Genomic DNA, 288358 nt, shown 5'->3' with positions numbered 1-288358 from the left:
AATTTTTTTTTTAGGGGGAAAACAGATTTACAAATATTTCTTTGTTGTTGTTGTTGTTTTTTCTTAAATAAATTCTTTTATGTGTTTTTTTTTTCTCTAGCTTATCCTTGTCAATCAGTTCAGCTGAGATTGTGGCCAAATGACATGGCAAATGGCGTGACAAATGTCAAAGTTATTACTTGCAATGGACTGGCAGAGGCGCTGACCGCAGTGGGACACGTGTGAGTAATGTTAATAAGCTCTACACAAGGAAGGAACACAAAAAAGGGAGAGGGGCAGTCTATTTATGTACGCTTTCTAATTATCTATTGATGTAATTGGTGTCATTGAAAGCTGAGCGAGAGGAAAAAACGGAAACTGAGAATGAGGTTGTTTCTTGTAAATCTAGGTCGTGCCAAAAACAAATTGTTTTACTTGGACGAAAACATTGTATTGAAATATGTTTTTATTCCAATTCTGTTGCCACAATTTGTTATAGGGAGACTGCTGGACGAAATAAGACATAGAAAAAGACAGAGAGAGAGAGAGAGAGAGAGAGAGAGATGAGGGTGAAGGTGTGAGAAAAAAAAAGAGTAGATTAAGGAGAAGGATTGAATGAGTGAGAAAAAGGAGAGCCAGTGAGTCAGTGAGACAGTGAGTCAGTGAGGCAATGTGAGAAAAGGAGAGTCCATAATTGATAAAAAAAAATGTCAGAGTGAACAAATTTGTGAGTGAAAGAAAAAGAGGCTGAAAGTGTATTAATATTTGTATACTGAAGAAAGAGAGAGAGAGAGAGAGAGAGAGAGAGAAAGAGAAAGAGAGAGAATGAGATAGAAAGCATACGCTACGGAGAATCTGATTGAAAATGTGCCCTTGCTGTAGAAGACTGGATCCCATAACGTAAAGGTCAATGCCCTGTCCAATTCGGCTTGTTAGCATGGGGTTAAAGTTCTGGTCAAATTTATCCACCTGGAAATTAGTGAAACTTAGAACCTGTTGTTGTACTGGCCAGTGTATCCCTTCGTATCCACACTCTTTGATGATGGCTTCAGCTACTGATAGCTCACACCAGACTACACATTTTATGTTCACAGAATAGATCAGATATTTTGGTTTTCAGTTTTCGCTTTATATTTATCATTGATCCAGTCTAAAATATAAAAAATAAATTCTAAAAAAATATTCTTATAATTAGCCAGCACGTTTAGTATAAAAATTACTTTAAAAAAAAAAAAGAATTCTATTTAGTTTGAAAAGGGAGGCAGTTTCAGATAATTACTTCATTTGAGATAATGTAAAATAAACTACATGAATGTGATCAAATGGCTTGGTTCTAACACACAGTAGTGAATGCACATAGAAAAGAAATCTAAAGTAATTAATTAAATCATAGGAAACAAAAAAACAACAACAACGAAACCAAAAAACTTTCAATGATTGATGAAAGAAAAGAGTTCCACATAAGACATTAATGTAGTGTACATACAAAGTAGAACGAATTTATTGTAAATGAAAGGATATCTACATGAATGCCTCTCACCAGTGCCTGATTTAGGTGAGAGGACGCAGGGCTTTCCAGATAAACAAACACAAAAAAAGTTTGCATACATAGGCCGCTGAGGAAGTGGGTTAAGGGATATTGTAACGCTTCATGCAGTATCCCTAATGTTATGTAGGCCAGTGCCTGGACGGAAGGTCTACATACAGCTTACATGCTTTTCATTTTGTTTTTTAAATGTCTCATTATAAAATAGCCGTATCAAATGTTCAGTGTTATAGCAGGCACTGTCCCGGATGAGAGACGGAGAAGAGGCCTTACTAAACTTATCTGTACCACTGGTCACACAAACACTTAGTCAATTCGTGTCATTGCGTGGTCACATTCTGGATGCAGTGGAGTAGCAAAATATCAGAGTGCCCGGGGCTCAAAAATATGATGATGTGGACACTCCCTCAAGAAACTCGACGGTTGAGTGTAAAAAAAAAAAATCGAGTCATTTATCAGCAGATTTAAGCAAAGACATTTCAATGTGTAAGTAAGTAATAGTGCCCTTACACTCAATTTAGAAAGTACCTTTAACAGTAATACTGACATAAAACGACAATCTTTGGATGGTCAATGTAGGCCACTAATAGTTATCGGCCAAGACCAATGATCTCCCTCGCTCCATTGATGCTACGCCCTTGCCTGGATGTCAATTAAATGCCCCCAGCTCGTTCTCCCCCCACCCCCAACTATAAAAAAAAAGAGTTTTCAGATTTTGATATAATTAAGGAAAAAAAATCCAATTAATAATTAAAGAGGAAAAAGACACTGGCAGTAAATGTCGCCATATTGCACCTCCACATAAAGGCATCTCGGAATACGCCCAAGGATAATGATATTAGTTAGGATAGAAAAGGATGAAATAAAAAATATTCCATAAAAAACCCGATGTTTTCTTTCTACTGCTTTGCTTCTGTTTCCCCCCCCCCCTCTGATGACACACAACAACTGCTCGGGCAATAATCCATCAGGAAACTTCACGAGTCATTGCTATTACAACGTCACCGCACGGAGCAGACGTAACGCCGTGAAGAACGAGCGCAATAAACACATTGATTAAAATAATGAAATCGATGAAGCGGACCGTTTCAAAACAACAGTTTCACGCGACAAAACAATTTAATTAACGCTCGTGGAGGACCCCCTCCCTTCCTTTTCCCAACACTCCCCCCCCCCCCACCTTACACACTCCGCCTCACCACACTGTCTGCCTTCCATCTAAACCGCTGTCCCAGATTGCGTTTGGGGATGATTACAAGTTGACCACTACCCTTAGTATTATCATTTTCGTTTTAGAGCGCCAAAATGAACCGTCACTTGTTTCCTTAACCCCCCCCCCCCTCCCTCTCCCCTAAAAAAAGACCCTCGGCCAACAGTCGTCTGGAGATTGGAAGCCATGTTTAATGGTCGCAGACGACGGACGAAACCGCGCCAATTAAAAACGTGCATGTGTTCACCTCTGCGCGTGCCAGCTCGATGCGCCAGGGGTGTGGGGTGAAGGGGGAGGGGAGTAAAATTGATGGACCGTGTCAGCAGACTACCCACTGCTTAATCATGCGCTTTAAAAACAACAACTTTCAGTCGAAGCAACGAATGTTCCAAATAGATTAGTTTGAATCAATGCGTATCAAGTCTGCTACAAAGACGCCTATGCAATGCAACGGGCAACACAAAGTAATGGGCTGTATCGATACAGTTTTTGTGTTGCAGTTTGAACCAATGCGTATCCTGGAAAGTCTCCTACCAAAGACGTCTATAAAATATGCCCAAGACAACACGAATAATGTGTAGTATCGATACCGTGTCTGTCTTGCATTTCTCCATCTGTAAATAAAACTTTTATTATCAAAACGATCATTTCAACCTTCCCTTTTTTTTCAGCTTGTTTCTGAGTCACTTCATACAGACTGATGCTTTTTGTGTGTGTGTTCCCTCCGGTCTAGACTCGCAGCTTTCGAAAGTCAGTCTCTTCATTATGACATCGTCTGCTTCAGTGGAGTCCAATCTTATCTTCTTCCTGTAGGCCATATACAATCCCGACATGCATGTCACGGGCCGCATTACCGCCCCCCCCCCCCCCCCAAGAAAAGGTCTCGCGTTCAATGGAACCAAGGATCTGCACTATTTTCAAGTGCGCAACATCTAGTCACGTGGTTTGCTTTATTATTGTGGTCTTATTGGATAGTTTATACCCACTAGGGCCAAGTCTAGTTTATCCCCCACGATGGCAAAGTCTAGTTTTTCCCAACGATGGCCAAGTCTAGTTTATTCCAACGATGGCCAAGTCTAGTTTATACCCACGATGGCCAAGTCTAGTTTATCCCAACGATGGCCAAGTCTAGTTTATCCCAACGATGGCAAAGTCTAGTTTATCCCAACGATGGCAAAGTCTAGTTTATCCCCACGATGGCAAAGTCTAGTTTATCCCTACGATGGCCAAGTCTAGTTTATCCCAACGATGGCCAAGTCTAGTTTATCCCCACGATGGCCAAGTCTAGTTTATCCCAACGATGGCAAAGTCTAGTTTATCCCAACGATGGCCAAGTCTAGTTTATCCCCACGATGGAAAAGTCTAGTTTATCCCTACGATGGCAAAGTCTAGTTTATTCCCACGATGGCAAAGTCTAGTTTATCCCAACGATGGCCAAGTCTAGTTTATCCCCACGATGGAAAAGTCTAGTTTATCCCCACGATGGCAAAGTCTAGTTTATCCCCACGATGGCAAAGTCTAGTTTATCCCAACGATGGCCAAGTCTAGTTTATCCCCACGATGGCCAAGTCTAGTTTATCCCCACGATGGCAAAGTCTAGTTTATCCCAACGATGGCCAAGGCTAGTTTATCCCAACGATGGCAAAGTCTAGTTTATCCCCACGATGGAAAAGTCTAGTTTATCCCCACGATGGCAAAGTCTAGTTTATCCCAACGATGGCCAAGTCTAGTTTATCCCCACGATGGCCAAGTCTAGTTTATCCCAACGATGGCAAAGTCAAGTTTATCCCAACGATGGCCAAGTCTAGTTTATCCCCACGATGGCCAAGTCTAGTTTATCCCAACGATGGCCAAGTCTAGTTTATCCCCACGATGGCAAAGTCTAGTTTATCCCAACGATGGCCAAGGCTAGTTTATCCCAACGATGGCAAAGTCTAGTTTATCCCCACGATGGCCAAGTCTAGTTTATCCCCACGATGGCAATGTGCTAATATATTTATATTGCCTCATTGTTTGTTGTAAATGTTTTGTGAGAAAGTAAGTAATTAAGTAATGTCAATGGTAAACAATACAATCAGTGAAGCCCGGAGCACGGTCCGTGGGCCATATCCAGTCCATGTTAAGATGCTATGCGGCCTATCGAAACCTTGCCTACAGTACAGAATAAAGTCGCAGAGTCGAAATGTCGTTGGACGCGACGTTTTACAAAGCTTATATTAACTCTCCCTGTCTGTCTGTTAAAAAGTTTGTACACGTTATTTCTGCGACACCCAATCTCTGATCAAGCTGACATTTTGCACAATTATTTCTTTTACCTGACAACACAATTAGCAATTAAAAAAAAAATTAGTTAATTAACAATTGGTAATTAATGATTTTTGTTTTTGGTATCTCGAACAAGGGAAAGAAATTGTACTTGACTGGTAGTATATGCTGAATTAGTCCCCTTTATAGGTCGCCGCTTTTAAGCAAATTTGAAACAAACAATAGATAAATATGCAAACTTCTGTTTTCATAAGCACTTTGCTAGCAGAGTGGTTAGAATGTCGGCTTAAGGAGCCTTGAGTCAGTTAAAATTCAGGTTTTTAACCCTTTTTTATATAAATGCTTTTTAAAAAAAGATTACTGTAGAATTCACCCATATCCCTTTTTCCACACCCCCTTTACCCATTTTCCCAACTGGTCCAGATAAATGTTAGAGTCAAAGGTATTGAGAAAGCTAAATGCTAATAGCACTAAACAAAAACAATCAATAAAAATATTTCTGACTGCACATATTTATTGTTACTGGTCTAGATCTAAACTAATTGATATAATCACATTACGTATAAACTTTATTTTTAAATTTTTTTTCTAATGTTTTGCTTTATTGTGACAAGCGTGACGAAGTATATATGCCAGGTCGAACAAATGTAGGGCATCGTTGCATACAGAAATACCTACATAGCGCATCAGGGAAACAGACAATTGCATATAAAAACGCCTTATCCCCCACCGTTATCTCTTGACACACCTTCCCCACCCCCCAAAAAAGACATACACGCTCTAGATGAGTTTTAAAAAAAAGGGGGGGGGCCATTAAAATAATGATCTCTTGAAATCAAAGTCCCCGAGTCAAGTCTCCGTCTCACGCCATTAGTAAGTCGAGGCCTGACCACTGCATGCTCAGTCCATTAGTCTTATCGCTCAACATTGTTGGTGGAGGGGGGAGGAGAGAGAGGGAGGGGGTTAGGGTAATGAAACAACCCTTCGTCACGTGACTCATTGAGACTCCTCTGAACAAAGATACAGTCTTATTCCACTCTGCCCCCCCTCTCCCACACAAATACGCCCACACCCACACCTAACAACCTCGTGTGCAATTGACGTCTACAATGATCGACTCCTATTTTATGCGCCCCCTCCTATGCACACCTCTCTTTTTTTGTATAAATATCTTAAAACAAATTAAAAAAATTCACTTTAATAAAAGTTGCGAGGGTGAGAATAGCGTCTATCGAGCCGTGAAGCGAATTCGCGTGAGTTCAAACACCGTATCGTACCCGGTGTTGACTCACTGGTAGGATTTACACTTTTTTTTTAATACGAAAATTTTATTTATTTTATTAATTCCCCCTGAAAAGTTTCTTCCGAATCTCGCATTAAAGGGAGGTCATAAAAACAGGGGAAAACGAAAGAATGAGGACAACAAGCAAAATAATAATTAAAAAAAAACTTTTATACAAAAAAAAAAAAGGATTAAATTGCGGAAAGAACTGTACGTTTACTGTCATATCTGTCAATATTTTAAGATTTATTTTTCTTTTCTATATTAAACACAATCAATTAATTATTTTTTACAATTATTTATTGATTGATTCGTGTTTTGCTTGTGACAGTTAATGAATTGAAAACGTTCAACTTCACCCGAGAATGGGAATGGTGAAAAATAACGTGTTCATAAAATGTGTACCAGACAGACAGACAGACAGACAGAGTGAATTGATATATCAGTTTTGTGAAAACAGCGAGACACACTATGAAAAGAGAGAGAAAAGACCGATGGACAGAGAGACAACTCAAGGAAGGAGACGAACAGGGATAGAGAACGAGAGAGCAAGCGAGAGTCTGAGATAGTGTGTGTGAGAGAGACTGATGGAGAGAGAGAGAGAGAGTCAGAGAAAGTAAGTTTGAGAAAATGTGTGTGTGTGAGAGAGAGAGAGAGAGAGAGAGAGAAGGAGCTAGAAAGCGAGACTCCATACAGGTAGACCTGTGACGAGGCAACAAGCTATTGGTCTAAACTGCCCACAGGTCGTGACGTTGCAGGTCAGTGTTCAGGCCTTCTACAACAAACGGTCTTGGTTTAATCCGTTGTCGTTAGGACTGGGCAAAGTGCTATGTTGAGCTACAGCGTACCCTCCAGGTCGGCCACGGTGTAATAATTAACAGAGAACGTTTAATCGAGGATAAACTTGAAAAGAGAACCAAATTTTTTTTTATTGCTTGTTTATTTGTAAAACGATTTTACTATTTAATTCCCCATTCCTAACAGTACCCCCCCCACCCCCGCCCATTCTTTCCACTTTTTATTGACTAATGAAAGGCAACATGTATGTAAAATTAAGCTGAGGATTTCTATTTATATCTGGTACTAACGTCGACTACGGATAAATGAAAAAAATCCAGACACATGAGCTGCGATAATGCGTGTGCTTTAAATGCAAGTCGCTTTTGAAACTATCGAGTGCAGAAGCTCACTCGGATTGCCCTCCCTTGTTTCTAATTTTAGATTTTTTTTTTCCACATTTTATACGCTAAATCGAACTGTTAAGGAAACAAAATACCTGACAAGGACCGTGACCCCCGTGACCCCGTGACTATGTCGAAGGTGCCGCAAGGACGCCCTTTCTAAAATGCATTAGAACTGAACGCTGGCTAAAGGCGCCATGATATACAAAAGAATAGGCATAAATGCCAGAAAGGGGCGCCTGACTACAACGCCAAAGCAATCAATACCGGACGTAGGGTGTTCAAGACAAGGGCGCTCATTATATATCGTAACATTCAACAACAGAAAAGGGCAAAGTAAAGATCATAACTAGGACGTCTTACTATATCAAAGGATCCAACGCCATTTTAGGGCGCCTGTATCCTAACATTCAACGCCCAGACTAATGTATCATAGCATTCAATCCTAGACAACGGCGCCCTTGCAACTAATTTTACACTAATACGGTAGTGACGCCCTTGCAACCAATCTTACACTACTACGGTAGTCTTATAGATCTTAGTTTCAACATCTACTAATCTACTAAGAGCTAGGCCACGAAGTAATGACTGAGTCTAGACGAGGGTACAGAGACTATTTGGGAGTCAGCGTATTTTTTGAATTTACAGATTGCACTCATAATGCATTTATAAAGCCACATTTTTAAGTCAGACAAACATCAACCCTGCACTATCGCATGCTGCGTGTTAGAACCAGTAGTGTTATCACTCAACGAAATTTAAAAAAAAATTCTGCCCAGATAGTAATGACTTAAAAAAAAAAAAAAGAAATTCTGCAATCCTTTCAATACCCATATAAAGGTTGCTAAGGCAACCCACGTTGCATATTTGATGAGCTAAAATTAGTTTTACCCCTTGAGTTGTGGGACTTTGAACGCTTGGGTGAGCTTGACAAGGGGACGTCACTGCTAACTCAGACAAAAAGAAAATGGCAGATTCCCCCCCCCCCCCCCCCCCGTAGATTTATGCAATGACATGTAGCAGACAGATCTTTATAAATTCACGTCTTCGAGATAAAGAGAGCGAGATAAAGAGACATATTTCAGACATATCTCCGAGGTCCCGGAAGTATTTATCAATTAATATTAATATATTCATTACTTTCTTATTTCCGCTTTTTTTTTAATCCGGAGGATTTTTTTTTTGAACGTAATAATTGCATTGAACGATATTGCTATCGAATCGATTCTTATGTCTCTTCCATGTATTCATTTTTATACAGTCAAATACATCATTTATGAATATCTCAAATTTGTTATCAATCTAATTCTCAAAACGGAAAGGGGGAAAAAATGTTTGAATCAGATTAGATGATAATTAAAAAATATGAATATAAATTAAACCTATAAAAATATACCGCTGCAGGGTAAACTATTATGAAGACGACGACTGTAACCTGTGGACTTCAATTACACATGTTTATTGCTTGTCTTATTCGTTAATGTTTAGCTGACGATGATTTCGTGGCATAGATCAGTAATGTGTCGGACTCGATCACAGACCAAGATCAAGACGCCGTTCGTCTCAACTGTACTTGATAGTACTCCGCACTGAACCGTCGTAATGCTCCGTACAGGACCACACCGTTGAACTGTGCTGTAGTCGACCGTGTTCTGAACTCCTGTCGTAAACCCGCATTCTGAACCTTCTGTCGTGAACCTCGCTGTATTGAGCCCCTTTTCTCAACCGTCTTGACTGCGTCGCCTCCGCTCTTATATAGGGTCCCTACTGGCCTTCTCGAACCGGACAGAACGCCGCTCGACGTTTCTAGGTGGTCAGATGACTACAACTCTCGTGACGCTCCTGAGCTCTGTTCACGACGTCGAACCTTCCCGGACCGCCGTCGATCCTTCCCGAACCGCCGTGTTGACACTTGTCTCGGCTGACCGTCGTAACTCGTCACGGTTGACCGCTCCTCTAGCGCTGGCCTAGGGCGATTTGCGTCGGCTGACTACACACACACCACTACCCCTCTCTGTGCCACCACCAAGTTTATAACAATATATATATATATATATATATATATATATATATATATATATATATATATATATATATATATATATATATATATTCCGAATCTTGGGGTCCTGGGTTCTAATCTCGGTGAAGGCTGGGATTTTGAATTTTGGGATCCTTGGGCGCCTCTGAGTCCACCCAGGTCTAATGGCTACCTGACATTAGTAGGGGAAAAGTAATGGCGGTTGGTCGTTGTGCTGGCCACGTGACATCCTTGTTAACCGTGGGCCACAGAAACGGGTGACCTTTACATCATCTGCCCTATAGATCTCAACGTGTGAAAATATGAAAGTGATTCTGTCACCATGTGATGATACCAACCTATCGATGTGTGTATCTTGATATTCAGGATACAATGGAAGAGGAAAACAACGAAAGAGATGGATTGGTGGAGTGAATGTAATAATGCAAGAAAAATGTCACATCGGGCAACAGATCCTCTATTACAATAACCCGCGACGCCTCCTCGAGAGACTTAAAAGCAAGTGAATGCTCGATAGATAAATAAATCTATTTGACTTACACGCGCAATGTGGCACTGTGAACAATTTACAATAGATTGTATATCAGTATTATCAGAGCTCACATAAATCTGGTATCATATCGCAAATCATTGCCATCCCTCCCCCCCCCCTTTTCCGGTTAAAAAAGATTGTCTAGGGAGATGACTGATGAAATAGTCAACAAGCCAATAGGCCAAAAAGACACAATGTACCCGCCACCAGAGACCGTGGCTATGATTCATACGTCGCCATTGAGAGACAGACAAATAGGTCAGCATTCAGCAGGTCCCAAATATCACAACGGACGATCCAACTAGTGGTCAGTGACCTTAGCTCTTTCCCTGAGCGTGTATAGTTGTATAGAGAAGCGACAGCACCATGTGACAATTGCTATCAAACATAGACTATTTATTTTTGTTTTATTGTTATATTTTTTTTTCTTCAGAGAATGGATTTTCCATTTCAACCAATGAAAATAATAACAAAAAATTAGTGGTGGGAAAAAAACTGCAGAAAACAAACTTTTAATGAATTGTATTGGGCTTGTAAGCTTGGATGTGGCGTCATACATGATAAATATATTCGTTTCAGGATCGTCTACGCTTAACACAAAAGAGAGATATTTACAGGTGATGAAAACATAATATTGGTAGATGTGTAGAACAGATAGGCATGCAAACATGTAGATAGATAGATAGATAGATAGATAGATAGATAGATAGATAGATAGATAGATAGATAGATAGATAGATAGATAGATAGATAGATAGATAGATAAATAGATATATAGATAGATAGATAGATAGATAGATAGATAGATAGATAGATAGATAGATAGATTTTTCCAATTTCTTAATACATAGTAATAAACAGTGGCATAGCAAGGGCTTTGGGAGCCCGGGTGCTTTGACCTCTTTAGGGGTTAGGCATTTTGACATTCGACATCATGACATGAGTTAATGGCGTAGTATTTAATGTAAAAAAACACATTTAGAATGGATTTTTAAATTTGGACCCCCCCCCCTCCCTCCATCCTATCTACGCCACTGTTTATAACTGTCTTTAGTTCCTTCTTTTCTCTCTCTCTCTCCAAACATTAAATTGCCTTTTAATATCTATTTTTATAATAAACCATCTTCTCTTCCCCCCTCTCTCTCACGCCTTCACTTCTGACCGCCTTCACTTCGTTATCCAATGTGTAAACTGTAGCAGATCTGGAACAAGCATTATCCTGATAACATAATATCTGTTTATCTCTTTTACCCTTTTTATTTATTCGTTTTATCATTCTTGGAAGAACACACACACACACACACAAAAGTTATTACATCTTGTACAAGTGCACTTTCCATTTCAATATTTCCCAAAGTCTCGAGACAAAATCTCGCGTCAAATGACGAGATCTAATACAATGGCATGTTTTGTCAAGTTGAGATAACGCGGGAAGATTTACAAGGCCACAAACGGCCAGTGGACCGACTGTTCGAGATAGCGGAGAAGTATGCCAGGACTGATTAAAGAAGAGAAGCCAAAAAAAAAAATAATAATAAAAAGCCAAAACTAAATGACTTTTGCAATGTGGCAAGCAGTATTGGAAGAAACCAAAAAAAAAAAAATAAAATAAGTAAAAAAATTGTGTGGGAGGTAGGGCAAGCGAGGTCGTAAAAGGGGAGAGGGGGGGGGGCACCTCCGTGTTTACCAAACATCTACAGATTCTCATTCGCGTGTCTATCCCCCAGGTGTGTCTCAAATTTGTTCAATTTCACCTCGCGTCATTCTTCCCTCTGTGTTGCCGGGCTGAGTTGGGCGGGTGCAAAACGATACAGCAGATAGCCGGTCAACGGCGGGCAGATAACTCACAATGGAAGGCCGGGACTAAAGCACTGTTTACTTATGTTTTTCTAATCGATGATCTCCCTTTGGAAGTGATGCCTTCCTGAAATCTCCAACCGTTATCTGCCAAAGTCGTAGAGCATCCTGACCTATATGTTACAGAAGAGTTACAAAGAAAGAAAAGAAGGGGGAGGCCAAACGCTTTCGTTCAGAACAGAATCTTTTTTTTTTTGGGGGGGTCTAACTTTCGTTTCTCTTTGACCCCTAGCAAGGAGAAAGTGCGAGAGAGAGAGAGAGGGAGAGAGAGAAGGAGAGCGAGAAAACCAGAGAGGGTAACTTTTTTCACTATTGAATTCCTCGCACGAGCGGAACAAAAAATAAACACATCCATGAATACGCTATCACATTTCTTCTTTCTCTTCTTTTTTTTTTACAAAGACAATATCAACTCACTTTGTCTGTCTGTCCGTCTGTCTGTCTGTCTGGTATAATTTTTGTTCACGTTATTTCTCACATCTTTCTCGGATCGAGTTGTAACTTTGTACAATTATTTATAAGAATAAGAATAAAAAATAAAAAAATAAAATTAATTAGTGGTATTCAATTAATTTAGTTTGATATTAAGTGAAATAAATCTTACGGTATTGAAAGAAAAGCACATAAATAAATACCCAGTTCTTTCCATTAGATATGCTTTGTTTTTTTGTTTTTTTTAATATTTAGCTTATTTTGTTTTTACACACACACTCTCTCTCTCTTTGTTTTTTCTTCTCTCTCCCTCTCTCTCTCTCTTTTTCTTAAATTTCTTATTTGTTCGCTCCAGAGCCAAATCACTTCCTGCAAGTCGGAAGTCAGAAGTTAGATTACGAATGTAGAATCGATTCCTTAAAGTCCAGATGCACACTCTTCGGAACGAATATTTCTGCTTATCGATTCCTAATCCTAAACTGATCACGTGATAAGTTTGACATACAACAGTTTGACTCTAGCAATGGGAAATACTAGCTCCATGGCAGACACTTTCAAGCTAGGTTGTTTTTTGTTTTTTAAACCTACAATTTCAACGTGATAGACCCGAGACAATAGAATAAAAACTCAAAAATGTTTTAAAATCATTTAAATATTTTTAATCATTATTCTAGACGTTATTAATTTAACAGAAATTTTTACACATCCTCTTTCTCACTCCCCCATTCTTACACCTCCTCTTTCTCACTCCCCCATTCTTACACCTCCTCTTTCTTCTCCCCCTCCTCCAAAAAAAAAAAAAAAGGTTTTAATCTAAGAAGTCTACCTGGACAAATTGTTCTTTGCTGGCATCAATATTCAATGAATGATGAAACCGAAAGCAACAGTTTGACAACATAGATAGTCAGGTTTCTAGAGAAAGATCAGAGGTCAGGGAGAGAGAGACAGAGAGAGAGACAGAGTGGAAAGGAGAGAGGGAGAGAATAAGAGAGATGGACAGAAAGAGATGTAGAGAGAAAGAGAGAGACGGGCGGGACATAATGGTGAGATGGGGCAAGAGAGTAAAAGAGGGGGAGTAACAAGAGAGAGGAGGTGGGTGGCTGAGTGATATAGCGCTTGGCTTCCGAACCGGGGATCCCGGGTGTCGCAGTTATCTATGTAACTGTATAGTAGAATTATTTCTCTAATTGATAGTGCGGCGTTGATCACTATATTGATGACGTCATTACACTATTAATATTTTCTGTGTAGACTAGAGGACTGAGCTTTTGCTGCTTGTCACAACTTCTAGTGACGTAAATTTAGTGTGTGTGTGATTTGCGTCATTTATCGTCTAGTACAGTCTCTCCATTGTTTTGTACGTTGGTACAGATAGACGTGTTTTGAGAGCTCTTGAATTTCTCCTTGGTTTTTGTTATTGGATAGCCTTAGCATTTGCCTTGGACATTTTCTTGTTGGATTATCTTGACCCCTGTTTAAGGTGAGTTTTATTTTTCATTGTATAGTTTTTCTATTTGAATTCGTTCGTATTTGTAAGTCTATAATTAGACTAGATATAGATGATTAGAAGAATCCTTTCTTTTATCTTCTGTAGGGTTTTAGCGTCAAGACTAAGTTTTAGTCGTAGTCTCAGTTGAAGACTCTATTTCAAGTATTAGTGTCAAGTCTATATGTTAGACTCTGTGTCAAGTCTCAGTGTCAAGACTTGTCTATTCAGTCTCAGTTCTATATTGAGAGTGCAACTCGAGGTCTACAGTCTACAGGACTGAGGTCTTCCTCCTATTTGGTCGTTTGGTGTGCAGGTTGCTTCTTACATGAGTCTGAGGTTCAAGATTCCAGACTGCGGGTTGCAGTGGTCAGACCTGATGGTGTAGTGTCAACTATGAACTTCTACTTTTTGGAATTGTCGTCAGTGGACAGTACCTGATCTAGAGGCTAAATCTACATATATTACCAGTTGTTGTTTTTGAGATTGAAGGACTATGTGATCCATTGAATTACTTATTATAGTTAAGGTAATATACTATGTGTTTCATAATTATATGAATGTTCTGTATCTAAGGAGACTAACTGGATCATTGTAGATTACATATTATTACATATTGATATTTCATACTATTATTATCAGTCATCATTAATCAGTCATTTGTAAATATATCACAAGAATAAATTTTATTGTTATTTACATCATACACTTAGTTTATTAGTTTATCTACAACTATATGTGTATGATGTGCTTGTCAGGCTGAACTTGAGCCAAAATATTATAAGTTCAGAAAATAATAACAATAATACAAATTGAAATAATATTTAATATTAATAAATATTTGCATTGGAAATATATAATAATAATTTGATAAATACAAGAACCTGACACCGGGTTCGAATCCTGCTGTAGACGGAATCTTTGGGCGAGAGAGAGATGGATAAACAGAGGATGAGGAAAGATGGAAGAGAGCGAGAGAGAGACGGAAAGAGACAAGAGAGAGAGAAAGAAATAGACCTAGCCTCCTATCGAGTTCCAAGTATAAAACAAAGAGAAGACACACAAATCTCACCACTACTGAAAAGCCAATAGAGTTCCTGCCACGCCAGCAGCTGATAGGTCAAGTGGTTTGAATAATGTAATGAAATGAAAGGGAATGTAAGCAAATGACACCTGGTTTGAATCATCAGCAATATATACGAATGTTGAGGTAAGGGCAGAGGTGCAGGTATACGACCGGAAACAGGCTTTATGCTTTCTGTTGTCTCTGCTTTTTTATGAACATGTATTACACTGAAATATTGGAGTCTGGCGTGGACTGGTGTTTACCTGGTCTCTACGTTATTTAGCGATAATTAGCAATAAACTATGGCTTTAATCTCGTACGCCTGAAGATTTGGTTAAAGATATTTAGCTTAATTTTACGCCTTTTCCGTTACAACCACTGCAATGTCCGTAACATATTCGTTTAAAAATAGATTTTACCTACCTGCTGGGCTCGATATTTCGCAACTTCTCTCTATATATATTTTGGGTTCTGTTAGCAAGTACTGCTTAAGAATATATATATGATCTATAAATATAATTCTCTTCATGGCTCAACAGTTTGGACACCAAGAAGTAAAGGAAAGATCACTCTTTTATTTCTGCAAGTCGGACTAGAGTTACCCACGTAATTTTAGCGCGAAAAAAAGGGGTGGGGGAGAACAAGTAATATACTCTGTATTCACCCGTCACTAAATAGCAGGGCCGGACTTAGCCATCGTAGGGTCCTGTACTATATATTACTATACTAAAAAGAAAAGGACGCCATGGTCGTTAAAGAATTCATTTTTCACCCCAAAGAACACGTGTGATCTTCAGCGTTTAAATAAAAAGGCAACACAATTCAGATCCATGTATTCCCGAGATTTCGCTTCCAGGAGCTATACATTCTTAGCAATAATTCTTTTATTTACGATTCCCGAATAAATACTAACGACGTTGTTTAAATTTTAGACACGTATTGTACTTGAAATCTAAGGGAAATTATCTCATTGTATAATACTCCCGCCATTTCGCATGGAGTGACTCATACATTATAAAGATCAATGAATAAATTTTTTATAGGTTGAATATTTTTAACTAACATTTCGACTAAGAGCCATGATTAAGCTATAGTAGTAACTTAATTTAAAAACAAAAAATAGGTTATATCTTGAAAAATTAAACTTCTCGTTCAGAATCGATTGATAAGACATAGATTATAAACCTTGTCCAGTCTATAAATATAAAGCTCTGCGTTCTCAACATTAATTTGCCTCCCCTATGGCTTTGATCTGTTTTTTAATGCTTTCCTAAGTAATGTGCACCACATTTCAAACTAACATGCTTTTGATCTATTAATAGATTTCAGCCGGGTAATAAAGGGAATTAAGCGTTGTTTATTTTGACCGGAACTATGGTTATCATTTTCTTTTAAACTACAAAACTGGATCTACTTCTCCCCCCCCCCCCCAAAACACAACGCTACATTTGCACTATGTTTATTTTAGTGTGTTGTATTTTAGGCATATGTGTAAGAGTGCTGATAGTTTAATATTGCTTATCAGACCCCCCCCCCATGAAGCCACCTATACGCCATATTTGTGTGTGTGTGTGTGTGGGAGGCTGAGCTCTATGTCTGCAGTGCGCATGCTCTTTCTTCTTCTCCTTGTATTGGATAGAGCAATCACCATTGATATGGATCAGTGAGAGACTAAGGGGACGATACTGGAGATGAGTTCGCAATGAAGGTTATCTCCCTTCTTTTTCATAAGTAAAACGAAATTAAAGAATTCTTCTTTGTGTCTGTGAGACAGAGAGAGAGAGAAAGAGAGAGAGGGAGAGAAGAGATGAATACAAAAAGAACATGCTTCTTTTACTCAGGGGCGTTTCTCTCGCCTATCGTTCAGGTACCCAACATCTACGCCACATCAAACTCGCGTATGTTTACTTTACCGTGGTAGGCGTGTGACTTGCGCGCCCCGATAGGCTTAGCACCCGTTACATCCCTGGCCCTCCCCACATCATATCGTTATGGTTGGCGCCCGGGATGCAAAGATCAACAACAAGCACCTACACAAGTGAGGGATGGGGAGGTGGGAGAGGGGGAGTTTATTCGTTTAGAATTGACACCATCGTATATAGGTTGGTGATCACATTTTTTTTTTGGGTTTCAGAAAGAGAGAAAGAGAGAGAGAGAGAGAAAGAGAGTAGTTGAGTTCGTTAAAGTAACTCAGTGTGAAGGAGAGAGATGCATGAGTGAGATATGGAAAAAGAGAAAGTAAGTATGTACCTAAATGAGATCAAGGTGGAAAGAGGAACAGAGAGAGGAAGAGATTGACTGAGAGGCTGATATATATGAACATAATATATAATATATATATATATATATATATATATATATATATATATATATATATATATATATATATATATATATATATATATATATATAAGATAGATAGATAGATAGATAGATAGATAGATAGATAGATAGATAGATAGATAGATAGATAGATAGATAGATAGATAGATAGATAGAACAGACTCAATGGCTATCAAATATGACTGCAGTTACACTTTTTAGTTTCATGAACGCCCTGCACTGGCGCCCCCATAACCCAATTCCTTAAACTAACGCCTGGATGAGTAAGAAGATAATGTGCATTATGCATGTGCTCGGGGACATTTCTGACACGTCCAGACAAATGTCTTCAATTAAAGACATCTTATGACGTCAGCTTAGAGCCAAGCACATCCATCAGGATGGCGGTAGGGGCGCTGAGAACAGCCGTGTCCATTTCTTCCAAACTAATCCGCGAGCACTGCCCCCCCCCCCCAATTTGGATCTAGTATGAATGGTCAATAATATCACACCAACTCAACCAACACACATACCCAATGCAACTAACACACATAACCAACTCAACCAACACATACAACCCACTCTCGAGGCTGCTCATTAGTTCGAACATTCTATAATCTAGCGATCTGAACACGACACAAACCAATGCTCAAGATAAGATCAAGCTTTGAAACAACATAATGATGTTGTCGCCATATAGATCAAAAGCATTCAATGGACCCAGCGGCAATAATATTGGTGAGATAAAAAAGGTGGAGGGAACTATGCATATTTTAACTATAGTTCCTTTTTACCCCTTTAAGATATTGCGATGGTAATCTAACATAACATCAAGGTACAAAGAGAACCGTGCTCTGAGGAAAGTAAAAAAAAAAAGGGGGGAGGGGGCGCGTGAAATGCGCGTGCTTGGGGCGAAATATAAACAGGTCAGAGAACTGTCGCTTTAAATAAGTGATGACTGTTTGTAGTCAGGTAGCGTGCTGGGGTATGCAGTGTATACAACATAGAGGATCACGTGACTGAGAAGTGAGACAAGGATTCACTAACCTATATATGTATACACATAGTTCGTGGCTTCTAATATCAAAGCGGAAGTTACTTCCACATTTTAACAAATCTAAAAACCTAAAATCCCTTCATTCTCACTGTACGTGAGAGTATAGGAAATAGAATGGAATGTTTTATGATTATCTCATTCAGTAACAACAAAAAAAGCACAAAGGGTCAGATAGCACCACGCCATGGGCTGGCCGAAGGTCATCACTGTGATGAATGGACCTGTTCCGAATTTGATATTTATGTATGCTTTTAAAAAAATCACATGTGTACACATTGAAAATCTTGTTCTCATTTTGACAGTTCAAAGCTCCTCCCTCTGAATCAAAGATGAGTCCAATCTGAATCTCAGTGTCCACGAAGGTACTTCAAGGTAACTGTGGGGTCCAATCTGAATCTCAGTGTTCACGAAGGTACTTTAAGGTAACTGTGGGGTCCAATCTGAATCTCAGTGTTCACGAAGGTACTTTAAGGTAACTGTGGTGTCCAATCTGAATCTCAGTGTTCACGAAGGTACTTCAAGGTAACTGTGGAGTCCAATCTGAATCTCAGTGTTCACGAAGGTACTTTAAGGTAACTGTGGGGTCCAATCTGAATCTCAGTGTTCACGAAGGTACTTTAAGGTAACTGTGGGGTCCATTAACCAACCAGTCGATGACCTCTGGAATTTCATTAAAAACCATCTTAAAAGCATAATAGAAAATCATATACCAACTAAATACACATCAAACAAAATAAATAAATGCTGGTTTAATAATAGACTAAAGAAGCTTTGTAAACAGAAGGAAAACCTCTATAGAAAATTTAAAGAAACTAATGCAGAAAGAGTTTACAAAAAGTATATAAAAATTAAACACTTAACCCAAAAAGTAAGCAGACAGCTGCAGAGTGAATACATAAACAATGTAATATCTAAAGATAACAACAAAAACCTATGGTCATACATTAAGTCTAAGAAAATGGAAACAACAGGCGTAGCGCCATTAAAAGATGAACATAACATAATACATAATGATAATGAAACTAAAGCAAACATTCTAAACAAATACTTTGCATCAGCATTCTCAGCCCCAGGAGACAAAGACATATTACTGAATTTGAACCAAGTAGACAACATAGAAGATATAGTAGTACAAGAAAATGGAATTCAAAAACTATTAGCCAACACCAAACCAAATAAAGCTTCTGGACCTGATGGTATTCCAGCTAGATTACTCAAAGAACTAAGTAATGAGCTAGCCCCAGTGTTCAAAATACTCTTTCAGGCTTCACTTAACCAGGGCAGAGTACCAAAGGACTGGAAAGAAGCTAATGTCACCCCCCTATTTAAAAAAGGAGAAAAATCTGACCCAGGGAACTACAGACCAGTATCACTTACCAGCATCACATGTAAAATCCTAGAACACATAATATGTAGCAACATCATAAACCACTTAGACAAACATAATGTCCTCACACCATACCAACATGGCTTTAGGAAATATAGATCATGTGAAACACAACTAATAGGACTAATTGATGATTTTTCAAAAGGTTTAGATAATAGTGAACAAATAGATGCTATCTTACTAGATTTTTCTAAGGCTTTTGACAAAGTTCACCACCATAGTTTGCTTAAAAAATTAAAATATTTCGGCATTAATGGTCCACTGCATCAGTGGATTAAAGACTTTCTGATAGGGAGAGAACAAACTGTAATAATAAATGGCTCTAAATCAACACCGATAACAGTAAACTCAGGTGTACCTCAAGGTACAGTCTTGGGTCCACTACTATTTTTAATTTACATAAATGATTTACCAAATTGCATTAGTTCAGGAACAAAAGTCAGATTATTTGCAGACGATTGCATAATATATAGAACAATAAAAACAACACAAGACACAGATATTTTACAAAGAGAATTAGATGAATTACAGAAATGGGAATCAAATTGGAGCATGTCTTTCCACCCAGAAAAATGTCAGTTGTTAAGAGTAACAAAAAAACTAAAACAAATTAATTCCACTTATCTTATTCATGGCAAACCAGTATCACAGACTAAAAACGCAAAATACCTAGGTGTTATAATAAATGAAAAACTATCATGGAATCCACATATTGATGAAACTACAAAAAAATCAAACAAAGCATTAGGATTTATTAAAAGAAATTTCTATAAATCAAATAAGAACATAAAACTAAAATGTTACTTAACCTTGGTTAGGCCAATAATAGAATATGCATCCTCCGTTTGGGACCCCTCAACTCAAGAAAACATTAAGAAACTGGAACAGACACAAAATAGAGCAGTGAGATTCATAACAAACGAATATTCACATTTGACTAGAGTAACACCTTTAGTAAAATCACTAAATTTAGAAAGCCTTCAGGACAGAAGGCTCAAAAGTAAAGTAGCAATCATACATAAAACACTGAACCATAATCTTCAAATACAAAGACAAAATTTAATAAAATACTCTGAAAGACACAAAGATAAAGGCACATTCCTCGTCCCATATGCTAGGACAAATTTGTACAAATACTCCTTCTTCCCTAGTGCTATTAGAGCATGGAATGGGTTGCCTGAGCTAGCCAGGAAAACCAGTGACTTGGCAGAATTTAAGTCATTGGTTAATATGCATGACTAAATGCATGACGCGTAGGACGTAATCATCTTCTTTTTTGAAGTAACGTCTGTATTATATAAGATAAGATAAGATAAGATCTGAATCTCAGTGTTCACGAAGGTACTTCAAGATAAATGTGGGGTCCAATATTCGCCTTTAAAAGGTGACTACATTTGGTTCACAAAAAGGTCAGGCACGTTTCTGTTTTACATTGCCGTCCCTTCAAGGTGGGATGTAGTAAAATAAATTCTGTGTTAAAGAGGGTGTCATGTGGCCAACAGCCTTGACTTTTTTCCCATCTATAACTAGAGCTGGTTGGATTTACAGGCGCCCTAAAGTTCCAGAAATTAAAGATTCTAGTCTTCACCAGGATTCGATCCTGGACCTCTCGATTCGGAAGCCAAGTGATCAACAGAATTTTTCATTTAAAGAGGCTAGAAGATATCTCAAGATTTTATTTCAGTCTCCAAATAGCCTACTCCGCCTGTGCTAGAATCAGGTATTATTATTATTATTATTATAACTTTTATATAGCGCTACTTTCATGCTTATAGCATGCTCAGAGCGCTTTTGGTCCAATCTCATTTGTGGACCAGTGGGGGTGGGGGTGGGAGGGGGTATCTAGGAATTGGTTTTCCGTGCTGGTTGGATTTACAGGCGCCCTAAAGGGTTAGGGTTAGGGTTAGGCGAGTCGGGTGTTGAACCTCGAGCCCCATTCTAGGTGGCCAAGCCAAGTTGAAGCGCACTTGGCCTCTCGACCAGGCTTCCCACCGTGGGAATAATAACAAACAAACAAAACAAACAAACGTTGTTTATATAAAGATAATTTTAAAAAAAATTAAGAACGAATAAGAGACTTAGGACTAGGAACTATAAGTTATGTTGTTGTTTTTAATATAATTCTTTAAAAAAACGTATTTTCAGCACTGCTAAATGAAATTAAAAACAAATTTACGGTTAAAAAATTGGGCTGGGAAGTGGGAGCATTAGCCTGTCTCCGCCTTCAACTTTGTGTATTTTGTTTTTCATTTCTTTTTTTTTTAAATTCTATTTCATTATCGTTGAAGTGCACTTCTTCATGAACTCGGTAACCTACATTTGTGTCCCTCCCTCCTTAACTGTTATCGCCCTTGCTCCGCCACTGTCAGTTTACACTATTGTAACAAAAACAGAATTCATGGTGATGGTTACGTCTGTCTTGTCTCTAGCACTGCTGCACACTGGGGGGAAGATTCAAATCTGGGAGGTATCAGTAGTAGTACAGGTACCAGATCGGAGATACAGGAGCGTGGGTGGAAGATGGGTACCTGAACAATCAGGTGAGAACAAAAGAGTACAAACAGGGACAAACACAACGCCGCGGTGGTTCGGCTGCCCTCTTCATTTTCCCACGGGAGTTCAGCATTGAGAGGGGCTACATCCGTGTGCATGCACATCTCTCACTGCGGGCTGCTTGTTTCAGACAAGAGTGGAATGGGGCCCCCAGTAGGGATGGAGCTGTATACAAGATATCATGTCAACCTATCACCTGTTAAATTATTTCATTAATAGGTGACATTGATGGTAATACAGTATGCATACATACATATCATGTACTTTTATCATTTACAGTCAAATGTGGTTAATTGAACCACCGGTTAATCGGACCAGTAGTTTAGTCGAACCGAATTACAGAAAGTACAGAAACTAACGCTTTAATATAATCAAATCCGGTTAATCGGACAGGCCGGTTATTAGGACCAAAACGCTCGAGTCAAGATGTGGTCCGATCAACTATATTGTGTATTATTATCATGTAATCTGAATTATTACCACATAACGAGTCATAGATATTGATTATGGTGTGTCTAGAGCGAGAAAAATGCTTGGCGGCGTATCTCTCCAAACTTTCCCGCTGAAAACAGACATAAATTTCGGAAATTTCCGGACGTCTCTGAATTAGAGCTTAAAGGAGGACGGCGTAACAGAGGTGGCCCCTGAAAGCGCTATGAATATCATCTCTGGCGCCATTTTGTCCTGGCATATGGGGGAAAGTAGCGGGCAGCAGATGGCTTCTGAAAAAGACAGTTGGAGAGCTCTCACGAAGGATTCGGGACAAGCATTTGAGGCCCAAAGAAAAGGCGCAAAAGACGTTAAGTAAGCTTACATAGACCTCCACCCCCCGCCCCCGGGAGAACCAGAGGCTTTCTTTGTACAAAATGTGGAAACAAATATACAGGTAGCAACTGGGTTTGCATAGTCACGTGACACATTCTGCACTCATTCGCAATCTTCGGAATCGAAGACATAGCCATTATTGTTATTATTATTATATCAATTATTAATATCCTATGTCATCTATTATTACCGTATATCATGTAGGCCTACTATTATAGCTATAATAAATCCTCCTTTAGGATAGATGCTAATTGGGATGACGTCACAAGGTAAAAACTCGTTAGTCACGTGACTAAAGGAGAAAGTCAGACAACATGAGGAGATAGGGAGAGAGATAATGCTATCCTCCCTTGGCAGCGCCCTTCGCCACACAGGGCGTGGATCGCTGTCTACAAATAATTGTACCCAATTCCAATTAACACAGGGGGGAAGGGGGAAGGAGGAGACAGATAAAAGAATGAGCCAGAAATGTAGAAAGAAAGTCTTGGGTTAGCAGAAGATACTGCAATGTAGGTCAGACATGCGTACCTAACTTCCCGACGTCTGAATTCATTTAATCCAACAAAATAATTGGATGTGATGAGTCTGTGAAATGTGTCTACGTTTGCAAACTAGACTTCTAAAACCTGTTCACGCTTTGTACACAGCTTTCAAACAAGTCTCGGAATTATTCAAAACCAATATTGATATATTACTGTTCATGATAGTCTAGCCCCACCACGTCAGATCTAGTTTCAATATTTCAATTACTTTTTATTGTTCACTTATCTCGTCACTGCCGGCTAGATCTGGTCCGCAGGCCGCAGATAGCCTACGCCTATTTCATTATGCATGCAGTTGTCTCAGGCCACCGATTGTATTTGTGTAGCTGAGCGAACACAGGGGGAGGGGAGATAAGCGTGCTGCCCGTATCAATGCTTTCAAAAAAAAAAAAAAAGCTGATCCGGCAAAAATTTGACGCTTAAGTGATTAATGGCCGAAGTTAGGTCATTCTACTAGGTCATCATTCTGTGGAAGATGGATAAAACAGTATAGATCTGCTTTGGGAGAGAAAGGTGTATGTCTTTATAGATCTAGTTAATGTTTAAGTTTCTTGACCCTTACATATGTAGGCAAGTGAAAAGACTGGTGTTTACAGACCCACAGCAAATAACGGCCTTATCAAAATATCTTGGTCATTTTCTTCCGAATTTAAATCACATTTTGGGGTGGGCAAAATTCATTTATTTTAAACCACTTTTAAAACTTTTTTTTTTAATTTTTTATTTGTACATTGCAAACTTTGTTGGTTTACAATGAAAACAGAAGTTTATTTAGATCCAATCGTAGCTATATTTTCTATCCTTTTCTTATCTCCCATGACATATTTAGTCTTAAAATAACTCGGTAATTTTTTTTTCCCCATGGAAGTACTTCCTGGGTAGCATCTTTCAACTGTGTACTTACATTTCCCGCCCAGTCGAGACAGCAGACGAGAGTACACGATGAAGTGGTACAACAATCAGGGGTAATGAGACTCTCGCCAATTAGCCCGGAGACTGAGATAATGAAACACGCATACTAGTTACTCCCTCCCCTTGAGAATCTCCTCGTTCTGTATTGCCTCCCCTATCAGGCTTATGGATTTATCTTTAGTTGGAACAGGTGGAAGTACCTTAGCATAACTTGGACTGTTTCAGGGGATCTCACATAAAAATGTTTTGTATTTAATGACCGTGCTTTAAAGATCGTTTGAGTGAAAAGCAAGGGGTCATTCTTGACGCAATATGAAACCACTGAAACAACTTTGATAATGAAGCCGTTTTTTTTAAAGGCTTAGTAGTCTATTACTTTTATTTCATCAATCAATCAAAATCAATCAATCTATTTATCTCAATCAATCAATCAATCTATTTATATCTATCTATCTATATGCCTATGCATAATAACAATCAATGTATCCATTCATCCAATGTATCCCATTAGTTCAATTATGTTTACTGTAATTCTTATGGGACTTTTTTTTTTGATATACATAATCAGATAGTATAAGCTCTTTAACGCGATGTAAAATAAATATATCTGCAGCTTTAAGAGACATCCACTTTCACGCTAAGAGTTTGCTAGCAGAACTGATATCCAATATTGCGCCAATAAAAACAACCATAACCAAACCAGAAAACATCATCTTCCTTTTCACAAATACTTGGCACCAATCTTTTGTTCTTCATTGCCAGGTTTTTGTATAAGAGCGTGTCATTTTCACCCAACTACTTTCTAATTGCCAGCTTGTCAGGTGTTGGTGGCAGAAGATATTTCTGGAAAGTGATTTTAACCAACTCACAGTAACTTGACAGGCAGGTCGCTTAACAAAGGTGGGGCTCCCTTTAATCATCTCTCATTTTTACATTATATTTATTTTTATTTCTTCCTAACAAAAATATCTATCCTATTACATACAATTAAGAAGAAAGACAACTGTTTTGATAATTGATGGGTTTTAACGCATTAGTTCCCTTTGTTCTAAATATAAACAACTGTTGACAAAGGAGAATGTATTGTATTCTCCTTGTGTTTTAAACTTTGGAAGAGTTCAAATAAGTAGTCCAGTCTTCAACAAATGCTTAGCTCAGGGAGTTTACAACAAAGCAAAAATTCAAAAAGAGCTTCAGAGTGTGGGACCAGTACTTTGATCTAAATGTATCGCCTATGATCATTGTACAATTTTCATTCGTTCTGCGGTGGTACTGATTTTTTGTTGTTGTACAGTTGGACCAGATAAACTTGGATCAAATCTAAAGTAGACTTGATGTGTCCCAACCTTGGTCACCAGACTACGGTACAGAAAAACCTGGATATTACATCATGTGTCCCAACCTTGGTCACCAGACTACGGTACAGAAAAACCTGGATATTACATCATGTGTCCCAACCTTGGTCACCAGACTACGGTACAGAAAAACCTGGATATTACATCATGTGTCCCAACCTTGGTCACCAGACTACGGTACAGAAAAACCTGGATATTACATCACGTGTCCCAACCTTGGTCACCAGACTACGGTACAGAAAAACCTGGATATTACATCACGTGTCCCAACCTTGGTCACCAGACTACGGTACAGAAAAACCTGGATATTACATCATGATGTTGAGGAGCTATAATCTTCCTCTCTCACAGCCACCTGTACTCACTTAGAGGTGGCCTTAACAGTGCGCGGGCCCCAAGCGAGTGTCATTAGTCATTTCAGGACACGAATATTAATACGATGGGATGACGCGGTCCCACTACTAAGGCGCCGGGCCTGGGGCCCTAAGACCGCTTCTGACTCACTGGATACAGTGCGATGGAACCAATGCGCATTTCAGGGCAACGAATACGTGTACTATGGTCTGACGGTGTCATAAGATTCTATTTATCGCCCACCTTCCATTTCGCCTCTGATTCACAACAGAACCAATGTGCAAGATGTCATTCTAAATTAGCCCCCCCTCAAAAATCAGTTATCCGTGCTCCAATAGACAAGGGAGAAATCCTAATCGAAGAGACATTTATAAAAATCGATCATCTAGATTTCTCTACAACATGCCCCCTCCCCCCCCCCCTCAATCACTCTCTCCCTCAACATTCAGACAAATTATTATCACAGAAACGCAGCCACTGCAATGACGTCATCAAAATATGTGTTTGTATCAGACCCGTTTTAAAAAGGGGGTTGTTGTGGTGATGGGGGGTAAAGTGGCGAGGCCCAAGTAGCAGACGCAATAAAAGTAAAGAGGTACAAAACTTGTCTTTCAAGCCCGACCTGGCCAATCTACAAGAGAACAGTTCAAGTGGCCAATGGTTTTGAACGCATGAAGACAAGTAGTGTGTGTCTCTATTGCGGTTTGGTGAGAGAGATAGAAGAGGGGGGGGGCCAAATGCATTCCGAAAAAACAAAATTAATGACAACCAACGTGCAGTTTATTAGGCGATGTGTAAAGTTTGGTATAGAGAAAATTTGGCAAAGGTTTTTACTCCCCCCCCCCCTCCAGCTTCTCAACTCCATCTCTTGTTCTGGAAGAATCAAGTGTGTCTTTAAGTAGCTACTTCAAGCATATGGTTCACATTTTCTTCACGTTTTTCAACCGTTCGGGCTACCGGCTGGAAAGGGGGGGGGGTACGATTATTTTGAAGAAGTTGCTGCATTCTCGTTTCGATGCTCTATTTGTTATTTCCCTTGTGGCCCTCTAGATACGTTTCTACCTAATATTTCACGTCACACATTCGGCGATTATTTAAAGTTTGTCACTTTCCCTCTTCTTTTTTTTTTATTGTTAATATTGAATCATAACATCATTTAGGAATAAGACCATACATTTTAAATTGAAAATCACTGTTTTTCTGAAGATTTAGGTGCGTATTTAGAAATGTTAAGGTATCTGTGTATATGTGATAGAATTGGGTGTGTTTCTGTGTGTGTGTGTGCGTTTGGCAGTGTTTTGTTATTTGTGAATGTATCTGCATGTTTAGATTTTGTATGTGTATGCTAAGGTGTCTGATTGCCTATGTTTACAGTTTGAATGTGTTTTGTACAACAAAGGTCACATTGTACAGTTAAGGTCATCTAGTACAAATTAAGGTCACCTAATACAACTAAGGTCACCAAGTACAGTTAAGGTCATCTAGTACAGCTAAGGTCACCAAGTACAGCAAAGGTCATCTAGTACAGCTAAGGTCATCTAGTACAGCTAAGGTCACCAAGTACAGCTAAGGTCACCTAGAACAGTTAAGGTCATCTAGTACAGCTAAGGTCATTAAATACAGCTAAGGTCACCAAGTTACAGTTAAGAGCACGCCTCTGGTAACCAGTGACTACTCTTGCTATCACCAAGATACGAACGATCTCAAATAGGAAGACGATCGCGTTTCAACCCATTCGACCACATCGACCCCATAATTAAAATGATTCAAAGCTTCTGAATTCTATATGTGAAGGGAAACTTAATAAAATGTTAGACAGCTTGGCTATAAGCCTGAAGCCTATAGATCAAACCCATGTTGGGCAGGACAGGATTTTGACTGGATAAGCCCTAAACTATTTTAGATGGGCTCTTATAAATGCAACCCACCACTGGCTGCGCCTATGTTTGTACAACCTCATGTCATTTTTACTTTGCTCTTTCTTTGAAAGGATTGAAAATATCACTGGAACTTTTTTTTTTTTTTGGGGGGGGGGGGGACAATAGGTAAACCCAGCACTTATGTTGGGAACAAAGCGCACCAAAGACGACTGCTACAGTAACTTGAGTGTCACAAACGGGACCTCACGGACAAGACCATAGACTTATATATACTACTCTAGACTGGTCATGGAGATTTTTTAACACTACAAAAATGTCGTGAAAATTTTTAAGAAAGTTGGAACAAGGCGTTGTTTTGTAAAGAAGTTAAAATTGGTAACATTTTTTCTCAACCCTAACCTATGTAACATATAATTTAATTTTTAGATCTAAATCTAGTAATTGAACATCAAAAATAAAAGTACTCTCGTCTCATAATTATTATTTTGCAATTTTTAGATACATAACCTAGAAAGATCTAGGTAATCAATCTATTTAAATGTACATAAGATGATTTAAATCAACATGAATTATTTCGATCTAGGATTTTTGAAACATTATCTCAATGGAAACAAACAGGAATTGGCTTTGTTTCATATATTTGTGTGAATATCCGAGAAATGATTTTACATTATTTCTAAACTTTGAAAACTAAAGATCATTACTTTTCTAAGACAGAAAAGATTGATTGGGGCGACTTCCCTTAGAGCTTGAAAAAGAGTTTACGTACATAAAAATCTATCTATCTATCTATCTATCTATCTATCTATCTATCTATCTATATATATATATATATATATATATATATATATATATATATATATATATATATATATATAATATATATATATCTATATATATATGTATATATATATATATATATATAGGCCTGTGAATCGATCAATTGCGGAAAAGAATTTATTTCCGGTTTCCAATCTAGATAAGTCTATGGACAAGACTGAAACAAGAAGAGAGCGGGGATTTCCAAATAAAAACTATAAAAAAAAAAAAAAAGCTAATAAATCCGAAGCTATTTTGGTAACTTCCGAAAGCGTCAATTTTGCTAAATAAGGATCAAATTGTAATCTGCAATTGAAACTCTGGGGCAAATTGCGTCAGCGTTTGTTTTAATAAATACATGTTTATAACACACACACACATACATACATACAGTAACATACATACATACACATATATATATATATATTTAGAGAGAGAGAGAGAGACAACAGAGAGAGAGAGAGAGATAACAATTATGCTTATTTATATTATTCATTATTTACAGTTGAAATTAAAATTTGACTCAACTCGCTTTAAAGAATTAAATTGATTGAAGAACTGAACACAAAGAGAGGAAATGAGAAATGGATGAGTTTAAAAAAACAAATCCTCACCTTATTATCTCAGAATGTTATACAGACAAGATGGCGTGCATTGTCAATACTAAGACATAACAAAAACATGCAGCACTCGTTTAAAAAATAAAAACAAAAAGAATAAACCTTAAATAAACTTAAGTTTAATGAAAGGGAAGAAACTGTGTTGGCACACATTTCATTGTCTGGTGGATCTACAAACTGAATGGCAGGTGGAGTTCCACTTTTTCTCCCCCATATTATTTTCTTTTCTTTTTTCCCGCCATAAATTTAAAACAAAAGTAAACAAGAGAGAGTTATCGGCCTTTCCTTTTGCAAGAGAAAAAGAAATTAACAAGGGCAGATAAGAAGTGTATGAAATGCTTGGGCGAAGCGGTGGAAGATTAAATAACTTTGATCCAGAGTAATTCCCCCCTCCATCTGCTTGCTAGGTCGCGGTAAGGAAAAGGTGTGTGTGTGTGTGTGTTAGTCTTTGCTAATGAAAACGTAATCCTGATGTCCTTGTTCCTTCACCTGACGATGAAGATAAAATTCCGAGCAATAACTCGAGATTAGGCTGAAGGCCCAAGGGGAGGGAGGGCTTGTTTTTTTCCTTAGTTGACAATTTGACTTCCAGAGTTTGGGTGGAAAGTCAAGAGAGATGGGAGAAACGGCGGACTAGGTATTCGTACACAGCACGTGCTGCGTGCCAACTCTGTCAACTAAAGCAATATGTGTGTGAGAGAGACTGTGTGTGTGTGTGTGAGAGAGAGAGAGAGACTGTGTGTGTGTCAATCTATGTGAGTGTGTGTGTGTTGGACTGTTACGATGGTAGAAAACAACTCGTGCCAACTGGAGATTTCGTCGACCGTGTCACGGAGACGTCGTCACTGATTGTCCGGTGACCACCAAAAATGGACATGCGGTTACAAATCTACTGCGCGCTGGGGCTCCGGTCAGACTAGCAGAGCTGGACAGCGCCAGGCAGGCGCGGAAGAAAAAAATGGCGTCATTTTTCGGATAATCTGTTCATTTTGGGGAAACATGAAACTCGACCAACCGAAACACATCGTCTTGCTACACACACAGATCTAGATCTAATTATCTAGGCCAGTGCGTGTCGAAATAGTTGACCACTGACTCACATTTTCTTATACAAGAAAACAAAAAAAATGCAAGGTTTGCTGTCCGCTGTAAGATTTTTTTTTTTTTTTTTTTTTTGAATATGGTCAGTAGTTGATGACCCAGGCTGCTTATCTAATTATCAAACTAATTTCAATTTGAGTTACGTCCTTTCGTAGATCTCAACTGTTCTAACTGCATACCTAAATATCATGGTACTAATTCTAGATGTTACAAATCTATTTCCAGTTTTCAGTAGCAACAATAAACGAAAGTTAATTTTTTTTAGCAATATAAGACAAATAGTTATTTTTTAGCAACATTATGAGACGATTAGTTCATAAACAGATATGATGATATTTCTTAAAATCTTTTTGAAGGAGATGTATATGGGAAGCGTGGTCGAGAGGCTAAGTACGCTTGAACTTGGCTTGGCTTGACAGGTTCCAAGACAATTGGTTCACGGACATTTCGTTCACCGACAAATCGTTCACGACTTTTCGTTTACGCGACAATTCGTTCAGCCGATAACTTGTTCACCGACTATTGGTTCACGACAAATCGTTCACTGACAAATTGTCCACAGACAAATCGTTCACTGGATAGTAACATATTGTTAATATTATATATTTAACAAAAGTAAACAAATAGAAAAAAAAATATATATTTTTAAAATATTCAAAGATAAAAAAAAATTAACCAATGTTTTACAATTACAATAAGACATAAACATTTGAATGGAGGCGAATCCAGTGAATACACCACAGTGGAGAGGTCAACATTATCAATTGTATTTACTCATTTCCAATCATGTACATTGTTCACAGCTGCCGCAATTCATAAATTATTAATTCATCGTTACAAATATAGGAGCATAAGTGAGCTGACAGAAAGAGGTCCGTTTTAAACATTTATTACAAGGAGAGAAGTCAGATTTCTGCTTTTTTTTTATTTGGATGGAGGAACAAAGACTCACAGAGACAGAGAGGAAGAGAGACAAGGGAGAAAGAAGGATAGAGGGAGGCAAGCTTCATAGATAGAGGGAAAACATTGAGAGTGGAAATGTGTATATTAGAGAGAGACAGGGGGGGGGGAGAGATTCTTGAAATCGATACATTGTAACTATTCTGACTGACTGAGTTGTAACATTGTTATAAAACAGCTCACCAGCATAATTGATTCCAAGTCCATTCTAAATAATGGAACTCGCTGACCAGGTCGTACATGAAAGTAATGGGGAGGAGGAGGAGGAGGGGGGGCGCTAACGTTGGTCTGACGAGTAGGCCTACCAGTTGAAATCTGAAGACTTGCTAACTCCTCCCCAGCCCCGTTTCTCCCCGCCAAATTTGTTTTTCGCCACTCATACCCAACTGACGCGAGGCTCAAATTGCTGGTCCATCCAACTTTTTTAATGAGAAATAGAGTCAGTTCTGTTGAGTTAAAGATCTGTTCACGTCTTTAGAAAAATAGAATTATTAGTGGTGTCATTAGACGGACAGACAGACAAACTGACCTGGCAAGCAGATAGACTGACAGACAGACAGACATACAGACAGACAGACAGACAGACAGACAGATAGATAGATAGATAGATAGATAGATAGATAGATAGATAGATAGATAGATAGATAGATAGATAGATAGATTATGGAGACATTGAATGCATTCCGTGCAATGGTTCTTTAGATCTTCATTCATTAAAAAAAAGACTGTCAAATTATTTAAGTGTCTGTGTGGGTGTGTGTGTGTCTGTGTATGTAGGTGTGTGTGTGTGCATGTGGTTTGCTGCTTTCCCTTTGATTGAGTAACAGAACAATTAGTGGTTGACGAAAGACGAAGTCCACACACACACACACACTTACACACCCCTGACGCAAAGCTGAAATATGGCTGCGGGAGGTTAATCAGTTGAACAGGGTAACTTGAAACCCACAGGGGCTAGGGAGCAGGCGTCGAGTTCAAAAAATGTGAAAAATAAAAGAGCAAAAAATATATTTTTTAACAGGAGAGGGGGGTTAGTGATGATGGACAGATCGGTACCGTAGTTTACCCCAAAAGTGAGCCCAGTTGTAGGGTTCTGACATTTGTAAGGGTGTGAATGCTGAAGTAATATTTCTTTGATATTATTTCATCTGCAGTGTATAACAACAATGTTAATATTTGTTTTTACAGTGAAATGAGATTAAATATAGTTTCGATCCTGATATGTCTTGAGAAAAATATCCCAGCGTTATTTGGTCTTTACAAAGATACCCAAGCGTTCTCTGGTCTTTACAAAGATATCCAAGCGTTCTCCGGTCTTTACAAAGATATCCAAGCGTTCTTTGGTCTGTGCAAAGATATCCAAGCGTTCTCCGGTCTTTACAAAGATACCCAAGCGTTCTTTGGTCTGTGCAAAGATACCCAAGCGTTCTTTGGTCTGTGCAAAGATATTGTTACAAATGAACAGTGATAGGTAGAGGTCAACGTATGACCCCGGCGAGATGACACAGCAGCTAGTGTTCCCTGGAATCTACATGTACAAACAAAGACAGGATGTGACGTGTCCACGCGTGTTGTTCCAGGGGACGAACAGATCTAAGTAGGGGGACAGTTACTAATGAACAGTGACAGATAGAGGTCACTACGTGTGACCCCGACTTGATGACACTGCAGCGAGTGTTTTCTGGAATCTACGTGTATAAATAAAGACAGGATGTGACGTTTCCTGACATGTTATTCGAAAGGATACTAGGAGTGTTTGTGTAACTTTGGAGAAGCGATTAGGGACTCTATATAAGCCAGAAAGTTAATGTGAAAGTCAGTCGTATGGAGTCGTGATTAAGCCGTTACAGTCGATACAGACGATGTAAGACGTGTGCGGCTCTGTGGAAGAGAAATGTGTACGACTCGATGCAAGTTAACTAGGGTAGAGTTAACTGGAGTGGACTACTGTCGTTAAAGTCTATACAGCGAACTACAGTGGACTTGAGCCGTTACAGTCGATACAGTCGATGTAAGACGTGTGCGGCTCTGATTTGGTAGACTTGAGTACGACTTGGTTCAGCTTTGGGAGACCTGGAGCGACACTGGGAAGTGTGTCGTTGGTCTGTTCTGTGGAATACGGCTCGAGGAAAGTTAAGAAGAGATGAATTGCAACGAAGTGAAGAGTTGAATTGCAACGAAGTATAGCTAACTGTAAACTGACAGATATTGTACAGTCTTCTACGCTACATGTTACAGTAACGAATTGTTAGAGTTAATAGTCATTAAAGTTATATGAAACTGAAAGTTTAGTCGTCAAGTTCTTTGCAGTGTTTTTTTATTTATGTGCCAACTAATACATCTAGCCAGAAGATTCAGAAATACGTAACAATTGGTGTCAGAAGTGGGATCTTTCTGGCTAGAATGTGTTCCATCAAACTTCTTATTGAACTTGACATGAAAGAACTTAGACAAGAGCTTCGAGAAAGAGGTATACGGCTTAACGGAAATAAGGAAACGCTAACAGCACGTCTCAGACAAGCCCTGTTGGAGGAAGATGAGAACCCGGACACCTGCCAATTTGAAGTCAAACCTAATATGACGGAGCTCCTGAGAACTTTGCAATACAAAATGAACTCGGTGAAAGAGAGCATTAAGGAGATAGAATCAGAAATCAACACTCGATTTTCTTCATTTAACCATTTGATCAAAGCCATGAATGAAAATGAACAAATAGCTACCACGCCCAACAAGACAGAAGAACAAACAGATACGATAAAAGATCAAACTAGAATCATGATTAATGAGCTGCTGAACACCCAACAGTATCAGATTGAGTCGACAGATAAAAGAGCTACACCATTGATGAACAGCGAACAATTGTCCAACCAAGAATGTGGCGTTACAGACAATTACGATAGGGATGCTGGTGATGGTTGTGCTGTCTGTGACTGTGATGGCAAACCAAACGAATGTGGCCCACAAGAAATGAAAAGAGACGGTAGCTGTTACTATTTCAACGAAAAGCAGAATGAGACCCCTGAAGAAACAATAGAAGAGACCTATAGTTTGACCGAAGCTTTAGCTACAGATAAACCTGATATGAGTACCTCAACCAGCCAGACAGATCAAGACAACGTTGGGTCTGCGTCCAAGCCTGTTGCTGTGGGCCTTAAAGACTTCTGTCTTCTATCTGCCAGTGTCTACGAGAGGAACTCGAAGCTTGATTATTGCACCCATGCGTTTGACAAGAACTGTACGTACGTAGCTTTACAAGAAGACTGTGAATGTCAAGAAATACACCAGCAAGGTCTGGACTTAACAGAAGCTTGTCCAGCTGTCAAGATCAGCGCGAGAAGTCCTGGTCAAAGTCAAGGAAACACAATAGAATCTGATGCTGAAGTTGATGGACCTTTGCACGTTGAATGTTATCAACCTGCCCCACAGGCGAGTGCTCCAGACTCGGATGAAGGTGATGACGTGTTTGACACCTTGCCTTCAAGTGGACTTGCAGCTCATTCGCAAAGCACCCATCGAAGAATAATGCTGAAGCAACTTGTTAGATCAACAGTCTTGATGACTACAGCTATGAAATGCAATGCCTTCCTATCTGCTAAGTCGCTGCCATCAGCATGGATCGACAAGAAAGCAAGACAACGACAACAACATCAACGCAACCAAAGAAATATCAAATTGAGGAGGCGGAGAAAGCGACATATGCAGAGTGCAACGTGGATGGCTCCAACAAGATCAAGATACAAACCCACCCCTTCTCCCACTGATAGACCCCCACCTGCATTTATGAAACTCCATAGCCCATGTTGTTAGAAAACAAGCCCACCACTTCTCCCACTGATAGACCCCCACCTGCACTGATGAAACTCCACAGCCCATGTTTTTAGAAAGATTCTGTCCGGAACCATCAGACCAAAGAAGAAAGCCTTACGAATCAGTTAAAAGTGTGAAGCCACTAATGAATAATCTAAGAACATTCCTCATGAGAATAGGTTGATGAAGTATAACAGAGGTTTTAGAAGAACGCTAATTAAGTCAGAAGCAAGAAGGACAGAAAAGAAGTAGTTTAAGATGTCAGAACTGTAGTGAGTAACCATCTGTGACAGAACTGTACAAGAAGATCAACCCAACAGGCATCGTACAAACCCAAAGTCAGTTGCTGTTGTAAGAAGAACATGTGAATATTGCTGTACTGTAATGAACCTGGTCATCTCTGAAGAAGCTCTGGAAAAAGCCTAACCCATCTGTAAAAAGATGCTTGAAAATGTAAAACTCAGCCAGTGAAGCACGAACTCGTTAGAATGCTGATGAATTTTCTCGACAAGAGTGCCCAATGTCGTCATCTGAAGGTCGATGTTTCCATACCAAGATTGATGAAAACATTTGTGAGGAACTGCTGAAAAATGAGGATTTGGCTCCCATTCTTCTATGGAAAGAAGATGGACAACTGCCAGATTGAAAGAACATCTCTGAGAAGGGGGCAACCACCAAAGCTTCCTACTTGATCGTCGATGGATTTCATCAGTATCGTGATGAAGAAGAATCTGTTCGGGACGAACAGATCTAAGAAGGGGGCAGTGTTACAAATGAACAGTGATAGGTAGAGGTCAACGTATGACCCCGGCGAGATGACACAGCAGCTAGTGTTCCCTGGAATCTACATGTACAAACAAAGACAGGATGTGACGTGTCCACGCGTGTTGTTCCAGGGGACGAACAGATCTAAGTAGGGGGACAGTTACTAATGAACAGTGACAGATAGAGGTCACTACGTGTGACCCCGACTTGATGACACTGCAGCGAGTGTTTTCTGGAATCTACGTGTATAAATAAAGACAGGATGTGACGTTTCCTGACATGTTATTCGAAAGGATACTAGGAGTGTTTGTGTAACTTTGGAGAAGCGATTAGGGACTCTATATAAGCCAGAAAGTTAATGTGAAAGTCAGTCGTATGGAGTCGTGATTAAGCCGTTACAGTCGATACAGACGATGTAAGACGTGTGCGGCTCTGTGGAAGAGAAATGTGTACGACTCGATGCAAGTTAACTAGGGTAGAGTTAACTGGAGTGGACTACTGTCGTTAAAGTCTATACAGCGAACTACAGTGGACTTGAGCCGTTACAGTCGATACAGTCGATGTAAGACGTGTGCGGCTCTGATTTGGTAGACTTGAGTACGACTTGGTTCAGCTTTGGGAGACCTGGAGCGACACTGGGAAGTGTGTCGTTGGTCTGTTCTGTGGAATACGGCTCGAGGAAAGTTAAGAAGAGATGAATTGCAACGAAGTGAAGAGTTGAATTGCAACGAAGTATAGCTAACTGTAAACTGACAGATATTGTACAGTCTTCTACGCTACATGTTACAGTAACGAATTGTTAGAGTTAATAGTCATTAAAGTTATATGAAACTGAAAGTTTAGTCGTCAAGTTCTTTGCAGTGTTTTTTTATTTATGTGCCAACTAATACATCTAGCCAGAAGATTCAGAAATACGTAACAATATCCAAGCGTTCTCTGGTCTGTGCAAAGATACCCAAGCGTTCTTTGGTCTGTGCAAAGATACCGAAGCGTTCTTTGGTCTGTGCAAAGATATCCAAGTGTTCTTTGGTCTGTGCAAAGATATCACAGCGAGTCTAGCTTATTGGATTACATTATTACATTGGATGTAATTGACGTTGACGTCTAGCTGTGTCACGAGTTTAGTTTCACGAGACCCGTGCAGCAGATTTGTGTGACAGAGCAGCCTTTCCCTCCAATTTTATGGTATTTCTCTCCAACCTGAGTGCCGTTTAGCTCCCCTTTTATATTGAGACACGGTCATCTTTCCCTTCGGGTGTGTTCAATGTTAATGTGGCAGGTTGATGTCTTTATAGCCGACATCTCACCTGCATCCACCTTCATTTCAAACGAGGGAAGACCCCAAAGGAGACGTACACACACGCCCGGTTTATTTCTTACGTCTAATTAAGAGAAGTCTTGACGTAGATTAGCAAGTCCGGTGAAACAGATAATCTCCGCTAAAGACCAGACCCCGAGAGACCTACCTCACAGCCTCTTCTAGCCGTGGTCAGATCGGCCAAAAAAAAAAGGGAGGGGGGGGAGGAATACCTGATATCAAAATAAACGCACCAGACTCAGTGAAAGTGGGTTCAAAGAGACACAAATAGGAGCGAGAGAGACGGGCCGCCCAACCTCCTGAGGGCTGGTACTCACCAACGGTGTTGAACTCACGACCCCTCGCCATATGGCTCGATAAATAGACGAGGCCTGGATCTCTGTATCCAATGTTTGTAGCGAGACTTGTTTTCACTTAGCGAGGCGAGTTTCAAAAGAAGTGCAGAAATGCAAGAGGTTAAAAAGGGGGGGGGGGGAATAGCGGTAAAGGTTGGTGCCAGAAGCTCGGATGGCAAATGTCTCCAGCTAATGGCTGTCTGGAGAGGCCGAGTTGTTCACTTGTGATGGGAGAGAATCGAAGGGGATAAGTTCAAACATTTGAGCTCTTTAAGGAGTGCGTTATTATTATTATTATTATTTTAATTATCTTAACTCTTTCTCTCCTAACTGACGATTCCAGCGTTGATTCCACCAGAATGTGGTAAATAATTACGGAGAGAAAGAGTTAAAGCCGTGCAGTCACTTTGGCACAGCTAGAGTTGTCTTTCCCTGCAACTCCTTACATCATCAGTTGAGGGATAAAATAAAAGAAAGAGAAAAGAAAGAGTGGAGAGACAAAGGCAGAGAGAAAGGGAGGGAGAGAGAGAGAGAGTTAGATAGCAGAGTGATTGAGAAAAAACAACTTCTGAACAACTCAAGAGGCTTTTAGTGTTGCGTCTTTGCGATCCCCGTGTGTCATGTGTTTGTTTAGCAGTACGTTGTGACCTGAGATTTATGCATACGTAAATATATCACGTGTGTGAAGTGGCATGTGTGTGTTTATGTATGCATTGTAATTGATGCACATTATAGAATGCCATCATTACTGGAGCAGCCTGTAAAAGACATCGACCTCAAGCTGTGAAACAGAACGCTCTGGCCTGGGAAGAGCTAAGCAATATCCCAGGTGAAAAAGGATAAAGGATAAATTCTGAATCAACATAAATATGTGGGCGTAACTTTGGCGAACCCCGGACTTTCAGCTGTCTCACTTTAACTTCATTAGTTACTCAATAAACGCAAAGAGATTATCACCTCGAGTGTATGGAAGTTTGCCAATAGGAGAGAGAATCAAGAGGGACAATGGGGGATTGCCGTTTGCAATGTGTGGTGCTATAGCTCCAGACAGCTAATCCGTTCTCCCCGAAGGCCGTGTGTGTAATGTCATCTGACACACAAATTAAACCTTGAAATGATGCTTTGCAAAAAAAATAAAAGGTCAAAGTCTATTTTCCAATATCTACATGCGTTCATCATCAGTGTATATATATACAATATGCAAATTAAAACACAAAATGTTAATGGATTTTTAATTTGATGTATCTCTAAACTCACCATGACCTTGTCATTTTAAGAAGTCGACACTTGTCTCCTGATTTATCAGACGTCACTTCCTGTTCAAACATCACAAGTACAGTTTCAAAATAAACTAAAAGAAATTCCCCATTCTCTAAAATTAGCAACTTAGTTCCAAGTACAAGTATAACAACAGTCCACACAGACACACGCATACTCAGAGCAGGAGTTTTAGGCATTTAAGATGCAACCACCTCTGTTACAACTCAACATATCATTACAGACGTAGGTTTTGGCTTCATTGTTGTAAACTAACTAAAAAGCTTTGAACGAATTTTTTTTCCGTTAAAAAGTATATTTCGGCCTCATCTTGGCCTCGATCGAGTTGGCATACCTCGACTTCTGTACCCAAAGAGCTAAGGCAATACAAAGTCTACATTGAGTCCTTACAATCACTCGACGGGATAAAGAACTTTATTTCTTGGACTTGATTCAGTCAAGAATGGAACTCTTCTAGCAGAAAAAGAAACAAAAAAAAAAAAAAAAGAAAACGAGGAGTATGGGAAAAAAAATGGTTTGGTGAAGGGGGAGACAGTGATGGGAAATAATAAAAGGGAGAGAACTAATTTTCCCCAATCTCCAAGGGAGATAAATAACAAGCGAAATTATTTTTTTCTTCGAGGGCAATAACTAAGAAAAAGTAAAACGTGGTAACGAAACTATATTTTTTTTTTTGGGGGGGGGGGGGGGGTCGAGGGGCGTTACATAGACAACCATGGGCAGTGGGGTAAGAAAGGATTTTAGAATAGGAGTCAACATAAACAGGTTTTAATCGATTCCCTCAAGCCTCATTGTCGGGCGTCTGTGTCCGTGTGTCCATTCATGTGTCCGTGTCCAGCCTCTGTATTCTATTGTTTGTTCCAGTGTCCAGCCTCTCTATTCTATTGTTTGTTCCAGTGTCCAGCCTCTGTATTCTATTGTTTGTTCCAGTGTCCAGCCTCTGTATTCTATTGTTTGTTCCAGTGTCCAGCCTCTGTATTCTATTGTTTGTTCCAGTGTCCAGCCTCTGTATCCAGTCTTCTGTTTAGCCCTTGTGCCCGCCTCGGCGCCTCTGTGTGTGTGTGTGCGCGTGGTGTGTGTGTGTGGGGGGGGGGAGAGGAGCTAAATCGTTTAGCATATTACATACACACACAATCTCTGTTCCAGTTCATTTTATTAGACCAAGATTAAATGGTCGAACCTTTCATTCGCATCTGAATGTGTCAGTTCAAATCTTTTAGAAAAATTTCGATGCTCTGTTTTTTTTTTTTTGTCTCCCTGGATACGAGTTACTTCCCTTGTTCACTGAGTAGTTAGAAGTATTTAGAATTAGAACAGGGAAAACTAAAGCCGTAGATTTCTCGTGTTGCAAATAGGCCTATTGAACAGAAAAGTGTATCAACAGTAGATTACTTAGTCAATTTGTGTATTACTTAGTCAATTTGTGTATTACTTAGTCAATTTGTCTATTACTTAGTCAATTTGTCTATTACTTAGTCAATTTGTCTATTACTTAGTCAATTTGTCTATTACTTAGTCAATTTGTCTATTACTTAGTCAATTTATCTATTACTTAGTCAATTTGTCTATTACTTAGTCAATTTGTCTATTACTTAGTCAATTTGTCTATTACTTAGTCAATTTGTCTATTATGAACATTTTCCTTTATTTTACCAATTCATGTGAAAAGCGAATGACCACAGCTTTCCTTTTCTGTTAATAAAATTTAAAACCTAGAAAAACCTAAATGAACCTGTAGTTCCTGTAGCTTCGCCTTCTTTACGTATATTAAATTAAAACCTTCAGAGAAGAAAAATGTAACGCTGTGTTAGATATTTGTGGAGTCAACATTTCTTCCGCCAGCTTTCTATACAGTTTTAATTAAACATTCCGTCAACTAGCGGTCAACAAGCGGTCAAGATTCGGTCTTTCTACAAGGGGTATGACGTTTCCTTAATATAAGTTATGACGCATCCAACACACACACACACAGCCTTCTCCATGTCAAACAGCGTACCGTAAGAATCACGCAGCCGAATATTTCAATATAAAGGACCGGTCACCCAAGTCTCCCCTAACCGCAGCGGTCAGTCTACGTCTACACAAGCACTGACCATTAACACTGTCTCAAAGTAGCCCAGCCGTTAAGCAGATTAGATTAGCAAGTCAACGCTGCTCTGTTTTTCCACCATCCCCCCCCCCTTTTTTTTTCATTAAGAATATAAAATATCTCTCACAAAAAGAAGGGGCAGGATGGGAAGCGATGCCCATTGTGTCTGCTGGTCAGTTGCCGTGATTGGCCGCGCACGTGACCAAAGAAATGGATATCAGTCACTGGCGAGTTAAAGCGCTGCGACCAGGGCCTCATAATTAACAATACCCAAATCCCTAACAATCTTGAAGCGAAAGCAGAAGATCCAGGTCTAACACTTTAAACATAGATCAGTACGTTTAAGATGGCTATTGTTAGCTATTAGTTTATTGTCTTTCGCAAATAGGGCTCCACAGCCACATGAGGAAGTGTGCGAGATGAACCAGAGTCGTCCTCCCTGAAGGAGGCCAACAGAGTTTATTCAATATTACATTCAGCTTTCTACAGGTTAAAAGACAGGACTTTTATAGAGTACACACTAAATACTATTCATTTAGACAATAGGCACTCGTTTAATAGACATTGAGTTATTTTGTCTAGTAGGACGACATAGATTAATTTCTCTATTCAGTAAATTACTTCGTATTGCTGTGTGCAACTGACTTGTCACTGGGTGCAACTGACTTGTCACTGGGTGCAACTGACTTGTCACTGGGTGCAACTGACTTGTCACTGGGTGCAACTGACTTGTCACTGGGTGCAACTGACTTGTCACTGGGTGCAACTGACTTGTCACTGGGTGCAACTGACTTGTCACTGGGTGCAACTGACTTGTCACTGGGTGCAACTGACTTGTCACTGGGTGCAACTGACTTGTCACTGGGTGCAACTGACTTGTCACTGGGTGCAACTGACTTGTCACTGAGTGCAACTGAGACTTGTCTAATATATCAATGTGTTGTCTGTTTCATTGCATTGTAAGTTTTGGATGTTCCTTCAGAAATGAAGATTGCTGCCTCCAAGCCCAAACAGAAGGTGGCAAGGTTCAAACTCGGGACTATCGCCATGACAGTCCAGAGCACATAACGCACAACCAGGCAGCCATTTGTTGGATGGAAAGGATTACTTTCCTTAAAGACAGAGAGAAACTCTGTGGCTATCTGAGAGACAATATAAGCTTGCATAGTGTTAGAGTGTAGCCTCAACTTCTCACTAACTATCCAGTTCTTCCTCGGCCTTCCTCTTCTCACATATCCTAGTTGAGAGAATGTTTGTTGCTACAAGAACTCGCAGGATGGAAATATCACAAGCAACAATAGACTTGATACTATGACCCATATGTAGTCGGACCTGGCAGAGCTATCCAACGTGGCAGGTCAAAACTTAAATTCAAAGTTTCTCAAATCCAATAACATATAAAGGGACATTATTTTGGGTAGACATGTCATAACTTATATTTTTTCATTACACCCCCCCAAAAAAAAAGCAACAAATATCTGTTGTACTTCTACCATACAATCAATTTGGACAATTAACATGTGAGGATCAGATGTCCAAAGTTAATGTCCAGTTTATTCAGTTTGTATGGATTTGTTTTATTACAATAAATTAGAAAGAATATGGAAGGGGGTGGCGGGAAGGGGGAGGGAGACACTGTACAGTATAGTCGTTACAGACCATTTCCATTCAACTGACCGGTGGTAATGCTCTTGTGTGTAGTGGTGTCTACGCTGTTGGTCATTCGTGCGACACCATAACAACACAACTCAGTCATGCAGAGCAGTCGTACATGCATGGCTGGCTCCAGAGTCATTCGCTTAAATACCTTGGCGCGTGCTTCATGCCGTTGGTTTCAGTACATGCGACAGTCTGGGAGATGTACTCAGCTGTGAATAAGATCACATCCATAGTTCAGTGCTTGACAAAACAATGGGAATTCCCCACATAGCCTTAAGTGTAATCAGGGATCAACGAACGCATGTTGTCTGTCTGAGATATATGAGGAGTGTTAGCTTTTAGTTTATTCAAGAAAACGCGCAGAGCATAATTTTATTAAAATTTTCGGCTTCTCCTCCCACCTCGTCTACAGCTCCAAAATGACTGCACCGGATATTTTTAGGTACCCGGAAAGTTAGGCATCGGTAAATTGGGCACTTTTTGACTGTTTCCAGTGTTCGACGTGAATGTTCGTTTGGTATGCACTTCGAACTGCAGTCACAATGCTCCTTAGATCGAGCCAGGTCATCTCCAGTCATCCTGCTAGGACGCAATAAACTTCCTGTCTGTAAAAAAACGTCCATAACCAATATGTTTTGAGCCCAATCTGTAGCCTATCAATAATGTTTCTAAACAACAACAGGTTTGGGGCCAATGTGAACATCATCATGTCTTTCAAACACTTTATAGATGTGATTCATTAGAGCAGTGTTAACATAGCTACAATACGATATAGACAAATAACGCCAAGATATGAAGAGTGCATCGGAAAATATTTTCATACACAACAATATTTTTTTCATGGCAAATAGGCAACTGCAACTAAAAGAAAATAATTTTAGAGAGTTTTTGAAAGTTTCCCTGGCAATGTTTTCTGAAGCAACAGGGCCTAGGGACATCCAAAGAGAAAAGCGTTTCCCGTCTGTTCCCGGTTGGTGACCTCATCTCGCAGCTCAAAGAACTTCACATTTATGAATAAAGATAATAAGCCTCACACTTCGGATGGGAAATGAGTGAAAATTTGAGGATTATTTTTACAGTGTAAGTTAAGCAAATAGAAACACTGATAACTATCGTTTTAATTTCTCTGAGTGCGTGTGAGTGTTTTGTATGTGTGGGTGTGTGTTTTGTTTTAGAAAGGAGTGATACAATCGTATAAAGAATTGGTGGATGAAGACTCACTTCTAAATTACCTCTCCATCCCCTCTCACTCTCTCTTTCTCTTCATCGCTCTTTTACATTCTTTCACACACTCTCTCTCTCTCCTTTTCTTTCTCACTCTCTGTATGTGACTTGGTTTGTTCACACTTTCTTGTGTGTGGGAGACATTGGTTGCTTGTGTTTCAGAGAGCAAGACAATCAGCTCCCTATCTTTGCTATCCTTCACCATCTCCTTCACCTCTGACGCCCCCCCCCGAAACTCCTCACCCCCCCCCCCCCCCCGAAACTCCTCACCCCCCCCCCCCCGAAACTCCTCACCCCCCCCTCAAACTCCTCACCCCCCCCTCAAACTCCTCACCCCCCCCCGAAACTCCTCACCCCCCCCCCGAAACTCCTCACCCCCCCCTTTCTTCCTCTGCCCTGTTGATCTTTTCCCAGTGTCCGACGTGAATGACTAATCCTTAATGCAGCAATCTCGTTCGATCAAATCAACAGTCCCTGGGCCGAGTGCTTGTGCCCCTTATTTTATTTTATAATTCCCTCTGCTCATTTTCTCCCCCCCCCCTCTTTTTTTTCTCATTACACGCCCCCTCCCTCCCCCAAACATTTTTGACATGCTCACGCGGCATGTCTTTAATGTATACAGGCGCTCCCTTCTCCGAGCCCTGCCCTACCCCCGCCCTGCTTTGCACTGCAGACTCGCGGACCTCGTCTTCAGCGCTCTGGCGACTGTCAAAATCGTTCAGAAATGTTGATGAGTGTCAGTGAACTCCTAGCTCCCCCTCGCCCCCCCCCCCCACCCCCACATCACTGACCTAACCCAAACCTTCCGATTCAATAGTGAGATTAGTACAAAGTAGCTGAAGTGTCTGGTACTCCTTTAGTAACAACGACCCCTCTCTCTCTCTCTCTCTCTCTCCCTCTCTCTCTCTCTCTCTCTCTCCAATCACACACACACACCTAAACATCAGTGCTCGTCTTACGCGTGTAATTACATGTCCGGTCACGTGACAGGCGCAATTATACCGTAGATCACGTGATTAACGGGAACGCTTATCTACTTACCCCCTCCCTCCCTTTCCTTATTCCTCAAACGCCTCAAAGGGCGGTCCGCCCCCGCCCCCTTTCAACCAGCACCAATTCACGCCCTGCCCTATGACAGTTCATAATTTAAAACGGCCTCTCTCATTAGAATCATCCCTGACGTGACGTCAAAATCTTTTCACCTGTTTGCGATCTGGGTGGGAGAAGTATAGTGTGAGACCTTAAAGGGGGGGGGGGGCGTGGAGGGATCCTGTTTTTTCCCTTACTTCTATTCAGGTCTTATACAAGCTGAGCTAACAAGACATATTGACGAGACAGCTAGTGCAGACAGCTTAGAGTTAAGGGAGATAGTCCGATTTCTGACTGGGCCAGTTAAAAGCATTATTTCAATGTGAACTAGGCATCTTCTTGATTACGTTTAATGAACGAGACACGAAGATTTAAAGCAAAAAAACTGCGCACTGGGTTTCATGTTATTTTTCAAAAAGGGGCAGATGCTTGTGGTCTTATAGAGAAAAAGATCTAATTCTCTCGCATTTGTTGATTAAATTAACACATTTATATAATTTTTAAAAAAATGTGTAATTAACTATTACAGCAAGGATGGACAGGTCGTTTGGGAAAAGGGGGGGGGGGATTTTTGGTGAACGCCCGGTGGATTGGTACCCAACGGGCCGGTGGGGACACCCCAAAATGGTCCGCTTGGAGTGGCATTGAGATTGTGATATGGGGCTCCTTGTAATCAAAATAAAGCAATTTATTTCTTTGCTCTCTCTTTAAATTAAAATATACATATTTGAGGACCCACAAACAAGCGTTTTTGGGCTATACGGTTATATTAATATCTGGGCCAATATGGACACACAGTCCATCCCCTGAGTCCTGACATATTAAGAGTTTGTTTTTTTGTTCTGTTCTTTAAACAGCTTGTTAAGCATGTGCATGTGTATCCCAGTATTCTCAGCCCCTACGCAAGATTTGCCTCTAGTTTGTAGTTTATCAATGCTTAGCGACAAAGCTATACGATGTCTTTCTTCTGTATGTCCATGGGGCTGAGAGCACTGCTGCTATGTTATTTATTTGGCCTTATTCATAGATATACAGAAAAAATAAAAGTGAGTCATGTATTCATAGATACTTCCTATCCATTGTGAGCGTAGTTAAATGGGAGAACGCTAGGCTAGCTAGCTGAAGTGTGCTTTGTGGAGGGGCCGGGGGGGGGGGGGGAGTATGAATTGATTGCCGTTGCAAATTAAAGAGCGCGTGTAATATGTTGACAAATAAGTCAAGCTTAAAACGGAGTGCAGACTCTCCGAGATCTCAATTGAGCGAGACGAGACTTCGAAACTTGCCCACTTCACAGCCAGCGAGCACAGGGGAGACGACTCCAAGCAGTTTTCTTTTTTTTAATATCGTTTTTTTTATTTTCAGGATCTTGCGCATGTTAAAACTTCCGTAAAATGATGATTACGCCAACGGACGCACGAACATAATCAAAACAGGCTAAACAGCAAACAGCAACAAACAGCCTCCCCAATGTTGATTCGTCATCATCACCGCCATCCTCTCCTTCGGTATATATTCGTTGAATTACTATATAGTACAGCCGAGAGACCAGGAGGATGTATAGACACAATGATAACTATGACAAGTAAAACAACTGTAGTGCTACAAACTTATTTGTACAGGGAAGGGAGTGATGACGTCACAAAGCGCCTCGATACCCACCGCCCTACGTTCCAGATCCCCCATCTAAATTATTAATACATCCTCATTGATACTCACGCGGCCGCGTATTCAACACTAGTCTATCACTGACAAAGAAACGAATAGGGATTTCTTTTTTCAGGTCAGCTTTTTACAAATATGTAACAAGTTAACCTGGGTTTTTATTTCTACCTCTATCTAATATGTAACATGTTAACATGGGATTGTGTTTCTATCTCTATCTAATATGTAACATGTTAACATGGGATTGTGTTTCTATCTCTATCTAATATGTAACATGTTAACATGGGATTGTGTTTCTATCTCTATCTAATATGTAACATGTTAACATGGGATTGTGTTTCTATCTATTGTATGTAACAAGGTAACTTGGGTTTATAGTTCGACCTCTATCTCATCCCAATCCTGATCTGATATGCCGATATGATTACTAAGACATTGAACAAGTATTGAGTGATGTAACACCAACACAAATGGGACTAGAAATAATAAGGTTAAAAGTTCTTCTTTCACTATTACACATACTTTATAGTCTTAATGTGATGCTAAAAATAAAATAACAACTATAAATAGCTCACTTTATGGTGTATCCGGCGTGCAGGAAGAGTTGATGATGCTTGTTTTTTTAAAGCTAGGCCTACAGAATCTTTTTTTTTTTTTGCACTCTTTAGCAAAGCAGAATCTAATTGTCTAGACTCTTTCGTTTGAAGCAATTTTTTTTTTGTTTAGTTGGCAACACTCAAGGTCAATTTAGCGACCTTGACATTGTTTTGTTTATATTGAAAATCTTTAATAACGAATCGTATGCATAATATTGCGTAATTGCAATCCTGACATGTTTTTTTTTAATGATACGCCCTGAGCAAAAAGGCGACGGAAGCCCCGTTATAACGAAATGGGCAGGCAACTTAATGGGGCCCTAAGTATCATGCGATTTCCTACATGCTGAGTTGTAGATATACATGTAAAAAATTATCACTAGGTGCCACCAGCACCCTCAAGTCGGGGCTTTGACCTTCTAAAGGAGAGATTGGAGAATTAAATAAACTTAGTAAGTTGGTTCACAAATGTTTTGGGGCCTTGAGAATGCATTTGTCTGAGCTTTACAGCTTAGAGAATTTAGTATAAGTTTACAAGTATACACACACACACACACAAGATGTTCTTTAATTAAAACACACACATTGCAAAGAAGCGAAGCCAGAAGTCGCTCAAATACCAAACTAACATTAGTAACCTAACTGAAAACGTTTGGTAAACTAAAAACTTTTACCCGAAATCTCTACAAAACAAAAGTTAACGAAATCCTTATTAAACCCGCCTAGCCAGCTCGTTTCCAATTGTGCTGCTAATACAATCAAGATGTGAGAATGTCACTTGACCTGTTTATGTCTTTTGATATCAGAAGAGCGGTGGTCAGCGTTAAAGGTTAAAGAAACTGGCGCCAGGAACTGAGCGCTCTATAAAACAGTTGTAGTTCTTCCTTGTTCGAAGGGGAGACTCCCCCCCCCCCCAACCCTTCCCCTACACTCTTCCCGACTTTTAAACTAAAAACGAACGATAACTTTTCCACCCTTATAGATTGTTTTCTTGTGCTGGGGTCCCCCGGACCAGCGCCGCCTTGGCATGTTATAGATTGTCGAATCCCGCGAGTGCCTCCAGGGAGTTGTGGGATCGCTTTTGTCAGAACGAGCCTTGTTGTGGAGGGTGCCGTGTGCATAACAGGGCATCTTGAGTCTATCTTGCTTGCCAGGGGGAACGTAAGTTTAGACTAAGACGCATGTCGGTGCGCAGAGGTGCAGTGCAGACTCTTTCGATCAATGATGCATCCTGGCATTTCGAATTCTGCACACGGCTTTGTTAGTTTTCTCTGAGTCTCCTGAGGTTGGGTTATTTATATTTGTGTGTTCCCTTATGCCCCACACTTCCGCCATAGCAATAGTAGTTTGTATTTCTTCTTTTGTATGGATCTGTTAGGTCTATATAGTTAAAAAGGGGTGTCCGTTGTAAGAATGTTTGGTATACAATATTTGTAGCAATTGTTTCACGAACTCTCGCTGCAATATGCTATAACGGACATGGAGGCCCTTGGGACGAAGTTGATATATACGTTATATAACATACAGATGTTCGTATCAAGTTTTAGTTTTGCTGTTATTGGCTCTAGTACTTTTAGTAGATGACAAAATAGATTTAACAATAACACTATCATGGTGAATGGTGTCTCTCTGTAACGAACCCCGAGAATGACAATTAACACATGGGATTTGCAATAATAGAACAGTCATCATAGTAATAACTATTAGTATTGGTCACTGGCATAGTTAGTGCTCATATTTGTTTTTACATATTTTATATTCTTTTTTACTAAAAAATATTCCATTGGGTTTGGTCATCTTTGTGTAACTGAACCTATTATCTGACCAGAGCGAAAGGACAAGAGAAACTGGACGTGGCTTCCACCAGCAATTTGTTGTGTAAAACATATCCACCTCTCAAATAAACACGCACACACACACACATACACACACATACACTGTACGATATTTAAAATATCCCAAAGAAGAAAAAGAGAAATAGCGAGAGAAAATGGGACAACAAGCAGTAGAAACGGAGAAAGAATATGAGAGACAGAGAGAGAAAGAAAGATTGTGAAGAGAAAGAGAGAAAGAGGGTAAGAAAAAGAGATATAGACATAAACAAAGAGAGGAAAATAAATAAAACGAGAAAGAAATAAAGAGATAATAAAAGAGAGAGAAGAGAAAAGAGAAAATGTAGAGAGAAAAAGAAGAGAAAAGAGAAAGAGAAGAGAAAAGAGAGAGAGAGAGAGAAATAGAAGAGAAAAGAGAGAGAGAGAGCGAAAGAGAAAAGAAAAGAGAGAAAGATAGAGAACGAGAGAAGAGAGAGAAAGAGAAGAGAAAAGAGAGAAAAAAGAGAGAAAAAAAAAGAAAAGAAAGAGATAGAGAAAGAGATGAGAAAAGAGTGATATATAGAAAGAGTAACATCTTTTACTTTTTAACATCTAGTATAAAATCAACGCAGGTCTTTAAACGCCCGCATATCATTCCAGCCTTAATTTAAACGCCAACGCAAACATTAAAGCTTTAACTACCAAGAAATAACATCTTGTCATTCTGATGTGCACACAACTGGAAACAACCTTGACACGCGAGTTGTGGGCGGGTCGCTAGACAGGATTGACACTTTTTTTTTCTTACAATAAAAAATAAAAACAAGATTTAACTCAACAGAAATGTCAGATTTTATGCACATTTTATTTGACTGAAATAAAAACAAATAATACCCAGGCTTTCCCACTTTCTACAACAGTCGCGGCTATCTATAGACTACCAGACAATAACTTATTGGGAATCTCCTGTCCCCTTAAATTTTAGAGTTCTCTCTCTCGCTCTCTCTCTCTCTCTCCCTCTCTCTCTCTCATTGTTGGCAGTGTTCTGACCTCTGTGCCAAGTCCTTCAGGTACGACTTCTTTCTCTTAACGCCATATTCGACTCTAACGGCCTAAACACGGCTGCCATAGTTTTTCATCATAAGTTAACTTTATCAGTAGTACCAATCTAAGTGAACTGAAATACAGACAGCGGTGGGCCCTTTTTAATAAGTGGGGGGGGGGGGTCATATAAATTTCCGGCCCACGCTTATACTAGCCGCATTACAGCAAATAAATCATCGAGTCTGACAAAGCCGTTCCTCCGCGTTTCCACTATGTATTGCGGGCGAAAATTTCAAGGAGCTGGAAAGCACAGAGTCATTGGTTGGATGCGACCCGCTGGTCGTAGTTAGGTCATCACTTGCCTTACAGATTATTCATATATATATGTCATAGACAAATGGCTCCAATCAAGTTTTAACTTGATATCGATCTTATATTATCTTTCTATTTCTACCCAAAAGTCCTTTATTGTCGCAAAGGATGGGGGACAGGGGAATGGAGTCAGTCCAAAAGAGCTCTTCGCGTCAAGATCTAGTCTAAAGTGCGACAACTTCAAACACCTAATAAGCACTTAATGGGAATTCCCGTCACAAAGCCGAGAAGAAAGAATCGGACTGCCAGCTAGAACAAGACGAGTTGATTTGTTTATCGGGTTTTCCCTGTGGCCCAGCAACCTAAGACAGATGGTGCACTTTAAAAGGCTGAATGTATTTCACCTTTACATTGACTTGTTAGACTCACATAATTGTCTGAAGACTAAAAAAACAGCAAAAAAAAGGGAAGGGGAGTAGCAATAGACAGAACAAGACTTGACTTTTTTTTTTTTAATATGCTAAAACTGAGAGAATGACTGCATTACAGTGTGGTAACAGCAGGGAACAAAAGATCGCTTATCTTTTTTTTCTTTTCTTTTTCTTCCCCTGATTCTTTGTGGGGTAAAAATGTGTTGGCCAAGTGTGTGTGTGTGGGGGGGGGGGGGACGGAGGGTCAATCACGCAACAAGAACATGTAAAATCATTTCTTACTTTTAAAGTGGCCCAATTAGCGGCAGTCCCACCTGCCCATTTCCCAACGGGCAATTTCACGAATGCCAATATAGAGTCCCCCAAAAGTTTAAATGAAGATGGGGAGGACGCGAAATGAAAAAAAAAGAGGGGGAGAAGTAGCCCTAAATAGAAATGAATTATTGCCATAATTTAGAGAAAACAAAATTACGAATGGAAATTTCATTCAAATTTTAAACAGTAAAAACTCAAAAGTGTATGGTGTATCCCCCCCCCCCCAAACATATTCCCCACGCCCTTTAAGGCGCCATCAGACCTAAACCTTTCTCAAAACAGCTTGACATTGGGCAGACAACTGCCAGCCTATGTAGGGTCACGTCTCGTGTCAGTCATTGTTATCGTACAGGTCAATCCGACATGTCCCTTTTGTCTCAGCAGTCTACCCAATTACCAACAGATGGCTGAACACTTACCACCGCTTACCTAACGACCGTGACCATCCCCTTTCAACCCGGGAACGAAATGTCAGGCGTATAAGGAAGGGAAAAAAAAAGAAAAACACTATGTCTTGGGTAGAGAGAAAAACAGAAGAACACAGACACTGCATTAAACTTTTTTTAAAAAAAAAAAAGCTCAATATGAAATTTAAACGCATTACGTCCCTTGCATGAGCAGACGATGTTTATTTGTTAAGCCTTGCTGTCACTAGCTGTCGCCCGCAGACGTGGACGTGGCAAAAGTGAGACGCAATTTGTAGACACTGCTTCCGGATCATCTGTTTCTGGAATCTATCTGGAAGGGAAAAAAAAGTGTAATATCTCCCTGCACCCTCCCGCGTTTTTCTTCTTACTTTTTTTTGAAAACGTATGACAGAACAATTAATATGTTCCCGCGCTTTTTGTTTTGGAGTCTTTATAAGAATAGCATATGTTCAGCCATTTAAACCAATGGCTGCAGTTAGGCTGTACTGTCGTGGGAAAAAAATAGAAGTACGCAGTTTCTCAAACCTATTATAAATAGAACATAAAAGACATATTAATTTTTTAAAATATTGTTCATTGTATAGGTTATTAGTAATACGGTGGCTGAGTGGTAAAGTCTTTGGCTTCCTTGGTTCAATGTTGGTATAGTTTTCTTTTTTTTTTTCAACGCTTTAGCTTTCTGTATCCCTAATCCCGGACTCACCATGGCGCTTTTACTTACAATGAAAGGACTGCAGGTTGTGAAGCCTTGTTTTGAACGATTTCTAACAGAAACCAATTTCATCAACTTTTTTGTTTGTTTGAAAGTCGCTGGGTGAACTATGCCAGTTGTGGGACTTACACTAAAGACCTAATCTAGGCTTGCTTGATATTTCTTTAAATATTTCGCGAAAGCAACCTCAGTCCCGAGAGGACAAAGCTGGTCCTATTTATCAAAGCAGCGTATTACTTTAAAGGTAAACAGTTTTTCACTTTTTTTAAATATGAAGTCGACATTTGAAGTCGTCTTATGTCGACATTTGTAGTTTCTCTCACGTTGTTCCAAAACTGGTATTTGGGGCGTATTCGAGTCTTCTGGGAGGGGGGGGTAAGGGTCGTCACTGTTTTGAGAGCCTGTTGGGATTAAGTTACCGGTCTCACCCACGAGACTGGGTGCCCAGTGCAACGCCATCACATATAGCAGACGTGCACTCTTCTAGATCAACACAAAGTATGAGCGTAATGAAATTCCCGAAGCATATCGGGAATTCCCCATGCATCTCGCGCACTGAAGTAACGCTTTTATGTTTACGTAAAATAGGAGAGTTACTGTGACATCAGCCTATAGATCACTTGCCTATGCATTTGTCTGGCTGGTTCAAAGTGAATCGTGGTATTTCCACTGTCACGGCTCTATTTGTAGTTTCATTCCACACAAGTGCATTACACGCATCTTGGGTTTTTCCACCAAGCTTTTTTTTTTTTAGTAACTTGTTGTTCCAGAAACATCAATTGTGTAGCCTAGACTGCTATGACATTGCTATGTCCACTGTCTTGATTACCAAACTCCTTTTTTTTACACCCCCAAGAGCACCCCCCTATAAAATCGTTTGAAAGAAAGTATGTTAGTTATTGCAGACACTCAAGTAGATATTTCTCCATTTCCCCCCTTACACAGAGATCCCCTACTGAGTAAAGCCTAACTACTTTCTTGATAAGAAGAAAAAACATCCGCAAAAAAAAAACACAAAAGTAGTTCTGTTTTTAACAATAACATCGGAAGCCAAAAAAAAAAAGACGCTTCAAGGTTCTTTCCAGTCTGATGGAAAAAGGGGGGGGGGGCTGCGGGCCGCGTGTGTTGTGATGGCGAAATTATAGCCAGAGAGTTGCGGGCACCCCTCTTACTCCTCTAATTCTATCTCCCCACCCTCCCACGCATTTCTTTTTTGTTGTTGCGCACGACGAGTAAGCCATGACCACACGATGGCCAGCAGACGTCAGACACAGACCTATATAATCAGTGACGAATGTCTGGACTCTCCTAAAGACTATCCATGGCACTCGGGTCCAGAATAGTTTGACTTAAGTGGACCGGGGAGTTCTAAACGTTATGGGGGGAGAAGAGCTGGACTTTGTCCCATTGGGTTACATTCACAAATCTAGGGGGCTTTCTAGTTTATAACGGAATACATTTTTTAAATATGTATTCTTGCGCATAAACACACACACACATATACACAAAGAGGATCACACACATAGACAAATAGTCTTGAAAATGTGGACAGAAACTTTTTGGTTTCTTCAGTTGTTTTTTTTACAAGTTTTTAACGTTCTTTAAAACTGAAGGACATTACGTCATAGTCCAAAGGTAGGAGCACGGAAGCGGCAGAGTTTGAACCAGGGACCATTGTGTGGAAAGTTTGAGCGTATACAACACGACCAGGCAGTCATCCATTTTTTTTCGCGCCCCCCCCCCCCTTTTTTTCTCACCAAAAAAATAAATAAAATAAAATGCCCCCCCCCCCCCCCCCCGCTATTGTTTTCGATTAGATAAAGGTAATTTGCTTCAAACTTGAGATCACGGAGTTTTGAATCACTAGTATCACTAATGTATATTTATTGAGATACATCTCAATGCGTGTATACAGAAATATTGGGATAGCTCAAAGACACTGCTGCTCCTTTGCCATACCCTGGGCTTTATAAACTACGTAAGCGTAAGCGAGGAAGGTGAAGGTCATTATGGTGAATTCAAAAATACGTCCGTTACTTCTGAGTGGGGGCACATTACCAGGGCGGGGCGAGGAAATAACGGGATGACAATATACAGGATTGGGCATTGGCCTGGGCGCCGTGCACGCCAAGTAAGATTTAGTCAGACTTTTATTGGCGATTGCCCCACTGAGCAACTCGGCCAAACTGGTCAGTCAGTGGACACAACTAAATCCTAAAACAGAAGGAAATAAAAAAAAAGACATTAGTATTTTTGTGTATCCTTTCTTCTCTCTCTCCTCCCGTAGCACCCCTCCCTCCCCCACCTTCTCAACAACCCTCTCGAGACTTCGTGCAGACTGTTAATCATGGCTCTAAATGTCTTCTGGGTGGATCATGTGGGTCAAGATGGCTGCCGGAAGTGACAGGTTTCAACAGCACCATTTCGGCATTATTTATCCTGTCAAAATGGTCAGCGGAATCCAGCGCTGGACAAAAATCACGTGTGTGGTTAGGAAAAGGGAGGGGGGAGGAATTCAGATACTCAAAAGTCAGGTGAGCTAAAATTCTGAAAATAAATGACCGCTTGACGCAAACTAGCATCGTCCATCATGGTGTCAGAAATGTTTTTTTTAGAGGTTTCCAAAGAGAAAAAAATATTGTTTTTCTTGTAAAGTTTTGGAAAAGTTGCCATGGAAACAGCACACATAATGCGTTGGGGAGGGGAAGGGGGAGCTGGGGATAACGGAATCATTTGAAGAACTGGTCCAGGGACAGCGAGTACAAACTTGTGCAATGTGTGAAAAGCAAACAATTTTCTCTGTCATTGGACTAATTTTTGTTAAAGCCATCAGCGTCTCTCCAGCAACTTTATTGTTCTACTAAGTATCTTTTAGTTGACCAGATCCATTGTAGCCATTGAGAAGGTTAACTAGGTAACTCTTTAGTTGACCAGATCCATTGTAGCCATTGAGAAGGTTAACTAGGTAACTCTTTAGTTGACCAGATCCATGGTAGCCATTGAGAAGGTTAACTAGGTAACTCTTTAGTTGACCAGATCCGTTGTAGCCATTGAGAAGGTTAACTAGGTAACTCTTAGTTGACCAGATTCATTGTAGCCATTGAGAAGGTTAACTAGGTAACTCTTTAGTTGACCAGATCCATTGTAGCCACAGAGAAGGTTAATTAGGTAACTCTTTAGTTGACCAGATCCGTTGTAGCCATTGAGAAGGTTAATTAGGTAACTCTTTAGTTGACCAGATCCTTTGTAGCCATTGAGAAGGTTAACTAGGTAACTCTTTAGTTGACCAGATCCGTTGTAGCCATTGAGAAGGTTAACTAGGTAACTCTTTAGTTGACCAGATCCATTGTAGCCACAGAGAAGGTTAATTAGGTAACTCTTTAGTTGACCAGATCCGTTGTAGCCATTGAGAAGGTTAATTAGGTAACTCTTTAGTTGACCAGATCCGTTGTAGCCATTGAGAAGGTTAACTAGGTAACTCTTTAGTTGACAAGATCCATGGTAGCCACAGAGAAGGTTAATTAGGTAACTCTTTAGTTGACCAGATCCATTGTAACCATTGTGAAGGTTAACTAGGTAACTCTTTAAATGACTAAATCCGTGTTAGCCATTGAGAAGAATATACTTTTTTATTGCCAATTACTTCTCGTTTAGAAAATTCCCATATTAAGTACCCATTAAAAGTGCGTTTTAGTAACCAATCCTCGACTCTTTCGACATTAAACTTTCTAATTAGCTAATCATGTATTCTTAAGTATACCTGTTACCTTGTCCGGGTACGCCCCTGCTCCCTCAACCCCTAAAGATTAAGTAACACAGTATGGATCATGAGTTCAGATGATTGTCTGCTGGTTGGTCCTATTCCTGGGTAATTAGTAATATCAAAGGTATAAAAGCGAATCGCAAGACCTCTTGGATGGAACGCACTGAACTCCCGCTATACGTGCAGAAATGACACGAGAGAAACCTAGAAGGAATCGTGACGGTGAGTAACCAGACCAGGGGCGTTAACGAATGTGGTATTTAATCCTTGTGTCGTCAACTACAGAAGGAAGGCGGACGGCTGGGATTTAAGACACTTAATACTGATGTAATAATTTCACTTAAACTGATATGTTCATGTGGTGCTATACATAAATCTAGAAATTGTGTAGCCTACATAAAAAAATGTTTGAAGTAAATATGGTAAGAATGTCTAGAATAGACATATCATCGTGGGAATCTTCCATAAGCCATACAGTGTCTTATTTTATATTTCTGGCTCCAGCGCACGCGCAACGTGACAAGAAGCAACATCTCATGTCATCCCCCCCCCCCCCCGCGCTGACCCGCCACCCTGTCCTAAAAAGTTAAAAAATTGGGCTGCATTTCTAATCGCCTTCCACAAGTACGCATGCGCAGACATGCGTGCACACAATGGAACTGATTGATATCAACTACATATTTATATAAATAAGCGGGTCGCTGGCAAGTCCTGTGCATTTTCGTGATTGATTTTGTAATCATGAAATAACCGAATGATTATCGTCGAGTTGAACTCTTTACTCGGAGACTGCTTGGCAGACGTGCACTCACCACGCGCTCCGTAGAGATGGCAGGCACCATAGGCTACACTCGAGTGACTAAGTTCCAGAGATATATATTTGTCTGACAGTCCCAGTTTCTGCAAACTGATTCTGTTTTTACTGTAAATGACTTTCTTAAGGGATAACTTGATTTGTTACGCTTTTATTATCGCGGATGCAACCAACATAACGCAACAGATATTAAAATGTAATACTCAAATACCTGATTTGTAGACGTTATACATTTATTGACATAAGATAAAACATACAATCCAGCCTTGAAGGCACAATGGATAATATTTCATTACAAGATGTTAATCCAAATCATGAAAATACTGAAATATAACATATGCTCCAAAATCTACTTATATGAACATTCAATATACATCCATCCTTTCCAAGGACTACAGCTCAACTGACCATGTGGCCAGATCAGAAAAAAACGAGGCTGACCCATAATTCCAAGAAAGCCTTCGCTTTCCACGTGAAACATGATAACCATGAAGATACCTAATGTCATAGAGATTCTCCAACACTACTGTGCCAATAACCGTGCGCTCTTTGACGAGGGGTGGAAATAAAAGGCTAATATGTAACTGTGATGTTTTGATGGGATCATTGTTCGACCTTTTCAAAATGAAATTTAAACAAGTAATATAATGAAAACAAATATCAATTCCCCCCCCCCACACACACACTTATGTTCAAATAACTTTTTAAACTATAGATTTAAGGTAAAGGCTAGTGCAGGGGTCTGCAACCTGCGGCTCGCGAGCCACATGCGGCTCTTTGAATGTTAAGCTGCGGCTCTTTAGTTCCATACGCAAATATTATTTATTTTATTGAAGAAAAAAAAACTTTTACAAATTGTTCTGATTCGATTCTATCTCTCAGCCACTTGTACTCGCTTTTCAACGCACCCCTCTTGAAATGTAACATATTTGAATGTGGAAGATATTCAATTTTCTTCTGCCTTATCACTTGATATAGATGAGTCTAACTACATAAAAGACACGGTAAAAGTTGGATTTTTTGTCAGATATGTCTTCCCAAGGTCCAAAAAAAGAACTTCTAGGATTGCTACCGCTCTCGTGACAAACCAGAGGAAAAGATACAGCTAATGGCGTGCGAAAATACATTGAAGACAATAAAATCGATATAAATAAATCGTTTCAATAGCAACTGATGGAGCCAGAAGTATGACAGGAAAAAATAAAGGGGCAACTAAGAAACTTTGGCGCAAAATTAAACCATGAAATTTTTACGTTTCACTGCATAATATACAAGAAGTCCAAACATTTTCGGCCGAAATAGTTGAGGTCATGAATTTGTTAATCAAGATTTCTAACAGCATCTTGTTAAAAGCGCTCTACCATCGTCAGTTGAAAGAACTCTTAACGAAATGTTCGGAAGAAAAAAAAATTTCTTGTGGCTCTTTAGAAAGGTTGAAATTTTGTAAATTGTAATTTTTGGCTCTTCCAACTCAAAAGGTTGCCGACCCCTGGGCTAGTGTGGGGATCAACACCACATCAATCGCGTTTTGAGGGTTAAGAGCAGAACTTCGTATGGTGTTTAATAGTAGAAGATAGTTGATTTTTGATTTAAAATGTTTACCGGTACAGGAATAATACTTTGAAATTCTGCGTATTCTTATCTATACTAATTTACGTTTTAAAAAGGGTAATGTTTAATTTGTACCCAGTTCTATCAAGATGAAAACAAGGATGAATTTAGTTGTTTTTTTTAAATATTACTTTTTGAAAACTATCGGCTCTTCCATCCCATCTCGTAATAGTGCAACAAGTTCACCTTCACCAAATTCACCTTCACCTATCCCTTTGCTGGACCGTTGGAGGCACCGCACAAGATCTGTTGAACGTCTTTCTCCATTTCTCTCTGTCTTTTACCTTGGACTTAATCTCCCTCAATGACAAGACCTGTCCATTCCTTTATGTTGACTTCTCATCGCTCTCTCTGCCTGCCTCTTCTTTTTTTCCTGATACTGTTCCCTGAAGGCAGTCTTTGTAATATGGCCATAGAACGTTTACTAGAGCAGCAGTGTAGTATCTATTTAGAATACCAAATTTTAACATCAGACTTTAATGAGGTTCCCACTTGTTATGGGGTGTGTGTGTGTTTCTATGGTGACGGTGGGAAGAGGCTAACGATTGGTTGTGAATGATGCAAGATAAACGGCTCTGTCGTCAGCGGTCTTACATAAGAGACGACTCCAGAACGCCAGACTATAAGGACGTGACATTGTAGTGAGTTAGATTTTGCTCAGAATACCATTTTATAGTATTGCTCAAGTCTACTACATTGATTTCATTGTATCTCAAGTTGAATGTGTTTATGTTGTAATGAAAGTTACATTTAGTTTTGCTCATAAAGAAGTTACTCTAATAATTTCAAGTTTTATAAGTTAAGATATAATACACCTTAGGGCGGTTTAGTTGTCTACCAGCAGTTTGGTGCTACAAGTCAACGACCGCCAACAACACAACTCCAGATCCACCAGCTAGGAGGCTGAACCCTTTATCACCCGGCCACAACACAACACATTGTGCTATTATGTACTGTTATTCTAGTAGCGCAAGAATATTACATTTCCTTTTAGTAACAAGAAAAGGAATGAGGGGGCAGCTATACCATTACATTTTTTCAAGTGGTTCTATCACCCACTGTAGGACGCATCGATAGGCAATCTATATCAAGGGGGAAAAACTCGAAGCCTAAAACACTGGACAAAAAAAAAAGATCTTTCTACGTCCATCTTAATCATGGGCGTAGACCTATTTTACATAGAGATGTTGCCATAACTCTATCAAAATATTAAGTAGCCCACCTTGAGGTAACTCTTCTATATCTATTTACGAGTGAACACGAGAAGATAAGGAAGCTTGCTTTGATGAGTCCACCTTATCGTTTAAGGAAGCCCCCCCCCCCTACTAACTCACCGTTCATTCTCCCTCTCCTCAATACAACGCCCTTTCACTCCCTCCATATTCGGCGGCGTCTTTCACGCCACGAAGCCACTAAAAAGCCAAAAAAAAAAAGCATTTACAACGTAAATAACATTACTAAAAGTGAACATTCCTGGAACGTACGTACTCAAAAACACCCCCAGCACCCCCCCCCCCAAAAAAAAAAAAGGGAAACGTCGCACTCACACACACACACACACATCCACTCATACAGAGCCCCCTTTCATTCGACTGTATCACATCTCCATACATCAAGTCCCTTCGCCGTGAACCTCCCATGACTTGGAAAACACCAAATGGTATTTAACTGTAATCTGAAATATTAAATTGCAATCGTGAAGACACAGAAAGAGAAGACGGGGGGAGGGGGGGCGAGAAAAAAAAAAAAGCAAATGTTTATACTGTACAGACTGACTCACTCTATTCGCTGCCTAATCAAGTCCTCCACCCCCTGCCCCTTTTCCTTTGTCCGTTTCCTCATTTCCCAATTTCCTATTTCCAAAAGAGACTTCTCAACTAAGAGATTCATTTCATTGAGTGTCAACAGGCGAAGAGAGAAATAAAAAGGGGGCTAAAAAAAGTTGTCCAGTTTTAAGTTATAAAAACACTGCTCCGAGACTGGGAGGGTGAAAAGCAGAATTAGCTGGCGAATTTGTGGACATTCTGAGAACCTGCTATTTGTAAAAGTAATATCTTTGAAGATCTTAAACATGGCGTACTATTATAAGATAATATTATAATGTGGAATTGCGCTGAACTAAAGATTAATATTACTGATTTGAGTGCAATAATCATGAATAATGTAGTAGTATAATAACCAGAGCCTCAAAGCCATACAGGAAAAGCACAGAAAGCGTGGCTATCTTAACATACGGTTTACAGTGGAAATTTCAAATAAGACTTCAATAGCGCACCAAAAAAAAAGAAACGGACAATTCCTAAAACTAAAAATAGCGATCTAGACCATGTGATTTTTCTAGTAGTGTTTCGAAGCGTGAGGATGTTATGTAGTTACATAAAGCCTCGAGAATATCAGACGACATTCAAAGCCTGAGCATATTTTATTTCATAGACTGACTGCGCTAGACGCTATTGTTCTTATTATGTTACACATTTCGTTGAAATTGATTTTGTTTTTAAAAGTCAAGTTCCCCTTTCAGACCTTTCTTACGACCTATGAGCCAGATGATGTAAGTCATCTATTTTTGTGATCACAGTTAACGAGGATGTCATGTAGCCAGCACAACGAACAACCACCCTTACAATTCCCAAACTAATTTAAAGTAACCAAAAAAAAATTTGGGTGGATTCAGGGGCGCCCTAAAAATTCAGAAATTCAAAATCCCCAGTCTTTACCTGGATTCAACCCCCGAGAACCCTCGGTTCAGAAGCCAAGCACTTTACCACTCAGCCATCGCACCCCTTTAAATTGTTCACTTAGCATTAAAATTTTAGGCTCAAAGTTTGCAGTTGGGGAGACAGTCATCAATAGTTAGACTTTATGCTACTCTTAAATTATTGAAAGGAAATATTTTTTTGTGTGTGCAAGTATTATTACAAGAATTAGTGTTAAATAGATACATATTGTTGGCAAAAAAAAATTAAACCATTGGTGTCACACTATAGTCAAAGTATTTTCATGCTTACTAAGTGGCTATAGAATGGCTGCCACCACCGACATTCGACATTAATTACAGAAGATCGAATAGCAATGCAGAAATGTTAGCGCTCTGTAATGGGCCGCCCATTTTCTCACAATGCGACTATAGTGGTGGGTCAACTGAACGTCACGTGACGTGTTCATTTTCGACATCAGTTGGAGATTTTCACGACAAGGTCAAGGACGCTAAATTCCACTTCAATTCTGCCAACTAAATAAAAGCTACACACGAAGAAGCTTTAGAAAATGTGGATTCCACGGTGATAAAAGGTGCAGAAACAAATAATCCTATAAAACTAGGCCTACACAAATGACTTTAAAAAACACCTAGTTTATCAACACGTTCTTTTCTTCTGTACACCGGATACACCAAAAAGTTTTTTATTGTTATTCCGCCATGTGTGGAAGTTTCCAATAAAGAAACAAACAAATAAAAAAAAATGTATTGTTTAGTGTGAGCGCCTTAGTCATTTTTTCGGGGGGCTAACAAAGTTTGGTGGCAGAAGTGGGTAAAACTTTTAGATTTCGAAACAAAGTTTGGTGACAGAAGTGGGTAAAACTTTTAGATTTCGAAACAAAGTTTGGTGACAGAAGTGGGTAAAACTTTTAGATTTCGAAACAAAGGTTGGTGACAGAAGTGGGTAAAACTTTTAGATTTCGAAACAAAGTTTGGTGACAGAAGTGGGTAAAACTTTTAGATTTCGAAACAAAGTTTGGTGACAGAAGTGGGTAAAACTTTTAGATTTCGAAACAAAGTTTGGTGACAGAAGTGGGTAAAACTTTTAGATTTCGAAACAAAGTTTGGTGACAGAAGTGGGTAAAACTTTTAGATTTCGAAACAAAGTTTGGTGACAGAAGTGGGTAAAACTTTTAGATTTCGAAACAATGTCTCCCCTTCCATTTCCAGTGGAGGCTTTAAACAAAGACAAAATTGATTTTGGGTTTTCAGAATGTTTCTTATGTTCACTCAGATAGAAAGTAACCTTGAAATTTTGTTGGGAGGACATCGGCGGAAGAAGAGTGGAGTGGGTGCAGTCATCAAGCTGGCTATATGTATCCTAGTTAATCACCCCCCCCCCCGCCCAAAATAAATAAAAACACTAGACCCATGTTTATGTCTTGAATTGAATGTAAATGATAATCCACTATCTCGTGATGGCAACATTAGACGTTTATATTTTAGACGAGCGTATTAAGTTAAGGTGGCACAGTGGCTAGGGCAGATGCATGAAGTATTGAATGGCACGAGATCGAGCGGTTTCCGAAGACCGGTAACAAAGTTTAAGCTCGAGAATTAGACTGATGACATCATTTCATGACTTGACTGATTACACTAAACACATACTGAACTGATTCCATCAATGATCGTCTTGACTGATTTCACTAATCATTGAGTTGAGTCTGACTTGACTGATTCCATCAATCTGTGATGAGAAACTCGCATCTGGTAGGAAGTCTGATTGCGGTTAGGCGTTGTCTGTCTGTTTGTCTGTTTTGGCCTCGTGAATGTATTTAACCTTAACCCGAACTGTCATTTAAATGCTAGTTCTCAAAAAGCCGAATTGAGGTTTTTAGATTTGCCTTGTAAATGTGGATAACATATTGTTTTTGTTGTGTGACCTTTCCTCTTCACTGCCTTCAAGTGCGCATGTATTTTCGTGACCTAAACTTGACCTAGTTTTAATGCACAATGCAAACATTCAAACCTTTCTCTCAAAACTATTTGAAATGTAAACGTACCCGTAAAAAATATGTGTTTATATCAACGGCACACACGTGTGTGTGTGTGTGCGCGCGCGTGTGTGTGTGTGTGTGTTACCTTGGTTTCTTGAATAAACAAAGATGTTGTTGTTTGAAATTATCAGACCGGTCGGGGTGTGACCCGGACTCGAACCAGGTTTCAGAGAAGTAATCCAAACATAGGAGTGCACGCCGGCCACACATTATGTGTGTGTGTCTGTGTGTGGAGATTGTGTGGGGCACTGGTGATGGAGCGGAGACGTACGGTATGAACTTGACCAGTTAGGACATTGAGAGGCCGTGCCATTGTTAGGACATTGAGAGGCCGTGCCATTGTTAGGACATTGAGAGGCCGTGCTATTGTTAGGACATTGAGAGGCCGTGTCATTGTTAGGACATTGAGAGGCCGTGCCATTGTTAGGACATTGAGAGGCCGTGCCATTGTTAGGACATTGAGAGGCCGTGCAATTGTTAGGACATTGAGAGGCCGTGCAATTGTTAAGCTTGACTAGAGTGCTAAGACGTGAGTACACGAAGGAAGGAATAGGCCAAACAAATCATTGGGGGAGAGGCTGAGTAGGCGAGGCTAGGATTGAGATAACAGCGTCTTTAGGAATGAATGAATGAAAGGACGGATGAATGATTAACCAAGTAAATGACCAGTTTAACCGAAGCTTGGGGGCGCAGGGGCTGAGTGGTAAAGCTCTTGGCTTCTGAACCTGGGATTTTGGGTTCGAATCCTGGGATTTTTACTTTCGGAATCTTTGAGCGCCTCTGAGTCCACCTAGCTCTAATGGGTACCTGAGAATAGTCGTGGAAACGTAAAGGCGGTTGGTCGTTGTGCTGGCCACATGACACGCTCGTTAACTGTAAGCCATAGACAACAGATCATCTGCCATACAGATCAAAAGGTCTGAAAGGGAAACTTTATTTTTTGTTATTAACCAAAGAATAAATGAAGAAGTGAATGAGTAAGTGGCTGAATACGTAGCTAAAGACATGTATAATTCCTGGTGACTGAAACAAATGAAATGTGCGAAACAATGGGGGAAATGATTCCAACGCCTGGTTGAATGCATGGATATAGACTTTCTGATTGAGTGTTTGAGTGATCGTGTAAGCTATGAAAGATGATGGCGTTGAAAATAAAAAAGGTAAATGACCAGACGTCAGAGGAGAACGTGAATGGACACACCTGAAATACAATGAATCCAAAAGTTGAAACGTTGAATAAATAGTTGAACAGAAAAAAAAAGTAAAGTTCCCCTTTCAGACCTTGCAATCTATGGTGCTGATGACGTAAAGGTCATTTGTTTCTATGGCCCACGGTTAACGAGGGTGTCATGAGGCCAGCACAACCGCCTCCACTAATGAAAGGTACCTATTAGAGCTGGGTGGACTCAGAGGTGCCCTAAGGATCCCGAAAGTAAAAAGCCCATTCTTCAAAAGGGTTCGAACCCGGACTCCCCGGTTCGGAAGCCAAGCGCTTTACCACTGAAGCCACCACGCCTCCAGTTGACCGAGAAGATAATACGTATAGGAGTAATAGCCTGAGTGATAATACTTAATGAATACGTGAGTGAACGAATACAGGAGAGGAAGAGAAAGAATGACAGAACAAGTGAGTGAAACTATGGCAGTGCTCACGTCTCACTGCTACCTACCGTCTAGTCTCCCTGGGGATCCGATTTCTGAACAAGTTAAACCCCCCCCCCCATAGCCCACTTGTTTTCCTCTTCCCTATTTCCCAGTTCTCACGTTTCCTGCCTACTTGACGACTGGCAATAAATTCAAAGTAGCGGCCAAACAAGAAGCTAATGTAATACAAATGTAATACAAATGTAGCGGTGCGCACATGTTGAAGTGGGCTTGTTGGTTTACGAGTCCCTGAAATCTGATGTCCTACTCTATAGGTCCTGACGTTCAGGACAAACATTCAGTTTTTATGTTTTCTCGGCTTGTACCAGACTCTCACTATTTCTGGGTTCATAATTCTTTTCTCTTCTCTTTCTGTCACTATCTTCTCTCATTCTCGTCTCTTTCTTTCACTTCATACTTTGTCCCATGTCTGTGTTTTGTTACTTCTAGTGAGACATTAGTTCTTTGTTACAATCTAATAGATTTGTTGGTTTTGGTTCATTGTAACAGTATGACTCGTTAATTCTTTATTACAATTTTTTCTTAAAATTCGTTAGCTTATTACATTACAATAATGTGTTTGTTAGCTCTTTTGTTATAATACAATAGTTAATTTGTTAGTTCTTTATTACAATACAATAGTTTGTTAGTTCTTTATTACAACACAAGAGTTTGTTAGTTCTTTATCACTATACAAAGGTTAGTCTATTAGTTCTTCATTACAATACAAAAAGTTAGTTTGTTAGTTCTTATTACAATACAATAGTTTGTTAGTTCTTTATTACAATACAAAAAGTTTGTTAGTTCTTTATTACATTACAATAGTTTGTTAGTTCTTTATTACAATACAAAAAGTTAGTTTGTTAGTTCTTTATTACAATGAAAAGTTGTTGTTTTTTTACTGAGATTAAATTCAGGGTTCATTCAATTGATTACAATACTATAAGACTCATTAGTTCTCTAACTATTCCATTCTTTGTTGTTGTGTATTATCATAAGGTATGTTGAAACTAACGTTGTACAGTGTCCGAAGAAGTCATTTACTTCAAAAAAAAAAGTGTTTGTGTATGTGTGTTTGAGAGGAGGCAGGCAAGAAATAGGAATGTATTTCAATGTATCTTTCACAAGTAAAAAGTACAAATACCCAGAGAGTGTGTGGGGGGGGGGGGGAGGAGAGCAGGCTTATTATTGTAAGTCAATTCAACCTGAGAACATTGCAGTTACTAGAAATAAGAACAGAACATTACCAGGGGAGAGGGGACAAGGTAGGAGTCAGTGCGGTGGGAGGGCGCTGCGCTGTGAGGTCAAAGTGGGTACATTGGTTTCAACGGGAGCTAATAAAATTTAAACAAACCTCCCTGGGTGTCGACGAATTGTTCTATGCCTTAACGCTCAGCCCGACCCGGCTCTCTATTATTTTTTTTTCCATCCATCAATTTCGTTCATTTACGCGTTCTTTGTTGTTCTCGAAAACCCACCTGACAACGCCGCCTCTACATCATCCATCTCCATAGGGTACAGGTCTTAAAAATGGAGCGACAAACAACGCCACAAAAACTTATCTATCTCTTTCACTTCTTTAATACTCCTTTTACCATCAACACCCTTCTCTCTCTCTCTCTCTCTCTCCCCTCTCTTTCTCCCTCTCCCTCTCTCTGTCTCACCAGTACCCCACCCACGGCGCCTCTAGGTAAAGCACGCGAATTTCATTTGGGGTAGTAGAATGTTATATGTCAGGGTGCTCACACTGCAAGCCATGCTAAAACTTCCAAGATGGATGAGTCCTACATTGATATAGATATGAGCAGAGAGAGAGAGACAGAGAGACAGGAAGAAAATGAGAGAAAGAGAGAGAAAAAAAGTCTTAAGAAAGAAAGAAATTCAAAATTCAAACGACAGAAGGAAAACAAATGTGATAAAACGATTACAGACCGTTACAGGAATTAGCGAACGAGAGAGACAAGAGAGAAAGAGAGAGAAGAGAGAGAGAGAGAGAACGTAGAGAGAAATAGGAATCACTAGACAGGTGAAAAAGAAAGAAAAAAATAAAGTCCCCCCTATTAAGACCATGCGGCATATAGGGTAGATGATGTTAAGGTCATCTGTTTCTTTTGGCCAACGGTTAACGAGCAGGGTGTCATGTGGCCAGTACAACGACCAACCGCATCGGGTACCCATTAGAGTTGGGTGGGCTTAGGGGCTCCCTAAAAATCCTGAAATTCAAATTCCTAGCCCTCTCCGAGATTCGAACCCAATACCCCCTGGTTCGGAAGCCAAATATAAAAAAATGCATTGCCCCAAAAACGTAATTTATCCTACAAGTGTTCAATAACCAAAACTGAGATTTTATTTTTGCAACTAAATGTACATGTTGCAAGAAGTCTATGTTTGCAGACACATTAATAATCATTGATTCATTATACCTGTTTAAATATAGACATTTAAGTTATTCAGTTATTAAGAAAAACTGAAGATGGAAAAAAAAGAAAAAAGGGGGGGGGGTATGTAATAAGAAATAAAGGAACACTGAAGAGTAACCTAAAAGAAGGCTTTATTAAACTAGAACGACACATGAACTGACGAAAGAGACTTGGACTGTAGCACACTAAATCAATGTTGTGAACACATTCTCACGACGTTACACAAACATAAACAAATAGCAACTATTTCACCACATTCACCCCGCCTAGAATTAAAATAGCAAGTATAGTAATATAGTAGGCCAATAGCATAAATAAAAGAGAATGCCAGTGCCTGTAATACAATAGATCAATAAATAGTGTCGAAATTTCTCTTGTAAACAATAGTGAATGGTGATGCAAAGAAACCTAAAAACCAGTATCTGTTGTATGACTTATAAACAATTACTAGTTTCTGTTTTAAATATTACAAATAGTGTAGTAAGTAGACATGTACGTAAGTAAGTGAAAAGTAAACTCTAATATCAGTAGCAAGAGATAAACAATGCCAGTTTATGTAGAACATATGTAGTGCAATAAAGGAACAACTCTAGACTCTATAGTTCGGTCTGGTTCTTCTCTCTCTCAAGTTGTAACGGGGTTGACTATCCTGTTCTACAGTTTGGGAGTCACTAGTGAGTTCCTGAGCGTCAAGTGGGGTATTTTCAAGAGGAAGCGCTCGGAGGTCCTCAGAGCCTACCAGGGGTTCTTTCCTTTCTTGTATCACCGTAGGGGTGTTGACTGGTACTTCCGTGTTTTGAGTTTCTGGAGGATATTCATTATCCTCACCCTGAGGGAAGAACGAAGGTTCACTTGTTGTTGTGGATGGGGAGGGGGTGGGAGCCAAGCGTCTTAGAGAGACCGTCTCCTCTTTACCGCTGGGCAACCGTACGACAGCATATTGGGGGTTGCACATCAGCAATTCGACTTCCTCCGTGAGAGGATCATACTTTGAAGATCGGTTCTCTCTTCTCAGCAACACTCTACCTGGGCTAGATAGCCAAGTGGGGATAGATATCCCGAAGGAGGATTTTCGGTTGAACCGGAAAACTCTCTCATGTGGAGTTTCGTTTGTTGCCGTAGATAGTAATGATCTAATCGAGTATAGGGCCTGGTTCAAGACAAGCTCCCATCTCGAGATCGGGAGATCGAGGTCTTTCAGTGCTAAAGTAACAGCGTTCCATAGAGTTTTGTTTAGTCGTTCAATTTGTCCGTTGCCTGAGGGATTAAAGGCGGTTGTTCTACTTGTAGCTATTCCCCTCTCGTGCAGAAAGGATTGCACCTCCCTCGACATAAAGGACGTACCTCTGTCAGAATGGACGTACTCTGGCATCCCAACAAAGGAAAACAGCTGATTTAAACACTTTATGACAGTGGATGAGGACATATCGGGACATGGGTAGGCAAATGGGAAGCGTGAGTACTCATCCACCATTGTTAATAAGTATTTATAGTGAGTAGCAGATGGGAGTGGCCCCTTAAAATCAATGCTTACTCTCTGAAATGGTTGGGTAGCTTTGATGAGGGTGCCTGAAAACTGTTTGAAGAATCTAGGCTTCAGTTCAGCGCAAGTTTTACATTGGTTTACCACTTTGCGGACGTCCTCGCAGGAAAAAGGTAAGTTCTTGGTCCGAACGAAATGGAGGAGTCTCGTGACCCCTGGGTGACAGAGGTTGTTGTGTAACAGTTTGAGGTCTTCTCCAGTCATTGCTGACGCAAAGTGGTTCCTTGAAAAGGTATCCGCCGCAGCGTTTTGTTTCCCGGGTCGATATACGACGTCATATTGGAAACAACTAAGCTCCAGTCGCCATCTTTGAATCTTTTCGTTTTTGATCTTGCCCTTGTTCTGCTGGTCAAACATAAAAGACACTGAGCGTTGATCTGTAACCAATGTGAAGGGTCTACTGATAAGGTAATGTTGCCATTTTCTCAGGGCTTCTACGATAGCGTATGCTTCCTTTTCCACTGCTGAGTGTCTGCGTTCACTATTAGTGAGTGTTCTTGAAAAGAAGGCGACAGGACGGCCGTCTTGATTAAGAGTGGCGGCAATCGCAATGTCAGAGGCATCTGTTTCGACTGTTAGTGGTCGATTGTAGTCTATCGTCGACACAGCAGCGTTTTCAAGTTCGTGTTTTAGCTGTTTAAAAGCTTGTTGTACTTGTTCAGGGGGAGGAAAGGCTTTGTTGTTCACCAATAAATGGATCTTGTTGGAGAAATTTGGGATCCATTGAGAATAATAGGACAGTAGTCCAATCACCCGCTTTTGTGATTTCATGTCTTGTGGTGGAGGTAGGTTTCTCAATGCTTGAAATCTTTCGGGGTCTGGTCTTAATTGCCCTTGTGAGATTTCGTAGCCTAGGAGGCATACTTTATTAGTCGCAATAGCACTTTTATCATTGTTGAAGGTGATACCGTACTTTTTAGCGGCATTGAGAAATCTCTGTAGATTCTGGTCGTGGCTAATGGAGTCAAGTCCGCAGATGGTAACGTTATCCACGTAAGCGAACGTGTCCTGTAGCCCTGCCTCCTCAATTATTGTGTTGATCGTCCTTTGAAATGCGGCGACTCCGTTTGTCACTCCAAAAGGAATGCGGCAAAACTGATAAAGCTTTCCGCCAGCCTCGAACGCCGTGTACTGCTTTTCATCATCCCTGATAGGTATCTGGTGGTAAGCGCTTTTGAGGTCAAATGTACTGTACATTGAGTATTTAGATATTTCCTGCACCAGTTCATCCACTTTTGGCACGGGATACGCGTCGAGGTAAGTGAATCGATTGATGGTTTGGCTATAGTCGATAACCATTCTCTTTTTGTGCCTTTCATTCGTTGTTACAATTATCTGGGCTCGCCACGGGGACGTGGAAGGCTCAATAATTTTGTCAGATAGAAGTCTCTTGATTTCAGTTTGAATGAATTTGGAGTCAGGCATAGAATATTTTCTAGATTTAGTGGCTATGGGATGGCAGTTAGGAGCCAGATTAGCGAAGAGGCGAGGGGCTTCAACTCGTGCAGCTTTCAGCGTACAGACCTGGAGAGTGCTTCGTTTTCCTTCAAATGGGATCATCAGTTTTTCGTGCTGGCTGATGAAATCTAGCCCTAAGATTACATCAGATACTAGTCCATCTAGTAGTGAGAGCTTAACACTTTCATATTGTTCATCTTTGTACTTTATTTTAGCGAAAATATGGCCGTGAGTAGTGCGAGAAAGATGTGTAGAGGCCATGTAGATTCTGTTTCTGGACGTTTCTAATTTCCATTTGTACCTTTTAGCAATTGAAGAAGATATATAGCTTTCACTGCTCCCCGTATCTACGAGAGCCTTCAATGGTACTCCATTGACGAGTATTGAAATAGTAGATTTAGTAAGACCGGACGCTGGTGTCGATGCCAAGGAAGATCCAACGGTTGTAGTCCGAGACGTCTCATCATCTGCTTTCACTATGGCTGAGGTTGTAGATTTGAGTGTCTGTCTGGTCGATTTACAGACTTTCTGGAAATGGCCCCTCTTACCGCACAAGTTGCATGTAGCGTCACGGGCCGGACATCTAAAGCGTTGATGTGGGCTGTTTCCACAAAAGAAACATCTTTTACTAGTCGCCGCACTCACCTCGTGTTCTACTTTTGTCGTTGGAGAAAGGCTCTCCTCGTCGGCGCTAGCTCCACAGGGAGTTTCAGAGTGGATGTTATACGCCATGGCATGGTTATGGGCATATTCAAGTTGTCTTGCCTCTTCATAGGCGCACTGTAGAGTTAGAGTAGATTTCTCTAAGAGTCGCAGCCTTATGCTGTTTGAAGCCAGTCCAGTAATGAAGGCGTCTCTTACAAAGATATCTCTGTGTTCTTCAGCGGTGACAGCTTTGAAGTCACAGTCTTTGGCCATACTTTTAAGCTTAAGTAGGAAGGAGTCAACGGTTTGTCCGTTCTCTTGTCGACAAAGAGTTATCATGTGTCGTGCAAAAATTTCGCTTTTAGGCTTCACGTAGACATTTTGTAGAACTTTGATTGATTCTTCGAACGTTGTACACTCACTTATGTACTGAAATACGCTCGAACAACCTTTCTGATATTACTGCTCCATCGAGGCGCTATTATAAAAAAAACAACTCAAAACCTGAACTTTGACCTGCCTCCTTAGAAACGTAGTTTTCTAGTAATTTCTTTTTGTCAATCTCGCAATGAGAGACTGAGGAGATGAAATTCTCAAATGTTCTCAGCCAGTGCAGCCACTTCTCGGCAGCCGATGGCGAGCTAGGCTCTATGTCTAGCTCTTTTGGCCTAAATAGACGTTCCATTTGTATTACTACTTTTACTTACAGACTGAGAATAGTGTTGAACGAAAATCCAAAAAAGATACGTGAGGCACATAGATCCATGGAATTGAAAATTTCTAGTTTAATAAATTGTAATAAGAAATAAAGGAACACTGAAGAGTAACCTAAAAGAAGGCTTTATTAAACTAGAACGACACATGAACTGACGAAAGAGACTTGGACTGTAGCACACTAAATCAATGTTGTGAACACATTCTCACGACGTTACACAAACATAAACAAATAGCAACTATTTCATTAAAATGACACTGACAATACATAAATAAAATAAAATAAAAATATGTTTAGAAGATAAACATCACAGCCGCACACAATGAACTAAATATAAAAGTCTTTTACTGCAACAGAATTAGAATTCAATCTGCCATTATGTTAAGCATTGTAGATAAATAACAGTTCCGCTTGAAATTTCATGGCAATATAAGGCATACATTGGGATATCAACTAAATCCAATTAATACTGTTTCAAATAGGTCATGATCTACGAAATTAAACAGGTAGTTTTGTTTTAATACACATTCTTTTTTTTTTAAGACTTCGGCGAGTAATGAGTTAGGGGTAGAGTCACTCTTGCCCATCTCCCCATCTTTCACCCGCCGTGGGAGGATCGCTAGAACGTAATGACAAGCACACTTTAGAACAACCTTTCTGATATTACTGCTCCATCGAGGCGCTATTATAAAAAAAACAACTCAAAACCTGAACTTTGACCTGCCTCCTTAACTGCCCAACAACATAAACGGACCCCCCAGGGTCACAACCTTATTATGGTATGTGTGTGCGTGAATGTGAATTTATACATGTCATTACAAACAGATATACAAAGAGTTCAAATGTGCTGTAAGATGAAGTAGCCGGATGGAGCTTACTGCTATTGAACTGGTTACAAAGGCGCTGGAATGCACCAACGAAGCAGTCTTTTACGTCAATCCAAGGGCAAACTTTGAGCATGTTTCTATATTTATGTATATATGTGTGACGAACCAAAGTGGAGAGTCTTTTCCAGTCCTCTGCTTGTGTAAGTCAATCGATAACATTTTAGTTGTGGTGATCACATGACCTACTTACTTACGTTCAACTTCACGTGATTATAATCGATGCATCAAATTCCCATCACATGAGTTCCCCGGATGTTATCGAACATGAATTAATTTTTTGTTTAAAGTCTGGTTTCACCCAAAATAATGTATTCAGTTTTCTCGACTAGAATAATATTAATATAACAACAAAAAAAAAAATAACACTTCACAATGAGCCACGTGTTTATTGTTTGTTTCTTTCAAGTCGTTCAGAAGTATCTTAGTGTAAAACAATTCATGACGTCATTCAATCTATTTACACCGGAAATTTAAAACCCCCCTCACTCTCAAAACCAAACCATTAACGAATGCAATAGTCTATGTACCAAAATTGTTGTGGGCATGTATCGATCAAAAGAAACACAGCCGAATGTTTCTTGCTCACTTTCCGACCCACTCTGGAAATGGCTTTTAAAAAAAATCAATCTAAATAGCGGGTAGGAAGACAAAAAGTTGTGAAGTGAAGCCAATGACAGAACAAAAGACACGTTCTATTGATTCAACTTGACAGTCATACTGCTGACAGCCTGCCACTGACATACGTTGACGGAAAGGCGCCAAAATTTAAGAGCGCCTCAAGGAGTGACGGAACACACCAGGATAAGACAGCTTCAGCCTCGGAAGATATAACATCGGAACCAGAAATATACAGTTCCAGTGGCCACGGTGGATGAGTGGTTAAGCGCTTGGCTTCCGAACCTGTGGTCATGGTTTCGAATCTTGGAGAAGACTGGGATTTTGAATTTCTGGATTTTCATGGCGGTCCTGAGTCCACCCAGCTCTAACGGGTACTTGACTTGAGTTGGGGAAAGTAAAGTCCTTTGGTCGTTGAGCTGGCCACATGACACCCTGCTCGTTAACCATTCGCCGAAGAAAGAGATGACCTTAACATCATCTGCCCCAGGGCCGGTCCTAACAATTGCGGGGCCCTATGCGAAACTGAATGCGCGGGGCCTAGTCTGGGTCAGAATAAGGATAATAAGTGAAAATTAAGATTTTGTATTAGAAAAAAAATTCGACTTTGCAATTTATTCATTCTTTACTAAGTACAAAATTGCGAACCTTGCAACCTATAGCATAGTTAGATAACAGTGACTATAAAAGTAAATAAGGTATTGGAACTTTCTCTCCACACACAAATTCTTCCAATCATTACATTTTATTACATGAAAGCTGACAATGCCATTTTTTATCGCACGTAGGATGGTTTTCGTAATAAATGACACCCACAAATGACAATTTTGTCTTTTTTTAAGGAGAGTTTTATGAGTTTTAAGGAGATTTTAATAAATGCAGGACATTTCCAGGAATTTTTCGTATATATTTTGCAATTTAATAATTACAGCTAGAATAAGCATGGGGCCTATGAAAGCGCGGGTCCCACTGCGACCGCATAGGCTGCAGTGGCCTAAGACCGGCCCTGATCTGCCCTATAAATTGCAAGGTCTGAAAGAAAGGGGAACTTTAATTTTTACTTTAAGTGGTCAGTGGAATGCTATATTTATTTAATCAAACCATTCTCCAAGAAGAGCTCAGTAGAAAACTTGTCTAATGTTGCATCTACTGCTATGTTAATTGCAGGTACAGAGTTAGTTCCCTTACAGTGTCACTATAAATTTCAAATATAGAACTAGTTTTATAATTCGAGGAAGAGGCGCGGTGGCTGAGTAGTTAAGCGCTTGGCTTTCGAACTAAGGGTTTTTGGGTTCGAATCTTGTCGAAGAATGGGACTTTGAATGTCGGGATTTTTCGACCACAGAAACAGATGAGCCTTACACCATCCTCTAGATCTAGAAGGACTGAAAAGGGACCTTGACTTGACCTTTACTTGACTGATATCATTATCTAATTTTACATGGAGAAATGAGAAGAACGTCACAACGTTTCGATCTAAACCTCCAAATTTTTCAAAACAGTTTAAATTCAGTGATGATCATACTACGGCCCTCGGGCCTTATCCTGCCATATGTTGTATTTATCCAGCCAAACAAAATGGTTAATAAAGCCGCCGAGGATCAGATCCATAGGGCTGTCTTAGGCGGGAATGCGACCAGTGGCGGAAATTAATGAAGTCCTTGGCCGAAAATTGTGGGGCACCACTGCCACAACAGAAACTGAAAAAAAAAGGTGCTCTAGCAAGAATTTTAAAAGGTGAGCACATCTTGCAGTCTGTCAAGTCACTACTTCTCTCCCTCTTTCTCCAGCTCTCCCCCCCCCCCACCCCAGCCTATCACATTTCTTCGTTCTAGATAAAGTTATCCAGACATCTGCAAGTCCACCTGCTTGTTATGAGAGAGAGAAAAAAAAAAGTTAATATATTCGTGATTGTTGACTTCCTTGTGACCTTCACCCTTCTCCTTTCCTTTACGAAGGTGAAGCCTAAAGGCGGACACGCCGATCTCTATACCGCCGAGAAACATTCTATGAAGCAGCAACAGATGAGGTAAATTCTAGGCAACCCCTCTGGTAGGTTACAACAAAAGAGGGGGTGGGGGGGGGAGGCATGTCATCAAATCTAATGTTTCTAGAATTATATAAGAAAAAGATCCGTCTCAGTTTAAGGTATCAGTTTAACTGGAATCTATATAAGCACTCAATGACACTGAACATGGGAGTTAATTGGGTATATTCTTATCCTGAGTGACGGCACCTGGATCCAATTAGCGACAATTCTAAAATGGAGGGAATGACATGACGTAAAAATAGTTGTATTCACGTTTAAAACGTAAACATTGAAAGACGGGGGGGGGGGGGGGGGGGGGTTAAATCGCCTCCTAAACAACCCCCCGCCCCTTTTAAATATCATACCCTACTCCCCCCCACTCTTTTTGTATTCCCTACCTCAATTTTTCAACAGCACTAGTAGTTAGCTGAACAAAAAACTTCACATGTCGGTCAAAGTGGGTTAACACCGGCTGCTAGTGGAGCAGGTCATTGATAACTGCAATACATCAGAGCAGTTATCAGGATGTCAGCTCGATATAGCGTCATACAACACTGCAATACGAAGACGTCTGGTATCAAGAGTTGTGTGGCGGTTTGTTTTGTTTGTCCGCAAGTGTTTGGATTCTGTCAAACATCGGCTTCTAGGAAGTCGTTAACATATTTTCCACGACTTTGGTGTGAAAGTCCAAGTCTATAATTCACTTCCGTCAAAAAGAAAGTTAGAAAATAGATGTAGTGCATTCTGTGCTGGTGGGAATAGCCAAGGAAGATCTCGGGGGGGGGGGGGGGCACGCCTCGTGAATATAGTTTTCAACGTGAAGGTCCCGGGTTTGTTTCCGTTCTTCTTCTTCTTCACAGTTGTGAGAGAGACAGGGAGAGAGAGAGGGGGGGGGAAGACTAATAGAGAAAGAAAATGTTTAAAAGAGAGAGAGAGAGAGAGAAATCAAAGAGCAACAGAAACAAAGATAGACAAGAAAAGAGAGAGAGAGAAAGGCAGACAGACAGACACAAAGAGAGAAAGAGATAGACAAAGAAAAGGAACAAACAAAAAAGAGACAGAAAGAGAAATAAAAGAGACAAAAATGGAAATAGTGATGGGGGGGGGAGGGAAAAACAAACACAAAAAAAAACGCTGTTTCCATGGAAACGGACCTTCAACTACATTTTTTTCTGTATTAAACGCCCGTCTCCCTGTCTATCTCTCTACTTTCTATCTTTAACTAAAAGTGTGTGTGTATGTGTGTGTGTGTGTGGGGGGGGTTGTCTACCAGTCTGAATGTCAATATCGTCAACAGTTTAGAAAATAAATAAATAAATAAGATGTAGGAAGCCATTTTTTTTTTGTTTTGCTGCGCGTGCATGTGTGCATCGCTTCCAAGTGCGATAACTCAGAATATCTGTCCACGAATCATCAAGGGAAGGAATTTAAAAGGAAAGACAGGAGGAGAAATAAAAATAATAATTTAAAAAAATAAAATAAAACGAATTTCTTGAAATAAACAGAAAGGTTATGCAGACCCCAGGGAAAGATAACCCAGACAAGGGGAGAGAAGTGGCAGCACTGGACGGAACACCGTTAGTTGTGCAAGCCGATAAGACAGTTCAAATTGATAACCTCCCTTTGCAAAACCTGCACACATGGTAACAAAACACAACAAAAAGCAAGTTGGAAGTTTAAACATTGTGCGAGTGTTGATTGAAGGTGTGACAATGGATGTAGTTACGTCATGTAATAGGCGAGCATTGACTAACCTACAGGAATAAAAAAAAACATAATCACAATAGTAGTGATGTTTGGCCCGTGCAGACTTCGTGATGTCATTCAACGATTGATCAGCAATCAGATTTATTTGGATGTCATCGAACCAAACACATACATACCTACAGACCTTCAGCTAAACACACAGTCCCGCACATAGTCACAAGACCACATTCACACACTGTCCCGCAAAAAGTCACAAGACCACATTCACACACAGTCCCGCACATAGTCACAAGACCACATTCACACACAGTCCCGCACATAGTCACATGACCACATTCACACACAGTCCCGCACATAGTCACATGACCACATTCACACACAGTCCCGCACATAGTCACAAGACCACATTCACACACAGTCCCGCACATAGTCACACGACCACATTCACACACAGTCCCGCACATAGTCACAAGACCACATTCACACACAGTCCCGCACATAGTCACACGACCACATTCACACACAGTCCCGCACATAGTCACAAGACCGCATTCACACACAGTCCCGCACATAGTCACACGACCACATTCACACACAGTCCCGCACATAGTCACAAGACCACATTCACACACAGTCCCGCACATAGTCACACGACCACATTCACACACAGTCCCGCACATAGTCACAAGACCACATTCACACACAGTCCCGCACATAGTCACAAGACCACATTCACACACAGTCCCGCACATAGTCACAAGACCACATTCACACACAGTCCCGCACATAGTCACACGACCACATTCACACACAGTCCCGCACATAGTCACAAGACCACATTCACACACAGTCCCGCACATAGTCACAAGACCACATTCACACACAGTCCCGCACATAGTCACACGACCACATTCACACACAGTCCCGCACATAGTCACAAGACCACATTCACACACAGTCCCGCACATAGTCACAAGACCACATTCACACACAGTCCCGCACATAGTCACACGACCACATTCACACACAGTCCCGCACATAGTCACACGACCACATTCACACACAAACACTCACACGATTCAATAGGGTCTACTTTGTCTACTTCCATATATATACCTTGATATAACAAGATGTTGCGAAGCTGTTTGATCTAGGGGGCGCCACACACTGTGAGAGGTCAGGTAAATAATGTTGCTTTGATTCCATTGGTCCACAATCATCCAGAATCCTATGTACCTGAGGCATAACATAGCCGGTTTTGTTTCATATCCGAACTGGCCGTCATGTAATGTCAGTGTCATTAGTCATGTGTTATCTAAGTAGGTTGTAAATCCCCCCCCCCTTTTTTTTTTAGTCCGTAATTAATGTGATTTTAATTAAATCTCTGATGTCATCAATGCACGTAAGATCTCACTTGGATTTACCTGTAGACATTCCTCTCAGACTTGCTAACTTGTGCAGTACTTGTGCTAGTCAGAGAGTGAACCACTCTCCAGTCAGGAACTATCAGAGCAGAGATGAGAACCTAGTGTCCGGTTGGCTCGTATATAGATTCTTTTAAAAGCCAGACCAATACTTAAAGTGTGACTTAGATCCATGAGGATGAAGCTGAAGTACATATAATCTGATGTCAGATCAACATCTTTTTCACTGTTTCAGAGTTTAATTGTAATTTAGTAATGAACGGCGGAATAAATCCCTGACCACTCTGGTCTGATTGATTAACTTCACTTGTGAATCTTCGCTGACTCAGTTACGTCCCTTCAGAAATATTCGATCAAGGGCAGACAAATTCTGAAAACGAGATAATCAACTCAGAAGTCAAGGCTCATAACTCTACCCAATTTAGCGTCCTTTTACTCTTCTTCTCGCCCTTTCTTTTTTATTATTTTTTTTTGTTCTGTCCTTTCCCCCTTATTTTTTATTTGGACCTCAATATTTGCTACATCCCATCAGCGCTTCCTTCTTCCCTTTCCCTTTCTCAGCGAACGAATAACTCAGCAGAAGTCTACATCTAGCAGACGACAGTACGGTATCACAAATACATACATACTTGTTGCGCATGACAACAATGGGGGACAACTATTACAGGCGGGGTGTGGAGGGAAGGCAGATCTCGCGGTCGGTGCGAACGTGACGATACTAAGTTCTTGTCACGTGACGAAGTGACCGATCTAATACCAGGATTGAGAGAGCATGAGATTTAATGTCTAGATGAAGAATAGTGTCTCTTTTTTTTTAATCCACTTATCCTCTACCTTGGGTAAGATTGGCTTTCAAAGTTGAATGAAAGACTTAAAGAAAAGTACAGTAGTCCCCAGCTGTGACCTACAAAATTTGCCAGAATCAACGTAGAAGAAACTATTAATTATTTGAAGAGGGTCGATTTAAGTTCTCTTTTTGTCCGTCTTCCGCGGTAGTTGGTCTCTAACGTGTGTGTGTGTGTGTGTGTGTGTATGTGTGTGTGTTGAATGTGCTCCCGTGTTTTTCCAATGTGTACTGAGACCAAAATCTTTGAATTGTTTGTTTTGCCAATTCCCAGAAAACTCTTCGCTACCTCCAGTAGGAAGGAAAGAAATGAAGCCCGAATAGGATTCAAACACTGAACCATTTGGATTAACGCCTGATGATTTTGTCAGGAGCACCTATAGACACAGAAAACTGAATCGGTTCTCAACTCCCGCACGACAGAGACAGAATGGAAGACAAAGGCTTACAAAGAAGACTTCCCCCCTTCCACCCCCCCTCCCCCCCCCCCCCCCAAAAAAAAAAAAAGGAAAGGAAAGTGTACAAACTAGATATACAATTTGATGAAACAGCACTAAATTATAGCTACAGTGTTATTCTAGTTCCCAGGCAAAGTAACATTTTAGAAGAGAATTCCTCTGAGTAAATTGAGGCCTAACTTTTCCCATTTGTCCACTGCACAGCGACTGTACGTTGATCCTCGAAAAAAATGTTTATATTTTTTCAAACCCAAAATGCACAGATTTTGAGGAGCTCTGAATCACAGTTTCACATGAACTTCCTTTAATCTACAAACACCAAAGTTCATGAAGTGTAAAAATGAATTTTCCTCTTTCAGTCCTCTTCAGAGTACAGAGGAAGCTGTAGTGGTCTAACCAGTTAACATTGTTACCAGCAATGAACCATTATTAGGTATTCATTAAGTACGAAGTACGACTATACATCAGTTATAACTGAGTATGGGAGTATTTGAATCCGCAGTCTGAAAGGATTGAATTCGATTCGCAGAATAATATGATAATCCAGACAACAACAGAGTAAAAAAAATTATCCTTTCAGACCTTGTGACCTATAGGGCAGATGATGTAAAGGTCATCTGTTTCTGTGGCCAACGGAACAACGAGGGTGTCATGTGGCCAGCACAACGACCAACCGCCTTTACTTTTCCTCGACTAATGTCAGGTACCCATTAGAGCTGGGTGAACTCAGAGCCGCCTAAAGATCCCGAAATTAAAAATCCCAGACTTCACCAGGATTCAGTCACATTTTCACTATTCAGACCGATGCCTGCCAAACGGAGGACTCGTCCTCAAAAAGCCGATCTACAAACATCATTCATTCAGTACAGAAAAGTACAATCTTAATATTTTATGAGAAAAACAAAAAAGCGTATTTTAAGAAGGCGAAAAAAAAAATGCATACAGGAAAAATTCGCCAAACGTTTTGAGTTGGTAATAACCCAGGCACTGCGATCGTCTGTTTCCGCCATTCTCACCTTGCCACGATGTCCCTCCATATTACCGTCTGTTCTGTTAATGGATGCACCAGACAATGTTGAATGAACATTTGACGTCTGTTCCTACGCGTGTGTGTGTGTGTGTAACATATGGCAATGATGGTACCAATGTACCCCACCCCGCATTTTTGTTGTTGTTGTTTTCGCAGTGTAACCAGACGCGTTACTGTTGCGAAACGTTTTTTTTTCCCTATTACACGCACATACACACACATACATGCACACACACACGCACATACATGCACATACATGCACAGATTTACTTCAAAATGGAATTCTCAGACCCGAACAAAGTTCGAAAACATTTTTTCCCCTACTAGACATATAGATTGATTTATAAATGACCAAATTACCGTCTTATTTTTATCATTACGCCGCGGTGCTAAAATATCAAAATCATTGATAACGTTTTTTTGAGATAGGGGTGATTGGGCAGAAGTTCAGCTTTAAATATTTGGTTTTTAATCAATAGCTAACGAGGGTGTCATGCTGTCAGTACAACGACCAAGAGCTTTTGATTTTGTCCTAATTAGTTTCGGTTTTTTTCTTTTCATAATGAAAGCAAATCTATAAATAGCAAACGTATATTGGTGTATCTGGTAATAGAATATTGTTAGTGTTGATTAGTTGTGTATTTAAAAACACTGGACATTACTAAGCTGGTCCACTTATATCCCAAAGTAATATCAATATGAAGGAAGTTTGAGACTTTGACAGTATCGCAGCTACTACTTGTTTTAAAACAAATGGGTCACAGCACCACGTGATTTCTTTCCATAGAAGAGTATGAGATCTTATGTTCGCCCGGGGAATTTGAACGTTCAACCCGCCCGTAATTGAACATTGTAGCTATTCCTCACACCATGTCGACAAGATGAAAAGAAGCTTTCTGAACCTGACCTGTACAGAAGGGTATAGAGAGGGGAGATGGGTGCTCATGAGAGAGAGAGAGAGAGAGAGAGAGGAGAGAGGCGGGGGAGATAAATTAGGGCGTGATTAGGACGCTGCAGATGCCAGCAGTTATGAGCAATGATGACTCGTGACATTAACCACAACCCCGCCGATGGGGGCGCTGAGCTCCCCCCCCCCCCCCCCACTCAGACCCTACATATGGCCACAACGACTCCAGTGTCCCAATTACGAGGTATCATGCCGGGATCTCACGCTCTGGCCTCGTTATCAGCATCAAAATGAAAGAAGCACTAAAAAAAAAATAGTAATAATTTTACACGGACATAAAAAAAACGACGACATCCCAGAAGTGTTATAATTACAGGAACTCTGGGTGTGTGATAGCATCCACTTTTGGTCTTCATACTGCCAGCTCGCACATGGTCGACATCAAACCCGACACAAACGCGTGACAGTTATGAGACACTAGCAGCATGGCACCCCATTACTGCTGATCAGATCATTGCATGGCCAAGTAGTAGATTCCAGGATTAGAGGAATGGCTTTCAAGAATAAATACTGACTTGAGAGAAATCAACATGAAAGGTTAAAAACAGGTGTTTTTTTTTTTTTTATTATACTTTGAGACCTTATGTCGGATAAATGAGTACTTAGTACTTAGTATTTAAAAAACTAAAGTGTTTTCTTTATACTTGTCGGGTTTTATTCCGGATAACCATCTATGACCATAATGGAAGTTCAAAACTGGGTCTTAATATTCAAACGTCTGAATTTAAATGCTAAGCACTCCGGATTGAAATTCAAAGACCCTGGGCTTAAATCTGTGGGTTTAAATGCTTAACACTCTTAGTTGAAATCATAAAACTATTGGTTTAATTGCTGTTCAAAAATCTGGGTTTAAACGTTAAACACTTTAGGTTGAATTGCTAAACATCTTTTATTTCTTTGTTTGTGTGTGGGTGAGTACTAGCGAGTATTATGTATTGCATTCAGGTCTCAGCACTCCCCTCCCCAGTTCAAGACCTGGCACTACAGCCTCGATCTCGTTTTCTTTAACAACTTACTCTCCCGCATCCCCCCCCCCCCCACCCATCTATTTTGTTGTTTGGTTGTTATCTGCCAGCAGCCACCTTATCCTCCATTGCGATCTTTGCGCAGCTCTTACAACGTGGGGCAGCTGTCAGCAGCAAGACATAAGGAACATATGGACAGGCGGGGAGAAAGGAATAGAGATCGCCACACATATGCATTCACTCACACAAACACACACGGCCAAACATGTTGATCACGTGGACCACCATGGATCTGGGCGCCCCCCCCCCCCCATCTCTGTTCCCTCCCCGTCATTGATTACTTCCCCTGACTTCCTAATCATCCCCCCCCCCACCAACCAACTGTTTCAAAACAAAATAAAATTGTATAATTGTATTTTATTTTTTAAATGTTGTAGTTTATTTTCAATTTAATGTTTCTCCATCCCGTGTCTATAAACCACACCCGTCCAGCATCTAACAAAATATTGTTCTATCATTACCAGCCAGGCAAACGTTTGAAACAGTCAATGGAAAACAAGGCTTCGTAATCATTTCGACCGTTCGGGTGGTCCGCTGGCTGTCAAAGTCAAGTTGACCCGTGTCCACGTGTGAGTGGCGGTGAAGAGACCCTGGGGGAGGGGGGCACAACTAAAACCATTCAGGGCAATAAATCTAGGCCAGTGCCCCACTTCAACCTTGTTTACTACAAACAATTTCAAAATACTTCATTTAAAAAAAAACAGACGGGGAGGGTGATGGGAGGGGTTGGCACTGGACGATTAAAAAATCCCGATACGCAAATCTCAGTCTTCATATGGATTTCAACTCGAATCTTCTTTGTGCCAGTATGTAGATTCTATATAGTTCAAGAAGGACAGAGAAGTCTGTGTATTGGGGAAAAGAGGGGGGGGGAGCATTAAGTAGAAAGAAAAAAAAACTCTAATTATTATTATAGTATCGATATCAAAGTATCAATATTATAGTTTCGATATTATCGTATTGATATTATAGTTTCGATATTATAGTATCGATAATTTTTTTTTTTGTTTACAACGTACTTCTTATTACCCTGTGTTTGTGTATGCGTACAAACCATGCACCTCTTTATTCCCTGACCCTCGTGAGCACCTCCGAACACGTTTTAAACAACACTTGATATTTTATTTAAGTCCATCAGTCTAAAACTGACAGTTGTTCCCCTTCACGAGGGGGGGGGGGCACGTTCTATGTCCCATTGCAGCAGGTTGTAGAACTCTTTGTTGGTGGTGTTTACAATCACTCCCTTACACTGATTTCTCTTTGTTTCTTGGCAAACCTCACACCTTTGAAAAGGCAGTCACTCACACACACACTCACCCCACACACACACACGCAAGTACAGAAATTGATGACAAGAGTACTACAGCAATCTCACTTATGCTGGCTGTTAACAACTGTCAACACGTTGAGTCACGCGACACAGCCAACCCCAGGCGCAGATCTTGTGACCGAATAAACAGATTCGCATGAAGCGACCGACAGGAAATAACTAACACCAATTAATTTCGTAATCGATTATTGTTCCGAAAAAAAGCACGCGCATCAAGCGAATAAAAGATAATTGAAATGGTTTGACAACGATGACCAAAAGTATCGAACTTTTTTTTTTTTATAAATCTTAGAAATTAGATTTCAAAAACTTAACTTAAAAAAAAAGACGTTTTTTTTCCGAAAGTATTATTATTACGTCGGTTTCAAAACGTCCTTCGGGACAGCAGGACATGAAAGCCGCAGTTTTTGAGCTCGTGGCTATGGAGGCGGCTATATTTAACGAACTCACTTTCCCCACGTCATCGTGTAAACTATGCAGTGATATACCACAAACCAACTCGTTTCTCGCTCTTATGGCAGGACGGCGGCAGATCGAAACCCCGGGACCACCTGTGAGACCGGCCAGAAGCGAACTCTGTCGGCTAACAAACTTGTGCCAATCAGGCAGGTCTAGGTGTATACAGCAGATTGTCAAGATAGAGAAACACCTCCACAGGTGCAACAAGACACACATTCTTGTTCACGTTTTTTTTTTCTCTTTCTCTCCTATTTAAAACCAGACGTTAAAACAGATTACACCTAGCTATATACCTAGAGAGCTATAGCTGGAGCTAATTAAACTCAAGAGGGCGTTGTTGGTTTTTCTCTCTCTCTCTCCCCCCCCCCCCCCAACTGCCAGCAATAACATACGGCCTGACATTTAACACCAATGTCACAACGACATAACGCTAACCTGGCAACAGTTTTATTTTGTGTAGTTCTATATTTCGTCCAGTTATCTTTAAGGCTGAGGTGATACTCACGTAATTAGCAGATAGACACTGGCAAGACTAAACAAGAAATTACTTTATTGGCTTACAACAAAATTTTTACTTCAAGGCCAGCGAACTTTTTAAAAAAATTTGTTTTTGTTTGAAAAGTTTCTGAGCTTCCTTAAAAAAAAAAAGGTTCCCCTTTCAGACCTTTATGATCTATTGGGCAGATGATGTAAAGGTTATCTGTTTGTGTGGCCCACAGCTAATGAGGGTGGCATGTGGCCAGCACAACGACCAACCGTATTTACTGTTTTTCCCCAACTAATGTCAGATATTCATTAGAGCTGATGGACTCAGAGGCGCCCTAAAGATCCCGTAAAAACTCCAGTCTTCACCATGATTCAAACCCAAGACCCCCAGTTCCGAAGCCAAATGCTTTACCACTCAGCCACCGCGCCTCCTACTTTCCTTTAGAAATGAAGATTATTTTGCCGTAGTTCAAATCTCCAGCAGCTAATCAGGCAGTGTTCGAACTTGGGACAACATTGATGACAGTCCGAGTAGCAGACCACTCGACCAGGTAGCCAAACTGTGAACTTCGAAAAGATTCTGAGTTGTAAATATAATAAGTCTTATTTTTGTTGTACACGCCGGCTTTGTTCTGTGATTTGATCCAGATAAGTGATTTTAAAAAGACATAGAAACAACGAACGTATAGCGGAAATAAGAGAGTACTATTTAGGATTAGTGTTGTACGCTCATCTCCCCTTGTAAATGAAAACCGGAACAAGACACGATTTGAAGATTTACCTTGCGTGACCCAATAGCAAGCGCCTTTCTATTATTTAGACTCCCTCCCCCCTCCCCCTTTTCACCGAAACTAAATGAATTTTGAGTAGATGCCCTATGTTAGTTGGGCTACATTTGGTATGGCAATGAAATATGTGGGACATAGAAATAAAGCCAACAAGATCTAGATATATAGACAATAGACCTACTTATGTGTGTGGCTTTGGGATATATAATCGTAATGTAGAACTCGGGTAGATTTAATAAAGATGATACAGTTATTGGGCAGATTCAGTTGTAGAATAGATGGGATCAGATAGGTGTGGTACTCAGTGATGAGTTGCCTAACTTTTAACTTCTAATAAATTAATAATAAACGTCAAAATACAAGTACAATAATAACTTTTCCCCACATTAAAAAAGTGTCTGTACGCCTTGCCGGTGCGTACCGTCACAAAAACAAAAGCACTGGATATGATGTATCCACAGCCGAGATCCTAATGAAATCTATAGATCTACGAGAGAAAAAAAAAGCTCCAAAAGTCTAAGTGCTATTCGGCCCAGGAAGCAGTAACGAAAGAGACTTCTCTAACACATACGGATATTAAAAGGGGGGTGGGCGGAAGAGAAGTCCTTGACTGACATTTTGGTTTAGTCACGCATGAATGAAAACAGTACGCGAACGCGTGGACCCATTCTGAGCCAACCGCCGCGGTTCTATTCGAATACATGTAGCAGACGACAGCGACACTGTTACGAAAATATGTCACCACATTTTAATGCCACAATGTGTAAGGAAAAGAGCGAACGGGCGCCTCCTGCTGATGGAATGGGGGCCAGAGCGTGACCTCCGTGTCGAAGGCGCCGGCCAGAGGGGCTGGCGCAGTGTGGCGGGAAGAGAACAACAATTAACGTGGAGGCCAATGATGGGAAACTAGGCGCCCATCTTGACAGCCGAGAGCCTCTTTCTGACAGTGGCACGTGCTCATGATTTAAAAGCTCTAGCATGGTACACGTCGCGGACACACCTGCATGTTGGGACCTTGGATTAGTAGCAGACGTCAAAAGAAGAACATGGCCAGTTAGTCCAAGGACATTTACTTCCAATACCCGTATGGGCAATCACGCCTTAACCAGGTGCCACAGGGTAGGCTTTGAAAATGTCGCAGATTGTCCGAACACAAGAAAATAATAATAGAACTTGAACAATCGTAATCAAATTGACTGAAATTGAACATTTGTTTCAGCAACATTGTTATTAATTACACATAAGCACTAGAGCTAGATCAGTGGTTCACAAGCTTTTTTTTGCTAGTGGACCCTTAGACGTCTTCTAAGACGTCTTGGGGTCAATACAGAGCATTTTGGGAGTCACTGATCTAAATGAATCTAGCGTGATTAGCCAATGTCTGCATCATTCATAGCTTAGTATCGTCAACAATGTTATCTAATTACATGACATTTTAAAACAAATTGTATACAGATTCAAACCTAAGCCGATTCCTATTGACAGAGACGATTTGCAGCGCAGTCAACGCACCATGCACTAGCGGCGCCAGGTGACACCAACCCTAGCAACGCCTCTGGTTTCTCATCCTCTTTTTTTTCATGAAAACAAACAAACAAAGAGTGGACTAAAAATAGAGATGTATCAAGGTCATACTGAAATGGGTATTAAAATCACCCCCCCCCTTTTTTTTTTTACACTCACACACACACACACAGGCCTCACTAACAGACTCTAAATCTCCATATAGACCCACACACACACACACTGACGCACGCTCGTACACAAGAAAAAAACCCAAAGCACTTTTGAGCAGGAAAAGAGCAAGTAGAAGGCGGGGGGGGGGGGAGAAGGAGGGGGAGTCCGTCACGCATCATTTGCGAAGCAAGGGGGTGGGGTGAGGTTGTATACGTTGCATACTGTCTCATTATGACGTCACACAAAGACATGACTCACGTTCCACAACGCTTGAATTGCTAAATGTTACTTGTAGTCCGAGTCAGGCAGGCGGTAAGGCGGGGGGCGGTGGGGGTTGTAGTTGAATGGATGTGAAGTACATAAAACCAATTCAAAGACAGAGACAGTCGTTTCGTAATAAGAAGATTTTCGTCATATTGTTTTGTACAGTTGTCCCCCCTGAGTCTCAACCGGTCTTAAAAAAGGAAATTTATTATAATTCTGAACAAAGCTTATAAGAGCATGTAACTGGTTGCCTGAATCAGCCAGAAATACCAACGATTAGTCAAAATGTAAGTCACATGGATACGAGTAGGACGTAATTATCTTATATTTTCATGTTACGTCTGCAATTTATAATATATCTATATCTCCTCCTTCGTGATCGAAGATGAACATATTTCTCATATCCTATGAACTCGAAGATGGCTGTAAAGTCCAAACCTCGCTTTAAAAAGCCGTCCGCATACGTGGCATGGGTAGGTCTGGTCAGTTACAGATAGGCCATTGATAAGATAAGACAAGAGGGATAGTTACGCAGAAGGATCAAGCTGATAAAGTACACAGAATGTAGAGGTTCCAGAGTCTTCCAATGACGTGGGAAAGAATCACTGTGTCATTTAGTCATGTGATTAAAGACTCCCCCCCCCCCCATTCCATCCTTCATTTTATTGCGCCTCATACTTAGCTACAGATCGTTTGTTTTATCCCCCCGCGACACTTCTGGTAAAAAACGGAAGTATTCACTAATCAATAAATGACATTCTTAAATAAGGACATCACATGACGCTGTGGCACGAAACGCATGCGCATTACGATCCATACAAAATATTTCGGGCACCAAGGGCCCATAACGTCTCACACGACTGCATCCTTTCTGCAAGCAGGCAGCGCCTGTAAGATAGACTAAGGCGTCGAACACACGCCTATTGCTTTTGTCCTGAAAGTTCTGACATTTAAGGCATCACCACAAGGCCATCTCAAGTTTGCACGAAGTCACCTTCAATGGCTTCAAATAAAAAAATCTGCATAAAGAGACTCTCGCTCAAGGTGTTAGATAACCAACCCTTCCCACGTTACGCTCCTGTCCTTTCTTATTACAACAGTTCCTGTTGGATATTCAGGTGAGTTCTCCACTACTTGACAAAGAGAATAAAATCCACCTGTGATACCAAGGCGAAGGTTGCGTCTCGGAATCGATTATATCCCCCCTAGCCTCCCACATATTAAAAAAAAATTATCCAAGCAGATCGATACAGATTTTTAAAAAAAATTCTAATTAGCGATTTTTTTCTCCCTGAAGTACATCCATCTTGAATGAGTATCGAAAATGCCCTTCTGTCTTCTTCAAATGTTAAACTTCACCTCACACGCGCGCACCGCCACAAAAGCGTCTTGATTCTTTTGAAACTCGTATTGACAAACTTCTCGTCCCGCCATCACTCGGACTCGAATCCTACAAGAATACTCGAACAGTAATGTCGGTAATTAACTCGTAATCGATTCTTTAATTTTTTTTTACGAGTTTGGTTGATTTCTGTGTTGAGACAGACGACACAATCTTAAAAGCTAACACAAATGTCAGCCTCTATGTAGCTAACATAAATGTCAGCTTCTGTAAAGATAATACAAATTTCAAAATGTAGATAGTTAAATTTTATCAGAACCTCTAAAGCTATCGGTACAGCTAATGTAATTATCTATATAGATAGTAATTAATAATAATGAATCCAATGTCGAAATCTGCATGGCTAAAACATGTAAAAATCTATATAGCTAAATCAAATGTCTGCCTCTAGGTATAGCTTAAATATATGTCAAATTCTATATAGCTAAAACAAATGTCGAATTCTATATAGCTAAAACAAATGCTAAATTCTATATAGCTAAAACAAATGTCAAATTCTATATAGCTTAAACAAATGTCTAATTCTATATAGCTAAAACAAATGTCAAGTTCTATATAGCTTAAACAAATGTCTAATTCTATATAGCTAAAACAAATGTCAAGTTCTATATAGCTTAAACAAATGTCAAATTCTATCTAGCTAAAACAAATGCCAATGTGTCTTTAGATAAAACGAATGTCTTCGTCTTGGTTATCGTTGAGTTGACATTGGAAATGTTCAAAGGCTCCCTGTGCTACATAATGGCAATACAATGATCACGATCTGACACAGCGCCTCACACACGACACATCCTCGGGCAGTAGATTGGTAGATTAGTTTAGTACAGCATCAAGGGAAGACACCCGAAATAGAAACTTATATAGTGCAGTTAACCACGTGTCTTCTTTGACAGCCATTTTGAAAAAAAAAAAAGCACATTAGATGTACTTGTGTAAGTTATGATACGACCACTATGTATAGATCTTGATCTGGGCGCCACTCTGGTAGTACAACAATCCCCACCCCCTCGCCACACGCCCATTCTCATGCTCACTCCAGTGTATTGACAGCTCACTGATTTCATCTCAGTCACGTCTGCTAATTCAGTGCGCGCGCTGGTACATTTCCATTTATCTTAGAGAAAGAGAAGAACTTTTTTTTTTAAAATCAAGACAAAACACAAGCTTTAAGAGCTAGAGACAAACTAGAGAGTTAAGGAAGTACATGAAAATAAAATGTTGTCACTTAGCTGAGTTTAATCAGATCACATAGAATATTCGGAGAATACTCTAAAGGTGTGGGATGAAGAGATTAAGTTTTGATTTGTAAGTTTCAGACATTCAGGAAAACAAAATGACTACGTTCTAAAAGTAAGTAAATCAAGTAAATGTGTTTCTTTCAGACCATGCGGTCTATAGAGCAGATGATGTTAAGGTCATCTCTTTCTTTGGACAACGGTTAACGAACAGGGTGTCATGTGACCAGCACAACGACCAACCGCCTTTACTTTCCGCAACTAAAGTCAGGTACTCATTAGAGCTGGGTGGACTCAGGAGCGCTTTAAAAAAAATCCCGATATTAAAAATCCCAGTCTTCACACCGAGATTCGAACTCGGGACCTCAAGTTCGGAGGCCAAGTGCTGTACCACTCAGCCACCGGCACAAATGTCTTACACCAACGTGGGAAGAAGGATTCGAACTTTTCACCGTAGAGACGACCGTCCGAGGCACGTACCACACGACCAGGCAGCCGTTGGGTGAGGAAGTATTTGTTGAGTTTTAAGGATTGTGGAGAAATCGACGCAGTCGGGCGGGGGGGGGGGGGAGGTAGAACTAATGCCGATAAAACTAAATTCAATCTCTCAACTTAAGAGTATAGGAAATTACAATTTCTTTTAATATTATGAAAGAGTCGAATTTCAAGCCCAGTTCAGAAGTACATTGTTAAAACATCTTCGTGCACATTTAGTGTTGTAATTGTTCTCAATCTATTTAAGGATCTCTAAGATTGAATATTCATATTACTGTGTAAGCATGTATTGCCGTCAGTGTTTGTAAACTGTACAACCTGACCGAGTTTATCAACAAACACTGAAAAGTTCTCAAAGACTGAAGAGTTCTTTTAACCCAAACACTTCGATTATTTCATTTTTGAATAAGAAGAAGCTAGATGTCATTCTACAAGAGGGGGCAATTATTTCGCACTGCCTCCTTGCGCCCATCCTCACGTACGAGCCCCCAGCGACCCCAATCCCATAAAACAAAACGGACCTCGGTCATATCTCGTCATATAGAGGTCCATGACTCACTCGGCTCCTCGGACCGCGGGACACTTGGCGGTTGGTGGTGGAAGGGTCAAAAGATAGATCTCCCGATATTTCGCATCACTCTTGGAGGACAAGATTGTCATGTATGCGCGAGCGAGAGCACGCGCGTGTGTGAAGGTGACTGAGGCGGTGTGAGAGGGTGTGTGAGAGAGTGTGTGAGAGAGTGTGTGAGAGAGTGTGTGAGAGAGGGCAAGAGTAGCTCTGGATTACCAACACGTGAAAAGACTTACTTAGGTACCATCGACTGCGTCACGAGCGTCTTGTCCTAGCTCCGATATATATTTGTGTGTGTGTGTTGCCCCTACTCTCTAGTGACTGCCCCTTCCCACGGGACCATAAGGTTACTTTAATTATTCATAGTAACTGGCTACTTGATTTTGAAATCAAGAGCAAAACACGAGATCGAGAGAGCGAGTCGCGGGCAACAGCAAGGGGGTGGCGAAGGAGGAATTGGTAAAAATGAGAGTCTGCGTTCTTTCATCTCCCCCTCCACAGCTACTCCCTGGAGCACTCCCTCCCCCTACCCTTGAGCTGAGAGAGCTCCCACTTATCGAATGCGATCAAAAGAGTTCAGTTCGAACTGAGTGCGACCTGTGACAGGACCAACATCGCCTGGCTCACTTCAGCAGTAACGTTTTGGAAAGGGAGGGGCAGGTTGATTTGGGGGAAGTGTGTGTGCGTGTGGCGGTGGGGGGGGGTGAGAGATATCGGAGGAGAGAAAATGTAGAGTAGATCTGTGAAGAGGGAAGTTTTGGGTAGAGGGGAACGTACCTCGGGTAGAGGAAGGAGAGATGAATAATTCTTGTTCAATAAAAACTTGTCCCAGTGATGATGATAAGAAAATATTTTTTCTATTTGGGCTCTCAACCCACATTCCATTCTTTTCCCAAGTCTGCTGCCTCTCACAGTTAAACGTTACGTATGTATATGTAGGCCCAGCAGAATTGTTTGTCTACCCAAGGGTCCAAATGATAGAGGTAGAAATGGGGCCAATGTCCATGTTTTGCAAAGATCCATCCTTGACCAGGAGAGTCAGAACGAAAAATAGACTAGAAAAATAATGAATGGTTAGAAGAAAACGAAGAAGAAGAAGAAGAAAAAGAAGAAGAAAGGAAGGAGAGGACCTTAGCTATTTAAGATATTGGGCCCTTTATATGTCTAGATATTATATCAGTACTTAATTGCTTAATATTTCTTGGGGTATTAAGCTATAGCTTGCGTTGCCTATCAGTGGCGTAGCTAGGGTGGGGAGATTGGGGGTCCAAATTTTAAAATCCCTCCAGGTCCCCACTTGAGGGGTCCCACCGATTGAGTGTCCGAATTTGTTTTTACATTAAATATTCAGCCAATGCTATGTTATCTTTGCTATCCATGTTGGTATGTATTCAACACATTAGACTAATATAATTATTAAGTACATTGTCTTATGTCATTATGTCGAATGTCAAAATTCAAGGGACCCTAAAGAGGCCAAGCCCCTAGGGGCCCCAAAATCCCTAGCTACGCCCCTGTTGCCTATAGGTGAATCCGGCCCAGTAGATTATGATTTTTAGTATTTTTTTAAATCAAGTGAAATGAGAATAAAGCTCTCGGTATCACTGCATGATGCGCGGCCGGGATGCGCAAAGAGTTTACAGATTAAAATCAAAGTGATGTAAAAATTCTGCCAAACTGGGGCAAGTGGAGCATATGCAGTGAGAAGAACTTGTTAACATTACACTTTTACGATGTACATGTTTAGTGTTGTGATGAGGCTTGACCTATTTGTAGTCTGTACTGAAAAGGTTTTGATCCTAAAATTTTATTTATTTATTTCTAATGAAAGCATCTGCCACACTGCAAACACATTATATCACATATAAAAACAGGTTATAATTTTAAAAAAGGTTATAATAAAAAAAACAAACACAGTTCATAATTTAAAAACATGTTATAATTTAAAAAAAAAAAAAACAGGTTATATATTAGAAAAAAAAAAGTCAGGTGGATAAAGGCGTCCAAAGAATCTCAGGATTCGAACTACAGAATGATCGGACGGAAAGCCAAGCAGTTTACAACTCATGAACTCGGGGACAAACCCAACATAAAATACGATAATGATTTAAAAAAATAGCAAGGCCACGTGTACTTGATGCCAAGGATTATCCCACACAGTTCACTCTCACACACACTCTCACACACATATAACACCCACACAGAGAGGTCATAAATTGGAATCAAAGCATGTCATTTTCTCAGACACCATTCAAGAGACCCTTACAAAAAAGAATAAAAACTATAGATGAGAAATAGAGTTGGCTTAAAAGATGGAAAACAAAACCCAGCCTAAGTAATAATAAAAATAAAAATAATAATAATAATAATAATAATAATAATAACCTTAGCGTTCGGTCCCCGCTGCGGCCCCATATAAACTGTGTGTGCTGTGTGGCTATTCATGCCTATGAGATGGCACATAAAGTTATAATTTCACAACGTAATGGGTCCATAACATTCCTAGATCTACATCTTTTCTTTGCTGCTCTTCTGGAAGGCAATCTTTACGAGCTAGTTAGAGATGTTGCTGCTGAAAAGAACGAGGACGCGTCGAGGACTGAAAAAAAAAAGAAACTGTACAAAGTTTTGTGAGGAGAGGGAGGGGAAAGCCCCCCCCCCCCCTCCATGACTTTTTTTTTTAAAGGAAATCTTGGGAAAGATGAGCAGCAACGCTCTTACAGCGTACACACACACACACACACACAAACACACACACACAGCAAGATAGAGAGAGAGAGAGAGAGAGAAAAGAGAGAACGTGAGAAAAATTAAGAGAAAATGAGAGATTGAGAGAGTGTGTGAGAAAGGAAATGAGAAAAAGAGAGAGAGAGAAAGGGGAATAAAGAGAGTGTGAGAGATGAATTGAAAAGAATGAGAAAAAGTGATAGAAAGAGAGAGAGAGGGAGGGAGTGAGAGGCGTGTGAGAGAAAGCGAATGTGCGTGTGAGAGAGAAAAAGAGAGAGGATGAGATAGAAAGTGATAAAAAGCGAGCAAAAAAGAGATCGAAGGATTGAGAGAGAGAGAGCGTGTGCGTGTGAGACAGAGGAGGTGTTATATTATTACTGTATTACCATCCTGAAAGACATCATTCTAAAACACTCTTCATTTTCATCTCTTCACATTTAATTTAAACCTATCTGCCTTTCCTCTTTGGTCCACACCTCCTTATATATATATTTAGTTTATTATTTTTGATAACAAGGTCCTAGTCCTAGACTGACTACATAAGCTACATAGATATCTAGATTCTAAGAATTCAGCCATAAACCTGCAGTGTCACAGTTCATTGAGTCCTTCGGGCAATACAGAAAGTAGAGAATGCTCCCAGTTTCTAAGACTTCTGAGATGAATTACGTGGGACACAATCATAGTGATGTAAAAGTAAACTGGAGGCCTTTTTTTTGAGTTGTTTTCAGACTGTCAATAACTTTGTTCCTACGTCTGACACCAAATGTTCGTGTTTTAGATCTAATAAAAAAAATTGAGGTTCATTACAAAAGAAAAAAAAAACATTTCTGAGAGATTGGTATCGCAATTTTATTAAACTTTAATGTACCTTTCATTTCCCCCTCTCTCTCTCTCTCTCTCTCTCTCCTCTCTCTCCTCTCTCTCTCCCCCCCCCCCTCTCTCTCTCTCTCTCAATCTATCTGTGTGTACCCCTATCCCGTGTTTTCTTGTTCCTCGATTTGCAGTTATCTTTTCCTCATAATTTTCTTACTTGATATCTGGACCCCCAGGAGCTCGGCTTCTAGAACTTTCTTATAACTCGCGACCTATTTCTTTGATAAAACACATGTTCTTGTTTTTCTATCAAGTAAAAACAACACATACAAAATATCTGTACTGAAATTCTTTAAACGACAAGCACAGAAATACACACACAGAGACAAGTACACACACACACACACACACACACACATTTAGGATCGGCATATAAGCCACATCCACATTTACTTGATCTCTTCCCAGCATGCAGTTTTATGACGCATGCAACTTTCTGTTTTGTTTGTGATATATCTATATATATATAAGTCGTATATCCCATGTAAATATTGAAATCCAGACCTCGCATGCCATTGAGAGCTCAATCCTAGAATTTGACACTGAGCATCCATCTTCCATCCACACAGTCCACACACACACACACACACACACACAGTTCATCTGTGTTATTATATATTCGAGTGTCGGAAACTTCTTCCTCTGAGACGCAGCATCGGCTAATACAAATTTGCAATGGGCTGCAGCGGTGGGTTATGGCAGCCCCAGCGATGCAGGCCATCTTTTATTTTGACTATGTCCACAGTTTTTTTCTCCAGATGGGACTGAAGTATTAACTCGTGGCGTGAAGCCGTGAGTCTCGGGGTCTCTAGATATGTGGCCAGTATGAAAGAATGCAGAGCTGACAAAAGGCTGAGAGAAGAAGCAGGCCTATCTGCAGTTAGTCATGCCATGCGTGTGATCAGCTTTTTGAAGAGAGGATTGGACCTCACAGCCACCATCAAGTACACAGGACATTAGAAATGTGCTCATCTTCAACCACAAAATTCATTCTCCGGACGTTCAGAATTAAAAACTCATGACTCCTCACTCCCAACCCCCCAAAACTTTCCAAATTGTCAAGAATATTCTGCAACAACCAAACGTAGCAGACTGATGTCTTGCATAATGTTTAAAATAAGATGTGGACAACAAGGTCGAAGTCAATCCAATCAGGCCAGTGCTTAAATATTTGTTTAAAAAACAATTCTCGCTACAAGTCAATTAGCATGTCTCAACAATCCTAACAGTATCATGTGCATGCTGGAGTGTTCACTCTCTCATATCATGTGTATGCTGGAGTGTTCACTCTCTCTCTCTGAGTAGAAACACAACGTCAAGATAGTTGAGGAATCGTTTTAAACAAAAAAAAAAGATGGTTACCTCCCCTGTTTCCACCTACCCTTATGTTGGCATTGGACAGACCAACTATTTCATCAAGAATTAAACTGATACACAGGCACACACATCACATACACACACACTCACGCGATAAAATCACTCAAAGTTTCGCTTTTGTTTGTCCTTGACGCGTGAATCCTCCCCCCCCTCCAGTAAAACACACGGTGGTGTAGATGAGTTCTGGACAGTGATTCCTCCCCCCCCCCCCCCTTTATTCTTTTTTTTCCCTTTGCCTCCTATACCCCTCACTCTTTATTTGTCGTGAAGATAGGCGGCACCACTGTAGTCACAGAGAACGTGCGACTTGAATGGAGATGGGGGGGGGGGTAAAAAAAAAAGGTAGAGGAATAGAGAGACTAAAATATTGATGTATCACTATATGGTGAATGTTGGGGCAGGCTGGAGGCTGGGTTCAAGGTTAGAGTGGAGTGGAGCGAGACGGGAGGACATCAAATAAGAACATAAAATTAAAATGTTATTTAACTCTGGTTAGGCCAATAATAGAATATGCATCCTCCGTTTTGGACCCCTCAACTCAAGAAAACATTAAGAAACTGGAACAGACACAAAATAGAGCAGTGAGATTCATAACAAACGAATATTCACATTTAACTAGAGTAACACATTTAGTAAAATCACTAAATTTAGAAAGCCTCCAGTACAGAAGACTCAAAAGTAAAGTAGCAATCATACATAAAACACTGAACCATAATCTTCAAATACAAAAACAAAATTTAATAAAATATTCAGAAAGACACAAAGATAAAGGCACATTCCTCGTCCCATATGCTAGGACAAATGTGTACAAATACTCCTTCTTCCCTAGTGCTATTAGAACATGGAATGGGTTGCCTGAGCCAGCCAGGAAAACCAGTGACTTGGCAGAATTTAACGCATTGGTTAATATGCATGACTGAATGCATGACGCGTAGGACGTAATCATCTTCATTTTTGAAGTAACGTCTTTATTATATAAGATAAGATAAGAAAAAATGGTTTAAATCCACTAGACTGGAGGTGACATATTGTTGTGATGGTTTGCCTTGGAATTATTGGGGATTTTTTTAATGATACATTTCAAATGCTAAACAATGTCAAGGACATTATATTAAAAGATTATTTTCGTTTTAAAGGTTAGGCTTTATTTGTATGGCTCAACTTCTTCATTCTCATAGACATGATATGCCTATGTTCATTCTATTATAGTTTTTGTAAAATGTTTCGTTTAATTTGATCCCAGTTTTCATTAAACAATATTCCATGTTTTTTTTTTATTTTCAGGAAAAGAAACAAAAAATTGAATTATGAACTAGATAATTATTCCTGTTAATGGCTGAAAAAGCTGATACACATATTTCTCTTTTACCATACAAACAGGTACACCTGTAACACACACACACACACACACACACACACACAGAGCGTTACGTAAAGTATACTACACAATGACCAGGTATTGGTGGCAGAAGTTAATGAACAAGTTACACAGAAAGTCAATTAGTGACCACAGAGAGCACCAAGTGGACTGAAAGACCTGGAGACTAAATAATTAGCACAGCAGACGAGAAGTTCTCCCACCTGCCCCCCCCCCTCCCTAAAATATCCACCCACATTCCGATTCACATAGGCAAATATCCAAATATTTCAGTCATTGAAACGACTTCAGCTCCTTATGTACAGACATTTTTGTTTAGCCTAACAAGAATACTCTCTCCTTTCACTACAGGTTATTTCCCATTTATGTTAATTTAATTACCACGAATGTTTTTTTTTTAATTTTAAATATCTTACACACACACACACAAACTTTTTCACTCTCACAATGTTTTTTTTTCCCTCTCTTTTCCTCTTCTTTTTTTCTTTGCTCTTCTTTTTTCCAAAATACATGCTTACTCTTTAATCTTCCTCTTCTCTCTCTCTCCTCCCACCCTCCTCTCTCTCACCTCTCTATCTCCTCTCTCTTCTCTTCCTCCTCTCTATCTCCCTTCCTCTTTCTCTCCCACCTCTCTCTCTTGTCTCTCTATCCCCTCTCTCTCCCCACCCTCTCTCTCCCTCTATCGCCCCCCTTCTCTCTCTTCTCTCCTCTCACTTTTCTCTCTCTTCACTCTCCCTCTTTCTGTCTCCTCCCTCTCCTTCCCCCTCTCTGTCCCTCTCTCTGACACAATGTTGGAAGAGAGGGTCCTGAGATAAAAACTTGAGGATCAGTGATAGAATAAAATAAAAAGATGAAAAACACAAGGCCAGGAGTGTAACAGATTTCAAGTTTTTGTTTGGGTTTATGGATAGACGGACAGACGGACGGACGGACGTACCGCGGGAAATGTTATATAGATAGATGATTAGAGATGAAAAAAAAATGAATACATAATTATTGATGAATACTGGACAAATAAATTAGATGTTAAAAATATTGATAATTTCAAATAGAGACCCACCCAAGAACGAATCAGCCAAAATAAAGAACTGTTAAGCCAAAATTAAGCCAAGAGAATCCAAATCAAACGCTAACCCTTACACTAATCCTAATGCTAACGCTAATTCTAAACATAACTTGCACCTGCAAAGAAAAAAAAACACATTAAAATAAATTTAAAAGCCAAAAAAAAAAATATATTATTTCTCCCGTTCCAATTTGCTTTAGATCTATCTACTTTTTGAAACTACCCTAAAAAAAAATTAAAAAAAAAAAAATTTCATTTTCTAAGTGAAGGTCAGGTCCTGTGGACAAAGATTGTGACGTTGCGCTGACAGAATTGATTAAGTTCAGAGAAAAGACCAGAAAAAAGGGAGGGGGTGGGGATCCTTGGGATTGTGAAAGGGGGGGGGGAGACAAGAAGTTGACGAGTGGAATAAAATAAAAATAAATAAATAAAAGCGTGGCATCAATCCTTGAAGATGAATAGCAGCCATTCATCACTTGCCTGTTCTTACTCTCCAGAGCAGGGGTTCTCAACCTGTGGGTCGCAACCCCCGTAAGGGGTCGATTTACATTTTTCCAAGGGTCGTCTAAGGCATTCGAAAATGATTTTTTTTTTTTTTTGGGATCGTTTCTGACATGTAAAATTGTGAGTTATTCCATTGAAAGTTACATTCTTGTTGTCATTCGAAACTAGACAACTGAATAAGATAGGCAAATGAATGAGAGTGATCTCAAACATTTTCCTTCTCTACAAAGTCAGTTACGCAAATCTTGATCAAGTGTTTGCAGTTAGACCCCGATTTGACAGAGTTGCGCCTTTTCTTCCACACCCACCTGTAAGTTATTACATCTTAAATCCGGAAACACGTAATAGATAGTGAACTAGAAACAAGCCCAAACTGTCGCAAGAAAACTTTTAGATACACCTATGTCCATTGCCCCGCCATGTTTTTTTTTTCAATTCTCTTATAAGTATGCAACATAAAAGAAGATTATAGTAAATAAGAAATTCGCATGCACATAAATTCAATTGGAAGATAACATTTCATTTATTTCTAATTTAATTATAAGGAAAATATAATATAGACATAAGATTTCTTTAATACAAATAAACCACTGGCAATGCCTATTAGATATGTATAATAGGATTACGATTAGTTATGCTTATGAACGAAAATAATTTTACGGTTGGGAGTCGCCGCATGATGGGGAATTCTAAAAAGGGGTCACCGAGTGAAAAAGGTTGAGAACCGCTGCTGTAAAGCATCCACATTCATAGTCTCTACGCTCTTACGTCTGAGGAGATTCTTTTGTCGTAAAACGTGTGACGGGGTGGGTGGGGAGGTTAAAGTGTGTGCGTGTGTGTGGATAGGGGTAAAGGATAAGAAGGCGGACGTTAGTCTCTTGACGTCTTCAAGTGTCAGTAGTTAAGAAATCTTATTATATAATAATACATTTTACCAGAAGCGCTCAGCCAATATGGCCGCAGTTGTCTTATGGGAAAAAAAACATAATTTTAATTCGTTTATTTTTTATTGGTAGTGGCGGTCCTACAAATTTCTCGAGAGAAATCCCAGTGGCAGAACGAGGGCAGATGGAAGGCCGGTGGGGGATCATGGGACACCTAATGGGGGGCCACTGGCTAATGTAATAAATGAACAGGCTACAAAAAATGAAGTCTCCAGGACGTTTCTGTTTGGCCCCTGGAACAAGACTCGGTGAGAACATTTTGTTTCGTTTACGTAATACACTTATCATCACACACACACGTCCCCCTTTTCCTCCCATCAAAATGTTTGACCCTCCCCCCTCCTTTTTTTTTTTTTTGAGAATCCCATGTCAGACTACTGTGTGAGTTGATCAAGACTTAAATCAGATTGTGTGTTGGCAGAAGATCTTAAGTTACAGTCCAAGTGAATAGATCAACGTTACAAGATGTACACTTCATTCCATTGGAGGATTTCAAACATGGAGAAACAACTTTAAATAGCAAGCTTTTTTTGGTGCATCCGGTGTAAAAAAAATAAATTGAACACAGCCTGAGTTTTATTACTGATGTTTGTAGATCCCAGATGACCTCTCCTACGTACATATACGGCATACGCCTATTCCTGATACACCTCTGACTCTCCCAGATACATGTCTCACAGATACACCTCTCTCCCCAAATAAACCTCTCCCAAATACAAGTCTACCAAATACATATCTCCCGCACGTACCTCTCCCAGATACACATTTCCCAGTTACAGCTCTACCCAAGGACAATGGGTTGTACCAGAATAAACAGGACATTCTTCGATAACTGGGAGACACGCTAAAATTTTACAAGAAGCTACAGCTAATTGTTTATCTCTTTAACCAATTTCGACCCTGGCAGTGCAAGAGAAAATCTAGCATCACATGATTTTGACATAATAATAATAATAATAATAATGAAAAAGATAATGAAACTACGATGAATTTTGTTTCCCTTTAACGAAGCTCGACCCTGGCAGTGCCAGAGAAGGAAAGTTAATTCACTTCTACAATAATAATAATAATAATAATAATATCACTAAGAAGATATCTTGACTAGTTTAGTTTAATCTAGACCTAGGTGTGATGCCAACTTCATATCAATGAAACTAATTTAAACACAAAATCCTCCCCTCTCGCGCCAGCACTAAGACACGCCAAATCTCTTCTCACTGTACGCAAACACATTGACAATGCGCGGCAACTAGCAGAATTGAATCTACCCACAGTTGGCAAGTATTTACATAATCGATCCCAGGATCGACTTTTTTTTTTTAAAGAGGAAAAAAACTTGTCTGAAGCACATCCTTTATTTAGCTCTTTAATCCTTAAGACTTTTGCCCGTAAGCCTCGAATACGATTACCAGAAACAGCTGATGGGGTGATCGAGGTAGGATGGCGATGGCTTTTCAAAAAGAAAATCTCGAATACAATTACTAATCGAGTGGAGGAGGGCGTCGATAAGCTGTGAATACGATTACGGGGGTTGCAGCTGACGACGTAGGCTGCAGAGGCTTTTGTTGGGTACGTCGACCCTCCGCTCAGTTTTTTATCTCTTTTTTTTCCTTTCCCTTTGTAGTATGTTCTCACTGAAGTTCAAGTTCAAGAAACTAATTCAAGCTGCCAATTTAGCAAATATTATGCTAAAACAAAAAAAAATCAACTGTCTGCTATATATACACAAAAATTTAGATTTCAGTTCTTATAGTGTCTTATTTGTTAAAGGGTACTTCGTTATTAATGTTATTGAAGAAGCGGGTTTAAAAAAATGGAAGGTGTCTCAAAATGGGAACTTTACGAAAAGAAAATGAACATTTTAAACTGAAAATATATACATATATACATTTTTTTTAAAATGATTTACACAACTGAGCATACACAAATATAGGTTTCTATTGTTTTTAATAGCGAACAACGGACCTCATTCACCAATCGTAAACTAATAACATTTAGCCAAGTGATAATATTGATAAAACAATGGAAAAACTGTCACGTGACAGCCTGCGTGTATTACGTAATTTGTATAGAAGAGTAAGAGAACCACGAGGCTAAATGTTGTTTGTTTACGAATGGTGAATGAAGTCCATTGTTTCATTGGCAGAGCATGTGAAATGACTGTGATAGTAAGTGTATGTGTTTTGTGTGGCCGGTAGTGCAGTGTGTGTACCCGTGTATGAAATGACCAGTTTGTTGGCAGACTGGTAGACCCATAATTGGCTTTGAATGTGTCTCCACAATTCGAAATTCTATTATGGCTTCTTACATTTAACAGTAAATTTAATGTGTGCTTTGCCAACAACCTTCAATCTTTCTCCACTGTAAGTAGTGAGTCTGGATGTTGATTTGAGGAGTTTCTTTCTTTTTAATTGCTTGAAGATTATTTTATTACTTCCTCCTCTAGACTGCATTCCATTTTATCTAATTAGATTATGCATCGATCAATCTATTTTGTGTAACTTCCAATATTTCCAAAGTGCTTCATTTTTTTACCTTTCCGTAAAAGAAGATGAAGGCGTTCTTGAACGTAATCATTTTGGCAACTACACAGAGAAAGTTGCCAACATGACTTCAGTGCCTAGTCTAAAGTTAAACCTGTTGTTTTAGAGCGAGAACAAAGTTGGCACCAATGATTGTAATTACACAGAACGCGTGGGAAGGAGCAGACAATTACGTCATTTAGAATCCAACTTGAAAAAAAAAAACAACAAAAAACTCTCTAACCTTGAAAGCAAAGTGCTAATCTTGTGTATTTTTATGAATGAGCGGCCGAAACAATATTTTTATTTTTACATTACAAAATGAATGGATTAATCCTAGACATAAATAAATATAGACTGGCCGATTAAAGAGTTTTATGAAACGAAAATTTGTGACTTGCAATTTTGTGTACTTTATTATACCGCATTTATGAGCAGTATAAAAGTTAAGTATTCATATCTATTTCAGCCATAACCTATATATATTGTAAATAAAGAGGCAGTGTAGTTTTGTTTAATCTCTAAGACTGAAGATCATGCAATTTTTCATAATTCGGAAATCCGAATACAATAGATATACATGTTTTCAAGTTACATGAAGTTACTTCCTTCGGCCAGTCTATATTTATTTATGTCTATGGGATTAATCTATTGTCTAGCCACAGAGTGAATCTGTCATCAACTGAACAGGAACAATGTACTTGAACGATAATTTTTTTTTCTTTTTGTTGTTTCTGGTGTATCCGGTACCTAAACAGAATATTGGAAATGATGTTACGCTATCTAAAAGTGAACATTTTGGGGTACTTTTAAGCACTGCAGAGAAAATGTTCTAAAATCTTCTATTTCTAGCTCAATTTTTTTATTACAGTAAGTAGGCAATATTGTAGTTCAACTTAGCATCTTTGACATTGTTTGGTTTATTGGGAAAATCTTCGATTGAAAAAAAAACCCCCTACATTTTAACACATCATATAAAAACATAAACATAAACATAATGTATGCAGCCACTCATCTTCTGATATATGGGACGTAAAGCTGACCAGTGGTCTGTAGCTGACCAATGAGCTGTAGCTGACCAATGGGCCCATACATACATTTTTCTTTGGTCCAGTGTGTCCTAAATACGGAGAAAAATGTAACGAAGTAAAATTCTGGCTGCCTGGTCGAGTGGTATGCGCTCATGACTGTCGTCTCTATGGTAGAGGGTTGGGACTCAGCCATCCCCAGCGAAAGTTATGGGCTAGGGTGGAATAGTCTTTAAATTAAAAAAAAGGAACATCCGACACATGTCAAACGAAACAAACAACTAAAACTAAAGAAAAAAACTTAGAACATATTTTACCCTCATGTCGCATAGGAAAAACTACGCTTATGTAATCTGCTCAAACTTTAATTGTTAATTAACAGTTCAACAAAAGAGTAACTACAGGAACTCAAACATGGCGTGATTATTTCTTTATTAGTATGTTTCTTTGTAATCTTTTTCTTTTCCTAATTCAAAGAAAAAAAAAAGTCAAAATAAACAAGTAACAAGTAAAAAAAAACATTCCTCCTTTACGAATCTCATGACACTCTGTAAGAGCGATTCCTTTCCTTTTCCTATGACAACATTAAGAGTAGTATTCTAGTTCAGTGATAGGCCTATAGATCCAGACTTAAAGGAAAGATTCTAGTTCGGTGATAGGTCTATAGATCCAGACTTAGAAGACAGATTCTAGTTCGGTGATAGGTCTATAGGTCCAGACCTAGAAGACAGATTCTAGTTCGGTGATAGGCCTATAGATCCAGACTTAGAAGACAGATTCTAGTTCGGTGATAGGCCTATAGATCCAGACTTAGAAGACAGATTCTAGTTCAGTGATAGGCCTATAGATCCAGACTTAGAAGACAGATTCTACGGTGATAGGACTATAGATCCAGACTTAGAAGACAGATTCTAGTTCAGTGATAGGCCTATAGATCCAGACTTAGAAGACAGATTCTAGTTCAGTGATAGGCCTATAGATCCAGACTTAGAAGACAGATTCTACGGTGATAGGCCTATAGATCCAGATTTAGAAGACAGATTCTAGTTCAGTGATAGGCCTATAGATCCAGACTTAGAAGACAGATTCTAGTTCAGTAACAGGCCTATAGATCCAGACTTAGAAGACGGTGCATAAAATGTTCCGGATCGTCTATTTATTTATTTCTCTCTTTAATAAAGAGATGCGGGAATACCCGCTGATGTATGTGTGCTCAAGAAAAAGATTAAATTTAATTAATAATTACATTATTATACTTCAAAAAAATTATAACGGTCAAACCAGAGTTTTTTCCTGATATTTTCCCAATGATATACATAAACTGTCAAATTTCTAGGAAAATCATTAGAGCCGTTTGCGATACCCGTGTCCCACCCAGGTTTTTTTGTTTGTTTTATCCAATGCAAAATTTCCAAAGTGAGAAGAGGCAATGTAAAAAAATAAAATCAAATCAATCAAATAAAAATGTTTGATGCTGAAATGTATTTGATTTCATGACATCAAGATGTTTAGCAATCTGTACACACATCAGCTATTAAACAAACCATGGCGCACAAAAGTGAGGAACTTTGATTCGAATTTTTTTTTAAGCTTCCGTTTCCGGTTGTTTCCTCATCAAGGCAGAACAAAAGAAGAAAAAAAAAACAGCTGAAAAGCAAGCCGCCATATTGGGAGATAACTTTGTGTCGTCTGCTATGACAAGAACTGAAAAGGAAATATTTGATGGCTAAATAAATATTGACAGTATTTAACCGGCAAGCTGATAAATCGTAGAGCCGAGATTTATAAATTATTCTATCTATCTATCTATCTATCTATCTATCTATCTATCTATCTATCTATCTATCTATCTATCTATCTATCTATCTGTCTATCTATCTATCTGTCTATCTATCTATCTATCTGTCTATCTATCTGTCTATCTATCTATCTATCTATCTATCTATCTATCTATCTATCTATCTATCTATCTATCTATCTATCTATCTATCTGTCTATCTATCTATCTGTCTATCTATCTGTCTATCTATCTATCTATCTATCTATCTATCTATCTATCTATCTATCTATCTATCTATCTATCTGTCTATCTATCTATCTGTCTATCTATCTATCTATCTATCTATCTATCTATCTATCTATCTATCTATCTATCTATCTATCTGTCTGTCTGTCTGTCTGTCTGTCTGTCTATCTATCTATCTATCTATCTATCTATCTATCTATCTATCTATCTATCTATCTATCTATCTATCTATCTATTTATCTATCTATCTATCTATCTATTGCTAACTAGTATGTAATCCTATATCTATCCGTTCAACTTATGTCTCAATGGAACAGTAGAAAAAATATAGCCTATTGTAGTGTTGGTCCCGAGTTTAAATCCTGGTACAACAATCGATCTAACATTACATAGACTTGACCTGGTACAACAAACGATCTAACATTACATAGACTTGACCTGGTACAACAATCGATCTAACAATTACATAGACTTGACCTGGTACAACAATCGATCTAACAATTACATTGACTTAACCTGGTACAACAATCGATCTAACAATTACATTGACTTGACCTGGTACAACAATCGATCTAACAATTACATAGACTTGACCTGGTACAACAATCGATCTAACAATTACATAGACTTGACCTGGTACAACAATCGATCTAACAATTACATTGACTTGACCTGGTACAACAATCGATCTAACAATTACATAGACTTGACCTGGTACAACAATCGATCTAACAATTACATAGACTTGACCTGGTACAACAATCGATCTAACAATTACATAGACTTGACCTGGTACAACAATCGATCTAACAATTACATAGACTTGACCTGGTACAACAATCGATCTAACAATTACATAGACTTGACCTGGTACAACAATCGATCTAACAATTACATTGACTTGACCTGGTACAACAATCGACCTAACAATTACATTGACTTGACCTGGTACAACAATCGATCTAACAATTACATAGACTTGACCTGGTACAACAATCGATCTAACAATTACATTGACTTGATCTGGTACAACAATCGATCTAACAATTACATTGACTTGACCTGGTACAACAATCGATCTAACAATTACATTGACTTGACCTGGTACAACAATCGATCTAACAATTACATTGACTTGACCTGGTACAACAATCGATCTAACAATTACATTGACTTGACCTGGTCCAACAATCGATCTAACAATTACATTGACTTGACCTGGTCCAACAATCGATCTAACAATTACATTGACTTGACCTGGTCCAACAATCGATCTAACAATTACATTGACTTGACCTGGTCCAACAATCGATCTAACAATTACATTGACTTGACCTGGTCCAACAATCGATCTAACAATTACATTGACTTGACGTGGTACAACAATCGATCTAACAATTACATTGACTTGACCTGGTACAACAATCGATCTAACAATTACATTGACTTGACCTGGTGCACCGCTACGCCAAAACAGCTGTTCCTACAAACGACTGGGACTTGTTCCGCAAAGTCCTCGCGTTGTTTATCCTCCCTCTAAAACCCGGACACTCTCCATTGATCAGACGTAAACCAGAGAGATAGAGATCTACATAAATCTCATGGCGGCTTGTTCTAATCTCCTGGGGGAACTGGTTCCCCAAACACATTCTCGTCACACGTCACCACGTGGCCCTGAACTTGTCTGAGCATCCCTCTGCCTCCTTCTCCCCTTTTATCTCCCCCACAGGTAGATCATGGGCCAGGGGATCAGATGGAACATCTTCACAGCCAATAAGAGTTACCAGACAATCGAGCCCGTGTCAACGTGACCCAATAATGTACTCACGCGTTTTTTTTTTCTTTCTCTTCTTGCTTGTTCTCAAAGACAAGCCGTGCTTCATTTTTAAATTTATATACACACTTACAGGCGTACACACTTGCACGCACAGTGAAAATATATCCAAGCAGTTCATCGTCATTTTGTTATTTAGGGGAAGTTACTCTGTACAAGATATCACTTTGAATTCGTAAACCAGTAATTCACGTTTTAAATTAAAAGAGAGTTCCCTTCTCAGACTTTACCATCTATGGGGCAGATGATAGAAAGGTCATCTGTTTCTGTGGCCTACGGTTAACGAAGGTGTCGTGTGGTCAGCACAACGGCCAACCGCCTTTACCTTTCCCCAACTATTGTCAGGTACAAGCAGAGGCGCCTTAAAGATTCCGAAATTAAAAATCCCAGTCTTCACAGGGATTCGAACCTGGAAACACTCGGTTCGGAAGCCAAGCGCTTTACCAGTAAGCCACCGCGCCTCCAAAAGAGAGAGAGAGAGAGAGAGACAGAGAGATAGAGAAAGACAGAGAGAGAGAACACAGAGAGAGAGAGAGAGACAGAGAGAGAGAGAGAGAGAGAGAGAGAGAGAGAGAAGAAATGAAAAAAGAGATTTTTAGATGAGAAATGTGTGAGAAACATAATATGGTAAAAAAAAAAAAAAGATAAACAAGCCAGAGAAAGGTGAAACAAAAAGAGAGAAAAAAAGATGACGTAAAAAAGTGAGGCAAAGAGATAATAGAGAGTTGGTGTGATACAGACAGAGAGAGAAAAGACAAAGAGATATAGGGAGATATAAACAGATATACTAGAGAGATATAGAGAGAGAAAGAGGAAGAAGTATTAGGAGAGAGAGAGAGAGTTAAAGAGACAGAGAGAGAAAGAGATAAAGAGATAGAGGGGGAGAAAGATATTTTGTTTACGTTTGTTCTGATAATTCCGTTTCTTTTCAGAAGAAAACTTGTATTGATGTATTGATGTATTTAAATGTATCCTAAATACATACTATCCAACCTAAACACATCTGTGACTACAAGAGATCGAGCGAATTGTTTGGCTAGCAACGTCCCCAGAAGCTATGCACTAATTCTTAAAAGTACCCATTTCACTTTTGAAGTCTGTGTCCGATTGGCGCCTGGCCACGCTATACCGCTCACCTCAAGGCCCCCCCCCCCATCTCAACACATGTTTAGTCTACCTCACATTCACGCAAGGTCACCATCTTTTTAATTCAATGTGAAGGCCGCGAAGCAGAAAGTGAGTCATCGAGTATTTGATGTAAAGGTTTGTGATTTAGGGGTTTAAAAAAAGGGGATGGGGTGGGGGTGAACGAAGATTTATGTTCAATAAATATATTCGGTTTTATTTTATCAACAAGTTTATTGTCAAAATTAATCCATCTCGACGCGAGATGCTTTCAAACCCACGGCCTGCGGGTCATTTCCAGCTCGCAAGTCGTTGCTTTCTGGCCCCTCGAAACTGAGTTTCACTAGTTGTTTCTTGCAGTTTAAATATATATATATGTCATATGTCTTTACGTTTTTGTCGGAGAACAGAGGAGCGAAAATTGTGTACAGGCGAAAACCAAAAGGCAGGCGACCCAGCTGCAGACCCCGAATGCGATGGATTGATAATGTGGAGGCTGATCTACAACAGCCTTGGGTTCGGGCGTGGAGACGAAAGTACCAGGCGAGATCTGCATGGAGGGATGTGTTGAAGCAGGCCAGAGCCCTCCATGGGCTGTTGCGCCACTGGGATGGATGGATGGTGCCGTAACGTTTCAGGGATTTCATCACTCAGTTAACAAACAAACCAAAAGTGTTAATAATGACGCAGATGGATGTAAGCATTCCACCCCCACCACATCCACCCCTCCGTTAACGTTGATTGAACCGTTTTTCACTCAGACGAGGGAGAGAGCCCCCCCCCCCCCCCCCGAAAACCACAACAACAAAAATGTCAGTTTAACGAAAGGCTCATTCCTTGGCAAATTTTCAGAATCAGTTTCCCACACAAATCTACAATGTTTCTCTCCCCCACCCCCCACCCCACCACCGAACTGACGAGACCAACAGAGGAGACCATCTCATACCTATGTCTACATTTTTTTAAAAATACTCTCAACTCACTTCAACTGGAGATATTTTTGTCAATGAGCTATAAATAGAATCACTGAACGATATACCTTTCGACTTCCTATTTCTTCATATATTTTTTTTTTGTACTTAGAAATATTATTGACATAGAGAGTTGTTTATTTTAAACCCTTTTTTTTTCTGAATCTTTAAACTTAAGACCAGCAAAAAAAAATCAGCACTTGACTACATACATAAGAACTAAAGCATGCTTCAAGTCTATAAATATCTACTGAATTGTTTTTCTTTCGAAATCATGTATATTGGTAAGAAATAGTCTGCTAGCGGCAGTGCTGACGTCTAAGGTATAACTATTTTATTGGGAGAAATGTTTCTCTCTGTCTGTTTGTTCAGCTCACTGCTCAGTCACGCAATCAAACTCCCCTTCCTCACCCATAAACTACCGGTACTGCTCTTCTTGGTTTATAACAGACTTTCCAAAGAGTAGGTCTGAATGCGCAACTTTTAGCCAAATTAACATCAACCTGGAATCTTCTCTGGTTACACTTTCATCCAGACAATTGACGAACACGTTCTTTTTTTTTTCAATGCGATCTCGGGGGGGGGGGGGGGGGAGTTACGATTGAGCATAGAAGAACTTCTTAACAGAGTTTAATCCCCACAACCAAAGACATGCGTACATTATAAACATAGACTCCTAGATCTAGGTTTATGTGTCTACAGACGCTCTAAATAGCTCAAGAGAACTTAACAGAGTTTAATCCCCACAACCAAAGACATGCGTACATTATAAACATATAGTCCTAGATCTAGGTTTATGTGTCTAGAGACGCTCTAAATAGCTCAAGAGAACATTACGCAGTACAGACATGTTGTGGTGTTTTTTTTTAACAAAGTGTATACGTGGGGAATTCCCTGTGTTGAGTACAGACGTGTAGTACAGGTGAGTCTTGAGTCCTCAAGTGACAAACTGTGTTTACTAAACACCTGAGTTCACCAACACCGACAGTCAATCAATTGAGAACCAGACAGCATGTGTGAATCAGAAACTACACCATGTAGAAATAAGACTAGACCATGTAGGAATCGGACATTATAAGCTAAGTATCAGAATAAGCTATGTAGGAATATAACATTACGCTATGTGAAAATTATGCTAGGCCATATAGGAAACGCAAATTACAGCATTTACTGACTAGGCCATGTAGGAAATGGATGTTAAAAACTAAGAATCAGAATAAGCTATGTAGGAGTATAACATTACACTGTGTGAGAATTAGGCTAGGCCATGTGGGAATCGCACATTACAGCCTGTTAGAATCTGACTAGGCCATGTAGGAATTGAATTTAAAAAAAACAACTGTAATAATCAGATTGGCCATGTTGAAATTGAGCATTACACCTTGTAAGAATATGACAAGGTCATATAGGAATCGGACAATACACCAAGTAGGAATCAGACAGCGCGGGCACGCTGCCCTGCCTCATCGTGGCGCCCGCGTGGAAACGGCCATTTGAGGAAGTGGCTAGGCGAAATGGGTAGCAAAACAGGACTCCCGTGGGGATGCCCACGGGTAGACGAGAGTCCACCCCTTGCACGGGCGGGGTTGTAACAAAGTCCCCACAAACACGTCACCAATCCATGCGCTGTTCCTCAAAGGGACCGTTACATAAATGGCGGATCCCGCACAGTTAGCTTGGTACATTGAAGGAAAATGGCAGAAGTCCCCGGTGCAGTCCCGGCCTTCGGCCGTGTCTCTAGTCCACGTGTCGGGGGCTGAACGCATCGGTAAACAGCAATGCCTTACATAGGCATTGTCTAGGGTCTCTCCCAAACAGAACTGTGTGTTCACACAGGTTTTTTTTTTTTTTACTGTTTGGCGTCCAAGCAGGTTTTTTTTCAAACTTAGAGCTCGAAGAGCCTTCGGCTCAGCTCTTAGACATCAACAAGGAATCAGACAGTACACCATATACCAATCATTTCCTACAGTTAATATGATTGGACTCTCTCTTATGGTCGAAATGAAGAAGGCTAAAAAATGAAACCCTTTTATTTCTTTGTAGTGTGCATAAAGCATTATCATCCAAAGTTCAAAAGGCAACTAAAAAAAAAAACACTCAATTTAATTGTGTGACCCTCTATGTGAGATGCAACACCTATTAGGAGGTCAAGGCCAAGATCAAAGTCATTTAAAGGGACTTACTACTTAGGTCATCAAAGTAGAAAGCCGGATCACCAACGCGGGTGGGTCAAAATGAGGATAAATGTTACATGGACCAATTTAACGCCATCTAAGAAACTTCATTCTCTAGTAAAATATACTAATGATATCTACTCTATCTACATTGGTATGTCGTTGTGGAGGTCTACAGTTCAACCCACTTTAGAGTTTTTGTTCTGTTTGAAACATGTCCACTTTTAAACCACTTTAAAGTAGATAGTAATCTTTTTTTTTTCTTCTTTATTTCAAGTAAAAATTCGATGCTTAATTAATGAAAGAGCCACTCTAGAGACGCTTTATCTCTTTGTTATCTTGTGTTGCCATTTTAATAACAGTCAGATGACGTCATCAAACCGTGAGCTCTCTACTTTGTGTTACATCCGAATAGTTGCCGACCAACTTTCACTATTGCTATTTCATGTATTATACATGACCAATCAAGTTCTTTTAAGTGGTGACAGTTTTGTCTGTTTGCACTTATCAAATTCCCCTCTTTCCCCTTTGACCACCACTCTCAGACACACCACACCACCCCACTTAAGCACACACACACACACATAAACTTCAACCTCTTTAATTTTGAATTCCCATGCGCGTGAAGCACTAGCCAAAAGAGAAAAAAAAAAAGTATAAAAACAATTTTTTTCAACGAACGCCCACTTTTGGTCCCTTTGTGACTCACAGATGAGGCCCACAGAGGAAAACGAAACATTTTAGCGGTCCCGTGGTCCACGTGCGAAAATTCCCCCTCTCCCCATCTATTTTTCCATTCCTATGCTCTACCCGTCCCAACCCTTTTTCTCTTTAGCGACAAGTAACACGAGAATCCACGAGACCTCACGAGAGCGGTCAGAAATCCACTTAACTCCCCCCCCCCTTTTTTTTTTACTCATCTTTCCTTTCTGACAAATATAATTGCTGCAGAGCGGGGGGAGTTGAACTTTGTAACGTTTTGTCCGATGCACGTGCCGGCACCCCCCAGCGAATTAGAGCAACAGGTCTCCTCGTTAACCGCGACAGCTAAGAGAAACTAAAATAAGATAAGAGACGTTATACTAAAAAGGACGTGAATGAAAAAAAAATCTTATAATAGTATAACTTTGAAATGAAGTGTTACCATGGCCTTGCTGTTTGGCCATGTCTAGCTTACTTGTAGAATAGAATGGCATACAGAGCGTGTGGTGGAGGAGGGGGGCCATAGCAAAGAAAAAATCATAATAATCACTAAGTTATTTGTTTGAAACAATGTGCGAATAGCAGTTACAGATTCATGAAATAATTTGACAACACTGTTTAAAAAACAAGAGCCACTTTCAAAACATAATAAGAGACACGGACCGTATTGCAGGTCTTCATTAATAGCCATTCTAGTAGCTATGTTATTCAATATTTACAAATGTTTCTTACTTTATGTGTTAATCTAATCTTTCGTGTTTCTGGTAAATCTAAATTGGTGAAAGTCGTTAGTAGCCTACTAATGGCTAATTGAATAATAACAAAATATTTCTTGGCGAATTTATTATTTCTAGGCTGCCTTTGGCTTTCATTAGCTAATTCAAATTTTCCCTGGGTAAGTTTAGTTTTTTTTTTTTTTTCTGGCCAATTAGGATTTTCCTTGGCTTATTTAGGCTTTCCTTAGCAATTTTTGGCTTTCCTAAATTAATTTTGGCATATTCGCAAGCAATAAAAATGTCGTAGTTCTAACACTCCAGGTCTTACAGCTGATAGCTTTAGGTTTCACGTGTTTCCATGCAGTGGAATATTGTATTTTGGCATTAGGTCCAATAGTCGTCTACTTAGATCAACATACAGACAAAAGACTACCAGGGCTATGTGTGGACAGGACACAGTAATACAAATCCATGTCAGAGTACCGAGGCTAAACAACATCGATTTATAGATTTGATTGGTTTTTAATATAACCACAAGTCATCCAATTTATCTTCCGGTGACCTCTTTGGTCTGTCCTCTCCATTCCATATATTAACATGGTCAAGCTTATACTTTGTTTGATTTATATTTTTGGGTGTTGCTTCAGAATTGAATATTTTGAAATTGTAGCCCAAACCTCCCGCAGGTCGGCGGGGGGATGGTGGTAGGCAGGGCTCGAACTAAAGTCCAGAGCGCATACCACACGATCAGGCTGTCATTAGGTTAAGTGTCGCTATTTCCCTTAGAGTGAGAGCCCTCGAAACGTGATGTCATTATGGTCATTCAATGCAAGACGTGACAGCCAAGGGAAGATAAACCGTTTGTATAGTCAGGGCCAGAGCAAACTCGCGAGAAGAGTTATCCCGCTTTTCAACCCACGTGGAAGAGATGATACCCGAGTATTTTGGTCCTGATGGCTGATGGGACGTGTAGGTGGGCTGGGCAGGGGCCGCTGGGGCGTTATTTCAACAGGGGTGACATGGTGCTCACCCTGGAAGAAAAAACAAAACTAATCAAGCAACACGTTTCCATGCTAGCGAGAGTTAGAGTTGTCAGGCTCTGTGTTTGTCAAGACATCCCGAGTTGATTTCATTGGGAGAATAGGGGACTAAGAAGTGGGAGGAGAGGTCTGATAGAGAGTGAGAGAGTGTTTGAGAGAGAGAGATAGTGAGAGAGAGAGATAGTGAGAGAGAGAGAAAGATATAGCAAGAAAAAGTGAGAGAGTATGTGAGAGAGAAAAAGAGAGTGAGAGAGAGAGAAAGATAAAGCAAGACAGAGTGAGAGAAAGAGGAAAAGAGATAGAGAGAGAGAGAGTGAGAAAATAGAGAGAGAGAGAGAGAGAGAGAGAGAGAGAGAGTGGAAGAAAAAAAAACAACAACAAGAAAATGAGAACGACTTGTAAAAGACAGAGACAGCTTGCTAGATCGCTATTAAAGTGAGTTAGTGAAAAATCAAGCAGAATCGTAGCGCGAGCAAATCTACAAAATAAATGTTGCAATGGTAGAGCTTAAAAAGGTGCTAATACTAACAGGGAGGAGTGCCATGTGCTGATATTTTTCAAATCACATTTAAAATGCTTGAACAATAAAAGTTATGCAGTTTTAGAAAAATAAGGAGAGGGAGAGAGAGAAAGAAAATGTGTGTGAGAGAGAGAGAGAGAGAGAGAGAAAGAGAGAGAGAGAGAGAGGAGAGAGAGAGAGAGAGATCATTATGTAATGTCTGTGAGACATTATATCTGAGTTTTTAGTTAACACATTTTTTCACAAACGACTTGAAAATCTTCCACCCACGTCGCCCCTTGCACCAGTAATGTATTCAACAACACGTGATTTCCTTTTCCGGTAACATTTTGCTTTTCTAATCTCTCAAAGAAAATCCCCCACGTCTATGTTTTTCTATGGGTTTTATTTTGGCTGTTTTTGTGTTTATCGTCGCTATCGTCAGGAGCTGTACGAGCGCATCTAACCAATCAATGCACCTCCAGGGAAAGTCGCTTGTTATTATTATTTTTTTCTTTTTAAACTATTGGATTTGTCATCTAGAAGAATGGCAGTGTCGGCGCTTGAAGTTGGGGTGTGTGTGCTTGTGGCAAATGCTAAGTGGTCGAAGGAGAGTAGGAATGAATGACACACGGGGGGGGGGGGGGATGGTAAAGTGAGGGTGGAATGTTTTCAGCTTATCCCCACTCTTTTTTTCTGAATCATTGTGATTGGGCACGCGAGTGGACCTTTACTAGACTGGGCACGCTAGTGGACATTGACTAGACTGAGCACGCTAGTGGACATTGACTAGACTGGACACACGAGTGGACATTAACTAGACTGGGTACGTGAGTGGACATTGACTAGACTGGGCACGCGAGTAGACATTGACTAGATTGGGCGCGCGAGTGGACATTGACTATACCGGGCACGTGAGTGGACATTGACTAGACCGGGCACGTGAGTGGACATTGACTAGACCGGGCACGTGAGTGGACATTGACTAGACCGGGCACGTGAGTGGACATTGACTAGACCGGGCACGTGAGTGGACATTGACTAGACAGATATTGCCAGCCCGTTTTCTCATTTCATCTCATCATTTTCATCTTCACTTCCCCCCCCCCCTCAACAATCCTTTTTTTTTCTTCTTAACAGTCGCTTATCTATTATAACACAAAGTATGATCGAACATGAGAGAAGTACAGGCGTGCTTAGCTTCCAAACCGAGGTCCAGGGTTCGAATCCTGGTGAATGTAATTCTTAATTTCGGGATCTTTGGGCGCCTCTTGAGTCCACCCAGCTTTAATGGGGAAAGTAAAAGAGGTTGGTTGTTGTGCTGGCCGCATGATACCCTCGTTAACCTTTGACCGTTACATCATCTGATTGATATATAATTGAATGGTGAAGTGTGTTTGGCGCTAAAAGTATTAATTCTTCATGACGTTGCTGATTAAAAACAAAACAAAACCCAGGTCTTGTGAGAAAAATACCAAGCCATGAAATCCGTCATCGATTTAGTCAACTCCAAGTAAGTCTCAGACATCATGTAGACTCGAGATCATTTTCCTGGGACTAGTAGACACAAGGCCATGACATACTTTCACCTCTATTCTCCACCCGCCCTGTGGCTAACTTCCAACTATGTAAAACAAAACAAAAATCGAAATAATGCAATTTCCAGCTGTTTTTTTTTTCTTTGTCAAAGTAACAAAAAAATTAAATGCTTTGATTTGTTTAAGAGAGCAACTGAACACGGAAAAGGGCGTATCGGTTGAAAGGTCAGGAGGTTCCGGGATGGTGATTTAAAATGTGAGGGGTCTACCGATAATCCCACCACAGAGGAGATTAAAAATTTTGAAATATTTGATATTAGAGGATAAGTAATTCTTCAGCACACCATGGTCTTATTACAGGAACACTGTCCTTATGTTATACATTAGATTTTCTACTCCATACCGATGTAATGATAATACTTCTCACAACAATAGAATTCTTTCCTAACAGCGAGATACACATATACCCATCTCAGATCCCGGACTTTGGGCCAAATGATGTTTCAAAGTTTCAATGGACGAAGGTTAGCGAGGGTGTCATGTGGCCAGCACAACGACCAACCACCTTAACTTCCACATCGTATGTCAGAGCTGGGTAGATTCAGGAGCCACCCTAAAAATTCCGAATTAAAAAAACTCAGTGCTTCACTAGGAATTCGAACCCAATACCATAAGCGCATAACACTCAGCCACCACTTCCCAACACATATAGGCCTTACACGTACAATCATATCTACAAACACACTGACACACATACACAAATTGTCAAAATGTATTTTAAAAATGTAAAAAAAGGTATGACTTAATTTTAAAATAATAACAATCTTATGATTAGACAATCACTATAACTCCCAGCCTAAGGTCCGTATGTTTTGTAAAGACTTCATCGTGGCCAAAGTTTAAACCCACCCTATCATTAGCCGAAAACAAAAATCAATTAACTTTCTTCCTCTTATTTTTCCAGTCATAAATTTTGTTATATAAAAAAAATCATTCTCGGTTTATTCATTTTTTATCGGTCTAATGTTTTAATCTTGTATTCTTGTTGAAATCTGACTAATTGCTATTAAATGCTATTAGTGTAATGAACTCCGGGAATGGCATTGATCAATGTCTGACACTAGCCAGGAAACGAAAAACAAAAAATGACCAGGCGATCTTCTGGTATTTCTGAACCGCGGTACACGATTTATACCACGGCCCCCATCCACAGCTCTCTGAGAGTGGCGTCGTATTAGCTTGCTAAACAAGAGTGTAACCTTGATGAGTCTTAGTGCTTTGGTACAGCTTGGCTCTACGAGTAGTGGCCCTGCTTGGCTCTACGAGTAGTGGCCCTGCTTGGCTCTACGAGTAGTGGCCCTGCTTGGCTCTACGAGTAGTGGCCCTGCTTGGCTATACGAGTAGTGGCCCTGCTTGGCTATACGAGTAGTGGCCCTGCTTGGCTATACGAGTAGTGGCCCTGTGCGGGTGGCATAAATGGACAAATTGAGCGCAGTAGAAAGAAACAGGAAGTGGACATAGAGGTGGACAATAGAGGTGGGTAATAGAGGTGGGTAATAGAGGTCGATAATAAAGGTGGGTAACAGAGGTGGGTAATAGAGGTCGATTGTAACAACATGCAGATGTGCGATGTGTTGTTATGCCGGGGATTTTACTTGAATTCAATAGTTAACAAAAAATGACGATCTAGAATCACAATTAACGATTCTTTGATAAAACAAAACTCTGGAACTTTATTAAATACAACGTAAGTACAGCTTATGTACAAATTACAAATCAATGAGCATGAAACATATTACAAAGGCTTTTCAAACAGAGCTCTTAGAAACGTGACTGTCTACAAGGACATTATTTTATCGACTGGCGTTACTTTCTTACTCTCGCCAATTCTCTGGCGCTCACTCTTTTTTTAAAAAATGTCTTTGTTTAATTTCAAATCAACCAATAGATTTCAAACTTCATAATTACGTCCCTTGGGTAAATCCTGACGTGCTGTCAAGTGTCTAAATTTGAGGGGTAAATCCCGAGGCTCATGTCGAGGGCTTATATTTCTTTCAAATGTGAAATGTACACACAATTCTATAATGTAATCTGTGACATCGATAATAAAGGTGGGTAACAGAGGTGGGTAATAGAGGTGGGTAATAGAGGTCGATAATAAAGGTGGGTAACAGAGGTGGGTAATAGAGGTCGATAATAAAGGTGGGTAACAGAGGTGGGTAATGAAATAGACTGCATACTGGAAAAAAGGAGATGTGCAAAAGACTCTATAGATGTAGGGAAAAAAATTAAATATAGACTATTTTTCCTCCTACCTGAAGACATGACATAATTAAATCGTTTGTTTATGACTTGAGGACGATTTGAAAGGTAATACGCTTATATGTTTATATATTTATATGTTTATGTTTATATGTTTATATGCTTATATGTTTATATGCTTATATGTTTATATGTTGATATGTTTATATGTTGATATGTTTGTATGTTTATATGTTTGTATGTTTATATACTTATATGTTTGTATGTTTATATGTTTATATGTTTGTATGTTTATATACTTATATACTTATATGTTTGTATGTTTATATGTTTATATGTTTGTATCGAGCTTGAACTAAAATTGGGTTACAAACGTAAGAACATTCTGGGCTGGGCACCAAATGATGGCCTTCTTGTTCTTCTGTCCACCGGAGACACCAAAGAGATAACCATGTACAGGTTGTTGTTTTCTCGCTACAGTCTTTAATACACATTAAGCAAGAAGAAGTCTTAGTTTGTAGTCATCACAACTTGAGCAGGTTTGATCAGAAGACGAAAGGAGAGTCGAAGACAGAGAAAGACAGAGAAAAAGAGAAATAGAGACAGAGAAAAAGATAGAGACAGAGAAAAAAAGAGACGGAGCAGGGGGGGGGCGAGAGAACGAGCAAGAGTGAAAATTGGAATGAAAGTTCCTTACCTTGAGTCCAGTAGTGGATGGTCTTGTTCCCAATTGCTCTGTTGATAATATATCCCCAGGATGGCGGTGTGGACACAAAGTAGAATAAATTATCCTCAGGGATATCCCGGTCCTCCACGCTGAGGACCCTGTTGGTGATGGTAAATCCGAGGAGCCCGCCGGCCAGTTTGGTCAGGTAGGACGCCCCCTTGTTGACGTTGATCTGCGGCACGCCCCCGTCGTCCGGGTTGATGTGGACGAAGATGGTCTGGGGCTGGGATGTGGTCTCCGTGTCCGGGTACACGAAGAAGTCCGAGTGGTCGCCGTCGCTGACGGTGAATGAAAACCTGTCCTCCTTAGCGGCGGATCCGTCGTGCTGGTAGCTGATGAGACCCTCTAGGACCTCCGCAAGGGTGAAGCTGGTCAGCACGCGCGAGACGTTGTGGAGGAGGACACCACGAGATGGGCTCTGGGTCACGGTGATGGTGATGTTGGACGGAGCGGTGTCAAGGTCGACGACCTTCAGCTCCGCCTGGGTTAGTGGCTTGTTGTCGCCTGCCTTCAAATGTAAAGGCTGGTACATAACAATTGGTTTCCGGTTTTTAGTATCGCTAACCTGGATCCGGAAGGTGTATGCGGCAGGGTTTTTCTCACCTTTGCCCTCCACGAACTCAAAGCTATCTATCGTCTGCTCGTCCTCCCCGGCATGCACGTAGCGTATCTTTTTCTCCACCAAGTGCCGAAGAGTAAAGCTGGAGATGGAAACTTTAGGCTGGCTCACAGACTCTAAGAGCCCTCGATTTGGGGCTCGCGTTATTGTGAACGTGACCTCAGACGAGGAAGCTGCCAGTTCCGTCTCGCTCAGCAAATCTGTCGTCAGGATGATCACTCCGTTTTTCGAAAGCTGGATCCCCTTGTTGAAGATTTTAGGTGTGGCTGTCTCCGGGCCCTCCACAGTAATATAGAAATATCGGTCAGTCAGCCAATTCATCTTATCAGATATGTCCAGTTTTATTACGTCACGAAGACCTTCCTTGTTCGTATGGACATATTCGATTTTGCGTTGGTCTATATCCTTCTGTGTGAACGTGCTGTCCTGCGTGAGCTGTATGACCACATTGCCCTGGATGTATCTCAGGGTACCGTACTTCGGATTGGAGCGGACATAGAAGACGACGTCCTCTTTGGTATCCAGGTCCTCCACTCGAAGCATCTTGTTGGTTATTTTCTGAGACTCCCCGGCAGAAATTAACATTCCGTTGTTGACCACAAGACGTGGCACCTCGTCGTCCAGGGGCGTTATGTTGATGGGCACAGTTTTGGAGATCTTATGAATGCCGTCTGTGAGGTTAAAGGTGAAAGAGTCCGTCAGTGTTTCACTGTCGTCGTGTTCGTAGGCGATGGTGGACTCTCCGGAAATGTCTTCCAACGAGAAGCTTTGGATTTTGAAGCTGCCCTCCCGGGTCTGTCTCACGATTTTGCCATGCAGCGGCTGAGTCGTTATGAGGAACGTTATTTTGTCACTCGGAACGTCCTCGTCTTTCACTTTCAAGATCTCGGAATCGATTCTCATGTTTTTACCCTCCATAACATCGAACTCCCGAAGCACGATACTGGGTATCTCGTCATTGTAAGGAGTGATTCGTATATCGAATCGGAAATCCGGCGAATGATTGATACCATCAGTACACCTAAATGTCATCGTGTCGTTCCGGGGTTCGCTCCCTTTGTGAACGCTCTGTACGTAGTTGATGGCGCTCTGGCGAACTTCCCCAATCGTGAAGGAAGATATTGGTATCCCAATGTTGGGCAAAACCGAGCCTGGTAGAGGGTTTATATTCTCGAGGTAGCCGATTCGTGGTTTCAAAATAACCATGCATAAAATCTCTTCAGTGTCCGAGTCAGCATCAGTGGCGTCAATGTGTCTTGGAAGTAGGGGTGCTTTCTTACTTTCGGGAACTTCGAAAGGGGCTCCGATGGCTACTATAGGGGGCTGATTGTCCACTGGTAAAATTTCTACTTCAACTAAAATTTTGGAAAGTTTTACGCCGTCTATGACGAAAGGTTTCTTGGGACTCAAGACCGCTATTTGAAAGTGGTCTCCGCGACCGGCTAATCCAACCTCACTTCCAGAATGTTGGTAGACCATTAGCCCATTCACGACATCGGCTAATGTGAATTCGGTCGTCTGAGCATCGCCTCGGCGAATTAAGCCATCGTAAGGAGCTCGTTCAAGAACGAGTTTTGTGGACCTGCTGTCGCTCTCCGAGCTTCGCAGAGACTCCAAAGGCAGCGGTGACGATTTTCCTTCCTGCACCTGCATCTTCAGCTTGAGGCTGTCATTGGAACCGCTGAGGGTAGCGGGCCTGGCATCATCGGTGTTGCCCTCGTGAACGCGGACTCGAAGAGGGATGTGGTGAATGCCGTCAGTGACGTCCAGGACGACAAGATCGTCCCCAATGTACTCGCTGTCATTTAGATACTCCACGTCTCCATTCTTCAGGTTTCTCCTCGTGAAGCTGTCTCCCCTCCCCATGGCTTTGGACTTTTTTTTCACGAGGCCGTGTCGAGGGGGCCCCAAAAGAACGAACTCTATGGTATCTTTATCTGTGCCTGCAGTGACGGCATCTAACATGTCCTGGGTCAAGGTCACGGAACCGCCTTCTGAAACGCTGATGCCGCTGTTCCTTATAGTAGGCGGTGGAATGGACACGGGCATAAGGTAGATCGACAAGGTTTGATCTTTTAATACATTTCCATTTTTGTCTTCGACGTCGAAGGTCACATGAATAAGTCTTGTCGCCAGTCGTGGGTCTTCATCTGGAGGGTTGTAGCAAATTTCATTGTGGTTTATCTGCCCTTGTGAAAAAGATGTTATCGCCCTTTCTGGTTCATCACAGCTGACGATCAACCCGGCGGTCAAGGCTGTGTTCATATCCGTGTCAGTCGGAAGTGACGTAATATTGAACCTGATGTCGCGATCATCGGTGTCATAGTCCGTGAACCGGAAGAACTTTTTCTTAATTTCTGCCGTCTGATAGTTAGATACCTCCATGACCAAGGTCGTGTTTTGGTGTAGGTAAGGGGGCGAATAGTCTAAGGGGAAGATATTCACCACCAGCTCCTTCACCCCAGACCTGTTCGGAGGATCACCTGTGTCCACGATGTGGAATGGGATTTTGTGGATGATGTGTTCGGACCGGTGAGTCCCTACTTGCTTGTAGAAAATCAAACCGCTCAGAACGTCCCCATGAGTAAACTCCTTGACCACCTGCTCGTAGACCCCACTCTTGAACTCCCATTCTTCAGGGTTTTCTGGCATTAGGACCTGACGCTTCAAAATAACCCCTTCCCCAGAGTAAGGGGATTCCAGTATGTACCTCAGCTGCGTCACGTCACTGTCACGGTCTGTGGCACTGAGGACGTGAGACGTGATCTCAGCCACGTTGTTTTTCCTGATCTCCAGTCCCGTGTTCACGTTGAGAATTGGAGGCTCGTCATCCTCCAAGAAAATCCACACCGGAAACAGGCAATACATCGCCGCGTCTCCGTCCGTTATTTTAAAAACAATATTGTCGGAAAAACTGTCCGAATCGTCGTGTTGGTAAGCGACCGCCCCAGCTCGCAAGTCGGCCACAGTGAAATATTTTCTCTTGTCCGGTATGGTCACGTGTCCGTGCCGGAGCCCGCCGGCGACGTAAATCTGTATTTTGTCAACGCTACTGCCCCCAACCTGAAAGTTGAACTCGGAATGAATGACTTTAGACTGGCCTTCAAATAACTGCAGACCCCTGTTGATGACGACCCTGGGTGCCGACATGTTTAGTGGCCTGACCAAGATCTTAAGCTTAAAGGGCGCCGACGCCGCGCCATCGGCGTCCACAACATGCATATCAATGTAGAATGTTCTGGAAAGACTTGGACTGTGTGATGAATGCGGGACGTAGGCGATTTTCAACTCTCGCACGTCGCGTTGATAAAATGACGTCACTCTCCTGTTTCTGTCGTCCGTGTTAATGAAATATCCCTCCATATTGTTCGTCTGCTTTCCGAAGCTAAACAAGAGAAAGTCAGACGGTGTCTCCGCGTCCCTAGCGGCTAGTATATCAGGCTGTAGCGCAGTCATGAGTAATTGATCCACTTCCAAGCTTAATTTTAACCCCGATTCCAGAACTGGCTTTTCGTTTTCTTTCCCGCCTAAAATTCGCACTGTAATATGGAAATATTCAAACTTACTCATTTTCCCGCTCAAGTCTAAAAGATGGACAACAAAAGGGAGGTAATCTTTACTAGGGAAATTGTTCTGTGCTTTGTGCTTGTATTTGATGCTAGAATTTAAAAAGTCTTCGCAGTCCATGAGTTGAAGTTTAGATATATCACCGCTCACTTCGCCGTACTTAGGCTGACCGCTGACCAGCGGAAGCAGGGAGATTTTACACTGTTCCGTATCGCGGTTGTATGTAAATTTGGTGGTGTTTTTGCTGATGGGATTGCTAAGCCACGTCGACCTGTCCACCCAGAGCGGAGAGTTTTTGGTCACCACCTCGTGGGGCGCCGACAAGATTGTGACGTTAATACTGAAAGGTATGATCATCGTCTCCCGGAAGGAGTCGTACCGCAGCTGCAGCCGGATGGTGTCCGAAAGTGAGATGGGCGCCCCGAAATGGGTGTACGCCACCTCTTGGGGCCTGAAATTGCAAGGGAAGTTAAGAGGGGCCAGCCTACCTGGCCTCTGAGCCAGTGGGTCATTGTCCAGAACGGTTACTAAGCACCTGTCAGCAGGATTCGCGCGGAACTGCAGGTCAGCCGAGGTGAGATACGCGGACCTTCCGATGAGTACCGTCAGGCCATTGTTAGCAACCAAAATCTGCTCATCCGTAGCAAAAGCACCTTTGCCCAGCGCTGGGCGCACGTGAAATACGCTCACACACACGAACGTGCTCAGGGCAATAGCCACGGAACATATGTTGCCCAGCGTATGCATAACTGCAACTGTCGCTTATAGCGTGAGCAATGTTTCTTATTGACAACAGCGCCAATTGAAAAAAAAATAATTAAAGGGAGAGAAATCCAGCTAAAGGAAATACACTTCTGCTACACAGTAATTTAATAATCCAGAAGACAAGAAACGAAACAATGGTAATCCAATTGAACACAGCACTTCCATAATAAAAAGGTATCTGCACATCGACTGAATGTACAAGAATTATTCTTGGAATTCATCCTTCCAAATCTTTTGAAACAGTTGTAACTTTTGATCTCTACACATTGTTCTCCCCCTTGCTCTCTCTCTCTCTCTCCACTTCACTACTATTATTTTCCTCTTCTCGGCAGACGATCTACTCTATTTTTACTTCCGGCGTAGCTAGATTTGCATAGGTTTGTACACAAACATCACGTGGCGGGGGGTAGGTGGGGACGTCTCGCGTGGAGTGTAACCAATCGACGAGGCCGCTGGCGAGGTTAGAGTGCCGCCTCCTGCTTGCGCGCGCGATCGGTGTGAGTGTGCGCCTTCTACGTGTCCGAAGATCCACTTTACAAACGGCGTGGGACACATTGAGTCACAAATAAGCGATAGATTAACTTAGCGGGCACTCACGCGATGTAAGGCTAACTGCAAGTAAGCTGCCACCCACTTCACACCGAATATTTATATTTATATAAAATTTATATTTGAAATGTATTTTAGATCTTATGCTTACAATGTAGTCATTAAAAGCATGACCCTTCATTAAAAACGCAATCTTGCTTGTCAGCCTTGTCTACAGTCTACATAGGATCCCTGTTGTTATATTGAAAACTGTATTCGCCCTGAGGAACATTTTACATCACTGTTGATAATCCGACACTTTTAATCCGACACACTCAGCAATCCGTCGTGGCGCAGAAAATGTATACATCAGCTTCAAAGGCATATATTAATTTTGAAAAACATTTTTTTTAAAGTCACGTGACACTATTAGCGTTAAAAACTAAACGCTAGTACAGAATTATTTAACACACTAGTGTAAATTCATGTAATTATGTAATTAATGTATGCTGTAGAAGTTAATGGCATATGTCTCAGAATGTAGATTGTAATTGAGTACACTATCAGAAAGTTGAAATGATACGTTTATTGTATATTTTAGATTTATACATTTTACTGTTTCGTCTAGTGTTTATTATTTATTATAACAAACAAAACTGGAATTAATTAGAAAATTAACCAATTAGTCAACAAATTATTGGCAATTAATTATTTTGTTTGATATCAAATAAGGGAAATAAATTCAACATTATTGAGAGATATAAATGTAAGTGCTGATTTCTTCCCCTTATAAAAGGTTCTTTTTTTGTTTGTTTGTTTTGTTTCAATCTCAAAATAAAACATTTCTTTGAGGAAAAACCGGAAGCGTTGCGAACAGGTGTTTGTATTTACTGAAAAGTCTTTCTGACAAGTCTTGTTGACAATGTGTTTCAACAGCAAGGCAGACGTGTTGGTTGTATTTGTACATTTAAACAAAGAGAAATGCCGAGCTTCATTGTGTTCATTATGTCCGTACATTTAATTGTCCATGCATTGTATTTGTATCATTCTCTCGTTCTTTGTGTTGCACTAAGCAGGGGTGGACTGGCTATATGGGCAGTCGGGCCGGTACTTAAGTGGGCGGTGTGACCGCCAAATGGACCACTTTGTATGAACGTTAATATGCTTGACATTCGCCTTACCTTTCAGAAAAAAATCTTTAGAGACTTGGTCGTGGACTATTCGGCCACATTTTACGTAATAACAGAGTCGTCTCTAGCCCAGTGCCGTCCTTCTGGTGACTCTAAATACTGGATACACACTAAGAGATTAACACACATCAAAATGGCTCGTTGGGTAGCTTCACAGAAGTCGCCATGGGAACATACTCGGAGAAATCTATAAATAGACCATGATCTTATGAATTCCCCTATCATAAAAGTATCGTCTACAGATCCTCTGTTACCAAACATGGATTTCAAAAGAAGCGTGGTAACATCAACGGGACCTAGAGATGCACATCGCACGGCAAGCAAAATGTGGGCCGGGTCGTGAGGTAATGCCAGGGCCGATTTTGACACCCAGTCCGCCTCTGAAACCAAGCTTGCGAATCATGGACACTAACTGCAGAATAATTGAGTAGGACCCTAGCATGGCTAACCACTAATTATAATCCTACGTGTAGTCATTATATATACACACACACAAATACAATGTTTTTTACTTATTCATGAAGAAAACACTACTCTAATTTAGGCTTGGCTCTAAAACTGTAGTATATCAAAAGTAAAATGCCAAAGTGTTATTTAGTAGAATCTACAAGCTCAAAGAGACAACAAACCCTGCCCGCTCCCATCCCCCGTCGTCCTGCGGGAGGTTTGGACTAGGAAGTAACTATCTTCAACTCTGAAGGAACATCCGAAACATGTAAAGCATTTTACAAAACATTTTACAAACATTTTGGCCACGTGTTATGGAGTGTGTGTGTGGGTGTTTCTATGGTGACAGTGGGACGAAGTTAGCGATTGGTTGTGAATGATGCAAGGTAAGCGGCAATGACGTCAACAGTCTTTGGTAGTGCAGACGACTCCAGAACGCCCGACTGAAATATGTTTATAGTTTGTAGCGATTTCGATTTTATTCCATATTTATTGCAAAAGTCTACAGCAATGAATTCATAAATTGAAGTTAAATTTGTTTATATTGTCATAAAAGTTCTATTTAGTTTTGTTCACAAATAAGTTAATCAAGTGATATCAAGCTGTACAAGTTAAAATATAACACACCTACAGCGGTTGAGTTGTCTACCAGCAGTCTGGTGCTACAAGTCAACGACCGTCTCCAACACGACGTAACATTATTCAAGGGAAATAATCAATTTTAAAATTCTCGTTCCGGATATACTAATTAAGTCCCATGATGATTATTATTTTAAAATATTAATTGTAGAGATAGTTTATTATAGAATAAATAAAGCAACTTTATGTTCTTAAAAAGTTCCAAAATATTTGATAATTCCGATAAAGATCTTTTCTGATTCCAAATCTCTCTCTAATAAAATCCAATATTTTTTTTTATCCATGTAAAGTTCTAGACTATTTACTTGGTGAAAAAAACACAATCAAATAAATACAGACCATCTCTGCTCCGAAATACAATTATAGGATGAAAAAAAAAACAACAACCGTTATTTATTAATTATTAGTTATTGAAACAAGTAAAATAAATAAAAAATACTTAAAAAAAAAAAGAAAAGCAAAGCTAATATATAAAGTAAAATTGCATCCATTATTTTGACTCGATCATGTTATTAAATGTTTATAGATTTATAGTTCTAGACTAACAATTATATATTTATGTGATTTGAAAAATGTTTAGTAATTGTTTTTTGTTTTTTTAGCATGCTTATAGCGGGCTAAATGCGCTATGATCCGATCACTTTTGTGGACACGTTTGTGTGTGTGTGTGTGTGAGGTGGGGGACCTGGGAGAAGGTTTCCGTGCTGCCTTTTCAAAAGCTATTTAAAGAGTTAAACGAGCTTGAATTTGAACTCAAGGCCTCCAGCATATACGATGAAAGGCCAAAGTGTTGGCCACTATTCAAAAACTTATAAAAATAGGTTACATAGTCCAAAAACAAAATGAGTCTATAGTTTAAAATTTTTTAACGAACGACCAGATTCTCTAATCAAGGCTTATTAATTAGAAATGATTGATTTACTAATATCGATGATTCTTGCGAAGTCGTTGACAAAGGAAAATTGTGCAAAGTTTCAACTTGATATGAGAATGGGAAATAGGTGAACTAACCAGACACAGACAGACTGACGAGTGAGTTAATAGAAGATTTGTGAAAAGAAAAAAAAAGTTTCGATATGTTTCGATAAAACATTATACATCTTTGTGATTACGTCTCCTGATTACAATTATTTAGAACATATTATTTATTCAAATAAATGAATCAGTAATTTTCTCTGGCCATGCTTGATGGTGCTATCCTATGAATGAATAGCAGTGGCGTCACTAGGGTGGGTGTCACCCGGTGCGGACAGCTCAGCTTTTAAAAATTCAGTTGTTTATTATAATTTATCTACAGTTCACTGAGTTTGCGTAGTCATGTGAAACACTGTACTCATCCTTAATCTTTGGAATGGAAGATATTGCCATTAATCTGTAGTTCAATTTTAGACTAATGCAACCATTTGTAGATTGCACGGTTGTTTTTTCTGGATTTCAAACTTAAAACTTTTTATTAAGTTGATCAAAGTTAATGCCTTTAACGATTTCATTTTTAATAAAAAAAATTTCCCCCGTTGTGAAAGTGTCGTCTTTTCCTTTGTCTCAAAAAGTTCTTTATTTTAATTATAGAATTACGCCAAACATATGCTTATGGTAAGAAACGATTAAAGGCTTTGTTGTTGATTTAGAGATATTTTTTAGGTCTTAGTGGCATACGAATCATGCACTGTCAATTTTTTATTTTCTTCAAGAATAACTTTTGTTGCCTTTAGATCCCTTCTTAGTCATGGTATTTCTATTTGAGTGTCACCTTTTGGAAAATCATCAGATACACCATTATTTTGAAACTGACATCTACAATACTTCGTCGGTTGTTGAACTAAAGAAATTTTGGTTAGATAGCTCCAAATGAATCGGCTACATCAATGATTGCTCCAAATGTATCAGCTACATCAATGATTGCTTCAAATGTATCAGCTACATCAATGATTGCTCCAAATGTATCAGCTACATCAATGATTGCTCCAAATGTATCAGCTACATCTATGATTGCTTCCAATAGGAGTTGAAGCTCACCGTTACGATCAATTCACATAAGAATGAACCTCTTTTTCTATTCTTAAATAGTGAGTCCGGCATCTTGTGTTTTTATTTTTTTTCTTCTGAATCACAGTGTTGTTTTTTTTTTTTTTTCATCTTCTTATGCAAAGTCTTGATTCCATAAAGACTCATTGTTAATCTAGTCACAAAATGTCCAATATTAACTGCTTTGATAGAACCAGTCCGTGCAACATCTCCTTCCTTTGTTCGTCTTCTTGACATCAATCCTAGCCACGACTTGTTCATTGTTTATCTCGCAGGATGCCCTTGTTTTACAACCCAGAGAAATTCTTTATACGTCTTTTATTCCAATTTTGGACTTTATTTCAACCACTCATGAAATTAAGTTACACATTTCTATTTTGTAAACAATTAGTTTAAAAAGTTGACAACAAAAGAAAACAGTTTTTTTTTTTTGCTATTAAGAGACTAAATTGTCCCTATAAGGAAGCATCAGAACCATTTTTATGACAACTGGCGTACTTTTCCTTTTGCTTTGGATAACATCCTTCGTAAATCTTATGAAATTGGCACACTCGAAGAAGAAAAATCCTCTAAAATATTCAAAGTTTATCATTCGACTGACACATTGTAACAATTCCTTCATCTTGGCTTGAGATTCTTTTACAGAAAAATGAAAATACACTACTATCTTCAGAAATCTCAATGGCCACTTATTTACTTTCCAATTCTACAAAATTTACATTAATTATATATGAGATTTCAATAATATGCCTGAATAATGCCGTTATTTGTTAAACAGTGACTATTGGTTGGCAGTTTGATATTTACGGTGCAAGCTAAACATTCAATAGATTTGATTAACTCTTTCTCTCCGTAATTATTTACCACATTCTGGTGGAATCAACGTTGGTATCGTCAGTTAGGAGAGAAAGAGTTAAAGCATTTTTAAAAAATCACAGCAGTGTTTATATACATATATGCAGCTGGTATAATCTGAAAGTAAGGTTTCACGCTCCCCTTGTGATTTTGATAGAATCTCATTAAACAATTAAAATATGTTTAGTCGAAATAAAAAATAGTAGATAGATCTATTTATTAATTGTTCCAACATTTGACCACTGTCGTTACTCTTTGTTTAAATTGTCAGTTATTCACAAAGTGCATTTTTTACTTGGGTGTCACCCCCCTAACGGATGTCACCCGGTGCGGACCGCACCCCCTCCCGCACCACCACAGCGACGACACTGATGAACAGTGCAATAATCTTCAAGAATCGCTTCAGCAAAAGCTTCCTATTGCGCATTTTGTTCACTGTACTAACCACAACTTAAATTTGGTCCATCAGCTATGTTCAAGAAGTTGCAGGTTTTTTAACTTAGTACAAAACGTTTATGAGTATTTTTGCTCGCAAGAGAAAGCAAAGTTTATAGGACGCTACCAAATTGTGATCTACGAGTGGTCATCAAGGAATGATGCTCTAACAACGATGCTATGAAGATATCTTGATGTACTAAAGATAATAATTCAAATTAGAGTTCCGCAAAGGAAAAAGAACGCCTGGAAGCTGCAGCACTTGGGGAAAATGAGAAACATTGGATATTATTGTTCTGCTGATTGTCAAGTGCTAAATTCTAAAGTTGTGTCAAAACTATTGAAATATGAGCAGCAAGACTTTCATAACGCTGTGAGTGGTGAAGATCTAGAATGAAGTAAATCTTTTGATAAACGACTTTGAGAGTGTAAGAATACACGCTGCTGAATTAGCTCAGTCTTAAAGCTGTTGATTCAGTATTTCGCTCCAGGCGATTGCGGAAAGTTAAAGGACTAATTGATGAGCCTACCCACTGACTACTGGGAAGAGAAAATTTAAGAGGCAGAGAAGACTTTTCAAAGTCAAAATATTTTACCGAAATATCGATGTCACTGTTTCTCAATTCCATGACAGATTTCATATAAAAAAAAAATTATCAACATGTTTCAGTCCTTAAAACCCCAGTCCCTTTGTAACAGTTGTTCAGCAGAGCTAGTATTCTGAAAATTGCGATTGAAAAAAAAATAATTCAGAAGTTCTATGACACAGAGCAGGTAGGCTTACCTTGCTGTTCTTACCATTGAACAAGAAACATCAATGGTTTCTGACTTTGCTATTCAGAAGGCCAGAATGTTTGTTTTTTAAATAAATAAATGTTAGACACGTTTACTGATGGACATCTTATTTGGGAGGGGGGGGGGCACCAACATATTCTTGATTCCGGGCCCACTGCGCCACAGATCCTTTTGTTTAATATGCATGTTTTATATATTTTTTAATTGTGCAGGTTACCTTTAATGGTGAGGACCTAGGCGGCTGCAAGGTCTGGCCCTGCATTTAGATATATAAAGCAGTCCCTTCGAGCTTCCCAGTCTTTGATTATAGTCTTAGAGATGACCCACTCATCTATGCCTGTGGTCCCACCATCCATCAGACGTCTCAGTTGTGGGCGAGTCTGTCCAATTGTCACCACGTCTTTAGAATCTGATTTGCATCCAAATCTCGGCGACATTTATTTCTGGACCACCAGCTCTTTCCTTGTGGGTTCCAGGTAAAGGCTTGTCTAGTCATGTTTGATGCAGGCTAATGGCCTATCCATGATCCCCACAGATTTTCATCGGTGATCTTGTCTGGCCAGGATACCCGAAGAGGGTGTTGAAGAATGATTTGAACACTATCAGATAGAACAGACTTCCATTTCAACTCTACCGTGACACTTCAGTGAAGTATTTCTTGACTTACAAGTCTTCGTGTCTACCACCGTGTATGTCAAGGAGCTAAGCCATGACTTCTCTCATGGTCATTTAGAATATACAAGGAAAACTAAAATTACATGTAAAGTTAAGTTCCCCTTTCAGACCTTGCGATCTATAGGGCAGATGATGTAAATGACGTCTGTTTCTGTGGCCCATGGTTATCAAAGGTGTCATGTGGCCAGCATAATGACCAACCACCTTTACTTTTCCCCAACTAATGTCAGGTACCCATTAGAGCTGGGTGGACTGAGGTACCCTAAAAATCCCTTACCAGAATTTAAAACCGAGACTCTGCTTTGCCACTCAGCCTTCAAAATTATATATACCGGTATATATATATGTAGTCCTATTTTCCACAATCTTCTGGTATATATATATATGTAGTCCTATTTTCCACAATCTTCTGGTATATATATATATGTAGTCCTATTTTCCACAATCTTCTGGTATATATATATGTAGTCCTATTTTCCACAATCTTCTGGTATATATATATGTAGTCCTATTTTTCACAACCTTCTGGTATATATATGTGTAGTCCTATTTTCCACAATCTTCTGGTAGAGTCAAATATTGTCATCAAATTTCAGAGTTTTATCTCTTATTTTTTTGTTTGTAATAGTACCCTCTCCCCTCCATTAGTTTAGACTTGTATACTATAGCTGGATTTCTTTTAAAATATTCCCATTTGGACTGGCTCTCTTAAACTGGCGAGCTCTAACATGAAGCAAGCTTAACTTAAAACAATAACCATTGCTAAACAAGACCTACTTCACAATGTTGAAACTGAATCAATCAAATAAAAAGACATGACACTGTGAAGAAACTTTCTTTACTGTATTTTATTAGAAGATGGACATGGCTGTCAGCAGCTGAATTATCTCTATACATAAATCTAGTCATGGCACGGATCAGCCTCCCCATTTCACCCAACCCTATACATGTTGCTGTTATTTCTACTGGTGTAGTCCTTAAACAACAAACAAATCACATAATGATCTTAACAAATCTTGAAACATTTAAAACAGCTTTGAGATAGCATGAATAAAAAAACAGTTCATGTGAGCCATTAAAAAAAAAAAGAATACAAACAAACCGCAGACCTACTTTATAGTCATTTCCCCTCTAGTAACACCCAGAGTTTTAAGATTTTGTATATATGTCAGTGAAAATAGATTTCTAAAAATAAGAAATATGTCTTAGCAATTATCACAATATCATCTTGCTATAAATGGGAACAAAATGAGCCCCCATGTCTAGAGATGCTGATGTGCTGGCTTCAGGAGAACAATAAATCTATGTGCTGAAAGGGAATCAGAGTGTCAATGGTCAATACAATTGGAGCACAGAGATGCAGATTGTGGAACAAGCCAAATATGTGCAGATTTATTTCATGACAAGTCCTTAGACTTTAGACTAAAACATGTCATTTAAAAAAAATACAAAAAAACATTTATTTTTGTTATTGTTTTTCAACTCAAACAAACAAAAGTCTTAGAATTTGAAACAGAAAAACTTTCTAAAATAAATTTTTAAAAAAAGATGGGATTAAGTCCATGTATAAAAGAATCACACAACTATTGGGATGAAAATATTGATACATCTAGATCAAGGAACTTAAACCAGTGATGCCCAAACTAAAGCCTGAGGGCCATATCTGACCCTTGACACCATGCTACTTAGTCGTTTGAAAATTCTTTTCACACTCCGTCGAGACTCAGTTCCATTGGATTATAATTTTTTTTTATACAATAATGTAGCCTGTGACATACTTTTCAGATATTTCAATGGCCCCTGGGCTGAAAAAGTTAGGGGACTGTTGACTTAAAGATGGACATGTCATCAGGAAACTCATTCAAAACTGATTGACACTTACTGTACCTAATCAAATCACTAAAAACAAATATTAGCAAATAGTGAATGCACCAGAATGACAACTGAAACTCTGGTGATGTACATTGATACATTTAGTTTAGTCTGTATATTAGAAATTTACAAAGAGTATTTAGAGTATCTACCATATTTGATCTACTTTAACACTATCAAGTCATCAACCTATACTTTTAGTAATTAATTAATACAGATATCTAGTGATTTTTGTGTAACATCCCCCCCCCCAACCCTTTTTCTTATTTAGCAATCTACTTCCTGAATTTGGCAGAAGTTGAGGAAAGGGAGATAAGTAAATCACAACCAGTGTAAATTTAAAGCAACAAAAAAATAGGACAAATAAATGATAATGACAGCAGGCTGACAATGGAATCAAATTTAACATGGGAATAAAACCAGTGAATGTACATGATTGCATTGGTAGGAACAACAGGCTAGGATCAAAGAGTTCTTGGAACTTGTCCTTGAGGCCACACAATAAAGTTCAGGAATACAAAAAAATGTTGATTGAAATTTAAAAAAAAACAAGATCTACAGTGTATGTAAAAATAAGAAACAAACTAAAACAATACTAAAAGTTTAGAAAATATTGGATGTACATATTTGGAGCAGACATTATACACATTTACAAAATTACTTAATAGATTAAAAAGAAAATTGATTGAGAGAATAAATATATATAAATATATCAATAAAAGAATTGAACAGATAGGGAAATATGTGATCAGAAAAAAAAAACAAAGCCAAAAAGCAACTACAAGCTAATCAAATAGATGCCACTACAAGATTTGGGATAAACATTTATTTGTCTGCTTGTTTGAAGACAATGTTTAAATAGGATTAGAACACCTTCTCCTAGTATGAACCTATTGTAAGCCATTGGTTCAGACTGAGACAATGTCTACAACATTTATGTTATGGTTTTAGTTTCACTTAATTTGCATTTATTATAAAACAAGAAAATGTTATCTGCTGATGCATCACTGTGTGCAGAACAGGGGCGTAGCTAGGAATTCGCCATTATTTTGCATAATATTTAATGTAAAAAACAACAACACTCATTTGGGACCCTCCTCAAGTGGGGGCCTGGGGGAATTTTAAATACTCCCCCCAGCGACGCCTCTGGTAGAGAATATATCAAGTTCACCAGCATAAGCTGATGTCAGAGTTCAAAACTGAGGTAAGAACTGAGAAGTGTGATTAGGAAATATTTGCCAAAGAGAACTAGGGAGCCTAGCTATTGCCCAATGCTAAACGAAATAATTTAAAGTGACAGGCTTTTTGTTCCACAACGGCACTTAAAAAGCACCAACTTTTATTGAAACAATTTATTTAAAATTTGGGTAAAATATCTGAAACTTTGTATAGAATTTTAACAAATTAAAAAAGGAAAAAAATTTGACAACAAGAAAATGTTGCAAATAGAAGGAAAGGTCCATAAAAATATTTGATTTCTAAAATTGAAAGGAGAAAAGGATACTTACAAAAAAAAGTCATGTTTACTTTTTTTTTGTACAGAAGTATCTCATGTAAACGTAAGTATGACTGTACAGTCTCACAGTTTAATCATTTAAGCACAGTTCTAGGTTCAGTATAAAAATCCTAATTTCACTTAGATTACAACAAAACATTTTCAAAGACATCATGTGTTACGAAGGAATGACACAGGGAGGAATGCAAGGAAACAAAAAAACAGACACATCAGCTCTGAGAAACCAGCTCAGATCATTTCTAGTTCAAACTCTTTGTCATTTTTCAAACTAGTTCACTACAAAAGAAGACTATTAACAAATCTTCTTTGTGACATCAATTTTAGTGCTTTATTTAAAAATCAGAAAGAAAAAGAACAAAGCCAAAATTGTGTTTGACTTTCAAAAAAACCTGCAGAAAATATCACACAGCTAGTCTTTTTCACCAAATGTCATTGATGAAGTCATTACGATCAGACCATGAGTCAGACAAATTAATGCTTCTGTTGTCATTAGTTTTGGCATAAAAAAAAACAATTTTTTTTTTTAAAGATAATGTTATGAAAGCAACAAAAAGTTTTCAGATAATTTCTAAGCTACTCATTTCATTTCTAATGATCAAAATATGAATTCCTTTGGACTAGATTTGGGCCCTAAGGCCACAAGTAAAAAGAGCAAGGAAGTAGCCCAGCAGTAAGAGTCATAACTGAAACAGATGTCTAGGAAAACTGTCAAAAAACTACTATGGGAACAAACTACTTTCCCAGCCTAAAGGAACACAACTCTAACCGCTACACTGAGGTCCAGTTATGGGCACATGATTTTAAAATTTAAAAAAAAAAAGTCAATTAAATCACATGATCTGTGGCTAAAGTATCAATATTTTAAAATCAGATGCAAGATCAAGAAGAGATAAAAAAAATGATGAGATAAAACAAGCTTGAAGGAGAAGCTGACTATAATTACTGCCTTATATTGTTCTATTCTCAGGTGTCCAGACTGCCAAAGCGAAGTAGTTATCATTACAAACTGAGATCAATCAAATTTATAATTGCGAATCATCAAGTTAGAATCATTTCATTAAAATGTTGATATTATTTGCATGATAAGAGAACAGAAATAAACATTTGTTATTTTACTATTCTAACACACAAACAATAAAATATATATATATATATATAAATACAAAAAAAAACAAACAACACAATCAAAGGGACACAATCCTAAAAAAAAAAAAGCTGTGCTTGATATAAAAGTTTTGTCAGTGTTTAGTCTATATACAGACAGTAAAAATGTGAAGGAGAAATATCGCATTCACATTTACTTCTAACTTTATATTATGATACTTTGGAGTGTATATTTACAATTAGAACCAAAAAAAAAAAGAATATTTGAATATGGCTTGACATCACAGTTGGTTGGATTCAATAAAATCTGAGAAAAAGAGGATCTTGGATGTACCCAAACAGAGATTGAGATGAAAACAGATCTCCTACAGAGTGGCCACAAACAAATGTTTGACAAAAGGAAAGGAAGAACATTATATATAAACACTAGGTCAAGGGACATCTATTTAGAGACTGGAGTACTCTAACACAAGTGAACGTTAAATATTCAACAATATAAATCAGCACATTATAAAATATGTAACGTAAAAAATTATGCCGATGCTATAAAACTATAGCAACATTAGTAAAAAAACAAAACAAAACAAAAAAAACAAAGAAAAAATAAAAAAAAACAACAAAACAAAACGAAACACAGCGCATGTCAACAAAAACTAAAGCAAACTAACTGTAAGGCTATTTAGGAAGTTTTCACTTTGTGTTTCTGGAGAAACTTCGGCAAAAACTTTTTCTTTTTGCTCTGTCTCTTCTCACTGACAGGCTCTGGACCATCACTGACTGGGCTGCCTTCTTTGCCAAACAGAGAGTCTGTTTCCACGCTGCTGACATCCTGGTCAGGACTTCTATCGTTGAAAGATTTGGGGATAGACGACAGATTCAGGGTGCGGGGAAGAGAATCAAGACTGGTGGCATCTGAGTCCTCGAGGTGGTTATTCATGGTTAGCACATGCTGGGCGTTGACCACTTTAAGAGCTGGTCCGCCCGGTGTGGAAGTAACCAGCTGGTTATGGTTGAAAGAGTTAAGGTTGTTGTTCAGAATGTCTCGAGAGTCGCTGCGGACAATCTTAGGCTCAGAGGTTTCTTGACCTGGTGTTGTCGCGGGAGATGTCTGTGGCGTCAGGTGATTGCCTGATACGGAGCTGTACATTTTGAAAGAGGACTGGCCATTTCGAGGAATGGTGTTGCTGGCAAGAAGCTGACCAGATGAGTTGACCTTACTCAAGCTTGGAGAGACTGCAGGAGGGGAGGAGGTGCTTTGGCCTACATAGGGAGTATAAGAATGAGACTGAGTGAAACTAGGTCTGTTGGCAATGTGAGCCAAGGAGCCATTCGACTGCGACCTTTCATGTTGATATGGACTGAAAAAGGAAACCAAAAATTAAAATGAAATGAAATTTGATCTTACGAGCCAAAGAGTTCTAGTATCTCACAGAGTTCAATTAATATACTTTACAAAACCTAAAACCAATTTCAAGAATAAATTAAGCACATCCCTGACATTAGAAAAACTGGTGAGAAAGCATAAAAATAACATTGAAAGGTACAGATATCAGTAAATTTTTATTAACTATCTGGTCATTACAATTAAGCCTAAAAAAAAGGTTTAAGCAAAAAAATAATTTAAAAAGTAATTAAAAGGTAATTATCAGCTGTCATTTCATTAACTTTAAATAAATTGGTATGAATAAACAAAATAAAAAATCAATATGAATCTTGTACTAAGCAAACGGATTTCTGAACAAATAGGATAAATCATGTTGAAATAAGCCATCATTAATTTTATGAAAGCAAATATAAAAAAGTTCCCCTTTCAGACCTTGCAATCTATAGTCTGCTTCTTTGGCCAACACTTAAAATTGAGGGTGTCAAGTGGCCAACATAGAGACCAACCATCTTTACTTTCCCCAACCTATTAGAGTTTGGTGGACACAGGGGTTCCATAAAAATCCCAAAATTCAAAATCCCAGTCTTCACTGAGATTTGAACCCAAAAACCCAGGTTCAGAAACCAAGCGCTAAACCACTTAATGACCAAAGCAAATATATGTTTCATTAAATAAATAACAGTAAAAAGAAAATGTTGCGTTCTGTCTAATCTGAACTGCTTGTTCAAGTGGTATGCACTCCAGACAGTTGTCTTGATAGTTCAGGGTTAGGACAGAATAATCTTCAATCCTGAAGTCAGAAAGTAGCAATGCTAAGAACAATGTCAGTTTCATTCAGTCTTCTACTAGAGCAGCTCCTTACCTCTCCCCAAGGTGGAATGACACAGTGCTGGGGGAAGTGTTGAGGGAGACAACTGGAGGTGTTGGCACAAAGTCTTGCAGGTTGTTGTCCCTGCTGCCTCGTCTGGCCAGCATGGGGATACTGTGGCTGACAGAGGGCTGGGCTTTGCCAACGTGGGACAGCGAGCCAGTGCTCCCATCTTGAGTCTGCTGCTTCAGGAATGTGGAGGATTTACCAGACGGTGCCAAAGGGGCCCCTGTGTAACCTGAAGAGAAACAAATAATTACCATACTTTAGAAGAAAAAAAAAACAAAACATTTCCTTAAAATTCAGAACTCTCTTTTTAATAACTTAACAAAAGTGAATTTTTTTTTTTTTAGTTCTCAATTTCATTTCTTAGACATCTTTGCTGTGCTTATTTTCCTTTTCCATTAAAACTAATATCTTTACAAATGTTTTTATATAAATAGAAACAGAAAAAGAAAGAAAATAATCTAATTATTTTGCAACACTAAAATATGTTAGATATTGATGAAGCTATATTAAAATTTGAACCTAAATTTAAAATAATTAATTGGCAGAAAATACAATACATAATCTAATTACAAAGAATCTATTTTCCTGATAATAATTTGCGGTTTCTTATTTCTTTCTTTTGGTTTAAAAAAAAATGCATTTAGAGCAATTAATAATAAGCACTCATTGCAATTTAGGGAATATTTTTGTCAAAAGCTTAGAGCTAGCCCACTTTCTATACCTCTGGCACCTTGTGTATTATTGACATGATATTGGGTTACAAAACCCTAGAAATGCTCTAATAGTCTATTTAATGTATTAGTTGGTTGCAGACAAAAAAGATATAACTAGGTACTTTTACTTTGAGACTACGTAACTATTACATGCCAACTTTCAGAGCAAATGACTTAAGGGCAAAACAATTCTAGAGCCAGTTTTTTTCTAATGCTATCAAGAAAAAAAAACAACAACAGCTTTATAAATCTTTTAATGATGCTACTATTTTTAATCCAACAACATCATTTCTTTTATAAAAATTAATGTTTTTTAAAATTTTTGGTTTCAAAGATTTTTTATGTCACAAAAAAGTGCACGCCTGCTTGGCATGGAAAACACAGCAATGTTATTAGCATGTCAATGTAAGGCTGATGATGTGCATATCATTTTGTTAAATGGGCAGCTGCTTCAATTCATCAAATCAAATTTGAAAACAAAGAACAAGAAAACTTCCAACCCAAAAAACTGGAGTATTAAAACAGTGAAGTTAAGAGATCACACACTAAGTGACAGAAAATGCAAAATAAAAACTTTGTCAAAAGATATGAAATAAACATTTAAAACAACAAAAAAACTAGTGGAGTAAATGGATAGAAAATATAGAACACAAAATAAACATAAAATCTAGGCATAAAACAAAACAAATATTAAGCTATATACCATCTGCCATGTAGATCTCAAGGTCTGAATGGGGAACTTTACTTTTACTTTTTACAGGGCTAACATAATGAAAAGGAAAAAAGGAGAGCCGCTGGTCGTCCACTTCTAAGGTATACTGATGTATGCAAACACGACATGTAGTTCTTCAAAATCGACACTAACAGAAAAAGAGGCACTGGATAGATCCACATGAATAGTGAACGTGAAGGCAGGGTCCTAGACCCAGATGCCATACACAACAGTAGTAGAAAGAAGGGTGAAAGTGCAACAGCACCTGGTGATTACAGATGCCTAAACTGTGACCGCAGCTGTGTATCAAGGATTGGCCTCTTTAGTCACACCAGAAGTAGCAAAGAGAAAAGGATAGTCTCTTAGAACTAAAATGCCATGGAAAAGGAAAATAATTATGCCAGCTTTAAATTTGTATTCATACTTGCAAGTCAACCACTAGTTAACAGAATGCCATCAAACGATTCAGACATCTCACTAAGGTACACTAATGACTTTAGCTCTATACCCAGTTTTATTTTTTTTTTTCCCGTACTCATTTATCTTCAATGGTCCAAAATTTTACTGGTTTTCTAGTTGAACCCAAGGAATAGTTGTCTGTGCCTAATTTACAAACCCAGCACTTTCTTGCTTTTTATTGGATCCTATTGGCAGCTTTGTTAGCCGATTGTAGTGGCCTTAGTTTTATCTGTAGTTCAGACCTTAAAAATCCTTATTTTCATTTCAACCAGCAGGTGAACTGTATGATCTGATCACTTTTGCCAAACAATATAAAATCTATATTTCAGAGTGTACTTCAAAAGTATGGAAAAAAAAAGAAGAAAAGAAAATATCCACTCAAGAATAAATACAAAGTAGGTTCCTAGTTGCACAACTCTGATTTCCTAGCAAATAATTGAACATGAAGGTGACTTGACTATTCAAGAAAATCATAGTTAAAAAGAACGGGGCTTGATGGATGAGTGGTAAATTGAGAGGTCTTAGGTTTGAATCTTGGAGAACACTGGGAATTTCCAGATTTTTAGGATACCCACCAATTCTTATAGATACCTGACATTAGTTGGGGAGAATTAAGTCCTGCCGACATGACACTGTGGGCTATAGAAACAGATGACATTTACATCATCTGCCTTAAGGATGACAAGGTCTGAAAGCTAGAAAAAGGAGCCACCAGGAACAATTCTTGGTACCGAACATAAAAAAAAACAACCCAGAAACATAAGCTGCAGAAAGTATGGGAGCAAATGAGTTTAGTTGATGTCCATTTTACTAGATTTTAAAAGGTCATGAGATAGACTATGCAAAGAGTAAAAAAATATGAGTCTCTTATAATAGTAGTCTCTTATATAAAAAAAAAACAGCAAGAAAAAGTTTTGCTTAGAAGTGATGAAATTAAAAAAAAAATTTGGATTTTAAATGATGAAAAAAAAAAAGTAACTTTGATAAAGAAATTTTTTTTATATAAAAGTTGGCAGGTCTGTGTGAAATAAATCTGATAAAAAAGTCAACAATTTTAAGTGGAAAATACAAACAATGAAAGCAAGTAGAACTTTATAAGCTACTTTAAAACAATCTAGACAACATCAACAATGTGTATGGTGGCCAAGCTGTGTGGTACGTGTTTCAGATGGTTCAAACTTAGAATGTAAAAAAAAAAATTGTGCTAGGATGTAATGATGAATGACCTTCATTTCTGAAGGGATGTTTGAAAATGAAAAGTCAAGTTCACTTCTGCTGGCTTACATTGTAGCTGTGGTTATGATAAAAAAAAAAAGGTATGACCATGAAATGGAAGCCAGCAAGTTGAGAAGTTGGTTAAGTGTCACTAAATGTGCTTGAAGCATGCAAATATCAATACTGAATTCTGGGATATTGAACCAAACTCCATGCTAAATAGTTGACACATAAATTGTATTTTTATTTCTTTATCTTTAGATAGTGAAATATTTTATTCAATACCGTACATACTCATTTTAAAGCTTAAAATTTCAGTTCGAGGCATTAATTCAGTAGATTAGCTTTAATTTAACAGTAATAAAAAGCTTGTTAAAATGAAAAAAGGTTTCCAATTTTTGGATATACCGCGTACTACAATTGCATTGATGCGAGGACCTAAGGAATCTTTTTTAGGTGCGGAAAATGTTAATAAAAAAGACATTTGTAAAAAAAAAAATAATCAAAGTTTCTACTTGAAAGAAGGAACGTTACTTCATATGGCTGCAGGTTGGATTTACTGATTAAGAATACATTTTAATGTAGCGATAGAGAGTGGAGTCAATTCAACCATGTAATAGTAGCATTATAGGTTAAAATCTATTCAGCAGGAGTAAAAACAAGGGTCTGCAGCAACATTTACTCAAAAATAACAAATCTTTGTTTTAATTTGTTTTTTCTTTAAAAAAGAATTCCAAAGTGAGCTTATAATTTCCACACTGCTGTTTAGATTTACCTGCCCAAAATGTGTGTGTGTGTTTGTGGGCTGGGGTGGGAGAAGCTATTAAACAAAAAAGCTTTAAAGCAAGTATATACGGTAATTTTCGAATTAACATTAATTAGTATTTTAAGAACTTTATAGATAAAAGATATTTAAATCAAAATTATGTAAACCTTTAAAAAATGTAATTGAATGCAAATTTACAATCGCCTATGCAGTTAAATTAACATTTATATGAACATTAATTTTACATTTTTTTGTAATTTTCTTATTTCAAACAAAGGAGAATAAACTGACAACCAAACTGAGCAGGCAAGCAAAACAAAAATTTCAGGCAATGCTGCAGGCCACCTGGAAACAAAGAGGTATTTGTTGGATACAATCTTTTACTAATGCATGCCAACTCTTAAGAGAGCAACTAGAGAAACTATAAATGAACAACAACAACAACACAGTGAAAAGTCTAATTAAATCAAACAGTCTAACAGTAACATTTTATCTTCTAGTGGGGGAACACAAACTAAACAAAAAAACAAAAAACAAAAAAAAAAAAAACTCAAAGTCACCCATACGGGAACCATAAAATAAATTTGGAATAAAACAGCAAAATGAAAGAAGGGAAAGATAACCAGTTCTTGCCATTTGTTGCGACTTTATTTCGCATCCAGTTGTTCAGCCGGCTGCGTCTGGCCCAGGCAAATATCTGCTGGCGCTGTCTCTCCGGAATCTGGTTATAAATATTTTCGGTCTCGTTGTTCTCATCTGTCCGATGTGTTAATCAGAGGACAAAGTGCAGCGTGGGACAGAATGGAATGGGACAACGTACAAAAAAAAATGTAAAAAAAAAATAAAAAAATGGGACAGATTAGTAAATTTAAATATCGGTAAAACAATATAAAAATTATATCTACACTAAAGGAATCAGTGTTTCTGTGCATGCTTTGAGTTAGTGAATTGGTTTATTTTAGACATTATACTAAGTGAAAACCCTACTGCCCAAGTTAAAAATCCGTTTAATAAAACATTTCTTGAATGGATAATATTATAAATAGATTAAGTTAAACCCTGAAGCCTTTAAAAGAAACAATTCTTAAACAATATTATTAACAGATTAAGTTTAAACCCATTAGACAAGGATTAGATTATGTCTAAGTTTAAACCAGAGCATATAATCAAGTAAAAACTTCTAGTTATAGTTCCATCATTTACAGCAATGTAAAACTCTAAGAAAAGTTTATAAGCTAGTCATTAATTTATTTTCAATAAGCACAATGTTAAAGTTTTGATGACACTAGTGCTATTTTTGGGCATCTTTGCTAGGTTCACATTGTGGGTATCACAACTTAATAAGACTGATCCACTACAGTAAGATAATACTTGAGCACATTTGAATGTAGAATGTAGAGTGTCTGATACAAACTAGAAAGTGAACTGATGTAGCAGTCTGAGGTCAGAGTGAGAAAATGGGAGAAAAGTCTTTGGAAAATGTCAAGGGGAGATAAGTGTAAAGGGTGATTATAAAATGAAAGAAGATGCTATTAGAGAGAGAGGGAAAAAAAAAAGTGAGTGGATAAATTGTTAACATCTTTAGATCTACAACTTTTAAAAGATTTGAAGAAGAAGATGACACATTTTTGATCATAATTTATTGAACTATCTATCTATACATATTGCATCACAAAATATAGGTATTTAAACTAAAAAATCAATAATTACACAAATCAATAATCAATCTGAAATCCTCACTGCAGGGAATACTATAACACCTTAAATTTTACATTGTCATACGTATGAAGTCAATTAAAGTCAATAGTCACATCTAAAATTTTAGAATGTTAATTATTTTAAAGTCAATTAAAAGGCTCAATACATTTTCATTTCTATTGAAAAGATTTTCTGTAAGTTGTAAGTGAAGTGATTTAAAAAAAAATAAAATTTCTGAACATATTGATCAAAGATCTAAGTACTTTAATGCATTTAGTACAAAGAGAAAGAAAAATATTTGCTTGGTTCAACGCTAGCAAGAGATATAAGTGACGTTTGATTTTTGTTTGATATCTAGTAGATAACAACACAATCACAGCAGTGAAATCAAGTGTTAAGTGTTATATCCAATATTTGTCACACCAGAGCTACTTTAGTATTATACTTGGATCCAATATTTGTAACACCAGAGCTACTTTAGTATTATACTTGGATCCAATATTTGTAACACCAGAGCTGCTTTAGTATTATACTTGGATCCAATATTTGTAACACCAGAGCTACTTTAGTATTATACTTGGATCCAATATTTGTAACACCAGAGCTACTTTAGTATTATACTTGGATCCAATATTTGTAACACCAGAGCTACTTTAGTATTATACTTGGATCCAATATTTGTAACACCAGAGCTACTTTAGTATTATAATTGGATCCAATATTTGTAACACCAGAGCTACTTTAGTATTATACTTGGATCCAATATTTGTAACACCAGAGCTACTTTAGTATTATACTTGGATCCAATATTTGTAACACCAGAGCTACTTTAGTATTATACTTGGATCCAATATTTGTAACACCAGAGCTACTTTAGTATTATACTTGGATCCAATATTTGTAACACCACTAGACTGCAGAAGAACAAAAGCAGACATACAAAATTAAAAGCCTGGCCAATTGTCCAATTTTTTAGTGACTGAAGTATTTGGTGTGCACCACAGACTAGAAAGTAACTAGAAGTGTTAATTATTAAAGTGAATACACAAAAAAAAATGTTAAAAGTTGTGTTCTTTATTTATTGGGATTTTGGTTTGCTTGCCATTCTTGAGCCTGCAAGGAAAAAACGAAACAAAAAAAGATACAAGTTATGAGAGAGAGAGAGAGGGGGGAGAGACATGAGTTTTACAACCTGGCAAAAACATGGTGCTGGAAACATTTGTCCAGTTGTGGAAAAAACAAACTGTAAGCCAAACCTAAAGCATGCATTCATTTGAGAGATTGTGAACTGGCAAGTCAAATGTGATAGTCTTTAAAACAACTAAAAAAAAAAAATCACAGCATTAATGCAGACAAAGAAATGACACAAAATAATTCTCTCTGTAACAACAAATCAAGAATTCGTTCTATGAAATGTGTGTACAATAAAATGCTGTAAACATTGAATACAATATGAAACAGAAAAGACAGTATTAATTTTGGTCCTAGACGCACAGACTATAATAACAGATTAACAAAACTCTTTAAAACATTTGTGGGTATTTACTTTTAAGCTTTGATTCAAAACTGCGAAAGCAAAGTGAAAGTATTTGAAATGCAACAATTAGCCAAACGTCTTAGAAACTTACAATTATTCACATCAATGACAACCGAATAATATCAAAACATATAAAAGGGGAGTTTACATACTCGGCAATCACTAAATGTGTTCATTCTTTTTATTTTATTTCAACCCACATCCTAAGAATATGAAGAGGTAAAATTAAAACAATCCACAGCGTCAAACTACAACCAGGAATCCTGCGGATATTTTTTGGATATTTTGGCACATCAGCACAATTGAGGCCATGTCGTGCCCTAAATGTTTTAATCCCAAGATACTAAACTAAATGAAATGATATTCAATGTACTTTTCACAGATCCTCAAATCTATTGCTTCTTTTTTGTTTCACTCACTCAAGGACTTATTTATTGTAAGCATTTTCACTTGCTGAACTCAACTGTGGTCATTTAGTTAAAAAAAAACAACAGTTTGTACAGATCACTGCTAATAGTTCAACTCTGCACTCATTTTTTTAGTGCTATAATACAGAGGGTAAAGTCAAATTTATGAAACGTTTTCTTGAAGTTTTGTCACAACAGAGGTTAAAGACTAGACAGGGAAAAATTGCCTAGACATTTTTTTTAAACCAGTCTCATACCTATAATGATAAACATTGTAAACGGCTGCTCAAGAACAATATCAACTAAATTAATTCCAATATATTTATGAAAGCTGATTACAATTTCTATTATTATTAATGAGGGCGTTAGCTACAACTAGCCTTATGAAAAATATACATCAGGCTAATTTAATTGTTAGAAGTAATTTAATAATTATTTAATTGTTTTATAAAAAAAGGGCTACACTACCTGGCCACAAGTTTGAGAAAATGTTAATGTATTAAATGGCTATCATTTAAGCCAGCAATCTAAAAGATCGAGGTATATGGAAATCAATTAGTGTTAACATCTGATACAAAAAAAGCAACAATCAATATTCTAGTCAAAGCCAAGCCAAAGCAAGGGACACCACTGCACAGCATGAAGTATAACAAAAAAAGAATCTTTGAACATTTTAGAAAGCACATAGGACAACTAATTCAATATAGGACAACTAATTCAATATTGGACAACTAATGTAATACATGACAACTATTTGACTAGAGTAACACCTTTAGTAAAATCACTAAATTTAGAAAGCCTTCAGGACAGAAGACTCAAAAGTAAAGTAGCAATTATACATTAAACACTGAACCATAATCTTCAAATACAAAAACAAAATTTAATAAAATAATAAGAAAGACACAAAGATAAAGGCACATTCCTCGTCCCATATGCTAGGACAAATTTGTACAAATGCTCCTTCTTCCCTAGTGCTATTAGAGCATGGAATGGGTTGCCTGAGCTAGCCAGGAAAACCAGTGACTTGGCAGAATTGAAGTCATTGGTTAATATGCATGACTGAATGCATGACGCGTAGGACGTAATCATCTTTTTTTTAAAGTAACGTCTGTATTATTATATAAGATAAACTAATTTAATATTGGACAACTAACAACTAATTTAATATTTAGTCAAGAAAGATGAAATAAAAAATAGAATGAAAAAAAAGTAAACAAAAGATTCACAATGGAATTTCATCTCAGGTGAAAATATATTTCAAGACTTCAGAATAGAACAACAAAATAAGAATTTGGACTATTCATTTCTTCTGTTTTGCAGAGATGACAAACAGAACTCTTAGTGTAAATGTTTTTTTTAGTCAACATTACAAACTGAATGGGCTTGTAGACCAAAGATAAAAAGTCAGTAGTAGGACAGAGACTGTTCGACTTTAATGGAAATGGAAGCACCAAGTGGAAGTTTAGAATCTAAAGCCTAGGTAAATTTTTAACTTTTCAATTAGCTAAAAGCAATATAGATTCAATTTCCTATTATAGTGCTTACAGTATTTGGTCCAATGGGGCTATATGATAAATCTAAATAGAGAAATTAAATTCTAAGTTTTTTAGGGGGGTTCATTTGGTGTTGAATATCTTGCATTTGTCTTTTACCTGCATTGTACAAATTATATTAATAAATGTGTAAACTTTCATCCTTCATACAAAAACCTAGTATAATAATTCCTAAAAAACCTCCCCAAATATTACTTACTAAAAAAAACCTCCCCCAAAACCTAGAATATTAATTACTAATTTAATTACCATTGAGACTGTAAGTGAAGAAAATATCCAATATCTAAGCTATTTCAAATTAATATCTTATAATCTCCCTTTCCCCAGCTATTTCTGTGAGGACATGCACAATTTGTTTAGTTTTTTTTTTGGTCAAAATTAAACATCTATGTAAAACAAAATCACTGCATCTCAAAGTAAAGAACCAGCTCATAAAACTTCAAGAATTTATAATGTCGAAATGACAATCTTTTTTATTTACTTAAGAAAAAAAAACATACAATAAACTACACACAAAAAAACAAAAACTTCCTAGAAACAACCCAGAACGCAGACTAGGCTCATGCTGCTATGCAGTGGTGACACTGAGTTACAAAAGTCTAGCTAGTAATCTATGTGACACACAGTGCATGACTAGGTACAAAAACAATACTCATTATGGTGTGGGCGGGTCTGCGGATTACCTGCCGACAGAGCTCGAGGACGGGAACACGCTGTGTTGGCATTTTGTAAAGTCTGTAGCGTGCTTAGAAAGGCTAGAAAGGTACAAGTTAAAATGAAAGACATGAACACTTGGAGTTTTTAACTTATGGAATACTGGGAGCTAAACTTATACCATACTGAGAGCTAGAGGTAGCAAAAAGAACAGAGGTGAATATTATTTTGGCTTACATTATTTTATTTATTAAAAAAAATATAAATCACTTTTCTATTGATGAAAAACATATTTGTGTTATTTCCTTTAACCTTTAAAAAAAACAAAAAAAAAAACCAACTTAATTTAGTTGACAGTTATAATTAATATTTTATCTTGAAGATAAACTTACAAACATGACTAGGTCTGAATTTTTACAAATATATAATTAAAATCAGTATACAGAGGTTTGGCTAGGCCTTTGGTGAAAGACGAGGATCTCTGATTAACCCAATAACTAAAATTCTATGACTTTTTACATTTTTTTAAAGAAGTTACCAAAATCAACAAATTTTTTGGAGACAAAAAAAAAATATATATTTTGGCTTTGTCCTAGCAAAACCACTCTAACACTTGATCTAAACAGATACAAACTGATGAAATAAAAACACTCAGATTAAAACAAAAGGTGACAACCCAGAGATGAATACTAGTGATAAACTCAAAGGAGACAACCTATACGTACATTACGATCATCTTGTTTATCTACCACTCAAGGAAAACGTCCTATATTTACATACATGTGAATGGTTTCTATCTACATACATGGATAAAGAGAAATATATACCTTGGCATGAGGGAAGCATTATGCACACACACTACCTAAATACTGTTCAGCCTGAATTAATAGCAGTGTAGAGATACAAGTCACTGGCGCTCTGACACCATCAAGTTAATGTCATTGCATGCAGAAATTATGACAGTTGACCACAACGCTAAATACATCTAAACACCTCAACCCAAATCAATCGCACAAAAAAATAAATAATTGAAATATATGCTGAGCAAGCACAAAATGAACAAGAGTTTATGTTTGTCACACAAACTCAACATTATTTTTTCAATAGATTATAAATTTACTCTAACAATTATTGTATTCCTCTAAGAAACATTGGAAAAAATTATCAATTAGAAAATATTGTCTAGCTATCATTTACCATCTGTGGTGGTTACTGAGTTCAGAATAAAAAAAGTTCAATTAAAAAAAAAAAAGGATCTGTCAATATTGAAAAGAAATGTTGTCAAAGTACAAAACTGTCCAAACATTTGTTTTGGAAAATTGATATCATTATTGAATACTTTTGGGAATTAACTGTACCATACATGAACTCTGCATACAAATTACTTTTGCATTGACATATTTACCTCAACCACATGCACATTCAGACACGACATTCTTGCTGTAGGTCAACTTAGTACTTGGTGACAAAAGACAGACAGAATAATGACCAAAAGTATGAAATGAATCTGATCAAACAAAAAAAAACTGCTGGGTCGTGACAATGAATGAAGATGTCAAGATATAATGTATGAAGATGTCAAAATATAATGTATGAAGATGTCAAAATATAATGTATGAAGATATAAACAGCGTAGGTAAAAGTTGTAATGTGAGAAAGAAAAGTCTGTACCTGTTGGAGGTAGGTCTTCATCTGCTTCATCAATAGATACAGGAGCCAGCAGTGAGCCAGGTAGTCTTGTACTTAAATCTGGTGGAGAACAGGAAAACATCATGTGTAGATAACTCTTTGACTTTATAAGTTCACATTTAAGCTTCTGAACCTAAAGCTCTCAGGTTCAAACCTCAGTGAAGATTGGGATTTTGAATTTCAGGAGTTTTAGGATGCCCCCAAGTTCACCTACTCTAATGGGTATCTAACTATTGGAGAGAGTTGGTCATTGTGCTGGCCACAAGACACCCATGTTAAATGTTGACCATAGATCAGCTCTAAAGATCACAAGAGGTACTATCCTAGGTTTTCTTTTGCTATTAAATTAAACTATTGTAATTATAATTAAGAGTCTATTAGCTTTATATCATTAGTGAAGACAGGTGCAGAAGATGGAAAGAAAACTTAAATAAACCACCAGCAGACAACGGCTTTGTCTGCGCGAGATGCGGGAAAATATGCAGGTCGCAACTGGGTCTGCATAGTCATGTGAATCACTGCACTCATTCTTAATCTTCAGAATTGAAGACATAGCCATTATTAGCTTTCCAAATTTAGGAAAATTGTGTTTAATTGACTTACTGCCTCCAGGATCACGTCCTAAAGCTTGTCTTAGAGCTAAAAGTCCAGGGTTACTTATCACAGAGAACCCACACAGAAGCTCGATGGTGTGCCACCTATGGAGCCTCTCTTGTAAGTCTTGTTTCACCTCTTCAAGAGCAGCCCTAAACAAGAAACAGAATAGGTGGCGCTACAGTCAACAAAGACACACTAGGATGGCCAGCAAGTATCATGTACCATTGTAAAAATTATCTTATATTACAAACTAGCAATGTAATAGAATTTGTATTTAAGCAATGACAACGACAAACCTTACCTGGCATCAAGTATGCTCTGATCTATGTCATCTAATGAGTTGCTGTGAGCCATACGCAAGGAACCGAAAAATGCCTTGTTCCTTTTCTTGATTTTATCACACTGTTGGAAAACAAAATAAATAGAACATGAACATTTTGTGATTCTTAGTTCAAATCAGGGATAAAGATAATTTATCAACACACACTTTGCTTAGGGATTAAAAAATACATACCACAAAATGAAAAGTGTCTCTAGACTGCCCAATAAACCAAGTTGAATACATATAGTATTGAATATCAAAAGGAAAGTAAAGGCAGAAAGTGAGTTCTAGAAGAGAATTATAGTTACAGTGAACTGAGTCATCTCCAAATGAACTCACACAACACATTTTCAGAAGCACTTGAGCCAAAGCTTTAAAAACTAAGTCCAGCTTTCAATTATTTACATAATACAAGAGAAGAGTGCAAGTCATTGAAGGTCAATCTCAAGCCTTGTCCATCTATTTCTGTCATCTCCTAAAGCTATAACATTACTAATAGAGAGTGGGGAGTCAGATAGCAGAAGGTGGTGCAGTGTACACATGTATACCAACATAAACCTTACATAAAGTACAGTTCCAAAGAATATCAAGACCTGATCACCCTACCCCATCTCTAGCAAGCATTAACTGCCTCTCTGCAGCCTGCCTCTTGGCATTGTAATGGATCTGTTCCAGTTCATGGGTCAGCTGAAGCCAAGCCTGAAGTTCACCAGGTACTGACCACTGACTCTCCAGCTGTTGCTGAATTTCCAGCCTGTTTTCTGCCTCTGTCAAGAAACGAAAAAAAAGTAACATTATAACCAATGAATAAAAGAAAGAAGCACAATAATCTGTCACCCATACATGGCCCAGCATGTATCCATTTAGGTTTATCATAACATTTCAACGTGTAATAAGATGAAAATAGTCCAACCTGTCAGGGCCTCCCTAAGAGAAGCTAACTCTTCCTCTGCTTGTTGGAGCTTTCTCTCCCCTTCTTTCCTTCGCAGAATTGAACCCTCCCTGCTCAGGCTGACTGGAGACTTCTCTCCAGTCGCAACTTGGGGGATTTTTAAACGAATGGAGTTTTGCTGAGGAAAGACAGTGTCATTTTAAAAATCAAAAGTCCATGACACAGTGGCCTGGGAAGAAAATCACAAACATGTCAGTAGAACACTAAACTATAATCTAATTGTACACACCTGAAAATGATACAATTATAAAGTAATACATTTACACTGAGACCAAAGAGCGAATATGTAATTACATTGATATCTTCCCCCCAATAATTTGAAGAAAAAAAAAAGTATCTATTTGTTGAAAAAAAAAATACATAAAATTACAATGTATTACTTTTTTTTTTTAAATAAAAAAAAAATCAAATATGAAACCAAAGAATTATGTAGTGAGGACAGTAGCTTATAAATTGGATTGGGGGGGGGGGGGGGGGTTGATAACCAAAGAAAGACTTAGTGGAATTCAGGGCTTGTCATGCTAAGTGATGAAGCCATTAGATGAAAAGCACTACAAAAACTTAATAAGTCAAGAAAACTTAAGACTTGTATTTGAGGTGTGAAGAGAAAGTGTGATGAAAAAAACAACAAAAAAAACAATCTAAGGTGTAAAGGTTGTGGGCTGGGAGGAAACAACTAACACCAGTGGAATGTGACCTTTTTTTTAATCATGGAGAAATATCTGGAAAACTAATACCAACATTGACTGTAGTGGACATACACTGAACATACACTATACTGAGTAAATGTTATTGATAATGATTTTAGTCTTGATCAGTTCAAGAAAGAAAGGGGGTGGGGGGTGGGGAGGGGGAGGGGATATTCTAAACCCATAATGCTAATGTTTTGTGTTTTTAAATAAATGTGTTCCTAAAAGTAAAGTGACAGTAATGATGCCTCTTGCTCCAATAATGTTTTGTAGGATCTAGGGTTAGATGGACTTATGTAGACTAACAGATGTGTATTCAAAAATAAAATTTAAAAAGAGCTTATGAATGTTGCCAATCGAATCAACTAACTAAATTAACCATATCACTTTGTTTTTAATAACTTGAACTGCTAATTGCTCTCTATACAAACAAAAACAAACAATACTAACAAAAACATAAGCTGGCAGCTACCAGAAAAAATATGAAAAGCAAAAGAGTGTGCAGTATGAAACATAAAGCTGTGATAGATGGAATTTCGCATTTTTTTTTTAAATAACAAAAAAAAAACAACTAAATAAAAAAAAAGATTGAATGTAATTGATCAACACTTTTGAAAGGTCTGAGCTACAAAGTGATTCTTTGGAAGTTCTTTTGATATTCTGTTACAGGTTTCGGATGTTCCTTCAGAATTGAAGATAATACATCCTCACACAGGCAGAAGACTGTGGTTGGAAGGGTTAGAACCCTGGACTATCAAGATAACAGTCCAGAGCACATACCACATGACCAGGCAGCCATCTAGCTTGTTATCTTTGATCATAAAAGAATCACTCTGTATTTGATAATAACTTAATGTATACAGCGACTGTTAACAAATATGATGTAGTCTCAAAGTGCTATGAGAATGTAACAGCAGTCATAAACCAAAAAATTGAACTTAAGTTTGCAGAACAAGAAAACTTTAACTGACACAAACTTGACCTTACGTCAAATAGATTGATATGCCTCCTCAAACAGGAGCGCATGTTGCCCAGACTTTGCTTTAATATGTAGAAGCAAGATGGCAGTAAACACATTCATAAATTTTAATGTAAAGGGAAAATATCTCAGAAAGGGCAAGAGGGGGGACCAGTTGATGTGACTTTCAGGACTACGTGACTGCTCTTAGACTGTAAAGGGAACTTACAAACATTACAATGCACTAATGATTTCTTCATTGCCTATTTTTAAAAAATTTTCTTAATTAACTCTTTGACTCCATAAGGACGCTCCCATCGCTGACTTTACTCAGCCACAAAGCTTGATCAACGCTGGCAAAGTTGGCGTTTTAAAAGTTGTTGTTTTTCTCCCCTATACGTTTGTAACTACTTAAAACATTATCTTGAATTGTTTCCCTTTGCTAAACATCCGGAATTTTCCTTCTTATTTGAAAGAGTGGGGTCTTAAAAAAGCTCTATTTTCTTTAGATTTATGTTCTGGATGATAGTGATAGGGGATAATGAGCTCAGAACATTCATTTTATGTGTTTTTAAATGGTTAAAAAGGGCTTGCATTTCTTTTTAATTCTATATTTAATATATCATTTTCTAATCACAAAAAACTATAAAAGTTTAATCAAAGCATTTTTTTTAAACTCGGAAAGGCAAAAAAACAACATTAATTCGCCGAAGTGTGGAATATCATTCCGGAGTCAAAGAGTTAAATATTTGAGTGAATGGGTACAAAATGTGAAGCTTCAGTGTAACTTTAATAATACTGGAGAGGGGGGGGGGGAAGTACCCTTTCAGACCATGTGATCTCTGGGGTAGATGATGTAAAGATCATCTGTTTCTGTGGCCCATAGTTAATGAGGGTATCATGTGGCCAGCAAAATGACCAACCATATTTACTTTTCCTTAACTAACTTCAGGTACCTAAAAATACTGAAATTCAAAATCTTAGTCTTCACTGAGATTCGAACCTGAAACTCTTGGTTCAGAAGCTAAGTGCTTTTCCATTCGGCCACCCCCCCCCAACACAGGGGAAACAATGACTATATTATTCAGAAATTAAATTTAAAGTTTGCTGTTAAAGCATACACCAATCCTCAAGACTTTGAACTCAAATGAAAAATTAAAAGATCAATTGCAAGTCTGATGGTATATAATTTGAATTATAGTTAAAAAAAAAAAAACTACAAAAAAAAGTGAAAGACACTTTATTGACTAGTGTAGATCTTGAGGGAGAATCAAAGGGAGAAAACCTACAATGTAGCTTTAGCAAAGATGTCATTCTAAAAGAGCACAGAGATCAAAAGATGTAAGCAAGAGAAAGAAGGAAACATGCTCATCCAATTTACCCAGTTTCTTTCTTCAGGCTGCAGGTCAGAGACAAAAATAATGACATTATGTTATCAGTGTGTATAGGACATTTCATAAACATTACTTAGGAATTCTAACCTCACCCTCTCCAACTAATTCTTAGCCATTCTTCACTTACCCGTAAAATTCTCAGCTCTTCTGACTTATCATGTGGCATGGAAATTTGATTTTTCTCTGCATCTGCAAGCCTGGTGGGAAAAAAAAGTAAGCGTAAATGTAATAAGGTCAACAGTTCAATTAAAAAAAAAATTATCTAAAACAAAACATAGACACTAATGTTTAGAATAAAAGAAGGAAATTCAAAATAGTGAAATTATTGACCTGTTAGTGTTTTCTTGAAGCGGGTGGGGGTGTGTGGGGTGTGCATAGTGTTTGTGAGGGGAGGGGGTATAGGTTGTGTTTTGATTGTACTTATAAATCCAAGCTGGTCGATTGTTTAGGGTGCAATAGAGAGCATTAAAATAAACAGAAAACTTTACAGAACTAGAACTCAAAGCTACATTCAACCCAGAAAGAACTAAACAACCAAGTCAGGTGAATATCACTTGTTTTATACAGTTTCCTGTCAAGTGGTCAGCATAGTGACCAACTACTTTTAGTGCTCCCTAGAATTCTCAACATTTTATGCTAAAGGAAGTGGTGAATATGAATGATGACAGACTCACTCTTTACTGAGCTTCTTCAAGGCATCTTCAGCTTTCTGCAAAGACTCCAAATCCTTCATCATCTTCTTGACCTGTGTCTGTGAGTAGCGGTGGTGTAGGCAAGCAAACCAGCAGCCTCCTATGGCAATGATCAAGGAGGAGATAAGGAGAAGGTCTTTGGCATAGCTGTGGACTCCTGAAATAGAGGACACACATTCAATAGGTTCAGTCTATTATTGGAACAGAGTGAACGGCTGGAAGTGGGAAGAGAGGTGGGAATCTGAAACAAGTAGCAAGGTCTCAGGAGGCTAAGAATTGTACTGGCCACACAATAAACTGGTGAGATTTGGATCTCAATGAATTGTGTTGAACAAATCAGAACAAATCTATTGTACAGGAAACATATCTGAAATGTATCTGATGTACAAATATTTGACTTGAGTGATGCTTTTCAAAGATGATAATTATTATTATTTTTGTTGTAGAGGCCAGCTTTAAAGTCTTTTTCTCCAGATGTTTCATTGAAAACTTCAGCAAATATTAGTACAATTAATTGTTGGGAGTAGGATTACTTAACCCTAAAAGCTAATGTTGTAGAGGGCAAGAGAGACAACTAAAGCCAATAAATCAGGAGGATAATTGGCTGCCATGTAGTCCCACCCTGAAATACCACAGAAAATGAATCACCCAAGTGTCATCTTTTGCTCCATATGGTGAAAGGTCATTTACTGGAATGTGACCAACAGTCAGTCACATGATAACATTTACAGGACGTTATTGTTTAGTCCTTGATATAGTCAGTGGACAAACAGTCACAGGTCAAGATCATGGGCACACAAGTGACCATTTCACCTTATCAGATTGTAGTTGAGGTTATTTAATTAAAGTGGCCAAAATCCTAGTCACTGTGAGTTACAGACAAATATTAAAACAATAATTTCCATTTTTATTTGTACTATTTTTAATGAACAAAATATGTATAAACAAGATGAATGTCAAACACTGAATGGTTCTAAATATTGGAATGTTAATGAAACTTTGGCCCAGTGATACACTGATGTGACTAGTCTTTGGGAGACACATCCCAAACACCAGAATGATAGAGGAAATATTGAACTGAACACCAATAACAAATATTAAAACAAAATTCTTTCAATGTACTGACTAGGCTTTCATTGCAACTGCTGCATGCATCTATGTCTATTGAGTTCATTATTTTAATATCAAGCAATTATTAGTAAAGAAAACATTATACTCCTTGTCTTTGAGTACACAGTAAACAACAGCAACAAGAGAAACGCGATTGCTGACAGGTACTGTAGCATGAAAGCATCCAATGGAGGCCCAACTAATTGCTATGCAGTCTAGTTGAAAACAGTTCCCGCTACTTTTGGAGAGTTACTGGTTGGTACGTGCTCTTAACTGGGCAGAAAGAGATAAAAGATCACCCATGACCACCTGGAGGGCAACTTGTAAGAAAGACTTGCAGACGATCAGAGCTGACCGTGAAGATATTGAGAGAGCTGCAGCAGAGACAAAATTTGCAAACTTCCATTAGAATTTGCAAACTTCCATTTGCTCTCTGCAATGCCACTTAGGACGCCTTATGGACCAACTATAAATCTTTCAAAGCAAATCAGTCGTCCGCGCAATGCAGACGTTTGCCTCCCTCTACGTGACGTCACACCGTTTCTTCTATTGTTCTCAAAGCTCCTGTGTTGAATCGAGACCAATCGTCAAAGTAGGCCTCAACACTGACCTGCGACGTCGCAACCTGTGGGCTTGGAAGACCAATAGCTCGTTGCCACGCCGTAAAGAGATGTGACGTGGCAGCGAGCTATTGGTCTAAACTTCTATGACGATTAGTCTCGGATGAATATTGTATCCACTTGGCAGAGGTTTTGAAAACGCGTCATTGCCTCAGTTTGCATTTGAAACACCTAGATCAAGTCAAAACTTGGTCAACTTGAGAAAAATGTCAATAACATTATTTTTTAATGTTTCTCTTGATACTATGGTTCTTGTGGGCTATGAAAAAAATGTAGTGTTTCCAGTCTCAAATGAAATTTTTCCACTGTGCTAACTGAAGGTTCTGGGCCGATTCTACATAATTTACTTTTCTGTCAATTTAAAAAAGGGGGTGAAGTGTCCATTTGATCCTGACCTCCTTCTTTTATCGAAAAAGATAAATTCAACAAATACGCTCATAATTATTCTATATATGAGTCTATTCTGAGCTACAACAGTGTAACATGCTGTGGTATGATATTATGTTATAAGGCTAAAACCAATGTAGTAGTTAGGTAAATTGACAGGTAACTTGTGTTACTTTTGTTAACACCATTCAGTGCATATCCATTGGACATAGCCCCCATATGTACACAATCACATAATTAGGTCAATAAAAAATCATCTTATAATTATTGTTTGTTTTTTAAACTCCCCACCCCCACCCCCCCTTTACAATTTCCCATCGCTGCCTCTACATATTGGCTATTAGACTCCACCGATTGGTGTCGTCATTACACTACAACTTTACAAAGTACAGTTTTAGGACAAGATACACACACAAACCACTCGTCTCTAATAAGATTCACACAAAAACCACTCGTCTCTAATAAGATTCACACAAAAACCCACTCGTCTCTAATAAGATACACACACAAACCACTCGTCTCTAATAAGATACACACAAAAACCACTCGTCTCTGATAAGATTCACACAAAAACCACTCGTCTCTAATAAGATTCACACAAAAATCACTCGTCTCTAATAAGATACACACAAAAACCACTCGTCTCTAATAAGATTCACACAAAAACCACTCGTCTCTAATAAGATACACACAAAAACCACTCGTCTCTAATAAGATTCACACAAAAACCACTTGTCTCTAATAAGATACACAAAAACCACTCGTCTCTAATAAGATTCACACAAAAATCACTCGTCTCTAATAAGATACACACAAAAACCACTCGTCTCTAATAAGATTCACACAAAAACCACTCGTCTCTAATAAGATACACACAAAAACCACTCGTCTCTAATAAGATTCACACAAAAACCACTCGTCTCTAATAAGATACACACAAAAACCACTCGTCTCTAATAAGATTCACACAAAAACCACTCGTCTCTAATAAGATTCACACAAAAACCACTCGTCTCTAATAAGATACACACAAAAACCACTCGTCTCTAATAAGATTCACACAAAAACCACTCGTCTCTAATAAGATTCACACAAAAACCCACTCGTCTCTAATAAGATACACACACAAACCACTCGTCTCTAATAAGATTCACACAAAAACCCACTCGTCTCTAATAAGATACACACACAAACCACTCGTCTCTAATAAGATACACACACAAACCACTCGTCTCTAATAAGATTCACACAAAAACCATTCATCTCTAATAAGATACACACAAAAACCACTCGTCTCTAATAAGATACACACACAAACCACTCGTCTCTAATAAGATTCACACAAAAACCCACTCGTCTCTAATAAGATACACACACAAACCACTCGTCTCTAATAAGATACACACACAAACCACTCGTCTCTAATAAAATACACACACAAACCACTCATCTCTAATAAGATACACCACACAAACCACTCGTCTCTAATAAGATACACCACACAAACCACTCGTCTCTAATAAGATACACCACACAAACCACTCATCTCTAAAAAGATACACACACAAACCACTCGTCTCTAATAAAATACACACACAAACCACTCGTCTCTAATAAGATACACCACACAAACCACTCATCTCTAATAAGATTCACACAAAAACCCAATCGTCTCTAATAAGATACACACAAAAAAACCCAATCGTCTCTAATAAGATACACACAAAAAACCCACTCGTCTCTAATAAGATACACCACACAAACCACTCGTCTCTAATAAGATACACCACACAAACCACTCATCTCTAATAAGATTCACACAAAAACCCAATCGTCTCTAATAAGATACACACAAAAAACCCAATCGTCTCTAATAAGATACACACAAAAAACCCACTCGTCTCTAATACGATACACACACAAACCACTCATCTCTAATAAGATACACACACAAACCACTCATCTCCATCTCTAATAAGATACACCACACAAACCACTCGTCTCTAATAAGATACACCAAACAAACCACTCATCTCTAAAAAGATACACACACAAACCACTCGTCTCTAATAAGATTCACACAAAAACCCAATCGTCTCTAATAAGATACACACACAAACCACTCGTCTTAAATAAGATACACACACAAACCACTCGTCTCTAATAAGATTCACACAAAAACCCACTCGTCTCTAATAAGATACACACACAAACCACTCGTCTCTAATAAGATACACACACAAACCACTCGTCTCTAATAAAATACACACACAAACCACTCATCTCTAATAGGATACACCACACAAACCACTCGTCTCTAATAAGACACCACACAAACCACTCATCTCTAAAAAGATACACACACAAACCACTCGTCTCTAATAAAATACACACACAAACCACTCGTCTCTAATAAGATACACCACACAAACCAATCATCTCTAATAAGATTCACACAAAAACCCAATCGTCTCTAATAAGATACACACAAAAAACCCAATCGTCTCTAATAAGATACACACAAAAAACCCACTCGTCTCTAATAAGATACACCACACAAACCACTCGTCTCTAATAAGATACACCACACAAACCACTCATCTCTAATAAGATTCACACAAAAACCCAATCGTCTCTAATAAGATACACACAAAAAACCCAATCGTCTTTAATAAGATACACACAAAGAACCCACTCGTCTCTAATACGATACACACACAAACCACTCATTTCTAATAAGATACACACACAAACCACTCATCTCCATCTCTAATAAGATACACCACACAAACCACTCGTCTCTAATAAGATACACCACACAAACCACTCATCTCTAAAAAGATACACACACAAACCACTCGTCTCTAATAAAATACACACACAAACCACTCGTCTCTAATAAGATACACCACACAAACCACTCATCTCTAATAAGATTCACACAAAAACCCAATCGTCTCTAATAAGATACACACCAAAAACCTAATCGTCTCTAATAAGATACACACAAAAAACCCACTCGTCTCTAATACGATACACACACAAACCACTCATCTCTAATAAGATACACCACACAAACCACTCGTCTCTAAAAAGATACACACACAAACCACTTGCCACTAACTTCTAATGAGAACGCTGGGTCATGCTAATATTTGATCTGATCAAAAAACTGGGACACTAATAAGGTGAAAGCTGCTCAGGTAAATGTATCAGCCACACAGCAACGATAAAGCACAGAGAGTGTGCTTGTCAGCCCACTTACACTTAATAAGGTCAAAGGGGGGAGCGCTAAAATTGAGTAACTAAGTGAAATGCGTGATGGGATGTGCCTACACTTCTGCCACTTGCAATCTCAAATTATTACCAACCAAGAGAAATAAATCAATGTATGCATACATGTTTGCTTAAACTCATCAAAAAGAAACAAAAACTATCCCTGGGGCTGCAGAAGAAGCATCGTTTTGGTATTGCACACATTATCCTATGATTGTGTTTAATCGTGGCCTTTGTATTTAGTCCTAGAGCATGCAATGAAATGGACTCTATACCGGTTTCTGGTTTTCCTCTTTGCCATTTCTTGTGAGTTGTCTGACATAAAACATTTAGAGACAGCCGGAACTCGAGTTGCAGAAACTGAACATGTTACTATGTAAAGTATCTACTATTTGATGGTATATGATACCAAACAATTACAAAAGACGTAGCCCTCAAATATGTCATGGTAACGTTTTAAAATACTGCGCAGATAACCTCTCACGCACACGTCCTTGACCCCAGTGACACTATCTACTACAAGAAATGACTACTTCCGGGTAGGTTCGGCGCCTGGAGTAAGGCGGGAAACAAAAAGTAATTATTTAAAAAAAAAAGGTTAATTTAGTAGGAAGTAAAGGGATACATTTATACACACACACACACACACACACTCGTTCTGATGGCTTGTTTGTGAACGACCAGATATACAGCCAGAGGGTTAACAACCTAACGACCAGATATACAGCCAGAGGGTTAACAACCTAACGACCAGATATACAGCCAGAGGGATTAACAACCTAATAGAGTTTTAATGAAAAGCTCAATTTTTCCCAAGGTTAGAGGGTTAGAGGGTTAGGGTTAGCAGACTATGGGGAAACTAAGTGGGAATATATGTTTTTAGTATGACCGGAAGTAGGTATGACACGTTTCGCTACATTTTGGTTCTATTTCAAAAGATCCAAACCCGATTCCCGGAAGTTGGTTTCAGGCCCGTATTCAAGAAGGTAGTGACTAGTCGGACCCCACGTGGGCTTTTAGTGTTCTAATGGGGGAACATACTTGACTCGTAGAGGGTAGCCAAGTGGTTTGGACCTTTGCCCGGCTGACACCTTGCACAGAAATACCTCAGCAGCTGGTGTGTCGTACAGGCCACACATCCCCACATCAACATGATCTATCATCAAGGTCAGGGCTTCTCAAAATGGCGCGGGAATGAGGACGCACATTTTGTTTACACACGAGTGTTACATCTCACAGCAGACTACAAAATGAACAAAAAGTCTAGTAGAAATGACATGACTAGAAACATAATCAGACGAGGTTTTTGGGCTCATCTAAAACCTTTGAAAAAGAATCAAACATTTTTTATATAAAACTAACAACTCGTCAAACTTGTAGGATAAGCGGAATAGTTAAGAATCTAACAATAGTCTCAACCAGGCCACAATTTCAAACTGAGTTATTTCATCTTCTGGGATCCACATAGAAAAATGAACTAACAAGTGGCAGTCAACGAATAATTATGAATAACTTCCACCATAATTTCTTTACAAACTGTAGACAACATTAGTATGATCATACTTCATGTCAGATTAAATATCTGGTGTTCAACAAAGAAATATGGAAAAAAAAAGCATTGTTTGCAATTAGTCAACAATTAATGTTTGAATTTCGGAGGAGTTACTGTAGCCCAATAAGCAGATCTCAATCAGTGTTTCTCAAACTTTCACCCAAACCCCAAAAATTGACGTTCGCGCCTCCCCTCTCCCATCCAGCTAGTAGGTCTGTACAAATGGGACCAGGCGTTTTCCTGCATTGTAAGCTTAGGAAATGTTGCTGTATAGCACAGTTCTAGTAAGAAAAGCGCAAGTCAAAGTTCAAACAAAGCAGCATGAGATGGGTAGAGGCTCAAAAGTATAGAGCATGTACCTTGGTAATGGGCTAGATCGAAGGATCCTACTGGCTGTCAGAAAGACGTCTTGTACCGGTGCCTGAGTACAAAGTGTCAACTGTACGTCACCCTGAAGACATTGGACCGTTCTGACGTAACAAAATACTCGCTAGAATGTTATTCATCTTTAAAAGAGCTTTAGGAAGTCATCTTTAAAAGAGCTTTAGGAAGTCATCTTTAAAAGAGCTTTAGGAAGTCATCTTTAAAAGAGCTTTAGGAAGTCATCTTTAAAAGAGCTTTAGGAAGTCATCTTTAAAAGAGCTTTAGGAAGTCATCTTTAAAAGAGCTTTAGAAGGTCATCTTTAAAAGAGCTTTAGGAAGTCATCTTTAAAAGAGCTTTAGGAAGTCATCTTTAAAAGAGCTTTAGGAAGTCATCTTTAAAAGAGCTTTAGGAAGTCATCTTTAAAAGAGCTTTAGAAGGTCATCTTTAAAAGAGCTTTAGGAAGTCATCTTTAAAAGAGCTTTAGGAAGTCATCTAGTTGCAGACGCTTCTCGCGAATACAGTATGAAGGCTCCTACTTAGGAGATGAAATGATTTCACTTAATGTAATCATTCATAAATACAGCATTTTTTTTTGTTCTTGAAAAAGTAAAATTCGCGCCCTCTTTGTCAGCACCCAAGGGGGTGAGAAGCGGTGGGCGCCGCAGCCTACAGTTTAAGAAGCGGTGGGCTTAAAAATTTCACCAAACACACAAAAAAGAAAACTTACTTTATTTCAAACTGTAAAAAAAAAAAATTAAAAAAAAAAATTGACTATATATCACGATCTAGCAAAACAAATAAATAAATTTTCTACCTAATTATTTTATTGAACTCAATTTTAAGTTCATTGAATTATAATCTATAATCAGATTTGTTATTGATGAAAGATGTTTGCATTGAAATCCCAATTATATTTTTGTATGCCTTTTGACAACGTGTGCTATACCAAGCGCATTATATTTTATACGGTGAATACATCCGATTTACCCAAGTGGAAGTCTCTTGTAGAATTAAAATTAACATAACAGTCATTTCTAAGAAATCAAGTCACAAAATTAGTAATTAAGGCTATGCGAAAATGTTTGCTAGTTAAAGCTAATTAAAAAAAAATTATATGTTCAGAAGAACATATTTTGCAAATCTTTTGGCGCCTCTCTGCGTGTGGCGCCTCTCTGCGTTTGGCGCCCCTCTGTGGTGCCTGGGGCATGGGGGCCCCCTCTCACTGCGCCTCTGCTGCCAACCAATCAGTTGACTGCCAGGCTTGTCCATCCGTTCTATTGTTTTTTTTTTTTAAAGAATCTGACGAAATAAGCCTTTGCACTTTGTTAAAGCAATTATCAAATCATATTTTCTGAGGGTATATGGACAGTAATAATAAGTTCATGTGAAGTAATTAGTGTGATCATGTCTTAAACTTTTTTCAACCCAACTAATAGGGAATAATGATTACTTTGCTATTTATCTGTTGAACATTATGATGTAAACTTGGTGTAGATCAACCTGAATAATTTGTACACGCTCTTGTCTGGGGAATTCGCTCGTCTACATGCTAGACAAATATGCATTCATTAGCTTTTTAGCGGCCCCGAAAGGGGAAAAGACGCTATTAGTGTTGTGTGGAATGTCTGTCCGCCTGTCCCGTTTAGATCTGGTAAACTAGAAAAGATAGTGAAAATCTGACACCATAATATTTTAGTCCATTCAAAGTTCTGATGCAACGACTACTTTTTTTCTTTTCTGAAAGCGAAAAATCTAATTTTTAAAATCACTTATGCAAGCAGTTTTTTTCATAAAAATACACCATTTTTACAACTATTCACTATTAATAGTAACACTTAACACATCTATGCAAAACGGTTGTTATATCTGTTGTCAACCAAATTGTCTTTTACTAATGTATTGCTAAGTTATGTAAGTTATGTCATACTAACTATTACATTTACACAAAAAAAGTTTTCTTTTTTTTTTAAAGAGAAAAAAATTATTTAGTATGCATATAAGTAGGACATAATTTAAAACAACAATTAATAAGTAGTTTTTCATATTATCGCGTGAACTGCAGCGCCCTACTGTAGCATTAGTACACTTAACTATTTTTGTAAATATTTTTTTTTACGGGAAATGTTTTATTTTCTTGAGGATTTGAATAAGAGATTGAACCTTTACAAAACAATTAGATCAATTAGATATTCATCATAAGACATCATTTAGGCCAGGTTCACATCTAACTTCACATTCACTTTCACCTATCCTTTGGTCCGCTGGGGCACAACACAATATCTGTCAACCTTCTTTCTCCACTCATCTCTGTCATTTGTCTTTAATACAATTTCCTTCTGATATTCTTTCTAAAAATATTGAAACCTGCCTTTTTACCTGCCTGGGTGGACCACTTCGGGGCCAATTTTGAGTTTGTGTTTCCACACAAACTTTTTTTGTAACCGTTTTTTTTTTTTTAAATCATTGTCAAAATTGCATAGAAATTCACAATTATTTATCACTCGGACAGGTTGCTGACATCCAAACTTTCTGGTGCTTAGGAAACATTGTTCAGAAGAAGTCATGGCGTTTAACACGTATTGACTATATCTGTAGTACAAGGAAGTACAGGTACTTAGGTCCTAAAGTTTTCACATCTGAGAATGGCGTATTGACTATATCTGTAGTACAAGGAAGTACAGGTACTTAGGTCCTAAAGTTTTCACATCTGAGAATGGTGTATTGACTATATCTGTAGTACAAGGAAGTACAGGTACTTAGGTCCTAAAGTTTTCACATCTGAGAATGGTGTATTGACTATATCTGTAGTACAATGAAGTACAGGTACTTAGGTCCTAAAGTTTTTACATCTGAGAATGGGGTATTGACTATATCTGTAGTACAATGAAGTACAGGTACTTAGGTCCTCAAGTTTTTACATCTGAGAATGGGGTATTGACTATATCTGTAGTTCAATGAAGTACAGGTACTTAGGTCCTCAAGTTTTCACATCTGAGAATGGGGTATTGACTATATCTGTAGTACAATGAAGTACAGGTACTTAGGTCCTAAAGTTTTCACATCTGAGAATGGCGTATTGACTATATCTGTAGTACAATGAAGTACAGGTACTTAGGTCCTCAAGTTTTCACATCTGAGAATGGCGTCATAATAACGGTTTATAAGTATCGGGAAAACAGAGGGCTTATAGACCATCTTCTTTTTTGAGGATCTTTGCATAGCTACAATGCCACAGAACTCCACCCACACAAACACACATGAAATTGATATAATAAATGTATACATCTATGATAGCAGTTCCAGGGACTGATCTAAGACAGACATAATGGGTGCAATGGACACGGTGCCAAGAATTCTTTGCTGGGATTCCCCCACAACAGTGATTGCAACTACCTCCAGAGTTGTAATTAAAGACAGGTTGCATCAAGAGGAATAAAAGCGATTGTCTCGTTCTAAAGAAATCGTGTTTTTGTTTGTTTGGTTCTATCACCAGATTTATGTGTGCATTAACAACAAACAAATAACAAACAATTAAATTATACGAGGGGAGGAGCTGGTGAAGTAAATTGGGAAGTAGAAATGACTCGCTAGTATGTGACAGTAGTAGACTGCAGGGACGTAGATTTCTTGACCTCCACCTCACCAGATTGGAATCACTTTATCTGCTCCTAGACAGAACGTTGATCTTATAAATGTAATTTTTTACACAAATCTTACTATTAACATCTCTCTAAATCTAGCTAAAAGAACTGCTGATACAATAATAAACAGAAGACTGGAACCCTATTCTTCGGCAGCCAAGAAAGCCTCAAACTTCTGGGTATGATTTTATTTGTAGGTAAATCTAATAAGGTTTTGTCTTTTTTTTTTAGAAGGAAATGGTCTGAGCTTCTGATTTCAACTGACCATTTTAAGATGAACTAGGGTTCACTTTAATAATCGTTACGTGGCACAGCGCCATTTCACCTATCCAGACAGTAATATAGATGTAAATTTAGCCAAACTCCAAGAGTTTAGATAGCCGATGTGTCGAAACAACATAGCCAATGTGTCGAAACAACATAGCCGATGTACCGAAACAACATAGCCGATGTACCGAAACAACATAGCCGATGTACCGAAACAACATAGCCGATGTACCGAAACAACATAGCCGATGTACCGAAACAACATAGCCGATGTACCGAAACAACATAGCCGATGTACCGAAACAACATAGCCGATGTACCGAAACAACATAGCCGATGTACCGAAACAACATAGCCGATGTACCGAAACAACATAGCCGATGTACCGAAACAACATAGCCGATGTACCGAAACAACATAGCCGATGTACCGAAACAACATAGCCGATGTACCGAAACAACATAGCCGATGTACCGAAACAACATAGCCGATGTGTCGAAACAACATAGCCGATGTACCGAAACAACATAGCCGATGTGTCAAAACAACATAGCCAATGTGTCGAAACAACATAGCCGATGTGTCGAAACAACATAGCCGATGTACCGAAACAACATAGCCGATGTACCGAAACAACATAGCCGATGTACCGAAACAACATAGCCGATGTACCGAAACAACATAGCCGATGTACCGAAACAACATAGCCGATGTACCGAAACAACATAGCCGATGTGTCAAAACAACATAGCCAATGTGTTGAAACAACATAGCCGATGTGTCGAAACAACATAGCCGATGTACCGAAACAACATAGCCGATGTGTCGAAACAACATAGCCGTAGCCGATGTGTCGGTTAAGAGACCTTCGTCACAGACAAATAAAGCAACAAGAAATTATTTCTAAAAGGAAGTGTGTCTAGTATTGAATAATTACTTCACACTGAAAGACAGCTACTGACGTACATTTAGCACAAACACAATAGCACTAATATCATCAGTTCATGCTCTAAAGTATGAGTTCACTTTTGCTGTGAGTACACAATAACTGGTGTTTCAGACCTACAGAAATATTAGGCTCAAGAAATAAAGAATCTTGCACGTTCCTGCAAGTCACAGCACCAGGCCCTAGCGCCTCTACAAATTCCCCATGAGCAGCAAACTCAGTAAGGTGCCTGAAAGACTGAATAAAATGTAACACGTGTCTCCCAAATCTAAGTTTCGTGGAACCTTTGCCCCTTGGTAGCGTCAGTCTAGCACGCTCCTCAACTCCCTTGTTACAGACATCGCCCCGAGAAACTGAAAACATCACAGACAGAGTGACCTGTTTCTACATGCAGAATTGGGCGGAGCACGAGGAGATCTAACTGACAATACACAGGACAACAGTACCTGCAAGCAGTTACATCGTGACTGGTTATCTCCAAATGACACTTCGATGTCACCCACAAGGAAATGTCAAAATGCCACATACAAAAGTTGCATCGACGTTGTCAGTGTTGTACTAATCTGATAAGAAATTATTTATGGGACCAACAACCTAATAAGGTCAAAGTTGAACATTAGTACAATAGTATGGATTTCATTTTTTTTTTGGTACGAAGTCTGTCAAATGGAGTAAGGTTACGAAAGAGTCCACCGACCTAGCAATAGATTTCCTCAGTTACCAGATATAGGAACGAAATAAAGGGAGAGAATTGGGCTGTCAGCACATACTTCCTCCCTCACTCCCTGCGTCCCACATAGTGTCTCATTACAACCCCACATAGCTTCTCATTGCATTTCCCACATTGTGTCTCATTACAACCCCACATAGCTTCTCATTGCATTTCCCACATTGTGTCTCATTACAACCCCACATAGCTTCTCATTGCATTTCCCACATTGTGTCTCATTACGCCCCCACATAGCTTCTCATTGCATTTCCCACATTGTGTCTCATTGCACATCATGTCTCATTACATCCCCACATAGCTTCTCATTGCACATCATGTCTCATTACATCCCCACATAGTAATTCTCCAAGCACAGCTAAAGACAGAGGCAAAAAACCCTCAAAGGACTGGGAAACATTGAGTGTAAACTTACGTTTGGGCGCTCCGAAAAGGACAGTGTCCATGGCTTTGAGTGACAGCTTCTGTTTATGTACAGGGTTTCTAATACCCAGAGAGGACAAAAGTGGGCCTGTTGCATTGACCAGCCTATAGAAACAAAAAAAAAAAAAAAAAAAAACGAATTTAAAAACAATATTTCAAGCAATGGAAGATATCAAAAACAGCCCTAAGATAAAAATAAGAAGCTTCCTAAAAACATTGAATAAACTAGTATGTGAAACAGACTGAATTCAATTAAAAAAAAAACCACTTAAATAAATAAGAACAAATTTTAAAACAAAGGGACGTAACAATGTTAACATGAAGCATTGTATTGAGCAGGAGTTTGTTGAATGAACAGTTTTATATTGAGGTATCTAAAGAAGTACTGCTGACCTAAAGGAACCTACTTACTGGACATAAGGTCAGTTTCATCTAAGTCTTACCTAGGCAACACGGATCCGTCAATGCCATTGTTGTGAAAAGCTTGCTTGTACTGAGGCAAGTCGACGTCCTGAATGAGCCACTCTAGGACGTCATCCACTGTCCAGTTGTAGACTGGGAATACAAGAAGACGTCATTGTTTACACACATATAATCATACTGAAAAATAAAATGGAAGCACTAGACAATCCTTCCTCCCAAGACCACATTTCTCAACATTAGTTTTAAATACGCTGCACAGCTGAGTTATACCACAGGCACCATCAGTACAAACTACAAAGAGCAGTTAAACAAGTGAAAACATTATTTACTCTGTCAAGAAGATGTTTGAATCAAAACAAACATGCAAACATTCACGAGAAATTAATTAATTTTGTTCCTTCCCCTTCCCCTATCCCTTAGTCTCTGGAACCGTTGGGGCACCACGAAGGATTTGTCATTGTCTTTTTCCATTCCTGTCTTTTGCTTTGGATAGAATCTCTTTCTTTCGATACATCTATTTAAGCCTGTAACTTTTATATACGCATATTGCTTGAAATTACGTTTAAAAAATCCTTTACAAAGACAGCAACAAAGATCAACTAGGAGAAAGGACTCCACGCTTACAACTATATCTTCCACTTGATCAGAGAATGAGAGTGTGGCAGAAATTACATGTACAGTTATCGGAGGGAAAAAAACACGAATAATTTAGAGAGAGATATGTGTGAATATTGAAGGATTAATTTCCATTGTCGGAGTCAAACAAAATAATTAATTAATTTCATTTTTTTTTATTGATTCATGTATTGTCCACGCCAATAAATAATTGTGTAAAGTTTCAACTTGATCCGAGAATGGGTGTGGGAGAAAGAACGTGTTCAAACTTTTGACCAGACAAAAACACAGTCAGAGTGAGTTGATTTAGTGATAGATAGTGATGTCATAGTAACAGATTTGTACGCTATTTGTTTTATTATTTACAAAACAACAACTGATTTTTTCTGGAGAATGTATTCTGTTTGCTACGCCATAAAACTATAAAATAATCTGAAGTAAAACTTTCAAAGACGGAATTGTTATCAGACAGTAAAGTGCAAGGAAGGGCGCACGCTTTAAAATCTTTGTAAACAAGAGTTCCCCAAGAGAGAAGTGTAATTAACAGAGCATTTCAATTCCTGGATGTCAACCAGCACTTCACCCTGGTAGAAGTAAACCTAACTAAACACTACATAACTAAACACTGCACAATTTAGTAGTCTAGGCCCGTACATAAGATCATAGGTGTAGTTAGAAAATGTAGATTTAGTTCGCTTCCCCCTATCCACCTTTTTTTTTTCAGACGCAAGTGTTTCACTAGACAAAACATCACAGGAAAATTAAACATTATTTCAATTTGAACCAAAAGACAGAAAACCCTTTCAGGAGAGTGGATTTAACTTTTTGTTTTGTTTTCGTAGTGTAGCCTACATATCAGAGGCGGAACATTTCTCCATCTTCCTCATAATAGCCAAGTGTTGACCAGGTCACAAAAATCTATTGACCTACCAGGAATAAAGCAGCCCATATCTGCTGGAGAGGATTTGTAGCGACCCTCCTCAGTTGGTATAAAACCTGGAAGTGTTTCATGCAACGAACTCAAAGACCAGAACAATGAATCAACTAAGACACAAACTCAAAGTAAGTCAATCATGCAAGCGTTATAGTCGAGAAGAAACAAATCAAACAATGAACAGTGGCCGCCATCAACAACAACAACACCTCTCATTTCTTGAAATAGTCTATTTCACAACAACAACAACACCACCTTTCATTTATTGAAATAGTCTATTTCACAACAACAACAACACCTCTCATTTCTTGAAATAGTCTATTTCACATCAACAACAACACCTCTCATTTCTTGAAATAGTCTATTGCACATCAACAACAACAACACCTCTCATTTCTTGAAATAGTCTATTTCACACGTATGCATTTTGAGATGTAGAAATTCATTTTCTTGGCGTCTACAACGTATTATTTTTTTTCAAGTGAGCGGAGCGCAGGTTAAATAAATTTAAAATAAAAGGGGGGGGGGGCGGTGATAACCAGCCGATACTGAAATGTGTGAAACATTGTAGCAGTTTATTCACGTAACCGACGTCTACAGATAGATCGATAGCTATTTAAGAGAAATGTCACAGTTCAGACTTAAAACAACAATAATAACAACGAAATGGTCTGCATCTCGTGGGAACATGAAAGATGTTACTTAGAAGATGACATGACCTATATAAATTTAATATTTCTTAATCATTAGTACCAATAATGTTTTTACTTGATGTATACTCGAACACGGATTTATTACTAAAATAATCTAATCACAGGATCACCGGTTAATCCGACCAACCGCTTATTTGGAGCCATATAAATCATAATATGCACTTCAATCCGGTTAATCAGACAAGCGGATAAAAGGACCAAAGCGTACGCGTCCCGATGTGGTCCGTTTAACCGGATTCGACTGTACATTTCTTTTTGTCCTTTAAAAAAACGCCTTCGTGCTTTAATAAACAGTACACCCGACAGATTGAGTAAGACTAGTCTAATAGGAACAAAAAACTAACTAGGCAACAGTTTTTATTTAATAAGTGTAGAAATTATGCCCCGTCAGCAGACTGCAGTTACCCACCCATTATTATTATTATTTTTGGTCTGACATTCTTAACTAGCTCCCGACAGCCTGAGCCCACAACGGAAATGTGTTTCCGGAAACTAGCGTCACACACACACACACATAGCGATACAACATGTGCACGTGCACGCGCTAACACACATGCTCATAAAACTACCCAAAAAATAAATCGATCAGCCCATTTCGATAAGTGAGACAGGTGACATAGCAGGCATTTGACATTTTTTTTTAATGCCCCAGACGTAACCAATTGACCCGGGTTTAGTTTTGAACTCAATGAAAGACAAAGGGTCATGACATAACCAGCACATCCATCGATCCACACAACTTTCCCGATCAAACAAACTATCGACAGATTTGACGTGGAAAGACAAACTGTTCATTGTGTAATAACCTTTGATGGAGACGTTGATGAGCCTGCCTGACTAGTATTTCAATGTTTTCCCAAGCTTCAAAGTTTTCTTTAAGACTCCCAATTAAATGACTGCACAATCTTTGCGATCGAGAAATGTGGTGTTTTTTTTTTATTCAAATGGGGCCGTGACTATAAGGCATCATTGGGAACCGTTAGCCCCATCATGCCTGTTGGTAAAACACTCCCCTAGTTCAAAGTGAAAGTCAATTCAGTGTAATTTACAATAATCTATACCCAGGCTTTTCATTCTGTAATTAGAATGGTCTGTCTCTGGGAGATTTCCGTGCCTGCTTTTCAAAAGCTATTTAAAAAAACAAAAAAAAGTTTCCCGAGTCTGAATTCAAACTCGAGGTCTCGAGCCCCCCCATGCCGACGTTTTGGCAACTGAGCTCTCCAAGTAGGCTTACTTATAAAACAGAAGGTTTTATAGTCGAAACTAAACCAAAAAAAGTCTATAGTTTAAAATTTTTAGCGTTAAACCTAAATTCTCTACTAAAAGATTAACTCTCCTTAGCTCTATATAAAAGAGAATTAATTAATTACTACTAATTGAATGAAATGGATTAATTAGTGGATTTTTAAATTGATTCATGTGTTGTCATCGACAACGTATACTTGTGCCAAGTTTTAACTTGATCCGTGGAGAAGATTCGAGCAAGACAGAAAGTGAGTTGATAGAAGCTTTGGAATGATCCCACAAGAGGCAGATCAAGACTAGGCTGACATCTAACCAACTGAGGTCAGACCACAGGTTGACTTTAAGAAACATCCTTTAACAGAAACATCGATTTTTAAAAAAATGGAATGTAAATATGTTATCGGAAATACCAGGGATAGTTTAATGGCCCCCTCGAATTAACTATATCATTCTCATATCCTGGTACATCACTTGGCGCTTTCAAGAAGCATCATGTCCAATGACACATCAGTAACGTGAGAACGAGATAAGCAACCATCGCGACGTTTTGCAACTTTTAAGAAAGAATTTCACGAGTTCTCTTCCACTCCGACAGATATTCATGTCTACCAGACAGTGGTTCTCACTAACCTTCAATAGACCTTTGAAACCTGGATGCTATATAGTAAGTACCCAAAGCTAGGAAAAAAAACAACAACAAATAACAAAAAAAACCTAGTCAAAAGTTGCCCGCGATCCAATACGGGCATCAGCTGGCAAAACAGCAAATCAAATAATATTGCCCATTTGCAATGTTTAGAGATTATGGCCATTGTTCAACAGCTGCCAAGTAACTAAAGGCGTTTCCTAGGAGCTCGTGAGAAACAAGCTAAGTTGCCAGCTTCCTTGCAGGGACAAGAACTGGACGCAACTAAATTCCAAAGAAGAAATCAGTAGAACCCTTACTCAAAAATACAGGCGGAGACGACCAAAAGAGAACTGAAATCGACTTTCAAAACTTAGCAGCAGAAGTGTTTTAGTATGAAGGCAACAGATGGGTCAACGCAATCACGTGAAATACTGAACTCTTCCATAACCACTGGCTGATCCAGAACTTTGGAGTGGGGGGGGGGCGATTTTTTTCCAAACCCTAACCCTAACGCCCAGTAAACCCTAACCCTATGCATAAACGTGCGTACAGCATGTATATATATATATATATATATATATATATATATATATATATATATATATATATATATATATATATATATATATATATATATATATATATATATATATATATATATTGTTACAAATGAACAGTGATAGGTAGAGGTCAACGTATGACCCCGGCGAGATGACACAGCAGCTAGTGTTCCCTGGAATCTACATGTACAAACAAAGACAGGATGTGACGTGTCCACACGTGTTGTTCCAGGGGACGAACAGATCTAAGTAGGGGGACAGTTACTAATGAACAGTGACAGATAGAGGTCACTACGTGTGACCCCGACTTGATGACACTGCATCGAGTGTTTTCTGGAATCTACGTGTATAAATAAAGACAGGATGTGACGTTTCCTCACGTGTTATTTCAGAGGATACTAGCCGTGTTTGTGCAACTTTGGACAAGCGATTAGGGACTCTATATAAGCCAGAGAGTTAATGTGAAAGTCAGTCGTATGGAGTCGTGAGTGAGCCGTTACAGTCGATATAGACTATGTAAGACGTGTGCGGCTCTGTGGAAGAGAAATGTGTACGACTCGATGCAAGTTAACTAGGTTAGAGTTAACTGGAGTGGACTACTGTCGTTAAAGTCTATACAGCGAACTACAGTGGACTTGAGCCGTTACAGTCGATACAGTCGATGTAAGACGTGTGCGGCTCTGATTCGGTAGACTTGAGTACGACTTGGTTCAGTTTTGGAGACCTGGAGCGACACTGGGAAGTGTGTCGTTGGTCTGTTCTGTGGAATACGGCTCGATACAAGTTGAGAAGAGAGGAATTGCAACGAAGTGAAGAGATGCAGTGCAACGAAGTATAGCTAACTGTAAACTGACAGATATTGTACAGTCTTCTACGCTACATGTTACAGTAATGTTAGAGTTAATAGTCATTAAAGTTATATGAAGCTGAAAGTTGAGTCGTCAAGTTCTTTGCAGTGTTTTTATTTGTGTGTCTACTAGTACATTTAGCCAGAAGATTCAGAAATACGTAACAATTGGTGTCAGAAGTGGGATCTTTCTGGCTAGAATGTGTTCCATCAAATTTCTTAATGAACTTGACATGAAAGAACTTAGACAAGAGCTTCGAGAAAGAGGTCTACAGCTTAACGGAAATAAGGAAACGCTAACAGCACGTCTCAGACAGGCCCTGTTGGAGGAAGATGAGAATCCAGACACTTGCCAATTTGAAATCAAACCTAATACGATGGAGCTCCTGAGAACTTTGCAATACAAAATGAACTCGGTGAAAGAGAGCATTAAGGAGATAGAATCAGAAATCAACACTAGATTTTCTTCATGTAACCAGTTGACCAAAGCCATGAATGAGAATGAACAAATAGCTACCACGCCCAACAAGACAGAAGAACAAACAACAGATACGATAAAAGATCAAACTAGAATCATGATTAACGAGCTGCTGAACACCCAACAGTATCAGATTGAGTCGACAGATGAAAGAACTACACCATTGATGAACAGCGAACAATTGTCCAACCAAGAATGTGGCGATACAGACAATTACGATAGGGATGCTGGTGATGGTTGTGCTGTCTGTGACTGTGATGGTAAACCAAACGAATGTGGCCCACGGGAAATGAAAAGAGACGGTAGCTGTTACTATTTCAACGAGAAGCAGAATGAGACCGCTGAGGAAACAATAGAAGAGACCTATAGTTTGACCGAAGCTTTAGCTATAGATATACCTGATATGAGTACCTCAACTAGCCAAACAGATCAAGACAACGTTGGGTCTGCGTCCAAGCCTGTTGCTGTGGGCCTTAAAGACTTCTGTCTATCTGTCATTGTCTACGAGAGGAACTCGAAGCTGGATTATTGCACCCATGCGTTTGACAAGAACTGTACGTACGTAGCTATGCAAGAAGACTGTGAATGCCAAGAAATACAACAACAAGCTCTAGACTTAACAGAAGCTTGTACAGCTATCAAGGTAGGCGTGAGAAGCCCTGGTGATAGTCAAGGAATTACAATAGAAATTGATTTTGAAGTTGATGGACCTTTGCACATTGAATGTTATCAACCTGCCCCACAGTCGAGTCCTCCAGACTCGGATGAAGGTGATGACGTGTTTGACAACTTGCCTTCAAGTGGACTTGCAGCTCATTCGTAAAGCACCCATCGAAGAATAATGCTGAAGCAACTTGTTAGATCAACAGTCTTGATGACTACAGCTATGAAATACAATGCCTTCCTATGTGCTAAGTCACTGCCATCAGCATTGATCGACAGGAAAGCAAGACAACGACAACGACATCAACGCAACCAAAGAAATATCAAATTGAGGAGGCGGAGAAAGCGACATATGCAGAGTGCAACGTGGATGGCTCCAACAAGATCAAGATACAAACCCACCCCTTCTCCCACTGATAGACCCCCACCTGCATTTATGAAACTCCATAGCCCATGTTGTTAGAAAACAAGCCCACCACTTCTCCCACTGATAGACCCCCACCTGCACTGATGAAACTCCACAGCCCATGTTTTTAGAAAGATTCTGTCCGGAACCATCAGACCAAAGAAGAAAGCCTTACGAATCAGTTGAAAGTGTGAAGCCGCTAATGAATAATCTAAGAACATTCCTCATGAGAATAGGTTGATGAAGTATAACAGAGGTTTTAGAAGAACGCTAATTAAGTCAGAAGCAAGAAGGACAGAAAAGAAGTAGTTTAAGATGTCAGAACTGTAGTGAGTAACCATCTGTGACAGAACTGTACAAGAAGATCAACCCAACAGGCATCGTACAAACCCAAAGTCAGTTGCTGTTGTAAGAAGAACATGTGAATATTGCTGTACTGTAATGAACCTGGTCATCTCTGAAGAAGCTCTGGAAAAAGCCCTAACCCATCTGTAAAAAGATGCTTGAAAATGTAAAACTCAGCCAGTGAAGCACGAACTCGTTAGAATGCTGATGAATTTTCTCGACAAGAGTGCCCAATGTCGTCATCTGAAGGTCGATGTTTCCATACCAAGATTGATGAAAACATTTGTGAGGAACTGCTGAAAAATGAAGATTTGGCTCCCATTCTTCTATGGAAAGAAGATGGACAACTGCCAGATTGAAAGAACATCTCTGAGAAGGGGGCAACCACCAAAGCTTCCTAATTGATCGTCGATCAATTTCATCAGTATCGTGATGAAGTAGAATCTGTTCGGGACGAACAGATCTAAGAAGGGGGCAGTGTTACAAATGAACAGTGATAGGTAGAGGTCAACGTATGACCCCGGCGAGATGACACAGCAGCTAGTGTTCCCTGGAATCTACATGTACAAACAAAGACAGGATGTGACGTGTCCACACGTGTTGTTCCAGGGGACGAACAGATCTAAGTAGGGGGACAGTTACTAATGAACAGTGACAGATAGAGGTCACTACGTGTGACCCCGACTTGATGACACTGCATCGAGTGTTTTCTGGAATCTACGTGTATAAATAAAGACAGGATGTGACGTTTCCTCACGTGTTATTTCAGAGGATACTAGCCGTGTTTGTGCAACTTTGGACAAGCGATTAGGGACTCTATATAAGCCAGAGAGTTAATGTGAAAGTCAGTCGTATGGAGTCGTGAGTGAGCCGTTACAGTCGATATAGACTATGTAAGACGTGTGCGGCTCTGTGGAAGAGAAATGTGTACGACTCGATGCAAGTTAACTAGGGTAGAGTTAACTGGAGTGGACTACTGTCGTTAAAGTCTATACAGCGAACTACAGTGGACTTGAGCCGTTACAGTCGATACAGTCGATGTAAGACGTGTGCGGCTCTGATTCGGTAGACTTGAGTACGACTTGGTTCAGTTTTGGAGACCTGGAGCGACACTGGGAAATGTGTCGTTGGTCTGTTCTGTGGAATACGGCTCGATGCAAGTTGAGAAGAGAGGAATTGCAACGAAGTGAAGAGATGCAGTGCAACGAAGTATAGCTAACTGTAAACTGACAGATATTGTACAGTCTTCTACGCTACATGTTACAGTAATGTTAGAGTTAATAGTCATTAAAGTTATATGAAGCTGAAAGTTGAGTCGTCAAGTTCTTTGCAGTGTTTTTATTTGTGTGTCTACTAGTACATTTAGCCAGAAGATTCAGAAATACGTAACAATATATATATATATATATATATATATATATATTCGACATATGAGAATAAAATAAGACTGTTTCTCAATCTTCGGCGAAAAAAACAGAAAAAAAAAACAGTCTTTCTCTTGCAAGCTTGGGGGTCTGGGAGAGCGCTGTAAGCTTCTTAAGTGGGGTTCGGGGCGAAACCCCGACGCCCAAAAGCGTTTTCTTGCATTTTTCACTGCAGAAACGCATTCTTCTGACATCTACAGCTCATTATTTATCAGTGGGGTTCGGGGCGAAGCCCTGACGCCAAAAGCGTTTTCTTGCATTTTTCACGGCTGAAACTCATTCTCCTGACATCTACAGCTCATTACTTATTAGTGGTGTTCGGGGCGAAGCCCCGACGCCAAAAGCGTTTTCTTGCATTTCTCACCGCAGAAACGCATTCTCCTGACATCTACAGCTTATTATTCGTCAGTGAGGTTCGGGGCGAAGCCTCCACGCTAAAAGCGTTTTCTGGCATTCTTCACTGCAGTAACGCATTCTCCTGACCTACAGCTCATTATTCATTCTATTATAAAGTGCCTTTTGAATAATGAGAAAAATATTCTAATATGAATTTATAGTCCCTTAATACATTGCAAATAAAACCGATTTGTTCTTTGAAAAGATAAGATACCCCACATATTTAGATTAAGGTTTTGAATATCGCCGCCGAAAAAAAAAATTCGATTAATAATTTTCAATAAAATTCTAGCATAAATTGTGAGTTATAGTCCTAAATTTATTTAACTAGAAAAATATGAGATATAGTAAAGGTTGGAAAAAGTCGACTAGGAAAAGATTATCTGGCTTTTGAACTCATCTCAACCGTGACTGTTATATTGAAAAATTTCGTTTGAATTATAACTTTTCCAAAGCAAAGTCTTTCTTAAAATAGTTATGATAAATTCATGTCAATTTACACAAACTCTGTCTGGAAAGGGGAAGGGCGGTAAAATGAAAACGATTAATTCTCGCTCCTTTTTATAATTTCTGCTATTGATTGCATTTTGCATTAAAGAATAGGGGTTGGGCGACTCGATAAGAGAATTTACTTTATAGCATATATAAATTATATTAGTGACAGATTTTTGTAATTTTGTAATTTCTTACTATAATACAAAAAGAAAAAGTATTGATTTGTCCGATGGGGGGAAGGGGATTGCATGTATCGCACTTCCACCTGTTTATATTATATAGATATTCGACTAATTTTGTTCACATACTATGATTTCTCCATAAAAGTAGGACCGCCCCCCCCCCCACTCAAAGGGTTTAGATGGGAAGGGCGGTGGAGGTATTCGCTCTTCCCTTTCCAATCGGCCAACATGTGAACGAAATTATATAAAGACCGGTTAAAATACCAATAACAAGTTTTAATCATATAGATATTTAATTGATTCTGTTAGCTAGCTGTGATTTCTACAGATAAATAGGACCGCCCCCCCCACTCGAAAGTTGATGGTTGGGGGGGGGGGGCGGATTGATCCCATCGCCCCCTCCCGACCCTACCAAATCGGCCAAAATACTAGAAGGGGGGGGGCGAAATAATCTAAGAATAGGTTGAAATATAAATAATTAGTATATATTATTAACATAAGTAATAAATTCGCAAACAAATTGTGTGAATTCTATACTATAATTCGTCCGCCCCCCCCGGGGGGGGGTCGACCGAGGGGGGGGGGGCGATCGCCCCTACCGCCCCCCCCCCTGGATCCGCCAGTGTCCATAACTTTGGACTCAAGACATTCGCTTTATTCGTTCTGACCCACGTCTCCATTCTACAGTTCAGTTCTATCCACATCTCTACATGCTTGCACCCACACAAGCACATACACAATGTATATATACATACACACACACGCAGATTAAACAGATGGGAATATAGACAAGGAGAATCGTGCTATCCGATTGATCCATTCGATTTCTTCCAGTTCGCCTCCAGCTCGTATCCCGCCTAAAATATAGCAGTTCGTGCCATTGCTGGCTCGGATCTTCAAAACTGTGTTCACTTCTTGCTCTTTTGTTTTGCAGCCGCTAACAATTCATTGTACTAGATTGGACAAGAATACAAGTGATCCCATACTGTCTTCAAGTAAGAAAACGTGCCCTTGCCCAATGCTCGTACATACAGACGCAAGACATGACCACTGAGCTAGTTATAAACTATATATGTCTCCAAGCTGAACAACGCTGGGGACCACTGAGCTAGTTATAAACTATATATGTCCCCAAGCTGAACAACACTGGGGACCACTGAGCTAGCTTATAAACTATATAAGTCTCCAAGCTGAACAACGCTGGGGACCACTGAGCTAGCTTATAAACTATATATGTCTCCAAGCTGAACTACGTTGGGGACCACTGAGCTAGTTATAAACTATATATGGCTCCAAGCTGAACTACGTTGGGGACCACTGAGCTAGTTATAAACTATGTATGGCTCCAAGCTGAACTACGTTGGGGACCACTGAGCTAGTTATAAACTATATAAGTCTCCAAGCTGAACAACGCTGGGGACCACTGAGCTAGTTATAAACTATATATGTCTCCAAGCTGAACAACGCTGGGGACCACTGAGCTAGTTATAAACTATATAAGTCTCCAAGCTGAACTACGTTGGGGACCACTGAGCTAGTTATAAACTATATATGTCCCCAAGCTGAACAACGCTGGGGACCACTGAGCTAGTTATAAACTATATATGTCCCCAAGCTGAACAACGCTGGGGACCACTGAGCTAGCTTATAAACTATATAAGTCTCCAAGCTGAACAACGCTGGGGACCACTGAGCTAGCTTATAAACTATATATGTCTCCAAGCTGAACTACGTTGGGGACCACTGAGCTAGTTATAAACTATATATGGCTCCAAGCTGAACTACGTTGGGGACCACTGAGCTAGTTAAAAACTATATATGGCTCCAAGCTGAACTACGTTGGGGACCACTGAGCTAGTTATAAACTATATAAGTCTCCAAGCTGAACAACGCTGGGGACCACTGAGCTAGTTATAAACTATATAAGTCTCCAAGCTGAACAACGCTGGGGACCACTGAGCTAGTAATAAACTATATAAGTCTCCAAGCTGAACAACGCTGGGGACCACTGAGCTAGTTATAAACTATATATGTCTTCAAGCTGAACTACGTTGGGGACCACTAAGCTAGTATATAAACTATATATATATGGCTCCAAGCTGAACTACGTTGGGGACCACTAAGCTAGTATATAAACTATATAAGTCTCCAAGCTGAACTACGTTGGGGACCACTGATGCTCCGGGTTAGTTAGATAGTTGATACATCAATAAACAGGCCAATACAGATAAGAGTACACACCCAAGGGTTGACAAATAAAGCTGGAGGACCTCTTCGCCCTCTCTGGCATCGATACGAGCGTTTGTTGTCTCTGAAGGGATACACGATAACAGGTCGAATAGCGCTGTCGCCCGGTGTGGTTTTATAGACTGGTTCTGGCAGACGAGTAGGTGGGGTGGAGAAAAAAGTTCTAGCTCCATCAGGTCTGTGCTCTCAGACCAATCAGTGATTTAGTATGACAAGGGAAAACGATTTATGTGACATCAACGCCTATCAATCAAATGTCTATAAAGGGCGGATACACATTCTTGTTTCATTCTTGACAAATTCAAACGTCAAATGAAAATGTAAAACAGTTGTTTGTTTTTTTTCAGTTCCTTACTGGTAATTTCTACGACTAGCAGCTCAAGATCACCCTCGCCTCTATATTTAATCTGGCAATTATCTCCCTTTCGTCTTCTAAAAAAACACATCGGGCTCAGGTATATGAGAAAAAAAAAAACAATGACATATTCATTTTTTTGCTGTCTATGTTGTTCTACAGTGATTTGCCCCATTCTCTATCAAACGAAAACGTATTTCGATACAAGTCAAATCTGGCCCATGGTGATACAGTCACACAAAACACGAGTCAATGACACTTTTGGTGTGCTCCTGTCCTTGGAAGTGCGTGCACAAGTTCAGCGCCTCCATGCAGACGTGTGATGTACTCACCTACAGAGTGCTTCCATGCCTTCCACAGGTCCTCCACGCTGATGAGCTTGTCATTGTTGTGGAAGAGAGCCTGGCGCTCAAAGCCGTCAGTGTACTGGAGTTCATCGCGAAGGAACTGTGGGCAAACAAACAAAACTGTTACGACAATGACAAGACAATGTGAAGTAACATATCCTAAACTAAGTTCAACATACAGTCCTTGATATAATCTTTACATCAACATACAGTCTTAGAGATAATCTTTACACTAGCATTTAATTATTATTTTACTCTAGCTATCTTTCAATTCATAAGTCTGTCTACCCAAAGGTTATCAAATAGAATTCCGTCAAGCTGATGACAGAACTGTCATCGAATTTCTCTAGTACTTCATTGTTCTCTGCGCAGGTAGCGGCCCTTGTTGCATGGTAGTGTGCAACGAACCGAAACCTTGACCTGATAAGGCGACATGCTTCAATCTCTTTCTATGATTGTCTTTGTGAGAAATGTTACTGCATTTATGGAGACATGATACCATACTCTAAGGCAGCGTTTCTTAAACTGTGGGTTTAAACAAATAAAATATATGAATAGGTAGTTTCATCTCCTAATATGGACCTTGTAAAATGTTTTCGCAAGACGCGTCTGCCATTGTAGCGACTCAAAACGTTTTCAAGAAGACATTACGTCACTGATACTGTGATAAAACCAGGATATTCTATCACAGTTATAGATCTTGAAGCTTCTTTTCTTTCTCATTACATTCTTCACTTAGTCCCTCACCCCCAGATCACAGTCAAGACCTACACCGGTCATCCAAGTCCCCGGCTGGCTAACGTAAGCGTGTACGAAACTTTCCTAATTCAGGGGGTCGCCATGGGTAAAAGTTTGAGGATTTTCTTGCATGAGAAAGAGAGCGTGGACACTAGTTTGTTATCAAAGAGTAGCCACCATGCGGACCCCCTCCCACCCCCACTCCCGAGAAAACAGACGGAGCGTAAAGGCTAGTGTAAATGTTCCTTGGACGTAACCTTGTGTCGTAACATTGTTCATAATGGAGTAGAACATGCGAAGCCACGACTCTAATGTCAGTTCGGGTTAGCCGACAATTCTATCGTCATTACAGATCTAGAACTATTTGAATTAAGCTAAGCTAAGTACAAAAGATAGACCCACGAAATCCATTTTGAAACAACGCGGATGTGTAATGAAATCCCCTTCTCAAGTTATGGCCCAATTCTATTTGCATAATTCTACTTTAATAATGCAATTAAAAATAATGACTGCATTATACACGAATGAACAGGTTCTGGGTGGGACTTGCAACGAGGACAGAAAGCAGACGAATGAAGGCCACGTCGACATTTAGGGTAACCCTCGGTCCAACAGACACACATTGAAAACTAACAAGTCTACGATTTCCCAAGTGAAACAGTTTACTTTGGTACATCTACTTTAGTACATGTCTAGGCTGCAAGGAATAAGGTTGAAACTAGAACCACTGGAAATCATTGCCAACTTGTAGTGAGAACAAATAGTTAAAATATGGAAACCCCACGTCGTTTTATTGACAAAACCTCCAGGCCACCCGTCAAACAGCCAGAGACAAAGTGTCACAGGAAGTGGGCACTGACAACCAAAACAAGAAGGGCTAGCATAGATCGATGGTATGATGGGTGTGCACTGTTATCACTCAAATAGTCGTGTGTCTGGGATCTGTGGCGTCGTAAGATGTCATTTGAATGAGGTTAAATAGGTTTCTTGTCATGACAAACAAGGGATACATTATTAAAGAGCGAGACACGACACAGAAAAGAGAGAGTGGGAGATGGAGAGAGAGAGAGAGAGAGAGAGAGACAAAAAAAAAAAAAGAAGAAAGAATTGAATGACAAAAAGAAACCCAGTAAGTAATACACCGACTAGGGAAGAAAGCAAGAGAGGAAGAAAAAAAAAGGAAGAAAGAGAGGAAATTAAGAGAATGAGCAAAACAGGAAGTAAAATAAATAGGATTTGAAAGAGAGAGAGAGACCCAGGCCCAAGAGATAATAAAAAAAAAAAAGGGGGATGTTAAAGAAATAAACATATACAATAATGAGGAAAATAAACAAAACAGGGAAAAAAAAAGCTTAAATTAAATGTAGTAGTATCTTTTAGTTTGGATCAGTCATGTCATGAAATTTGTAGTAGATCTAGACTAACAATAATATTAATAAAAAAAAATATTTTTACCATTTGTTGTTGTTTAGCATTATGCCATGCTTTACCTTTCTCACTACGCTATGCTCCTTTCACTTGTCTGGACCAGTTGGGAAAGGGGTAGGGGGAGGGAGAAAAAAAAAAAGGGGGGGGGTATCTGGTTGAATATTGCCGTAACCGCTTTTTAAATGCATTTAAGAAAAAAATTAAACGATCTGGATTCAAACTCTAGCCTCCTCAAGCCAACACACTAACCACTGTACCAGAGAAAAACTAATGAAAATGGAAGGTATTATAGTTATGTATTGTTAGTTTCAAACTTTAAAGCAAAGTAAGATGTGGACTAAAAAAAAAAGTGCAGACGAGAAAGATTTATTGTTGTTTAAGAAAACTCGCTTACAGCACCATTTGTAAAGGCTCCAGACAGAAGATAAGATTTAGAGACGGATGACACCTTGACCTTCCAATTCTTCCCCAGGTTACTCCCCCCCCCCCCCGGCCTCCTCCAGCAATGTTACAATGTTAGTCCGGTTAATACCATCACGTCCACAAGACAAACACATGGCCCAATGTTAAATAGATGTACAGGCGCGAGACTAGATCTACATTGGACGAAATGAGGCTGAAGTCTTGTCTATCGGTCGGTTTCAAGTCTAACCTCCCACGCCCCAACAAGTAGCAGCTTGAATACAACATTTTAAACACTTTTTCCTATATTAAATACCCACTGCTTGATTTACCTTTCCAAGAGTATCCTCTGTAGGAAAACACTACACATTTATAAAACATGAACAGTCAGTCACTCCACAGTTAAAGAATAGTAAACGTGTCGCAAGGGGCGATAATGACTTATTAATGACAAACCCAACCTTAACTAGATACTAGCCTCTCCCCCGCCCCAATAATGACCCTCAAACGTAACCCTCAATCCCACACAACTATCCCAAAACCTAACCAATAACCTAATAGTTAAGCTAAATTGTTCTGATTCTAGGTACTAAACTTTCAACCACACATCAGTTAATTCAACGCAAAATAGAATGTAATGATTTTTTTTAGTTATCACTCGCACTTACTATTACCAACCCAGCACAAAACATACACCAATTATACTTTATTATACAATGTTCCAGGGTTCTGAAGTCTTCAGTTCTGTTAGATTGGTTGGGTCACTTACGACTTGCTGCCAAGTAAAATATCACGATTCTGGGAATCTGTTTAACGGACAAATTAAATTGTAGGTCAGTGTGGTACGTTCAAAGCTGAAACTAGTCCGCTCACTGAACAGCGGCGTATCGTGATACGACACGTTAGAACCTCATACGACAAAATAACAAGACCAAGCGTCTCTAGCTTGCTATATGTACATCTTTCGTTTTGTCGGTATTTTGATCAGTCCATGTTCACTACTAGTCTGTAGATATCTTAGTGTGTTTACCATGCCGCAAACTTTTTTTGTATAGTCATTAACCCCTTTTACAGGTATGGAATTGATATGCATTGTTTATTTGTTTTTTAGATCTGTAAAAACTAAACCAAAATTAGAATTTTAATATTGCCCCTTACTTTGAAAATTAATTTTTCGCTTTTATGAATTAATTCGCGTGCATATATAACCCTAAAAAATGAAAATACATTAATAAATATGCATTTTTGTAAACCTTAAAATGTCATGTAATTAATTTTTTTTTAAATTTGTGGACAGTTTTAATTAGATCTGTAGCTATCCTTAGAGCTTGTACACTTTATACTTTAGTTGATGTAATTGCTATTTGACAGAATGCCAAGGCCCAAGAAAGAAATGAAGCTATTTTGGTAAACGGCATGTATTCTTGAAAGTGCCTGAATATGGCCAGTAACATATAGAAACTCTTTCATATGTCTTTAAGTCATGTGCTATGTTACTGTTTCACTTAGTAGCAACATTTTCTTCGAGCGAAATTTCGCGTATGAAATGCAAATACTAAAACTCAAACATTTAATAACAAAAAAAAAAAAAATGTCCTTCCCAAACCTTATAGCAGTAAAAGCTTTAAATCCAGACTCCATAGATCTACATAACCGATGGAAACCACTGACTGATGGAAACCACTGTCAAAGGTAAAGCGGTCACGTGTGGTGACCGCTAAATCTCAAAAGAAAAAGTATATAGTGAAAACCCCGAGAAGGATTTCAGTATTTACGTCTCAGAGTGAAGACAACAAGAAAACACATTTTATTAGTGACCACACCAGTTTGTTCACGTCACGTGTCATGCTGTGCATGATCTAAGAATAAGATCGCGCAATAAATCCACATAGGTGTATCCCTGGAGAGGTATTTATATTCTTAACACATAACGACTGAGCCCGTGCACTTGCGTACGGTATCCAATGGAGAAAGGTGAAAGACGAAATGAGGTGACCTGAATATGTTTTACGTAAATTAAGCTTGGAATACACCTTCGACTCTTAGACTGTACAAGTGTTACAAACTTTTAAAAATAATAACAATAAGAACACTATTTCTTAACAACTCAAATGAGATATAAACAAAAAAAGCTGGCTTCGCAAATTTGTACATATTTATTTATTCATTAAACTAGACAAGTAGTGTTCATAAAAAAAAAAGAGAATTATTGCAGTTATAACAAGGAATGACATTCCTACATTCATCATGTACAAACTACAGCACAAAGCCCGGCAATAAATTTTGTGTTGAAAAAAATGATCAGGTGTTTAAAAACAAACAACCTCCAAAACAGTCAATCAAACAAGATTAGATGTCCGAAGACTGCAATAATTAAATCATAAAATGAGATAAAAATAAAGAAATAAAAAAATACCCTTTCATTTTAAGGGCATTAAAAGTGGAAAGTAGTTGGGAATTATCAGACATGGAGACAAATTATGAAAGAACACGATTTTTGGTGTATCCGGTGTACAGTGTAAAAACGCATTGATAAACCATCGAATAACCTAGGCACTTTTCAGCACTGCAAGCTGCATTGATAAACCATCGAATAACCTAGGCACTTTTCAGCACTGCAAGCTGCATTGATAAACCATCTAATAACCAAGGCACTTTTCAGCACTGCAAGCTATTTCGTTTGTAGCACTATTTTCTATCTAGTTGGCAGAAGATTTCAAAATCTTTCCCAATCTTCATGTTGTCATGTTCTTACATTTTCTTTACAGCTTCCTATCGCCACCTCATTTCCTTATATCGCTTTGTCTTTTTCTTCTCTCTTAAAGCATTTTATTGCTTAAGGAAGGTAAATGATCTCTTAACCTTTATGTAAGTAAGGCCCGCCTCTAAGAGTTACGTAAGAAAAAAAACTATAACAGTCATTGGAATAATACAATGTGTAAAACGAACTATTCATAATGATTGTGACCAAATGTTTGTCAATGTTCTCTCTCTAAGTATACACAAGATTGCCCCCCCCCCAATACACTATCGTATGTGTTATAACAAAAATGTCTTACGTGTTTCCTGACTGACCGGATGTCCACCTGTAGTGCCAGGAAGAAGAGCAGCACGTACAGGATCAGGTACTTCAGCCTGTCCTCTCGGACCTCAGCCTCGGTCTCGCTGTCTGAGCCCTTTTCTTCCACCGCCGTGCTCGCGCTGGGCTCGGGCTCGACCCGCAGGCTGATGCTGTTCAGGCTCGGGGAGAGGTTCCGGTGATGGCTCCTGAGCCCGGCCAGCCGACAGCGGCGGCGCATGGCGGTGACTGAGGAGGCGGTGGTCACGGCTGGTGAGCTGGTTGCAACGGTGGTACTCATCGTGAGACTAATGTACACTCAACTCTTGTTCAGTGGCAAGACAGTGGAATCTTGCAGTCATGCAATCTCCTTGTACTGATAGGTCTTAGACTTTTACTAATTCTACTTGTTCTATCGGAATACACTAAGCCTGTTACTTTTCTTACTGTCCGGTAACTCTCTTGTCAATAGAAACAATAAAAATGATTTTCTATATGAAATAGAAGGGAAACAAGAAAATGGATAAACTGAAATTTGGAAATCACGAATACACAAGCTTAGCAGTTTGAAAAAAAAAAACAACCTACAAAAAAAAAAAAACAAAAAAAAAAACCACAAACCAACGATTCTATGTCATGATGGAAGCCAACAAAATAAAAATCTGAAAACGGTAGCACATCTTTCTGAGCAGCACATAGGATTCCAATATTTAGTTCTCCAATCATTTCTATTAGTTTCCTGTGTCAAAATCAAAAGTACCGAAGACAAACTGCTACGAAAATGAACAATTCTAACACAAAACTTGATACAGATACAATGTAGGACAATGAAGTAAAGGAAGAATCACAATGAAAAAAAAAAAGAAGTGAATCAGCAGAAACACCTACACTTAGAGAGATTGATACCTAGAAATGGTATTGTGTTAAAAAAAAGTCAGGAATTGTTCGTTTTCTACCCAAACCGCTGTGCTTTAACTATAATCAACACAAATTAAAATCAAGTGACAACATTTTGCAACAACTTTACAATACTATGTCTATAGATATAGAAAGACTTGGACCATAGACTTGTATCTAGACTGGAAACCGGAAATAAATTCTTATCCGCGATTGATCGATTCACAGATCTATACATATATAGATTTTTATGTACGTAAACTATTTTTTTAGGCTCTAAGGGGAGTCGCCCCCAATCAATCTTTTCTTGTCTTAGAAAAGTAATGATCTTTAGTTTTCAAAGTTAAGAAATAAAGCAAAATCATTTCTCGGATATTCACGCAAATACAGGAAACAAAGCCATTTCCTGTTTGTTTCCATTGAGATAATGTTTCAAAAATCCTAGATCGAAATAATTCATGTTGATTTAAATCATCTTATGTACATTTAAATAGATTGATTACCTAGATCTTTCTAGATTATGTATCTAAAAATTGCAAAATAATAATTATGAGACGAGAGTACTTTTATTTTTGATGATCTAAAAATTAAATTATATGTTACATAGGTTAGGGTTGAGAAAAAAAAACAACTTTGCTACTTTTAACTACTTTACAAAACAACGCCTTGATCCAATTTTCTAAAACAATTTCACGACATTTTTGTAGTGCTAAAAAATTCTCCATGTCCAGTCTAGAGTAGTATATATAAGTCTATGACTTGGATAGTGTGCCGTCTCCTTGGTTACAAATTCTATAAAAAACACACACTTAGCCCAATCAGAAGCAATGCACACTATTTTGGAACAATGCGAAATTTCGAAACAAGGAATCGACAGCGGACAGAAGTCGAGAAATGCCAACAAAATACAAAGTATTTTTGTGCTCTGCTATTCTCGCATTGACCGCGTCCTTCCCGTCCGACAGCATCCAAACTAGTGGCAAACCACAGCATCGGGCTGCGTCCTTTAAATGCCTGAAAAATAGATAAAGGTCGTTAGGTCTATTGAAGACCTGTCACGGACACATTGTGCTGTTGTTGTGTAGGAAGGCCCGTGCGATACAGACTGCAATGATTAATGACGTCATTATTTCTGGACCCGATGCAACGCAGGGAAATGATCTACCGCGTAGTTTCAAACCCACAAACAAACAAAAGAACACTTTAGGAGGGAGGACAAAAAGTAGGCGTTTTGATAGGAAATATCTGACAAGGCAGGATTGCACTACGACCTTTTTGTGACCTCATTTAGGCAGGTTAAAACAAATAATAATAATAAATAAATTATCATCATACTAAGTAACTAGGGGGGCTCGGTGGCTGAGTGGTTAAGAGCTTGGATTCCGAACCTGAGGCCCTAGGCTTAAATCTCGGTGAAGACTGGGATTTTGAATTTCGGGATTCTTAGGGCGTCCTGAGTCCACCCAACTGTAATGGGTATCTGACTTAAATTGGGGAAAGTACAGGCGACTGGTCGTTGTGCTGGTCAAATGACACCCTATTGTCGTTGGCCATAGAAACAGATGACCCTCATATCATCTGCCCCATAGATCGCAAGTTTGAAAGGGAAACATTACTTTGAAGTACACTATAATACTTTCACTAATACCTTATCCAATGGTTTATTGTATTTAAAAAAAAAAAAGGGGGCGGCTATGTTTAATACATGTCATTAAGGAAATAGGGCTGTGGCAGTAAAGTTACGGACGTCCACTCGCCTCTTAGTGTTACTAATACTAACTTGAAAAAAGAGTTGGGAAGGCATCAAAACCACAGCAGCCATTGGTTTAACAGTAAAACTAAAAATTCATTCGAAAGAAAACTATCGATTTTAATGTAAAACAATACCAAGAACATTTATTTCAGTCTTACAAAAATTCTTTATGATAAAAACTAAAAGGCAATGACAATCACAGTCTCTTATATAAGGCGTATCGTAAAAAATTTAAATTAGAACAGATCATTGGCTGGCAAAGTTGGCTACAGAGATGAAAGTAAGTAAAAAAGAAATAAAGATGTAATAAGATCATGACGTTTCCCTTATAGATAAAAAATAATAATTTAGAAACGACACACAACCAACCCAACAGAAATCAACTGGTCACTAGAGAATGACAGTATCCGCTAATCCATATTGTAAGTGTAACCTAATCCCAAGACAATGTTTTTTCGATTGTGACAACTTGGTCTGGGTTCAGTTGTTTTTGTGTTGGTTCAAACCAGATAAAAAAAGAAACTCGGTGTCTGTGTGTTTATCTTGATGCTTGTAAACTTGCGCAGCACGTGCCTGTTGTTTGAAGTGACCACGTCTTTGCAAATATTTAGTCCGCCGACCATCCCAATCTATTAGGTTGTTATCACTTTAGTCAATAGACTTTGTTACGGCTCCTGGTGAAGCTGACGCAGGGTTCTGATGGAGCAGGGTTGGGGGATGTCACGGAGCCAGCAACAGTACAACGTGACATGTCAATCCCAATGCTGCCCTCTTATCAGCCACTTGACACACACTGAGAGACACGAAGCAGGACAATGCTACGCCCCTGGAAGTCAGGGACTTTTCTCTCAGCTTATGTTAATTAAACAGCAATAGCAGTAGGTGTAACAACTTTGGCTGCACCGACATTCCGTCGACACCTCTGGACCGATGAGAAAACGATTACGTCACTATCTCACAAAACAAGATTACGTCATCTTTTAGTCTGTGTTGATTATCTAGTGTGTGTGTGCGTGTGTATTCCTTAGAATGGACTTTTCCATAATTCTCTTTTCTTTGGTCTCATGATTTCAGCTTTTCATGCATATCAATTTATGTATTTGTTAAAGCGCCCCCCCCCCAAAGAAAAAAACAACTTTTGATGTAAAAATATTCGTAGCTGAAACCTTGTCCTCATCACAAGCCACAGACTCGCAACACACATACGCTAACATTCTTTAAAATTCTCACTAAAAAACGATTTATTATAGAATTGATTTGTCAGGGGGAGGTATGGCGAGAGTGAATATGTTACTTTGATATTTTGGTATGATAGTGATATCCCCTTGTTTATGTACTCCCGGGTTATGAACGTGAATAGTCTTGCACGTGTTAGGAACTTAATGGTTTAGTCTTTGTTGAATGTGCGAGAGAGTGTGTTAGTCAGTGAGGTCTTGTCCCCGGTCCAGGCAGGGTGGACGGTTGCTTCCTGGACTGGTGTTTGTGTATTAATATTTATTGTGTATTATTTGTGCTCTATTGGATATTTAAGTATTATTTGTTATTCAAGGCTCTGAAGTTGAAATATATTTAGCATTAATTGCTCTTGATTGTAATTATTAAGTAAACTCCTAATGAGCCAAGTCAAGCAATAAAAAGGAACCACGGCACGATTCAAAACAATAAAGGAAGCCTACTTGAGAACCGCCTCTGTGTAACTAAGTCTTACTAAGTTAACGCCTCTGGAGGTAGGCTTTAACGCAGAGGATTACACAGGCAGCTTGACATCAACAGCATGTTTTGAGGCCGACCAGATGTTGGCCCAAGGCTAATCTGTAGTGTCACACATTGACTGATTGAGTTTGCTTTATAGAATACATAGAATGTAGTTATTTTATCCACAGAGATATATTTTCCTTGCGTCCTGTGTATTTATATTTTATAAGCTAAGGGATATTTTAGTTCACGTATATTAGTGCTTATTTTTTTTATTACTGAAAAAGGTAAAATGAAAAAAAAAATAATTATGACAACCAACACAGGTTTAGTGGAAAAGCGCCTAAAAGTTGTCTAAAAGCCGCATCCACCGATATAAATGAAGAGATAGTTCACAAATAAAAAAAAAAGAAAGTAATGATAAATAATGAAATAAATAAAAGATGTTGAAATGGCAGTGTATCAATCTTAACCCAGTTTGCTCGTTCATTTCAAACATGATTACAAAAAGACACAAGTCTTACGCTTAAGTCAAAGGTGCTGGTTAAACTAGTCAACCACTTTATATTTTCACTAGTGTCCACGAACTCAAACGTTTGAACCTTTCCTAAAAGTGACTTGTTTCTACACCATTTTGTTCCACCTTAAATGCAGATTTAATTTTGTAACAACGAATGGATAAGACCAACTATAGTCTCTGGCTCATAATATCAATACGTCTTGAAACAAAGCAGGCATCAGTCTACATTCTAGACTATAAACATGAGTACGTTGACATTGTGGAAATTACCACTAGGTGGCGCTGATAAAAAGCATCGTCTTTAAGAAGTGTCTCCCAAACTTTTTCCTTTACGGAACACTTCGCATATTCTGAGCATTTAGCGGAGCATTTCGCTTATTTTTTGTTTTAGAGAGATTACTTCACGTGGTGGCCTGCTAGTTAATCATTCAAGTCGTTCGTGGAACATCTATTCAGGCCTCGCGGAACACAAGGGTTCCGGAACACAGTTTTGGAAACACTGTTCTAAGAGATAAAGGTAAACAATGAGACACGTGACTAGTGTTTGCTTCCAAGAACAGCAGTGACAGCTTAATGACTTAATAAATTGCTTGCTTACAAAAGTCACAGGGACAACAAAAAAAAAAAAAATCAATGGAAAACAAAAAGTCGTCTTTTTTTACTTCTTAAACTGAAGTGTCCTGCAGTACTCCATAACGACCACCCTACATTTTGTTGTGTTGTCTTTTTTACTTCTTAAACTGAAGTGTCCTGCAGTACTCCATAACGACCACCCTACATTTTGTTGTGTCGTCTTTTTTACTTCTTAAACTGAAGTGTCCTGCAGTACTCCATAACGACCACCCTACATTTTGTTGTGTCGTCTTTTTTACTTCTTAAACTGAAGTGTCCTGCAGTACTCCATAACGACCACCCTACATTTTGTTGTGTTTTTTTTTTTTTACTACAGCACTTATCTAACCACACACACACGGCAAGAGCTTATCTTTTCCTTCTACACTTTTCAATTAAACGTCTAGACGCTCAAATCTTTAACAGGAGAAACTCATTCTAGTCTCATCAGGCTCAATAAGCCGTCTTAATGTACAAGACATGCACATGAATAAAAAAAAAAAGAAATGCTGTTAACTTGTATATTTTTGCAGTAAGTTTGAATGAAAACACTGAACACTATAAACTGCAGTGTCAACATAGATTTGTCAAAACGAGAGAATAAGAAAGTTGGCAACAGCAAGTGAAGCTCAAAATTGGAACCGGTGAAATCTGCCCACGTGAAGTGTCACCAGAGAATGCTGACCATGTCCTTCAAAACTGCATTCTTTACCAAGAGGTCCGAATAAGACACTGGCCCCAAAACGCCCCAATAGAAAGAAAACTCTATGGAGAGCTCCCTGATTTGGAAACCACTGCGCAGTTCATCTCATGTATTGGTCTAGTCATCTGAACGTTTAAACTTAACAACTGAGAACGAAAAGGAAAAAGAAGAAATGTGAAATTAGTTGTACTATGAACTTATTAAGACATGCTTAGAAAAAGTATTGTCTCTTAAGTAACAAAGTTTGACATGTACATGAAATGAATTCACAGAAGCTGTTACAAGATACTCATCGTTATAAATGAAACCATTACGAACCAGCTGCCACAGATTAAAACTAACTCTTGAAGTCCCAGGTTTCGCTGAATTCCATTGATCACTATTTCATGTCTCTGATAATTAGTGAGGTACATCAATTAGCCAATTTCAATGTTTTCCATTTCATACAGATGTAACTGGGTCTATCCAAACCCGCATTTCCCACACCAAGACCGACGGCCTAATCGCAATGTGGGCCATTAAAAAAAAACGCCAAAGTCCGACAAGAGCAGTCATTTAAGTAGAGATAAAACATGTGCATTTAGGAACAGGTCTAAAACCTATCTGTCAAACTATACATCGCAAAGTTGGCACAGAACGGGGTCAACACTTTGAACACATATAAACCACTATATTATTATAGCAGAAGTCTGGCTAGGGCTTAATCTTCAGTGGTCAGAGCTGTGTTAATTTAAACGTAGCCCAAGATGACTTAGGGCCACTAATACTGTTCAATGTACAGAAACTTGTCTATGAAAACATGGCTTCGTTGACATTCAAACCAGTGCCTACTGACTAAAACAATATCATACACCGAAAAGTATCAATAACATGTAAATGTGGCAAAAGTCTTTCAAGACAAAGACCAGCTGGAGTAACAAAAGGGCAAGCTAACAAATGACTAGAGCGGAATGTAGACCTCCAGTGTTAAAACCACACCCAGTGGTACAATACAGGCACCACGAGTGTAGCTTTGTCTACATTCCAGGCCTGGAGGATGATAAGAATTCTTAACACCAGACATGTAGCAGTAGATAGAATTTGTGAACGATTTTATTTTAAAATAGCATCTATATCTAAGTGTATCGTCCAGATCTAGATCAAAGTGTATTTTCCAGATTTAGATATATTGTCCAGATGCAGATCTAAGTGTATCATCCAGATCTGGATCTAAGTGTATCGACACTCTAGATGTTATCAGTTTCTCTTCGTATTTTCCAAAGCTCTCTTACTCAATCTAATTCTTCTCGAAAATGTATTTCCGTAGAGATCTCTCTCTGTTATTCTCTCGCTAGATTCTCAACAACATTGAAATTGAACTAGTGTTTGTACTATACATTATGTGGCCTAGATCTGCATCTCTCTCCACACAAATGTGTCAAGACCACGAATCGTGAGACATGTATATACGGTCTGCAATGAGATTTTATTTCCGTGTCACCCAAGGGACGTTTTACTTATGCCCGTAATGGTTACAGTAATGGTTACAGTAATGGTTACAGTAGCTTAAATGAGTTAATCTATAGTGTCATTGAAATATGTGTTTGAAGATTAGATCTTTGAAGAATAAAAAAAAAAAATGGATCACTACATTACTAACGTTAACCTTCCATAACCCCAACAGTTCTTAAACTAAAAAAAACACGAGTTTCCCCGTAAGAAAAACAAACACGTTATGGCGCAGTATGTGAGTCCTTAGGTTAGCCACATTTAAAGCTAACAGTGCTTTCCCCACCCCCTCCGTCCAACAGCAACTTTTGGACAAACACACAGGTTGTAGTTCATTCGGTACATCGGCGTCACGGGTCAGCAATATAGCCAAAATAACAAACACAACAGAAACACCCCCCCCCCCCCATCTCCTTATTTTTCTTTGTCTCACATATTCATAGAATTATTAACCCACGAAGATATTAAAGTCATCAAATAGTTCTCAAGACATAATCAACCCACGAAGATATTAAAGTCATCAAATAGTTCTCAAGACATAATCAACGAGAAATGTGTCTGGACAAAATATGGTGTCAGAAGTAGGATGTTCACTCAGCATACTTACAGAAGGGTTCAGGTTTCATTTCACTTATGGGTTAAATTTACTGCACAGACGTAACCCACCCGACCACTTTACGTTTTATGACATTTAATGGCCCACGTTTTTTTTTAATCTATTGGACAGAGCGCTATGATACTATTGACTATATAGTCCAGCATTCTCCAGCAATAGCTCCAAGTAAACCCTCTCTCCCTCCCCATGTCGTCTCCCTTACTTGATAATTTACATAGGAGAATGAAATATCAGATTTAGGCTGAGTTTATTACCAGTTAAGATTGCTTGTTAACGCTTTAAATACAGCACACAGCAGGTGATTTATGTGTAGTGTCAGGCAGGAGCTAATACATCACAAACGTATACACATGTCTACAGTGGGTTCTCTTCACGTAGAGAAGACAAAAAGGTCTATTTCCCAATACCATTCATTACATACACTGCGTGGGCCAGATAAAACTGTTGTGGTGTCAGGCGCGACCAATCTTCACAGAAGGCCTGAACACTGACCTGCAACGTCGCAACCTGTGGGCAGTTTAGACCAATAGCTCGTTGTTACGGCACATGTCTGTGGGACTTGAAAAGGCGCTTTTGGTATCCACTGCCCACAGGTTGCGACGTTGCAGGTCACCGTAAATAATGATCCTCACGCACTACGCTTAGGTCTGATAGTACAGTGGTTCTCAAACTTTCGTGCCCCGCGAGACGACAGTAGGGGTCCGAAGATAGATAAAAACTGTATTTAATTAAAATAATTTCTTCGCTAAAAGCCAGTTTATCCGATCGGATAATTTGAATAATAATCAGCTCGTCCCTCGCTACTGTTAAATATTTCTATGACGACCTAAACTAAAGATTTGAAGACATTTTTCACTTTCCCGGCTAGGTATTGAGCCCTTTTGCGCGTAGACAAACCCCGATCCAAATTACAGACGAATCGATTCTTATACAAGAGCAGCTTAGTGAATATCCAAAAAAACTAGGAACTTAAAACGAATGAGTGAACAAGGATACCCACAAACTCAGGTTTCGAAAACAGATTCCAATTTTATATCCTGCATTATGGGTCATTGTACAGAAGTTGTTGAGTGCCTTATTTGGTAAAACCTGGATTGAGTGCAGGCATGAACCTCGACAAAGAACAGCAACCGACTAGAAACTTGTGCTCGTGGAGACTAGCGGCTGTTATTTACAAGCATTGAGCCCGACATAATCTGAATACACTCATACAATCTCATCACGTTTCTTTTGTGTTTTAACTGAATGATAACTAGTATTCCTATTATTGACTGAACTATACTACTATTAATATCATTTACTAAACGATAATAGTATTAATATCACGCATTGAGTCAAAAATTAGTATCCAGTATTGAATGTCCCTAGTTATTATCATGTTCTATAGCAGTTCAAACAATACGAACTAGTTGTCACACTCAGGAACAGGAAGAAGAAGATTATATTAAACGTAGAACAAGGTCAATATAAAAATAAAACACTTTATAAAAACCTCAAAATGATACTGAGTGCAATTGAATCAATTATTTTGAATCAATCATGTCATCAATCATCTAACATTGGATTTACACGTGTTGCTTTTTCAACGATGTTTTAAAAAAAGGTATGTTCGAGCCTCTATATTTTTTTTTGGGGGGGGGGGGGAATTGTCAAGTGTTTAGCCACTAAGCTATTAAAGTACTTAAAATTGAAGGTTTTGCTAGTTCATTGTTATTTTGTAACGAACAACCAAAGTCTCTACATTGGCCTACTTACTGTTTTATAATTTAGAACGTTTTCCATACAAAGTAAAATTGATTAATTACGACTAATTATTTTTTTTTTAAATTGATTCATGTATTCTCATCAACAATGAATACTTGAGCTAAGTTTCAACTTGATCCGAGAATGGGAAGTGGGAGAAATAAAGTTTACAAAATGTGTACCAGACAGAGTGAGTTGATATAAACTTGATAAAAAATTGACTTGAACTTGGAAATGCCAACTTCAAGAACTAATGGTGATGGTAGGCAAATGTCAGCGACTTGAGGTCTCTCAGAAAACTTGATTGGAAATGACTTGATTGGAAATGACTTGATTGGAAATGACTTGATTGGAAATGACTTGATTGGAAATAGATGCAATAGGAGTCTATGAACTTCAACTTACAAAATCGATTTCTTTTTACGATATGACGCAGCGAGTGTATCAATCATTGAGAGCCTTAAAAAAAAAGCAGACCAAATAGTGGCTCAGACTAAATCAGAGAGTGGCAGAACAAAAACAACAAAGTGGACGATGTGGTCAAGACAAGAAAACCAATGAGACTGGAAGGGGAGACAATGTGTGAAAACATTCTTCTTATCACCTGATTTTCAATTCTCGGGATTTTCCAAGTAAACGAAGAAACTGGTTCGAATGCCATTTACCACATGTGCATAGAATGGTCTGTTCATGTAGAGGTTCATCAATATCTGAATGTAGTGTTCGTCTAAAAACAATAATTCTCATTTTGATATTCCCCTCATTCAGAACATATCTTCCAATGGCTACAACACAAATATTTGAGATCCAAAAGAAAGCTACGACCGAAGACAGGCGCAGACGGCGAAAACTTAAATCGGCCCAAGACAACAGGCGTTAGATTAGCAAAATATTTAGGCCACGGCTGGGTCTGGGCAGAGACCCTAGAGACATGTCCGAATATTCAGTCTCGAAGACAAGCCTTTATTATTTTTGTGATTGTTATTATTATTAACCTCAATAGTCTAGGAGTGTGGTCTTTGAATACCTGCTGGCTCCGATATCAAATGCCTGACTTTTTAAATTCAGACTGTGATGGGCAGGTCTTCAAAGCATGTCGATACACTCAATCGGCTCTTGAAGGAAGAACCTCTGACCTTCGGCATGATGGCTACTTAACTTTGTTAACTTGACTAGTGGTAACAACAAAGTGATGAATCACTCTTCACCCCTTTCCCTACCTTAATGCAATGTCTAGTACTAACCTATACCTTTCCCTACCCTAATGCAATGTCTAGTACTAACCTATACCTTTCCCTACCCTAATGCAATGTCTAGTACTAACCTATACCTTTCCCTACCCTAATGCAATGTCGAGTACTAACCTATACCTTTCCCTACCCTAATGCAATGTCTAGTACTAACCTATAACTTTCCCTACCCTAATGCAATGTCTAGTACTAACCTATAACTTTCCCTACCCTAATGCAATGTCTAGTACTAACCTATACCTTTCCCTACCCTAATGCAATGTCTAGTACTAACCTATAACTTTCCCTACCCTAATGCAATGTCTAGTACTAACCTATAACTTTCCCTACCCTAATGCAATGTCTAGTACTAACCTATAACTTTCCCTACCCTAATGCAATGTCTAGTACTAACCTATACCTTTCCCTACCCTAATGCAATGTCTAGTACTAACCTATACCTTTCCCTACCCTAATGCAATGTCTAGTACTAACCTATAACTTTCCCTACCCTAATGCAATGTCTAGTACTAACCTATAACTTTCCCTACCCTAATGCAATGTCTAGTACTAACCTATAACTTTCCCTACGCTAATGCAATGTCTAGTACTAACCTATAACTTTCCCTACCCTAATGCAATGTCTAGTACTAACCTATAACTTTCCCTACCCTAATGCAATGTCTAGTACTAACCTATAACTTTCCCTACCCTAATGCAATGTCTAGTACTAACCTATAACTTTCCCTACCCTAATGCAATGTCTAGTACTAACCTATAACTTTCCCCTCCCTTCCCGTTTATGAACTATAACTCTAGCGCACGCATACACATAAAGCATTTATTTCGAGGCAGGCTTCGTTAACAGCCCAGCCACGATGGGCTAATCAATAACATCCATACACAACGCTAACAACACTAAAGCATGAGGCCTACACGTTATCAGTATCGCCGGTAGATCTCCATCTTTATGATAGCGCCACAACGTCATGCAACACTTTCGCCGAAGCATTAGCAGAGCGTTTCAAGGTGAATGGAAAACAAAAAGCCCTACATTCTTGAATAGTTTCCAATAGTTTTCAAAACAATGTGCAGTGAAGTCTGTGGCCTTATCCACACGAAGATGTCAAGAGGTTTCAATGAGATAAAGTAGGAAATCAATTGACTAGTAGCAAAGTTTCAACTTCCTGTCAGTGCAGACGATTACGTGACGTCATGCAGTCATCAAGTATTCTCTCTGCTCAAGGCGAATGTATAATTTTGACAGTAACAACGTCAAACACAATTGTTTTTCGTATTCCATAAGATAATGGCAGCATTACTTTAGAGATCTACAATAGTTGCAACTAGATACCAGATAGAGAATTCTACACTTCACCTTTGCATTGGACAAATGGGAGACTTATGGGTAGACTGAAACTGACCTATGTCACAGTCTTATTTCCACTTTTCTACGTTCATTAAAACTGTGGCTCATAAGCCTGGGATGAGTGTCGACTTTACTAACTAGATGACTTCTCCTTCTTTGTTTTGCTTTGAATGAAAACGTGTTAATTTAAAACTATTATCAGAGTACTATTTATAAAAAAAAATAAAAAAAATTAACGTTTCCATTTCAGACCTTGCGAGCTATAGGGCAGATGATGTAAAGGTCATTTTTTTCTATGGCCAACGGTTAACGAGGGTGTCATGTGGCCAGCACAACGACAAACCGTCTTTACTTTCCCCAACTCAACTAATGTCAGGTACCCATTAGAGCTGGGTGGACTCAGAGGCGCCCAAAGATCTCGAAATTAAAAATCCAAGTCTTCACCAGGATTCGAACCCGGGACCCCTGGTTTGGAAGTCAAGCGCTGTACCGCTCATCCACCACGTGTCCTATTTATAATTAATTAATTATATAATAATTGGACACAATTGATCAAGTAAGATTGAGCAACGTGAGGGAGTGAAAGGGCGAGGTATGTTGAACAAGCACACTATATGCTAGTTATTGAGCCAAAACCATTGTCATTAAAAGCGCGATCCCTTCAGGCCTAGATAGTGTCTAGACTATTGTTTAAATAATGCGCGCCCGAAGACAGAAGTACTTGTACTCAGCCCATAAACGTCAATCCATTTCCAGCAAGTCACATTTCTAGAGTCATGGTGACATCTAATCAAATATTCGCACAATGAGAAGCGAGGAAATGTGGGGAAAATACAATCAATATATTCAATACAAAATGTTCTAGTTAGGAAACGAGACGAGTGTTATGTTGACATTATACCATGGTACCACCAACATGGGGCAACTAGTCAAAACACAAACATTCGATATGTAGCGGCATAGAGAAAAAGGAAAGAAAGATAAGAGAGACAGACAGACAGACAGTCGGGCGGACAGACAGACAGACAGACAGACAGACAGACAGACAGACAGATAGATAGATAGATAGATAGATAGATAGATAGTAGATAGATAGATAGATAATGAGAAAATGTAAAACATTATGTTCAGACTCCTATTTATTGTCAGTCTTGTTCCTATTATAATCATATTATTGTTTCTATTTTTAAAAAAGGAGAAATTCCGCTTCCAGAGACTTCACTGTTGCAGTGTATAATTCCATGCTATAATGCTCCTCTGTGTAGAATACATTCAAATTGAAATCTATGAAACAGCTGGTGAGTAACTATAGGAAACGACATAGTTCTAGCGGGCACAAATCCAATGTCCTTGTTCAAAATACTTTGCATTAAATCCTTGTACGTTGAGCCAAGGTCAAGTAGAACTAGGTCATGAAAACTACACTAAAGCAATGGCAGCAGTTTTTTTTTTTATATTAATTTTTTGTTAAATGTCACTGTGAGTGTAAGCGCTACCATAATTTGATAAGCCTGTTAGAAATGAATTGTTGTTGTTTCCCCGTACATCGTAAGAAACTATGATACAAAATAGAAGCTTTATTTAATTAGGGCCGTGTGCGAAATAGCAATCAGAACCGCCCTCAAGTCACGATTTGTACATCGCAGTGGTAGCGGCCATCAATCAAATGCCCGGTAACTTAACCCCCCACCACGCTCTCACTCTACATAACCTAAAGCCCTGCCCAAATACTAATACTAGTAAGTGTAGGTAATAGATGTGTTACATTGACAGTATAACCATCCTTATAACCAAACCGATACGTGGTCACCGTTCAGGAGATGACATCAACAATTTATGCAACACTCGCGATTGCCGTAGCTGAGCAGACGGAGAAGCTGCTGGCGAGTCCTTGAAACGTTTGGATGTTACGTAACAGCAACAATTTGTAACCGTAACAAGATTCAATACTCCCCTCCCCCCTTCTCCGGTGGAGTAACATAGAAACAAGAGGCTTCGAATTTGCAAAAGACTTATTTATTCATTATCCTTTTCCCAAAACATTTGTTATGGTATCGATAGAAATGATGGGGAAAATAGTGACTTCTTTCAGCGCTTCAATGACGTATTCAGTTGTTTTTTTTTCCCCAATACTGTACATATACATTAGTTGTTCGCCAGAAAACCCTTAGTGATTTAAAAAAAACTGGAGTATGTTTTTTTCCATTAATATTTATAGAAACCCCGTGGTATAGCCCTTCAGCGAAAGTCAAGGGAACTCTGCACCTGTTATTTCATTCGAATATTTTTTTATTTTGTTACGTAACAGATATTCCGACCCCCGCAACAATCTTTATACCCACCTCTCATTAGCCGATACGTAATATATCCGAACGTGCCCTAACCAAGGCGGTACCTAATAGAGTTTAAAGTGTGAGCAAGAGGCAACACCCAGGTCACATCAACTACTTCTCTACCAATATGATGTGACTCTCTTGATTTGATAGGGCTCCATAGTTACTACAACTTTCTTTCAGTCATTCGCTGTCGATTTCATTACATGTTTAATAAACCCGAAAGTCAAGGCGGGGAAAGATAACTCCACCACTCGTCTACTTTTGAAAAGAATTTTAGTTCACACACACATTTTGGAAGCCAGTACCACAAAACAAGCAATTCTTAACAAGATCTATATTTAGCTTCACATAATTAAATTGTGTTTTCTAATTACGCTAATATTACCAAAAACAAAAAAAAAAACTTTTTTTTTAAAAAAGGTATGTTGATGGCATACCTATCATAAGGGAGAATATAAGAAAACTCGCGTTTGATCCATAACAATGGTTATGTCTGTTAAAAATTTAATTCAATTTGGTTTTTTAAAAAATATAACGAGTACATGGCGTCCATTAAAATATTTTTACAAACAGTAGCACTCAGAACAGACAGAAAAAAAAAACTGAAATTACCTCATAGACCGACCTCTATATATTCTTTTAAATCGACAATCTTAGCCTTAGATTAAACGCTAAAATAATAATTATAAAGAAGAAGAAAAATAAGAAGTAGAAGATGAAGAAGAAGAGAAGTTAAAAGTAAGTCTCAAAGGAGTGACCAGGTTGTAAAGTATAGATACAGCTTGTAATACATGAAAACAATGAGAAAAAATTTAATTTTCCCTATAAGGTATCCAGTTACTGCAATAAGATTCAACTATAATGAGATTCCACTGAAATGTAATTAAGACTTGTAGTAACACGAGCTATAGCCAGACTACGATCGATTCTAAATACGAAGAAAATGTCACCTGGTACATGTACACTATTAAAACGAGGTCAGGTAATTGTGACAGAGCATTTCAAAAAGGGGGGAAAGTATACTGCCTTGAGACTAGTATTTCTAGACAACTCAAGTCGTTAAAAGTGACTTCTTTTATCTGCTCTTTTTTGAATATCGAAACAATATAGATTAAAAAAAAAACGCACATATTAAAACGTGTTTTTTTTTTAAATTGTATTTTCCAATCGCCTAATTCTCTACAGTTCTCTCTTACTGGCTCATGAGTTGTCATCAAGCATGGGCTTATATGTAAAATTTGATAACGATTGAATGAGTAGAAGTGGTCGACAAATCGATTGCAAAGATCCAGACAACAAAGATACAGCGCGAGTTAATTTAAGAGTTATCATAAAAAGACAAAGGAGACTAATCAACGGTGTATTGTTAGGTTTACATTTATTTTTTTAATTTTTAGTCTTCTCGAAGACCTCAATTAAAATATTCATTTTTAATTAAAAAATTACGTATTTTTTCCCAATGCTAACATGCACCCCGCACCCCCTTTTCTTAACCCAACCGAACGCACAAGACATGCGGAGACGGTGCGGTTAGCTCAAGGTGCTACCCTTGTCCCATGTCAGATGCATCTGAACAATTCAATGATACACAAGAGTACCTCCACACTAAAAGATTCCCTATTTAACAACAAAATGGCGAGCAGGCTGAATGTGCTTACAATTTTGTCTCTATGTAGAGCGTGATCAGCTCAAAATGTGGATGCACTCTTGAAATCCAAACAGCATGCTATTTAGATAGAAAATAAAATACACACAAAAATAAATGTCAGAAGAGCAATGACAAGGTGACGTGAGGAATCCTTCGGGATATCTAGCCTCTAGTAATTTTTTTAAAAAGTTGTCTACGTTTGCAAAATCCATATTTTTGTAAACGTTGGTGCCATCCTTGGATGTCACATGGTGCGTACTGCATCCTTCGCACGCAAGGGTTAACAAGAACGCATTGAGCTTGAACAAAAGAATCTGATGGGAAGACGCGCTACGCAACTCTCATTTCCAGTTGTAAACACAAAACTAACGGACATGTCACATGACTCACCTCGTCACTCTCTGATTGGTCGACGTTTCCGTTCTGATCGTCATCAATCAGATGATGCAATGTTTTAATGGCTGCTAATCCAAGTTTATCTTTCTCGCAGTCCTTATCATCTACCTTGCATTCTGAAGAAGATAAACATGGGACTTGTAGTCACACAAACAAAAGCAAAAAATACTAAAAATAAAAATAACCATAGCATTTAACAAACATTGAGAAAATACATTCACATTCAAATACAAATACCGGTATGTTAAATAAGTTCAGAATTTTTAGTCCCAGGTGCAACATTTCCTAGAGTAGATATACGAGTGTGGCTGCATTTGTATATAAAATCTTTTTAAGAACAATTATTACATAATGATGCAGCTTGTATACCAAACACAAGTAGACAAATATTGCAAAGGTTTGTTAGGATATATCTTGACAGACTTCGAAGTAAAATCTTGCAATTAATTTCGTCATTTATTGACTCTTGTTTTTCTATCTATGAGACACTTTTTTATAGCTGTGTTTCATCAAATAAAAAGCTGAACAATGTAATGATCTCAAGAAAAAAACTTATTTAAAGACAAAAAAGGACACCATTCAAAGTATATGCAGCTATTAGTGCTAAATCTGCTATTCAGCTTCTGAATCGAGCTGACAGTCTGAGGCAAAGCACAATCGAAGTATTTGCTCTAATTACTAACAACGAACCTTGCGTGACCATTAATGGACAAGTAGTTGTTGATTTTCTGATATCGTGGCTATCTCAATTGATGTGTTACTTCTTTAGGACACTAATAACAGGATGACTTAACTGAGGCGATAGGCAAATGTCATCAAAAAGTATGGCACAATACTCTTTGCTTGATATCATTACCAAATCCCAAGCTATGGAACCTGCATATTGAGAAATATTCTAGATGGTACACGGACCACCTAATCTTGGCAGGAAAAGAAACTTTTTCAAACTCCGATGTCTAAGGCGCATTCTGAAAATGAAGTGGCCATAAAAATCTGTAGCTCTTTCTGTGAAGAGCAGGTGGCGGGACATCCTAGCTGCTATCAGCAGTGTCTTCGCTGACCTCGGCAGACTTTTACATATTTGTTTGGAGTGCAGACGATCTGCATGTATTCCACCAATGTATGCAAGCATGACATTAAACTCTTTATTACTGTTATCAAAAACTGGGAGATGGAAAGGGGGGGGGGAGGGAAGGCAGGTACACTTGTAAAGCAAAGCGAGGTTCATGAACACACCAGGAGCAGAGACTTGGCTGAACACGCAGTAATCGTGCATGAAGAGTTGACTTTTTTTTTGTTTAGCCTCGAGATGTTGGAAGGGGAAAGAGAGTGTCACGTCATTTCCTGGTCAAGAATAAAATGCGTGTGTGTGTGTGTGTGTGGGGGGGGGTAAGCTTCTGTCAGAGAATAATTTAAACAAGGAAGTAACTTAACACTTAGAGTAAAGAGAACATTATATCTAGAAAACAACAACAACAACGACCTTATATAATACAGACCAAATGAAATGAGTGTATTCATTTCCAATTGTTATAGTGTGTTGCTTGTACTTACACAAAGCGTCAAATACAATTGTGTTTTATTGACGATAAAGAAGATAATGGAGTTAAAAAGAAAAATGCAATACACTTTTTCAGAGATGAAAATTAATTTTGTTTAATTTTGAACTTTTTGCTTTCTGTCTAATTTACATTTCTTCTTGTTGTGGTAGCCCTCATGTTTTCCTTTACCCGTTGTGTATTATCTGTGTGTATATTTGTAGATATTCAGAGGACCGAGTGTTTTTTTTTTCCGTTAACATCTCTTAACAGCTCTATAGGGTCACTAGTAAAGCCGGGTAATACTTATAGTATTTTTTAAATTAAATATGTACTTCCTTTTTGTCGGAAAGCTGTTATTTCTGTTACAAAGTGGAAATTAAATATTTGTTTATTTCCTACAGTTAAAAGAAAACGTCAAAAAGTTGTTTTTTTTGTTTTTTTTTTGTGGAGAATGTGATATATTACCTCGCTTTAGTGGGTTCTTTTTTCTCTATAACTAATATTTGTAGCAGGTCGCGAGCATGTTCGCATAACGCTAGATTTTGTAACATGTGCATAGTGCATTGGAAAAGATTTTTGTTTCCATCGGTGTATTCAAGCCATTTTTTTAAAAAGATTTTTTAAAGTTCTTATTAAACGAGAAGAGGTTTACATTTAGTAAACAAGCAAAACAAAAAACTGTTTCAATATTCAAATTATTATCAGTTACTGAATAAACATAGTTTACGTAGTCACTGCAATCTGCCTTCACTTTCGGAATTGAAGACATTGCCATTACATTGCCATTATATACACATACACAGTGCTTTTTTTTTTGTAAGTATATATATATATATAAATATATATATATATATTGCTTGACGAGTAATGAGCTGAATGGGGAGTGAAGCATTTCACGCGGCTACGCAGACCCAGCTGCGACCTACATATTTTGCCACATGCTTTGTAAACATTGATTTGTGTTATAAGGCGGAGAGACCTATTCCGTAATACTCTCAATTGGAGGTGACCAAAGCCGCTGCTGAAGCCGGTGTTGATATTATAAAAGCACTACTTACCATTCGATAGTTGCGCTGGGTTCGGACACTCTACCCGCAGGGGGGACGACCACATGCCAATGGCGATCTTTTTTTTTTTGGCTAGCTTTAAGGAGGACGGTGTCCGTAACAGAGGTGTACCTAGTAAACACTACAAAGATCAACTCAGGCGCCATTTTGCCTTCACTGGCATAGAGAAGAGAGACAGTTGGAGTGCTCTCACGAAGGTACACACATTTGAGGCCCAAAGAAGACGGGAGCAGCAGAAGACGTAAAGAAAACTTGAACATACCCCCGGCTGACAACGGCTTTGTCTGCATCAGAGGTGGAAAAATAATAAGGTCGCAACTGGGCTTGAGTCATGTGAAACACTGAGCTCATTCTTAATCTTCGGAACCGAAGACATTGCTTTTATATGTGTATATGATGACCTTTACATCATCTGCCCTATAGACCACAAGGTTTGAAAGGGTAACTTTAATATATATATAAAATGAGTCAAATTAAACCAACTGCCTGCCTATGTTTCAAATGTTTCGAGTACAGATACTATTTAGCAGAAACACTTCAGTTCACTTGAAAGTAAGTGCTAGTACCCAACAAGCAGAGAAGAAGAAAACCCACCAACAACAGTATGTTTGTAGAGATATGCTTTAACGTACACAGGCTAAAGGATTGATTGGTCACACATACACAAACATTCATTTCAATTTCACACAGATGGTGACAGGAAAACAATTTTAGCCCCCCCCCCCCCCAATTTAAAAAAAAAATAAAACGAAATCTAAAATGTATCGTCAATGATTACGCTCACATCTTTATTTCAAACATCCACATCTTCAACAAACATCTATATGACGTACAATCGCCCACGTGTCAATGAGACATCCCCGTTTTATACAGACATCAACATCTTATATAAACATCCACATAAAAAAAACATCAACATCTCTGTTGTCTTTATTATCGTTCTTGAAATATCAACTTTTTTTTTTTATCAAGACGGCGACACAAACAAAATAATAATAATAAAATGAAACGAAATTTCTAATAGGTTTGAAACTTCTAGCCTATGTAAAACTTTTCCTTTAACCGACCAAGTCGCATATTCTGAGTATTTAGTAGAACTATTATGGGTTTTTTTTTGCTGTTTTTTTAAAGAGATTAATGTACAAGGTGTACTACTAATTAATTATTCCAGTAGATCACGGATGGTTCCACTGAACTGAACTACGCCATTCAAATGGAAGCCTGGGAATGCCACTAATCGATGTGAACCTGATTCTCTGTAGACCCAGAAGAACACGTTTTATTGAACCAGAGCTGGGAAAAAAAACTGCAGAGATCATTGAGTTTGAACTCTTGTGAAATGTAAATCTTTTCAGTAGAAGCACAGCAGTGTTTTAGCAAGTCGTTAACCCTACAATGCTCCCTTCCCTTAAAGCACGCGAAACACAATAAAACAGCTGCTTAGTCCAAGATATATATTACATTCGGCTACAATAAGATAGCACCGACGTTCAAATCGCTTCGGCAATCGTTCAAAAGATCTCGCGGGTTAGTGATCCGCAGATTTCGGAGATAAGTGCTACAGTAAGCTGGGGTTGAAGAACGGATTAACTATAAAAAAAAAAAGAAGACTGAGGGGGGGGGGGGGGCAGCTGTTATGTTATTTCAGAGACCTACAGAAACGAGAACGAATGTTAGATAAGCGGACAAAGGGGGGGGGGGGGGGTAAATCAGGTAGACGAGGGCGTTCAATCAGGCTAGCAGGGTATTGGGTCTAGAAATCTTGGTCGGGGTAAAGACACGTGACCCAAGTGGTAAGTAAGCTAAGTACCTACATGTCATGTACTTAACAGTAAGAGACTTAAGGTCACTTTGACCTGCCACGAGTTACAAAACTAATCTCGTGAAACCTAAGAAATTGATGATCTACTATCTACATGTCGCAATGCAAATGTGTATGTTAAAGTTTTCGTTCCTTGACAAAAATAAATTGATAAAACTCAGGCTCAAATCCTACCATTAGGACTTATCAAAAAGACTCTATCAAAGAGCCGCAACGCCCTAGCCTGATACACTAAGAAAGATGTACACAAATAGTAAATCCTTGACTCACTAAATAAATGATATTCTTTCTTTTAGCTGAAATAATATGCTACTAAAAAGTGTCTGTCTGTGTGTGTGTGTGGGGGGGGGGGGATTGTGTGTTCGAGTGCAAGTGAAGAGGTTGGTAAAACAGAATAAGCAAACACTGACATACTTGCTTGATCAGGTCTCCCCCAGGATATTCGCCACCCTAAGGCCCGCGTAAACTAGATCATGCCACCTTTACCTGTATTGTAATGGGGAATGTCTCTACGGTCACATGAAACGGTTCTCCCCAAGAGATAAACCATGGTCATTCTAGAACGAGGCCAGTGGGAAGAGAGCCGGGATTACAAGTCAAAGTAGTCAGGCACCTTCAAGCAATCTATCAAACTCACTATCGGGATTGAGTAACAATCTCTTACAATGAATGGCTTCTTTCTAACCAGGATGCTCCTCTCATATTCAGCAGTGATCTACTCGGACTGCAGATCGCCAAAGATCATAATGATGGGATGGCTGCGTGGCCGTGCGCGATGGACTGTCGTTCGGTCGTCTGGATGGTCTGGGTTCATACCCTGCCCGTTGCCATCTACGTCGTCCTGCGGGAGGCTTGGAATAAGAAGGAGATTTATCTTCAACTCTGAAGGAACATCCGAAACATGTAAAAAATTTATTTACAAGGCGACATATTATTATACAGCATTTATGAGCAGTATAAAAGTTAAGTATTCATATCTATTTCAGCCATAACCTATATAAGTATTACATTATTTTCACTAGTGTTTTTTTTTAATCTCTAAGACTGAAGATCATGCAATTTTTCATAATTCGGAAATCCGAATACAATAGATATACATGTTTTCAAGTTACATGAAGTTACTTCCTTCGGCCAGTCTATATTTATTTATGTCTATGTTTGTACTATACTGCAGTGGTGTCAACCTTTTCGAAGGGCCGGATACGACCCGCGGGCGGAGATTTGTGCCTCACTGTTTTAAAACTTGAATAAGGTGACACCAAATTAGAACATAAATATTGTTCGCTTTGAAAGTTAAAACTAGAAGCCGGATGAATACTCTAGCTTGTACCATTTAGAAGGCAGTGAGACTGAACACTGAATATTGATAGTACAAGCATCTAGTCATCCAGTCTATATCTTATTTAGAGTGATACAAATTGAATAGAGTCGTGCTGAGTACTTCATAGAGCGACTAAGAACCATCGTAATGTAATCTATAGACACGACATACAATCTGACCTAGATTTATAAGGTAAGTCGAGTGAATATTTGTAGTCTGTATTCCTCCAGCCACCTTTCCCGTAATATGATAAAATGTGTTGAGCGATTCCAGTTGTGTATCTGGTCTTCATGAAGATTATTGTAAAACATTTCAAATCTCTCTCTCTCTCTCTCTCTCGAGACCATGTGAGGTGCCTACTTATGTACACCACTAAATTCGGCTCCATGTTAATTAGGAATATACATTAGGCATATTTATAATATATATATAAGGCTTGTCTTCGAGTCCGAAGATTAGTAAGGTATGCAGTATTTCCCGTGGCTGCGCAGCCCCAGCTGTGACCTACATATTTTGTCACATCCGGGACAAGCATAACTATTGTCTGCAGGTGGTCGATTTAGATTTTCTATTCGCCGTCTGCGTTTATCCTCGGCAGCGGATTTTCTTTTGATATATATATATATATATATATATATATATATATATATATCTAGGGTTACTAGGCCATCTGATAATATGGCCAACGGCATGGGTGTTGTGTGGCCAGCTAAAAATGTATTTTTGTTTATACTACCATTAATCAATAAAGTTGCACGTAGACACAAGACAGAGGGACAAGACAGCGCGCGGAAACAATAAAAATAATAATCTTTATTGTCCGTATGGAAATTTGTCTTACAATTTGTGCATTACACCAAACAAAAAACATTATAACTATAAGAAACGAAAGTGTACATTCACCCAGACTTACTCATAATTTACATGTGACAAAGTTTATACCAGATTGTTCTTATTTAATGATTTGATTGTCAGGGGAACAAAAGAGTGTTTGTGTCTGTTTGTCTTTGCTACTGGTGTCTTGTATCTCTTTTGTGATGGTAAAATCACAAAATCCTGACACAAAGGGTGATTCTTTATTTCGAGAAATAAGATTACAATTTAATTGTCTTACAACTATACAGGTGTCAAAGAAGAAAAAAAACAACATGCGTTGAAACCCGAGCCTCGCCAACTTCATCGTGTGCACCTTGAACAGGTCACGTGACACACGCCTCCTGGATTCCACGTACATTTAATCTGTCTATGTGAAACAATACACTAGTTGACCTGTTAACACTTAGACCGAACACTGACAGGCGTGGACTTGGTGTCTGTAATTAGAGCCCGTTGAATTAGATGTCTATATTTTACAGTGACACCACCAACTGCATTAACTAATTACTTATTATATTTGGAGGCAATCACGATACTAGAAGGACACTGAGTTTGAACACACACCTACAAAACTGCGACAGTTTCTCGGGTTGCTTTCCCTTATCAACAATATATCTACATATACGAAGCTGTAATGGTAATGTGAGATACAGTGTGTCAAGTGAATGGGTGTTTGTGGGAGGTCAATACTCTTGCATACTACATGTCACATAACAAAACTAGATCAAAGTCTACGTATTTATAATATTTAGTGATATCTCTACTTTCTCTTGTGTGAGGTGGCCTCTTACACCTGATGTCAACTGTTCACGCCAGCTAATACAACAAACAAAACACACTAACAATGCACCAGACCAAGTTAAACAAGGGCGTGTGTGTGTGTGTGCGTGATTAGGGTATGTCAGAAAAACAGAAAAATTAAAGAGAGAATACAGACTCAACGTGTTTGTCTGTGTAGAGACTCAATGCCAAGACAACAATACAAGAATCTACACTTTGGATAAGTGGTGAGAGAGAGTGATTGTGTGTGTGTGAGAGAGAGAGAGAGAGAGAGATATTGTTAAAGTTTTACTAAAGTCATGGAAGTGAAACTAAAATACCTCTGTCTCGACCTCTCAGTTGAATTGTTTTCTGGACAAATTCAGTTTGAAATAGTTTAGAAGCTGGTCAGAAAAAGTGTCTTAGAAACTCATGCAGCTAGAGTAGTGGGCACGTTCTTTCTCTCCACCAGACAGACAGACATGCCCCCCACATTGACAGGTTAAAACAACGCTGACATGAACATCGGCACTAGTTTTGAATTCCATTGAACATTAGTTCACCTAACCAACTTTTGGTTCAAGTGTTGAACTGTGTACACGCGCGCTGAACTAAGTGCCTTCTAGACTCCAGCAACAACACAATTTAAGTTACAAATCACGCACTCATTTCACCGACCTATATAAACTGATGTCGGTTTGTTATAGAAACACCACACGTGTAATTTTCTCCACTCTAAGAGAATGTGTGTTTAATATATAAGATTTAAACCTTTTTTTTAAACGTATTATTGTAACTACATTTTGGCCAGTACAATTTACCACAGGCAACGAAATCAGAACAGCGTGCTGGGGTTTGCATAGTTTTCCAGTGCATGGGCCGGTGACAAACCTTTTTTTTTTTTTTTGGACTAGTGCACACGATTCAAATTGATAACATCAGTGGCGCCACTAGGGCCGGTGTCACCTGGTGCTGTTTGCTCATGGTGTGCCCCCTTCCTCCAAGGAACGCTACTAGATAACATAAGCAGGTTTCTTTTTTTTTTTTTTAACATTTTAAGCACTTTGTAATAATTCCAATTTCTTTGGGATGAATTCACTTGACTGAGTCTTTCTCGAGCTTGTGACATTCGAATACGTTGATAGATAAAGGAATAAAACACGGCCGCGGGTTGGTAGTTAGCTAATTCAGTTTTCTGTCGAAATCTTATGATCTAGGACTTGGGATGAGAATGTGGCCGTGTACGTGGCCAAAGTTAATAAAGGTATAAAGTGTCCCAAACATAACGACTCGCTTTCTTTACTTTCCCCAACAAAATGTCAGGCACACTCATCAGGACTGGCTAGGTTCTCCAAATCCAGGATTTTCGGCACCTTACCCAAGCGCTTCGACAGTGTGACTAATCCAGCCCATAATTATGTCAGCAGGGACCAAATGCGTGAATAAAAAAATCCAACGTAAATCTTGAAAAGGTGTTGACTAAGTTCTAATTGATGTCAAGTCGTCACCAAGCAGGCAATACAGATTTGACACGAAGCATACACGACTGCGTATTTGAGTGACACGAACAAGACTTCACATAGAAAAAGGGCGGGGAGGAGGAGGAAAATAGGTCACGTCTGGCCAGGAACCGGCTTGGGGGATGTGTCAAAGGTGTTGGGCTAATTTGTAAGGGGCGCTAAAGATTCTGATAACTGCAGAAAGCTAATTGGCGTACAACAGTGGACTTCTAACCTGGTAGATCCAAAGAGATACACTAGAGTCGCGTGTTACATTAAACAGAATGTAAAACTAGTTTCATGCGGGATAATAACGCTTATTGTTACAAAATAAACAAATGATTAGAGTAAACAAAAAAACTGAATAGACCATTGTTTTCCTTTTTTTTTTTTTCCATGACGGAACACTTTGCACATTCCGAGTATTAAGCGGATTACATTTTTTTTTCCAGAGATCAATTTACGTGGCGGCCTACTAATTAATTATTCCAGTAGTTCGTGGAACACGTAATCAGGCCACGTGGATTACTAGGGTTCCACGGAAAACAGTTTGTGAAACACTAGAATAGACTTTTGAAATTTAAAATACAAATTAGTACATCAGTTTCAAGGCCAATGAGTTTTTATTATTATTATTATTATTCTGAATAGCACTATTGAATATCAGATTTTACCATTGTCAAATATTTGTTCGTTGGTGCAAAGGCTTCGAATTATGATCACATATCCATGAATTGGGCTTTTAAAAGCAAAATTAGCAAATTACATACACATGCATATAAATATTTTTAATACAAGAATTAATGTGCATTTCCTGTTAATTAGCAACTTGTATGTACCAATGTGTTTGAGCGCAATACAATGTAATGTGTGAGTGACTGACCCAGATGGCCCGCCCATGAGCTCGTTATGCAACACAAACCATCCTTGTATTTACTTTTCATAACAACAAAGTTAGTGTGAGACTTCATCAATGATGGAACAGGTCAGGTATACATTGGCAGTAAGTCAACTTCAATCAAAGTTTAAATATTTCAATAACAAAAAAAAAAAAGCTCCACTGAACTAGGGATCGAACTCTGCGAACTCAGCGCGTTGTTTCGTCTAAAAGCGCACATTCGTTCTTGCTTTTAGATGTGAGTTTAATGTTTCACATCGCGCGGTACACGGACACATAATCAACATCAACACATGCGCCAACACACACACACAACTAAGTCAATGTTTTGGAGCCCTTCCCAATAAGTTGATCTGCTGAGATAAGACCTGCCTACAAAACAGCGGCGGCTCAAGGCCTGAAAGTGGAAGGCTTACAAACCATCGCACCATCGCCTCCAACGAGGAATGGCATTGTATGATGAGATTAAGACATATGTATATTATATGTGAATAAAGATAAAACGCAAAGAATAACGTTTCACGCTAACTAGCGTGGCGAAGGTCAAGTCAGATTCACGTTGACTAGTGCTATTTGACTATGCTATTAATGTTACTCACATGACACAAAGTAACAAACCAAAAAGTGTAGATGGTGTCAACGATTATAGGAAATCTTGTGAGGTGTGCGGCTGAATTACATAAAATAATTGGCTAACTATCAAGGAGGCTTGAGTTCAAATCCCGACCTGAGGTGAGTAGTGTTTGCTTCAAAAAAAAAATCTTCATCCAATCAAGAACTACGTCTGCATACCGATACACCTCAGCAATGTGACTGTATTCAGAGCACAAACACACACACATAAAGCACTGTTGACAACAGTACGCAGTATAAACTCAATGTAGCAAACCTACAAATTATAAAGAGGGGCTCCGGCGACTTCAAAGTGCTGTTTTGAGTGTCACGCATAATTGGATTGTACTAGAACTAGCAGGTGAACTTCAGGAAGAGGGGGGGGGGGGCTCTTACTTTTAATTATTATCAAGTCACAAAGCTAACCATTGTTTACCCAAGACCTCGGAACTACGCATAGATCCCCCCCCCCCCCCCGCCGCCTTCACTAATTATTCTTGTTGAGGCTCACAGCATGTAGAGGGGCATAGTATCTTTGTAAAGGTAGAAGTCCATATTGCGTTTCGACATCGACTTAGTTGGCCAGCTATCTGTCAGAGAGTAGGAGTAAAAAATGAGCTGACCATTCCTATGTACTGGGGTTTGTGTCAGAGGAGCATGATAGCCAAGAAAACATCTAAATACAAATATAATTTCATTTCTGTGCGCTTATTGGTTTTAAAGGTTTTCACTTCAGTCTCACGTTTTAGTTGAAAACAACAATGGGCGCATGTATTTTAACTAAATTAAGTTCAACCTGCCTCCAACTTATATAAGCAAGTACAACATAGTCCAGTGTATTTAGTTACTTTCACAAGTTAATAGAACGTCAGAGAACAGATGTTAAGAAGCTGGTCTAAAAACATCAGGATACTAAGCTATGATGTAATATTGTAGTGTCGAACCTTTACCGATTAGTATTTTCTTTTTACTTCCGGTTAGAAGAAGAGACACGGGGAAGTGGTGAGTACTTTGCAGGCGCAAGGTTCAACGCTAACTATCTACAAAACAGGCAAACATCAAAGTCACGAGCATTTTGGAATCAAAGGCTTTGCATGGAGTCAAACTATTTGAATTCGAATCAGTACATCAGGTAGCTTTGTTTTTCATCTATCACAATCATCTCACATGTTTGGCTATGGAAGCAGCTCTACTGTTCTCACCTCAACCCTTTTTCAAACGTACAACAAAGAAAAGAACACGGTGACTATGGCCTCCTTCAATCGCAAAGCGACTATGGATCATCTCATGAGATAAAGAGATAAATGTCTGGGCATTAGCTATGCGATGTCGCCCACACATCAGTTACCCCTCTCTACACGCAGCTGATGTATCTATAGGAACGACTATTGCCGATACAGTATGGGGTCAGTGGCCTCGCAGGTTCTGCCAGGGTGTATCACTGGGTGCTGCAAACTGCCTTAGGGTCGCCACCTCCTGATTTTTCGCCAGGGTTTACTCCCGAAGCTTCCCCCCCCCCCCCATGATTGGATATAGCTTCAAGGCAGCAGAGGTTTGAATTCAGTTGAACAAGGCTTAAAGAGTTTTAATATGTAGATACCCCCCCCCCCAAAAAAAAAAAGTATTTTGTGGGAATTAAAGAGGATCTCTAAGTTACTGAGAGAGAAGACACTTCATAACGGTTTGCTCCCAGTTGTAGGAGCCTCGCGGACAGATAAAAATGTCGAGTATTCTCTCAGTCTAGGCCCTGCCGAGCAAGCCTTTCTGTTTACTCAAAGGACTTAGGGTCGACTTTTCTCATTCACTCATAATAGATGGACATGTACGCCACTAAAACCCAACCAAGCATCAGTTCCGTAACAAAGACAACAAAAAGCAAAAAGTTTCATTTGGGTAACCTTATTTTAATGTTACTCACATAGACACAGCAGACCCACTATTTCAGACCCACTATTTCCCGGTAATTTAATATGTTGAAGTCAACCAGCTCATTATTTGGAAACCATACCACACACTGTCTGCTGCAGTAGCTCTGTTTAAAATGCGAGCCTATCAATAGAAGTGCACACCAAACGACATTTAGAAAGCAAAAGCAGGAGAAAAGGAATACGCATAGAAAAAGGAAAAACAAAGATCTTGCGCAATACCCTGCTCACCCCATTTCCGAACACCTCCATGTATCATCAATTATCACTTGCCTCCGAAGTTACCCGACCAACGGCGAAGTTACACGACATGAAACGTGAAATATTGAGGTCATGAAACTTTACATATAGATCTATAGATAAACAGCAGCTTCGAGCTTAGTTAAAAATATTTTTTGTTTTTGTTTTCCATTCTATTAGCTAACAAAAGAGATATCTTCAAATACAGGTTCTACACATGCATTGCTAACAATGTCTACAAACGTGGCTCTCTTTATCAGGAATTATACAAGAATTTGAAGAAATCAATTCATCACAGGGTCTTGAGTTATAACAGAAGAGAATTTTTGATGGGCTTTTCATTTCAATAAAAAAGCATTATAACCTAATGCTGACAAAGACAACACAGTAAGACAATTATCTTGTTCTGCTCAAAGTGATATAAGAATGTATTCTTGAAGAAAGTTACTCTCCAGTAAGACCAATGACAGTACTATTTAAATTACTAATTAGAGCCAATGGAAAGATTTGAAAGATTGTAACTTTAATTGTTTTAACAGGAAATCAATATTATCCAGACAGGTCAAAGACTGGCACTGAAGTTCAATTATTGATTATATCAAACATTGAAAACTAAATAGATTCTAATCTAGCACTTTCTGTCCAGCAGGCCTCTGACCTCATGACATTTTGTTTAACAAAAGCTTTTCAAAAGACTGACATTTCAAAAAATCAATATTCTGATGGTTGATTTTTTTTTTCCAGATTGATTTTCTTCCAGTTAGGGCTAGCCAACAGTTCAAGAGATCTTGGCAATCAACATTATTATGAAAATGCTACTATTTATTTTTAGTTTAATATAAATATTTATATTTAAAAGTAATATATAACTAGTTAACATTCCCATTCTATTGCTGAATGGTAAACCCTTAGATCAAAAGATTCCTTTAGAAGCTAGGGTTTGATATGTGATGCCTGGTCTTTTTGGCCAGGATTTTTTTTCATCTTAATTTGAAAAATATATTAAAAAAAACAAACAAAAAAAACAACATCAACAGCAGGAGTTTTTGACATCATTAGGAAAATAATAGCAATACTAATAGTATATACCAAACATTAATGGTGGCAACAGACTCCATAATTTAAATAAATATATATATATATATATATATATATAAATAAATGAATTAAATCACTGCTAAAAAACAAAATGTCTGTGTAATATTGATATTAAAGAACCCTATAGCTTTTTTTTCCCTTAATCTAATAGCACCTATTGTATAGCATGCGTTGTCTACAGTTTGAGATGAGATTATTATTATTTTTAAACTTTCCAATAAGAAGAGCTCATCATGTCTCATTCAGAACAATAATGAGAGTGTGGACACTTTTTATTTTTAGTGAAAACCAGATATGTTTAGCTATTGTGAATTAATTTCTTTATTAATTTTTTAAATGAATGCGCCTATAGCCCAAAGTATTATCCCCACCCTGGAAATTGGATGGCTGCCTGGTTGTGCGGATTGCGTGCTGGACTGTTGTTCAGATTTATCTATAGCCCCGGGTTCAAACCCTGCCTGCTCTCATCCCGTCATCCAAGGGAGGTTTGGACTAGGAAGTAAATTATCTTCAACTCTGAAAGAACATCCGAAACATGTAAAACATTTTACAATTAACACATTTTTAATACTGTTTTTATTTTAAAGGTATTAAAAATAGACATATCTCTTTATTTTTCAAATTATTATTGTGATTACTTTTATTTGTGTGATATATATATTTTTTCAATATATATAAATATGCAAAAATTGGGGGGGGGGGAGGGGTAATTGGAATTAGGCTGTACTATGTATTAATTAAAATACACATTTATTTTTTTCTGATAGAACTTGAACTTACCAAAAACTGGAGACTCTCCTCCATTCTTCTTTTTAATTGGTGTCTGAACTGAGACTAAGTGCTCATTAACATCTGTATTTTCAGCAGCAGTGTAAAAGGAATGAAGCACACAGAGAATAAATATCCAAAAGAAAAACTTAGTTTGCGGTGTTTTCTGCACAGAGGATAATCGCTTCATATCATAGCACGAAATTTTCCCTTGTAAGCTTCAACATCCAAACATAATCCACCACAAAGTTAGCTACCAGTATGAGCTAACATTCATCCTGATAGAATGGAAATTGGCCTATTCACCTTCACTTGTAAAATATAAATTAAAGACCTAACAGAACTTAATTAAGATGTAGTTGCTAATTCCGTTTTGAAATAATAAATATAGATCTTAAGACTACATGGCTACCAAGTGTTACAAGATTTTTGCTTAAAAACAGTTAACTGAAACAAATCATTTCCACAGCAGCTAGATTTTAAATCACTAAGCTTTTGACAAGACACAGTTATAAGAATCTAGATTAGATCTATATCATATAGATCTATATTTAATGTCTAGAATCTATATATTTTTTATATTCTTATCTATATTATTCTATATGATAGTATTTAGTATATGTCATATAATGATAATCTCATTATTCAATTTATTTTCATATTCATTGCAATTTAACAGTTAAATCACTAAGCTTTTGACAAAATACAATTATAAGAATCTAGATCTAGATTGGATCTATATCATATAATGTCTAGAATCTATATTATATTTTTAATATTCTCTATGACTATATCAGTATATGATAGTAAATGTCATATAATCTCAGTCATTATATTCAATTTATTTTCATAGCAATTTCATTAATTTGACAAAAGAATCAAGAGTCAGAGTGACAAAAGTAACTTAAAACATAATAATTATAATATTTTCTAGATTATAATCTATTATAAGATATTATCTTATACAGAATCTAATCTAGATCTATAATATATTATCTGACTTGTAACTTCAAGTTTTATTTGACAGTCATACTCATAGTGGGGCCTTGGCTTAGCCTACCCTAGTGTCCCTAGTCTTACTTGAAGTTACTTGTAACTTTACTTATTACTTAGTAAAAAAAGTAAGCTTTTTACTTTTACTTTTAGCCTAGGCTCTGGCTAAACTTTTCCTTTTTTTTTTGTCTTGATTATCTAGATTAAAATTGAATGATATTTTTTAATTGCTTAAGACATTAACCAAGCAACGTTTTATTAACAGACAGCGGTAATTTATGCCTAATTTGAAACACTTAGCAGTGGGAAATAGTAAACTTACACGTAAGAAAACAATACATAACAGGCAAACAAAATTTCGTCCCGGAAAGATTAAACTTCCTACAAGTTCGATTCTGATTGGTTGTTTGTGTCACATGCACAAAATGGCGGCTCCCAACCCTGGTGAGTTGGCGATGTAAATAAACAACGTTTGACGATGAATAGATCTAGAGATATCTAGCTGAAAATCTAGCAAAATAACAACTTAAATTAAAATTCTATATAGATCTTGGTCTATTAACTTCAAATATTTAAATCGTTTAGTTCTAGACTGTGACTTATGACGTGATTCAAGTGACTCCTCAAATACTGCAACTGTAATAAATGTAGAAATCTAATTACTAATAGACTATCTAATCTAGATCTAGATTTAGATCTAGTATAGTAATAGTGAAGTGTCACTGTCACTATAGTGTGACTATAGACTAGTGACTGACTAGTCACTGACACAGTGACAGTACTGACACTATCACTAGTGACTAGTACTATCTAGTACTAATAATGCTTTTTTTACTAGTAACTAGATCTAGAATCTAGATCAGTAGTAGATCTAGATCTAATTATCTAATACTCAATATTTATATTATTATTTATTATTATTAGTATTAGACATATCCACTGACTGTCTATGACTCAACTAGATCTAGATATATTATATAATAGACTATGAAAAAAAAAATGATGAGTTTATCATTATAATTATGAGAATGACTATCTGTTAGTAACTCTAACTGTTACAATTTGAATTTACAATCAATCATAATCAATGATCATACAATCTCAATGAATAATGATAATGATAACAATCATTCAATAATTTATTATTTATCATTCATTACAATTTCAATCTGTATCTTTATTACTTTAAGTTAACTTTAATTTTAATTAATTATTAATAGTCTTATCTTTAATAGTTTAATAATAATAATAAATAATCTTATCTAGATCTAGATATATTATAGGCCTACTACTACTACTTAGTTACTAGTAACTAAACTAGTACTACTACTACTACTCGGAGTACTACTACTAGACTATAGACCTAGACTCTTGTTACTCTTAGTCTTAAGATAAGACTAAGTCTAGACAGTAGACAAGACTAGATGATTTGATTGATGATATTTAGATAGATCTAGAATCTAGATTTATCTTTAAAATATATTAAATACTTTAATCTTATAATCTTATTCTTATCTACTCTAAATTCTAATTAATCTCTGTCATTAGTCTATAAAATAATCTACTCTAGTTTAGTTATTAGATTTTAATTTTAAGTTAAAAAGCCACTTTTACTTTAGATTAGTAATGATTAGATAAGTCATTCATAATCAAGTACTTCACTAAAGTCTATAGTATAAATTTGAATTATTTGAAGTCATTGACATTAGACTTATCATTAGTAGACATTAGAGACACTATATTAGAGTCATTATTCATGATTAGATCGATTAGATCATCTAGATTACTGATTCTAATAATCACTTCAAACACATAATTATGATAATGTGACATATCATCATACTGACATAGTAGGAAATTTTACTTTAAGTTAACTTTAATTTTAATTAATTATTAATAGTCTTATCTTTAATAGTTTAATAATAATAATAAATAATCTTATCTAGATCTAGATATATTATAGGCCTACTACTACTACTTAGTTACTAGTAACTAAACTAGTACTACTACTACTACTCGGAGTACTACTACTAGACTATAGACCTAGACTCTTGTTACTCTTAGTCTTAAGATAAGACTAAGTCTAGACAGTAGACAAGACTAAATGATTTGATTGATGATATTTAGATAGATCTAGAATCTAGATTTATCTTTAAAATATATTAAATACTTTAATCTTATAGTCTTATTCTTATCTACTCTAAATTCTAATTAATCTCTGTCATTAGTCTATAAAATAATCTACTCTAGTTTAGTTATTAGATTTTAATTTTAAGTTAAAGCCACTTTTACTTTAGATTAGTAATGATTAGATAAGTCATTCATAATCAAGTACTTCACTAAAGTCTATAGTATAAATTTGAATTATTTGAAGTCATTGACATTAGACTTATCATTAGTAGACATTAGAGACACTATATTAGAGTCATTATTCATGATTAGATCGATTAGATCATCTAGATTACTGATTCTAATAATCACTTCAAACACATAATTATGATAATGTGACATATCATCATACTGACATAGTAGGAAATTTTCCCTGACCCTTGCAAGCTTCAATATCCAAACATAATCCACCACAAATTTAGCTACCAGTATGAGCTAACATTCATCCTGATAGAATGGAAATTGGCCTATTCACCTTCACTTGTAAAATATAAATTAAAGACCTAACAGAACTTAATTAAGATGTAGTTGCTAATTCCGTTTTGAAATAATAAATATAGATCTTAAGACTACATGGCTACCAAGTGTTACAAGATTTTTGCTTAAAAACAGTTAACTGAAACAAATCATTTCCTCAGCAGCTAGATTTTAAATCACTAAGCTTTTGACAAGACACAATTACAAGAATCTAGATTGGATCTATATCATATAGATCTATATTTAATGTCTAGAATGTATATTATATTTTTTATATTATAGTTGCTTATTCTGTTTTGAATTTTATATAATAAATATAGCTTTATAGATCAGATCTTAAGACTACATGACTACAAGCGTTACAAGATCTTTGCTGAACTCTGTAGTCTACTATAGATAACCAACGACTTAACAGATTTAAAGTCATTGATTAACATGCATGACTAGATTAACACATGAAATGCGTGGGATGTAAATATATTCTTTTTTGAAGTAACGTCTGTAATATATATAAGTTAATACAGAGTAGTATTGCCCATAGAGAATGGAATGGGTTGCCTGGATCACATCAGCCAGGAAAACCAAGTTAAAACAAGGCAGTGACTCTATAATATTAAGTTATAATAACACTTCTTAAAAAGGACTCTGGGCCAGATTTTAGGGAGGGCAGTTGGAGATACAGCCCTGGGTCCTCGAGAAGAATGGGGCCTCCACAAAAGAGATAAAAATATTGTTACGATTTGCTCTACCACAAGAGTTTCAAATAATAATGTGGTACTTTTATCACAAATACATCAACAGCCAATACAACATAAATCGGCTATACTAACTTCAAATGCTTTGTTGTACTTAGCAGAACTTCCATCTAAACACATATGTTTCTCTGTCTACTCCTGGACTCAAATAGCTACATTCTCGAGGACTCATATTGTACTGCACCGTCTTTACTGCCTTGCTGTCTTGGACTCAATGCCCTTTCTTACAAACTGTCTCTCATTTGTGAAGGCTTTCGATCACATGACCATAACATTGGTTATATTAGCGTGTACTAGTAGTACTGTCCCTTGTCCATTGACAGCTGTTGACATGTATGATTTGCCTGATTCACGAGTGCCAGTAGATCGCACACACATAAACCCTATCAGTCCGCCACTTGAGTTGCAACAATATATATATACAAATTTGAATGGGTCAGAAACTTGAAATTTTTAAAACTCTTTCTCTCCATATTATTTAACACATTCTGATGGAATCAACGTTGGTATTGTCAGTTAGGAGAGAAAGAGTTAAAAACATTTTTTTAAAGATTTTTACGGCTGGCAAATATGTTGTGATTAAGAAGTGTACAATTGTAGCATGCTCGGAAGAATTTACAACAGTGTGTCTATTAAGAATTACCCTCTACAAACTCAAAAATGTACACTGTACTTTATAAAACTAAAATATGCATATTAAATACTTATTTAAAAGGAAAGTGAGATTAAATTTACAATAACTTCTTTGTTCTAAAATAAGGCATGCTTTTAGATATATAAGTATTTTCATTCATAAGTTGATCTTTATTAAAGTATCCAGAAGAAATGATAACTGATATATATATACTTTAAAACACCATTTAATAAACAATGTTTTTTATTATACAAGTGGTGTACTACTCCCACTTTATACTGCACACCTTACCAAAGAGATCAGCTTTTTTGTTGAGGCCTTGAATGAGAGATAAGCCCTTTAGAAAAACAATTAGATGATCATTCAATAACATCAGTTAGGCCATGCTAACACTGAACCATATCTTTATAAAGACTGTTCATTTAATGCATATGAATATTGACAATGTAATAATAACAATAACATTATTATATCAAACCCTTTGGCATCATGTCTGTAGTCAGCTTAACAATACAATAATATTGGCAACACTCTCGACATGCACACTTCTCTTCTTTTTTGGATAAAGGGTGATAAGAGTTGTGGTTGTTGATAGTTTGTATTTCATAGCTTCTGGTATTCATGATGAAAATATTGAATTCTGCCTTATTACCTGCACGAGTGGAACACTTCAGGGGCTGCTTCTAAATTTGTGGTTCCACAGAAACTATCTGTGTAACCTTGTCTTCATTAGGTATTAGGTCAAATTAATATGAGGCCTACAAAATCAGCACCATGTTTGTTTTTTGGTTTTTAACATTAATCTTGATTGTTATATCATAATTTTTTTCTGTATATTTTATAAAAATTTGATTGAGGTAATTATATTTAAATCCATTAATATTAGAAACAATTTACTTGGTTTTGGCTCTTATCAAATTTAGCTTATTGTTTGGGATTTTTACTCCCCACCCCCTTTTTAAAAAAACAAAAAAAATAAATAAATATGACATAATTGCTTATGTATTTCGTCTTTTTTTTTTTTATAGGTAGTGGACCACTGGATGGGTGGAATGATCCTCCAATGCTACATTTCAATGCAACTTCTACACCGCCGTCTTCTAAAACTACCCGCCTACAGCTTAACAAACGTGTTAGTTTCCCTTTAAACACGTCTAAAGCTCATGAACCATCCATTGGTCTGCAAGATCCATCTGCAGCAGGTAATGTTAATTGTATGTTAATGAGCCTAATACATTCTAGTCGGCATCGATAGATTCTGGAAGAGCAAGCTATGGAGCCTACATTGACTTTCTTGGCTCTGACTCAGTCAAACTCTTTGGACCATGTGGTAGTGTTTGCAGTTTTGATGCGGAGGCCATGGCACTCTGTGAAGCCTTAAAAGTCATTGACTCTCAACTCTGCGTGGGACATTTGAAAGCAACACAGATTGTTGCTGTCACTGACTCAAAACCTGTACTACAGGCTTTGCAAAGCCCTTGACCATGGCCTCCCAATATCGACACTGTCATCATGGCTTCACACAGCATAAAGCAACGCTATCGCACCCCTGTAATAATGCAGTGGGTACCGAGCCACATAGGTGTGACCTATATGGTGACATGTATGCACTACGCAATACAGCAGGGTTTCTGTCCAGGGCTTTTTGCAAGAGAGGACTTGAGCCTCTCAAGCCCTCACTCAAATGGAGTTTGATGATGATGATGATGATGATACATTCTAGTCTATCCTTTCTCTGACCTTTTTTAGTATTATTATGGGTTGGCTTTTGTGTATAAAATTCCCCATTCATTTGTCTTTCTCATCTAAAGAAATTCAATATGTTTTAACTGTTCATAAATACACAAACTTATAGTGATGCTAATTATTTAACATCAAAATATATGAAGTAAATGTAACATGCTTTGATCAAAATCATTTTAAAGGTAGTACTTTTTTATTTCAATGGTCATGTTTTTTGTTATATTTAGGACTAATTAGACTCTCATTTGTTATTATTTGTTACTAGAAATTTTACTCAAGTATATCTACCAATTATTTTAATAGTACACATATCATCATCATCATCACTCCTTTGAGTTCCTCATGGAACATAGGGCCTCGACAAAAACACGCCACTCTCCACGGTCTCTTGCTAGCTTTTTGATGGTGTCCCAGCTCTTCCAGGTCTTCTCTGCTTCTTCAAGTACACTGCATCGCCATGTTCTTTTTGGTCTTCCTCTGCGTCTTGTTCCCTGGGGGTTCCATTCTAAGGCCTGCCTAGCTCTGTTGCTGGTATCTTTTCTAAGGGTGTGACCAATCCATCTCCACTTCCTCTCTAAGATCTGCACTTCTATATTTTTCTGTCCACTCATCTCCCACAGTTTGGTGTTTTCTACTTTGTCATACCAGTGTATTTTTAGGATATTTCTCAGGCATCTGTTGATGAAGGTCTGTATTTTTTTTGTTGTGGCTTCAGTTGTTCTCCATGTTTCAGAACCATACAGTAGGACAGCCTAGACATTAGAGTTAAAGATTCTTAGTTTAGTCTTGTTTGAGATGTAAGGAGATTTCCAGGTTGGTTTTAGCTGTGTAAATGTCTGACGTGCTAGATTTATACGGCGTTTAATGTCTTCATCTGTTCAACCTGATATACTGTAGTCAGTATATCAGTATAATAGTACACATATACCAGGTTAAAAAAAAAGAACTTTTATAAACTCAAGATAACTCTATTAGCAGGCTTGTTGTAATTATATGAGGGATGCTTAAGAAAGGAGCTCTATAGAAGTAATTGAAATTTCTATAAATGTTTTTTTTTTTGTTTTAGGAATGCTTCTGAGCCCAAAAAGTGGACCGCTGCAGTTGCCCCCTGTACATATCCTGCCCCCTAGTGCATCCACTACTGTCAATCCCCCTGTGCCTCTTTTACTCCCTTTAAGCCCTCCTATAGACCACAGTCTGTTGCCCCCTTCCTTTGTAGCTGCTGTACGTGAACCGCAGAGGTCAGAAACATTACCAGAGCTCTTGGAGAGGCTGGAGCTGGACTCTGCTGATGCGTTGAGAAAATATACCAAGAGAGTTTTGCATGAAATGGTAGATATTTGCAAAGAAAGCATACAGGTAGGTTTAAGACTTTTGTAGATAGAATCTAGTTCTAGGCTCTAATAAAGGTGGCTGAAAGTTGTTCTTTTTGTAAAAACATGGCATATATTAACATAAATTGGCTACATGAACTAGAAACCTTCGAAGTAATTTCATTTTATGTCACAAGTTTACTTTTTTTTTTTGTTTTATATATTGTGATGTTTCTTCAGAAGTGAAGTCACGGTTAGGATTACAGTTAGGTTTGGGATTTCTGTTCTAGCCCAAACCTCCTACAGGAGGGGTAAAGGACAGTAGGCCAGGTTCGAACTAAGAACTGTCGTGATGACTGTCCAAAGTTTAAACCACACAATCAGGCAGCCACCTGCAAAAGGGAACTAGATCGAACAAACATAAAAGAGAAATCAAATATTAATATTAGAAACATCCAACATAGTAGCATATTAAAGAAACAGATAATGCCTAAGACATCAAATGCCTCTTCATATATTTGTATGTTATAAACATATTCTGATGTAATAAACATGTTACATGCTTGTCCTAATTCACATCAAGGCCACCTTCTTATTAAGTGGCACATCTGAGAATAGAAATTATGTTTATTCTTTCAATGCCAAATCAATAATTAAGTGTAATGACACTTAAAAACGATCACAGTTTTTGGAATCAAACACAAATGTTTTGTCTTTGGATAACAAAATAATGAAATAGCAAGTTGTTTTTTTATTTATGTCTGTCACAAATTTATTTATTTGAGTTCTTGGTTCATAACTAGGTAGGATTTCTCAAGAAATAGAACCCTTTTAACTCAAATTATGCATCATTCAGGAGATTTATTCCACACGTTTAAAGAATCTTACCACTTTGATATTGGGTGAACTATAGTCAGATTTTCTTTAGGGTTTGGAGTCTCAAAGGAAATTTTCCTTCTTTATCAAATATACATTTAAACTAGAACGCATACAAATAAATTATCATTTAGTGTTGTTGTTGTTTTGTCTCATGATTTAGGGTCGCTCAAGAGGTGATGTCCAGGCCAGGTTGAGTATGTTAGATGATCAATGGAGAGATGGCAAACTTTCAGAAGGTGCTAGGATCAAGCTGGGATGTTTAGCAAGTGGTAAAATCATACACATTTTTGTTCACTTCTCTCTGATATAAAATTGTTTGCTTTAGATCTTTTTCTTACTTGAATCTTGTTGGAGATTGAGATCTTTAATCCTGATTGTAGGATGTGGTGGGTCCAGACATTCATAGTAGTCAATAAATCATAGAAACCAATTTGAAAATAATCATCATGTTTAAAATATCTTCACAAGTACAATGATTTGTTGTGTGTTTGCTGTTTTAAGGATAGTTTGTTTGTTATTGAATAGCTTTTTGGAATTGAGATATTTCACAACTCCAAGAATTACAAAAGCACTTGAACATGATTCCTTTTTTTTTTTATACAAAGTCTATCACAGATAATAAAAGTTTTTATTGGTTACTTCTGTGTTACTGTTGAGAATCAGATTTTATTAAGGCTAAAATAATAAATTTCTTTTTGCATTGTTTATGAACCTAGTTTTCAAAATGTCATTATTGAACTATATTTCCACCCACACCATTGACCTGTTTATCTTGAAAGAAAACACATAATCTTTTTTTTACCACTAGATTTTATGTTTCTTGTTTCAGGCTTTATGTCTTTTTTTCTTAGATGAATCTTGGCTTTTTTCTTTTGCATTGTTTATAATGAGGGTGTGGTGGCTGAGTGTTAAAGCACTTGGTTTCTCTGTCTCTAGTTTAAATACCAGTAAAGTCTGAGATTTAACTCTGGATTTCTAGGACACCCCAGAGTTCACAAAGCTCCAATGGGTACCTGATTTATGATGTGGCAGTAAAAACGATTGGTTGTTGATACCTCCATTAACCTTGGGTCATCTGCCCCCATAGATTGTAGGGTCTGAAGCGACAGATCTTTAGTTTATTTTACTGTTTATAATGTTATTTGATTTACAGCTTTGCAGCAAAAAGATCTGAAGCAAGCAGATTGTCTACACCTGGCATTGATGGTAGATCACATATCAGAGGTACTGGTAATTCTTTTATTTCTACTTCATAAGTTGTTAGTAATCATGGCCGGTCTTAGGCCACTGCAACCTATGCGGACGCAGTGGGTCCCCCACTTTTATAGGCCCCTGCGCAAATTCTAGGTGTACATTATTGAATTAAGCCATTTTAAGGGTTACTGGAATTCTGAAATGATAAAATATACGAAAAGTCATGAAAATCTAATAAATTATTAAAATCTTCTGAAAATTGATGCTAATTTCCTTAAAAACAGACCAAATTGCCATATCAGGGTGTCATTCAATATGGGCAACGCCAATCCTACTCACTGTTAAAAAAATAGCATTGTCAGCTTTCATTCAATAAAAATTTAATAATAAGGCGAATTTTAACCAAAACAAGAAGTTCAAATACTTAAATTACTTTAATAGACACTGGCATATAAATATAGATCTAAATCTATCTCAACCTCAGTTGATAGTAAATCTGGAAAGGTAGATCTAAATGTTTATCGGCTTTTTGTTGGAAAACTGCTATCTAATGTATATGGCTCGTAAAGTTAATTTGATAGTGATTTTGTTCTCAGTAAAGAAAGTATCAGTAAAATGCAAAGACCTATCTTAATTTTAACTTATTATCCTTACCACAAGCCAGAATGTTACTTAAAAATATTTTAAGGTTTATATTGAAATGTTTATAACATTTTTCTTTGCTACTCCATTTGTTCAGGTTAGTCAGTGGATGGTGGGTGTCAAATGGCTCATCACTGAATTAAAACAGCTGACCTTACAGCACATAGCCACTGCTGCCAGTAAGAAGGAGACTCTAACAGAGCCAGATCTGTCGAATTCTCTTGGGTATAACTCATCCGCAGTAACTCAAGAAGATGTTTGCTTAGATACTGTACAGTTTTCTAATTTAAAGCCGATCCTGCTTCCAGAGGATCTGTTGCCTCAACCAAACGAGGAACCTCTACCTCCACCCATTGTGGATCCTTTGCTACAACCCATTGTGGATCCTTTGCCTCAGCCCAGAGTTGATCCCTTGCCACAGCCTAGTGTTGACCCCTTGGCTCAACCTAGCAATGATCCATTGCCTCAATCCAATTTGGATCTTTTGCCTCAAACCAGCAACAGTGTGAATGACGAGCAATCAAGCCAGCCACCTGGGTTAGAGCAGCAAACATCTAGTCAAGCATCAGATGAACAAGAAAATAGGTGATAAAACTCTAGTTACTGTTTGCCTATAGTCTCTCCGTGTGTTCCCAGTTACTGAAAAAGTTTGCGTGTCAGTTTTCAGATAAACAGCCTAGAGTTTGCTAAGTCGTTAATTAAAATGTCATCAACACCTGTTTATAAATTTATATATACCTGCCAGTTTATCAAATTTAAAATGAGAAATGGTCCTATTACTAGGGGGTGTGTCTGTTTAACTGAGTCTACACAGAAATTTTGACTTGCTCTTCTTGATTGCTGTTTTGTTTTAACAAAGACCTATATTTAGAAAAATAGTTTTTTTTTCATGCATGTGCAATTTGGCTGTATATAAAATTGTTGTTTTTTTTTTCATCTTCACTATCACAATGACATAGTTTGTATCGAAGAAACAAACCAATTAGATAAGAATATAGTGTGTTTAAGAATTCAGTTTTTTCTTCTTATAATGCTGCCATCTCCTTTTGACAAACATTATTGGTTAGTATTGTAGCAAATGTTGTTGACATTGGAAAGTAGTTACACCTGAATTTTCAAATTAATTATATAGCATTGAAAGCCAACAGTGAGCAGAAACATTTTTCTTTTCCTATTATTTATTTTCACTAGAAAACAACAAAAACAAGAAATGGCTTTGTCATCAAGAGTATCTATAATTAGTTAGTAGGAATTCCCCATTTAATCTGATTGTATTTAAGAATTGGACACAGAAAATCAAATGAAGACAAATTATGTATTCTGATGTGCTAACACTTTTTTTTTTCTAAACTATGCAATTTTCAAGTTTTGTAAAAAAAACAACATATCATTTAAATTTAAATAATGCATACAAAAATGTTGTCTCTTGCTGTCATGACAACCTGATCTGTTTACAAAAATGTCCACAACTGAATAACATACAATTTACTTCTGTTGTGAAATGAAATGTATGCCTTTAACATTACTTCTTGATGTAGTCCATGAACAGAGAATCATTTTTAATTCAACTTTCAACTCAAAACTTTCTCCAATGAAAGATGTTTGTGACACACATTTCGGGTTGTATTTTAGCCCCATAATGCTGTTCCCATGCTTGAGCTTATGCATTAATATAATTATCACAACTTTGTTCCTACTCTCTGTAGTTTTGTGTGGACTAAGGTTGTTGTTTTTTAAACTGGAAATCCTACAAGTGCATCATGGGTATTGGCAGATGAGTAGATGTTATCAACTTTTCTAAACTTAAGCCCAGTTTTTTTACTTCAAAAGTATTCGATACCGTACTTTATACTTTAATGAGGACTTTGTAGATAGTGAAACTGTACGGGGATTATAAAGCCTGTACATGATGTGAGTACTCTAAATAATAATAGTATGCTTTTTTTTATGTAAACAGTTATTTTAGAATATTACAAATTGTTTCTCTGTATGACCTTCATATTAATTTAATTCACAAACAACAATGTGTCACTTTTATCTTGATATTGACTTTGTCAAAGGCTGCGTTACTTATGTTTGATATGACTCTTCCTTAAACTGATTTTAATCTTTGCTTTTATTAAGTGTTCGATCACAAAAAGTGGTTTTTTTTTTGTTTTTTTTTTTTTTTTTTTTGTTAATGAATATGTATATAAATGGGCATCATTTTAAAAAATACATTATGATTGTATTTATAGGGATTTTATCAATGCTGGTAATAATATATCTTTATTCAATATGAACCATTGTCTTTTCCCCACCCACCCCTTTCTCTATTTCTACTCACAAATTGTGTGTGTTTCATCATGTTAACTATATTTCATGAATAATACTTTATGTTTGTGACAAATTGATATAAAGCTTATCGACATATTTAGCCTTACATTTAGGTGGATTGCACTTCAGTATAATGTGTGTTTGAAATGTAATTTTATGATAAAGATGTTTGAATGATAGTATCTCTAAGGATGTTACTTTGACAAAGTTAAAGCTTTAAACCTCATAACTCTTTAAATTGGTTAGGTTAATCTATAACTGTGCAAATTTCTATGGTCGTTTATAAAAAAAACAACAAATGACAACATTTGGATATTGTAGATTCCCACAGACCTTTTCATTGGATGCATAGCTAAATGGGGATAAATACCTGTTACTCAAATAGCTTCTCAAAAAGTTATAGTTTCTGCATTTTATTGCAAGTTGAAGTTATGTATTTCTTTTGTTTATGCAAATTTTATGTTGCTCTAATTCTGTTTTTTTTAAATAGTGCTTCATTTTATCTTTATAACCAAGAAATTTTTCACCCTCAGTGGAACAAAGTACCCAAAATCATTTTCCACATAAGAAATAAAGAAACAGATGAAATTTAATTAACTAGTTCCCAGCCCCTGTTGACTTTGCTAATATATAATATATGTTTTGTAAAAAAAAAAAGTGAAGTTCCCCCTTTCAGATCTTGCATTCTAAATATTTTTATAATGAGAAAAGTTTTAATACAATATAATACAATTAATTAAAAACATAGAAACATTTAGAAAAGCCTTTAAACATACAAAAACATTTAGTAAACATAAGAAAACTTATGACAGCAATGGAATGGCAGGGGTGTTAAATGAGAAAGGGATGAATTTTGTGCTTGGAGGGGAAAATCACCCTCCAATACAACATGTGGCATTATCAAATCAGGGCTTGTGGCTGTTATTTTATATCTGGTTCAAATTTTGAACAATATTTTTGGTTGTTATTCAAATAATTTTTTATTGAACGCATTCGCTGGCTGAGGTTCCACTGTAGCTGAAAGAAATGTCCAACTACTATTTAGTGGTTTAACTTTGATTGCTTTATTTAACCTTGTTACTAAAATGCTATCTTCTGTTGAAGGACCCTTAGGGCTGAGTAGAACTGATAAAGACATAAGCGTAGTATATTCAAGAGCCCATACATGGTCAAAAGTTCACCAGCCTACTTGTGACCAGAACCATTTTCCCTATTTTTTTTTATTTGTTACATTTCCAAATTGAATACTAAAAATAATTATTATAATTAATATGTCTTTCAGGCTATGAGTTGATGTTTTGTTTAACAAACATAAATTTTTAGAAATTCTTGTTTAGTTTCAGTTGTTTTTTTTTTTAATTTGAATATGTTTGCATTATTTCCCTTTCAACATATTCTCTGAATATATGACTAAATTCAAATTATATTCAAATGAATTTAGCTTTATAAGACCTTAGGCAAATATGGCATTCTGCCATGATACTACATACATTTCTGTAGACTTTTAGATTCATAGATTTAGTTCTTACATGTTAGCAACAGCAAACTATAATAACTGCTTCTGTAGTTTTCTCTAATGGAAAAGCAGGTTGTTTTGTTTTTTTTTACCATTGTATTTGTTTTTTGTCCTTAGATATCCAAAGTTTGCAAAAACAAAATTAATTTAACAAAGTACAAAAAAAAAACCATTGATGGTCAGAGAAGAAACATGTATTGATGATGATTGAAGAAAACTTATGTACAATTGTGCTCTCATATGTTCTCAGTCTCTCACACTGTCTGTTATGGCTACTCTCATCCTTATGAAGAAATGTTAATTAAAATATAAATATTAGAATAGTTTGATGAATTAATTTTTTAAGACCTTTTTTCTACAAGATACTTTAGTTGAAAGCGAAATAAAAAATGAAATATGATTACTTGTCACATGTTCATTGATTTAAGCCTTAAATGTGACTCAGTAATCTTTATTATCTTTTATTAATGTTAACATTAAGCCTATACACCAAATACTATTAAGAGTTTCTCCTTAGGAACAAGGACCATGTCAAATATAGATTAGTTAAAAAAACAACACCACAAAAACATTTCTTTGTTTCCTACAGAAAGTCTGTCACACTGTGATGATCCTTCATCTTCCATCTCTTTGATTCAAGACTATTTTTCTCTACAAGAAAGAGTTGCTTTTAGAAAATTAAAAGCACCTTTACACTTCTATAATCTTGCATTCCTTCCTTGCCGAGCGGTCAAGTTTTATTTAGTTATGTTGTCTACAATATCTAATGAAACTCATCCTACTGTCATCAGATTGCAAGCAAAAACGTTGCTTAACTTTGACCAGTGTTGTAAGATTAAAAAAGGAAATTTCTTACCAGCTGCATTTAATATATAGAATCACTTTCTTGCACAGAAATCTTGTAATATATATTTTTTTAAATTATTATTTTTATATTTAACCAACCATTGTTATGTAAGGGTTAATTCCACTATTTCTTTAGCTACACAGATCCAGACATCTAATCAGCTATTCTGGTAATAAATTATGAAAATAAAAGCTCGTTTTTAAACTCAGTATAGCTTTTGGTTATTTTTTTAAACTAAATTTAATACATATACATCTTATCTCTCAATAATAACATTATCCTCTGCATTACAAATAATGAACTTTTATTCCCTGAAGTTGTTAAGTGTTTTCTTTGATGTTACAATATATTTTCTGTAATGTAATGTCAATTAAAGAATTATCTAAAAAAAAATACTGATTGATAAAACAAAAGTTGAAACCAGACACTCTGCTTTCTGATAAGAAAGAAATGCTTGTTTTGTTAGCCTAAGTATGAATGGAAGCTTTACCATTAATTTTAGAACAACTATGCAAAAAAAGTTTCTGTTCTAACATCATCTTTAATCAAGTTACATCTCTCAACTTTTTTCATATCTATGTCAAGTGATATAAGAATGTCCACTAGGTTTAAATGCAAGGTAGAACTACACCTTAAAAATAAGTGTGTGTATTCTTAACAATGTAAGCTTCTCTAAGCAATAAGTTGATAATATGGAGTGATTCAAGACGTAGAGGTTTGTTTCTCTAAAACATATACATTTCCCTTATGAATTGAACAAACACATTTTATGTACTACACATTTTATTGTTTACAACATTGATTTCAACATAAGAGAACTGTTTACATTGAAAGAAATATTTCTGGATTACAGTGACTTGTTATTGGTACCACTTAGGAACAGATTGTCTACATACAAGAAGAATCACAGTAGTTGATATATAAGGTGCTTAAAAAAAGTGTTTAAATAGTTACATGTACCAAATAATTTGTGGAAATTCTTCAGAACATTGAAGCAGATCAACAAACAAATTATAAATTGGCATATTTAGAGTTGAAAAATAAGAAACTTCCAATTTAAAAAAATAATATAGATAATATCACTGTAATCAGATAAAATAGAAAAATATGACTGTAAATATGATTTAACCAACAGATTCCCTAATTCTAAATCTCAGTCCCTCAAAATGAAATAATAGTTAAAAATTACCCAGTGTCAAAAAGGTTTAAAAGTAAAGACACAGTTTCTTTAGTTGGTAAAAAAAAACTTACAAAATAAATCCTTATCATTGCGCCAGAAAAAAAAAAAAGATGCGCCAGTAAAAAGGTAAACAATATTAAGACACACATGAATTACTACATACATAAATAGCAACTAGGTCATAAAACAAACATTAGTTAGAAGAAAATATAGATCTAAAATAGTTGGGTTCACTTGGATTGGTAAGTTATGTAAAATATACAATTTAAAATTGTAGATTGTCATATTACTCTCAAAGGAAAATTTTGAGACATTCATGTGCACCAAGTTAACAATATAGAGAAAAACACATTTCCTTTATTTTTTAACTTGTTTACAATAATGGTTCTAGAGTATGGACAAAACAACTAGACTAGTGTTAGACTACTGTATTCATTACGGTATATAGATTTATATAAACTGTCCAAATAAAGCATTGAAGGGTAACATGTATTTAATAACGTCCTAACCAAATGTTACTAATGATTGAATGAAACAAACAAAAATCTAAAAAAAAGATTCTAAATAAAAATGTTGATTTTTTTAAAACATAGGATATTTAATATTTTGGGTTGTTGGCATTTTGGGACAATTTAGGCCCTACAACATAAGAGGAAGTCTAAAAAATAATTCTGACTATCTGACAATATTAAAAAAAAATCTATTTCTTAATGACTCTTTAAATACTTTAACTTATTAAAATCTCTCAAAATAAAGAAAAGTGAATAAAATGCACTCATGTTAAGCCTGAACTGAATTCTTCTTGAATTCTTCTTTACATCCTGAAATATTTCTGGGCCTTGGCTTCGGCTTTCCTTTCCTTGCGAGCCTCCTTCAAGTCTTTCTTCATTTTTTTCATTTGCATTTTCATCATCATCTTTGTCATCCATTGGTTCATGTAAGGAGGGATCTCTTCATCTGAAGCACCAGCACCACTAGCACAAGAGGTTTTCCCATCTTCTTTAGCCCAATTCTGGACAAGACAAACAAAACACTCAAATTCAAAGAGGTTTAACACAAAGAATGACAATTAAATCAAGAGTAAATTATTTTTATAACACTTAACAACCTTACTATTTCAATATTTGTGTGGTTCTTGGCTTGTGTTTCAAACAAGCCTATAGCTAAACGTTGGTGAAGGTATCTTTTTTTTTCTACTCAAATCTTTTGATGTGTATTATGAATGTGTGGATTTTTTCTATTTCATTACATGTTCAGTAAGTAATGGGAGTCCGTAGGCAAATTAAAAAGGAGGCCCCATGCAAAGTGAATAAGTGGGCCCATATGTTATAGAAAAACAAAAATACTTAATGAATTATAAACCATCCTGTATCTATATCTAAATTTTAAAAAATTAAATTCATATAGCTACAATAGCACTAATGTGCTGCATGGACGATTCATGATCAATAACTAGAATTAACGTTTCGACATTTCAAAAAAAGAAGAAACAATGGTTTTCTGATATATTTAGTCTAACAAGAATATCTAAAAATTCATGAATAAACCTTGAATGATATACAGAATTAGACCTAGGCTAATAGACATAGCACTGTTTGAGATGTGATCTGTGTTTAGCAATTTTTTCTCCAAAAAAAATTCTTTTGAGAGGCCCCCACCAATCGGAGGCAGTAGGCAGCTGCCTAGTTTGATATGCCTAAGGACATCCCTGGAGTGACTACAAGTTTCTAAAACAATACCAATAACTCGAGATGAGTAAATAATTTTTGAACAGAGAAAGAACTTTGAAAACACAGGATTAAAGTTGAGTTACCATTTTGTTTTGAGATGACTCAATGCTTTCTTCCTTGTCAGCTCCACATGGAGATGGTTTTCTCTGGTCGTCTGAAAATGAAACACTCTTTAGTGGGCTGGTCTGTTCATCAAGGCGAAGTTTCTTGAAAGATTTCTCCACTTCTTTATCTGTAAGTATTGTTAGATTTAAACATTGTCAAACATAGGTTGGGGGGGGGGGGGGAGGGGGAAGGATAGTGTTTTAGGACAATATTTATATTCATACTTGAGGAAACCTTCTTCTAACATACAATAAATAAGAACTAAATAATCAAAGAGGTGCAGTGGGTGAGTTTGTGAAGCGCTTGATTTCCAAACGGAGGGCCCCGGGTTTGAATCCTGATATTTTTAATTTCAGTATCTTAAGAGCATCTCTGAGTCTATACAACTTTAGTGGGTACCTGACATAAGTTGGGGAAAGTAAAGGTGGTTGGTTGTTATGCTGGCCAGATGACACTTTCATTAACCTTGCAACATTACATCATCTGCCCCATAGATCACAAGGTTTAAAAGGGAAACTTTACTTCTTTGTTTCAATAATTAAAGCAATGTTAAGTTTTCATTAACATAAAAGGGGGGCAGTTCATGTCAAATTTTACCACTTGATTTGTCTCTAGTTGTAATCTTGTGCTCAGTTTTAAGTCTCTGGGATGTTGACATGAAATTACAGACTCCTCTAGGATTGAACAGGAGACCAAGGAATCAGCAAAATGTGATTTTCCACTTGTCACCTTTACTAAGAGTAAGGGAATATTCAAAGTTAGATTATACATACCTGATGCTTTTCCAGAGATTGTAGTGCCAGCCTCTTCCTCACTACTGGTCAGATTTAGTCCATCGCTTTCTGAACTTTGGTCTTTTAGCCACTTCTTCTGAAAAGTCCCCATCCACTTTTGGTACTGTTTAGAAGTACTCATGTCACCAGAAAATTTCATGTAGCGTCGCCACAGGTAACATTTGACCCATTTTCTAAAATCCCATGGTACCTTCTCCTGTAATTATTAAAATAGTTTTCTTTAAATATAGCACAAATATTTAATTATAAATCATATATGCTAATGAAAAATATTTGAGCAAATACTGAAAAGATAACATGATAAAACTTTTTTCTTTATTTGCCTACTACTTTGTTGTAATCATGCTTTAAAAAAAGGATATAAATAACAAACCTTAATCATTTCCATTTCATATTTGCAAGATTTCTGGCCTTGCATTAACCCTCTGTTAATGTGCCACTTGTTCAGAAACAGGATGAGCCATTTGGAATAGTCGTTGGGAACAGTTATCTTTCCTTGTTGCTTTTCTGTGTCCAAATCATCGCTCTCAGTTGCAGAAGTGCTACTTTCTGCATCAGAAATTTTGTTCTGTTGGCGCCAGTCACTAATAAAATGTCTTGCCCAAATTCTATACTTCAATGGAACTGAGCTCTGTAAAAAAAAATTTGGAAATTTCAACTAATTATTAACTCAATGTTTATTGTAACAATACAATAATTTCATAAGTCTGCAAAAATAACAGTTAATAGATTAGCTTATATATCTTTAATAGATAAGCATTTAAATGTTTGCTACTTACATCTAAAAAATGCATTTTGTAAGCTCTTTTCCACATCTTCTTTCCAACACCTCCAAATTTTTTGCCTTTTCCATGACAATGTCCTCTCATGTGCTGAAAATCTTCATAGAAAATTGGAGCCTCTTTTTGGCCAAAGTGGCGGGCCAGGTACCATTTAATCCATTTTCTAAATTCCTTGGGAACTGAAGCCTAATTCAGAAAGTTAAAAAAAAAATAAGCATTTCATTCTAAATGTAGTTATATTGGCAAACATTAAACATAATAATATTATATTAAACCAATACAGATAGTCTTATACATTTACATTTTTCTTTCTGCTACTAATGATATACATTTTGGTTCTATCTCAACTTAAATATTATTTAAAAAAAAACAACAATTATTATATACTGGAACAAAAAAAAAAAAAGAAATAAAAAAAGAAACTAACATGTTAACACCTTTTTATGTAGAATGCATGACCTTAGACAATAAACTCAAAGTGCTGCTATTTCTGGCATAATCTCTTGTAGAAGTTTGAGATTTACGATTTATATGTAATGGATACAAATAATGAGGCAGAGGAAGGTAAGGGCTATATCAAGTTTACTGTTGAACTCAACCTTTCTTTGACCCACACCACTGTCCCAAGTGCACTGACTCTAATGGGGTATCTAACATCCTAGTTGGAGAAAAGTTAAGGTGGATGGTCATTGTGCTGGCCACATGACACCCTGGTTAACTGTTGGCCATAATGATAACTAAAGTACATGTATATAATAAGATCAGTTGGTGTTACCTTTAATTGTTTCTTATCAGTATTTTGATCACCACTGGCTGACTTCCCTGCCTCCGAGAGCTCTTGATTCCAGCGCCTGTGCCACTTTACTAGGATATGGTCAAGCCACTTAACATAAGCTTCAGGTACATTTGCAGACTCCAAGGTGACATGTTCTTGGTCACTCTCACTACTGGTTGTTGTAGCATTTTTCAAATTGGTCACTCGCCAGTTTCTGATGTAATATTTTGCCCAGCGGCGGTGAGCAACTGGAACTGCATCCTATAATATACCACAAGAAATAAAACTGAAAGTAAAGATTTTTTATTACAAATTCAAACAATTTATAAAGAAAGTATTTGAAGGATAACTTACTCTTAACTTCTTTTTCCATCCATCTTTGTTACATTTTCTTTTGCAATCTTTCTCAAATCCATTGTGTTGCTGGTAGTGAAAAAATGGGCCAAAAGGCCCATGAGCAAAGCTGCTGAAATGGCCATGACCAAAAGGCCCGTGTCTACCTAATGGACCATGTCCCTGGAATGGACCTTGTCCATGGAATTGACCTTGTCCATGGAATGGACCTTGTCCGTGGAATGGACCTTGTCCGTGGAATGGACCTTGTCCATGGAATGGACCATGCCTGCCAAATGAGCCATGCCCACCAGTGCCAAAATGACCTTGACTACTAAATGGACCATGACTAAATGGTCCTTGACCTCCAAATGGAAAATGACCTTCAAATGACCAGTGACCTTGGAAAGGTCCATGGTGACGTCTCTTTTTTCCACCAGGAGATTCCGGGCCAAAGAAATGGGGCATTGTAGGAGGCGTAGGAGGTATGAATGGAAAACCAATAGGATCTTCTTGGGAATCTTCAGAAAAATCTCGATTGTGATTGTGCTGCTCTGAGCTTTTGTCAGCCTCAGGTGGCATGTCCTGTCTGTCGTCATCAACTGAAACAACACCAAGCAACAATAAATTAAGAAACAAAACAAAAATGTGCCTGCATCAATCATACAAGGAAGGAACTTCCTCTCTGCTAAAATACAAATGATTCTTTTGAGATAAGTCCTCTCGAGACATGCAGCTATGACCTGACTTGAACATAAAATAATGTATGAATTTCTCTTAAGTATATTTCTTTTCTTTTCCACAGTCACATGAAAAAAGTGTTTGAGATGAACCATAGTCGCTCTATAACTTAAGGAGGCCAACAATATTTCTTTTCTTTACACTTGTTTAGGAGCAATGGTGAGGCTCAAGTATTTTTTTTCAATCAATGGGGAAGCTTGACACCAAAATGTTAGTCTTTCTTTAACAAATCTAATTAGCTAGCACAATTATTTATTTCTTATAATGCCCCAACCAGATAGTGAACAAAATGTTAAATATATACATTCAAGTTACTTTATACAAATTATACATACAATTTTTAAGCAAAGGGCAAAAGAAGCTCATTTGTTTTTATACATATCTTCTAGCATTTCTATGCTTTTGTTTAGTTCATATCATAACTATTTTAAGAAACAAACTAAGAAGTGCTAGAAATTAATACTTTTCAGAGAGCATCATCCTATTACTGAGCTACGATACTGAAATAAAACTTTGTTTTTGTACTTACCATTGATGTAGATTTTAAGAGGTGCACCAGCAGACTGGGACAATGCCTCAGTCACTTCTTCATCAGATGACATCAACACATAGTCACCATCAGAGTCTAGGAAAAAAAAAACATTTTAAAAAATACAGGTTATTACTACATGTTATATCATAAACAATTTCTTAATTTTGTTGTGTAGGATTTTACAATCAACTTGGATCTGTGAGGGTGCCTTGGCAACAATAATTTTAAGAAATCAACTTCTTCAGTGCCAGGTGAATTATCTTCAATCATAATAGTATTGAAAAACAATGCTATAATGCCAAGTGCCTGGCAGGGATTGGACTTTCTTTCACATAGAACAGCAGAGGACCAAGTCAAATGGTCTGAAGTTGTGAAAGAGTAAATACAGGCACCTCAATCACTCCCCCACTGGTTACAGAATGCAAAAAGAAGGTATAATCTATACATTTTTAAACTGAAAAATGTTTGTAAAATGATTTGTTCCATCAGTTTGAAGGGGGATAGGAGCAGGAAGAGTATAAACATGGGACCATTGCGACAATTGAATGACAGTCCAGTGAGTACACAGAACAACCTAGCCATCCAGATATTGATTGCTCTCTTTAGTTTTAGAACTATAAAGTATCTTTTTTTTTTTCCTGCTATTATTAAAATTTAAAAATTACATTTGCTGTACCAAATTATTAAGAAACATTAACTTGTTGGCTGCCTTTATATTGGTCCATAGGGATTAATTAACTTTGCTTGAATATTTCAGCACCTAACTTATACTTAGTGTTTATACTTACCTCTCCACTTCAGAGTCACAAGTTTTTCTTTCAATCCAGGGAAGGACTGGCTTACTCTGGCTAAAATCTGCTTGTAAATGTTGGGTCCTTCCACATTCACTGGTATCCTGCGCACCTCCACAGTGGAGTCTTCTTTCTGCAGGTAGGCTTTGACTGAGAACTCCATGACAGTCAAATATAATAATAATTTTTTTCTGTTTTTTTTTTTAGCTATATATATATATATATTATAGTTCCTTTGTTCTGATCTAAAAAGAGAAAGAAATGTATTAATAATTAAGCCTATGTTAGGTTGAAAAGTTAAAAAAAAAAAAAAAAAAAAGCTAGATCTTAGCTAGGTTTACCATAAGTCAGAGAAAAATACAGGGAATGACAAATGCCTACCGACCTTACTCCTCCATCCCCCCAAGTCTTAATCTTAAAAAATGGCTTATTATATGTTACAAACACGGCAGTGGCGCATCTATATAAAAAACAAAAGGTGGGGTGAAATTGGAAAGTCAATCTAAAAACCTACGGAAAGTAAATCTTAAACTCCCAAAGCAGATCTAATCTAGAATCTAGATCTAGATCTAGTCTAGAATGTCTAGATCTAGTCTAAAAAATAAGGCTTGTCTTAGTTAGAATACGAAGATAAGTGAAGAATGCAGTATTTCCCGTGGCTGCGCAGCCCCAGCTGTGACCTAGAACCAGAATATACTATAGTAATAATAATTATAATAGCCTATAGCCTAGATCTAGAATAATCTAGATCTAGATCTAAATCTAATAGCTGCTGACTAGCATAGATTCTAGGCATTCTAGGTGAAAATACACTCAACGTCGAAGCTCCACTCACGTTCTGACTAGACAATCACTAGAGTGTGACTAGAGTAGATCTAATAATTAATATGATTCTAATCTAGAATCTAGATCTAGATTCTATCACTTTATCTAGTCACAATCTAAATCTAGTCATTCTAGTGTGACTGTGTCTCTAGAATCTAGACAAGAACTATAGACAGTATAGAGTATAGACTGATTAGAGACTAGGTCAATAGGTCTGAGTCTGACAAGCTTGGTTTAAGTCTAGTAGTTTAGATATATTTAATTATTTTATAATTATGGGCATACTTATACTAAGTTATACGCATAAGCCTAAATAAGAGGGTTTAGATTTGAGTTTAGTTCTAGATCTAGAGTAGATCTATAAGTTCTATTGAGATATGCTATAGACTAAATAGACACTATATATAGTATAGGCCTAATCTAGATTTAGAGTTAAGATATTTATAATGAAGACTATGGTACAGTCGAGACTTACCGTCAACAATAACAAAATTCTGCGCGGCGTCTTAAGATTTGGATAGCGCTGTCGGTTGCAGGTCTGCCTGCGTGTCTGCCCGTTTTCCTTTTATATCCAACGCCTGCGTTCGACAAGCCGTGTGCAAAAAGTCGTTTTTCGTGTGCAGTTGTCGCATGACTCAGCTTGTAATATTAGAATTTTCCAGGCTGCGTAGCTGAAGGTCATGGTTGATGCGTCTCAATTTTGCTAGATCATGCAAGTAACGCATGCGCCCTGGCGAATCTCGAAAGCAACGACGCAGTTTCGTTCGATGAGTCATGGTCAGGTTGGCAATAATAAAAATAGAAACACGCAATAAGCCAAAATTTCCTTCCCCCCTCCCATTCTCCTCTACCAGCAAGGTTACACCCAAATTCTATACATATTTCAAAAATATGTTTATGACCCTTTCAATTATTTTCATTCAAAACTAAACCTAGATCTAAAATATATATTATATTTTTTAACTCGCTGTGCATAACTGTCTTCCTAAAGTTATATATAATATAATCCCGTTATATGTATGACGTTTTAGAGTTAATGTTTGAGCTGTATATAGGAAGTAAAATAAAAAAAATTAAGTTCCCCTTTCAGACCATGCAATCTATGGGGCAGATGATGTAAAGGTTAACGATGGTGTCATATGGCCAGCACAACGACCAACCTCATTTTCTTGTTCCCCCAACTAATCTCAGGTACCCATTTAATGAGATGGGTGGACTGGGAGGAGCCCTAAAGATCTCGAAATTAAAAACACCAGTCTTCATCAGGATTCAAACCCGGGACCCTCCTGTTTGGAAGCCATAGCTATATATAGCGCTTTAATTACCACTCGACAGTAATATATTAGGCCCTATATTAATTGAAACACCCAGCAGAGAACCGTAAAGAGGCTGGGGGACACCAAAGGATTTTACTAATTTTTTTAGCTACCTCTAAAGACAATCAGATTCGGCATGAAGGTACATTTAAACCGACTCTAACAGAAAATAACGTATGCAATATATTAGATAAGATATGGTCTTAAATTGCCTGCGTTAGATTTATGGCAAAGCGTGAAGGTCATAGTAAAAAAGTAAAGTTCCCCTTTCAGACCTTGTGGTCTATAGGGCAGATGATGTAAAGGTCATCTGTTTCTGTGGCCTACGGTTAACGAGGGTGTCATGTAGCCAGCACAACGTCCAACCGCCTTTACTTTTCCCCAACTAATGTCAGGTATCCATTAGAGCTGGGTGGACTCAGAGGCGCCCGAAGATCCCGAAATTTAAAATCCCAGTCTTCACCAGGATTCGAACCCCGGTTCGGAAGCCAAGCGCTTTACTGCTCAGCCACCGCGCCTCGTGTAGGTCATAGCTGGGTCTAATTAGCCACGTGATATTTATATTTTTTGTATATGCTGACAACTTCGGAGGAGTTTAGTATATATTAGCAGAATTACAATGGCTATTGGGCCCGGCGCCGGAATGACCTAGCAAAAGAGGCCTTTTTTTTTCTTTCTATAATTGGTAGATTCTTTAAGTACTTGTAAACAAATTGATTCATACATATAAGTATATAAATTAAATTTGACCCCCATTGGATATTTTTTTTATAGCCATATAGATCTACATCTAGTGCCATTTTTTAAGTCTAAAAAGAAATGTATTTTATTAACATTGACCTTTCAATCTGTCGTGGACTTTACGAAAGGCCTTAACCTGGACATTAGCCTCGCGTTTAAATTACTTAAGGAGGTGAATATGTGAGGGGGAGGTCTTTTTTTTCGATAGCGCACAAGGACTAATATAGTTTAGTTACATCTGAAATATATAAAAGTTGTACTAAATCTATATCTTAATCTGTCTATCATATTGGCTAAATTCAATGTGTTTTTCAATTTTAGCGAATCATTCGATACCGGTAAGCCTACATGGATTATATTAAAATGGGTTTTAGTCTAGTGAATCACAGGATGATACTAAAAATCTCCAACTTTGTCATCGATCACTGAAAGTGATACATCAAATTTGAACGATATAAAAATAAATCGCTTGCGTCATTAAAACTATTCAAGCCTACAATGTTTAGTTTGCAAAATTGAATCTAGTTGCCAGATTTTTTGTTTACCTCTTTTAACAGCCTAATGACTTCAAAATACTATTTGAAAAAAAAATATTAAATGCAATACATTTTAATAAATAATTTTTATTATTTAAAGCTTATTTGATTAGAAAAAAATTAAATTAATTTTATTAAGTTTTAAGTATAAATGTTTAAACAATATTTAAATTATAGCTACGAAAATAAAGTCAAATGGCAATTCATCTATTTTTAGAACATGATCTCAAAACTGCATAGTGATTCAGCATCTCAAACGCAGCCATTGGTTGGAATCATCTAGATCCAGCTACGCAGGTATATATTTTGCGATTTCTGGGGCAGGGCACATAAACGTAAACATAAGCCATAGAAACTGAAGAAAACTATCCAAAAGAATTTCAATAGATACACGCTAATCTAACTTTAAAACTAACGTAAGTTTTTGCAGCGAAATATATCTTATCTATAACTTTAACTATAATAATTAATAGATTGATCATTGATAGATCTAGATCTATATATACTGAGTATACTGACGTGATAATCTTAGCTATACTTATAATAATATAATACTAGAGTCTATACTCATTTTACTAAGTCTAAGTCGTCTAAGTCTATAGAATAGTGATATGATTTATAATATAGATTTATCTAGATCTAGATCTAATAGTCAGGTCAGTCAGGATTGACTCAGGATATAGATCTACATTACAAGATCTATAGGAGTTAAGTTAATAGTAAAATGACTTATTTAGAATATTTATAATTTATTTATTATAATATTTATAACTTATATTATAAATCTAGATTTACATTTAGACTAGATCTAGATTAGTAATAATACTAGTGCATATAATCTAGCTATTATAGTGACCTAGTCGTAGATCTATAAAAGCCTAGACTCTAAGACTGGCCTAGATCTAGAGGCTCTACAGATCTAGAAGCATACTCATTTTGTAGACTTAATGTCACACTATAATTATATGTGCATAGGTTAGATCCAAATCTAGTCAGATTTAGAATAGATCTAGAATCTAGATCTTTATAAGATCTGTGTTAAACATTTATATATTTTGACAATTTATAAGCCAGAAGATGAAAATGGATGGTTTTAAATATTATATTTAATCACCTTGTATTTCTTATGATTTCTATTATATATCAAGATCTGTATGTATATCTTGTAAATTAATCTACCTCTATATTAATTAGTGACTTTTATTTAATGTTATGCTCATTTTTTTTGTAGCCACATCAAAATGTCGCTGACTGTGAAAGTGTATTTTGAGCGAGCTAGTGGACCAGCAGAGATCCGCAGGTTCACAGTGGAGACTAACCTGGTAGATGTTTTTGCCTTGACTAAAGAAAAAGTTAGACAACTCTACCCAGCATTGGCTCATGGAAATTTCTCTATGTTCTGGACAGGTATTTACTTTTATTTTTGTTTTATATGTTTCATATGTTCCATCAGAACTGAAGATTATAACATCCTAGTCCAAGCCTGCCCCAGGATGGCAGTAAGCAGGGCTCAAACCCAGGACCAATAAGATGATAGTTATGGCTGGTCTTAGGTTGGAGGCCCTAGGTGAAGTAAATAGGGTTGCCCCAAATGAAGTAAAAGAGAAAAAAAATTTAGACGGAGAAATATGCAATGAATTATAAACCATCCTGTATGTATATCTGAATCAACCAAGTAACGCAGACAGCACTAATGTGCTTCTTATCAATTCATGATTGACAGACTAGACATGATGCTTCAACATTTCACTAAAAGAAATAAACAATGGTCTTCTAACATTAGTAGTCTAACAAGTAGATCTTAACATTCCTGAATTAACCTTGCATCAATGTAGAGACCCATGACTAGGTTTTGTTTATGCTCTCTCTATATATACATGAATTATTAAAACTATGTTTATTTATTATTTTTTTTTGAATTTGTCATAAATTAAGATCATTGTTTGTTATCAGATTCAGATGGTGAGAGAATTATTTTCTCTAGCACAGAAGAGATGAGAGAAGCTGTAGCCAATGCTAAGGATGGCATCTTGCGTATCTACATTCCTGGTAAGTTAAAATTCAACAGAACATTTATTGATAAATATTCATGTTAAGCAAACCTGTAGTGGAATGTTTTGTGAACACAACTAATACAGTAATTTTTTTGTTTTCTGAATCTTGGTATTACAGAGAATACATACATTAAAATATCGATGAGGAAAAATTGTAAAATAGAATTACATATTTTTTGTCTATAGCAGTGTTAGCTTACATAAAGAAGGCTCTACGTAATATGAGAACACACAAACAAGAATTAAAATGATAGATTAATCTAAATAAGCCATTAGAGCATTGCTAATCAGTAGTTGAAAACTATAATCAATTGACACATGCCTGAATTAGGCAGGGTAATATTAGCTTTGCATTAACATGAGAGACTGTCAGTTTTTTTTTGGTGAAAATTCCAACTATAATCAATTGACACATGCCTGAATTAGGCAGGGTAATATTAGCTTTGCATTAACATGAGAGACTCTCAGGGTTTTTTTGTGTGAAAATTCCAAAGAAATCCAAATTGTATTAAAAATATTAATTGCAATTCTTTAATACCAATATATATTTATTTCAGAGCCTATGGATCAGTCTCAGCCTACTGCTACCCCTCCACCAAGACACCCAGAATCACCCAAACCCAGCAAAGAAACTCCCTTGGGTGAAAAGGGGCCAGAGCGACGTAATGCAGGCAGTCACTCGAGCCAACCCCAGGGCCATCCATCAGGACCAATCCACTTTGGAGTCACCTGTGATGGTTGTGAGGGACCAGTGATTGGTACACGTTTCAAGTGCTGCATCTGCCCAGACTATGACCTTTGCGAAACTTGTGAGGGCAAAGGGATGCACACTAATCATGACATGTACAGAATCAACACCCCAACCAATCAACCAATGGTAAGTAGGCATTTTGTTGTCCCGTGGGTGACATATTTAAGTAAGGGAGAATCTATTGGTATTGTAATAGATCAGACTACCTTTTGCTTAATGCTAAGTTGTGAAACTAATTGTTAGGCCTATGCACACAATGTTTTATTTATGTTTCTGTTAATGTTATTGAGTCATAATTAAGTAACTGCTAAATTAACACACACACACATCTTTAAAGATAATTATAACAAATTCTCTCTAACAAGTTAAGTTATTTGCCAAGCCTAGCAGTACATGATGCATGTGTTTCAATTGGTTTAGAAACTATTTGATTAAAAACTAACAGAAAAAAAAAAACATTTTTGAAGAAAGCAAGGAAACAATTCATCTTCACCAACAGTATGGTTAATGCCCATTATGGTCCCATATTTGTGAGTCCAAGCTCTTATGAAAGCTGCTTAGATTTGTGTTTGTATGTACTGTATGAGATTGACTGACCTGTAGAGATTGCCTGCAATGGTTTTGTTTTCTTACAGGGAGGCTTCTTTCCACCCCACCTTGCACGTTACATCCAGAGGTGCATGAGAAATGTGAATCCTGGTGCTGGATCTCCTGGCTTCCCCTGTGGTGGTGCCAGTGCTAATGCCGAGGGCAGCCAGGAAGACAGGGAAAGGAGCAAGGCAAATTATGATGAGTGGCTGAACAATGTTGGTGCCAATATTGCAGCTTTTCTGGATCCTATGGGTGAGTGACATAGATTTAGTTTAGATTAATAATTTATGTTGTGGTTTGATGTCTTGTTTTAGATGCTTATTATAATGGGAACATTTTATTAATTGTATAGCCTTCTAGACTTGTCTACTAGGAGAACCAATACATGAATTTCGTCCCACAGCTTCATGTTTTTTTTTCTTCTTTTAAAAAATCAAACATTCTTTTCATTATATTTTAAAATGCAATATATTGCATACCTTCACCTTCACATATCCCTTAGTTTCATGGACCATTCGGGCACCACACAAGATTTGTTGACCCTCTTTCTCCATTCCTATTTGTCGTTTGCCTTGATCAGAACCTCTTTTAATGGCAGGCCCATCCATTCTTTTATAGCTTTCTCTGTCTGCCCCTTCTTTTTTTTCCTGGTACTATTCCTGAAGGAAGATCTTTTTGCAAGCCCCAAAGACCTTGTAATATGGCCATAGATTTTACGTAGTTTACAATAGTTAGCTGGTCATCATGGGGTCCGATCGCTGTAATGACCTTGTCTCTACTCTCTTTATTTGTGATGCAGTCATACAATAATGAGATGGATGAGGAACAAAAAAATGACATTAGATTTGTAACATTTCTAGATCCATTCTATTTACAAACTCCTAGATCTACTACCACTGGGGGTAGATATTTCAAGCTTTGTTGCATATTCCATATGCTGAGTCCAATAATTATTAAAATGAAACTTATATGGTTTGTTTCAGGCATTGATGTCACCTATGATGTTCATCATGATGGTGACCGTCCATTTCATCAGGGAGGCTGGAAAAGGTTTTGCCCTGCTTTTGAAAGCATGAATCAGAAAGCCCAGCAGAGTGGAGCTCAGGAGCCCCAGAAAGATGAGCAGAAATCAACTACTGGGCAGCAAAGAATGGAGACTGATGGGGACAGCATGCCAAGGGATCCCAGCCGCCCAATCCCAATGCCTGACAGTAGCAAGGTTAGTAAAAAAATATTATTTATTAAGGGTCAAAGGAATTAAATTACAAATGAAGTTTGTATCATGTCATTTATAATACTGAATTGTTTTTTTTTTTAATTCTAGGCTGAAACTGATCATTCAGATGATGACTGGACACATTGTACCTCTGAGGATATCAGAGAGAGGTCAGCTCCCTATGTTTTTTCTGGCCCTGCGCCCATTCCTATGCCAGCCCCAGCCACTGTGGACCCAACAGCTCCTCCATCAACTATGGCATCTGGAACCAACCTTTATCCTAGTAAGTCAGTTGTATTCATGCATACTCTTTTTCAGACTTTTGATTCTCTAGGAGCAATCTCCTTAAGTGTTAAAAACTATACATCAAGTTCAAATTTTTAAAATTGTTTTAATACCAATCTAAATACTCTAGATTTGAATCTGAGAATAATGAAGCTCTTGTGCTACAAGTGGCTAGCAATTAAAGTCTCACTTCACTACTTCAGTTACTAACTTTACACTAATAAAATTGCCTTGAGAATTATAAATGTCTGTATAGCTGTTCACTTGCAAATTATCTGAGTGTTTACATGTTTTTGTTCTGTAGTAACAACAAAACACTTAGCTGCCAATGTTCAGTGTATATAATATGATATTGTACCTTATTCTTTTGATTTACATCTCATTTGTATCTTTGCATTCCAGATTTGACTTTGGATGTCAAGATTCAACAGAGCTTGGACCAAATGTTGTCCATGGGATTCACCAACAATGACAACTGGCTGTCTGATCTACTTATTGAGCACAAGGGAGACATTGGGGCCACCCTCGATGCCATCAAGGCAAAGGCCACCCAGCAGCTCAACTCTCTTCGCGAGGCCCGTTAGAGTGTGTCAGTTTGACATCTCCTAAGTCTTTAAAGCTGGAGATTAATAAATTGTCACTAATTTGTTAACCCTAATGATAATCTGGTTGATGTGATTTCTTTAATGTTGTCATTGAAATTCCTAAATTGTATTTACATGTAAAACAGCAAGTTGGTGTTTTTAAACTTAAGTTGGTGTTTTTAAACTTAAGTTGGGTTTATTTTACAACAGATAATTTCTATATTGTATTTTTTTTTAAACATGGTATATTTGTTTTTCTTGTAGACCTCGAAGGAAAATATGTTGGTTATAATTTTTTCTATTTAAACTTAGGATGTTGGAGAGAGCTTAAAATTTATTCAAAATGAAATGTATGCAAAGGTTGTTATCAATTTTTTTGTTTAATATTTTAATCATTAAATTAACCCCTGTTCTATTAATTACTTATTGTCATGTATTCTAGAAATATTTTGTTTTTTGATTTGATGTATTCACTAACTTTGTGGTGAGATTTTCTAGTATGCCAACCTACTAGTGCACTACTTTGCACCACAGTTTCTTGTGTGTTGCCAAACTCTCTGTTAACAGTTATTGATTTTTGTGCACCAACAACCCACCTCAAGTCCCCATGGCAAAGCTATTAAACCACTAATTTGTCTGGAGATAATTTTGCCTAGTTATCTCCCTGTGTCAGCTAATGGGGTTGTCTCCCTTGACATCAGCTATTGTGAAACATCAATAAAGGAAAGTTTGTCTCTGGGGCAGCACCAGAACTTTCTGCTGGGACAAAGCAATTATGAACATGAGCAAAGCCTGACTAATTTAGCTTTTCTGGAAATTCTTTATTTTTAAAATTTATTTGATAGGCTCAACAATGTAATGAGATCTTGATCAATTAGTAATAATTTATGACTGTTGAATTTCTTTTTAATAATAAAATACCAGTAGATTGTTTTAAATCTGTTTTGTTTTCTTTTATTGCTTAATGTGCTTCTTATTTTGATAAGAATAAAGTTGTGCAGTTATAAAATTACATGTAAAACTTTAAAATAAAATACAAGATTTATGAGTTTGAAAGAGATCACACAAAAGACATATCAACATGTCTAAAATACAAGTCTAAGCACAAATCATATATACTATTATTTATTTTTTGTTTCATAAAGAATCATTGAACATCAAAAGCTGATTAACATTTTTTATGTTTCTTAAGCATTGTGGACTAAATGTTACAATTATTGAATACAAAAAGAAACGAGGCTGACTAGGGGAATAAAATATAAACTCTTAATTCACTCGGAGTAATTGAGAAGAACCTTTGTATAATAATGAGAAACAAACTCAGTTGAGTTTGAATTACATCATGAAACATCCTAAAACAGACTTTACTCCTGCTGTAGCATCCTACTGCTTAATGGATCTAATTAAAAAAAACATGCCAAGCAAGTGAGAACTTGTTACTTCAGTTAAACTATAGTATCAATTCAATGGACTGCCTGCAATGTCAATAAGAGTGCTCAAGAACTGACATTGATCAGAACTCTGGCTCTTGTACATGTTTTAGACTACTGGCCTGCTTATATAACTCTTCAAATTATAGGGTAACTGTCATAACAAAAATAAATTAAGAAAAAAAAAAATATTCTTCTTGTGAAAAAAAAAAGCTCCAAAGATACAAATAACTATTCTAAATATGTTTAACTAAACACTAGCTAATAATCATCCAAGTTGAATAATATGACAAAAAGAAGAAAAGGGAAACAAATCCTATGAATGAAATGACAACAACTAGAGCAAGTGACATTGTGATAATGCTGGATAATTGTCAGTTATTAAGCAAACCTACACAAAGTGTCTAGAGTAATCAACAATGAAGCAATAAGGAAACACATGCAGAAATGGGATGCACATGGGATGAATCATTGAACACTCCTTACATTTCTAAACCTTTGAAGTTGCATGTGCACCACAAGAAAGTCTGGGTGTAAAGTTGGTCAGGATTTTTATTGACTTTTTCATTTGAGTAACATTGTGATAAAAACATTGAAGCATTCATACCAATATGGAACTGGAAGAGTCAGTTATTAATGCAAAATAAAGTCGTGAATCAATTTTCACATGTGCATTATTGGAAAGGGGGGGGGGGTGTTTTTTTTTTTTTGTTCCCCATCGTCCCTTAAAGTATGCCCTTTACTGCGCACATCTATTGGTTTATATGTGGCATACATTCTAGTTCAAAGACTAAAATTTTGTAGGATTGAAATGTCTTTTTTGGTCTTAAATTTTTTATCGATTCACTGGACCTTTAAACCTGCTTCTCAAATGCTTCACTTAGTAAAAAAAGATAATCTTTTTTAAATTAAGGAATGTTTAAACTTAATTAGAAGTCGATCTAGAAAAGTACAGTGGATTTCAAACATCAGAGATTATTTTCTATTTCTGATAGGAACATATGGACAATTGCAAGTAGAAAACCTAACTCAATTGAAGTAGAATCTTCACTGAGATCTTTATATTTTGTTGTTGAATTTAAAAATATTATGTTAAGATGTACTAGATAAAATTCTCCATTTCTATAGATCACTCTAACCTCTCTCACAATAACTGATTATATTGGAACAATGTGACTTAGACTATCATTCAAGTTTTTTTTGTGTTTTTATTTTATGTTATACATGTTTAGTAAAAATAATTCTTCTGAGCTCCTGAAGTCAAAATGAATACATTAACATCCCATGAATCAAAACAAAATAGATTTTCTACTGCAGATAAAAGGCTGATGTAGTCGGAACAGCTGTGAATTTAGGTCAAGACAGATTAATAGATTGGCCAGACAGAAGCTTACAGTATTGTACAGCTCAACATTTGAACAAGGTATTAGGGCATGAGTCATTCAGGTTGAACAGAGACCAACATTTTAGTGTGTTCACAAATAAGTCCTAACATTGGAACTCATCAAGGTTACTGGATTTCAATGTTACCTCACTGTAGGAGGACTATTAAAGAGAGTTTTAAGAAACAGAGAAAAATAAAAACAAGACTGGTACCACATGAACATCTACGTTCTGAAAGAAACTGCACTACAATAGATCTTAGCACAAATAGATAAAGAATAGCTCACTAAATGATTAGAAACAAACACAGTAATACCACTCTAACTGGGAGACCAGAGGAGACTCTTAGAGAATAACATTTAAGATGGTTCACTGCTTATTCACTGCTAATCCAAAGAGAAATTATTGCTCATTATAAACTATCCTGACACTGCTCAATTTATCCCCTTCAGAATGGGCATCGCAAAGTGGGGCAACACATGTTCTGAAAAGTTAAAAATGGAACCAGCAAAACATGCCCGTGTGCAGTGGCACATAATCCTTACTCTGCCATGGCCTTCATAGCTGTGTGAATAAAGTACATCAAGATACTATTCTCTAGATACAAACTTCACAGAGAACTACCTAATTGGAAAGTTCATGCACAGTTCATCTTAGAAATAGGATTAGTTATCTGAACCCACCAATCTTGATGCAACAAAGAAGAAAAAGAAATGTTTTAACAACTAAGCAACAAATGAATAATTAAAAAAAAAAAAAAATCTGTATTGATTTTGTCAATTGAACAACAAAATATTTGAGTGTAATTTATGTAACTTCTGCCTATCAGAGGACAGTAAGATTAGTAGCTGAATGATCTTTCTCTGCATAATGCACTTAGTAGAAAGAGTGAACAAAGATTATCTTCGCAGTGAAATGGATACAAAACAATAATCTCAGTTGAATAATAATTTTAAAAAAAGCAACAAGTAGAAATACTCAAACTAAAACATTGAAATCAATCAAAACATTTCTCTTGACATCTCTAGTCCCACTATGTTTGTATTATACAAAGTTTAAGGCACTAATTTAGTTTTGAAGATTAGAATAACATTACATCCTAGGGGATAAAAGAGACTTTGGGATAAATTGTGCAATTTACGTGTTATCACCTATCACAAAAAAGAAGATAACGACATCAAATATTGGAACCCTCAGTCACAGACATATATATAATACTTGTATATAAAACTGATCAAAGTGTATTCACAAGCATGACAAATTTACGGAAATAAAAAATTAAAGAATTCATTTAGTTGCCATTAGTCTAAACATTTTTGTAAGCTGTCAACACACTGTTTGAATGGTTAAGGTTTTAATGTCTTTCACAGGGTGGCTGAAAAATAGCAACAGAAAAAGATCAAAACTAAGACAAGAACATGCATGTTGATCCAGCACTGTATTTCCATCTAAAATTGATCAAGCCCAGATGATCTGCCCCAAAGACTAACAAATCTCAAAGGTCATACAGACACAAAACTTTTGAATGAGCAGAAGTAAAAACTTACTTAGACTTAGGTTCTTCCACACCGTTTGGCGAATTGGGTGACAAGCTGTTTCCACAAAGAGAAGTAAAGATACTTTTTTTTATTTGTGACAATGAACAAACATTGTAGAATGGAGAAAAAAAAAAGAATTACTCAAGTTTTTTTTCCCAAGTTTATAATAAAAAGAATAGTATTCCTGTCACTAACCATATAGTAAAGTTGCTATTGGGCTTCTATCTGGTGATATGATTTATATTTTTTGCTAGAAGCAAAGAAGAAAATTGACTGCAGATCACAAGATATTGTCACAAACCACAAGGCTCACTGCCCATGATAAAAAATGCTCAGAATCAAAAGCATTTAGTCAGAAATGGCATACCAAAATTTGTTGTGAAAACAATCAAAGTTTACAATCCCTTGTGACAATGGTCCATAAGATGGTATGTAAGACAATTATTATAACAAGATAAGTTGTATGTTTTCAACTAAGTTATGAAATACTTACCTATTTTAACACATGAATCACAATTTTCAAAATGAAGTTCTTAAAATTACATCCAAATTTCTCTGAGAAACAACATTTTTTACTATATTTTACATTGATTTTAATTCGTTTAAATCTTTTAAAATAATAATGAACTATGCTCTAACTCATTACATTTTGCAGTGCAGAAATACACATTCTTTTTGTCGACTTCTCTAATTATCAAAAAAATATTTTTTAGTATTATTTAGTTATTTAGTATTTGAAACATTCTCACTAAAAAAACAATTAATCCAGTATTTTAAAATATTTATTCAAAGTCAGAGTGAGATGTGGATGTCAACTATCCAAGTAATACTGAAATAATGAAAAGTTAAATTAGTTCAAACATCTCCAGCCAAATAAACATCAGACTGGAAGAAATCTCTAATTGACATAAGAAGTCCACAGGCCTATTACCTAGATGATTACTCAGAAAAAAATCAAGCCATGACAACTAACTGCTAATTGAATTACTTCTGTTAACAGATGTTGCAAGATAAATACATTTCTAATGAGTTGGGTAGCACTATAAAAGATAAATCTATAACTACTAGAAAATTTCACACATGGATTCTAAACCCCTTAAATAACCAAAAAAAAAAATAATTAAAAAGCTAAATATTAACAAATTCAAATAAATACATTGAAGTGCATTGGTCTGCAGTAACTGTCATATGAATGTCACATGACTACAAGACTAAAATCATATTAAAAAAGTGAGTCCCATGTTATGCACATTTGGTGGCAGAGTGGTAGAAAAAAAAAGCCTTGAATATTGCCTTATATAAGTGAATTTTTCTTTCTGTATGCAATTGAATAAGATTCGTTACTGAAATTTTGATTTGGGCTTAAGCAATTTATGATTGCTAGTATCCAGGCTCAATCTAGCAGTCAAAATAAATATTGCTGTATTTGCTGTGTACTGGTAAACATTATCAATCCAAACTGGAAATGAGCAAATTCTTGATCAGATACAGTTCTGTCCTTCTGATGGAACATAAAGTGTCTACTAAAAAGAATGTTTCAGTGAGTGAATCACAGGGAAAAAGGAAACAAAAATGTGAAGTGTATGATTTGATAGAGTACCAGCACAACCATATTTAACCCTGACAGGTCTTAGAGAATCTTCAGATTGAAAATTATTTTAAAAAATTACAATAATTTCATCATTGTACGTGCTCTAGCACTCAGCCACCTATGTACCTGAATAAAAAGAAAAATGAATTCATAAAGAAAAACATCTAAACATAAAAACACACACACAAAAGTCGAGTTAATAATGTGCTAACATTAACATTTGAACATGCAAAGAAAAAATTGACATTGTTAGCTCTTAAGATTACTGAATCACATGTCATCAACTCCAAAGCCTTCTGGGCTGTGATATAATGTAATAAAACTAAACATATATAATCACATTATAGAGACCAGATGATAAAATACTAAAAAAAATATCTAAATAACAAAACAAACTTTAGAGCCAACATTGGCAATCACTGAGCAGTTCTTTACAAAAAATCCAAAGAATAAACAAGGGAAGAAGAGTAAAAACATCAACGCAATATCTTCAATTCAAAATAAAAACAACATCCCAAGTAGGCCAGAATCACTACTGAAAAGGCCAATCAAATTGGTGGCAGAGAAGAATAAATATTGGGGTTAGAAAAAAAGTTAAAATGAAGGCTACAAGGATAAAACAATATGCCATTTTTTTAAAATAAGTTCTTCTATAACAATGATGCCCAACCTAATTCGACCTGCGGGCCCTTTTATTTTACATCGCGGGCCACATTACCAAAAAAGTTAAAAAAAAAAAAATTGACCTGAAACTAATTTTATGAGAAACCCATGGGTCTAGTATTTAAGTTAATTAGTGGAATATTTTCTTACACATTGGAAAATGGCTTCATTTCTCTACTTCAAATGTGAGCAACATTGTAGCTAGATCTAGCTTTACCACCAACTCATTTTCTTGTCTCTTTAAGTAAATATTCCCACCAATGCCGCCACATTTATTTCATAACGCTGTTTACATGTTGTGTTTTTTTTTAACAGCCACACGCAGGCTGGATCTGGTCCATGGGGCGTATTTTGAGCATCACTGTTCTATAACTTGACCATCACTCCAACTCTTTACTTTGCATGATTTATACAGGAATACAAAAAAATAAAAACTTAATAGTTAAATAAATTCTAAAATGGAATACTTTTAAAATATAGAATTAATTTTTTTTCCTCAATAGTAGAAAAAAAGTGTTGTGTTTTTTTATTGAGTAATTTCCTTATTATTTACAGGACGTCAGAAGTTCTGTAAGAAGGGTGTTAGAGGTTTTTAGACTTGTATCAATGCAAAGTAAAAACAAATAACTTGAATATTTTATATTATCAGTTTAGAATTTGTAGGAAGCAAAAGTAAATCCAAACAGTTTTAAGATTAACCTTTTAACCCTCTCATGCACAAAAGAAAAATAAACCCCAAAAAGTTTTCAATTAACCTTTTAACCTTCTCACACACAAAGAAAAATTTATAAATCCTAAACAGTTTTTAGATTAACCTTTTAACCCTCTCATGACAAAGAAAAAGCACAAGTGCATGAAACAAAAACTTTGTGGTTTTAATTTTTCTAGGTACAAACATTACAAACTCAATAAATAATAATTTTAAGAAATGGGGTCGAGAGGCTAAGTGCGCTTGAACTTGGCTTGGCTACCTATGAAGGGGGCTCGAGGTTCGACACCCGACTCGGGCAGAGTTGTGTTTACTGAGCGTCTGAAGGCAGCACGGAAAAACCTTCTCCTAGATACCCCCTCCCTCCCACTGGTTCACAACTGAGATTGGACCAAAGCACTCTGAGCATGCTATAAGTTATAATTTATTAATCAGTATCAAGCATTTCTTAAGGATGGCTACTTGGTATGCTCCCTGGACAGTCGTTCAGTCATCTCAATGGTCCTGGGTTGATACCCTGCCCGCTGCCATCCCCTGTTGCCTTGCAGGAGGTTTGGACTAAGAAGTAGATTATCTTCAACTCTGAAGGAACATCCGAAACACGTTAAACAAACAATTAAGGAAAGAATAATAATACAGGTGCATGGTGGGATATAAAAAAAAAGTGAGAGGTTTGAACCTGCGTATGATAAACTAGCATTCCTAAGCCAATAGCAACAGCTCATCCAATGTATAGTGTACAGTTAAGGATGACAGCCAGTTTACACATTAGAGAAAACTAATTACAATTAAAAACAAATCCCAAATACAAAGTTTCTATATGCTAAACTGACACTGTTAAAAAACAAAAAAACACACAAAGAAAAGATATTAGTATGATAAAGCTGAATATCTTAATTATGAAAACATTGAAAGCAACCATCAATAGTAAGCATTAAAATTCATTAAAGTTAAAATGAACATTTGGTTATAGAGAAGCCCATAGAAGAAAGGTCAATCAACAGATTTAAATACTTTGGTATTCCACTGAACAAATGTCTCACCACTGAGATCAGTTTGGCCTATTGTCACTTTTTTACAATCATTACTATAATAATTATTATTCAAATGATTAGAACTGTGCTGATCAAATACAATTTAACTTTGATCTTTTTTTTTCAAGATAATTTTGTTAAGACCTGAACTGTTATTAAAATCAATGATATTCCAACGATAGCTGTCAGTAAGAAAAAATCTGGAAAAACATATTTTAAAAAAGTTTTCTAAAAAACTTGAATTATGATTGCATTATTCATAAACACAATCATGAATGTAGATGCTTATAAAAACATTGATTCATACATGTAGTAATTTATTGCAATATACAAACAGTTAGATAATAAAACTTGAATTATAATAATCTAAAAATAGATGTATGGTATTTTTTTTAAACACATTAAATAAAGTTGGAGTATTTTAATAAATGGTGACATAAAATTATGGATGGAAAATGCAGGTGGATCAAGCCATAAAGAAAAATGCAATATTTGCAAAATGTCACATTCTTAATAAATGCCAAGCTCTGTTTAAAAAAGCAATGTCTCTCATTTATGTCACTGACATGGGGTAAGCAGATCTGAATGCTTATTAAGTCATGGGCAGTTACAGGTCAATCCTGTATTACATAAAGTTAAACTTTCATTTACAGAGAGTAACCTTTTCTTGTCTTCTGGGCAAGGTCACAAAAACAAAAGGTGGAAAATATTACAAGAAGCTAGAACACTCGACACTATCAATAAGCTTACAATACACAGGCCATGTTTTTGTTTGATTTCATTTTGTTTCCATGTTGATCTTGAAAAAAACAAATGTTCTTAGCTCTAACTTTTTTTTAGTTTCTTTATAATTGATAGTTTGCCCTACACCAGCCAACACTTATAGATCTAAGCCCCATGGGAATGCACTTTTTTTTTCCTTTTATTTTAGAAAGATCCAAAGTGTGATACAAAATAAATGGCTAGGAAATCTTTTGGTGACCATACCCAGACATTCAACCAACTTGAAAAGCAAAGAAATATTAGATGCTCTAGGGAGCTAAATGTAGGTCAAGAGAGAAGCTAGAGATAGAGCCGAGGCATCACTAGAGAAAGAGAACTCAACACTGAACTTCTAGGTCTTAGAATCACTGTCCTTCAACTTATCTACATAAAATGTGTTCATAACACTAATAGTCAAATTAAATGGCATAGCTGTTAAAAGCATTTATAGTCTCCCCTTATCTTGGGCAGTCAATAGTGAGAGTTATCATTACATATTTTTACAAAGCTTATATCAACTCACTATGCCTGTCTGTATGGTAAAAAGTTTGTACACGTTATTTCTCCCACACCCAATCTAGGATCGAGCTGAAATTCATGCAATTATTTCTTTTACCTGACAATACAAGAATCAATTATAAAACAATTTAAACAATTAGCTAATTAACTATTGGTAATTAATTATTTTGTTAGGTATCTCAAACAAGGGAAAGAAAAGGTACTTGACTGAAGTGGTGGTATAAGCTGAATTAGTCCCTTGTATAGGCCAATGCTTAAAATAAATCTGAAATACAATATTCTATTTTCATAAGTACCTCACTAGTAAAGGGGATAGTATGTCGGCTGGAGCCAAGAGTTTGAAATAATTGCTTTTAAAAAGTAAAATCCACCCAGATCTTCCTTTCTCCCCCCCCCCTCCCATATTCCCAGCTGGTCCAGACAAATGATAGGATCATAGCACATTGGGAAAGCTAAAAGCATGAAATTGCACTTAACAAAACCATTGGTAAAAATTTTTGTAATCCCACAGATTTATTATTGTTAGTCTAGATCTATTATAAATTTAATTACAAGACAGATCCAAACTAATTGATACAATAACACTTTGTATAAGCTTTGTGTGGGTTTTTTTTTAAAGTTTTTTTTTGTTTTTCTTGTTCCTTTTTAAAAACTGACTACACATTTATAAAAAAATCACTTTTATATTTCCAGTAGAGATAGACTAATGAGTTTGATCAAGCTAAAATTAACCACATAACCCTAACCCAAAAGCAAGAAGTATATATCTAGTAACCAGAGTACTTCTAATATGAACTAGAAGTCACTTCTGCATATAAATATTTGACTACAAAAAATTACAAGCTAGCATCTCTACCGCACAGATAATAAATACTGAATGCATTACAAGATTATCCCCAGCTGTTCCCCCTGCACACACATGCTACACTGAGGTTAAGACTAACTTTAAATTGATCCACATGTGATGCTTTTCTTTAAAATAAAATATATATATATATATTTCTATCTTATATGTACACACAAAAATAGGGACTTTGGTATTTTAGTGAACTTCTGAGCAAGTGGATGATATGTCATTGAAATAAGACACACCTAGAAATAAAACTTTTATAAATCTTGTAATAAAACAGAGTCTTGAAAAATGCTCTCAAATCAAATCATTACACTGAACTATCTTATTCAATTCAATATTTTCAATGCATGCACACAATGTAATGATAAAGGTTATCACCTTTTCAAAAAAAAAGATATAATTATGAGAAAAGAAATAAAGAAATGATATTAAAAATGTATAACTTAATAATGTCCAATATTATAAGAAAAAAATCAAGTGTTAGTAGACAAAAATATAGTCCAATGAAAATGGAAAATAAATTGTTGACTGATAAAACTTATACATTTGCAATCAAAGAGGGCATTGAGTTCTGAGCATAGAAGAAAAAAAAGTTCACTCTTAAAACTACAAATAGTTTTATATGCTTGGAATATGGAATATCAAAGCTATAAAATAATAAAAGAATTAGTAAGTTCCACACTTTTATTATGCCAAACAAGTGTCTGAAAATGACCAACAAAATGAATCACCGTCTAAACAATTTTGTAAACAGAAACAATTATGCTTGTTACTGATATAGTATCACTGTGAGAAACTGAAGACAGCTAATGTGAGCAGCATATTACTAATGTAAAAAAGCAGAACCTATTATGAAACAGCAATTTAGATTCAGATGAACCAACAAGTAAACAGCTCAAATGAATGCACTAAACATTCAAAAAAAAAAAAAAAAAAAAAAAAACTGAGCCAAAATAGTTTTTATGCCATTTTTGTTCAGATGTCTGCTTAAAACTAAAGTATAAAGTTAAAAACAAACTAAAACATGTGCTGTCTTATGAACATGTCAGTCAAACCAAAAAAAACAAAATTATAAAGTGAAAAAAATTTTTTTTTTAAATTCTATTTCAGAACTTTAAAGTCCATAAAACATAGATGCATCTGTTCACTATATGACCTCAAGGACTAGTCTCTGCAATTTTCATTTGTGTTTCACACTTGAGCAAAGGGATAAATCCAGGAACAACCTCAACAGCAAGTAAATAAAGTCATGATTTACTTAACCAGCTAGTTGTCTAGGATTATGTGAATTGCAGTTCAGTATATTGGAAGTTGTTGACACCTAACATCGCCTTGTCCATGCCAGTCCATCAATTTAGAGAAAACAAAATAATGTCTTCTCATTGACTAGAACCTGAGGATATCAAAATCAGTAGTAGCCAACCTTTTTTGGCTAGGAGCAATCTAAATTTTCCACATTGTTTCAGAAGCTGAATAAGAGTCCAATGGAACTAAATTATATAGCTGATGTTACTAGGGGCTGAGTAGAACTAAATAACAAGCCAGATATGGCAAGCGGGTCATAGTTTGGTCTCTATGACATTAAAAAGTTTCCCAATATTGACTCTATATTATTTTCCAATAGTTCCCCAATATTGACTCTATATGTGATAAAATAGTTCCCCAATTTAGACTCTGTATGACGTAAAATAGTTTCCCCAAATGTTTAACTCTTGGACTCTAAAATCACTCCATTACATAATAAGAAATGAAACAAAAAAAAATTGGCTCTGGCACAAGATCTCATCCAGTCTTTGAGAGAACATCAACAACATCTTAAACTCACACACTTTTGTTGTATTTTACAGGTCCATTTTAAAAGTCACACAACCATTTTAAAATAATAAATAATAATGTCAAGCAGTGGACTTGGCCCAGATTTCATTTTATATCATTTGCCCGTACACAGATGCATCTATGAATTGACTCACAGTTATGAACTCATGTAGACACACTTTTGGACAAAAATTATGTATTGTAAAGATGAGTTTATATTTCTCATCTATCAACATTGCATTTGTGTATCAACAGTATTTTCTCATTCAAAAGCCTATCACGCTCAGTGAATGTTTATAATACACAAGTATGAAAATCATTTTGTTAAAAATACTCATAATTTAAAACATTGCCTTCTAATCCTCTAATATGAACCCAAACTACCTACAACTAAGAGACCAGTCGTTACCATGGCAACAAATAGACATAACTTTCAATAGTCCATGTCCTGGAAGTCTGCCTCATTCAGACCCTCCTCATCCAGGGACTCTCTTGACCCCGTCATCTTGTCATCGGACACAATGTCTGCAGGGTTATACCTGGGCAGGGTAGTCATCATTTGTTCTGGGTTGAGCCAAGGCTTTAAGTCTGGATTGTTCTTGCTCTTCCAAGAGTTATAGTTCTTGGCTGCTTTGTAGATTCTGTGTATAACCTGTCCAATGTATGAGTAAAATAGGTCAGAATCCAAGTGGAACTCACATTGGTGGTTATTTATTAAAAGCAAACAGAAACTTGTCTAACATTTCCTTTGCCAAAAACTAACTTGTACATTTATTCAATTTGAGCTATTTAAATGGGTTCCACGACAATTGGTTCACTGACATTTGGTTCATGACTTTTCGTTCAACCGACATATCGCTCACTGACAGTTGATTCATGACAAATTGTTCACAGACAAATCGTTAACTGGATAGTAAAATATTATTAATATAATGTATTGACGTCGCGTGTTTAATTTGTTTACATTAAAACTTTTGTAGCATTATTTCAAAAAAAAAAATTTGATTGCCAGAGATCAGGCCTAATCTGAGTTTCTTTGTTTAATTTTGTGTGTGTTAATTCTTTGTTAATAAGGACAGTATGTGATACAAATTATACTTGAAAAAGAATGCGATCTTACAACAAGCTAGCTGACAAATGTAAATGGGCCGTCACTTCACTCTAGGCAACAGTTTTACTTTCATCTTATAAGCCTTCTTTTACACTCATGTTCGTCATGTAGTCTTGTTCGCCCCACTCACATTTGCTTATCTTCTTAATAGTGGTCCAAATGTTTAATTCACATACCTATTCCATTATGGTCAACACTCTTTAGGGCCTTCCTCTACCTATAACCCTCCTTTTTTTTATCTACTAATTCAGTTGGATACTCTAGTTAACACCTAGTTGAGTGATAGACAGAATGGCAGCTCTAGAAGGACTACAACTTTACTTGACTACATAACTTATAAAAGGAGAAATGGTTCATTAACAAGTCATTTTCTTTTACGTTCATCTATCTAACGTGTTTGCCAAACATTGGAGAAAGTTGTTTTGTATTGTTAGCTTTGAGTATTTTTTAAAAATATTTTTTATTTATATTTGTTTATTTTTAATACATTTTTTTTGTTACATCTTTTCCACCTTTCTTAACATGGAACTTTTCACTACAAAGTAAACAATGAAAAGAGAATTTTTTAAAAATTAACAAAGAAACTTGGATAAAATTATTTGTTTTCTGGAAATAATAGCTACAAAAGTTTAAATGTAAACAAATTAAACATGCAATGAGAATATATAATATTAACACTATGTTACTAACCAGTGAACAAATTGTCTGTGAACCAAATGTCGGTGAACAAATTGTCTGTGAACCAAATGTCGGTGAACAAGTTGTCGGTGAGCGAATTGTTGGGTGAACAAATTGTCGGGTGAACAAAAATTCATGAAAGATTTGTCGGTGAACAAAATGTCAGTGAATAAATTGTTGTGTCTCCATTTAAATGCTTAAGTCGTAGTTAAACAACAGATCAGTAGAACAGAATTAAAAGTATCATTTATTCCTTTGCTAGAGATAATGCGCATAAAAAAAAAGGAACACAAAATAAAATAGCCTTTGGGCAACTTATTTTCAAGTTGATCTTGAATGTAACTGAAATCATCATCATCATGAGTATCAATTATTTACCTTCACCATTTTTTATTTTAATGAATTTAAAACAAAAATGTGAATTTAAAGCTTTTTGAACTAGATATTTTGTTTACACTGAGGAGATGGTGTGGACCACTGAGGAGATGGTGTGGACCACTGAGGAGATGGTGTGGGCCACTGAGGAGATGGAGTGAAACAATTGTTTAGATGGTGTGGACCATTAAGGAGATGGTGTGGATCACTAAGGAGATGGTGTGGACCACTAAGGAGATGGTGTGGGCCACTGAGGAGACGGTGTGGACCACTAAGGAGAAGGTGTGGGCCAATGAGGAGACGGTGTGAAACAATTGTTTAGATGGTGTGGACCATTAAGGAGATAATGTGGATCACTAAGGAGATGGTGTGGACCACTAAGGAGATGGTGTGGGCCACTGAGGAGATGGTGTGGGCCACTGAGGAGATGGTGTGAAACAATTGTTTAGATGGTGTGGACCATTAAGAAGATGGTGTTGGCCACTGAGGAGATGGTGTGGACCACTAAGGAGATGGTGTGGGCCACTGAGGAGACGGTGTGAAACAATTGTTTAGATGGTGTGGATCACTAAGGAGATGGTGTGGACCACTAAGGAGATGATGTGGGCCACTGAGGAGACAGTGTGAAACAATTGCTTAGATGGTATGGACCACTAAGGAGATTGTGTGGACCACTAAGGAGATGGTGTGGTCTACAGGAAGCAAAGGCAAGGCTTACCAGAAAACGTGTGTTTTAAAGGGATAAGAAAATACAATATAAGACTAAGGTATGATAAATGACAAACGTTTTCAGTAATACACAAAATCAATGTTTTCAAGTAGAACCCTATTTATATATAAATAGAAAAAGTTGACCCACCTTGGGTGCAAAGATTCTGGTCAGTTTATTTATAGCCCAAGCAGGGAGATTACCTAGGAATTTTTTAAAAAATATATAATTTTGTGTCTAGATATGAGATTTTAAAAAACAATATTATCAATGATGTCAGCAAGAAGAGATAGAGAACAATCTGAATGAGATAAAACATTATCTAAAGTGCACATGCAGCATACTTTAATTATCTTTTTCAATGTTTATCACTGATTACAAAATTGTTAATAGCCCCATTTAGAGCTCAACAAAAATAGTTCACAATCTGCTTAATACAAAGCTTGTTAGTGTATTTTATTGTGCCAGTGGTAGTGCCTACAAGACATAGTTTCAACTGTGACCAATACTTCCTCAATCATTACATTAGAAACTAGTGTAGTTACACAATTATTTATTCTAGTATTTTATAAACTAAAATGCACAGCAAGAATGGAGATTGTTAAGAACTTTGAAAGCTGCTTTTTCTTAATGTGGATCAGATCCATCAAATTACTTGCAACTAGAGTGGAACACAAATACAAATAAAGAGGCACGACTTCATGGTTTAGTTAAGAAAGATATTGTCATTTGATATTGTCTCTATTCTGAAATCTAAGCCTAACCAATTAGACTTAAGGAGGAAAGTTAAAATTTTTTTGTTTGCATTTTAGATAATTTTTTTTTAAGGTCCTTATTACTGTGAAAATAAAAGATTGTATGGAGCACTAAGAACACCTATCAAAGATTGCACATTTATTATAGAAATAAGAAGTTTAAGTTTGGGCTTCTCCCCTGACAGCTGAAAGAAAATAATAAAGTTATATGTTTTCAAATCACACATTCTTTGTCTTGCATTTAAAGTCTTGCAATGGCTCTGAATACATGAACAGGTTATGATTAATTTCCAAGTAAAGGAGAATCTATCCAACCTTTAGGATCAGACTGAGAGACGTAGGTCAACTGTGTCTTATCTGCTTCTAGCTTGACTATGTAGTAACCGGTTAAAAAAGAAGTGCCCCTTATGAAGCCTTTCTTCAGTGACCTTGCCTTTGAAAAAAAAAAAATAAAAAAAAAATAATAAGAAGAAGAAAGCATTTATTTTGGCTTTTATTAGACATAGATATTATCGTAGTCCAAAAACTAGTTCTAAAAACACACAAAAAAAAAATATATTTTGGATTGGCGATAAAAGAAAGAAGACTACAGTACTGCACTTGCATGTAGGGTATTCTTGAGAATTCAGCAATGAAAAAAAAAATCCAAATACCTAAGTAATTTATTAGGCTCAAAAATACAGATTAACTGCTGCAAAGGTGACTGTATAGAAGGCATAGAGCTTTTACATCAGGAAAATTGATAAATACTGTTTTGGACAGAAATGTCTCTCAGATAATGAATGTGACATATGCTGAATTATGCGAGTTCAGAGGTTCCTTATATTTAAGCACACTGAAGAAACACAGAGTAGAATATACTTTGTCTGAGCTTAATGTCTTCAATGTCAATTAAATAAAGAAACCTGTAATTGGGAGATGAACAAATTCATATAAACAAATAGAAAAACTTGACCAAGGAATAACATTAAAGTTAAAAAGCAAAGTAAATATATTGACCATGAACTACTGAAAAATGACCCCAATAGCTAGATTTGCTTTCCTTATATAGTCTCTTAAAAGACTTTTCTGGATCATTACACAAATCTTAACCTTTTCTTCAATATATCTTTTTCTGTCTCCACCATAATTATTTATTTAAGGTCTTCGGGAAAAATCTGGTCATTTACGCATGCACAATTCAACCTATTAAACTGGTCATTCAAACACACACGCTACTCTTAAGAGCCCACTTGACTAGCCAGCATGTGCGGTGAAGCCTGACAAAAAACAGTACAGAGTGCACAGTACTTTATTTGACAAGAGAGACCACATAAAAACAACTTCTAAAGTAATATAGCTGTCTATTAAAAAAAATTAAGTGCAAATTATTTCCCCCTATCTGAAAGTGGCACAGAGTTATGTGAACTGCTGAGTTATCAAGTAACAGATTTTTTTTTTAAACTCTTTATCTCAGTAATTATTTTCCATGTTCTCACAGAATTGTTCTTTTTTTTCCTCATTTGTACATTCTACTCTTTTATGATTAAACTTCAATAACATCTTTGTGTTTAATCAGAAAATATTACTTTTGGTGTTGAATTATAGGATGCATGCTCTTTTTATATAATATAAATTACAGTTTATAAAATAAAAAATTAATTAAATTTAATGGGGGTAAATCAACGATGATATCGTTAATTAGGAGAGAAAGAGTTAAATACAAATAGACAATGGTCTCTTCTGGCCAGAATAATTTGTAAAATGAAATATTCCTTCTCAATTATCTTAGCAATGCATCTTTTTTTTTTTAAACATATACCATGATATACCATTATGAACTATTTCAAACAAGTGTCAAAAACTAGATAAATTACAGCAAAGCTGAAAGAGGTGATGAAATCTGAAATTATTGCAAGAGAATAAAGAGAGAAACATTGTGGACTGTAAAATGAGGAGAACATCCCATTAGCTCCCTTTCCTTACATCAACCCAAAATAAAAAGACTCTCCATTTGTTTTTTTTTTGCATCTTTTGTGTCTGCGTGTTGTCTGTGTGACACACTTTACAAAAGAGAAAGACTTGATAGATGACCCTAAACTGGCTGGAGATCAATCACCTGTCTTATCTACTTCAGTAACAGGAATTGTACTCATTTGTAATGTGTTCTAGCCAACTAATAAAGTCTATTTCAAAAGATGTATTTAAGAGAATATAGCAATGGACAGGCAATGACAAGCAAAGATTCTAATGATATATTTTGTTGAGTTTCAGTTGCAACAAAAAGTTAGTTTAGCTTCATTTTCATCATTCTCTTACATTAAGCAAATTGTAGGGAGAGATAGGATCTAATAACTATATGAATAATATGAATTAGTTGTGCTCAGCATACTTTAACCAGCTTATGTTCTATCTGGCCCAGAGATGCTTTATATTTTTTTTTTAAAAGAGCTGGACCGGCAACATTTAAAAAAAAATTCCATAGTATCCGATTTGGCAAGTTTCTATTTGAAATAACAATTATAAACACAAATCTAATATACAAAGTAGAATGTAAGGTGTATGTCCTTTTCAGAAATCAAAAACATTTGACCAATTTTAATGAAACCCTGCATGAACACTCCTTATATAATAGCAGTGATCTTAGGATATGTAAAGTTGCCCTACAACAAGAGAGTTTACTAGATTTAGGTCAAAGAAGTTTGTTGATATAGATTTTAACTATTAAAACAGCATAGATGTCTTTTAATATATAACAAAACAAAAAACAACAACAGAGCAACAAAAAAAAAAAAAAAAAGCAAGTAAATCCAAGTAAATAATTAGCTAGTTTATCATTAAGTATGTAGTAAACAGAGTTCTTTTCAATTAGCAGTTCATTAAATAGTTCCTGCTATGGTGACTTACAGTTACAAGTCTTTGTAATGTATTAGAGGGAACAATGGATAGAGAAGAAAGGATTTGTATCTACTTTTATTGTAACATTTCTCTACCACTATCAGCAGCTGTTTCTAACTTCACACTTCATTTCCACATTTAAAATCCATACATTATCCCTGGGTTTTTTTTTAACGCAGAACAATGTTTTATTGGTTTCTTTCTGGATATGACCGTGGCCTGTGGGTTGTGGTTGGGGCATTAAACATACGCTACATCTTCACAATGATCTAAGAACTTATATACCTAGTTTCATCAAGATTGGTCAAATGGTTTTAATTTCTATGCGGGACATACATACGCCTTACTTTGTGCTTTATATATCAGATTTGAAAAAAAAAACAAGTTTATGTCTGTCCTAAATACCACTGTGGTAATTAAACCTAAACTAAACCAAGGAAAATCACTTCGTTACACATTCTAGTAGCCTGTGTACACGGCACTTGACAATGCAGTCAATTCTCTTCATCAAAATGCCAAAAAGTAAAACAAATGGTACCTAGTGACCTCAATTTGTAAGTTCTATTGCATTTATTATTAGGATCTAAAGTACTTCTAAAACAAAAATATAACTAATACAAGGCAAGAATAGATAACTAATTCTAAAGATTAAATTTAATTTAAAAGAAATATTTATGTAGACTTCATTTCGTTAATATTTGTGGCATAATTTTTGATGATGAATTTCTTTGTACTTAATGTGCAATATTTTAAAACAAATTTAAAGTTTTGAATGACATAATAGGAACATTTTTTTTTAATTTTAGTAAAAACCCAAAACTCTAAACAGAAAATCAAATAAAGCAAAGAAAATAGATATAAATGTTTTTAAATGTAGCAGCTTCAGACAATTAGCAAACCTAAATTGCCACATACATTTCACTAAAAGTTCAAACATAATAAAGCAAAGGCATCCATTAAAAAAAAGACTGATATGTAACTTCAGTGTGCCTAAACAAAGATTAAACTAGAAGTGGGAAACATTAAAAGGATAAATAAATAAATCTACTTACAACATGATTTACAGAATGGTTAATAATAATTTTTTCATAACCGCAATCCAACCATGACCTCTGAGTGACAAAGTCTCTGTTTTTTAGTGGTGGTGGACAGCGAACTGAGAAAAAACAAAGAAGCTTAAATAAGGAAAATAAATATCTCTATATTTAAATACTACATCTATAACTTTATATAGATATATGTATATATAGTATATGACTTTAGAAAGACTATAGAGTAGGCTATATTTATGCATAGGGATCTAGATGATACTAGATCTTGATTAAAAGAGCTCAAGATCTATCATTTATAATATTGGATGTACTTTAAAAGGGAAATAAAAAAATAAATGATATTTCTGTGTCCATGTCTCTGAGTGCATGAAGGATTAATGACACCTGTCAGTTTCAATAACAAGAATAAGTCAAACATTTTTGAAAAATAGTACACACATTCTCAAAATATCAGCTAGTCCAATTCTGACTGAACTTGGTAATGTAAAATTGTGTTCCTATTTACTCAATCAATAATGACACTAGGTGAATATTGTTGAGTCCTACCAGTGAGTAAATTGGTATTGAATTATTGTGATACGTGGCAGACAGAGAAGGAATGGGAAGACAACAGGCACATCATTGAATGAATCTATCCAAGGCAAAAGACAGAGGAATGGAGAAAGACAGTCAACAGATCTTGTGTGGTGCCTCAATGGTACAAATGAGTAAGGGCTAGGTGAAGGTGAAGTTAAAAGATATTGGCTTTTTTAAAGTATGGTAATGTATTATTTAAGTAATTAGTAAGTTTCTCTTACTTGCATAGTAACCAATATCGTTGTTTGGATTAATTGCACATATTTCTGCTCCCTCCAACATGGAGTGGTCCCAGGTCTTGCGGTAATGTGGGTCATGTAGAACATCATAGAGTGTGGCAGCATCAATATCAAAGACACTCCGCACCTATCAGAAAACTGGCATTAATGTTCAGATTACAAGCCAGACAGACAGAACTTTTTATCATTTCCTTTGCCATACAATATTGAAAAAAAAAAAGACTAGACCCTTTAGTACATTGCTCCTAGTTTGGTGTCAACTAGCATATCTGATTACCATCTGGAATTATAATGGCATTTGTTACCACAGAAACAAGTCTACACAGAGCCACTACGGCAGGACTGAACAAAATCCTACATAAATAGTTAGGTACAACATCTCCAGGTTGAGAACATTGCTTAACCCCTTCCAACTGCCCCTCTCTAATTAGACCTTGGACAAACATGTATTTTTAAACCTAAAAGTCATACGTAATATTAGTGACTATGCCCATTAACAGAGAGGGGGGGGGTTGTATATTGACCAACTTCCTCCTTCAACTTTCACCGCTCATATTTCTTTACAAGAGCAAGGGTAGAAATAGTATACAACAAATAGGGACAGTGGACAGAGAGGACTAAAGCTGAGAGAAGTGGGAGATGATAGTTCCTGATTAATTAGACACCTTTAAAGCACTTGTTTAAATATGTAGAAATTGCTAACTGACATTATTTTGACTTTGTTTATGATATGATATGATAAATTGTCTAAGTCTTGACAACCTGATCATCATTAATAAATCAATTGGCTCTACAGCTGTTTGTACAAGATCAATAAAAGTAAATATTGCATTGATGATCTAAACACTTCATATCCCAATCTGCCTGTCACTTTAGGACCAATTATTATCCCCTAAACTGGCCCAGTAACACAATGCCTGACTGTGATTGTTGAATAAATGGAAATTTTATTTTATTCATTTGTATATATTTAACATTGAATTATATGTTTTTTTTAAATATTGTTTTAGTGGTCTTGCATAATGCTCAGTGGGAAAACTATGTTATTGAAATTAAAATTTAAATGTCTTTACACAGCAATTTTGAGAACCATAATAATCTTCAAAACAAAACCTAACAAAATACTCAGAAAAACACATAGATTAAGGCACAATCCTTGTTCCATGTGCTAGGACAATTTGTACAAATACTCCTTCTGCCCTAGTGCTATTAGAGAATGGAATTTCTTTTAAGTCATATAGAGTCAATATTGGGGAACTATTTTGACCAACCTATATCCTGCTTGCCATATCAGGCTACCCAGCCCCTAGAAACTTCAATTCCATTGGACTGAAATTCGGCTTGCGAAACAATGTGGCAAAATTTGATGGCTCCTCATTTAACAGGACTTCTTAAAGTAACAAAACTTCAATAGAGTACATTCTATGTTCTTCACAGTTTGTTTAAACCAAAAGTTTGTACATTTAACTATGCCAAGAGAAATGTGGCATATAAGAGTAAATCTCTTAGTGAGCAGAGAGCGTAGCTTTATTACAAACACTTTAACAAAAAACAACTAATTAGTGTTGCGCACAGCTAAAGCAGTTCTAATTTTTGTATTCTCTGTGCACTTATAAAAACATAGAGAACCATTGATGCCACACATTTCCACCATATTTTTGTGCATATAACCTGCAAGTTGTACAAGTTTTTTACAAACCAAAGGCAGCTGTGCCATTGTTAGCTGTTACACACCCACCATGACCAACCCAGATGATGCCATAGCAAAGTTTTACGAAGAACTAAACTCCACCTTACTTGATATTCCAAAAACAGAAAAGCTACTCATTCTCGGTGACTTCAACGCAAGAGTCGGCTCTGACCATCACATCTGGAAAGGAGTCTTAGGCAAATTTGGGATAGGTCAATGCAACAGCAACGGATTATTACTACTCCAGACCTGTGCTGAACACAAGCTGCTCATATCGAACACAATATTCAGTCTTCCAATGAGAAAGCGAACTTCCTGGATGCATCCCCGCTCAAGACACTGGCACCTCATAGATTACGTCATCACCAGACAATCTGACCGTCAGGACATTCGTGTCACCAAATCTTGCTGTGGTGCAGAATGTGGAACAGACCACCGCCTCATCATCACAAAACTAAACATTCGTATCCAACCAAAGAGACGTCCGCAAAAATCTAAACCCCTAAAAAAGCTAAATACGGTCAGCTTAGCAGATGACAAAACTGAAAAGTCGCAGATGCAATAGAGAACTGCCTCAAGTCCACCCTTCTAACTGAATCAAATGTTGATAAAAGCTGGGAATGCTTCAAAGAAGCTATCTATAGCACAGCATTAAACATACTCGGTCCTATGGAGAGAAAGCATAAGGACTGGTTTGATGAAAACAGTACTGAGATCAGAAAACTATTAGATAAAAAGCACAAGCTTCACAAATTGTATCTGAACAACCCAAACTCCCAGTCCACTAAAGATGCATTCACTAACATCCGCAAAAATGTGCAAAAACAGCTACGCCAAATGCAAGATACCTGGCTTAGCAAGAAAGTGGAAACAATACAGGAATTTGCTGACAAGCACGATATGAAGAACTTCTACCATGCCATAAATGAAATCTATGGACCCACAAAGTCAGGCTTATCCCCTCTATTAAATGCTGATGGGACAATCCTATTGACAGATAAGGAAGAAATCCTAAAATGCTGGGCAGAGCACTTCGAAAAGGTTCTCAATACACCTTCCATCATAAATGAAGCGGCCATAGACAGGCTACAGCAAGTACCAATAAATGAAAAAATGGATGACCCCCCTACGCTAAAGGAAACCGATCTTGCCATTCAACAGCTCACAAGCAGAAAAGCCCCAGGAGCTGACTCCATTCCCGCAGAGGTCTACAAAAAAGGTGGATTAGCCCTGATTGAAAGACTTCATAAGCTCTTCTTAAATATGTGGGAAAAAGAGTCAATACCACAAGACTTTAAAGATGCCACAATTGTTCATTTATACAAGCGAAAAGGAAACCGCCAAATCTGTGACAACCACAGAGGAATATCTCTTCTCTCTATTGCTGGGAAAATCCTTGCACGCATCCTACTAAATCAGCTCATGCAACACATAGAATATGGTCTACTACCAGAAAGCCAGTGCGGCTTCAGAAAAGAGCGTGGAACCATTGACATGGTCTTTGCAGCAAGGCAGCTCCAGGAAAAATGCCAAGAACAAAATGCTGACCTGTTCTCAATATATGTTGACTTAACAAAGGCATTCTACACTGTTAGCAGAGAAGGACTCTGGAAGATCATGTCAAAGTATGGCTGTCCACAAAAATTCATAACCATGGTGAGACTATTTCATGATGGCATGAAGGCTTGTGTCCAAGAAAGTGGAGAACCATCAGAGCCCTTCAAAGTATCAAACGGGGTAAAACAAGGCTGTGTCCTAGCACCTACACAGTTCAGTATCATGTTCTCCGCTATGCTGACAGATGCATTCACAAATAGAGAAAACAACGCTGGCAGAAGAAAAACACCAGAAAAGAAAAGCAAGACAAACGACACTAGCTCCAGCTGGAATAACCTGCCCAGTGTGCGGCCGAACATTCCGGGCTCACATAGGTCTCACCAGCCACATGAGGAGGCATAAAACCCCAGTGCAAAGCCCTCAGCCCCCTGGATGACAAAGTGGTCATCATCGAACCACGATGGACGAACAATATATGTACAAGTTTTTTACAAACCAATGGCAGCTGTGCGGGGTATAAAAAAGGTCCAGTGTTTACACAATTTATTTATTTCATAAACCTAGCAAACAGAAACTATGGACATAGCAGTGGGTCATTATACCTCCTATAGTTTGCTGTGTGGTTGTGAAATGTACATTAGAAAGCTTTATGAACATCTCATTCTTATCTCATGAAAACAAATAGTACTGATGCGAGTACTTTATGTACCAATAGTTTATGCAAGTCACTATTTGCACGTGCGGGGTACATAAGAGTGCAGGTTGTATGATTATGTTTTTACTTATTTTGCTATTTGTGTGGGTTATATGCGCGAAAATATCTAATAGTGTATATTAGATATATATATTGTCAAAAATGTTTCTTGATGAGATACTGTGTCACATATGCGGATTCAGAGATGCTGTAATTGTAGCTCAAACAACTTTAAGTAACAATGTAACAACAGTGCATATAATAATTATAATTCCTTTAACCTCCAACTTGAAACATAAATATATATATATATATACAGCTAATGTACAAACTAGGTAAAGGATACAATAATGATGGATCCATAAAACTAACCAAGTTTTTATTTTCAACTAGTGATAACTAAATCTTAACATCCTTTGAAACCTATATTATATTCAATTATATTTCCCTCCTGTAGCCTTGAACTACCTTTCTATCAAGATCTGACTGGCATTTTTTTTTTCTTCCCCATCATGATGTGTGATGTTATTTTAGTATATACAAATTTTGGTATATTTTGTGAACAACATTGAGCTATCTAAAGGATGTGACAGATATATATATCTATATATATATATATCTATATATATCTATATATATCTATATATATATATCTATATCTATCTCTCTCTCTCTCTCTCTCTCTCTATATATATATATATATATATATATATATATCCCAGAGTGTGTATATATATATATTCTGTGCTACTGTGAACTGTATTTAGTTTAAAGAGTGGTATTTGTCTGTGTGAGCCAATTATCACTTTAAAAATACTCTGCGCAGGCTGGAGGCAATATTATATTCCCTGGGTGTGGCAAAATATGTAGGTCACAGCTGCGCAGCCACGGGAAATACTGCATTCCTCACTGATCTTCGGACTTGAAGGCAAGCCTTATATATTGTTATGTTCTCCACTATCCAGGCTCTCTGCAAACTGATGAGATACTGTGTCACATATGCGGATTCAGAGATGCTGTAATTGTAGCTCAAACAACTTTAAGTAACAATGTAACAACAGTGCATATAATAATTATAATTCCTTTAACCTCCAACTTGAAACATAAATATATATATATATATACAGCTAATGTACAAACTAGGTAAAGGATACAATAATGATGGATCCATAAAACTAACCAAGTTTTTATTTTCAACTAGTGATAACTAAATCTTAACATCCTTTGAAACCTATATTATATTCAATTATATTTCCCTCCTGTAGCCTTGAACTACCTTTCTATCAAGATCTGACTGGCATTTTTTTTTTCTTCCCCATCATGATGTGTGATGTTATTTTAGTATATACAAATTTTGGTATATTTTGTGAACAACATTGAGCTATCTAAAGGATGTGACAGATATATATATCTATATATATATATATCTATATATATCTATATATATCTATATATATATATCTATATCTATCTCTCTCTCTCTCTCTCTATATATATATATATATATATATATATATATATATATCCCAGAGTGTGTATATATATATATTCTGTGCTACTGTGAACTGTATTTAGTTTAAAGAGTGGTATTTGTCTGTGTGAGCCAATTATCACTTTAAAAATACTCTGCGCAGGCTGGAGGCAATATTATATTCCCTGGGTGTGGCAAAATATGTAGGTCACAGCTGCGCAGCCACGGGAAATACTGCATTCCTCACTGATCTTCGGACTTGAAGGCAAGCCTTATATATTGTTATGTTCTCCACTATCCAGGCTCTCTGCAAACTGCACCACACGACACAACGAACTTAAAGAACCTCACAACTCAAGGCTCCAAGTAACAGTAACAGTTTAATTTCAAATACATCACAAATACTGTACAGTTGGCAACATTACACTAACTGTCCAAAAACTTAAGTCTCTCGTAGTATTTATGTCACAGGCATTTGTCGAACTGGCGTGAACTGTCACTCGTCATGGTTGACCGCTTGTCTAGCGCTGGCCTAGGACGATTAGCGTAGTCTAAAACACACACAGCACTACCCCCCATCTGTGTCACCATCAGGTTTATAACAATATATAGGACGAAAAAGAAATTCAGTTTGACTACAATTGTCCACTTCAGCATTAATAATAATGGCGATATCTTCGATTCCGAAGATTAAAGATGAGTGCAGTGTTTCACAAGACTACGCAAACTCAGTTGTGACCTGCATATTTTCTAACATTTGATGCCATGCCAAAGGCTATCTTTTTTTGGTAAGCTTAAAGGAGAACAGTGTAACAATGATACACCCCATAAGTACTATTAAGATCAACCTCAATATTACTACTATACTTGGTACTATAACAATAATTATATAATAATAATAATAATGGTAATGTCTCGATTCTGAAGATTAAGGATGAATGCATTGTTTCCCATGACTATGCAAACCCAGTCGCAACATGCATATATGTTGTGCAGATCAAGCCATTCTCCACCAATGTAAATATAAATATAAATAACAACAAAACAATTTAAAAGAGAAAGAAACTGGCATGGATGATTCACAATTTAGCAGACCTGTCCTAGTGTAAGCATATATATATATATATATATATATATATATATATATATATATATATATATATATATATGCATGTTATTATATGTATGTACTTTGCAGAACAAAAGTATGCCTTGTCATGGTATTCATTAGTACACACCAACTCTGACACTCAATTTATAACAATTATATTGACGCAATGTAAACAGTAAGTATTTCATGACGGATTCAAGATTTAAAAAAATATTTACCTTCACCATCTTAAAGTCTGAGAGCTCATTGGCTTTAGTCCACACCGTCGTTTGATTTTTATTCACCTCTAGTTTCCATCCATCATTATCCTCACATAGAGATTTGAAATGCCGGAAATCCGAATCCTCTGGAATTTTTACTTCTCCAACTTTCAAAGATAATTGTGTAGACATTTTTTTTAACTTAAAAAAAAAGTCCCTGAGATGTCTTTAATTTAATAGTCGCACATAAAATGTACTGTAAGATAAAAATCGTCTCTGGTGCCAATATATTGTGAAGGCCTAGAGTTGAAAGAATAAGAAGAACTTGTTCATTAAGTAAGACAGTAGTTAATTATAGATAATTAGTTTTCTGTACTCTATATAATACACAGTCTTACAGAAACACAGTATTCTGATTAGAAGTAAATCTATAGCTACTTAAACAGTGACAGAAAAAAACCAACCTTAATTGGCTTTATTGAGTTAAAGCTAGATCTAGGCATCTTATATTAGTTATATATAATTATAAATTTTAGACATTACTTCTAACAAAAGGTAATTACCTAAACTATTAAAGTAGATAAGAAAATATATCTAGATGAAGACCAGTTCCAGGAGATATTAATCATGTAAATATTATGTATAATCTAAATGTAGATTATAGATCTATATATATATTAAGATTTGATCTAGCTAGTCTAGTAACTTATAGTAGCACTACTACTAATAATCTATATAAAATATAATTCTAGATCTAGATCTCTAGTCTAGTAGTTGAGCATGTCAACCACAGTGCTAAAAAAAACAAAACCATTGACACATTATGGTCACTCAATCAAAGCAAAGCACAATGAGTGACAATGCAAGTTGTGACAGAACAAATACACTGTATGTGTAAGACTGTCACTGTAGGTAGAATCTCTAGTAGATTTAGATCTAGCCATTTTAGCTCAGTAACACTCAATAGTAATAGTTAATAATTGAGTACCAGATAGATCTATAGGCTAACTTTGCTATGATTGAGTGACCAGTAGATGAGTAGTGAGACAGTAGTGAGTAGATCTAGATTCTAGTCCTGATCCTGATCTAGAATTCTAGCTACTTACAGCTAGATCTAGAATGACTAGAATCTAGATGATAGTAGATCTAGAACTAGTAGAACCTCTACCACTATTACACTTATTACACTAAGTTGACTCAGACTACACATTTACACATTCAGAACTGTACACTACTGTCACTACGACTGCGTCATCTAAAGTCTAACTTTAAGTGTACTGTAACATACAATACTAATACATTATCATTCATTGAGTGTACAGTCACACTCAGGAGTCACTATGATGACTATGTCACCAGTCATCACCAGTGATCTGAGATTTGAGTGAACTAAGAATGATATTGAATATTGATAACTAAGCCGACTAATGTCTAAGGCCCTAGGCCTAAGGCTTAAAAAAAAAGTTAAGTTGACTAAAACTAAACTGACTAAACTAAAAAAAAAAAGGTAATAAATTTATTTAATAATATTTTGTATTCTACTACTACTGAGTACTAGATCTACTTACTAAGCTACTAGACTGAGACTCCTAAGACTAAGACAGTAGAGTGACTCAGTAAGAGTAGAGTCAGAGGAGAGAGTAGATGCTAGTATAAGTATGCTAGACTAATCTAAGTCGTCTAAGACTACTAAAAAAAGAGTAGATTCACTGGCTCATTCAGCTAGATCTAGATCTAGATCCTCTACTATCATCTAGAATAATAGACTATAATATAGACTTTCTAGAGATACTTTAAAATACTTTAAATCCATTCAATTTCAAAGTCACTCATTCTTTTTCTTTACGTTGATTGATTCTAAAGCATAACGATAATCTAGATCAAAATCACATCTAAGTTCTAGGTCTAGATCTAGAGACTAGATGTAGGTCTAGATAATCTAGAATCTAGATACGTATGACTACTATGACACCGTCACTAGTAGATCTATACTAGATTCTATGTGTTTTCAACTTAGTTTGTGTACACGACATAAGTTTACCGCAAACAGGTCTTTCGTATAGTTTTCATTTCCTTTGCCATATTTTATTTTTCTTGCACTGAAGAGTTATAATGTTGAGTTACCTGTATCCAATGACAACACAATCTGGTAATGTGTCATAGACCTGCCCTGTCGCCCCAGGCGACTTAGATTTAATTATCGCGTGATACAATGTGTTTAAAACTTACTGGTAAAATCACAATTAGATTTGCGTGGTATGTCCGTAACGTTTAGATCTACTACACAATATAGAGAGAAGAGATTGAAAATCCAATTTTCATGATAATTAGCAGCTTGCTAAATTTACTTTTTTTGCAACGGCTACTTTTTGTCTTTTGAATACGAACTTTTTTTTTAATTATTTTTTTTACAAGCCCTTTTCCTTGTGTGTGGACACGGATTTTGAAAACTGTTCTGACGGTTTTCCTAAAAATTTGACAGTTTATGGGAGGAAAAAATAAATTACTTTGCCGCCCATTGAAAACTCTGGTAAAACTTCCAATCGAAAGCCCCTAAGGCCTATTGAAGAATGTTAAGCAAGTGGCGGCGCCGCGCTGTCTAACGTTAAGGAAATCAGGTCACAAGGGTACCACCGGCTTGACGGTGTCGGTAGTATCATGAAAGATTTTGAGCACACTTTCACCAGGTATCTTATTTTATCTTATATAATACAGACGTTACTTCAAAAAAGAAGATGATTACGTCCTACGCGTCATGCATTTAGTCATGCATATTAACCAAAGACTTAAATTCTGCCAAGTCACTGGTTTTCCTGGCTAGCTCAGGCAACACATTCCATGCTCTAATAACACTAGAGAAGAAGGAGTATTGGTACAAATTTGTCCTAGCATATGGGACGAGGAGTGTGCCTTTATTTTTGAGTCTTTCAGAGTATTTTATTAAATTTTGTATTTGAAGATTATGGTTTAGTGTTTTGTGTATAATTGCTACTTTACTTTTGAGTCTTCTGTCCTGAAGTCTTTCTAAATTTAGTGATTTTACTAAAGGTGTTACTCTAGTCAAATGTAAATATTCGTTTGTTATGAATCTCACTGCTCTATTTTGTGTCTGTTCCAGTTTTTTATGTTTTCTTGAGTTGAGGGGTCCCAAACGGAGGATGCATATTCTATTGTTGGCCTAACCAAGGTTAAATAACATTTTAGTTTTATGTTCTTATTTGATTTATAGAATTTTTTTTTAATAAACCCTAATGTTTTGTTTGATTTTTTATAGTTTCATCAATATGGGGATTCCATGATAGTTTTTCATTTATTATAACACCTAGGTATTTTGCATTTTTAGTCTGTGTTACTGGTTTACCATGAATACGATAAGTGGAATTAATATCTCCGAGGTCAACACAAGTGTTACTTTTATTCAGTAAAGAGTTTAAAATAGACGTCCGTGAACATTATGCGCACCGTCTTATGTAGAAATGAGCTGAACTGTAATAAATGCAATGTCTTTATTTCGAATATTAAAGATGAGTGCAATATTTCACATGTCTGCACGAGTTGCGGAAAAATATGTAGGTCTCAACTGGGTTTGCGGAAACACTTCGCCTCATCCTTAATCTTCGGAATCGAAGACATTGCCATTATTATTATACCTCGGGGACAAAACAAGTAGTTAGTCAAAGTATTAAAAATAGTTTTACGAAAGAGGTGCCAATCTAGGACATCCGTGCATTGTAGCTAGCATACTTTCCCTTTGAGTACCCTGCCAATGCTCTATTTGGCATTAGTCGACTAAAATTGGTATTGATCTAGAACTGAAGATGCAGGACAGGATATCCGCGCGGATAGCTTGATGGAGAAGTGAATTTAGTTAAAAGCATTTTAAAAATGTGAATGTTTATCGAAGTCACGGTGGGGATTTTCCACGAATAAATTATTCAATGTCAAGGACGCTAATTTGAACTTGTTGCCGACTAAATGGAAAGCATTGAGCCATAATTTTAACCATCTCGAAGCGTAGCAGCTGATCTTCGTATCAAATTGTCTTTATTTACAGTTAGTTAGTTGCCCATTTGTTCTGAAATAAGTTTTAAAGTCATAGAGTAAAAGTCTTCTTCCATAATGAAATTATTTTGTGATACAAACGAAAAATGTATAAAATTTGATTATGCACTTCTAAAAAGTGTGCAAAATAAAAATAGTTAGCAAATCCCTTTGTAACAAATATAAATGATCAATAGGACCTACTTCTTTTGTAAACTGGATACACCAAACAGCTGGCTTTTTATAACTTTTCTGCCAAGTAAGAAAATCGCTAATAGCTAGCAGCCTCTGTACCATTATTCAACATAGTAAGTTGGAAGTTTCGAAGCAACTGGCTTTATTTCATAGGCTTTACGTGTTTTTTTATCGTCTGCTATTTTCACATATTTTTTTTAACTTCAGAGAATTCCAAATGTTTGGGCCTTTGGGGGTTAAAGCTTTAATTAGTTGCAATTATATCAATGATTCCGCTAAAATACCGTAAGTGACTTGTTTTATCTCCAAAGAATGGTCGAGGGTGCGTATCGTATTACAAAATCTGTACTTCCCTCTAACCTTTCCATAATAAGTAAATAAATGTAGGCTACATAAAATCATTTTTTTTTCCAAATCGGTGCGCAAAAACCAATGACGTCATCCCTGAAACATGTGCGCATCTTTCTTCAATGAGTTCCTAGTTCCCTATCTACGACACCTCGCTCTCACAACTGCTTATCTTACCGCCTGAGCGCGTCCCCTCTCCCCGTAAACAGCTCGCAATGACGCAGGCGTTCGTGTGTTGACTTTGATCATATCCCAGCTGCCTCTTGGTTTCCCATTTCCAATCTTATCAAAATTAGAAACGAATTTTTTTTTCTTTCCTCGAATACGCGCCAGGTCCTCATTTTTCGCACAAGGAATAAAAACATAAATATTATGTTTGACTTACTCTGGAAAAGACATGGTATGGAATACACACACATATACACAAACAACCTAGGCTACACTCACTTAAGTATCCTGGTTATTCTCAAACCATTTAGTCTATTAAGTCTAGATACTCTCAAACCATTTAGCCTACTTCTCAAGTCTAGATACTCTCAAACCATTTAGCCTACTTCTTAAGTCTAGATCATCTAGATATTCTCGAACCATTTAGCCTACTTCTTAAGTCTAGAACATCTAGATATTCTCGAACCATTTAGCCTACTTCTCAAGTCTAGATCATCTAGATATTCTCGAACCATTTAGCCTACTTCTTAAGTCTAGATCATCTAGATATTCTCAAACCATTTAGTCTACTTCTCAAGTCTAGATCATCTAGATATTCTCGAACCATTTAGCCTACTTCTTAGGTCTAGATCATCTAGATATTCTAGAACCATTTAGCCTACTTCTCAAGTCTAGATCATCTAGATATTCTCGAACAATTTAGCCTACTTCTTAAGTCTAGATCATCTAGATATTCTCAAACCATTTAGCCTACTTCTTAAGTCTAGATCATCTAGATATTCTCAAACCATTTAGTCTACTTCTCAAGTCTAGATCATCTAGATATTCTCGAACCATTTAGCCTACTTCTTAAGTCTAGATCATCTAGATATTCTCGAACCATTTAGCCTACTTCTCAAGTCTAGATCATCTAGATATTATCGAACCATTTAGCCTACTTCTCAAGTCTAGATAGTCTCAAACCATTTAGCCTACTTCTCAAGTCTAGATAGTCTCAAACCATTTAGCCTACTTCTCAAGTCTAGATAGTCTCAAACCACTTAGCCTACTTCTCAAGTCTAGATAGTCTCAAACAATTCACCTTAATTCTCGGTGAGCTCATATATTTCTATTTATTAGGTAATATGGTTCCCATCCAAGCTCTTGTATTCTGAGTCTAACCCCGCCCCCTAAAAATATGTTTTTTTCACAAACCATTGCATGTCAAACAGTCAAGTCTGGGATGGTTTTCTGGAAGTGTAGGCTAAGCTTCCGGTCTCCCACCACGATGGTCCCAAAGAGACCATCCGTTATAGAAAGCCTCATCACTGACCTGCGACGTCGCAACCTGTGGGCTGTGGAGACCAATAGCTCGTTGCCACGTCGTACATGCATGTGACGTAGCAACACGTTTTTGGTAGTTGTGACGTTGCAGGTCAGTGTTCAGACCTTCGTCGTATAGGAATAATCGTTTTGGCTCCGGACATTTTGGCGCTAAACGTTTTTGACACATTATATATGTTCATTTTGCTATGTCTTCAAAAACGATGGTGCATATCTATGTGTGTGGTAAAAGTATTTTTTTATATGAAAAATAATAGTTCATTTATATAGCAACAATAGTTATTTGTGTCCATTAGAGTTTGAATTTTCGTTGCGGAATTATTGTTATGTCATGCTACAGAACATCACAATGCTGTGTGGGTTTTAATATTGTTCAATAACATCTCCTCTGACAAAATGAATAACGCACACCAAGAGTTGAATTGGCATGAAGGCCAATACGAGGAAAGCGCAAACAGGAACGTCCTCGTATAACTTGGCACCACACTCTCATGGAGGGCCTAATGGCAGTGGAAACCAGGTGGGAAGAGGCTTCGGACATTGCCAGTGACAGATCTTTGTGGAGACTGCTTGACACCCAATGTACTGAACGGCGCGGGAAGACCTAAGTAAGTCTAAGTCAACAACAAAGTGAAATAAGGATTAAACATGGAACAGAACAAAAAAAAAAGTTTTTATATTTTCAAATCAATTCCTTCTTTATAAAGGTGATGTTGATTCAATCTATTTATTTCTTTTCGCGCTTCATTATTGCCGGAATCCTTTCCAGTGAGCTTTGCACACTCTATATCTTATATTAACAGTCCAGCTCATGATCTCTACATAAGTCTGGGCACAATTTTTTTTTATCTACGTCTATTTATTTATTTAACTCTTTACTGAATACAAACATTTAAGTCGAGAACGGTAATTCCCGATGAAGTCGTTTTCAAAATAAAGCCAGAGCTCTTACAGTGTGGCCAATTAGGTAGTTATTTATCAGCCCAGTTTCCATTTTGTGCACTTTTTGAACCCATGAAGTGAATAGGAAGAAGGTTTTAAAAAAATTAAAAAATTTTGATCACTAAAAAAAGGTTTATTTAATATGTTATCTAACTTATCTATAATCTACAAATAAAACCACACAAACACACACACACACGTATGGATGTCAATATCTGCGTTTCGCACACTTCGCCAATAATTTATGGGGGTATCGCTATCGTGTTCTCAGATATAAATCTGACCAATCATAACATTATAAACTTTTTAAAAAATTATCATCAAAACTTCTGCAGCAAAACGACTGCTCCAAAACCCCGCTGACCTTAATCATCAGAGTTTGGGGGGGGGGGGCAAAATATATAAACTATAAAGGCAAAGAATTAATTAATCAATTAAATTAAAAAAAGGTGTTTCATTGATTGACTTCACTGAGGCCTAGCAAAAGAGTTTGTATACGTCTAACTACAATTAGACTACTGGTTGCACTTGGCTCACAACACACGCGTCTCACTCCTCTTCATTTAGTTGTATAGTTGCATGTAAACTCCGAAACATTTGCAGGTCATAAACAATTAACCACATTTTTTAACGTATAGTTATGCTCAGCGTTGTTCTTCTGCCTGATTATGTCAATCTATTTCTACAGCTCAGAATGCAACACTTTTTGGTGTCAGAAGTTCGCGCTGTGGTGTTTGTCGTGTTCCTTTCTTTACTTGGCTCGTTAGGGGTTACTCAATAGTATACTCAATACCAATAAAGTAATAGTAGATTAGATTCAACTTCAACTCCAGAAACTACAAATAATACTTTAATACTTAATAAAGTACACAATGAGATCAACTCTCAAGGAAATATTAATACACAAACACCAGCCCAGGAAGCGACCGCCCAACCTTCCTGGACAGGGAACAAGACCTCACTGAATAACTCACACATTCAAAGAAGACTAAACCATTCAGTTCATAACACGTGCAAGACTATTCACATTCATAACCTGGGCCTGGTACATAAACAAAGGGATATAACTATCATACCAAAATAACAAAATTACATTCACTCTAGCCGTACCCCCCCCCCCCCTTGACAGAGTTCATATATCTCTTTCAAGGGTGGACTAAAACGGTGGTTTCTATAGTCATAGTAGATCTTCAGTATTCTTCAGAGGCCTCTGTCGCAAATTAGTACAAGGCATAGTCCTAAGTCCAGACCTGGTTAAAATAAACTCAAATGGGAGCGAATGAATCCAACTATGAACGATTAAGAACCACTAGTCAAAATAATTAAAAATACTAGTCGACCCACGGCTTAGCATACGCCGCTATTTTGCAGGGCCGACTTTAGGCCACTGCAACCATTTCGACTGCAGTGGGCCCCGCACTTTCATAGGACAAGCTAATTTTAGGTGTAAATTATTAAATTAAACCATTTTATAACTTATAACAGATTTCCCGCGGAATCCTGATTTATCAGGAGCTCCTGGAAATCTCCTGAAATAGCAAAATATACGAAAAAGTCTTGAAAATCTACGGAAAATACTAAAATCTATTGAAAACGCATACAAATCTCCTGAACTATATAGACAAAAATGGTCTTTTTCGGGTATCATTCAATATGGAAAATGTCAATTCTACTCGCGATATAAAAAAACGACATTATGCAATACCAGTAATTGTGGAATCTGGTGAAAGAACAAACTAATGAAGAATTACTTGAGATAGATTGAAACATTTGGTAATTCTTGCTATTGAGCGTGATCTATGTAGGAAACAGAATTCTTGTGATATACTGTATGGCTTCACTACACGCAAGGCTCGTAAAGGAAATCTGTACGTAGTAAAGAATCAAGAAAATGCAAAGAAGAATGTATTTTCTAATACAAACTCTTAATTTTCACTTATTATCCATATCTCTACCCTACCGAAACTTGGCCCCTCGAAATCCGTTTCGCATAGGGCCCTACAATCGTTAAGTCCGCCCTGCTATATAGTGACGTGTGAATACAGAGTAGATTACTTGTTCTCCCCCCCCCCCCTCTTTTTTTTTTTCGCCTCTAAAGTTACGTTGGGTAACTCTGGTCCGACTTGCAGAAATAAAAGAGTGATCCTTCCATGACTTCTTGGTCACAATGGTTATGTCCGGCCCTGCTATTTAGTGACAGTTGAATACTATTTGTTCTCCCCTTCCGTTTGTATTTTTTATTCGCCGCTAAAGTAAGGTATTTCTAGTCCAAATTGCAGAAATAAAAGAGTGGTCTTTCC

The 288358-nt window shown here is 37.5% G+C and overlaps 6 protein-coding genes across 18 annotated transcripts in view; 2 read left to right on the top strand and 4 right to left on the bottom strand.

Annotated features, from left to right (window-relative positions):
• Positions 1–124844, bottom strand: part of LOC106050363 (extracellular matrix protein 3-like) — a 256618-nt gene extending 131774 nt beyond the window's left edge. Inside the window, exon 1 of the mRNA XM_056039191.1 lies at positions 119507–124844. Within this exon, the coding sequence (XP_055895166.1) occupies positions 119507–124469 (4963 nt within the window). The 5' untranslated portion in view covers positions 124470–124844. The remainder of the gene's footprint in view (positions 1–119506) is intronic.
• Positions 124845–132904: 8060 nt separating this feature from the next.
• LOC106054634 (stromal interaction molecule 1-like) lies at positions 132905–220914 on the bottom strand. Of its 11 annotated transcripts, none has more exons than XM_056039194.1 (18): positions 220825–220914; positions 219522–219787; positions 205078–205199; positions 182438–182552; positions 169593–169704; positions 169142–169254; positions 155819–155993; positions 155272–155341; positions 153780–153833; positions 152065–152221; positions 151758–151918; positions 151131–151231; positions 150836–150978; positions 150215–150292; positions 148573–148644; positions 143328–143450; positions 138815–139058; positions 132905–137926 (listed from the first exon to the last, which is right to left on the bottom strand). In XM_056039194.1, the coding sequence occupies exons 2-18, from the start codon at positions 219697–219699 to the stop codon at positions 137248–137250; spliced, it is 2697 nt and encodes an 898-aa protein (XP_055895169.1). In that variant the 5' UTR covers positions 219700–219787; positions 220825–220914; the 3' UTR covers positions 132905–137247. The 11 variants fall into 11 exon arrangements, with proteins under 11 accessions (XP_055895169.1, XP_055895170.1, XP_055895172.1 ...); XM_056039195.1 differs by having other exon boundaries at positions 219522–219820; positions 220825–220883; XM_056039197.1 differs by having other exon boundaries at positions 219522–219815; positions 220825–220866.
• On the top strand, positions 220854–235195 carry LOC106054636 (steroid receptor RNA activator 1-like). Its single transcript, XM_013210598.2, has 6 exons — positions 220854–220946; positions 225566–225739; positions 227347–227639; positions 228633–228741; positions 229626–229696; positions 230406–235195. The coding sequence occupies exons 1-6, from the start codon at positions 220919–220921 to the stop codon at positions 230895–230897; spliced, it is 1167 nt and encodes a 388-aa protein (XP_013066052.2). The 5' UTR covers positions 220854–220918; the 3' UTR covers positions 230898–235195.
• Positions 235196–236264: 1069 nt separating this feature from the next.
• On the bottom strand, positions 236265–244230 carry LOC106054637 (uncharacterized). Its single transcript, XM_013210599.2, has 10 exons — positions 244051–244230; positions 242748–242995; positions 241957–242052; positions 240708–241288; positions 240354–240614; positions 239576–239764; positions 239170–239427; positions 238776–238992; positions 237981–238129; positions 236265–237179 (listed from the first exon to the last, which is right to left on the bottom strand). The coding sequence occupies exons 2-10, from the start codon at positions 242911–242913 to the stop codon at positions 236982–236984; spliced, it is 2115 nt and encodes a 704-aa protein (XP_013066053.2). The 5' UTR covers positions 242914–242995; positions 244051–244230; the 3' UTR covers positions 236265–236981.
• Positions 244231–246349: 2119 nt separating this feature from the next.
• On the top strand, positions 246350–252587 carry LOC106054638 (sequestosome-1-like). Of its 2 annotated transcripts, none has more exons than XM_013210601.2 (8): positions 246350–246465; positions 247400–247575; positions 248122–248217; positions 248780–249099; positions 249609–249816; positions 250548–250783; positions 250889–251063; positions 251468–252587. In XM_013210601.2, exons 2-8 carry the CDS (start codon positions 247410–247412, stop codon positions 251647–251649), a joined length of 1383 nt encoding a protein of 460 aa, XP_013066055.2. In that variant the 5' UTR covers positions 246350–246465; positions 247400–247409; the 3' UTR covers positions 251650–252587. The 2 variants fall into 2 exon arrangements, with proteins under 2 accessions (XP_013066055.2, XP_013066054.2); XM_013210600.2 differs by having other exon boundaries at positions 246426–246584.
• Positions 252588–252758: 171 nt separating this feature from the next.
• On the bottom strand, positions 252759–280969 carry LOC106054639 (START domain-containing protein 10-like). Of its 2 annotated transcripts, none has more exons than XM_013210602.2 (7): positions 280844–280969; positions 279060–279341; positions 272301–272445; positions 271504–271607; positions 267890–268007; positions 266970–267022; positions 252759–264598 (listed from the first exon to the last, which is right to left on the bottom strand). In XM_013210602.2, the coding sequence occupies exons 2-7, from the start codon at positions 279231–279233 to the stop codon at positions 264380–264382; spliced, it is 813 nt and encodes a 270-aa protein (XP_013066056.1). In that variant the 5' UTR covers positions 279234–279341; positions 280844–280969; the 3' UTR covers positions 252759–264379. The 2 variants fall into 2 exon arrangements, with proteins under 2 accessions (XP_013066056.1, XP_013066058.1); XM_013210604.2 differs by having other exon boundaries at positions 280888–280951.
• Positions 280970–288358: the final 7389 nt, after the last annotated feature.

The sequence above is a fragment of the Biomphalaria glabrata genome, chromosome 8, assembly GCF_947242115.1.
Source record: "Biomphalaria glabrata chromosome 8, xgBioGlab47.1, whole genome shotgun sequence".
Classification (NCBI taxonomy): domain Eukaryota; kingdom Metazoa; phylum Mollusca; class Gastropoda; family Planorbidae; genus Biomphalaria; species Biomphalaria glabrata.
This window is presented reverse-complemented; position numbering and strand designations above follow the sequence as displayed.

What these genes read in the sequence shown, in the direction of transcription:
- LOC106054639 (XM_013210602.2), bottom strand. Translation starts at nt 279,233, where the DNA reads ATGTCTACACAATTATCTTTGAAAGTTGGAGAAGTAAAAATTCCAGAG. An exon ending in CGATATTGGTTACTATGCAA is followed by an intron (nt 271,608 to 272,300) that starts GTAAGAGAAACT and finishes GTTTTTTCTCAG; the next exon opens with TTCGCTGTCCACCACCACTA. An exon ending in CCAGAATCTTTGCACCCAAG is followed by an intron (nt 264,599 to 266,969) that starts GTGGGTCAACTT and finishes TACATTGGACAG; the next exon opens with GTTATACACAGAATCTACAA.
- LOC106054637 (XM_013210599.2), bottom strand. Translation starts at nt 242,913, where the DNA reads ATGGAGTTCTCAGTCAAAGCCTACCTGCAGAAAGAAGACTCCACTGTG. An exon ending in ACAAAATGCATTTTTTAGAT is followed by an intron (nt 239,428 to 239,575) that starts GTAAGTAGCAAA and finishes TTTTTTTTACAG; the next exon opens with AGCTCAGTTCCATTGAAGTA. An exon ending in AATCTCTGGAAAAGCATCAG is followed by an intron (nt 238,130 to 238,775) that starts GTATGTATAATC and finishes CAATACTTACAG; the next exon opens with ATAAAGAAGTGGAGAAATCT.
- LOC106054636 (XM_013210598.2), top strand. Translation starts at nt 220,919, where the DNA reads ATGCACAAAATGGCGGCTCCCAACCCTG. An exon ending in TTTGCAAAGAAAGCATACAG is followed by an intron (nt 227,640 to 228,632) that starts GTAGGTTTAAGA and finishes CTCATGATTTAG; the next exon opens with GGTCGCTCAAGAGGTGATGT. An exon ending in GCTGGGATGTTTAGCAAGTG is followed by an intron (nt 228,742 to 229,625) that starts GTAAAATCATAC and finishes TTTGATTTACAG; the next exon opens with CTTTGCAGCAAAAAGATCTG.
- LOC106054634 (XM_056039194.1), bottom strand. Translation starts at nt 219,699, where the DNA reads ATGAAGCGATTATCCTCTGTGCAGAAAACACCGCAAACTAAGTTTTTC. An exon ending in GGCATGGAAGCACTCTGTAG is followed by an intron (nt 169,705 to 182,437) that starts GTGAGTACATCA and finishes TTGTATTCCCAG; the next exon opens with TCTACAACTGGACAGTGGAT. An exon ending in TCCTCGAGCTCTGTCGGCAG is followed by an intron (nt 143,451 to 148,572) that starts GTAATCCGCAGA and finishes CACATCGGACAG; the next exon opens with ATGAGAACAACGAGACCGAA.
- LOC106054638 (XM_013210601.2), top strand. Translation starts at nt 247,410, where the DNA reads ATGTCGCTGACTGTGAAAGTGTATTTTGAGCGAGCTAGTGGACCAGCA. An exon ending in CTTGCGTATCTACATTCCTG is followed by an intron (nt 248,218 to 248,779) that starts GTAAGTTAAAAT and finishes TATTTATTTCAG; the next exon opens with AGCCTATGGATCAGTCTCAG. An exon ending in TGGAACCAACCTTTATCCTA is followed by an intron (nt 251,064 to 251,467) that starts GTAAGTCAGTTG and finishes TTTGCATTCCAG; the next exon opens with ATTTGACTTTGGATGTCAAG.